The sequence below is a fragment of the Cynocephalus volans genome, chromosome 8 (genome assembly GCF_027409185.1).
Source record: "Cynocephalus volans isolate mCynVol1 chromosome 8, mCynVol1.pri, whole genome shotgun sequence".
NCBI classification, from domain to species: Eukaryota; Metazoa; Chordata; class Mammalia; order Dermoptera; family Cynocephalidae; genus Cynocephalus; species Cynocephalus volans.
The window spans coordinates 77662422-77950779 of record NC_084467.1 but is presented as its reverse complement, the minus strand read 5'-3'; the positions used below and the strand labels follow the sequence as shown (position 1 = coordinate 77950779).

The following is a 288358-nucleotide window of genomic DNA, read 5'->3' as shown; positions in this document are numbered from 1 at the left end:
AAGATGGTGGACAAAAAAGCAGGAACAAATGTTTATAGCCATTACCTACTGCTAACTGTGTTCTCTGGGTCCTAAGGCTGAAGAGATTCTGCAGACATATTTGAGGTCCAAGGAGTCTGTGACTGACGCAATTCTTCAGACAGACCAGACTCTCACAGAAAAGGAAAAGGAGATTGAAGGTGAGGAGTGAGTCAAGAGACTAGATGGCCTGAAAAGCTCTTGAAGATTTAAATCATTGGACTAAGTAAACCTGGGATCCTTAATCTAGAGCAAGACGAGCAAAATGCATCTTTCTTGCTGAAGTCATGTCTGAGTTGGGCTTATGCAGTGAGCAGCAACAGGTAAATGAACAAGGAAGAAGGGGGCAGCATGGTAACCCCACGTACATTTTTCTTCTTCCTTTTCCTCCCCAGTGGAACGTGTGAAAGCTGAATCTGCACAGGCTGCAGCAAAAATGTTGGAAGAAATGCAAAGAAAGAATGAGCAGATAATGGAACAGAAAGAGAAGAGTTACCAGGAACATGTGAAACAATTGACTGAGAAGATGGAGCAGGACAGGGCCCAGTTAATGGCAGAGCAAGAAAGGACCCTCGCTCTTAAACTTCAGGTATTCAACTGCATCACCTTGCAGTTTCTGGTTTTTTGTTTTCTCTCCATTCTTCCTGATCACAAACAATGTGGCAGGAGAACAAGAATCCCAGAAGGACCTTGCTCACTCACTGGTACCTTTCGATCCCTGTGCCTGCCTGTCCTAGCCACTGCCTATGTCTGGTTATTAAAAGTTTTTTATTAGCACACTAGGTTTTTTTTACCAGTATATGCTTCAAATAATGGTAGTTATTATCTACTAGGCATCATAAAAATGTCTTATTTGTATCTCTAGCTTAATACCATATGAAACAAGAACTATATTCCTATTACTTAGGAGAATAAAATAGAAGTTCAGAAAAGATTAAATAACTCTAATAGGGTCACACAGCTTGGTAGAATATCTGAGCTGTCTTCGTCACTTGGAAACCACATTGGTTTTTTTTCTGTATGACTTTAAGAGAATCTTTATGAGCAGGACTCCTTTCCTTACCCTTACACCTGTGTGACAGTCTGCCTCTGCTACCTGTTTTCTATGTCCTGCTCCCAGTCCGTGTTGAGTTGGGAGTTATACGCAGAAATTCAGTATGGTCAGTCTGAAACTCTGATTTCCTTACCTATCTCTGCTACCCCTGCCACCAAGGGAGGTGGCAGACTTAGATCAAATTTCCTGATCCAAGATTCAGACACCTCATCAGATTCTGAGAATTATTTATTTCTGTTATATGTATATATGTAACAATATGTGTGTAGGTAGGTACACAAAAGAGCCTCCAATGCATAGATAAGATTTAGAGACAAATATATGATTAAGATTGCCCACAAAAGGGCTGGCCCATTAGCTCAGTTAGAGTGCAGCCTTATAACCCCAAGGTTCCAGGTTCAGATCCCCTTACTGGTCAGCTGTAAAAAAAGAGAAAAAAAAGGGATTGCCCACAAACAAAAGTTGTATACAGTTAATAGGGGGGAAAATCAACACTAGTAATTTAGGTTCAACAATATAACGGTACTTCAAAAAGTTCATGGAAAAATAGAATTAGAAGATAATACAAATCTCTCCATGAACTTTTTCAGGAGGTATAAGCTGAAACTCTTAGCTAAAAAAGACCCAGCACAGAGCTCATATGCCCAAGAAAAAGTATAATGAAAATTAAGGGTAGCAAAAATTTCAAGACAACATTAAATACTAAAAAAATCAATGAATGTGGAAACTAGATAGAATATAGAGATTTACTTAATGCTACATTTTATTCAGTCTCTGTTTGCACCTTTTTAGGAACAGGCCCGACTACTAAAGGAGGGATTCCAAAATGAGAGCAAACAACTTAATACTGAGATACAGAAACTCCGGGAAAGGATGAAACTGCCAAAGAGATGTATTATAAGCTAAAGACCTAAATAATAAAGCTTTCCTGTCACCCTTATCCAAGGCATAACTGAAGCAATTTTAGAATTTGGAATAAGTGTCAGTCTATTTGGTAATAATTAGGTCTTCCATCATAACACCAAAAATTTGCAAAGACATCCAGGACAATAATTGAAATCATGTTCATCTTCCTAAAAAGATTGCACATTTTGTAGCAAAGATGCATTTTATCTCTGTACCAACATAGCCTGTATCATGAGCTACTACCACTCAAAAGAAATTTATTCATGAAGATGGCAAACAGTAGACAAGTATATATTGAGCAAAGTCTTAGGTACAAGTCTTGGGACATAGCTTGGCCAAGTGTACAGTGGGTCCCAATGTCAGGGACAACCATCCTAGCTTCTTAGTGAAGACCATGAACATTTCTCCATCATATCAGATGAGATTGGGCATGTTCAAGGTGGTGTGGCTGTAGACAATTCTCCATCATATCGAAACTGCACAGTTTATGAGCAATAATGTGATTTCTGGGCAATGGCAATGGATACTCCTCACTGATGGATTCCAAGCTAAGGCAAACCACCTTATCTAGAGATCTAGAATTTCTAATCCCTGTAGTAAGATGGAAGAAACCATCAGCATGAGTAGGAGCTGGACACTAAACAAATGCGCTAATGAAGGATATTTTCCCTTCTTGCTCAGTTCATCCAGATTATCACTTTAATAGGACACTTTAGACAGCTGACACTGGATTTAACATAGTAACATGATGACAAATATGCATTTCGCATTTACAGCAATACATAATTTGCAAAGACAGACTTTAAATGATGATCAATAATGTGTTAGAAAATTGAACTAACTTAATTATTTGATTGCTTATAATCCCAAATCTTAGACTACTCATTTTCCTCATTTTAAGTTATATTTGAAATTCTGCTGATTTTCCTCCAAAAGAATAATGTTTTTGACATTTTTTGACTAATAAAATAATGCTCTTGTTATTATTTAGCATATGTAGACTTTATCCCAATTGTCAAAAGTCCTAGGTAAATGACTGACATTTCTTAGAGCAATTAAGAATGATTTTCGAGCTGGAAATAAAATGTACATCACTAGGCTTTCTATTCCCGATCAAGGCTTTTTTGTCTTTCACCAAAAAATAAGGTTTTAATTTTCATAATGATGGTTGGCTCACTTTTCTGTAAAACATCATAAAGCAACTATTTATGGCTTTGCAGTCCATACGGTCTCTGTCTCTCCTACTCAATTCTGCATGTAGTACAAATATAGCCATAGACAACACATAGATGAATGGACATGGCTGTTTCCCAATAAAACTTTATTTTCAAAAAGAGGTAGCTATGACCTCTTCTTTATAGAAACATTGGTCAAAGTTCTATATACCTGCCTTATGTTACTTACATTTATAAGAATCATATGGATTAGATTATATAATCATATGGATTAGACTGTATATGTTAGAATCTTGAAAAAATTATACAGTGTTTCAAACTATTACATGATGAGAAAAAAGCAGGGAAGCAACTAATGCCATTAAATTCACATTAATAAACCTTCTTCTTCTGATTGCTTTGGGCCTTTTTGTTACCTTGCAACACCTCCTCTCCCATCAAATAGCAAATGCCTCCTTTCACAGTTGAGCATGGGGCTGCCAATCAGTATTTCTTCACTTGAACTGAAACTTCACAGGGGACCAGATAAGAACACATCATATGCTATGTAATGTTTATGTAGATATTTTTTATATTTTCTTTTCCAAGCTGCATCGGTACAAAGGATTAAATAAAATACATTTTTATTAGTTTAAGAAACTTGCCAATTGAAAAAAATAACTCTGCCTTCAAAACCAAAGAATAGTTTCTTTATTAACCAATTAAAAATAAGAAAATTAAGGGCTGGTTGGTTAGCTCAGTTGGTTAGAGTGAAGTGTTGATAACACCACGGTCAACGGTTTGGATCCCCTCACTGGCCAGCTGCTGAAAATAAGTTAATAAATAAATAAATAAGAATAAAAAAATATATAATGCTGTACCCCACAGACATATGCAATTATGTTTCAATTTAAATAAATAAATAAATAAATAAAAATAAGAAAATTAAAACTCGGTAAAATTAAGTTACTTCCTCCTTAGCTTGGTAGCATTAAAGTTCAGACCAGATTCTAAATCATCTGACTTCTGGTTTAGTGCTTTTTCTATAATATCTCCAGGAATAAAATAAAGCTCTCTCTGCAGGGAGGCATATTGCTTTCACCAATGCTTCTTTTTAATCCTCCGGTGCATTAAAATCACATAATTAAATATAAAGATATAAAGACTCCTTGGCCCCTACCCCTCCTCAACTTTCTGATATAGTAAATCTGAGGAGGCCACTGGATGCAACAAGGACAAAAAAAGGACAGTGCAAGGTTGTACATTTTCAGTCTGGTGGAGCCACCTTGGGTTAAGACCTGCATTTGCTAACCCGTATAGTGTTCCTGTGTCAAAAACCTTTTTAGTTTAGAGAAATATATCTTCTCTTATTGTTACAAGTTTCTAATTTTCCTTCTATGAATTTAGTAAGAGGAAATATAAGCTCCCCTGATCCAGAGGGAGGAAACAAATCAACACTCAGAGCCTGACAAACGAATAGAAATCCCTCAATGAAACCTGTCTTAAACAAAAGTCCAGACTCAAGAATCCACTAAAAAAGAAAGTGTATCTACCAAAAAAAAAAAAAAAAAAAAAAAAAAACCACACACACACACACACATAAAGGTTTAAGAAATCCTTTCAATCTTTTATACATCAAATAGGCAAACTAAGAAATCAACATTCTGACAACTCTATGTGCATAATTTCGAAAACTCAGATGAATGTCAAAAAGCACAAACTACTAAAACTCACCCAAAATAAAACAGATAACCTGAATTGCCTTATAACTTCTAAAGAAATTGAATTTGTAGTAAAAATAAAAAATCTGAAAAACAGTTCTCCAGATCTAGATGGCTTCTCCTGACTGGCAAAATTTGCTAAGCATTTAAAGAATATACCAATATACCTATTCTACACAATTTCTTTCAAAAAATACAAGAGGAGGGAACAGTTCATAATTCATTCTATGCGGACAACATGATCCTGATACCAAAATCAGACAGAGACAGTATAAAAAAAGGAAATTACAGATCATTATCCCTTATGAAAATATTAGCAAATCAAACCCAGCAATATACAAAAATGATGCACCTCAATCAAATGGTATCTATCCTGGAAATGCAAGGTTGGTTCAAAAATCAGTTAATGTAATTCACCACACTAAAAGTCTAAAGAAGAACTGCATGATTATATAAACAGATAAAGAAAAAGCATGATGAAATATGACTCCCATTCATAATAAAACTCTCAGCAAACTAGTAGTAGAAGTGAACTTCTTCAAGCTGATAAAGGGCATCTACAAAAAACACAGAGTTAACATCACATTTGATGAAAGCTTGAATGTTTTACCCCTCAGATCCAGGAACAACGCAAGGATTCCACTCTCAACACTCTTATTCAACATTACACTGAAAGGCTTAGAATAACATGGTAAGAAAAGTATGTAAAAGGCATATGGATCAGAAAGGGAAAAATACAACTGTCCTTGTTTGCAGACAACATAACTGTCTATATATAAAATCCCAGGGAATCTACAAAAAAACTCCTAGAACTAATATGTGAGTTTAATAAGGTCAAAAGATAACAAGGTCAACACAAAAATCAATCTTCAACTGTTTCTATACATAAGCAATGAACAACTGAAACCAAAATTTACAAAACAATACCATTTACAATAGCTAGGAAAAAGATGGAATGCTTAGTTATAAATCTAACAAAACATGCACAGGATCTCTAGGCTAAAAACCATTCTAAGACCAAGAGATTGTCAGGATAGATCACAATCCATGAATCTCCTTAGATTCTACCACCGTAATAGTTCATATGAAGTAATTTATACCCACTTCAGAGAAGTTCCAAGACCCTCTATCAACAGTTAGCTCTAACAAAGACATATGCCTCACATTAGTTAGGTTCCAGCAGGCACTAAAAATATATTGTGTTGTGTGTTAGGCTTCTATCCAAATAGAAAGAGGAAAAATATGGGCCAGAACTCAAAATGTCAACTACTATGCCGACCAGGCACACACACATCCCACCCTCCCCAGCCACTGGGAGATCCTTGACAGAGAGGAAGCCATAGAAGACAAGACAGGCACACTCTCCCATTTTTTATTACAGAGATTATTTTTCCAACCTAACTCCAAAACAGACCCCCTAGGAAGTTATGTGAGACTACACAGAAAATAGCAATTGCTTAGGCTAGACAGTTTCACTCATTCAAAAGATGTGTATCTACAAGGTACTCTGCCAAAGACTGGAAACATAGTTGCAAGCCCTCTCTTCAGGATCAACAGTCTAGTAATGAATACGGATATTAAATAAATACAGAAAGTTAAATATCCAGGAAACTGAAGAAAGAGGATATCTGATTTAGGAAAGAGTTGGTCTAATCCCCCTACACCAAGATAGCGCTCACATATCTCTGGTATGTCTTAACTCTATTTCCCTTCATCAGTCAATTAGTAGAAAAAAAAAGAAATCCAAATTAGGAAGAGAGGGACACAAAGAGAGAGAATCTATCACCTTAACCCAAGTACAACAATGCCTCATACATTCAGCATCCCTACCCAGTAGAGTGGACTGAGTACGTGAAAAAAATTATGAAAGCAGAGAGCTTCATCTACTGGCCAGCATTTTTATTTTTTTCACAATATTTTATCACTACTTTATATGACCTGAGTTTGTTCAAGTGTATTGTCTATCTCCCCTGCTAGAATATAAGCTCCAGCAGGCAGGGTCTGTCTTTTTTCTTTATCACAGCATCAGCAGAATTTAAAAAGGTGATAGCAAACTAACTAGGTCAGTAAACTATCAAGGGCGTATTATGACTGCATATCAGGAAACAGATATAAAAGAGTTAAACAAAATTGAAATTGATTTCTCTCTCAAGTAAGCATAGATAACGGGTCCAGGACTGGAGAGGTGGCTCTGTGATGTCAGGACTCAGGATACTCCTCTCAATCTATTGCTCATAACCATATCCAACCTGCAGATTCCACGTGGTGGTCCAAGGGGGCTGCAGCCATCAAGATTGCACTCAACTGGTAGGGGAACCGCAATCCAAAGGAGTGGGGAGGGGCTACTACCCCTTTAAGACATTTCGTGTAAGCTGCATGTACAGCTTCCACTTATATCACACTGGCCAGAATTTGGTCCTATATCCAGCCTAGCTATAACGGAGCCTGGAAATGCAGTCTTTTTACCATGCACCCATGTACTTTGCTGAAATTTGTAGATCAAACCTCCATTTCCTCAAACTTTTCCAAAAATTACCCAATACAAGCCCAAATTTTATAAGTTATTTCTAACACCCTGAACTGAAATCACCCACGGTTCCCTGTTGCTCTGCCTCCCACGGATTTGTCATCCCTTTTCCCCTGGGTGACGGAGCCGCCAAAGATTACTCAAAGCCCATCTCTTGTGAGCAGTGAGAAGCCTCAAAAAGGGGTTAATGTCCCAGAATCCTCAAGAGGGAGGCATCCTTCCACTTGGGAAATTAACCACGACTTGGGGTGCTCTCCCTGCATTTATTTTCCAGATCAAGAAGTTACAGGAAGAGACATAGGTGGGGTTTTGCTAAGTGCAGTTTAACAAGTTTTACAATAGAAGCTGGTAACATTCAGTAAAAACAAGTTAGATGACATTCTGTTAGGCAATTAAGTGATCAGCTAACAAAAGCTTGATCTAGCAAACATTCCTTCTCCCTCCAGCAGCTTCTTAGTAACTTTACATATCAATCAGTAACCTATCTGTCCTTGAACCAGCAGCCTTGTATTACAATTCTTATCTTGCAACACAGGCTAAATAGCCAGGGGAAAATCTCCTGTTTTTTGTAAGGTTAATATTTGAAATTGCAAGGCTTTGGAACACCAGGCCCTATGAGGTACATTTGCTTTATGAATCCTCTACACTTCCCCATAGTGTGTATACTCCCTCATCGCAGCAAATAATAAACCCAACTTTCCGACCACAGGTGTGTTCCCGGTGGTCTTTTGACTGGAGAGCATCCACAAATGAATGCGTCTCACGATAGCTCAACAGTCTAGGGGTAGTTTGTCTACCGTACACAATTTCTCCACGCACCTAACAGTCTTCCGAGTCCCCTTGTACCTAGCTGAAGAGTATACTCCTTCAACCAAAGATTATTTTTGTTCTTTCCTGCAGGCCTGAATAACAATGCGAACGCTACTCACGTTCCCTCTATCTTCTCATGTAAACATAAAACTCGATTCTTAACAGAAACTTTCCTTTCGCTAACACCGCCTCCCCGAAGGGGTCATCCACGGTGTTTCTCCTTTTTCTCCTAGCCGGTTTTTCTTCTTCACTCTTCAAAGTGTCATTTCTCTTCCTACTTCAGTCTCACATTCCCCCTTTCATTCTCAGTTCTCAGTTCTCTGATCAAGTTCATTTTACTGTTCAGGAAAGTAAGGTAAGGTTCCTCTCGACTTTTCTTCCCCTCACGCCCATCAGCGTGACAAATACATCTGCAAACCTTTTTTTCACATTCTCTTAACTTAGCCTTGCCGTTTCTCAGGCACCTTCCTAAGTTATTCTTTTTTTTTTTTTTTTTTAATGCTTTCTTATCATTTAGAATTGTTTTTATTCTTATGGAAAGAGATCTTTTAAACTTAGTCATAAATCTTCATCATATATCACACTACTCTTTTTCCATGCATTTCTGCGAATACAATAACTTTTTTTTTTTTTAAATTTTATTTTGTCGATATACATTGTGGCTGATTATTGCTCCCCATCACCAAAACCTCCCTCCCTTCTCCCTCCCCCCTCCCCCCCAACAATGTCCTTTCTGTTTGCTTGTCGTATCAACTTCAAATAATTGTGGTTGTTATATCTTCTTCCCCCCCCCCGTGTGTGTGTGTGTGTGTGTGTGTGTGTGTGTGTGTGTGTGTGTGTGTGTGTGTGTGTGTGTGTGTGTGTGTGTGTGTGTGTGTGTGTGTGTGTGTGTGTGTGTGTGTGTGTGTGATTTCTAAGTTATTCTGACCGGAACATGTCCAAGCCCAGCGATCCCATAGCTTGCTCATCCTTCCAAACCAGTCTTTGTCCTATAACCGTCACACAAGCCCAATCCGAGCCCTGGGCCTAAATTTCGTGTCCAATCCTCATCCATATCCAAGTGCCCGCCCCACCCCGCCCCTCTCCCACCGAACCCGCGTCTCCACCTGCCAGGTCCAGGCAGCGATCCCGGCAGACCCCGCAGCCGCGCGAGCTCCGAGTCCAGACCCCATAGCCAATCCCCGGCCACACCCCGCCCGGCTTCATCCCGCCGCCTTACTCGCTCCTGCCTGCGCCCTCCAGCCCCACACCCGCTCCTCCATTCTCTTCCAGTCCGCGATCCGGCAGACGCCCACAGCCAATCGCGCCCTGAGTCCAGACGCCAGTCAATCCCCGCCCAGGCTCCAGGCTCCGCCCACGCGCCCGAATCCCGCCCCACCAGGCCCCCAACCCCAGGCGGGACTCGAGCCGGTGGAAGCCAGGTTGAGGTGCGAAGGAGGTAAGAGGGGCGCGAGGCGCGGCCTTTCCGTGCGTGCGGACCGATGCTGAGGGTCGCGGCGTGCGGAGGCGTGTGGCGCGAGGCCGCGGAGGGAGGTCCGCCGGGCTGCGCATGCGGGAGCCGGCACGAGCCTGGCGGGGCTCGGGGGAAGACCCGGGCTGGATTTCCGACCTGGAGGTCCGCGGGGGTGGTCGCAGAGGTTCCGTCCTGGAATTAACACACTTTGCTCCGGAGACCGAGTGGTACCGAGGTGACTGGCCTCCTAGGGGGCAACCCCTGGCCCGGGTCATCATCTTACCCCTTTTGCTCTTGGTTTTGCGATTTGACCATTTAGAAAATAGTCTGGGCAAGATAAACACCTACTCCAGTTCATCCATAACCAAGTTCTAAATTTTTTAAAAGGAAACAACGGCTGTTAACATGATATATAAATGAATCTTAGTGGAAGCCAGAGTTTTTAGTTAAAAGAAATGCTGTCCAGTCTGTTGCTTTTGGAGTCCGAGCAGCCGCATGAGTCGGAGCCCCCAGCCACTGCAGAAATCCTTCACCCAATATGGCCTCCTCCTCCTCTGCTGCCTGAGGGAGAGTTGGGTCAGCTTGCTCACCTCCACACCAGGCACTCCGTGGCAGATCAACAGAAAGTTTTGCCTTGTGTGCTAAAACCTAATTCCTGCTAACTTCAACAGGTCAGCTATACTTCTTCCGTCTGGAGAAATTTATAATTACACGTAACCCATTTTCACAGGGCAGTTTTTCTACAATTTCAGGATCGTGTCACCTTGAATCTTGTGCTGACTAAACTTTGGCTAATTTTTTTCCACTCTTCCTCCGATGACATGGCTCTGAGGCTTATCTTTCCCAACCAGTACAGTACCTTTCACCTCCTAGATAGATGCCCTCTGTTGAGTCAGTGAACCTTATAAAACATTCTAGAAGCAGACTGACAAGTACAGCATGAAGTGAAAAGAATCCACCCCACCCCCCGTAAGATTCTAGTAACAGTGAGGACTGTGCATTACTAGCACTAGCACTTTTTGCAATTGCTTCTAATCTTCCTTGAGCTTGCACTTAACCCAAACGTCTGGACTTTGTCAGATTAACTAAATCTCTTCCTCCCTCTTCTCTCGGTATACAAAATGTTTATAGGCTGATAATTTGATTTAAGGGCAGAGCTTTCAACTTTTAACATTTTTTATTTTTATTTTTATTTTTTATTTATTTATTTATTTATTTATTTTTACTGTTTTGCCTACATTTTAGCTCTGGATTTTCACCAGCCTGCTTAGCTTCAGGTCACTCAAAAATCTGCCAAGTATACCTTCTGTATCTTCATTTTAAACAGCCTACTCCAATGAGAATAAATACTTTAATTTTCTATAGATCATGTGTATTCGAATATGGAGTGGACTCTGTGAATAATATGCTATAACTGGATCAGCTAGGATCACTCTAATTCACAATTTGCCCAGTTTTCTTCTCAGAACATGGTTTTTAGGAAGAAACTAGAAAAATACAGTGAAAATACCGTTTAGAGTTAAAAGCCATACATTTTTTGATATTCTCCAACTTTTCTATGACTTCCAGATCTACTAATTAATTTATTTGTCTTATTAGCAAATATGCATATGCAATGTTCATTGCATTAGCAAATGCTGCTCTAAATGTGTTCGTTTAAAGTGTAGAAGAAAAATGGCTTGCTTCAAAGTTTCTGAATCTGCATCTGTCAGCCCGCTTAGATTTCTTGGGAGCCATTTCTTCACTGATGCTCCCACAATTCCTCCTACAATGATATTACCTAGTGAGAAAGTAATGAGTAAGAAGAAAAAAGAGCCTAGTCTGGGTTTTAAGGAATTCCATCATTTAATGGCTGGTTGCGGGAGAGGTAAGAGGAAAATGAAAAATTGTAATATGTCAAAAGCCAAGGGAGCACAGTGTTTCTGGGAGGAGACAGGGCCTCACCAGCAGTATCTAAAGCTGCAGAAAGCTCAAGGAAAGTGAGAACTGCCAAATGTTCGATGGATTTAACAATCTGAAGGTCAAAACTGACTTTAGCAAGAGCTGCTTATATGAAGTAATGGGGGCAAAAGTCAGACTGTACCTGGTTGTGGAGTGTAGAGTGAAGAAAGAGATAGCTAGTAAAATGAGCAACAGGGAGGAGAAGGTAGAGTCAAGAGTTTTACTTTCTGCTGATTTGTGTGGTTTTTTGTTGTTTTTTAAGTGGAAGAGACTTGAGAAGGGCTAGAGCATTGGTCAAGAACATTATTGAAGTGCTGGAACTGTCATCAAATCTGGAAAATAACGGAAGGTGAGCGTGATTAGGAAAAGGAGAGGCAGCCTCCTGTAGATGATGATACTGAAGAATACTGATTGTTGGAATAATTAATCAAATTGAAAGGATAGGTAGTTTATGGCCAAAAGAGCAGAATGCTTTAATTATTTTGGAGTTAGATAGATTGGGGTAATGGCAAGGTACACGGTAGGAGAGAGTGACTATGGTGGGATGGAGGGCAAGGGGATTGGACATGGGGGCGTCAGTTGCTTGATGGATCATCTCTAAAGACATTGCTGTTAGCTAGGGTGATCACAGGACTTGGGATTGAGAAGAAAACTGTTTGACACGTAATGACAAATCCTTGATGAATGGCAGGGAATTATCAGGCAGAGAAGGGAAGTAATAGTCTGGCAGTGGTGAAATAGCAAGAAAAGGTAAATGTTACAACATGGTGACTGTATTAGTCCATTTATGTTGCTTATAACAAAGTACATAGAACTGGATATCTTATAAAGAAAATAAAATCTACTGCTTACAGTTTCCAAGACTGGGAAGTCCAGAGAACACATCTGGTGAAGGTCTTAGTGCTGGTGACAGTGACCCAGGGGGTGTCACATGACAGAAATGGGGGAGGAGAGAGCAAACTACTCATGTGATCTCCTTTTAAAGCCCTCAGAACCATGCCCCTGAACACCATTATTAATCTATTCACTACAACATGGTCCTACAATCTAATCACCTCTTCAAGGCCCCACCTTTCAATTACCATACTAGGATTTCCCACCCTCTACAGTTAAAGTGGGAATTAAGCTTCTAATATATGAACTCTGGCAAGACACAAATCAATCCACAGCATTCTACCCCTGGCCCCCAAAGTTCATGCCCTTCTCACAGGTAAATACTTTTATTCCATCCCCAAAGTCTTGTTTCAGCTCAAAAGTCCCATCTATGAAATTAAAACAAGTTATCTACTTGTTTTAGGTAGAGTGGGACAAGCATAGGATACATATGCTCATTCAGAAAGGAAGAAATAGACCAAAAGAAAGGGGTAACAGGTCCCGAACAAGTCCGAAACCCAGCAGGGCAGGCATTAAATCTAAAAGCTGGCGAATCATGTACCTCGACTCCATGTTTGATGTCCTCTGCATACTGGTACAGAGGTTGTGTTCCCAAGTCCTTGGGCAGCTTTGCTTCTATGGCTTTCCTGATCTCCGGCAATGCTTTAACTCTCCCGGTCTGGTGCTGCACACTGGTAGCGCCACAGTTCTGGGGGCTCCATGATGATTCTGCTTTCACAGCTCCACTAGGCATGGCGTTGGTGGGATTTCTCTGCTGTGAATTCTACCCCACGTTTCCTTTCAGCATTGCTCTAGGGAAGGCTGTTTATGGTGACTCCATCCATGCATAGATCTCTTCCTGTGTCTCCAGGCTTTTCCATACATAATTTGAAACTGGGGTCGAGGCTACTAAGCCTCCAGAGCTCTGGCATTCTGTGAGCTTACAGACCTAACTCCACGTGGATGCCACCAAGGCTTCTAGCTTGTGACTTTCAAAGCTGCAGGTCCAGCTATACCAGGGGCCAATTTAGCCACAGCTGGAGCAGCCAAAGCAGCTAGGATGCTGGTGTGGGGAGCAGCATCCCGAGGTGGCCCTGGACAGTGAGGCTTTTTCCCCGAGACCATTCTCTCTCCCTAGGCCTCTGGGTCTGTGATGGAAGATGCATCCTCCAAGGTCTATGAAATACCTTCAATGTCCTTTTCCCCTTCTCTTGATAATCCCTTTCTTCTGTACTCATCTCTTTAGCAAAGGGCTACACCCTTGCTTTTGTGGCCAGGTTGAAAGTTTTCCAATATTTTGCCCTCTGCTTTCTTTTGAATTATAAATTCTGGCTTTACCTCATGCCTCCTTCTCTGCCATAACTCAGAATAGGCTGTTTCAAGTAGCCATGCAGCTTCCTGAATGCTTTGCTGCTTAGAAATTTCTTCTGCCAAATACTCTGGGTCAGCACCTTGAAGTTCCACATTCCATAAAACTTTGGAGCATGAACAGAATGCAGCCAAGTTGTTTGCCAGTTCATAGCAAGGATGATCCTAACCCTAGTTTCCAATAAACTCCTTCTTATTTCTATCTGAGACCTCCTTAGAATGGTCTTTACAGTCCATGTTTCCATTAGCATTCTAGTTGCCACTATTTAACCAGTCTCTAAGAAGTTCCAAACTTCGCCTGGTTTTGTCTTCTAAACTCCCGCCCGCAGCTAGGCTTTTTCTAGCCTGCTCCTTCAAATTCTTCCAGTTTCTCCTCAACACTCGGTTCCAAAACCACTTCTACATTTTCAAGTATTTGTTATAAGCAACGCCCCACTTTTCTGGTACCAATTTTCTGTCTTAGTCTGTTTCTATTATTTATAATAAAATACCTGGAACTGGGTAACTTCTAAGAAAACAAAATTTATTGTTTACAGTTTCAGAGGCTGGGAAGTCCAAAGTTGTATTATTCTGTTTTTGTTCCTTATCACAAAGTACACTAAACTGGGTTATTTATAAAGAAAATGAAATTTATTGCTTAAAGTTTCTGAGACTGGGAAGACCAAAGTCCATCTGGTTGTGGCGATAGGAACCCAGGGGTCTCACATTACAAAATGGTGGAAACAGAGAGAGCAGAGAGAGCAAAAGACAGACTCTCTTCTTTTAAAGCCCTCAGAACCACACCCCTGACCACCATTTTAATCTATTCACTACTGCATGGTCCTACAATCCAATCACTTCTTTAAGACTTCACCTTTCAATTACCGTAATAGGATTGCCTACCCTCTTAACAGTCAAAGTGGGGGCTAAGTTTCTAATACATAAAACTTGGGGGACACAATTAAAGCTTCAGGGAGTTTGGGGGGGACATAATTCAATCCATAACATTAAAGTCTAGAGAACACATTTGGTGAGGATCTTGTCCTGGTGGTGACTACAGCAACTTGGTATCACATGGAGAATATGGTAGAGCAGAGACAGAGAGACTAACCTCTCATGTGCTCTCTTTTTAAAGCCACCAACCCACTCCCATCATTCTAAGAATGGATGAATCCATTCACCAGGATACAGTCCTACAGTCCAGTCACCTTTCAAGACCCCACCTTTCAATTACCATAATAGGATTTCCCACCCTCAACAGTTACACTGGGAATTAAGCTTCTAAGATATGAACTCTGGGGGACACAATTCAATCAATCCACAGCAGTGACTATAGGTAATAACAATGTACTGTATACTTGAAACTTGCTAACAGAGTAAATTTTAAGTGTTCTCACTACAAATAACTGATAAGTATGTGAGGTAATGCAAAAAAAAAAAAAAAAAAGGAAGGAAAGTAAAGAAAGCTAGGTGGAGCATATAAGGACAAAAGCTAGTACTGAGGAATATAGAATTACCATCTTCAGTGAATAGTAAGATTTGAGTTAAAGCAAGGAGGTAGAGGGAACACTGGGAACACTCTGAGAACATGAAGATATAATGGAATTTGCTGATTGTGGTGAAGCTGTTCCAAAAGACACAGTGGAAAGTTTGGGGAGTAGAAGAGAAATGAAGAGCTGGGTCAGTCTCCAGGAAGTTCATTGTATTGTGGAAGTAATGTGTTGTTGTAGAAGACAGTTAGGGGAAAGAGATGGGGGATTTAGGCTTTGGGATTTCTAGATGAAAACAGATTTAATGTCAACTCTCTAAGGAAGATGGGCACTGAAACCTGGTGAATAGTGATCATGGTTCACTTAGCCTGGGGTGAAATCTCCCAAGAGCTACAGTCTAAGTTCACAGGTGACCAACCAGTGACTTAACAGTGTCTTCTGCAATTACATTCAAACCAAGGATTCATTTATTCATCTATTTTGAAAAATGAGGAAACTGAAGCTCATCAAGAGTCAGTGACTTGTTCAAAAATAGAAACTTTTTTAAATATCAAATTTATCTCAAGTATTTTTAAAGCCCAGTTTATCTCAAGATGGAGAATAGGTTTCTCTTATTTGTCTACTTGCAAGAAAGCATTTTGCTTAGACTTTGTTCAAATATCTAAGAAATCATGCTGAACTTAAATAAATAGACACTTACTTGCTGAAAAAAATATTTTCCTAAATCAAAGTACTCTATGATACTGAAGATTATTCGATATAGTTCCTATTTGGTAATACCTTCCCTTAAAACTATCCCTACTGCCTAACCCAGTTAATATTTTATTCCTGAATAGAACATTTAGTGACGCAGGAATATGCATGTCTTGATGTAAGAAAACCTGCTTTTAAAAGTTGAAATGCATAAGACGTAAGGGATAATTCTTTACTTGCAAAAGAGTCAATATTTTATAAAAGGATACTTCTCATAAATATCCCACTTAAATCATTAATTTATAATATGACTTTATATATTCATTTAGCCATTCAAAACTTATTTATCGAGTGCCTACTATGTGTCAGAGAATATAGTGGTAAACTTCACACACCAGGACCCTGCTCATAGATCTTATGTTACAAATTACCGAATGAATGAATGAGTGACCAGCCAAATTAACAATCAAACCCACAAACAAAAATGCTTTGGGGACAATAAATAATAGGCTGATGTGATGTAGAATGGCTAAACGGGCTTTTATCAATTGTTTAGCCAGAGAAGGCCTTTTTGAGGAATAATCATTTAAGCTTTTACTGACAAGGTCAGGATTTTATGAGAAACATTTATTAGATTATTTTTCACAGCCAAAGCTTTCTGTAGCCTTAACATCTTAGTAACTTAAAGAAATTCATAGCTAGCTTCAGTGGTCCCTTTGAATCCATAGTGTATGTCTCTTTTTCTAAGATTAGATAATTGTTAGAGATGGAGGAAATGCCATCTCATAGACTTGAGAGAACAACATTCTTGTAGTAAAACCTTATGAGATGTTTCTGTTTGCCTGAATGTTTTCTGAAAGCTAGGTTTTCTTTCCACTTCTAAAAGTAAGTATACTAATGGAGTTCATTGTCTAGATCTCCCTCCATTTACCGATATTGGATAACTTCCTTGCAGCTGGAGAAGCAATTCAGAATGCATGCCTGTTGTGCAACTGAAATGGCTTGCTAGCTGTCCCTGCAATTGTTGAGGGAAGTACCATCTGAGAAAATAACCTGACATTCACTGATATTTTCTTTATATTTATCAAGGACCTACTGTCATCTATCTTTTCAAACAACTTTCTGAATAACCTGTTTCCAACAGCTTTAATTTACTGTTACAAGTTGTATTTTAAGTAGTGCTTGATATCCAGATGATTCTGAAATTTGAATAGTTCTTAGATCAGAATATTCTGGATTTTATAGCTACTAGAAATGGAATGTTTACTTACTGAAATTTAATGTGCCTGCCTAAATTAAAGCCTTATTTTTTGAATTCAGAATATCCTTACAGATATCTAGTTTAAGACAAAGTATAAATTTGTATAAGATAAGGAGGAATAAGTTTATTAGAATGATTCCAGTGATGAGAGAGTGTATCATAGACAGAAACTTGGAGGGAAGGAAGGAAGCAAACAAGCAAGCTGCGTTATCAAAAATTTTTATTTATATTTTATATAAGCTTATGGTCTATCAGCTAGCTAAGTGTTGGATAGTGATACAACTATCATATATTTACTCCCCTTTTCAATTTTTCTTTGTCCTGTAGCATGTTTTTGGCCCAGAGGAGACTCTGCTCCATTAGCAGTAGAGCAAGATTCCTGAAGACAATTTATTCTACAAAAATCCTCAAATTCTCTTCTTCTCCTGTAGGTATTGCTTATCACTTACAGATAAATTATCATACATATTCTGCGAAGTCTAAAAAATGCAATTTTCCGGGCATTTTTTATAAGTATTTTATTGGAATGAATATTTCTGTTATATAAGCTGAAGGCATCTCTTGTCACTGACTAGAACTGATATTTACTGAGCAACTGCTTGCCTGTCTATGGATCAGGCACTATGTTGGGAATTTTATTAGTCCATGTCTGTTGCTTATAACAGAATACCTGGAACTGGGTAATTTGTAAGAAAACAAAATTTATTGCTTAGAATTTCGGAGGCTGGAAAGTCCAAAGTACAGAGAACACATCTGGTAGTTGGTGGTTATAGTGATGCAGGGGTCTCCCATGGCAGAATGGCCGAATGGAGAGAGAAACTAACCACCTCATTCACTCTCCTTTTAAAGCCACCAGAACCACACCTATTTTTCTAAGAATGGATCCATCCATTCATGAGGATTCAGTCCTCACAATCTAAACACCTCTTCAATGCCCCACCTTTCAATTATCGTAATAGAATTTCCCACCCTCAGCAGTTACAGTGGGGATCAATTTTGGGGGGACATTCAATCCAAGGCAGGCATTATATATTCATTACTTCATTTTATCTTCACAAAAGCTTTCAAGTTATGAATTGTTATATTCCTATTTTACAAAAGCGGGGGCTTAGATAACTTGCCCAAGGTCATGCAGCTTATAAGTACGACACTCCTCTGTCTACCTCTGGCATGCAAAAGGGCATGTTCTTTCTACTCAAGAAAGGATATTATAGTGACTAAAAGTACAGGCTCTGGCTTCCAGTCTGCCATCTGCCAGATTGAGAAACAGGTGAAGTGTCATCATGGAAAAGCAAACAGACAAATCCAGAATGTTAGTCACACCACAAGACAGATAACAGACCCAGTTTCTTGTATGTCAGTGGCATGGGAACAAAGCGAGAGAGGGTGTTTCAGAGGGATTGCTCTGGGATGGAAAGTGGTTTAAGAACCATAGCCACCAAATACAATGCATGGACCTTGTTTAGGAACTTGATCCAGTCAACGGAAATATAAAAAGCCATTTTTAAAAATAAAGAAATATGAATGTGGACTGATAATTAAATGATACCAAGGAATTATTGTTGATTAGGTGTCGTAATGACATTGCAGTTATATAAGAAAATGTCGTTATTTTTTAGATGTGTATGCTAAGTACACAGGGGTATAATGACTTAAGGTCTAGGATTTGCTTTAAAGTTACTCAGCAATTAAATAAAAGAAAAAGGAAAAAGGAAGAAATAGGCAAGTGAGGCAAAATCTTGACAATTACTGAATCTGGGTAATGTGTAATAAAATAATTACATAATATGTCTAATATAAATTTATATTAGGTTTTATATTATATTAGGTTGATTTCATATTGTTCAACCTAATTCCAAGCTCTCAACTTTTATGCAGGCTTGAAATTTTCATTAAAACCATTATTAGCCTCTTCAACATGTAAATACTATGAATTCCACCTTATGAACATCTTGAATTCTCTCTCTCCTTTTTGTTGCCACCATGACTACCTTAGTGCAGTCCGTCTCCCATACACAGAAATTGGGTGAAGCCACAGAAGTAGGTGTGATCACGCAAGGTGATCAGAGGAAGCCATGATACCAAAAGAGCGTTTGTGTGTAGAGTTATCACTTGTGGAGTTCTTTAGACTATACATGCCCAGGACCCATTCTGACATATTCTGATTCTGTAAGTGTGGAGTGTATTTTGGAAAATCTTTCCAGGTGATTCTGATGCATATCCCAGGCAAAAACCACTGACAATGCGTTATTCAGACTTGCAGATTATTTTGGATAGAATTCAACTCTCCCCAAACCTAGCAGTGGAATGGTTGTCTTGTGTGGCAGCTTTCTATTTAATTTTTACACAAAGATAATAGAGATAAATAAATACTTTTCCTCTTGATAAGAAAATGAAAAAAGCAGACTGTCAGTGTTATCAAGAGCAGTAGTGATAAGATTAAATCAACAAAGACTAGAACCAACCAGACTGTTTACTGTAAACCTGTTTTCACTGGAAAATTCTTTTCATCCTCACCTCCTTAATATCATTGAAAACTTACTATGAGGATTATATCTGAGGAAGGAACTACCTCTGAGGATGGGCTACACTTTTCTGTATTATTTGCTTTTTTTACAAGAACATTTTATTACTTCTGTAACTTTAAATAAATAATATTTTGAATGTTAAAGAAAAAAATTACCGCCGTACAGCAAGAAGAGGAAAGAAACAAGAGGAACCCAGGATGAAAATCAACTATTGGTCCCCTACTTTAGCACCTTGATTTTAAAAGCTTAGAAATTGGAAGATAAAATTATTATCCTCTGCTGCCAGAAAGGCAGAGAATGTACGATTGATAGATGGATAGATAGGTAGATAGATAGATAAAGGAAGGGAAGAAGCAAGGATGATTTAACAAATGAGTTTTGACAAATATATGACATGTATCCATAATGTCATACAGAATGTTCCCCTAAGAAATCCTATTTTAGGAAGGCTATTGAGGATATGCAGTCAATAGATTATTAATGGAAGAAGAGTGGAAAACCAGCTAGACTACAAACTGCAATCTGAATGATTAAATCTTAAATGAAGATTAGTCTGACAAAAGTTGATGTGATGGTGGGGGACTTTGAGGGGTGTCTGTACTTTTGCTCAGTTTTGCTGTGAACCTAAAACTGCTCTAAAAGGTAAAGTCTATTAGTTTCTTTATTTTAAAGTATTCTAAAATTTAAATGTCCACCAGAAAAGCACCAAAGCAACATTTATTTTATTGCAACTGAGACAAAAACTTTTCCTTCTCCTTCAGTCTGTTCTTCCCTGAAGAAATCAGCCCTCTTTTTTGATGTGAAAACAGTATCTGTTCTACTTCTAGTCCATACCCAACATCTCCTTGCCCCCTTTGGTATAAAGTTACTCAACCTACTAGTATCTAAGAGAATCTCTTCTGCTTTCTCAGTGGGCACTAGTTTTTGAGTATGTATTATATGCCAGGAACTATGTTTTTCCACTTGTGAATCTGCCTCATTTAGTTACCACAGCAATTACATGGGGCAGGCATTTATTTTCCTTTTAACAAACGAGGAAATTGAATTTCAGAAATGTCATGTAACCTGCCTGCTTCACACGCTAGAAGTTTTGATGTTTGATTTCAAACTGAGATCTGTCTTGCTTGAAAGCCCTTTGTGCTAAATGACCTTGGAGATTTTAATTAGAGTGTAGGTGTATCTTATAGGGAAGAGAGTTTAGCATGTCTGTGAGGGACTGTGCACAGGCTAGCCCCAGATCCACATTTCCAGGAGTTGTCCTGATTGGTTTAGCCTGACTCTGCCCAACCCTAATCCAATTAGCTGCCTGGGGGTTCAGATCACACAGTGTGGACAGGCACAAGAGCTCAGTCCTGTCAGTGTGGGAGGGACAATACTCAAGCACTCACTCTCTCTTCTAAGATCTTTGCTTGGACTCTTTTTTATTATTTTTTTTAAAGAGGGTAAATCAGGCATTTGTTCTTAGCTTACCCTGACTCTCTATTTCCTGGTATTTCAGCTATATATTTCCCTATGCTATCAGCTCTCAGAATTAGAGAAATCCTTGTTTCCAATAAGCTTGTATCTCTGAAGGTATTATTAAAAGGTAATTTTCAGAAAAAGTTTAAATCATGACCCATACAAATATAAAAATGAACGTGTGTTAAAAATTTTTATTTTACTCGTAAGATGTGAGGGAACCAGACAGAGGTTATAACCAGTTTAATGGAAAAGTCAAAAAGCACAAATTTATATGTAATAAGGGAATTGAATTGTTAATGAAGGCAACGCTGGTGTTTTCTCAGAGTGGAGGGAAGTCAATCAGAATTCTAGAACCAGAGTTTGCAATGCCTATCAGATCAATTTACAAAGGTGCAAAGTAGTTCGAAGACAAATTCTCCCCTTGCTAGAATCTGCCCTGTTCAGGGTGTGCTACAGCCAAAGCACAGTTTTCCATTAAAGTACAAATTTTTTCCTACAGTATGTTACCTCTCAGAGGGGGTCCAGATTCCTTCTCTTTTGCTCATTTGTTCAGTCAGCAAATATTAAATAGCTACAACATATCAGGCACAAATAATTCTAAAATAAAGCAACTAAATATGTGTTCCTTAGAAGTTCCATTAAGTATGCATACCTTTGAGTTCATTATAATTGGATTTTTTCCTTGTGCGTCTTTAAGTCAACTTTTCTTTGCATTTTCACTTCTGAGTTTTACTTCAGGTTCTTCCACCATTACAGGAACATTCTGTTATTTTTCTATGCCATGTAGTGGCAACAGAAAGTAATATGTCTGGTTTTTTTAATGTATAGTCATATCTTGGAAAACATCTAGAATCCTTAAGATAATAATGTTAACGTCTACTTGCTTGAGGGACATTTTGTTCAGAAGGAGAAAAAGGGAATGATTTCAGAATACCTTGGTAACTGTTTAAAATAAGTTTTATCAAGGTACAATAAACTGTACCCATTTAGAATTAAAAATTTGTGATTATTTGACAGATGTATATACCATGAAATCATGGCCACAGTGAACATGCAGAACATTTCCATCGCCCCTAAAAGATCTCTCTTGTTCTTTGTAGTCCATCCCTAACTCTTCTGATTTGCTTTTTGTCACCATAGATTAGTTTGCCTTTGTCTTGTTTTGATTTGTTTTGGTGGATAGCCAGCCAGGAGGGATGGAACCCTTGACCTTGGTTGGTGTGGTGTTGTCAGCACTGGGATTGAACCATTGACCTTGGTGTTACCAGCACTGGCTCTAACCAACTTAGTGAATGGGCCCCTAGTTTGCCTTTTTAAAAAAATTTATTTATTTGTTTGTTTTGTTTTTTGGTGGCTGGCAACTACAGGAATCTGAACCCTTGACCCTGGTGTTACAAGGCTGTGCTCCAACCAACTGCTAACTGGCTGTCTACTAGTTTGCCTTCTTAAAAACTTTTATATAAATGGGATTGTATAGTATGTATTCTTTTGTTTCAGGTTTCTTTCATATACATAATGATTTTTAAATTCACCCATGTTGTGATATATCAGGTGTTCATTCCTTTTTATTGTTCGGTGGTATCCCATTATATGAGGGGTCTTCGAAAAGTTAATGGAAAGATTCTTAGTATCTTTTAATTCTATTTTTCCACAAACTTTTTGAAGTGCCCTGTATGAACATACCATCATTTGTTTTTCTATTCACCTGTTGATGAATCTTTGGATTATTTCCAGTTTGGAGCTGGAATAACAGCTGTGAATAAGGCTGTTATGACTGTGTATGTACCAGCTCTTATGTGGACATAGGTTTTCATTTCTCTTGAGTAAATACCTAACAGTGGAATGGTTGGGTTGTGTGGTAGATTTATATTTAATTTTAAGAACTGACAAACAGCTTTTGAAAATGGGTGTATCATTTTAAATTCCCACCAAGATTGTATAGAGTTCCAGCTGCCCTGCATCCCTGCCAACACTCACTATCTACAGTTTTAGCCATTCTGATGTGTATCTAGTGCTATCTCATTGTGGTTTTAATTTGCATTTCCCTGATGGCTTATGATATTGAGCAACTTTTAATGTGCTCTTTGCCCATTTGTATAGCTTCTTGAAGGGGTTGTCATATCTTTCACTCATTTAAATTGGGTTGTTTGTCTTACTGAGTTGTAAAAGTTGTTTATATATTCTGTATAGAAGTCCTTTGTAAGATATATGTAATGTAAGTATTTTCTCCCATTCCTTGGCTCACCTGGCATCTTTTTAAGAGATATTTAAGCCCACTCAATAATATCATAGTAGATTTTATAGATTTTCTTAAAGTCAAGGAAGAATAATACTTAACATTTTTTGAGTGTTCATCATGTACCACTCACTGCACTAAGTGCTTTACATGACATTATCTCATTTAATAATTATGACTGTCCTATGTTGTAAGTACTGTTTTTATCTCCCATTTACTGATAAGGAAATGTAGATTTGGAGGGGTTTAGTACCTTTCTTTAGTCTCACTGTTAATGTCTTTAATCACTATGCTGTATGTCCCTAGGCAAATCTATTGTTAATTCAATAAATGTATTTTACAGAGAATCTAATGTCACTATAATGATACAGATATTTACTGAGAATCTAATGTATTGACATAAAGATTTACAGAGAATTTAATATATTGATATAAAGATACAGAACATATATATGTATATATATGCATATACTTTTTTTTCTAGGCAATCTGAAAGATAAAAGAAATAAGACAAAGTTCAGATTCTGAAAGAAAAGCTGAAAATGGACATATACACTCATAGCCATATAAATTGTGATAAGTAAGAGAGAGTTCTAGGGGAGACTAGGAGAAGAAAAGATTGATCATAACTTGGAATCTGAAAACACTTCTAAGAGGTTCAGTCTAAGGTATATCTATCTTGTTAGGTGAATTGTATTTAAATAGGTGGATGTATTAGTTTCCTGTGGCTTCTGTAACAAATTGCCACAAACTTCATGGCTTAAAACAACAGAAATTTATTGTCTCACAATTCTGGAGGCCAGAGTCCAAAATGAGTATCACTGAGCCAAAATCAAGGTGTTGGCCAGGTCATGCTACTTCCAGAGGCTCTATGTGAGAATTTGTTCCTTGCCTCTTCCTGATCCTGGTGGCTGCCAGCATTCTGTGGCTTGTGGCCACATCACTCTAAATTTTAAGGCCGGCATCTTCAAATTTCTCTGTTTTATCTTCCCGTAGCCTTCTCCTCTGTGTGTATCAAATCTCCCTCTGTCTCCCTCTTATAAGGTCACATCTGATAACTTTTAGTGGCCACTCGGATAGTCCAAAATAATCTATTTTAGTCCATTTCTGTTACACATAACAGAAATACCGGAAACTAGATAATTTATAAAGAAACAATATTTATTTTTACAGGTTCAGAGGCTGATATGTCCAAAGTCCTGGGAACACATTTGGTGAGGGCCTTCCTTTGTGGTGTCTTCAACAATGCAGGGTATCACATTGTGAGAAAAGCAGAAGCAAGAGAGAGCTAACTTCCTCGCTGGCTCTATTTTGAAAGCCCTCAGAACCGTGCCCATGACCATCCTTAAACCATCAATGGATTAGTCCATTTTCTAGGGCGTGGTACTCACAATCCAATCACCTCTCCAAGGCCCACCTTTCAACTACCACAGTACGATTTCCCACCATCTTAACACTATCACAGTGGGTATCAAGCCTTCAAAACATTAAACTTTGGGGGCACACAATTCAATCCATAATATCTTCTCATCCCCAAATCCTTAATTTTATCATATCTGCAAAGACCCTTTTCTTTGCCACATAAGGTAATATTCTAGGTTCCAGGGATTAGGATGTAGATTTCATTTGGGAGGTCATTACTGATCCTACATAATGGGGATTATGGAGAAGATCATATCAAACAGGAAAGGATTTGAATAAAATCATGGGAAACAGAAACTTATTGAATGCAACTTAAAGAATGGCAAGTGGTTCTGTGCTATTGAATCACTGTATGTGAGGGGATGGCATTGCAGGAGAGAAGCCTGGAATAGAGTAAGGGCCTTGAGTGCCACGTTGGAATTTGAGTTACCTTCCATAGATTGAGGAGAATCACCAACGATTAGAGTAAGATAGCAGTATCCCCTTATCTGTGTTTTAAGTGCATAACTCCGGAGCACTGCAAATGATGGATTACAGGCAGTATGCCATTGAAGTAATTCAAAATAAAGATAATTAAAAGAGGTAGGTAGGATTACATTCATGTGTTTACAAAATTGTATTTGAATGCATTGCCTGTCATATGCCATTTTAGATACTGGAGATACAGCACTGAACAAGACAGGTGCCTATTTTCTGAGGTTTCATTTTAGTGAAAATAAATAGTTTCAGATATAATCATGTGGTGCTGAATGATGAGGATACTTTCTGAGAAATGGGTCATTACATGATTTCATCATTGTGCAAACATCATAGAGGGTACTTACAGAAACCTAGATGGTATAGCCTACTACACAGCTATTATGATCTTATGGGACCACCATTGGATGTGTGGTCCATCATTGACCAAAATGTCACTATAATGCACATGACTAATGGTGAATGTCATGAGAAAATTAAAAAGAGAAATTTGCTAAAATGGTATTGCTGGGAGAGGAGGTAGGTAATGTTAGGTCAGATAGTTTTGGACGCCCTCTCTGAAGAGGTAATATTTGAACAGAGAACAGGATGATGTAAGAAGCCAGCTACATTGAGATCTAGAGAAGGGCATTCCAGACTGAGGACTCAGCAATTGCAAAGACCCTCATATCAATCAGTTTTGCTGCAGTAACAACCACAAAATCTTACTGGCTTATATCAGTAGTATTTCGTTCTGACTCACATTGTATGTAGATTACCAGTTAGTTGTGTCTTTGCTCCAGATTGTACCTCCCCTCTACTTGTCTTTGTATTTCAGGATCCAGGCTAAAGGAGCATCCCCTGTGTGAGTTATGGTCATCTCACCATAGAGGGGAGAACAACAAGAGACTGAGCCAAACTGTGCAGAAGCATTGAAAGCTCACATTCCATTGACCATGGCAAATCTCATAAGCCAAGCTCAAAGCCACTCCTTCTGAGAGGGAAGGTTGAGTAATTATGTAGTGTAATATAATCTACAACAGATGGGGACAACCCTGGAGTATTTAAGTTATAGAAAGAAGAAAGGCACGATGAAAGTAGGGATCTTGGTTTGTTTCATTCACTGATGTATCCCAAGCAGAAGAGTGTCTTGCACATAATAGGTGCTCAATAAATATCTGTTGCATTAGTGAGTGAAAGAAAGCCAGTGTGGTTAGAATATAGTAAGGGAGAGGTGAGATTGGCAGTCACTACCAGTCAGTCAGTTGGCATATAAGAGGAAACAACTTTTTCCTCTGCCTCAGAATTTGGTTCTCCAGTCAGCTCTTCCACTGGGCTGTCTGTGCAGCAATAGAAGCCGGAGCTGCACGCCTTCAGATCTGCTGTAAAGTCATGGTCTGCACTCCCTGGCAACATTCCCATTTAGATGGGCTTGCCTGGAGAGCTGTGGCCTGTGACCTCTCCTTCCTCCTAAGAATAGCATTTTCTCCTTCTGTTCTTCTAAGAAATGCTCTTTTCCCCATTCCAGCCATGTGTTTCAATAGGAGCTAGTATATTTGTAGAAGTAATATCCAGGGGCTTTGACAGGATCTAGCTTAGGGAGCACACCTGGAAGGCCTAGGGATTGTGGAGTCAAGTCTGTACTATTTTTTTGATTGGGGAGGTAGCACATTAAAAAGGCGTCATCATTTGACAGCATCCCTACATGTCTCATGATCTTGCTGTCAGGCTTCTTTCTTTAATATCTTTTCATCATAGTCTTAACGACCATGTAAATATAGCACATTTTACATTGTTGGGAAATTTCCACAATTCATTAGCCAAGTCTAGGTCATTCAGAGCTCTTCCCTAGGATTTTTGAAGTTAGAATCAAAGAAAGCTACTCTCAGTCTCTCTCTGATAGTGAAGGTGGGAGATGTGACTGTGTTTAGTCTCATGTGTGTTTAGTCTCATGTGAAGAACAGCAGATTGAGAGAGAGATTAGGCAGAGCCCTGTGAGGTTCACGTTCCTGGTTTTAGTTACCTTTCAGCCTGGCTGCACATTCGCCCTCCTCATGGTAACATGACCTTTCTAAGAAAGTCCCACTTCTGCCAAAACTGTTTCAGACTGAGCTTTTGTCTTCTGCAACTAAGAGATGGGATTAACATAGCTTTGGAGCTTCAAAGACATCTACACACTGGTCTCTTCCCCACTGTCAGACATGGAGCACACACTCTGCCCTTCAGCAAAAGTCACAGCTCTGCCCTAAGAAATAATAAAATCTCCTGGAAGCGTGAGCAGCCCTAACAGTTATCTAGCACAAAAGAAAAACAAACCAGGGAAGCTAGGAAAGAGCATAACAAAGTTCTTTTTAAGATAGATCTCTATTTAAACAAAAAAGAGATTTAGGAGGTGCTGTATGTGCTAAGGAATGATGGAAAATGATACAAAGTGTCATGACTTTATAGATGTAAATATGAATATTTATATATATATATATATATATATATATATAATGTAAGGCTTCCATGAAAGTAAATCACAATGTGTTTAGTTAGTTTAGATAGAACTATAGACTACATGAACTATAGCAACTAGATGACTATAATATTGAAGATATTTCATATCTTTCTTGTGATAATAAATAGTTTTATTACAATAGGGCATTCCCCTTCCACATCAAACTTTAAAACTAAATGAAACAGAGCAGAGACCATATATTTAAATGCACAGTAGAAACGCATTACCTACTATCACAGAATACTAGAAATAACAATGCCCAACAATTGGGGAATGAATGGGTCAAGTATGATATAAAAACAACCTGAAATATACCTAGTAATTAGAAGTGAAAATTTTATGACTGAGAAAATTCTTTTTTTTTTTTTTTTTTTTTGTCTTTTTCGTGACCGGCACTCAGCCAGTGAGTGCACCGGCCATTCCTATATAGGATCTGAACCCGCGGTGGGAGTGTCGCCACGCTCCCAGTGCCGCACTCTCCGAGTGCGCCACGGGCTTGGCCCAGAAAATTCATAAAATGCTTAAGAAACTCTGTTAAAAGGCAAAATATAAAAAAACTTACACATGATTGCATCTATAAATGCCTAATTCCTAGATCCAAAAGATAATAGCTGTTTTGGCCACCCCCACAGCCAGGCACCACATGAAAGTTGTGGCCATTATGTGGGGTGCTCACTTTTGCTCCAGCCTAGTCCTGCAGTGCTGTGTCCATCTGCTTCTTCAAGCCTATTGTTTTCACCCCTCCAACCATTAGCTTTGCCATTCCTATCTCTGGCCTTTCCTTGCACTCTTTGTTTTTTTTCTTTGTTTGTTTTTGTTTTTCAACCGGTAAGGGGACCATAACCCTTGACTTGGTGTTGTTTGCACCACGCTCAGCCATTGAGCACACCGGCCATCCCCATATAGGATCCATACCCGTGGCCTTGGTGTTATCAGCACCACACTCTCCCGAGTGAGCCACAGGGCCAGCCCTTGCACTCTTTGTTATTAATGGTAAGTGAAGTAGTACTACTACTACTTTTTATTTATTTTTTCAACTGTGACTTTTGCTTCTTTGAATGAAGACTTAATTTATAGCCTGTACTACATACATATCAACAGTCTTGATTTCCTCAGCTTCAGCCCACAATTTGGGAAGACTTTCCATACCTGTCCCATTCACCTAACTGCATCAGGTCTTATGGGCAGAGACTTAAAAATATGTACAATTGAAACATTGGTGTACTATGGTCTTAGGATAATGCGTAATTTCCCCCCCCACCCCCCAAACTTTCCTTATTCCAGTACCTGTGCAGTTAGCATTTAAAGCTATAGCAAGCTTTGTCTTATATTTGCCAAGAGCAACATCTGGTGGTGAATCTCCAGAACTGCATGTTTAGCTTCATGTTAACGAAAGTAAGATTATAAGATGTTGCTTATGATTTTACTAGCAGTTTTGTGTTAATAACATATACAGTAAACTTAGGCTAGGCCTTTAATCTACCTGGTGGCAAAAATCACATCACAGGGTTAGCTGGTCTAGAAATTATAAAGCCTCAAGATGTCCCTTATATACCTGGGTCTCATGACTAATTCCCCATTGGATTCCAGGTTTATTTTAATTTCCTGATACTGGATATAATCAGGGCAGTAGTTCTTTTGCATTTTCATCTAATGCTTCATGTTGGTGTCTTTGGATATTGCGTAGTGTTCTATAAACTGTGACCAGTGTATTCATTTTCTCGGGTTGCCTTAACAAAGTGCCACATATTAGGTGGCTGAAACAACAGAATTATATTTCCTCACAGTTTTGGAGGCTAAAAGTCTGAGATTAAAGTGTGTAAGCAGGGTTAGTTCCTTCTGGGGGCCGTGAGGAAGAATCTATTCTGTGCCTCTCCCCTGTCTTCTCATGATTTCTTTGGCATTCCTTGACTGGTGGAAGTATCAACCCATCTCCACCTTCACCTTCCTACTGCACTCTCCCTGTGTGTGTGTCTGTGTCCAAATCTCCCTTTTTTGAGGGCCAGCCTGTGGCTCACTTGGGAGAGTGTGGTGCTGATAACACCAAGGCCACGGGTTCAGATCCCTGTACTGGGATGGCCGGTTAGCTCACTTGGGAGAGCATGGTGCTGACAACACAAAGTCAAGGGTTAAGATCCCCTTAGCAGTCATCTTTAAAAAAAATTAAAATAAAAATTCCCTTTTTCGTAAGGACATCAGTTATTTTGGGTTAGGGCCCACCCCAATGACCTGATCTTAACTAATTACATCTGCAATGACCCTATGTCCAAGCAAAGTCACATTCTGAGGTACTGGTGGTTAGGACTTCCACATATGTGGTTTATGAAATTGAAGGGGGCCACGTGCAACCCATAACAGCCACTCATCTCATTCTACCTCCAGACTTCATTTCTGCCATGTCATTTTTCACAATTATCTGCTGCTCCTCCCTGCTGGACAGTCATATTTCCCTGTCCCATTGATGTCAGGCTTAGCCATAAAATTGCAGTGACCAATAAAATATGAGTAGAAGTGATATGTCTACATCCGAAACTTTAAGAGCTTTTCCCCTTTGTTGTGAAACAGGAGCTATTCCAGAGAGGCTGTTTCATCAGCCTGTGTCTCAGAATGACAGTTACATGGAACAGAGCAGCAGCTGAACTTCAGTGGATATGTAGTATGAGCAAGAAGTAAATCTTTATGATATTAAGCCACCAAGGCTTTGGGTTCATTTGTTACTGAAGCATAAATTGACTTAAGCTGGCGGACATTCTAACTACCTAACTTAACTTGACTGACACCATAACTTCACTTCTAAGATGAGTGGGGTCTTTTAATGCATTCATCAGATATTTGTTGAAAACTTGCCATATGTTAGGCATAGAACCATGTGTTGGACACTGTGATGGTGTCAACTTGGTTAGGCCATGGTACCCAGAAATTTGCTCAAATACCAGCCCAGGTGTTGCTGTAATGCTACATTTTTGATAAGATTATCATTTAACTCCATAGACTTTGAATATGGCAGGTTACCCGATAATGTGTGTGGACCTCATTAAGTTGAAGGCCTTAAGAGAAAAAAGACTAAGGTTTTCCGAAGAAGAAGGAATTTTACCTTCAGACTAGAGCTGCAACATCCGTCCTTCCATGGATCCTCAGCCTGCAGCCAGCTCTGCAGATTTTAGACTTGCAGTTCCCACAATCACATGAGCCAATTCCTTAAAATAAATTTCTCACACATCCTACTGGTTCTGTTTCTCTAGAGAACCCTGACTAATACAGACATAGGTCATTTAACAAGCTGTCCTCACAGTCTAAGGAAAACTACAGACAAATAAACAGAAAATTATAGTATTACATAATAAATGCTGGGAAGTACTGCATTTAATGGGAGCACACAGGAGGAGTATGTGATCTTGACTTGAGGAATCAGGAAACGCTCTCTGGAGGAACTGAAGTCTAAGTTGAGAAGTGAAGGTGGCAGGTGGAATAGGAGTTAGCCAAGTGCAGGGCAAGGTGGTGGGAAGCAGAGATTGGCCTGAGCAGAGAATATGCAAGCTCAACAGGGGCATCATTGCCCCCAAGGGGAGAAAATGGGTGCTTGGCAGGCAAAATAAATCTTAGCTTTTACAAGGTTTTGTGACTATCCAAAGCTCAATTCTATCTGACAAAATCTAATTCCTTAAAATTTAATTGAGGGGAGGGGAAATGATTAGGAAAAAAAAAGTCTAAAAAGGCTTCTTACGGGTCAGTGATAAAAAAAGAGGTTGAGAAACATTGGTATGAAGGATGACTTAGGCAGAGGAAAGATCACATATGAAGATATAGAAGTGAGAGAGAACATAGACTATTTGACAAATTAGAATGGTTGGGACATAAATTTGGGAGAGAGGGAGGCAGGAAGAGCACTGAGAGAAGAGGCTGGTCTAGACACAAATTTTTTAAAAAATTATATCTGAAAATGAGTTTTCACCTCAATTATCTAAATAATTGTAAGTAAAGTTGCACTTTGTGTCTAAATTATCTACTGGACACTATGCTCACTTTTTACATATGAATCTGTACCTTGTGTTTGTGATCACATACTGAATGAATCATTAAGCTTTAAGTGTTGTTTTACAAATAGCAAATGGCATTTGTTAACATATCTTTTTCACACCAGGACTTTTTAGTGTTACAATTGCAATCTCTAGCATAGCATCATGTTCAGGTGGGTACCTAATCATAATGCTGTTCTAGGCGGCATTTCAACCTCTGGAGAATTTGCATATGACTTACTTCACCAGAGTTTTAAAGATTAAAAATATCAGACTAAAAAGGTATTTTTCTTGGTCCCATTATGGGGAATAGAATGAGAACAATGGTCTATTTAATAACCATTATCATTATCTTCCTCCCAGACTGAATTAAAATTACTTTAGTATTCTGTTAGGAAATTCTTTGCAAAAATGCTGTCAGTCATTTTTTGTATTTCCACCAGCTTGTTAACAATGAACTCAAAGCTAATTCAATACTTTTGAGAGTATGAACTTAATTTAATTTAATTTAATTTTTTTATATTTTAAAATACTTTTTAAAAATTTTAATTTATCAATATACAGTGTAGTTGATTTTCATATCCCTTTACCAATTACTCCTTTTCCTCCCTCCCTCTCCCCCTCCCCCACCATCAACATCATATCTGTTCACTTGTCTTAACAAGTTCAAGGTGAACTTAATTTTAGAATCTAAAGAACTAAAGATTTGTATGCTATTGAATAATTTTAACTTCTCATATTTTTCTACCACAGCCTTAGCTTACTTTGTGTAAGTAGACCTGATCTAAATTTCTAATATATTTTTATGAGGCAGCATTCCAGTGATATTTTTAGAAGGTCTTATTATATAAATGACAGTATAAGATGATACGTAGTTTTGAGCATAGGTTCTGGAGTCGAATTGTCTGAGTTCAGACCCTGGGTTGAACCTGTTTGGTTTTAAATGTTACTCTCCTTTATGAACTTGGGCAGATGTGAAAAGTTGTGTGATCTTATCCTCTCTGTACCTCGCTTTCCTCATGTGCAAATTGTGGCTCATAATAGAAACACTACATAGGTTGTTGTGGACATTAAAGGAGTTAATTATGTAAAACACTTAGAACAGAACCTGGTGCATACTCCACACACAATAATGTTAGCTATTATTATTTGGAGCCCCTCATTGAGTAGTTTTAAAACCATTTGTTGAGTGCTTCCTGTATGCCATGTAAGGAACTTACTCGTGAGACTCTTAGTATATCTTACATAAAATGATCTTCAGAAATTTTTTTAGTATATATCAGGCCTTTGTATTGATTAACTTTTTCGGCTAGGATATTTTTGTCCTTAGGTACGAAGATGAACATTGGACATTCATAAGAAAAAACATTCCTTAGGGCACTGGTTGGGAGATGGATTCTTCTTTAGAATTTTATACTGGTGTCTGGAATTTATCTTTATGGAACTACTTATTCACATAGTAACAACAGCGAAAAGGAAAAGATTTATGGGCATTTTTGAATTTTAACTAACACAATTTAAAAACCCTTTCAAATTTTATATCTTTCAGAAAATGTCTTCGAAATTCAAAAATGCAAAACGGATTGAAGGACTTGATAGTAATGTGTGGTGCGTATCTTAGAATAGATGATAATTTGGTGAGGATTTCCCTACATATTTTTATATCCTTAGTTGGGAATTTTTAGCCTCATCCATAGTCTATATATAAAGCCACTTATTTAATTCATCCATTGAATGGAGGCGGCAGGAACTTAGCACATCATATATTGATTTATTCAAATCAAATGCTCCAAGTCTTGTGCTAGGCACTGGACATACAGCAGAGAAAAAGACAAATTTGGTTGATGACCTCATTGGAATTTACCTCCTAATCCATGAACTTTTCTTATTAGTTTATTCTCTAGCAGTTGATTAGGGAGCCTAGCAGCAGGTGGACTGGTTGAGAAAAATATACAAGGGTACCTCAAAAAGTTCTTGGAAAAGTAGAATTAAAAGATAACACTAACTTTCCATGAACTTTTTGAAGTACCCTCGTTACATATGGTTAAAAAAATGTGTATCATGGAATTGAGGTTCATAAGGAACATTAAGTTCATTAACTTAGTCATCATTTTATTAGTTAAACTCATTTTTGGGGTGATAAAATTTGTGCTGGGGACTCTTTTTTTTTTTTTTATTCCTAAGACTAAACTAGGTTTTATTTTTCAGTTTTATAATAAGACCATGAGATGTAAAACACAAACATTGTAATAATAGTACTTACTAGTATTGATATATATATATATTTTTTTTAAGTTTAGGATTGAATTTACCAAGTTGGCTGCAGACCCCTCTGTTGTGAATCTTGGCCAAGGCCTTCCAGATGTATCCCCTCCTATATATGTAAAGGAAAAATTATCAAAGATCGCAGCAGTTGACGGCCTGAATCAGTATACCCGGGGCTTCGTAAGTATATGGACTATATGTGGCATGAGCATGTATTCATATTATATTGTGTGCGTATATACTTATGTCACTTATATGTAATTGACTTTCTAGGAACAGCTGTCTCAACCTTGTAACCACAAGAATTTCCTTCCTTGTTTTTATCTCCTAGGATGAGTCTTTCCCTACTTTCAGCCCCTCTGTAGTTGTTCTGGCCCTTACTTTACTGTTGTTACTGGATGGAACCCTATGGCAATAAGGGAAGGGAGAACATTCTCTTGAGACATGTCTTTTCCATCTCATTAACACTTATGCAGCCTCAACACTGACCTCTTAATTAATATATTTTATTTCCAACTAATTATATTCTTCCTCTTTACCCCAGCTCAACTCCCATCCTTCTGTAATAAAATGCCCAGGATATTTAGAGATTTTTCTACATTCAGATTTACTCTTGAACTATAGACTTAATATCTGTATGCTTAAAGCTATGTGATTATCATATGTCTGAGTATTAGCCTTTACCTTTTATGATAGTGTGGAAAATGGGTAGAGGGATGGGATAGAAGGAAGCCTATTTTTTTTTTTTTTTTTATTGTGGTCTAACTATAAAAATCCATAGAAGGGCTTTGCTTTGGGAATGGGAGCACAGGAAAAAGCAAGTGAGACTGACCCGTGTCCCAGGTTTTATATTGGTGGGAATCCCTGCTCTCTATAGACTTTTACTACCTGACCCACCCTACACACACCCATGTCAGACCTACTTCATATATCCCCTGCCCAGCCCTGTTCAAGTCCATGATGAAAGGCTAAAAATGAACAAATAATGGAGAAAATTAATGAAACCACAAGCTAGTTCTTTGAAAAGATCAATAAATAAAACTTTAGATTGATTAATGAAAAAGAGAAATCACAAAGTACTATATGAGGAATGCGAGAATTGATATCATTACAGATCATACAGACATTAAAGCTACAATAAGAGAGTGTTACAAATAATTTTGTGCCAATACATTTGACAACGTGGATAAAACAACTTGGATAAAATGAACAGAGAGTATTTAAAAGACACAAATTTCCAAAACTGACACAAGGAGAAGTAGAAAACCTGGCTAGCCCTATATCAATGAAAGAAAATGAATTTGTAATTAAAATCTTCTCACAAACAAACCTCAGTACCTAGATGGCTTATTGGTGAATTCCACCAAGCATATAAGGAAGAAATAATGCTTATTCTGCACAAATTCATTCAGAAAATAGAGCAGGATGAAAAACTTCCCTATTCATTTTATGAGGCTAGCATTACCCTGATACAATAATCCTGATACAAAAGCCAGACCAAAAAAAAGGAAGAAGTGAGAAAGAAAGGAAGAGAAAAAGAAAAAAAACTCCAGTGCAATTGGTAAAGGGCCACAAGAAATGAATACATTGTGTAATGATAAATATACTGATTATCCTGATTTGAGCATCACATGTTGCACACAGGTATTGATATTCAATGCTGAATCCAACAGATATGTATGTTCAATCAATAATGTTTCAATAAAAAGTAAAATAAAATACAAAAAATAAAAATTCTGAAGTTTTAGCAAATCAAATCCAAATATGTATATGTATAGAAAGATATAAAAAGTAGTACATCTTGGACTCAATTGGTTAGAGCACAGTGCTGATAACACCAAAGTCTAGGGTTCAATCCCTGTACTGGCCAGCTGCCAAAAAGAAAAAAGTAATAGATCCTGACCAAGTAAATTTATATTAGGGATGAAAGTTTTGTTTAATATTCAAAAATCAATCATTGATATTCAGGATATTAACAGATAAAAAAGAAAAACCATATGATCCTCTCAGTATATACAGAAAACACATTTGACAAAATTCAACCCTCATTTATAATAAAAACTTTTAGCCAGTTGGGAATAGAATGGAACTTTCTCTGATAAAGGTTATCTGTGAGAAACCTACAGATTATATCTGTAATCCACATAATGTAGAAAGATTGGGAACATGACAAGAGTCCGTTTTCACTGCTGTTATTCAACGATGTAGTGGAGGCCCTGTGAGACATGAAGATATGTAGATTAGAAAGAAAAGAAATTAAAACTCTCATTTGCAGAAAATATAATCATGTACAAAGTCTATCCTAAGGAATTTTACAAAAAAAACTACTATAACTAATAATTGAATGGAGCGAGGTCACAGAGACACAAGGCCAATATGCAAAAATCAATTGTATTTCTATATACTAAAAATGAACAGTTGGAAAGTAAAATTTGTTTAAATACCATTTACAATAGCATCCAAAAACATGAAACATTTAGAACTAAATTTTTTAAAATATGTATAAGACCTGTACATTGAAAACAACAAAACATTAATAACAGAATGTAAGAAGTACCTAAATAAATGGAATGATATATGATGTTTATGGATTGGGAGACTAAGTATTGTTAACATGGTAGTTCTCCCCAGATTCATTGAGCAGGGCTTGGCAAGCTATGGCCTATGGGCCAAATCTAACCCACCCTGATTTTGTAAGTAAAGTTTTATTAGAACACATCCATGCATACTTATTTATGTATTTTCCAGTTTTTGTAAATATGTATGTTTATATATATATATATATATATATATATATGTCTTTTTATATTAGTATAAGCACTGGGAATGGTGTTACACTATCACCAGGCTATGGACCTTGGTCACCCCAGGGGGATGGGAATGAAGTAATGTTGAGAAGAGATCATAATTTTTTCTTAACACATTTTTGCCTAGTTTTACTTATGATATAAAGCATGAATTATTTTTGTAATTGAAAATTTAATTAAAAAAACACAAACCCTTATCATTCTAAGGAAAGATGTACAGTGTTTATAGTTGCTTTTCTGATCACCTTTTGCTAGAATTTGTTAGGTCAGATATTAAAGTGAAATTCAAAGGGACCCAGTTTATTCTTCCAGAGCCCAGGGTACTTTCAAACAAGGGCACATGACCTGCACTTGGCCTCTCACTCACAAGTGACAGAAAATCAGGTGGTTCCTCAAAAGCAAAATGGGGAAGTAGATGCTAGACAAAAAAATGAGAAATATTGACTTCGATACCAAGTAAGATGAGGAGGGGAACAGGAAAAGAAAAGAAAGAGAAGGAGGGAAGGAAAGAGACCATGGAAGAGAAGACTTGAGGGAGACCTAATCCAGGAGTCTCAAGACTTTCTACATGTCCCAGACTTTGTACATTTATAATCCTTTCACTCCTCTTATCGGAGTAGTTATCACAGATAACCACTGCTTTCTTGGCTATCAATGTGAATAATGTTTCACTTCCTCCTACCATTTATTATCGCATCCACTAGTGTGTGTGTCTTTGATGGATTTTTTTTTTTTTTTCCCTCTCTCCATAGTCCATTGGTTGGCATAACCTTTTCTCCAGCAAGTGAGAAGAGCAGATTCAGGGGATATACAGTTAGTGCAGGTTTTCTTATTTTAGCTGGGAAAAAAAATCCAGCTGTATTCAATATGATGTAATTACGGTCAAAAATATACTAGGAGTTTCTTTTTATTCAAAGCTAATACTTTTAAATTATGGATTCCCAAACCCTTTGTTTAGTGGGAAGTTTTAATCATTAGCCAGTCTTCATGACCATTCACCTGGAGACCCTCTGAAGATAGGAAAATTTTTAAAAATTTATTGCCATTAAAAAATACAACATTTGGGACTGGCAGGTTAGCTTACTTGGTAGAGCATAGTTTTGGTAACACTGAGGTCAAGGGTTTGGACCCCTGTACTTGAAAGTCACCAAATAAATAAAAAAATAATTTTTTTAAATTACAAAATTTTTTTGGACTTTATAAACATCAAACCTAAATTTTAAATATTCTTATGGCTGGCCAGTTAGTTCGCTTGGGACAGCGTGGTACTGATAACACCAAAATCAAGTGTTTAGATGTCCATACCAGCCAGCTGCCAAAAAAAAAAAAATAATAAAATTTTTAAAATAAAATTCTTACTCTTTAGACCCATTACCTCAAAGAAGTACATCACATAATCAAATGCAAGGTTTGTTTTTTTCTTATTTTAATCCAACAGGGTCATCCATCACTTGTGAAAGCTCTGTCCTGCCTATACGAAAAGTTTTATCATCATCAAATCAATCCAAATAAAGAAATCCTTGTGACAGTAGGAGCATATGGATCTCTTTTTAATGCTATTCAAGGATTAATTGACGAGGGAGATGAAGTAAGTATATTAACATTATCATAATGACTATATTAATGATTATCATTTCCCTGCCTTTCAATCTTTCGCTTGTTTTACTTTCTTTTCCTTTTTCTTTCTTTTTTTGAAGTCTAATGTATACACGGTAAAGTTCACTAATCTTAAATGTATAGCTGGATAAATTTTCATGTAACTACTACCCAGATGAAGATATAGTACATTTCCAGCACCCCAGAAGGCTCCTCTGTGCCCTTTCCTAGTCTATATTCTCCCAGAGGTAACCACTCCTCTTTGTTTTGACTGCTCTTTCACTTGATATAAATAGAATCATGCAGTATATGTGCTCTTGGGTCTGGCATCTTTCATTTATCACATCTATAAGATTCATCCACTTTGTTGCATTTAGTTTATTTTTCTTATTTTTATAGGCCATTTAGATAAAGGCAGGCAGAGGCACTAGCAATGAGGAGGCAAAAGAACTTTCCATTTTCATTCCTAAAATAGCCTTTAATCTGATTTCAGTCAACAAGTATTTGATCAATGCGTTTTTATGCCCAGTGCTTTCTTTGAATTCTCATAGCCCTTTATCATACCACTTTTATAAAAGACAGTGCTATCTACTTTGTATTTTGTTATTTTTTTATATCTCTAATTCCCTCTGCTATGCCAGACAATAAGCTCTTTGAGGAAGCACATTAAGGAAGTACAGTCACACTTTTACATACATAATGTCCTTTAATCCTATAACAGAATTGAAAGTTTTGTCTCATACTTTGATGGTATTAGTCCTTTGTTGCTTCCCCCTTCTCTGCACTCTGTTAGAGTGTCCCAAAGCTCCGTCCTTGAACTTCTTTTTTCTGTTCTTTCTTCCTCGTTCACCTTATCTAATATTTTAACACCACATACATGTCACTTTCCAACATTCTGACCTATTTTATTTTCTTTAGTGCATTCATTGCTATTTGAAATTATCTAATTTACTTTTTTTCTTGCTTATTACAAGTCTCAGTAGGATCTAAGATCCAGGAGAGCTTGTTTATTGGTATAACTGCTAACACATAGAATAATGAGTGCTCAATAAATATTCTTCAAAAAATGAGAGAGGAATTATTATCATTATAAAAATAAAGAAATTAAGGTGAAGAGCATTATGCACACAAGGGGTCTTCAGAAAGTTCACGGGAGGATTTGTGTTATCTTTTAATTCAATTTTTCCACAAACTTTTTGAAGTACCCTTGTATTCTTTTCACTGTACTGCCCTGCCTTCCCAACTTATTTTCCTTTATTGAGCTCTCACTTTCTATTAAGCACTATGTTTCCCACCAGGGTTGCAAAGATACATCATCTTAATTCCTGAGAACTTCACAGATGAATGAAGAGGGAAGTGAACTTACAGTCCACTTGAGGGAAGCCTCCATTCCTGGTTCATTTTTTTGGCCTCCACAATTCCTAACAGCAAACATATCACATTGTACTTAGTAGGCACTCGGTATGAATTGAATGACAGTACAAACATAGTGGCCTTTAGAATGTGTGACTCTAGTGAGAAAGGCCTTAAACATGTATTTCTTACATCCTAAGAAATAGAAACACTAAAAAGTGCACATTTAAAATAATAATCGGATACCGTTAAATTTAACCAAGAAAAGGTTAAATGAGATAACATAGTATAGACTTATGAAATTACGAATTGGTACCAGATTTTCAAAAGCAATTGGCTATCTATATATAAAATGCCATAAAAGTGTTTATACCCTTTAATCTAGACATAGTAATCAAGTGAATGAATTCAATAAAATATTTAAAATAGAGAAACCACACACTCACAAATGAACATAGCACAGTTACTTATTAAGCAAAAGGCAATATTATCATAAAATTTAGTACAATCTCCTGTAGCCATTAAAATAATAAATCTGAAAATTATAACATGGAATTTTCTTGAAATATTGCTAGGTTTTAAAAAGGTAGAAAGAAAAATTGAATGTATATGATGGTTATAAATCATGTGTTCAAACTGTCCTTTTAGAAAAGCACCAAGCCAGGGATGCCAGATCAGACTGGGGATGGGATAGTGACTGCACTAGTTGGATTGGCTCATGAGATGAAAGCCCAGCCAGCAGCGACTGAGAGCAAGCTTGTTGGGGCAAAGAGACAAGGAATAATATACACAAGGGGCTAGGAAAATAGGCAGAATCCAGATACGAGGCCCCTAGAGGAAAACTGGGAATCAGTTAAGAACAATAGTAGCCCAACCTGTCTCCCTGCATCTACGTTTTGTTTTGGGATGGTTTTGAGAAGAGAGAATGTCTTTACTCTCAAGATAGTGCTTTTAAATTAACACTTTATACCAATGAGCATTACAATGTTCTCTTTCCTTCTAGTTAGCTCCTATCATTGTCTGATAAGTCACTTATACTCCAGATTTTATTTTCTGCTTTGAAATATAAAGAAATTCTTAATGGTTTTGGGTGGAACATGTCTTTGAGAGTGTGATGGCCCTTGTCCTCAGATAAATGTACATATGCACTTATAAAATTATACATACAGTTCAAGTGCCCCCACCGCAAGCATCCACAGATCTCCCTAAGAGACCAAGGACTCCAATTAAGACTCCCTAGGCAAGTTTATCTCCAAGGTCGCTTTCTCTTGAATGTTAGCTTCGTAAAGGCAAAGTCTGCCTTTTTGACTGCTGCGTCTCCACATGTAGTACATTGCCTCACACAAGTAGGTACACAATATTCGTGAAAGGAATTGGTGATTTATATGTTGTGTTTTCATTTGCTTTTATTTCAGGTCATAATAATAGTCCCTTTCTATGACTGCTATGAGCCCATGTTGAGAATGGTTAGAGCAACACCTGTTTACATTCCCCTAAGATCTGTAAGTTTGCCACTATGGTTCACATGCTTTAAGAAGTTTTGAAAATACCAATTTCTTTGTCACCGATAAAGTTTCTACTTTGATTGCATCTCGGGATTAACTTTATATCTATTTGTCTAGTCTTTTTAAAATCATTTCAAAATAACTAATGCACTAGGTGAGTCATAGAATCTTCTATTAGCCTTAAAGTATCAGACATGTTAACCATAATAACAGCTGGGTTTTGGGAAGGAATATAGGCACTTTAAGAGCTGCTAATGTTGACAGGGTTCATTTTTCCATTTAACAGGTATGAGCATAAGATTCAGGTCCTCTTGGGCTCTCAAGGTAGAACTAAAGCCTGATTGTTTCTGTTCTTGTTCTCTGTTAGTCATGTATTCAGTTACCTTTGCCATGCCTTTCCCTAATTTTTTTTTTTCCTTATTAGGTTATTTATTTGTAAGGTAGCAAGCATAAATTAATTAAATTAAATTGCATCTTCATTTTTCATGCTTAGAAACCTGTTGATGGAAGAAAATGGTCTAGTTCTGACTGGACATTAGATCCTCAAGAACTGGCAAGTAAATTTAATTCCAGAACTAAAGCTATTATACTAAATACTCCACATAACCCTATGGGGAAGGTAAGTGAGTCTTATTTCTTTATACAGTCTTCTGACCTATTGTTTGCTCAAATGTTGGATAAATGATTGGCTGTGCTTTTTCCTTTAATGTGTAGGTGTATACCAAAGAGGAACTCCAAGTAATTGCTGACCTTTGCATCAAATATGACACACTCTGCATCAGTGATGAGGTTTATGAATGGCTTGTATATCCCGGAAAAAAGCATTTAAAAATAGGTACTAATTATTACATAGACTCATAAACCTAAATGTGTGTGGCCAAGTGTGGAACAACTGATTGGAAAAGATCCCAGACCAGCTTTAAAATATTGTTTGTAATGGGTGTCCGTCTGAATGAGCACTTAAAAATAGTATTTGAATGAATAATGCTTAAGTAAATTCATAAACAGCTTTAAAAACAAACAGTACGAAATTAGGGGAAGAAATACGGGATCATACTATAAAGCTATGAAACCAGAGAAGTAGTTCTTTTGTTTGTATTTCTGGTTTCCTGCAGGAATCCGGCTATTGCTTTGTGCGTAAGTCATAGGGGCCTTGCTCATTCCTAAAGAGGTTCTGAGCTGTCTGCACGGAGCAAGTTGCCAAAATGCCAGGGCAACAATAAGTTGTTAAAAGAGCAGTATGCTGTTGCTACTCAGCCCTTGACTGAAATTTTGCCATTACTAATCTCCCAAATGCCACAGTGTCTTCTGGGGTAGTCCAAATTTATATAAACTATAGGATTATAAGCTGGGCTGCAACCTTTGTATCTTTGCACCTGCCCTTCCTTTGCCTAGAAACACTTTTTCCCCAAATATCCTTTGAGGATATTTGATCCTTCACCTCCTTCAGGCCTTTGTCCTGATGTCAGTTTGCATGACCACCACATTTAAGATAGTTCCACCTTTCCCTCTAGCATTTACTTTGTCCTTTTTCTGTTTTGTTTCTTACTCTATAGTAAATATCAGACTGTATATTTTACTTCTCCACCAGAAGAAGGTAGGGATTATTATTTGTTTTGGTCTCTTCTGCATCCCCATTTTTCAGAATAGGGTCTTGCACAGGGTAGCCAATCAGAAAATAAAGATTGAATAAATGACTAAAAGGTATGAAAAGGATAAGGGAAGGATGACAAAACAATACTGTGGAAGAAATAGATAAATTTAAAAATTGGTGTATTTATATATAAACAGTTGTTACCTGTATTACCATTGTTCCTATAGTGCATTACAAATTGCTAGAGACAGGAGGAGAAAGCAGCTGCCTGAAGGGATCAGAAAAGGAGTGGGCAAAAGATGGCATTAGCTAAGCAGAGAAATAGAAACTGAGTTCCTATCAGGTAAACTAGCATGTACTTAGGCAAGGAGGTGTGAAAGATCAGGACATATGTAAAAAAGTTTAAGTGGTTTGATTTATAAGTATGCATTGTAGTAACTGGCAGAGATGAGGGTGGAAAAGTAGGGTGATTCTAAAGAAATTTCTGTGTGAGAATAAAGAATATAAACTCTGTTGAAGACATCAGTGGTTCTGAAACTTACTTTAGTGGTAGAGCACCTGGAAGTCACAATGTTGCATATCATGAAATAGTGATATAATGAATTCCACCTTGAAACTAGAAGTAATTTTCCTAACAGAAGTTCAATAATTAGAAGTCAATATAAAAGAAAAAGAAAACAAAAAAAGCAACAAGAAAAAGAAGTCAATATAAAAATCACAATTCTATTTATAGTTGTCTGTAACAAAGAGCTATTGAAATAAATACATTTGAGTTTTTCTGATTTTGTCATTAGTATTCATTTGCTAAATGTTCATTTCTTTCACTATTGGTAGCATTCACAATCAGATAAGTGGTAGCAGTTGCCAAAGGCTTAAGAAAATTATGTGGAAGAAAACTTAAAATTGATTTTAAAAAGTTTTTATACATTAATTTGATTACCAGAGTGCCAGTGAGCATACTCAGAACTTCTGCAAAAGGTGTGACAAGGCAGGTGAGCTGGTTCCATGATTGAATATTCTTTGTTAAGGTAAGAGTCAGGTATAAACAGGGGTCTTAAGCAAATCCAGCACCCTGGCAGTGGAGATGATACATGGAAGCTGTGCTGAAGTAGAAACTATGGCTCATAGAGCATAGCATTTGAAGGTGAGAAGGGGACGAGCAAGTAGGATTCTGGGATTTATAACCTGAAATATTCAGCAGTGATGAGTCCCTTAACCAGAGTAAATATGGACAGGAGGAGCAGATTTGTGGGGAAGAGTTGAGCAAAAGGAATTCCTGTGTCTTGTGCTTTAAACATGCTAAGTTTGAGTGTCTGGAGCCAAGTTAAATTACAGGCCTAATAGTCAGGATCCAATTATGAAGAGATATATTTTGGGCCTTCATCAAAATTCTGGGTATAGGTGGACCCATGGAAGAGAATGAATTTTCTCAGGGAGAATACATAAACAGAGAAGGCAGCCAGGCATTTTCAGGGTGTGGTGCCTTAACACAGCAAAATGTTATGATGTGCCTAAACTGCATTAGAGTCTACCGTCACCCATCTTGTTGTTGACCTCCATCTCAGGTCATATGAACGATTTTGCAGTCGAAAATCAGACTCTCATTATTTTTTATTGTAATTATTTCAGTTTGGCGATATGCACTCCAAAATATCACTTTAACTGAACTCGAAATTTATTATTTAGGCCTACGAATTATAAGCTCTTCAGGGTAAAGTATAACTGATACCAATTACTTGCTGAAGATATGCAAGACATATATTTTTAGCTCAGATTTGTTTAGTCGTTATAACAGCCCATAAAAGCTAAAACAAGAAAAACAGAATGAATTCACTATTTCATTATTTAGAAAGCGCAATTCGTTTACTTTAAAACTTAGGTGTTCTATCAAATACAGTGTCCTTTGTTACAAGAAAGATGCAAAATGGCTATTAAATCTATTTCCAAATTATGACAGTTGTTCTTTAATATACAATAAGGCTTTCTAGCCATACATCATGAAATTAACATCATCTTCATATTGTCACAGAGGCAGGTTTCCCTGGTGCAGCACTGTTCATCGTGTCTCTAATCTTCATCTGACTTCTGTTGAAGCTTAAGCCACCTATGAATAACAGTTATAGCTGCTTTGGCTGAATTAAGGATTATGGATCATAAATGAGAAGTGCAAAGACCAGTTGCCTTTTGGATGTACAAGTTACTGCAATCTAAAATTACAAATAATGGATGATTTTCTAAAGTCATCAGAACTGGAAAGAATTTTTTTTCTTTTTTTTGCCTATAAATTATCACATTTACATACAAAGCTGTGGTCATCTCTTCTGCCTATATATTCACGTTAACTTATGTGGATCCACAAATCTCTGAGATAAGGAAGACATGAGTATCTAGATATTTTAATATTACTTGAAGCTTTTTATATGAAATAGTAGAATTTGCTCTTCCTGGATCAGATTTTTGATTAAATGATGTTTCCTGGTCAATGAAATGACATTTCAGTCAACAAAAGAAACCTCTCTTCTCCCACTATTTATATAATAATAATAATAATATGCTGATACTTGTAAAATTAGTATAAAATTCCTTCTGAGTTATTCATCTGATCAGCTTACTCTGAAAAAAAAAAGATATACACTTTTATATGACTAAAATAGTCATCAAAAAATTACTTAGTTCTTTTAAATACACAGTATAATTAGATGTGATATTTTGTGACTGAAACCTATATTTGATGTTCAAGTGAATAGTTTTGGTTTCCCTCATATATAACTTATAGTGAAAATATGTTAGGATTGTATTAGTTTCTCTGGGTAATTTTAATTTCCCTTGATTTTATTTTAAATATTGTTCTTACTAACAGGCCTTCCTGATTTTGGATATACATTATTACTTTAAAGGAATTGATACTCTGCATTTTAAACAATGTTTAGATTTTCCGTGATCAAATAGAAAAGTGTGGTGTGTGTCATGGTGTTCTTTTGGAATACTTGGGAAGACTAGAAATGTCTCAAAACTTGAAGGGATATAGTTACTCATATCAAATGTTAGAATATTCTTTCGTCAACTGGATCCTCTAAATATTTTCCTCATTTATCCTTTTGGTTTTTGTTATTTTCCACAGAGAATACAGTTATAATTTTTCTGATTTACAGTTTTCCTACTATTACAGATAGTGGCAGATATTTCACAATAAGCTGAAATTACTTATGCATCATTTTGGAAACTTCTTTAGCTACCTTACATTTTAGTAGGCACTTTACTTGCTTATGAGCAGATTGCTTTAAGAAAGCAGAAGCTTTGATCCACAGAAGTGAGCATTTATTTTTACTTTGTGTGTACCAGCACTCTTAATACAAAAGCCTCCACTGTACCTCTAAAAAAGCAAGTGGAAAAACTTGTGGGATTGCATGTGAAGAATTTCACAAGTAAATGACTTGAGGAACCCAAAAAGCAGTGTTGCAGGTAGTCATATCAGAAGATTCACAGAGGAGTAATTTACCAATGTCCAACAAAATTCACAAATTCTTGCATATTATACCTCCATGCCTTTGTTAGCCCAAAATACGTTTCCTCCCCTTATCTGCCTGGCTAAAGCCTATGTGGACTTCCAAGTCTCAGCTCAAGCATTACTGGCTGCAGAAAGATAGCCCCCGCACTCTCTTCTATCTTTGCATAACATTCCATGCCTACTGGTATAACAGAGCTTGTCACAGTGCATTACACTTGTTGTCTTACATGTCTCCTACCCCCACTATAGTCATGCTCTTTGAAGATGGGAACTACGTCTTACTCATATTTGTTTCCTCTAAACCTAGCTTACTTAGTCCCTCGAACCTGGTGGTTGCTAGTAAATATTTGATGGGTGAATGAATGAATAAATGAATGACTTTATTAAAGATATTAATCAACTTCTATATTTGCAAATTCACCTACTCCCTAAAATATATTTGTAACACCGAAATCAATGGTCATGGCTGTTCATTACAAGATGGGCAAAAGGTCTGAGTCACCTATACACGTATTCCCAGTTAAGGTCAAAGAAGGCAACACTCTGCTTCCTGTTTCAGCTCATACTATAAACAGGTGTCTTTTTCAGAATGATTTTGCTGTTTAAAATGGACCTGAAGCATAGTGCTAAAGTGCTGTCTAGTGTTGCTAAGCAAAAAAGGCTGTGGTGTGGCTTTCGGAGAAAATACATATGTTCAGTAAGCTTCATTCAGGCACAAATTCTAGTGCTGTTGGCAACAGGGATATTAGGCAGCAATAGCTAAAAGGTACAGGGCTTCTTTTAGGGTGGAATAATGTTCTAAAATTGATTATGGCGATAGTTGCACAGCTGTGGATATACTAAAAATCACTGAATGGTACACTTTAAATGGGTGAATTATATGATATGGGACTTATATCTCAATATAATTGTTAGCAAAACACACACACACACACACACACACACACACACACACACACACACACATTACTGAGCCCACAGCAAAACACACACACACACACACACAGACACACACACACACACACACACACATTACTGAGCCCAGAGTTTCTGATTCAGTAGGTCTGGGATGAGGCCCAATAATTTACAAGTGATGCTGATATTGCTTGTCTGGGACCACATTTTAGGAACTATTGTTCTAAGAAGACTAGAGAAGTAGGCTCAGAAAATGGGTTAAACAATAGTCAGAACCACGAACAAAACCATGCAAACTGATTATTATGTTAGACATACAACCCCTCCTGACACTGATTGCTGGATGCCACCGTGCATGTGATAGCTGCCACTTGAACTGGCCCAGAATGCTGCCTACTGGTGCCACTGCCACTCCTGCCCCTGGAAATAATCTTGCTAATTAAAATTATTAAATCTGTTTACGTATTATTTGGGGCCAACATGACAGTGTTTTAAGGCATTGCAACATTTTCAACTCCGTTTTGGGTAAAAGTTACGTTATAAAAATAAAAATCCTATTGAAATAACTATACTGACTACACTATAATACATTTATTTTCACTGAATTCATGTATCTTTGTTATGCTTTTAGATTATACTCAGTGCAGATTGATTGGAAAGCAATTGTTTAACCTTTGTCCCCCTGTTCAGCCACTTTTCCAGGTATGTGGGAGAGAACAGTAACAATAGGAAGTGGTGGGAAGACTTACAGTGTAACTGGCTGGAAGGTGAGATGAATAAGAATTTAATTGCTTAAAAGTACGCATGTATTTTATATTTTGTAGAGTGTTCTGTGTGTTAAATGCATACATATTCAGTCTACATAGGTTTTTATACTTAATGATCTTTTACTTATTTATTGACTTAGCTTTCATGTTGAGCTTTCTCCTTTTTGAGACCTAATCATTTTTTTTCAAGTAAGAAAAATTAGGTAATTTTTCATTTTCATTAGGGGTCAACTAATGACACGTTTTTCTTTGCAAAGATAAGTTCAAATTATTAATAAAAAAGAAGAAAAAATAATAATAGCTAATATTTTGGCTCTTACTATGTGCCAGATTCATGTTTTACATGTACTAATTCCTTTCATTCTCATAGTCACATTATAAGGTGGGCACAATTATTATCCCTGTTTTACAGATGGTAAAACTAAAGCACAAACAAGTGAAATAACTTGCCTGAGATTACACTGCTAATGAATTCAAGCCAGGAGAGGTAATCTGGTTTCAGAATCCACGCACTTAACCACTGTGCTATTTATTACAATAACAATTTATCTAGTTGTAACTCAGTTCTCTTTCTTTCAGCCTCACCTCTCCTGAACATGGCTAAAAGGCAGGGAGCATCCAAAATGAGGCCTGCAGAATTAAAAGTCTGTATGTTTTAATTATGGAAGAATCCCTCAGGCCCTCATTCACAGTTACTTTTATCTGTAATTCAAACAAGCTTTTCTATGGTTTTTAGTCCTCCAGAATATCAAAAGTAGCACATTCATTAGAAGAAGGGAAAAGGCTATTAATGATTGCAAGCTCTGCTTACCTTCTGAATGCAGAGCTTAATGATGTAGGCAGAGCTAGTGACTCCAATTGGAAACTTCTTCACAAAAAGTGCAGTGTTGAAATGATACTAAGTACAAATACTGCACTACTTTCATAGTGTGGACATTTTAGAATCTCGCATTTAACATTGCATTAAGTTTAACTACTCTGTCAGATTTGGTATACATAGTTAGATTTATTTTTTAAATCTTCCTTTATCTTTTTCTTTCCAGCTTGGCTGGTCTATTGGTCCTAATCATTTGATAAAACATTTACAGACAGTTCAACAAAATTCCGTTTATACCTGTGCAACTCCTTTACAAGTAAGTGTTATAATAACTTGGGGGTGAAGCATGGTCTTTTCATGAAGGTGTTACTTTCATATCATGTATTTGAATTAACCTCATTCTTTCCTTCATGTCTTTCTTGGACAGGGCCTTCTATATAATTTGAGAATTTAGGAACAGACACATATTCTCTGTCATAAGAATAGGTCTTTTGTTTTGTTTTGTTTTGTTTTAATACATCATGTTCTGGCTTTGAACACTCATAACGTTACTGGCAGGAGCACAAAGTGCTACAAACTGTCTAGAGAACAACAGCAGCACCAAGCAAAATTACAGATGTGCTTGCCCTATGAAACACCAGTCCATCTTCTGACAACTTACCCTAGAGCTGTTATCTGTATATGTAAGAAGTTATGTATGTAGGTGGTTATTCATTGCGGATTGGAGATAATCCTTTATCTGTCTACAGATAATTGGTTAAATAAACCATCATCTATCCAAACATTAAAATATTAAATGACTGTACTAGTTTCCTATTACTACTGTAGCAAAAAATTACCACAAACTTAGTGACTTAAAACAACACAAATTTATTATCTTAACTGCTCTGCACATCAGAAGTCTGAAATGGATCTTAAAGGGTTAAAACCAAGGCGTCGGCACTGATATGTTCCTTCAGAGGCACCAGGGGAGAATCTCTCCCTTGACTTTTACAGCTTATAGAGGCTTCCTGCATTCCTTGGCTAGTGGTCACATCACTCCAACCTCTGCTTGCATGGACACATCTTCTCCTGTGACTAACCCTTCTACCTCCTTTTCTCCCTCTTAAGGATACTTGTGATTACATTAAGCTCACTAGATAATCTCACCATCTCAAGATCCCTAATTTAAATCACATCTGCAAAGTTCCTTTAGTCATGCAAGGTAATATATTTAGAGGTTCTGGGGTTTAAGAAATGAACATCTCTGGGGCCATTATTCTGTCACAGAATAATGTCACAGAGTGAAAAACCACAATGGCTATTTAAAAGAAAAGAAAAGGTAAAGAAAGAGATTGAAGAAACTCTGTAATTACTGATAAGGAAAGATTTCCAGAATATATTACAGGGTAAAAAAAGGAAAGATACAGAGCAGTGTAGATTTGTGCTACATTTTACATAAGAAAGGAGTAAACTGCTTGTGTTTCCTTAAATGATCTCTGGAAGGATCCATAAGAAGCTAGTAAAAGTGGCTATTTGTAAGAGTGAAAGGAGTTAAAAGGGCAAAAGAGTAAAATATATTGGCAACAGTGTACTTGATATTTTGCTTCTTGTCAAAAATACCTTCTGAATGGGAAAAATTTCTGTTATAAAATTCTTTTTTCAGTGACTCTCTAAAGTAATACCATGATAGAGGCTACTTCTTGCATTTGGTTTTATTGTATACTAAACTCATTTTATCTTCTCAAAATAAACCCATTCACTTATTCAGCAAACATTTACTGAGCATTGGAGGTATAACAGACAAAAATTCCTACTCTTGTGGAGCTCACAACCTCATGGGGGGGACACATATAGTAGAGATAAATGTTTTAAATATATATCAGATGTTGATAGATAGCAAGAAGAAAAGTAAAGTAGGGAAGAGGAAGGATGTAAAGTGCCAAGGGGGAGAATATACAACGTTAAATAAGGTCATCTTTGAAAGCCTTGCTGAAAAGGTAACATTTGAGCAATGAACTGAAGGAGGTTAAGCAGTCGTGTGGTTACCTAGAGGAGAAGCCTAAGGACTGAGAGAACAGCAAGTGCAAAGGTCCAGTGGTAGGCAGCTGGCTGGCATGTTTATCTCAGTGAGCAGCACAGAGGCAGGAATGGGATGATCAAGGGAGAAGAGCAAGAGGAACTAGGATCAGAGTTATAGATGGGAGTCGGATCAAGCTGGGCCACATATGTCGCTGTAAGGACTGGAGAAAGTCAGTGGAGACTAGAAGTGACACGGTCTGGCTTGTATTATCAAAGGGACCGTGGCTGCTTTGTGGAGTGAGAAGGCTGTTGCAATGATCCAGGAGAGAAATGCCAGTGGATTGAATGAATATGGGGATGGTAGAAGTGGTGAAAAGTGATTGGACTCTGAAAATATTTTGAAAGTAGAGCCAACAGTACGAACTTCAAAAAGTTCATGGAAAAATAAAATTAAGAGATGATGCAAATCATTCCATGAACTTTTTGAAGTACCCTCAAATTTATCCGTGGATTACGTATCGGGGTATGACAGAAAGAGAACTCCAGGATAATGGTATGGTAAGGATGGCCTTTTATGTCTCCTGAACTTTGAATTTTCTTGGGCACTATCTCCTATTATAGTGGAAGAACAAGTTGCTGAGAAAAAGAAAGATACAGCTGAGAATCTGGAACATCTTCTGAGTCATCGTATTCTCCATTTCAGCTAGGTGCTCTCTCTCACTCTCAGACAGCCATACTTGGAAACTGACTCCTGCTTCCAGGGCAACTACAGATGTCCAGGCTGACGCATTCAATCCTTATTTATCCAAGATGTCTTTAGTACTGGGGAATTGTTACTAATTCTGTTTTACTGCTGAATTCCTCTGGCATGAAGGCTACTCTGTGATCTTGCCCCTGTCTGCCTCTCAGTCTCATCTCTTGAATGCTGTCTCTCTTGCTATCCTGCAGCCACACTGGACCTCTCTCAGTTCTTCCAAGCTAACAAATTATATCCTGCCTTCTTCACTTATTTGTTTTCTGTCTCATCCCTCCCCCTTCTTTCAATATACACTAATTGGAAGCTCCATGAAGGCAAGGACCATGTCTGTCTTGTTAATTGTTATATTCCCAGCACTTACCAGAATCAGACTGCCAGGCTTAACATAGGTACTCAATATATATTTACTGAGTGGGTGAATTTACCCCTTAGTTCTTTTATTTATTTATTTATTTATCTATCTATCTATCTATCTATCGAAACATAATTGATTTTACATATTTTGGGGGTACAGTGTTGACTGTCATTATTTGTGTATAATATGTGATGATCAAATCAATATTATTAGCATATTCATCTTTACAAATCATTGTTATTCTTCGTGTCCCTTAACCAGTCCTATAGTTCTTGATATCTTTTGCTTCCAATTAATTTCTTTCAAATGTGACCACTTTTCTCTGTCCCTCTATGTCTTAGCTGTTTCAAGTTTTTGATTATTTGCCTGGATCTCCTAGTTTGTTCCAAGTACCATCATTTCTAAGTTGTTTCTGTTCACATTTGCCTACCGAGCTTCTGTCCTTCTGCTGTTTAGATCCTTATTCTTTATGCATGCCCTGATTCTGACTTGTTTATTTCTCAAACACCTGCCTAGTCCTTAATGTCTTAGTCCAGGCTTCTATAACAAGGTATCATAGACTGGGTGCCTTATAAAACAACAGAAATTTATTTCTTACAGTTCTGGAGGCTGGGAAGTCCAAGATTAAGCTTCCAGCAGGTTGTTGGCACCTTTTCACTGTGTCCTCACAAGGTGGAAGGGGCGAGCTAGCTTTCTTTTATAAAGGCACTAATCTCATTCCTGAGGGCTTTTATTCTCCTGATCTTATCACCTCCCAAAGGCCCTACCTACCTCCTAATACCATCACTTTGGGGGTTAGGATTTCAGCATATGAATTTGGGGGAAACACACATTCAGTCCACTGCACTTAACATTGGCTTTTTCTTTGGCCCTGTTTCTCTCTTGGCTTTTCTGACTTGCCTAGAGAATGCTACAGGAGTTACTCCACATGCTCCCCAAACCAGTTACTAATCCCTGTTGCATTTTGACCACCTTCCTGGGATATGAGTGGTTACAGCAAGGATTTGCACAGCTATGGGAAATGAGGGAGGTACATTTTCTCTTCTGCACAGCTTTCATTTTCACTGTGTCCTCCAAGTAATGGGAAAACACTGACTACTTTATCATTTTGGGGGGCATTTTTCAGACTTAGATTTAACAGGTTATTCTACAGCTCACCTCAGTAGAAAATAATTTAATGTCTCTTTGTTTTCAAATAAGCCATCTTTATATAATACCTCTTTTTCAATTTGGATTTTTATGACTCATTCTCAGTTCTTTACAGAAAATTTAACTATTTAAATGTCAGTGAGTCTTCCATTAATCCATAGTATTTAATATAGGTTCTCAGGAATTCAACTGTAATTTCCTGAGTGACCTTTTTGCCAATAATCTTACTCAGATAATCTTTATTTATTATACTAATAAATTAGGCAATAAATAACATTACCATATTTCCTTTCCACATTTTTCAACCTTAACATACAGGAAGCCTTGGCTCAAGCTTTTTGGATTGACATCAAGCGTATGGATGACCCACAGTGTTACTTTAATTCTCTGCCAAGAGAGTTAGAAGTAAAAAGAGATCGGATGGTACACTTACTTGAAAGTGTTGGCCTAAAACCCATAGTTCCTGATGGGGGATACTTCATCATCGCTGATGTGTCTTCGCTAGGTTTGTAAAGGTTGTTATTATTTCAAATATATGAAAACTTATGTGTGAAATTGTACCAGAATTATGGAGAAAAGATTGCTGTCAAAGCCATAGCAGCAATTTATCTATGAAAAAAGGTGGATTTTCACAATGTCAATGTATTCTACAATTATCTTTACTTTTAGATGTTCTACTTTAAATGTAACTGTTGTTAAATTGTTATGGAGACAGTGTTGCTCTATGTATACTATAAAACAAAGAATTTGCTGTCATCCTGTTCTACTGTATAATTTAAAGCACAGGCACATGAAATAATATAGGTACCCTGTGTTCATTTGAGTAAAATTTTACTTTTCTTTTCACTTAACAAAAACACATACTGTTTTATTAGAAAAATAAAATGTGATGAAGGTCTAATATGTGCCAAGCTGTCAAATATCCTGCAGAAAGCATTGTTAGCTCCATTTTTGCAGACAAGAAGACACAGAAAGTTTTAAATAACTTGCTTGAAGTCACACAGCTAGATTCTAAATAGTTCTGTCTCCAAAAAACAATGGTCTTTATATTACCTAAAGCTCTTATCTATAATTCTGATATATTATAAAAATCTAAAGTTAGAAGCATGATAATATTTTATATATAACTTTTCTTTAAAAGAAACAAAACTATTAATAACAGCAATCTTCAAAGTCTTATTTATTCTGTCTGTCAGAAATTATAGCCATTCTGGGTTTTCTTTTTTTTTTTTCTTTCTGGCAGCTGGCCAGTACAGGGATCCAAACCTTGACCTTAGTGTTGTAACACCAAACTCTAACCAACTGAGCTAACTGGCTAGTCCTACAGCCATTCTAAATATAGTTTTAAATATTTTTAAAGTTTATTACAATAAAGTTATATATGCCACCGAACTTGAAAAACTAGTTTTTTGTTAATACCAAATTTCATAAAGCTGGACAGAATTAAAGAAATTTTCAATTTTATATCAAAACTGATTTTTCTAACTTTATATCCTTCACATAGGAATTATCTTCTCATACAAACATTTGGTGTTAGCAATTTCTGCTTCTTGTAATATTTCATTATCGTCTTCACAGATTTCAGGGAACTGGGATGTTATGATTTTCCTGTAATTTGGTCTCAAGGTCTTTCTTCAGTGAGTAACTATAAACTCTAGCCCTTCCCTGATGGGAATCCAGGGGTGGTTCCTGTGGATGTTTACAGTGTGCCTTTCCCTGGATACTTCCTTATCCTGATGGACAGCCTAATGCCTAAGTGTCCAACCTGTGACCAAGTGTCCTTCTTACAGGAAACCTGTTTATACTGGCATACACCCTTGTGGCTCTTGTTTGAGCTGTGCCCTCTAGGATGTTCACTCTCTAGGAGAGCCCTGACCAAGATGAGAGTTAAGTTTGGTTGTGTCAGCCAGGTGACAGACAGAGGAGGCAGCCCAGCAAAACACATGAAATAACAGCCATGCATTATTTACAGATCCCAGAAAGAAGAGGGAAGCACACCTGGCAGGGCCAACAGGACATCGGGAACCATCCTGGATACACACACTCAACCAGCAGAGGAGAACAAGAGAGAGAGAGAGTGTGTGAGGGACCTGAGGGCCAAAGCCTTTATCGGGGTCCAGGGCATTACCAAAGCAGGTTTTCCTTACGGAGTTCTGATTGGTGGGGTTAGAATAAGCATGTATGAGCTCCGTGGGGCACACTGTCACCGAGAGATGGTCATTGTGGCACATCTGTGCAGTCCGTGCAGGGTGTGAGAATCAGTGGACAAATCAAGTAGGTTGTGTCTAGCTCTCCCATAGGGAGTTGGTCACCAGGAGGCTGTTGGATAAGGTAGATATGTGGGTCGACCACACTGAGAAACTGAGAGGAGGTGGAGAACTGGAAACTGTGTCAAGGGGGACTGAGCCCTCCTTCTGGTATGAGAAAGTTCAACTTATATTCAAAATGGATGCTGAGGCAGCATAAACCTATAAGAATTCACTACATGAGGTTTTGCTTAAAATGAGGCAAGCTTCTCTTTCCTTTCAGATTAGCTTATTTCTTCATTTGTTGGGAGAGAAGAGGCTGTGGCAAGCATTGTATTTGACAGGCTCTCAAGCCCCATTCTTACATAAAACCCTTAAGATCTTCTATATTCCGAGGTTTGGAAGGCACTTTTCCTACCTGGGGTCTAAATGTGCAACTCATTTCATGAAATGATGAAAAGAAATAGCACTGTCGTCATCACTTATATTTTTGCTTTTGAACTGGAAATCTGCAAGATTTTCCACATGAATTATTTTGTTTATTAAATAAGAAAATGATTTCTACTTCATATGCTTCCAAAAGGAATTTTAGCTTACTCATATTAAAAGTCTTTTGTGCAATAATATATAAATAGAAATGATTGTATATGAATCAAAAATCAATGCCACATAGGAAGGGAAGGAAGCAAATATGTCAGTCACCTAGGTTCATGCAGTTTTATAATTATCATTAACTTGAGACTGAACTTGGTGCCAGCAAAGTCACATAGAAAAATGGAATTAGTTACATAATTATTGGAAGAAATGAAACTTAGCAGCTTTTTAGATAAAAACAACTTTTTCCTGGAACCAACCTTTTCCAGATAGTAAATGCTAAAAGGGATTGTCACATTGTGACATTTAAAATGAAAAAGACATTGATGCAAATTGGATGAATGCACTAAGCTCTTAATTAGTTTCCCATTTTCTCCTCGGTCAATTCATCCTGCATGCAATACTAGCTTAGGTCTTAGATCTTGAACTACGGTGGTTATAAAAGGGGCACAAAGGATTTTGGTTAGAAAAACTTTTCTGATGAAGGAGAAAAGGATGTCCCTTTTTTATTGTCCTCCTTTACCAATAGGAGAAAATGTTAATGATGTTTATAAAATCCTCCTACATATGAAGAAAATTTTCTCTTGTTTTACTCTTTCGTCTGCTTCAGTTCATCTGCAATGTGGGAATTCTTTCATGTGCTAGAGATTGATCCTATCATTTGCTAAAGATAAACACAGAAAACAAAAACTTTCATTTGATGGTAGTTTGAGAAGAAAAGTAAACCATGACATAAATTGCTTCCCTTTACAATTAATAACAATGGCTAACTGGTTAATATTTATTGAATATTTATGATATAGTAGGTATTATATAAAGAGCTTTACAAATATCACATGTTCACAAAAGCCATGAGATTTTTGTTGTTATAACAAACCCCAATTATATTATAACTTCTCTAAGGATAGAGAGAAATCACAAAATTTACTGAAGTTAATTAACCAATAAGTAGCAGAGCTGGGCTCTGAAACCAGAGATCTGTGTCCTAATCAGTGAAATTATTTGTTTTCTGCTATATAAGGGTATTTTTTAAAGTTCGTTGAAAGATTCATATTATCTTTCAATTCCATTTTTCCATGAACTTTTTGAAGTACCCTCATACTAAGCACCTTTTCAGACCAATGAGCTTCACCCTAGAACTAAAAAAGGGGAAGGAACATTTGATTAGAAGACAAGACGGCAAATAAGGATATGATTACAGTTTGTTCTAGTGAGATAATAGGATCCAAAATTTTGGACAAGATAGTGAGAATGCAAAAACCAATCCGCAGGGCCGGCCCTGTGGCTCACTCGGGAGAGTGCGGCGCTCACAGGTTCGCACCCTAAATAGGGATGGCCGGTGCGCTCACTGGCTGAGGTTGGTGCAGACCACACCATGCGAAGTGTTGCAATCCCCTTACTGAAGTGTTGCAATCCCCTTACCAGTCATAAAAAAAAAAAAAAATCTGCATTTTCATAGATTACTTAAATATGCTAATACACTTGGTTTAAACTCTTATCTTCAATAAAGAATAACTTTGTTTAGTCCCTTTGAGAATCTTTAGCTCAGGCATTTCAAAAGAAATAGATTTCAACTTCCTTCTAATTATAAAACCTTTATAATTGTATTTATTCCTTTCTTTCCTTTATCAGCACCGTGGAATAAATTCCTTTTTTGTAAGCTTCACAAGAATAAATGAGTAGTACAGTCTCAGTTACAGTTAGTTAATAACCTCCTGCTCTTCCTTCTACTCCCATAGGTAATCACTCCTTTCCCTGGGCTACCTTTGTACCTTGAATACACAACTGTTGTGTACTTGTCACATAGAGTTTTTACATAATTTACAATTAGGCTCTAACTTTTTTAAGCTGCCATTTTTGTTAGGGCCAAACCTGGATTAAACACACACGCACATATATCATGAAATAGTAATTTAACTTCCTCATCTCTAAAAGATTGTAACTACCTCTCAGAATTGTGGTGACAACTAAATGAGAGAATCATATAACATGCTCAATGAATACTTAGTGCTCAATAAGTGGTAGTATGTTATTAACATTATATGGAAATTTTACATTTCCTTAACGTGTAGGGGAGAATGGAGATAAACTCATCATGTTACAAGATATTAAGGGCTGGCCAGTTAGCTCAGTTGGTTAGAGCACAGTGTTCTCATACCGAGGTCAAGGGTTCTGATCCCCATATTGGCCAGCTGCCAAAAAAAAGATATTGAGGCCTTTTGTAAAAAATCCAGGTGAAACTTTCTTCATTATCAAGATTTTTACATGGTTAATTTGAAAAGACCCACAAGTATTTAGTGAATACAAGAAAGAAGTAAAATATCTGCCTCAATTCATTTTGAGCAATAAAATGTAAAATTTTATTGATTACACTAACCATCAACATTAGTTGCTTTGGGAATGCAAAAAAATTCTAAGAGTGCAAGTCAATAAAATGAAACAATGTGAAATGTAAATTATTGAAACTGGATGCCAGAGAAATATCTTACCTAGCCTTTCAGGTATGATCGAAGCAAGAGAAATACATATTCGAAGTCTCTTCCCCAAATTTAATATACAGAAGCAAGAGATAATATATTAATTAATGTAATATATTAATATATTCACTCAGCGAATAGGGTCCTCATTATTTATGTGCTAGACACTAGCCTAGGAGTTGGGGATGCTATAGGTTGCAAAACAGACACTTTACCCTTATAGAGCTTATAATCTATTTGGAGATATAATTATTATCTATAAATTTAATTGTTATTTTCTTTAAAATGGTGATAGAGCCTTATTTCTATATGGAAAAGCAACATTCCTCTTCCCTTCCCCTTTTCTATCCTCTTCCTGTGCTAAGAGCTGCATGTATAAGTGTGAGCAAACCAGGTGTATGTGTGAGTATTGCCTTAGAATATCAGTAAAGCTCATCTGTGAATTCCTCACTTCACACCCCACCATGCGTTATGAGACTCCAGCATATTCTGTGAATGTCTTTAAGAAAATTCTAAACTAAACTAGTTTAAATCAAGAGAAAATTTTGTATATTGATAGACTTAAGTGAAATGCATGTTATCTCAGATATAATTCATAGGACACCTAATTTTTATTGTGGTTTTAGATGCAGACCTCTCTGACATGGAAAGCAATGAGCCTTATGACTTTAAATTTGTGAGATGGATGACCAAAAATAAGGTAATGTTTATTGGCCTTTGCAACATTGTGTTATATTTTATAGTTAATTTATGAAGAATACCTGCTGACATGCTCTGAAAACAGTAATTGTAGTTTTGTTACATATTATTCCACTTATGGCTCTTTCGGAGATTTTAAACACATTTATCGTTTTGGAAATTGTTGTGAATACGTAAGAGTATCAATTTGTTTCTAATGTCTATGTTTCCAAAATGAATATTTGAAGTGTAAGTAGTTTCTTATTATATACATTTATTTTTTCAGAAACTATCAGCCATCCCTGTTTCAGCATTCTGTAATTCAGAGACTAAATTACAGTTTGAGAAGTTTGTGCGATTTTGCTTCATAAAAGTAAGTTCCCTGTTCTACTCAAAAACGCATTTATAGTATCCTGACTTCCAATGTATAAAGCACCATTGTTTTCTGTGCTAAAAATTATATGCTCATATGTAGTTTTTAAATTTTGGCATGCTGCAATGAAATTAACTGCCTATCAGAACAAAACTCAACCATCTTTGAAGGGAAACAGCATAATCCAGATGCCTCACCATGTGATATCACAATGTCCAACACACAATAAAAACTTATTAGACATGTGAAAACAGAAGAAAATGTGACCCATAATTAAGAAAAAAGTGGTCTATAGAAATGGACCTCCAGGTGACTCAGATGTAGGAGTTAGCAGACAAGGACTTCAAAGCAAATATTGTAAGTATCTTTAAGAAATTAAAGGGAAATGTGGTCATAAAGAGCAAACAGAGGGATTAAAACTATAGAAAAAAAGAACCAAATGAAAATTCATGAGCCTAAAAGTATAATATCTGATATGAAATATTTATGGAGCTAAATAGAGGATTTAAGATATCAGAAAAAAAGAGTCAACTGTAATACAGATCCATAGAAATTATCCTATCTGAAAAAAAGAGAGAAAAATTGTTTTGTAAAAATGAACAGAGCCTCATATCTATGAGAAAATGTCAAGTGATAAGATACATGTCATTGGAATACCAAAAGAGGAGGGAATATGACAGAAAAAATATTTTAAGAAATAATGCCCAAAATTTTCCCATATTTGGTGAAAAGCAATGTGTAGATCTAAAAAGCTGTGAACTACAACAGGATAAATATTTCAAAACCACATCTAGGCACATCATTATTAAACTGCTGAAAACCAAAAGTAAAAATAAGTTCTCGAAAGCAGCCAGAGAAAAACTGTACATTGCATACGCAGGAACAAAGATACAAATGTTAACTAACTTCTTATCAGAAACAGTGAAGACCAGAATACAGTGAAATAACATCTTTGAAGCACAGAAGTAAAAAATTTGTCTGCCCAGTATTCTATATCCAGGAAAATATCCTTTAAAAATGAAAATGAAATAGACCTTCCTGACAAATGAAAGCTGAGACAATTTGTCACCATAGACCTGTACTAGAAAAGATTCTGAATGTGCGATTGCTGTTTTTAAGATGTTATTGCTACTGAAAACAGTCTTACTGAGGTCAAGGCATTCTCTACACCAACTCACATGGTCTATAAACCTAGTCAGAATAATGTAAACACACTGTTTTCAGATTTTAGAAATAACATATAGACAAACAGTGGCAGACTGTTCAGAATAAAATGTAAATGTTAACAATCTAACAATGTAACCATTCAATCATCTGAAATGTAGAAGAAGAAAGGGTAAGGCTATTAATATTCTCTCTTATAGAGGATCTAGAAATAAAGGTGTAAGTATGATATTTGAAACTATAAACATAACTAGCAGAAGAAAATAACATAAGACTTCCAGTTTTAAAATGGTAAACACAGACCTTCCCTATTCTTTTCTTGGAAATTATTCAAAAACAAGTAGGAGAATGGTAAACTAATTGAAAACCCCCCCCAGTGTATGAGGGAGAATTGCCAAATATAGTGACGATGATAGAGGGAAGATACCTGGAAAGAATCCTGCTTCTATATCTTTACATTACAGACAGAGCCAGCAGGTAGTATACCCATTATTGAGAACAGCAGGAACAGTAGATGCACTGGATGCGGGAACTTCTTTGATGGATTTGGCATCATGGAAGAAACAGGGTGGAAACATACATATAGTCATGTCATCTAGAAACTATGTGAGGCAGGTTGGAAAGGAGATTCAGGTTGGGTTATAGATTTCCTCATTCACCACTGTCATTGTTGCTAAAAGTTGGGTTGATGCAATGTGGAGGCAACATATTAAATCAAGAATAGTCAATTTAATTAGTTGGGAAGAAATAAAGTCTAAAAGAACTCCCTCTCTCTGAATCCTACATCAATTGTATTAAACTTTACTGTGAAGCAGGAGAATTTCTGCTTTTTTCTAGTGCTGCCCCAGCTCCTCCCTTATATAAAGCTGCAAATACATCTACAAATAATAGACAAGGCCAGCAGGTAGCATTCTCATTACCCAGAATGATAGCAATAGTACAAGTGCTGGCAGTGGGAGCTTATGAAGAGAATTCAATCCAAAAATGATTAATAATCAAAAAGGAACCAGCTATGAATCTATAAAAGGACACTATAAATAAAAAAGGAAGATACAAGGAAAAACAAGTGTCAGACAGAGTACTCACCAGAAAAATGTTGGCATAGAGCCAATAAAAATTGTAATATTTCAAATTTAAAACTTTTAAAATGAGATTAAAGCAGAGATTTAAAAGTTCAGGTAAGATAGGGTAAGCTAATATAAGAAGATGAAATGAGAGCTGTCAAATCTCCAGTAAGAAATCGAAGGGAAAAAATAAAGCTATTGGAAATTATGGTGACATTGAATATACCACAAAGGACACTAAATACTTCTGTAAGCACATTAAGGATTGAGAAAAGTGAACAGAAGGAAATGGAATAGAACAAAGAATTTAAAAATATTAGAAAAATTATAGATACAGAAGAAAAATGAAATAGGTAGAGTCCCTGGAAAAAAAAAAAAGCAGAACAATTGGAACCTGGAAAGAATTTTATAGCTTTATTTTCAGAATGCTTCCACTAAAAAAAGAAAGAAAAAAGACACAAATATTATGTTTGAAAGGGAATGTCATGTCTCAGGAAAAATTGTCATAGAATTATTAACACTGTTAATATATTAGACTTCAAAGATAAAGAAATACTCCTTTGGGTATCTAGACAAAAAGATCAAGGCCTCCCTGGGGGCCAGGAAAGGAGGATCAGTGTGGATTCAGAGTCCTTTAAATCAGCATTCAATATTGGAAGGTAGCATAGCAACAGCTAGAAGTTATTAGGGAAAGTTGACACACCTAACTCAACCTCTTGGAAAGGCTAAAAATAAAAGGATGGCAAAAACATACCAAGAAAATGGAAATCAAAAGAAAACAGATTGAATTCAGGGCAAAATCAAAGTAGTAAAAAGGCAAAAAAAAAAAAAAAAAGCACTTTAAAATGTTATGGGTAAAATCTTCAGTAGCTATCAAACTTACTTACAAAAGGATGCTCAACCTCACTCATAATAAGAGAAATGAAAATTAGAACTGCAATGAAATTTTATTTTATCTATTAGATTGGAAACAACCAAAACAACTAAGATGTTCCCTAAAACACTCTCACATGTTGAGAGTAGAAGTATAATTTGTAAAATCGCTAAAATGGTTAGTCTGAAAATTTTCCTCCAAATGTAAATGCACCATACCCTTTGACCTCTCAATTGTTCTAGGATTCCCCCCCCCCCCGTGGATTTCCTTGCATGTTTTGAATGACTCGTATTCAAGGATTTTTACTAATGCATGGTTTGTAATAGGAAAAAATTACAAACAACCAAAATATTCACCAGCACAGGCTGCTTGAATAAATGATCCTATAATCACATCAATTAGAGAATGAAGCAGCTCTGCATGTAGTAATAGAGCACAAGCTAAAAGCAAGGAGCAGAACAGTTTCTATGAAATGCTGTTATTTGCTTGAAATGGAGATGCATGGATGGATGGATATTTTTAAGCACCTGTAATGTCTCTGGAAGGATATATAATAAAACAGCTGTGTTAATCTCTGGGGAGGAAATTGAGTGGCTGAGGGAGATAGGTGGGAGGCTGACTCAGTTCTTAAAAAAAATTTGAAATGCTCTCAACATAAAAGTTTCAGGAACTTTTTTTCTGAATCATTTCAGAGTTAGTTGACTTAATTATTGATGATTCCCCTACCACCCCAAATAGTACCTTATTGTGTCTTCCCCATAAAGTGTCATTAATTGTCCCAATAATGTCCTTTTTATAACAAACCGATAAATAAATCCAAGCCCGAATCATGTCAGTCGATCAATCCAGACCCGAATCATGCATTGCATTTAGTTGTCATGTCTCCTTCAAGCTAGAATAGTTCCTCAGTTTTCTTTGACTTTCATGATTTGATACTTTCCGAAACTATTTTGAAGTCCCTCAATTTAAGTTTGACGTCTCCTTGTGATTAGATTCAGGTATGCACCTTGTCAGGAAACCAAAGAAGTGATGCTCTATTCTGCTTGTTGCATCAGGTGGCACATGATTTCAGTTTTTCCTATTGCTGGTGATGTTAACTTTAATCACTTGATTAACGTGGTGTCTGCCAGGCTTCTCAACTGTAAAGTTACACTTTTTCCTTGATAAATATTTTGTCCATCAAGCAATGTATTCATTTTACCTATTCAGTAAAAACTCATAGAGTCCTATTTTATTCAGTGGGCTATAATTTATAATTATTACTACTTATTTTGATTCTCAAATTTTCCCAGATTTGGCCACTCAGAACTCCTTTATGCTGGCTTCTGTTTCCTTTGACATGGCTCCATCATTTTTGAGCATTTTCTTACATTCTGGCATAATGAGATGTACTAGGTTCATCTTGTCATTTATCTACCCCAATCTGGGATAAGCCATCTCCAATGAATGCTGGTTCCTTTTCGTGGAGAATGGTATTGGCAAACCACGATCTGGGCATTAGGAGTGCTCACTGCTATTGGGGTGTTGCTGTTCCAAGACCCTCCTAGGGAATAGATGGGGGGGTCTTCAAAAAGTTTGTGGAAAGATTCACATCATCTTTTAATTTCATTTTTTCCATGAATATTTTGAAGTACCCCTGTATGAATATATATACAGTTGTAACACACATTTAGGTATAAAGCATCTCTCCCACTGGTATGTGGCCAGTCTCCTATCTCTGCCACCGTTCTGCTCCCCAACCCCCACCTCAATCCTGAGTGGATGGAGGCTCTTTACCCCATGCAGGCTTTGACACTTTGTACTTGGCTGCTGCCACTGCCCCCTGTATGGTCACTGTCCTCACCCCACTTGGGTTTCAACACGCCATGCTGACCTCCTCTGTCACCCACTGCATAGACTTCCTCCTCGCCCCTCTTGGGCTCTGACACCGCTTGCCAGATGCCTTCTTCAGCCCTTCCAGGCTCCAGCACCCTGCATGGGGCCACCCCACCATGTGGATGCCTTGCTTACCCCACTCAGACTCTGACACCCTGTTCCAGGTTAGCACCACCACTGCCACCCCTCCACCTCATGCCACCCACATTGGCCACCCCACTTCCTCCACTCTGGCCGCAGCATCCTGCGCTAGGCTTCCAAGGCTTTCCCAGCCCCCTACTCATGGACATGTGCTTCACTCAGTCCCACCTATTGGCTTTCCGACTAAATCATTCTGGTAGAAATGGAAGAGAAAGAAAATGAAGTAGAGAGACAAAAGAAAGAATGGAAGGCTGGATTTTCACTGCTTACCCTTCAATTTAATTGAATACCCATATGCATGTATTACCTTTTCAAAAAATAAATGGATTGTTTTTCAGTAATTATAACTATGAAACTTTGATAGGAGGGGGCAGAGTAGTGTGAATGAACTAAATTTTCCTAGTTCAGAGCAATGTATAGTAGATAATGCGTGAAATTTACAAATATAGAAATAGGAGCATATGCATATTATTTCATGGTGGTAACCATTAGAACTCAAACCAGAAATTGCCATAAAAGGCTTTCTACGGGGGTGGAAGGATTAGTAGGAAGGCGTGTGGAGTAGACAGCTGTTATTTTTCGATATAACCGCTTCTGTACCCTTTGGCTTGCTTCTGTAATGATAATTAATGTGATTAACTATTTTCCTACTGGGGGTTCTGCCTTTGCATTTTCACTTTGAAAAATTTTCTTCACTTGAGAGTAGTCACTTAAATCTTCATTTTGTACTATTATGGCTTATTTTTTTTGTATTTAAATCTTTACTTCATCTTGAATTTATGTTGAAATGTAATGATGATGATTATTTTATTAATTTACAGAAAGACAGCACACTGGATGCTGCTGAAGAAATCATCAAGGCATGGAATAAGCAGAAGTCTTGATACGTACAGACTGTATAATGTTTCTGTTACATGACCTAGTATGGAATTGTTACCTAGTGCTGCCACCTGCTGGATGTTGAAAAACAAATATTTCCATAAAATTGGAATTTAAATATTTGCATTATTTTTCCAAAGAAGTTAACCCTACTTAACAATATTCAGGAGATCTGATTTTTTTTTCAGTTGAAATGTATTAAAACACCTTCCACTATCATTTTATGAGTCAGCATAGTATAGTGGATAAGTATTGTGAGATGCTTAATTTCTCTGTGCTTCGATTTCCTTATTATAAAAGGGGAATAAAAATAGCACCTATTTCATAGGATTAAATGGACTAATGTATGTAAAGCTTGGCAAAAAATAAGCACCCGCCTGATGTTAGCCAGTTTCACCTCTAGCCATGTGTAAAAGCTCCTAATCAGTTACACCCCTCTACCCCATATCTTTGCTTTGTCTACCTTCCCGTAGTTCTCTCCCCATCATTTACCAATGGCCTGGAACTTTGTTCATTTTTTGCCTCTATCCCAAGAACTGCCATCATTGGAGTGGCTTCAGGTCCACGTGGATAACCTAGGCTTTCTTGTACCTTGCCCCTTCATCTCTGGTCATGTTCTCCTCCACTCCACTCCAGCCACCACTCTCTTGAGCACACCCTGAGGAGGCTTTCATTTTTCAATTTTTTCACCTTTGAGATAATAAATTCATCGTCTCACACTATAACCACCTATCCTTCCAGCTCATGCTGTTTCTCTCTGCTTGTTTCTCTCTATCTCTCTCTCTCTCTCTGTCTACACCCTGCCTCCCTTCCTCCTTCCCTCTCAACTGCTTGCAAAATATCCCTTCTTTAAACTTGTTATAATTTCAAACCCACTATTTCTCAAAAAACTGTCCATGGCCTTCTTACATCAGAATTTGCTAGGATCCTTGTTGAAAGTAGAGATTCTGGTCTTTACCTCAAACCTACTGAATAATAATTTCAGGATCCAGCCCTTCCCAGGTGATTCTTACACACATTAAATGTTGATCATTTCTATAGTCCATAGAACTCTCAATTTTATTCCTGTCAGTCCCCTTATATCTTCACTCCCTTCCTCATGTAGCTTAGATTCTATTGTCTATCACTTCAGCCAAGATACTTTTGCTGCCTTGAATTACTTGTCCCATGGTTCTATCTCACCTACCTGGTCAAAAAAAGAACTCAATTCTGGGGTTGAAGCTCCATGCCTTGCACCTGGGCTGCTGAGCATTGCTGAAGCAGATTGCATGATTGGGCAGGTTCTAACAACTGAGAACTCACATCATTGACCTGAACTAGACATAATACTTCTATGCTCCTATAATGAGCTTTCTCTGCTTTTTACACAGCAGCAATGTCTAACATTCTCCTATTATCCATAATAGAAATATCCAACTTCCATTCTTCTCACACCTCAAAGCACAATTTAATCACAGCAAATGACTTCATCTCCCGCTTCTGTGAAAAACAAAACAAAATGAAAAAACAGAAGCTACCAGACTGGCACTTCCAACTGGGATCCTACCAATAAGCCTCTGACTTATCTACATCAGCCCCCACATCCTGTCTTCATTCTCTCCACTTGTAAAAGTCATTCCTTGACCTGTCCAGGATGGACAGGTTGGGTATGGCAGCCAAGTGGGGTGGGCTGTTGGTTAAAAATGACCAGACCCAGCCTTACAGAAGGAGGCTCAGGACACCAAGAGCCAATTATTACTTAGCAATACAAATCCCATGGAAAACTTTTAGCCTGTTGACCCTTGCTGGGAACTTAATAAAATTTAAACAAGCATTTAAACCTGCTCTTTGCAGCCCTGGACATGTCCAATACTAACCTCACCATCTGTGTTTTGGATCTCATTTATTCTCATACTCTCAGAGCATTGGTTCAATCCATTCTCTTACATCTACAGCCTCTACTCGCTCCCTTCCTCAGAAGTGAGACATGTTCAGTTCTCTCCCAGCTTAGAAAACCCTTTCCCTGATTCTACTATGCTGTTATCTCTTTCTTCCTCTTCAGGGAAAAATGTCTTCCTTTTTTCTATCTTTCCTTTCTCCTCCCCTCCTTTCTCCTTCCCTTCCTTTTGTCCCTTTCTTTCCTCCCTTCCTTCCTCCTTTCCTTCTTTCCTTCCTTCCTTCCATCCATCCATCAAGTATTCATTGAACTCTACTATGTGCCAGGCACTCTTCTAGGCATTTAGTATATAGCAGTGAAGAAATGAACAAAGATCCCTGCCTCCAGGGCTTTGCATCTAGCTAGGGGAGGGAAACTAAGTCATATACAATGAAATATATTGTATGTAAACTTTTACATGATAATTGTGTGAAGAAAAGTAGAGCAAGATAGAGAAGAATGAAACTGTCAGGGAAGCAAATGGAATTTTAGGTAGCATGCTCAGATAAGTCTCAAGGAGGAGACATGGAAGCTGATTTAAAGGAGGATAGGGAGAGAGCCTATGGACATACTGGGGACAACATTTCAGGCAGAAGAAATAGCCAGTGCAATGGCTCTAAGACAGGAGAGTGCCTGGCAAGTTGATGAGTTCTAAAAGTTGGGTACTACTGGATGGAATAACCAAGGGGAGAAGTAGGTACTAGATCAGGTATTAGATCAGAGAAGTAACAACTCAAGGATTGTTACAAGGATGATGGTTTAATCCAGAGAATCAGAGAGCCATTCCATTTTTTTTTTTTTTTAAAAGATGACCGGTAAGGGGATCTTAACCCTTGACTTGGTGTTGTGAGCACCACACTCAGCCAGTGAGCGAACCGGCCATCCGTATATGGGATCCGAACCTGGGGCCTTGGTGTTCTCAGCACCACACTCTCCCGAGTGAGCCACGGGCCGGCCCCCATTCCATTTTTTAATACGTAAAATGTTTATTGAACATTGTTTGTAATTATTCCAAACTGGAAACAACGAAAATGTCCATCAACAGTCTAATATTTGGAGGATATATTAGTACAGTGGGATACATACAGCAATGAAAATTAACAAACTACAGCTACACACAATAACATGAATGAATTTCACCAACTCTGTTTTCATAGGGCTTCCTCACAGTGTCTTCAAAGAATCAGCTGAAGTTCTCAGTTGACACAGTGTTCTATAGCACTAGAATCCTTGTGGTCACTGGCACTGTGATCATTGAAGCCTAATGTCAGCCCCCAAGTCCATGGTTCCAGAATTTCTGTGTACCTACTAGAGTGAGGGTTTCCATGGTTTGGTCCTACAAGCCTAAGACTGGCTCATAGAGAACTCTACATCTGGGTGATTGAAAGGACAGAGGTCATCATCCCTTCCATTGAGCTGAGCTGAGGTGAGGAAAACAGACTTGGGGAGGAAGAGGAAATGGATTTTTAAATATGGGGTCTGTAGGCAAATAGTACAGTATTGGATCAGGAAAATTTTTAAAGTTTGACCTAATATCTCTTGGACATTAGAGGCAAAGGCCGCATCTGAATCTTCCAGATGCCTAACTAGATATCAAGCCTAACTGGTAGAGAGTATAACTGCTAAAGTGGGAAACCCAAAGGGGCTGGACACAGGGGTCTGCAGAGACCTGAGGCTCACAGAACAACACGATCATCATAGGGTCTGGCTGATAAACCCAGCTCACACCTAGCACCTAGCCTGTTACTGGTTCCCCTGGTGATCACTTTTCTTGCTGCTACTGCCCAAAGTATTTGGCCCTGCAATTTTTAAATAACATCTGCATTTGCACTCATCCAGGTTGAAGTTTCCAGCCTCTTCCTCCCTCCTTGAACGCTGGGTACTTTTATCTTCTGAAATAGTGACCCAGACCTGAGTTTTCTACTAACCTGCTGTGGAGAGTACATTTTTTACATTCTCATTCTTGAGGGGACCCCAAGTTCTTGAGGCTTTTGCATCTTTTAAAAGTCTGTACTGAGTATAGATTGTAGGGGGAGCAAAGATTGAGGTATGGAGACCTATCACAATAATTCTGGTAAGCAATCACAATGGTAGCAGTGGAAGGGTAATGCTCAGATTCTGGATATTCATTGAAGGTAGAAACAGAGTTTCTAAGGGGCATGAGAGAAAGTGAGGAATGAAGAGTGAGTCCAATTTTTGGCCTGAAGCGACTGAAATGGATGCCACCACTGAGGTCAAGAAGGCTCCAGGAGGCGCAGGCTTGGGGGAAGAGCGGGAGCTCAGTTTGGCACACATAGGTGAGATGCCCATCCGACTTTCAGGTATACATGTTGCGTGGGCAGCTGGATAGTCAAGTGCAGTGTTTAGGAAAGAGATTCCAGCTGGACATAATGAATTTGAGAGTCTCTGGTATATTGATGTTATTTAAAGACATGAGACCAGACTAAATCACCAGATACATGAGTATAGACAGCGACAAGAGAACTGGTAACTTCGCTCTGGGCTTTTTGAGAAATTTTACCGCAAACTGGAGTAACTCTTGAAAGAATTTTTCTCATTTGATGATTCCACTTTCACACACACACACACCCTTCACTTACCCTCAACTATCTGAGGTCTGGCTTCCACACCCAATATTGTTCTAAATTCTCTAATGACCTCCATATTCCTAGATTTAAAGGAAACTTCTCAGTGTCATCTGACTTTACTTCTTTGGATTTACCACTGCGGACCTCTCTGGCCTTCTTAAACCCTACCTTTCTTGTTCCTGTGATGCTGCCCTCTCGTGAAATGCCTCCCACCTCTCTGGCTGCTCTTCTCAGTCTTCTTCTCTTGTTCCTTAATTATTGGTATTTTGGTACTAGACTACGTTCTCTTCTTTCTCACTAAATGGCTCCATTCTCTATGTGCTAATGGCTCCCAAATCTATCTCCAGCCTAGTCCTTTCAGTTGAATTTCAGACCCACAATCCCACACCTCATTTGTCATCTCCACACGGACGTTTCATAGTCAGACCCAACCCAGTCTTGTCTCTTTACCTCAGTAAATGATGACACCATCCAGTAGCTCAAGCCGTAAAACCTAGAAATCACTCTTATCTTTTTCCCCACATCCAAGGAAATCCTCTATGTATTATCCTAAATATTCCTTAAATCCATCTCTTCTCTCTTCTCCATTTGCTGCCACTCTGATGCAGGCCAATATTATCTTTGAACCAGATTATTATTCAACTTCCTGACGGTTCTCCTTGACTCGCTCCTTGTAATCCATTATCCCTGTAGACCCAATGAGTTTTCTAAAATGCAAATGTGATCATGTTACATATATTAGTTAAAAATATTCATGTTGTCTAACTCATAAGGGTTTAAACAAAATAAAAACAAGTTTTCTGTCTCAGCATTTCAGTTACAGCTTGATCCAGGACTCAAATTATACTGTCACCAAGCTCCACGGGCTTTTTTTCCCCAAAACCAAAAATAATTTATTAGTGTGACAACTGTTGAATAAATTATTATAGGACAAATTTAGCCATGTAGTTTACTGTCTTAGCAGAGGCTGCATCAGCAAACACAAGACTTGGGAGAATGAGTGGTAATTATGTCATAGGCTCACAGGGACCCTGCTGTGGGGTAGCAGAGAAGGAAATGACGGAGGAAAGGTGAGAATTAAGTACTGGAGAGACAGACAGGGGGAGAGCGAGAGAAATGAGTATCTGGTCAAGAAAAAGGCAACAGGACTTAGTGCAATCAGAATTGACCTTTTTTTTTTTTTTTTTTCCTTTTCCTCTCCCACTTATGAGGGATGAGGATATACTATATTTCTCTTTCTGTGCCTGGTTTATTTCACTTAACATAATTTTCTCCAAGTTCACCCATGTTGCTGCAAATGGCAGAATTTCATTCCTTTTTATGGCAGAGTAGTATTCCATTGTATATATACACCACATGTCCTTATCCAGTCGTCCATCAGTGGACATTTAGGGTGATTCAAACCTATTGTAAACAGGGTTGTGAGAAACATGGGAGTGCATTATCCCTTCAACAGAACAGTCCACCCTGCAGATTTGGATGTGCCAGCCTCCATAATCTCATGATCCAATTCCTTTAAATAAATCTCTCTATATATGTACATCCTATTCATTCAGTTTCTCTGGAGACCCCTAACTAATATAGGTGTATGTATTAGCAAGAAATGGAGATACATTGTCTATAAATCCTTGAAGTTAGATAAGAAATCATTCTATGACATCATATTACACAATAATAAGAACTATGGACTTCACATAGTAAGCAGTGATAAAGTTTTGAAGATTTTTATGGAAGAGAGGGAAAATGGCATAAACTATAGTTTGGTTACCCCAAAACCCATAATAGCCACCTTCTCCCTTGACTACTGTTAAGGCTAAAAAGTCAAAGTACCCAATTTCTCAGCTTCCTTTGCAACTACTCAAACGTGCCTGAGAAGAGATTCTTCTCATGAAAAGAAGATAAAAGTTAAAGTCTTCCTGAGACTTTTTTGTCTTTTTTGTCCTCTCCACCCTCAACCTTTTTCCTTCCTGGAATGTCGAAGTAGGACCTGGAGGTGCAGCAGCCATCTTGCATTTGTGCAGCAACTAGCATGAGGTTGAAGACCTACATACTAAGGATGCAGAGAAGAAAGATGGAAAGAAACAGGGATCCTAGAAGCAATTTGAAGCCACCGTACTTACCCCAGACTATATAATGCATGAGCCAAATAAAACCCTATTTCTTTAAGCCACTGTGGTAGAGTTTTCTGTTATTTACAGATGAACGTATTTCTATCTGATACAGATTATATGGTACAAAGATCAAATTTTTCTTCTAGAAGATAAGCAGACTTGAGGGAAAGGCTTGGAGGCAGAGAGAGAGACCAGTCAGAGGGCTCCTGCAGAAGCCCAGGATGGTGAGGCCCTGAAGGATTTAGTATGAGAGAAAGGCAAATTATCACAAACTATTGTCAAAATCATGAATTTTCCCCATCATTCTTATGATGAAAACAATTATAAACATACTAATTTAGCTGAAACCTCAGAGCTATGTCTTCTAAATAACATAACACCATTATCTGTATAAATTCCTGAGATTGCTTATTATAACACTACTTGTATAATTATTCTTGAAGCATTCTGCTAACCAATACATACATGCATGAAAGAGTACAGAACTCATGAAAACTTTTCAGTTTTCTAAAATTCTTCTCTCTAGTGTCCATACTACATGCTTGGAGGTGCTCATTTTAAAGGGCTTATGACACTTCTCTACTTAAAACCCTTCTATGACACTACCTCACTCAGAGTAAAAGTCAAATTTGTCACTATGACCTTTGAGTCCCTGTACAATCTGACCCCTATTCTTCTCTAACCACATCTACTGTTCTCTCCTTCCTTCAACTCACTCTGGCCACTCTGGCCTCCTTGCAGATCCCTGAACACCAGGCATGCTCCAGATTGGGTCCCTTGCACTTGTGGTTCCCTCTGCCTGGGATGCATTTCCACCCGCCTCTACCTGACTACTTCAGAACTTCACTCAATTATCATCTCAGGAAAACTTATCTGACCTCCCGTTTAAAGTTATAAATCTGCCTCTCCTCATTCCCTTTTCATGCCTCATTTTCCTCCTTAACAGTTACCACTATCTAACTTTAAAATGTTTTCCTCATTTAATTTATTGTCTATCTCCCCTCTTGATATAAATTCTGTGAGGCAAGAGATATTTTACTGTGTTCACTGCTGTTTCCCCAGCACCTAGAGGAGAGGCTAGCGTATAGTAGGCAGTCTAAACATTTCTTGAATGAGTGCATTTCTGCAATTGAATGTGGCCCTCAGGATACCACTGTTATTGTTGTTGTTGTTTTGCTTTTAACCTCACGTCTCTCTTTGGCTCTTGTCTTTTACTTATGATTTCCTGAACTGCCAACAATTGTTAATAAAACTGCAGACACAATTAGCATGTCTTTGAGTCACTTCAATCAGGCTTTTGAAACGCCTTTGCATAGTGCTTCAAGTAATCTATAATGTGGGACTCTGTCTGACCCCTGGAAGCCCAATCCCAGGATAAAGGACTCAAATTTGCACTCAGCTCTTGGGATGCCAAGACAATTAGACTCAATAGAGTAGTGGTCTGCAAGGCATATTAATTTATGTAGAGCATAGATAGGTAACCATATACACACCCATACTCATTGGAATTTGCTATTTTAAAAGTCAGGAATGATCAGAGACAATCTAAATCTTCTTCAATATGCAAAAGGATAAATAAACAAAGATACATCTAAAATATGTCAGACTAAGCAGAAGTTTAAAAAAATGAGGAGGAACTTTCTATTCTGCTGAGAAATTATCTCAAAGAAATATTAAGAGGAAGAAAGATGCATAGAATAACATCTTAAGCAAATGACCTTAATAATGTAAAAATAAATGCATAACTATTCTATATTTCTATTGTGTATATATAATTTTTCTACGATTATTCATATGTAAATCCACAGAAATAGGTCTAGAAGGATGCACACTCATTGATAACAGTGGTTAACTTTGGGAAAGGAAGTGGTATTTGTGGTCAGTGTGATTAAAGAGGTTGGTGAGGAAGACATTTTGCTCATTTTTGCTTATATATTGATATATTTTCATTTTGTTTTACTATTAACTGTTAGAAGTGTACTATCTACCACTCACTGTTCTGGGTGCTGAGGATACAGTAGTGAACAAAACAGACAAAAAGCCTTACCCTCAAGGGTCTTACATTTCAGTGGGGGAAACAAGGAAGTAAACAAATAAGTTAAAGATGGTCATACAGTAGTTGCTGTGAGCTAAGGAGAAAAATGAAATAGGGAAGGGGCATATGAAATGACAGAAAAGGTACTGAAAAGCATTTCAGCAATACATTTTATTATTGTCAAAGTAAAGAAATTATTCAAAATAGTAAAAATAAGGAAATAAAAAATAAGTCAGGAATGGTCTTCCTTTTGCCTGGTAAGTAGATATTTCTAATCAACGTCTGCTTCTAAGTCTAAAATAATATTAAGAGGATGTCTCCCTGCTGTCTAAACAAGGAAATGGGCACTTTCTAGGAACACTGTTGGGCAGAGCATAAACTGGTGCAACATTTCTGGAGGGCAATTTCACAGTATTGATCAAAATGTCGTATAAACACGCCCTTTGATGCCCTGATTCCATCAGGTATTTACCGTTGGAACGTACAAATGTTCACCCACAAATAAGAACAAGAATGTTCATGACAGCATTGCTTATAATACCAAAATACTGGAAACAACTAATTATTATTGGGAGTACAATCAAACAAATTACGGTATCTAGTCAAAGAACTCAGTTCATCTCGATGACTTGAAAAAAACTGAATAGACTGTTGAATGTGATCTGTTAGTGTAAATAAAGCAAAAATATAGAAATAGATTAAAATGTGTGGATACAATATGGATTCATTTTACATAAATTTGAATTGTGAAAATTAGATATTAGGCCACATAAAAACATTAGTAGTCTTTCTTGTGCTCAGAATTTCAAATAATTTAGTTTCCCCAAATAAAAAAAATTAAACACATAATTTCAAGAATGGAAGGCCCTGTAACTTGCTTATTCAATTTCAACATGGTAGTGTCACCTGAGCTGTAAACATAGCCATCTTCTGCCAAGGTGCTGAGGTGGGAAGGAGTTTGGGAAGTTGGAGGAAATGAATGACCGCCTGTGTAGATATAGGACTGACATCCCATTGCTGATTTCTGGCCCAGCCTTTTGCTCAGGAAATGGGAATAGCTGTCTATAATGCTCCATGAATTATCTTAAGAAGTCACATAGCCTTTCTCTTTCCTTATTTCATGGTCAGTTAAATGGAAAAGTATATTTTCATATTAATAAATCCAAATACTTTCGAATTCCAAATAAAGGTACTCAAATACCTATATATAGTATAATAGTATAGTTTAGTTGTTTGAAAGCAAGGCCAAATGAAATTCTCATTAACTTGAAGTGTAGCTCGTATCACATTACTCTGGAACAATTATTTGAAAATTTGAAAGAGCCAAACATTTCTAGTAATTTCAAGTGTAGATATTTGTGACCAGTTAGCTTAGTGGGAAATTCTCAGGATCTCTACTGTAAAATCAAAGTATTGTCAAAAAAAAAAAAAAAAAGTATTGTCCTTGGGTTTGTGGGAAGTAGTTTTTCAGCATTAATTTCCGCATTACAGAAAGGAAAGCAGAAAGATATAACCAATCTCTCATTTGCAAAATAGGCAATAATATAAGAAAGCCAGAGTTTAACATAACCGGAAGAGTAAACATGATAATACAGAGACATGTTTAGAGTGAGCATTTGATGAAAGGGCTATAAAATTAGCTTGCATGGTCAAAATACTGGATTAGAACAGATGAATGCAGAAAGTGGCACGGACTTTTATGCAGCTTTTATACTGCGTCTCGATGCAAATTCATAGAATAAAATCATTTAAATCAGTGGAAGAAGGCTAACCCATTGTGGGTGTGTGGTTTTAATAGAAAAGTTATATTCAACTTAACTTTGATTTTTTTTTTTTTAATTTTATTTTGTCGATATACATTGTAGCTGATTAATGCTCCCCATCACCAAAACCTCCCTCCCTTCTCCCTCCCCCCCTCCCCCCCAACAATGTCCTTTCTGTTTGCTTGTTGTATCAACTTCAAATAATTGTGGTTGTTATATCTTCTTCCCTCCCCCCCCCCGATTTGTGTGTAACTTTGATTTTTTTTAACTTGAAAAAACGCACCCCAATAAAAGTCCTCTGTCTAACTGTCAGCGAACCAAATACCACCTCTAGCAAGCTGTATTTGGGAATTGCTTCACTCACTTTCATTCAGTATTTTCTTTTTTTTTTTTTTTTTTTTTTAAAAAAGATGACCGGTAAGGGGATCTTAACCCTTGACTTGGTGTTGTTAGCACCATGCTCAGCCAGTGAGCTAACTGGCCATCCCTATATGGGATCCGAACCCGTGGCCTTGGCGTTATCAGCACCACACTCTCCCGAGTGAGCCACAGGCTGGCCCCCAGTATATTTTTTAAGAGACTCAGTTTAGTAGTGATTACACTGTTAATGCTCAGATAATAATAATGATAGCTTGGACTCTTGCGATGTCTGAACATGAAACACTGAGCAGAGACTACCCATTTTGGCTAAGATCAGTGGTAAGACAGTGAGTGGCAAGTGCTTTATTTAATGACAGTGTGGGGTAGGATCCTTTCATCTCATTATTGTGAAAGAGCAAAATCCTAGGCAGGAAAGGTCAGAAAATAATGAGAATGAGCAGGTATAATAGAAAATTTTGTAGAAGAAAGAAAGCACTAGGGAAAAAATTTAAAAGGCAAAGAATGGGTAAACTCTCATGGTAAACCTCACTAATTTTGCTTAATTATTGTGAAGAACAGTCCAAATAATGATATTTTGAAATACATTCTTTCATTCAATGCACCAATATATTACACAAACCAATACTTATTGGATGTCTACTGTGTACAAAAGGGTTAGTCACAAAGATCTGAAGAAAAAATTAGGATACTTCAGCCTCAGCGAGCTCATTGTAATTTACTTTCAAGTACCTAAACTAACAGACTCAGCTTTGATAAAACATTGCTTAGGAAAAGTCCTTGTACATGGATTGGTTTTAACACCTCTATTGCACTAAGACATTGAGGACCTTCTATATACCATTCCCCTATTTAAAACATAAAGGTTTCTTTCTGTTTTATAACATTATAATATTACAAGTTTCCTATTTTTAACATGTTTGCTTCCAATTTTATATCGTTATAAATAACATTGCAGTGGACATCTTCATAAACACAGTATCTCATATTTTAGATTATTTCCTTCCTCCGCTTCTCTGAAGTGAGATTACTGGCTCAAGAGGCTTTAACAGCTAAATCATTTTTGGAGTATTGCCAAATTGCTTTCTAAAAGTCTTTTATCAATTTATAGTACTGGAAGCAAGGCATGACAGTAATGAGAGAAGCAGTATAATATTCTCATCACAGGGTCACACTTTATGCTTAATACTTTCAGAGTTTTAATTTAAGATACAAACATTATGAATTTATTTGAAAATGGGTATTCATTTTATACAAGTCTGTTAGCATGTGATTTTCATACAAAAGAAAGTGCTAAGTAACAAGTCACATGAATATGAATATGTTCTACCTTCTCATATTCTCCCAGTAGCTCATCAGGGCACTTGATTAATAGAACTTTAAAGGCAAAAGTTATCTAGACTAAAAAAAAATGTACTTAAAAACATTTTTAGGAAATTACAGTCTCATATATCATTTAATTTCCCCATTTTTAAATTATAAAATGAGAAAGTTGTTATTTTGGGGGAAAGATTAACTTCAAGCTATATAATAAAACACTAAATGGTGTGGCAAAAGTTTTTAAGTCAATATTTAATGCAAAATTACATCTTTTTGGAAAAAAATTAATTTTAAAAGTCACAAGCTATTAATGTGAACCATTTATGGTTGTTTTGTTGTTTTGCTCTTATTGGAGTAATTTAAAATTTTAAAAGAAAACTACTGCTCACTGAACATTGAATTAAAAAGTAAATTAATTTCTAGTGATTTTTCTCCCTGATTCTGTAAGGAGATATCTGGCAGTTAATATTTTCTAATTATAGATGACTAATGTTTAAGCCTATATTCAATTTCCCACTATTTGGGAAAGCTGCTAGCTTTTCCTAGTGAAAAGCTGGATTTATTCTCAAATGCAGGACAAGCCGCCAATACTGGGGAACCAAAGTTTTAAATAAATCAATCAACAAACAAATAGAACAGTTAAATTCAGGATCACATATGCAACTACATTTAGCAATGGGATATGAGCTAGGCACATCTCAGTTTAAGTAGCACATGGTCTGACAAAAACAAGCGTCCTCGTGCAGACAACTGGCCAGAATATTCTAGATCACAGCTGCCCCATAAAATCAAGCCCACATAATTGCTGCAGGTACACTGCTTGTTGAATCCATTCTCTGAACTTAAAACCTGTAAATATAAACTTCTGTATATTAAGTTGCTATTAGGGGGCATACTGCGTAGATTCTGGAGCCAATTTGCCAGAGTTATAATCCCAGGTCTGCCATCTACTAGCTGTGTGATTTCAGGCTAGTTACTCAACCATTCTGTACCTCAATTTCTCCATCTATTAAATGGGGACACTAATAGTACCCAACTCATAGAGTGTGGGAAAAATTAAATAAGTTAATGTATTCAATGCCTTAAAATAGCACTTGGCACATACTAAGTACTATGTGAGTGATCACTACTATTATTAATATCATAATTATTCACTCTTATTACTATTTCTATCTAAATCTAAATAAAGCTTTATAGCCCTTTTTAAAAAGTCAGAAAGATGGGGAACATTTTTACAAATATAATACATATTTCCCAGGGAACAGTATTCGGGCCTAGAAATATGGTCTTGCAATAACAGTTACATAGTAGTCATGTATAGAAGGGGAGAAATTTTAGTCATTTCTGACTTTGAATTCTATCTACCACTAACTTATCGTGTGGCCCTGCGAAATTTACCTATTCAACCTCTCTAAGCCGTTGGAAGGAGAATAATAATATTTGCCTGACAGGATAACCAAGAATTAGATAAAATAATGAATGTGAGGTGCCTGGTAGAGTACCTGATGCTTAAGGACCTCAGGCCTACTTCAAAGAACTCAACTAGTTCTGGCAGCTCCTCAAAGGACCTTCTGTTTTCACTCTGGCTCCCTGCCACCAATCATCTACTAGTACAGCACTAGGAATATGAGGAGTAAGAGAATTATTTTTTAAAATAGGAGAGTATGGAAGCCCTGGAAACCTGCACTGCAAACCCTACACGTTAGAAATTTATTCCACTCAGAGAAAAAGAAAAAAATTAGATGTAGACATAATAAAACCAGCTTCCAATTGGTGAGCAATCTACATTGATGTCCAGTTTCTATGATGCTCTAGTGCCCTCCCAGTCCCTTTGCCTCTGGGCCCTACAAAGTAGGCACCCTCCTAATACTGGGGAGGGGCAAGTAGGGGTGAGGGGTATCGCTACATTGCAAATGTGAAATGCAGTTTCCAGAGCTTGTTGCTTCTACAGTTAGTGCACAACCTCAGCCAAAGCAGCTTTTTTTCTTTCTTTCTTTTTTTTTTTTTGTCCTTTCTGTGACCGGTAAGGGGATCGCAACCCTTGGCTTGTTGTCCGCACCGCGCCCAGCCAGTGAGCGTACCGGTCATCCCTATGTAGGATCCGAACCTGCACGGCGGGAGCGCCGCCGCGCCCCCAGCGCCGCGCTCTCCCAGTGCGCCACGCCGTCGGCCCCAAAGCAGCTTTACTATTCCACTTGGAGAAATCAAACCACCAAGAAGGTGGCCCAGGACAATCGCCAACTGAAAACTTGGTGTGTTAATATATATTATTGGCAATTAAGTATTATGTTGCTATGTAAAAATGGTTGAAAAGCCTATTTTAAAGTGCACACTAATATATGTATAGGCTGAGGTGATATGTGGGATTTATTTTAAAATACTTTAGCAAAGGGAGAAAATGAAGAGAAGGATACATGAAACAAATGTGGCAAAATCTTAATTGTTTAGTCAGGATGATGGGTATTATTAAGATTCATTATATTATTATCTCTGACTTTCAGTGATTAAACATTTTCATACATGATGTAAAATTTTTTAAAAACCCTGATTTCTAGAATTAATACATATGGCCCCATAGCCACCAGTCACATGAAGCTTGTCTAATATTTTAGGCATCTTATCCCATCTCCAAGAGTCTAGTCAGATCTGTTCATACCTGTCGCCCAATCCTGCATTCTTCCTAGTCCAACAAAATATGTTCTATAATTTCCAAACAAAAATTTGTCAAGCTTTGCTTAAGTTAGGAAATTGCCGTCTTCTTTAACATCACCATCCAGACACTTCCGTAACAGACACTTTTATATCAATGTTCCCAAAAGTGAGGCCACGAGATAAATCCAATGAATTTCCAAAACATTATGCTAGGTGAAAGGATCCAGAAGCAAAATACAACATATCGTATGATTTCATCAATATGAAAAGTCCAGAAAAGGCAAATCTATAGAGACAAAAAGTGGATTAGTGGTTCCTGGGGCTGGGAGTGGAATAGGCATTTATTATAAATGGGCAGGAGTGATTTCATTAGAATGATGGAGATATGCTAAAACTGGATTATTGGGATGGTTGCACAATTCAGTCAAATTACTAAAAACCATTGAATTTGAAACAGGTGAATTTTATGATATGTAGTTATATCTTAATAAAGTGTTCTTTTTTTACAAAAGATAAATCTAGGTAGGTGACAAACTTTTGATGAATTATTATGTATGTAAAGCATTTGAGGAACTATATTAGCACATCACATTGTGATTCCACAGTAGTCATAAACCTTTCAAATAGATTTTTAAGTTAAAAAATATGAGTTAATTTAAATAATTGATTAAATTAAATCATTTAAAATAATTAATTAATGTACATAAATAATTTAAATAGAAATGATGATACTCGCAAAACAGAAGTTTTGGTAAATGTTAATTATGTTAATCTAGGTCATTTATTCCTAGGTGATAAAATCCCAGTCGTGTGTGTGTGTGTGTGTGTGTGTGTGTGTGTGTGTGTGTGTGTGTGTGTGTGTTTTAACAGCAGGATCAGAAATAAAGAGTAAATGTGGAATAATGTTGATGAAAATGCTTTATAAATCACCAATGCTGTATTAACAAAAGAAAAGAAATGGCTTACAGAAGCTACCTTCTATTTTAATATAAAAGAAATCCTTGCAAGGTTATGACAGATAAGAGACTCCCCAGGTGTGGCTGGATTTAACCAGTTGCCTGCCTCCCTTCTCTGGGGTTTCTTCCTTAAACAAACATTATTGAATGCCTCCGTGAATACATTAGGTGCCAAGTCCTTGTTCTTAAACCTTAAGAGATGCCCAGTTGCCCTCTTCCTATTGTTCCTTCCCCAAGCCAAGATGATCTACCATGAAAACTTCGTGCTGAATTGGGGTAGAGCACACCAAGTCCTTTCTTGTTTGCATTTGGCACAGCTGAAATGGGTTGGCATTTTTGAAACTTTCCAAAATGCTAAGGGAGAAAAAAAACCCCACAAGAGTACAGCCAAGTATTTAAATTACAGGATTACAATATGGAAGACTAAAAAAAAAGAAAAGAAAACATGCTCCCTTATTCCCATCTAATTTTCAGTTCCTAAATTCCTGCCTTTCACACCCCTTGTTCTAAGGAAGCTTGTATCTCCTGCCTTCTCAAGAAAACAATGCGTATTCAGTGGAAGTTAAATCCCATCCACAAAAGAACAAAGCAGTCACTATATTCTAAATCCTCATCTCCATAGAAACCTGTTATTATTATTACTATTTTGACGTTAGTTTGGCTAATTAATAAATCTAGGGATCTTTTCAGTCATCTAGACGTTCTGCCAAATTGTCTGTACTTAGCTATCAGCCAAATGTGCAAAGGCCATGAAAAAAACGATCAGGGCAGGGCCCATACCTCCGTTCCTGTCGCACTCACAGTGCTCTCACGATTGTGTTTCATCTCCTGCCGATTTTAAAGGGGTATGCAAGGCTATTACCCTTTGCACTGAGGAGCTGAAGGACGTGCCTAAGACAGCATGCTAGCTGAACTGACACTCGTTCTGGATGACCTAAGTGAATTTCTCTTTTTTATTCCAAATTCCTTGGTAAGAAAGAATCAGCTCTTCAGACAAGTAAGAATTGAGCTCAGACGTGAGTAACTACCAGGGGCGTGGGGCGGGGATAGTTGCCCTCCGGGATGTGGCCTTTGCCCCGACCACGAAGCCAGGATTTTCTTCGTGTTTTAACTAGTCAGATTCAGAGTAGCTCTGGTGTAGCCCGTTTGCAGGGTTCCCTTGAGGCTTTTCCCGGGATAGTTACCTCGACTCGCACAGCAATTCAGCAAATTACAGAAAAGGAGTAAAAAAAATCAGAAAACGCAAAGCACGTGGCTTACGGGGATTTCGCTGTTCTTGGCCTTTCTCCCGACCCGTAGCCGCGCCCTATTACGATTGCGTGTGTAACTCGCCTATAAAAGCCCTTGTCGGAGCGTCTCCCCTCCACAGTCTCTTCCTGTTTTCAAGTTGGCCGTCCGTCGTGTCTGGTACCGTAGTGGCCGCGAAGATGGCGTCTACCAGCCGGTTAGTATGTCCGGCCGAGCCCGGCTTGCTGAGGGGCGGTCGGCGAGCGCTGGGGGTTTCTGGGCGGTCCGGGGCGGCTGTGTCGGGCCAAGTGTCCCGGAGGTACGGGGGAGAGGCGGCGGGACTGTGTGGCCAGCCCGGACAAAGGCACTTCCAGACGGCAGGACTGTCAGGGCTGTCGGAGGGGTACCGAGTTGTCAGCGTTACCGCCCCAGCGTCCTAGGTCGTCTTCTCACCCAGGAACCACCCTTTGTGGGGACCCTGTGTCCCCCGCTCCTGGCCTGGTGTGCTTTGCGAATGTTTCAGCCGTCATTTTTTCTCGTTAATTTTTCTACGCTCGTTTTTCCATCTAGGGCCCAACCGGCCCAAGAGTCCGTAATTCCCCCTTTTCAAAGGAGCGGGAAACGGATAGTTCCATTTCATTCCCTATCGATCTGACAGCTAGAAAGCTAGGAACGTCAGCATTGGTAAGCCATGGAAACCGGTTACCGTCCCAGCGGCCCTCCGAAGAGGAAGCTAGGGCACATCCGGAGAGTCGATTAGTTCTCTGCTAAAGGATTTCTTTACAAATGTCGCTGTGTACTCTTGAGGAAAATCTTGCGTGCCGAAAATTACTTATATATGCCGGGAAGTTACTCTTTTAATATATATTTTTTAAATGTAATGTACTCATATCTACAGGAAGTGCATGCAGTGCCATCAGACAACCTTTAATCGTGATCTGAAAAATGCTTGCAGATCCTAATTATATCTCATTACCTCTATGAGGTAGTTACTGGTATTTTTGCATAAGTGTAAACTGAGTCATGCCAGTGATGATTTTTGCAAGGTTAGTGTTAGAGCGCAGAGTCTAAGATACCTATTTCTTGTTATCACACAAGTGTCCTTTAGTTAACTCATAATGTGTTAAAAGTATCAAATGCAGTTCTACAGCTTCTGGAAGGCAACTCCGGCATAATTTTTCTGAACCAATTATCTGATGAATTTTACCAGTGAAAGCCACACGAAATACTAAGCTGGAGAAGTCTAGGCCCTTTCTGGTAACTGCCATGACTTACCAGTTTTTGGTTTTTAAAAAAAAGGGGGCAGGGGGAACAGCTTTAGCTAATGTCCTGTTTGGAAATAACTCATAGAGCCAGTGACATCCTTGTTTACTGATTCTAATTCTATGATTGAATGCTCAGTCATTCTATCTAGGTGTGGTTCTGTCAGGTAAGGCTTCCTTGTAGGTAAATGGAAAACTTTAGCTTCCCCAAATCACCCAAATTCGACTTAAATCTCTCATGACAGTAGTTGGGAGGTAAATGTGGTCATATGTCGGCACAGCTTTTGCATGTAATAGAACAGGAAACTTTATTTGTTAAAAAAACCAAAATGTTGCAGTAGCTAAATGGTACACATGGTAAATTCACTGAATTCTTTGCCCAAAGAATACACTGTCTTCCTTTGTGTGCCTTTATGTTCATTTGTTTACAAAAAAGAGACCAGAATAAATTTTTTCTAGACATGTCCAGCTCTTAAATTTATGTGTCATTGCAGTTGTCCATCTCAAATTTTTCTACCAGTGAGAACGAAGAAAGTAAATGTTGGTATTTGTACCTTTAACATTTTATTTTTCCTGAGGAGGACGTACAGTTAGTAGGCTGCAAAACTGCCTGGTGTTCTCACAGAGAAGAGCACAAATGTTCTGAGATCAAGTCTTAGCTCCACCACTTAATAGTTCCATTACTTCAGGCAAATCATTCTCTGAGCATAATCTTTAAAATGGAGATAATACCTATCATGCAGGATTGTTATTAAGATTGGTAATAATAAATGTACAGCACTAGACACACATTAGGCACCCAATAAAGTATAAGCTGTAAAATGAAATTTGGTGTTATCTGACACCTTAGGTAGTATAAATTTTACGTTATTGGTGGTTGTTTTCTCCATTCCTTTTCTATCGGTTCTCCCCTTCACTTCCTCCACTACTCCATTCATGTGTTTCCCCTTTTATGTTTGTGGGTAATTTGATTAAAAGTTTACCACTTTAGCATCTTCTCATTTCAGTTTGATGGGTAACATACAAATAGTGCAAAAGCAGAAGTACAGAAAACTACAGTGAAGAGTAGTCTCCCTTCTTCCCTAGCTCCCAGCCATCTAATTCTCCCCAAAACAGCCATTGCTACCAGTATCTTCATGTTTTCCTAGTGGTTATTTAATTTATTTTTTTTTAATACAAGAATGTTCAGAGCAGCTTTATTCACAATAGCCGAAAACTAAAAAGAACCTTGGAGTTAGTAGGGCTAATATATATGTATGTATTTCTCTTTGGTACTTTTAAAAACATCTACCTTTTTGAGATCTAATTAACCTGTAATAAGATGTACCTAGTGGTTATGTTTTAACAAACATATGTGTATAGTTCTAACTTCTCTTCCCCCCCAAAAGTGGCCTATTGTAAACCCTGTTTACTACCTTGCTTTTACCTTTTTTATGAAGTTAGCACACAGATTTTAAGTGCACAGCTCATTCACAAACTGAGCATATATATATAGTTACCACTCGGGTCAAGAAATCAGATACCACCAATACTAGCTAAGATGCTCGCAAAGTTTCCTTTGTGCCCTCAGTCATTACTCCTTCCCAAAGAAAACCTCATCCTGAGTTCTAACATAAACGGCATATGTATTTCTCTGTCTAGTTTCTTTGTCAGCATTTTGAGATTCATCCATATTATTGCATGTTCATACTTTTTCAGTGTTGTATAGAATTCCTACTTTACTCTTACTCTTCACTTAGCATATATTTTAGATGTTTCCATACCATTCTCTCTCACACACACACGTTTTTCTTTCGACTTTTTAATATTGCAAAAATATATCAATCCTTTGGGTCCTGTGTTCCATATGGCTTCGCGCTTTAGTCATTTGTAATTGCTTGTACTCCGCTAACATTTTCCCTTATTTCAACATAGTTTTTCATAATTTATACCAACTGCTTAATTTTATTTGTCATAATTTAAAAAATATTTTCATTACAGGAATTTGTGGAATAAGCTCAGATATATAGCAATTCCTACCTCCCATTTTCCCAATACGAATATCTAAGACACGTTCTGGTTAACTTGTCTGTAGAAATTTGGGGGACACAGATTATTTTTTCAGTTTTCCAGTAGATATCACTTTCTAGGTTGAGAGTTAACATTCTGAATTGTATTTGCTAGCACAAGAAACTTTTTCCAAAACCACAAATACCTATTTACATACTATGAGAGTTGATTTTGTTTTTATGATGTATGTTTGTGATGGCCATAACAACCATTTACTATATTATTCAAAGTGAATGTTTAAAAAGAGCTTATTTTCAGTGATTCCAAACATTTGTGATTGTGACGTCATTCCCCCAGAAATAATTATTAAATCTATGTTAAATATCTTTGTTGCTTTTAAAGCTGATTCTATCAGGTCATTTATGATTAACGTGTCTTCCCAAACTGTTTTATTGTTCAAAATGAGATAATTAAGCAAATTATTAATTTTAAAAGTAGATTAAAATCTAGCTTTTGGAACTCTTCTTGAATGCTAAAAAACTCAGTTCTGGACTAAATGAAATCATCAGGTCTTAAGTTCAGGAGAGCCACATCTACTATCCTTCATTTGTATACCTATTGGGTTCAGCATACTATTCTAAATCTTTGCCAAGGTAACTAACAAGTAGAAAAATAGACTTGAAATTTATTCTCTACCCAGGGAAACAAGTGTCAAAAGGCACAAACCAGATGGTTATGTGTAAATACCACAGGTAATTATTGGTAGCTAGTCATTTCTACGCTAATCAAGATTTTATTTTATTTTATTTTTTTAAAAGATGACCAGTAAGGGGATCTTAATCCTTGACTTGGTGTTGTCAACACTACGCTCTCCCAAGTGAGCTAACTGGCCATCCCTTTATAGGGATCCGAACCCGTGGCCTTGGTGTTATCAGCACCACGCTCTCCCAAGTGAGCCATGGGCTGGCCCCGATAATCAAGATTTTAAACAATCTTAGTAGCCTACATGTTAGGAGAAGGAGCACTTGTTTTCTGTTTAAGTTTTGAAAGCCCTCCATATCTGCAAACTATTAACTACTCTAATAAAAATAATTCCTGTGGAATCTACCTGCTAATTAGCTAGGATATAAAGTAACCTAAATGGGATATTTACTTTGAAAATTTAGCTTAATGTATTATAAATGTACAGTATTGGAAAAGTGTTCAAAATTCTCCCCCCAGAAGACTACTTTGTTACATGTTGGTTGGGAGGATATACAAATATAGTTTGTTTGTTTATTTGTTTGTTTGTTTTCACTTAGTTTGGATGCTCTTCCAAGAGTCACTTGTCCAAACCATCCAGATGCAATTTTAGTGGAGGACTACAGAGCTGGGGATATGATCTGTCCTGAATGTGGCCTGGTTGTAGGTGAGTAGTTATTATGGTTTTAATTTAAATCACTATTTAGGGCACTTTGATTTTGTATATTTTTAAACTGTCTTGAATACATTTTGCCTTTTTCCCCCCATAAGTAATTTGTAAAACAAACAAAAAAAATAGGAAACAGAAACAAGAGTAAAATCATCAAGAGATACCATATTTTCTTGTATATCCAAATGCATATTTCATAACTTGGGGTGGAAGCTGATCCAAAGGAAATGAAAAGGTGCACAGTAATTTCCTGAGTCCTTAGTTTTAAGTATTTGATAGGGTATTGAGATTGGAGAGAGGGGGGTGACACTCATTCATTTTAACTAACGAATAAATGTAAACCAACTTTTGTGGCTGTTGGACTTTGAAAAGTAGATAAACATGATTTATTTCATCAAATGAAGGTATATCTGTACTGAGTCTCATCCAAGTTCTTTTAGTCAACAAAAAGAGATTTGTTATAACTCCTTTTTTGGGGGTTGGGGTGGGGTGTTGGCTGACTGGTATAGGGATCCAAACCCTTGACCTTTGGTGTTTCGTATGGAATTATCTATCTATGGATATCCAGTATAAAAATGTTATTGCCAAAAATACCACTTCTTAAAATTTCTCTTTTATTTCTACTTGCTCACTAATCTAGTTATGCAGCAGAACTTTAGAGGTGTTCTGTTCAGAAATTATTCTTATGGTGGGGTTGCAGCCAGCACCTAAGAATAGTCATTCTAACAGAATTACTTAGGAGTGAAAATGCTAGGATTGTGGGAATTATAACAGAAACATTGGTAGTGACGTGCTGTGGAATGGTCTTTTTTTAAATTTTAACGTTTACTTGTACATGTTTGTGGGGTACTGTGCATTGTTTCAATACATGCATATCCTGCACAATGATTCACTTAGGGTAGATAGCATAGTTTTATACCCATTAGTTTACCACTTTCCCTCCCCTCCCCTGTCCTCTCCCCTCCTGGCCTCAGGTAACCATTATTCTACTCTCTACTTCTGTGAGAACCACTTTTTTTTCTGTATATGAGTGATATCCTGTGGTATTTGCCTTTCTGTGCCTGACTTATTTCACTTAACATGATGGTTTCCAGTTCCATCCATATTGCTGTAAATGACAGGATTTCTTTTCTTTCTTTTTTTTTTTTTTAAGCTGAATAGTATTCCATTGTGTATATACCACAGTTTTTTAAATCCATTCATCCATTGATGGGCATTTAGGTTGATTCCATTTCTTGCCTATTGTGAATAGTGTTGCAATGAATATGGGAGCACAGGTGTCTTTTTTATGTATTGATTTCATTTCCTTTGGGTATATACCCAGTAGTGGGATACCTGGGTAGTAAGGTAGATCTGTCTTTAGTTCTCAAAGGAACCTCCATACTGCTTTCTACAATGATTGTACCAATTTATGTTCCCACCAACAGTGTAGGACAGTTTTTTCTCTTCATCCTCGTCAGCATTTGTTATTTTCTGTGTTGCTGATAATAGCCATTCTAACTGGAGAGAGATAATATCTCATTGTGGTTTTAAATTGCATTTCCTTGATGATTAATGAACACTTTTTCATGTGTCTACTGACTATCTCTGTGTCTTCTTTTGAGAAATATCTGTTTGAGACTTTTGCCCATTTTTTAATTGGGTTATTTGTTTTTCTGCTGTTGAGTTGTTTGAGTTCCTTATATATTCTAGATTTCAGCCCCTTGTCTGTTGTGTAGTTTGCAAACTTCTCCCATTCTGTGTTGTCTCTTCACTTTGTTGATAGCATCCCTTGCTGTGCAGAAGCTTTTTAGTTTTAGGGCTGGCTGGTTAGAGTGTGGTACTGATAACACCAAGGTCCAGTTCAATCCCTATACTGGTCGGCTGGAAAAAAAAACAAAAACTTTTTAGTTTGATATAATCTCATTTGTGTATTTTTGCTTTAATTGCCTGTGTCTTTGTAGTCTTGCTCAAAAAGGCACTGCCCACTACCGTTTTGTATAGTGTTTCTCCTATGTTTTCTTTTAGTAGTTTCATAGTTTTGGGTCTTAAACTTAGGTCTTTAATCCATTTGAGTTGGTTTTTGCATATGGTGATAGGTAGGGGTCTAGTTTCAATCTTTTGTGTATGGATATCCAATTTTTTGTGGAATTGTCTTACTTGAAGGGTATCTATGATATTCATCCAAGAAGGCTGCTTGCCTCAGACCTTTTAAAGCATACAGAGGGGGAGGGGGAGGGAGGCTGGGGATAATTGGGTGGGGGACACAGGGTACAAAGGCAATTTCTGGTAATGGGTTTGCTGCCAGTGTGAATATGGCCCTCACATGGGCACGAGGGGTGACAATTAGCTTTGTGTCTCATGAATATTCATCATTTTAAAAAATAATAAAATTTTTTAAGAAGTGTACAGAGATGCTAATGTGAATTGATTCATTTGCAGTTGGATTCTTTTCAATAAACAATATTAACAGCTACTATGCTTAAGTATATACTAGGCATTGTTCTAAATGATTTACATATTCACTCAGTTTATCCTCAAGACAAACCTGTGAGGTGATACTAAGACGATCTTCATTTTACAGATGAGGAAACTGAGGTTTAGTTAGTCTGGCTTCATTGTCTACATGGGAGCCAGATTTCTATCCTGCATTGCCTGTCATAAAATGATTTCCATCTGGGGTCAGCAAACTATGACCCAACATCTTTTTTTATATGATTCATATGCTAGAATGGCTTTTATAGTTTTAAGTCGTTGAAAAAGATCAGATGAATAATGACATTTCATTACTCATGAAAATAATATCAAATTGAAGTTTCATTGTCCATAAATAGTTTATTGAGAGCCACACTTACTTGTTTACATAATTTCTGTGGTTGCTTTCACATTACAATAGCAGAGTTTAGTAGTTGCAACAGAAACCACATGTGGTGCTCTCATCACTTCCTTCTGCTGCTCAGTGCACAACAAATCACCCACTACAAATCACCATAGTGCAGTTATAACTTAACAGCATTTTGAGTGCCATGCATGTTGCCATACTGCAACATTTTATTTATTTTTATTACCACTGCATACCCATCATGTCAAAACAAGGAAGTGAACTTTGAATGTCATGCTTTTAAGGCACAGGTGGAGCATGGATTCTTTTGTAATTGAATTAGATATATCCTTTTTTATTGAATTTTTTGTTATTGCATTGTGTTTATTATGCAATGGTACTATACTGTACTAAAAGAATATAATAAACATAGACATTACCATACTAAGTACTCATCCCAAAATCGCAAACTCAGGAAAACAGTGGTCAGGGAAAAAAATGTAAAATGGAATATCTAATCATGGCAAAATTTATTCATAACAATGGTTGCAACTAAAGTAAGTTTGTGCGTGGCTTACTTGTAGGCCAAGCAAGGTAAGCCATTTACCAGTAATTAGTTAATTAATTGATGTTTGATTGCAGCAGCTAAAGAAATGTATCCTGAGAAAATAAACTTAAAGACTATTAGCATCTCAGCCAAAACAGTTGCTTGATGTATAGTCTGTTCCTGTTGCTTATAACAAAATACCTGGAACTAGGTAATTTGTAAAGAAACAATATTTATTGCTTACAGTTTTCAGAGGCTTGGGAGTCCAAAGTCCAGAAAACATATCTGCTGAAGTGACTCGACAGCAATGTAGGGTGACAAATGGCAAGAATGGCAGAGCAAAGAGAGAGTGATATCCTCATGTACTCTCCTTTTATAGCCCTCAGAACCACACCCGTGACTACCTTTTAAACGTTTACATCAACTTATTTATCCATTTACCAGGGTATCGTCCTCACAATCTAATCACCTCTTCAAGGCCCTACCTTTCAATTAGCATAATTGGATTTCCCACCCTCCTAACACTTTCACAGTGGGTTTTAAGTTCCTAATACATGGACTTCAAAGGACATAATTCAATTCACTGCACTTGGAGAATTGAGGGTATTGGAAGCAACGTCGATAGTCAATTAAAAATCAAGGCAAATTATTTCAAGTATTTTTCCTTGGCTTCAGATGACTGGACAGATGTTACTAATATGGCTCAGTTGTTGATTGAAAAAGTCAATGCTGAGTGTGAAGTGACAGAAGAATTAGTTGCTATGAGTTGTCTGCATGGGACAACTATAGGAGAAAATATTTTCAAAGAAGTTGTGGAGTTACTAATTCAGTACAACCTGAGTGGAATCTGCAAAGATGTGTTAAACTGATGATGGTGATCATAATATGTGTGAAACAGAAGACTCACTTGAACAAATTTACAAAGATTGTGAAAATGTAAAGTGCTTATTAGTAGATACTTTGTAGAAAAGATTTTAATCTGTCATGTGTTATTGAACCAGTAGTGTCAACAGTGAACTTCATTCACTCTTGTGGATGTAACCATCATCAATTCTATGAATTTTTTTGTTAAAAATAGAAACTGAATATCCTGATTCGCCCTGCCACACAGTAATTTTGGTGGCTTAGCAGTAGCAAAGTTCTGTTATGATCTTTTGAGCTCAGGGGCAAGGTTAAAATTTTTCTGAATCAATACTGCCTTCAGCTAATACTGTTGCACTGAATAGTTTTGGAAATTGGCTTTTTGCTGCAGACTTGCTTAATGTTTCTTAATGAATTCAACTTAGAATTGCAAGGCAAAACAGTGCTTATTTGTGAAACATACGCTGCAGTAAAGTCAGTTTGACAATTAACATTATTTGAGTCACAGTTAATATCAAATTGCTTTTATATACTTTATGTACTTCCAGTTTAGTCAGAAATTAAAACAAGAAGGTCTTTATTACCACACAGATTTGCAGTGAGTATATTTTCCAAGCTTAAGCTATATTTTCAGCAGTGTTTTCAGAGCTGGATGCAAATGCAAATGAAATTTTTATATTTCAAAATCTGTTTAATTGTGTAGTCAAGGAGCTTCTATCCAACCTTCAAATGGAAGTGATTATCTACAATGTGACAACATGTTAAAAGGCAAATACCAGAGAATAATGTAATAAAAATCCTATAAATGCCTTCCAAACAGTAGGTATGCTCAATTAAATTTATGGATTAATATCAGTATTAGGCAGCACATATCTGTGTGAAAAGACTCACGAAAATGATATACATAAAGTCTTGTAACATTGTCATTGACAAATGAACATTGATAATTGATTTTTTTGATAGGAAACACTAACTCTGAACTCCATTTACATGAAATGTTATCCCAAAAAGAATTCTGTTCTTCATATTAGTAGACATATATTACAATAAATTATATTTAATTATTATATTTTTAATTTCATCAATAAAATTAGTGGATTTTTGTTCTCCATTTATATAAGTACCTATATAAATATCTTCAATTGCCTCTTGACTCACAAAGCCTAAAATATTTATTATATGGCCCTTTACTGAAAGTGTTTGTTAACCCTTGAGTTAAATAAGAGCATTCTAATTCATCCAATATATAAAGATCAAATTGATAATGGGTAGGAGTGAGACAGAGACATAAGATGAACATAATTTCAGCTTCTTGTCTCTCTTAACCTTTGTAGCCATTTAAAAGGAAGTAGTGTCAAAATATTTCATTATATTTCCAGCTCTCTCATTAGCTTCACTTCTCCTTTAACCAGCAAGACAGTTGGGTAAGAATAATCAAGTAGAGAAGGAAGATATAATTCATAAGGCTTATATGCTTTCTTGTGCTTGGAATCCCTATTTTTTACTTTCATTTTTCTGCTGTATCAAACCAAAAGAAGTTAATTTTCTTTTAGTTTTGCTTTCGACCTACTAGTCTTGAACACTAGAATTGAAACTACTAGGCTGTATTTTATTCCAGCTAAAGCTACTAGGTTAAGTTTTAAAGTCTGAAAGTTTTAAAATATAATTCCATAAAACTTACTTTCTATAATTTATAGCAATATTTCTTTTCTATATTGGTTCTTCTGCCATAAACAAAATGTAACTACATTTATTTTAAAATATACAGTAGGCTCATTCATAGATATTTGTGGTTAAATGTGTGATATGATGTCTTGCAAGTGAAGAATCCATTTCATGACCAAACAAGATCCAGCAAGAAGCATTTACTAGCAGAGTTCTATTTTGCTGAGAATATCAAGCAAATTAAGTTCAATAAAGCTTAATTGAACTTGACATTCCATGAGTCTAAATTAATATGTACATACACACACATTCACATGTACATATTATTGTCATATCTATAATAAATTTAGATATTACTGTATATGTAATTGAATTTGCATCATTTTTCTGGTTTAAAGGCATATGCTCTTTGTTGTTAGCTCAGTTCAGCCTTTACCTTTTATGTCAAGGAAACAGGGAAGAAATCAAGCTGTGCAAATGTTCTGCAACATTTGGGCATAACATTTTTGGCCTTTTTCATATTTGAAATATTGATGTTTATGGGAATTGGAATTCAGACATCATGTGTTTCCTAATAAATAATGTTGATGTACATGGTGTGATTGTGCTTGCCATAAAATTTTAGATTGTCTAAAATTGTTTAGATTATACCATATTTATTGAATAAGCATTTTGAATAGCCTTTAGTTTGAAGTTGTCACCAGACAACTTTAGAAACAGATTCTTTCAGAATATTTCTTGGACAGCCTTGTACTTTATTAATGCTTAATTTTCGCTTAAACATTAGGACATCCCATTGTGAGTAATTCTCCTTAACATCAAATTCAAGACTAGATACTGCCCAACTTTCATTTCAGAGCCATGAATTACCCCTTTCAACTGAGTCAGCAACTGGAAGAGTTCATTACTGTCACCTTTTTATGGTACCAGAGGTGGGAAAAGGGTGAGGGGAGGAGAGATAAGGGAGGAATTGGTAAAAGGCCACGAAAAACAATTACATTATATAGTGTTGAATATACTAATTATCCTGATTTGAGCATCACATATTACACACAGGTATTGATACTCAACTCTGTACCTCATGGATATGTACAATCAACTATGTTACAATTAAAAAATAAAATAATTCATAATACAAAGAATAAATGATATAGACTAACTTTTCTCCAGCCTCTAATAACACTATTCTCACTGGCCTTTAAACCTTCAGTCCCCTTGAGGCCCACCACCCAGCCTCAAAACCAGTACCACATTTTTAATTTTTTTAAAGCAACACCATACTTCAGGAACAAATTTCTTTTTCACTTACAGTTACATAACAAACTACCCCAAAACTTAATGGCTTATAACAACCATTTTATTTTGCTTATGATTTTATGGGGAGTAATTTAGGCAGAATTCATCTGGGCAGCTGGCATTGGCTGGACCTGGAGGATCCACTTATAGTAGCTTCTTCACTGCGTTTCTGGTGCCTTTGTGCTTCTTGGCTTCCTGAGACATGGGTCTGTCATTTTCCGGGACTTCTCCATACTTGCCTGAAAGAAGTCATGTTTTATACATATTAGTTGGTTTCCAAGAGAAAAATATCCCAAGAGCAATTATTTTGAGAGAGAAAGTAGAAGTTCGACCAGGGTAGTTAAGGGCTATGCCTAGAATTGGCACAGGTTCACTTCTGTATTCGATTGGTCAAAGAAGGCGTAGGAGCCACCTAGATTGGAGGGGATGGAGAAATAGGCTACACTTCAACATGAGAGTGACAAGGTCATATTGCAGAGTGACAAGAACATGTAGATGGGAGATATTATTGCTGCCATCTTTGGAAAATACAATTTGCCACACAGTGTTTTTTGTTTAATTTTTTTTTTCTCCCCAATACTGAAATAGCTGTGTAATGTTTAGTCTCTCCTATAAATTGTTTTCATTTTGGGGGGCTATTATTCAACATGTAATAGTTGTCTAGTTGACTTTCCTCTTTTATTTAAATTACAGGATTTATATTTTAAACATACGACATGTTATGATTTGGTATTAGCTGTGTCATTTTATTGGTGACCCATAGGATATTGGTAATAACTCTAAAACGGGGCCTATTTTTAAAGCAAAGCTTTGTTGTTCCTACCATGAAACTGTTGGTTCTAACAACACTGTTTTGTGGCAGTGTCTTTTTTCCTCAAATCCTAATACAAATTGTATCCCTGATTTAAAAATCCAAAATGCTCCAAAATTGAAAATTTTTTGAGTGCCACCATGATGTTTAAAGGAAATGCTAATTGGAGCATTTCAAATTTTGGATTTTCACATTAGGGGATGCTCAACTGATACGTATTCTGCAAATATTCCAAAACCCCCCAAAATTGAAATTTGAAATCCCAAGCATTTCAGATAAGGGATACTCAACCTGTAGTATGTTTGTGTCACATTTAAATTGAACACTAGGTGGCAGTATAATCGTATTTAGATTACCAGTTTGTAAATTAGACCTTGTGCATTGCTTATACATTGATTTATAATTATGTTAGTAAGCTACTTTAGTAGCTATTAAAACATGAAATTGATTTATCATGATGTTTATAAATTAGTATTTCATAATGAGCAGTTGCTTAAATCTAGTAGTATCACTTCTAGCTAAAGCTACTTTTTGTGTACAATTTAAATCTAAATTCTAGGCTGGCCAGGTAGCTAAGTTGGTTAGAGTCTAGTGTTGATAAACACCAAGGTCAAAGGTTCAGATCCCCGTACCGTCCAGCCACCAAAAAATTTTTTTAAAAATCTAAATTGTTTCATTGTTCTTTAAAGCAATATAAGGAAAATACTGGAAAACAGTTTAGATAGATTTGAAAGACAGAAATAAGTAAATTTGACCTTTCCCTCCTAAACTCACTCTGGATATTGTTTATACCAGAGTATCTGAAACATGAATGTGCATTAAGAGTAAGTTGGGGAATGTTTAAAGAGACTTGGCTCCATTCACAGAAATTCTAATGCAGGTCATACATTGGTAACATTTGGGGGGGGAGGGGGGCGGCGCAGCTGGGTGCATCAGTAACATATTGAAGAAAACAAATCTGTGTCAGTAACATATTGAAGAAAACAAATCTGTACTATTAACCTTACAATTTACCACATTCTTTGAGATGTTCTGTACCTTTGGATTTTTTATCTTCATATTTTCCATGTCCCGAGACCTAAACTACGAACACCTGTAGGACCTATATCTTACAATTATGTCTTCATCACTCCTAGTATAAACTAGGAATCAATAGCTATAGAGTCTAACCTTGGCTTTACTAGTTAATAAATTGTGTAACTATTGTCAAGTTACATAATTTTTCTAAATAATTTTCTTCGTCTGTCAAATAAGTCGCCCTTTCTCCCCAAAAAAGGCAGGTATCATACATCTCAGAATGGTTAAGAATCAAATGAAATAATATATATGTAGTATAATTTTAGTATGAGATTTCACTAAAATGTATTTTGGGGGTACAAGTGCCTCTTTTTTCCTACCCTTATAGAAAAAGAGGGTGTTTCCAAGTCTGAGATGCCATTCTTCATTGTGTCAGTTGTAACGTGTTTGATTGCTATGGTTCCAGCACGTTTAATGCTCTAGTTGTAGTATTTTAAAAATATTGGGTTACCATTTTTGAATTAGCATTAACAGTATTTCCTAAAGAGAAAACTCCAGGTTTAGTTTACTATGGACAGATTATGTTTTTAAAGTAAGGTATATTTGTATTCATTTTCAAATCTTGCTTTGGCATCACCTCTTGTAAGCCTTCATATACAGTAGCCTTTTTGCTTTATTTAGAATTTTAAATTTGAGTGGAACCTTCTCTTAAGCATCAGAAAATTACTAATTTTACTTGATTAACACACTGCTCTTTAAGGTAGTTTTTTTCCATTTTACAGAAGGGGAAACTGAGGATCAGAGTAATTAAGATTCCACATCCAGTGAGAGACAGAGCCACTTAAACCCAAGTCTGTAGGACTTAAAAAAAACCTGTGGTTTTTCTGCCACATGTCTCCATTAAGCACTGTGCTGGTCATTGAGAGTGTTAAAAACATAAGACATTATAAGCAAGCCTTGCAGCAACTCTTTGGATAGTGTGTAGAAGGGAGAAGGGTAAATTAATACAACACAGTGTGGTAAAAGCTGTATTACAGATTTCCAAGTATGGTGAGAACACGAAGGAAGTGGTGACTTCCTGGGAAATTGCTATTATATTTACAGTGAAGCACAGTCTTTAAGAATGAGTAAGGGTTTAAGGAAGGAAAGTCATTTCAAGCAGAGGGGAAAAGAAACCAGTACCATAGGATAGAGGACTGAAAAGTATTTGTGTGTGAATAATTAAGTTTACTGTGGCCAGGGTAAGGATGTATCTTCAACCAGAGCCTCAGCTCCTCAACTTAGATGCTGCTGCTACTGTTATGGAACTGCCTGTATTTGAGGGAAAGCAAGATGTAACAAGATATTCAGGGATGGAACTCATAATGTATTTTCCTTTAGAAACTTATTTTCCAAATAGTAATTACACTGTCAGCTTGTACAAGGTTTGGGTTCTAAATATCAGAGGTAAAGTATGGGCTTTTATGGGCCGGTCTGGGGAATAAACCATGCTATAGCTTGTTTCTAGGAGATAATTCATTTTGAGTTTTTACCCAATTTACTTATGGGAACATAAAGTATGATTCAGAGACTGGCTGTATTATTAATGGTATTTCTTTGTAAGTGTCTCAATCTAAATTCTCTTCAAAATTGTCTTTAATGCCAGTTTTCTGAGAATGTATAGTGACCCTAGAAATCATTATTCTCTGAAATACCATGAGAAGGAATAAATGATAGAAAGGATTAAATGACCAAGGAAGATATGAAAACTAATGATGCATTTCATTTTCAACATTAGACTTACAATACAGGATGTTGGCTTAAACAGTTTTCTGAAGCACCTTGAGTTTTTTTTTGTTTGTTTGTTTTTTAGTAAAAAAAAATTCAATGCTTTGAGCTCGTCCGTCTTGAATAATTATACATTGTGACTTTTAGACTTAGCACATTTTGAAAAAAACAGTAGTTTTAAACTAAATGAATTTTAAACAAATGTAGACTGTGGAAACAAGTAATTTGGGGATATTGGATATTGTTCTAAGACTTCTACCTCTGAATTCTCTACTACCAGTTGTATAACAAAATGTTTAAATAAGATCAGTTTCCAGGAAGATGGCAGAAAGAATTGAAATTATGGGCAATTCCTCTTTATATTTCCTTTTTAAAAATTTCTTCTTAATAAAAGAATACACACAAAAAAAGAAAAAATATTCTTCATTAAATTACAATAAGAAACAGGAAACAAAAACATTCTAAGACTAGAAAATCAGACGCTCTCCAATACTGGCTTCCTGACTGCTTTTGGTATGTTGCATTTTTCCCATGCACTATTAACGTTGCTACCTTAAGCCATTCTGGTTTTAATATTGTACTGCAAGATACCTTTGGTTAGATATACAGTTTATAGCTTTTATGGTAAGGAGGTTAAATGTCTAATTTGTCTTTGTGTACTGTTTCCTTCAGAAAATGGGGGAAGAGTACCTTGATTTTACTGGACATTATTTTTCATCTCCCCTTTCCACTTATCCTGTTATTCCTTGTAGCAGAGACTGCTGGTTGTTCCCCAATATCCATTCCCTCATTCTACCTTTAGTAATAAAGTCCTTGAGTTTTAACTGGGCATGTGGCTGCCTGGCTACACTAAAGTTTCCATCCTCCCTTGTAGCTAGGTATGGCCGTGTTATTAAGTTCTAACCAGTGGTTTATAAGTAGAAGAGACATATGCAACTCTAGATCCTGCCCTAAGAAGAGATATGCCCTTACTTTTTCTTTCCGATGACTAGAATGTAGACATGATGGAGGGAACTAGTAATAGCCATCTTACACGATAGAATGCAAGTAATGATGAGGATGGCTTATCAAAAAGATAGAAGGAGCCTGGGTCACATTAGCCTAGGACTATTAAATGTGGACTGTGAACATGAGAAACTTCTATCTTGTTTAAGTCACTATTGTTTTTCCTTTGGTTACAGCAAAACTCCCTATATCCTTCTTAATAAACTTCTGTAATCCTACTGGGAATTTATCTCATTTTGCTCATCTATTATCTGCCAGCAAATGTGCTATTACCCAGAGAGACTTAGAGTACCGGTAGGAGTTGATTGGAAGATTTTCCAACATCACCACCACCACTGGACTTGGACTGACAATTTTTTATTACAGGATGAATAAGTATAAAAATCAAAATGAAGTTTATGAATACAAACTACAGTGAAAAGGGACAGTGATCCTATGGACTTAGCAGAAAATTTTGTCCCTAACATAGTTTAATTACTAGAAGAAAGTTATAGAAAATAGTTGATTTATGTGCTTAATGAGCTAAAGCATCCATACTGTTTCTATTAAATGTGATCAGAGAGAAGTAAGACAGCACAAGGAGACAAACACAGTAAAACTGTTTTAGGCAGCAATTAGCAGTCTTAACATTCTAGAAAATTGAATCAGTAAAGCAGAGCACAAACTTGAGACACATCCACTGTATAGGAGAAGACAAGATATCCATTATGGTAGAATATGAAGATCCAGGTGAATAAGAAAAAATGTTAAAGGTATAATAGAAGAAAACTTTGCATTTCTGGCAGAAGACCTCAGGATTGCAAATCTAGAATCCCACACACTATTGGGAAATGTATCCTTTTAATATTTTTTAAAAAATTATTGATAAAGACTTGCAACCAACCAGTAAAAAGGTTACTTTCAAAGGACCTAAAATCAGGACTGGCTGGTTAACTCACTTGGGAGAGCATGATGCTGAGAACACTAAGGATGTTAAAGGGTTCGGATCCCCTTACTGGCCAGCCACCAACAAAAAAACAAAGGACCTAAAATCATATTGACAGGTTACTTCTCTGACAAATGCCACAATACAATGAAGTTAATTCTGATTCCCCAGTTTGTTGTTTGATACAAAAAGGAGGCCATAGAACAGTTGTTTTTGTTAATTTATACGTAAATTCCAGTGAATACAGTGCTGAGTTTTGTTTGCTAATTGTCACATGGAGACTATTCACTGATATTTTTGGTTCTCATCTTTTGAAGTACATGGTAGAATTGTACTTCCACACCCTCTCTGTAGTTAAGCATGATCCGTTGACTTGTTTTGGCCAGTGGCATGTGAGTGGAAATGCTAAGGTCATTTTTAGTTAAACTGTTGTCAGTGCATAATTCACTACATTCCCTTCCCCCTACCATGGTGAATGGCAGTATCTCAGGCGGTAGAGATTCCATCACCTTGAGTAAGTATGGCATAGAAAACCCCCAACTATCCCTCTGTAGGCATGTAGCATGAATAAGAAGCCTTCATTTTAAGACACTGAGCTTTTGAAATTATATGTTATTCCAGCATAATTTAATTTATCCTAACACGTAAGTATTAGAAGAATAACCCATAAACAACTATGGTTAGCTTTTATACTATAAGATGACAGTATGTAAGAAATGCTGTGGTTTGGTAAGATGACAGACATTTTAAAAACTCAACACTTATTTTTAATATAAGATACTCAGAATTAGAGTAGAATGATGTTTTAATAGAAGACTATTTTATTCACTTGTTACTGGTACCAGAGTACTATAAAAGTTCATGGAAAAATAGAATTAAGATAATACGAATCTTTCCATGAACTTTCTGGAGACCCTCATGAGCATAATGTTAAAATGTTTCTTTTTAAAACCAAGAGCATTGTTTTGAAAGTTCTGACTAGTGCTTTAGATATAAAATAGAAATGGAAGTTAAACATTGTAAGGGGAATAAATTCTTGCCAGTGATGGAGTTCTTTATCTAGCAGTTAAATTGAATTTTAAAAATTAATAGTCTTAAAAATGGCTCAATGTAAGCATATAAATATAGCAAATTACTAGTTAGAAAATGAGATTTTTAACAGAAGGAAAAATCTAGGTCTAATCTTAAATGTTTATATATATACACACTTTGAAATCTAAAAGAAGACATTGAGGAAAGAGTATTCGCTTCTCCAAGAAGATTGATAAAAATCATTCCATCATTCCCAAAATAATGTATAAGTTTAATGTAGTTTAATTCAACATCAACAGTATATTGGTGGGAGTGAATTTTAATTTTTAATTTATTGAGGTATAGTCACATACAATAAAATGCACAGATCCCAAATGAATAGTTTGAATTTTGACAGTGCTGGTGTAACTAACATCCTAATCAACATATATAGACCATTTCTCTCAGCTCTGAAATTCCTGTACACCTTTTTTCAGTTACCACCCCCACCCAGCAACAACCACTGTTCTGATTTCTTATAGAATGGAGTCATACAGCATGGACTTTTTTGTGACTGACATTTTTGGCTCAAAATACTATTTTTAGTTATGCTATTGCATGTATCAGTAGTTTTTTTTTGCTGAAGGATATCTCATTGTATACATTTTGCTGTTGGTGGACATTGGGGTTATTTCCCATGTTAAGCTGAAATTAACAATATGGCTGTGAACATTCTTGAATGAGACTTTTGTAGGTAATATTTGAGAGTGGAATTGCCAAATCATAAGATAGGTGTGAAAGTGATTGAACCACTTTAAACTGGTGTGAGTGATTTTGACAGTTATTCTCAGTTTTTTCTTGAAAAGTAAGAGATGAAACTCATTCTCTTTAGAATGTGGTAAAATGTCTTACTGAATACTCTTTAAACATCACTGTAATACATGGATTGAGAGCTATACATGTGTAATATATGTATAAATATACATATTGGGTGTTTTTACTTTTTTGGATTAGGAACTTGATTAAAAGTGTTAGAGATTATACCCTATAGATGGAGAGTAGTAGCACTACTTTATATATATATATATATATATATATATATATATATATATATATATATATATATATATATATATATATATATATATATATATATATGTCTTCCAAAAGTTCATGGGAAGATTTGTATTATTTTTCTATTCCATTTTTTTCCATGGACTTTTTGAAGTAGTTATAGTAGTGCTATCATTTCGGCTATTAGAAATCTTCATATATATACTTACTCTTCATTGCCTTTTTGTGTGTGTGTGTGTGACTGTCCGGTATGGGGATCTGAACCCATGACCTTGGTGTCACGAGACTGTGCTGTAACCATTCACATATGTACTTTCTGTCTGGTGTTACTTATACAAAAATCTGTGTGTGGTTGAGAAGGGAATTAGTAAAAGTTGGCATGTTTCTCTGTTTCTAGAACATTTAAGGATACGTGAGGTTTTGTGTGTGTTTGCTAGTCGGCAGGCTTCTTTCTTTTGAAAGGTTGATTGTAAGCAGGTTTCTTCCTTGTCAAAGGTTGACTATGCGCAAACATTATACCCTGCCTTGTACCACTTATCCCTTGAGAAGATTCTTTATTGCATTTTTCTTCCAGAGCAACTTTTAAAATCTTACCTCATTTAGATTTTTTTCAGATAAAAATTCTTTACGTAACAGACCTGCCCAATTTCTCGTTCTTCATGCACTTAATCTGCTGGTCTAGTTGTAGTTTCATAGTGTGCTATTTGAGTTATTTTGGAAATTCTATTCCTTACACATGCTGTTTTGAGCAGTTAAATATAAAAAGCGGGAATGGTTCTTAGCACAAACCACAGATTCTTGAATGAGTCATTTAGATCATTCCCACGTATGTGGAAAAATTACATCACTACCCAGTGCTGGGTTTTCTATTTATACTATACTTGGCCATGTTTTTTTTTGTTTTGTTTTGTTTTGTTTAAATCCGTCTTGTCTTTTTAAGGCAGTATAAAGAAAACAGTAAAAGAAATTCATGGTAAGGTATTTTGGGCCAAAAGGAAAATGCTATTAAATGAAGCATGCTATGAAATGGCTAACTAATGCTGTATTGTTACATTTCTAGAGAGACTCAAAAGATGTGGGCATACCTACCCACCTTTTCATTTGCACTGTTCTCTTAGTACATTTCATTTGTTGTGTTCATTGAAAATATTACAAGTTAATGATGATTCTTTTTAAATTTATAATTTAGTAACTATCTCCAGGTTTGAAGGCCACAGTAATTTTTGTTTTGTGCATGTTTCTGTTTTTATTTTGCTAAATAGGAAAGTTAGATTTACTTTTCCCCCTTTGAAAACATAAGTGCATGAGAGCGCTGTTGTACGCTTTAATTGGTGGACACTATTAAAGGAGCTAAATTTTGTCTAAAAATACTGTTCTTATGTTAATATAAATTTAGTGAAAAGAGCTTGTCATGAAACAGGCACAATATGATTTCATTTTGATTTTAAAAAATATATAAAAATATTTATGAACATGCATGAAAAATGCAGAAAGAGTATATACTGTAATATTTATAGTAGCTGTCTTTGGATGTTGTAAGTACAGGTAATTTTTTTTTCTTTTTGCTTCTGTATTAATATTTTTAATAAGCAAGTATTCTTTTTTTAAAAGGAAGGAAAAAGAATCTCTTTGGCATTATCTCTTTGAGACATGAGCTTGTTGATTAATATTGTAGTAAGGGCTTCAGTGTACAATGACAGATTTTATGAAACTTTTAGGTAAATTTTAAAAATGTAATTTATATCATTAGAATTGCTTCCCGAATTTAGTGATTTTTATTATTATGAGGAAGAAGCAGAGAAATCCATCACAGTTCCATTCATTTAACCCTTTTCTCCTTGTTTTGGGTGCTTGCTCAATCTGATATACTGAAATTGCCTTATAAGTGATCTCCCTGCTGCTTCTTTCCCTGGCTGTTCTCCTTGCATACATGGATGGTAGATGGGGACCCCTACCTCTCATTTCAGTCCCATTGTGACATGAACACATGATAGTCCAGGTGATAATCTGGTTATTCCCTTGTGATTTGATGGTTCAAAGAAAAACCAATTTTTCTAAAGCCTTTAGGAATGAATCATTCTGTTGTGCATTTACCTGATTTCTTAAATATATTACTAAGATTAGATTATGGTCACTATACTGGCTGTTTATAAGCATTTTAATTAATGTACTGTATATAAAATAGTTTAAAAGATTTAGCATGGTCTACATTGAGTTCCTTTCCTTCTGTTCCCTTTGTCTTCCTTTACTGTCTTATTGATCAGATACTTGCAGCAGAGCACTTGAATACTTTTAAAGTCTGATATGGAGATTCATGTTTTAAAATTGATGCCTCTCCTTATCACTCCCACCAAAAATGGAGAAACTTTCAGAATATCTGCCATCTTTTTCATTTTCATAGCAATAAATAGCTGATATTGAGCACTTACTGAGAACTACTTTTTAATTTTTATTTTTTACTGAAACCTAATTGATTGTACATAACAATGGGGTACAACATTGAGTATCAGTACCCGTGTGCAATAAGTGATGCTCAAGTCAACATAGTTCCTATATTCAGCCTTACACATTGTATCATTTTTTGTGGCCCTTTTCCAATTTTTCTTTTCTTTTTTGTCTTTTTGTGACAAAAAGGTAAGGGGATCGCAACCCTTGGCTTGGTGTCGCCCGCACCGTGCTCAGCCAGTGAGCGCACCGGCTATTCCTATATAGGATCTGAACCCGCGGCGGGAGCGCCTCTGCACTCCCGAGTGCGCCACGGGGCCGGCGCCCTTTTCCAATTTTTCACTAATACCCCCTCCTCTGCCCCTACCCGTTTCCTGCCTCTGTGTGCCTCAGTTCTGTTCTGTATTAGAAAGTTTAGTGAATTATTGTGATTGTTGTGTCTGCCTTTCTTTTATTTACTTGCTTTTTTTTTTTTTTTTTGAGCTCCCACTTATGAGTGAAGACGTGGTATTTTTCTTTTTGTACCAGACTAATTTCACTTAATGTAATTTTCTTTAAGTTCATCCATCTTACTGTGAATGGCAGAATTTCATTCTTTTTTATGGGAGAATAGTATTCCATTGTGTATGTATACCACATTTTCTTTATCCAGTCATCCATCAATGGACACTTAGGTTGGTTCCAACTCTTAAATAGAGCTGTGATAAACATGGGAGTGCAGGTATCTCTTTGATAGGATGAGTTTCATTACTTTGGGATAGAAATATACCCAGCAGTGTGATTGCTGGATCATATGGCAGTTCTATCTGTAGTTGTTTGAGGAACCTCCATACTGTTTTCTATAATGGCTACAATAATTTACAGGCCCACCAACAGTGTAGGACAGTTCCCCTTTCTCTGCATCTTCACCAGCATTTGTTTTTCTCTGTTAGCACTTTACATGCACAGTATATGTGTTTTAGCTCATTTAATTTTTAGAATATTTTAAATATGAGGTTATTGGAGAAGTTTAAAGCTGAGGAAGTGAAGGCATAGAAATGAAGTAATTTCCCCAAGGCTAAGCAGCAAATCATAGAGTTCACCCTCTTAACCATTTTATTATTGACTGTCAGTACAATAACTAATTTTAATTGCTGCAGAAACTGATTACTATCATTTCTTTCTCCCTTCTACTTGTTACATATATACAAAGATGAAAATGGTCTGGTTCTTATTTTCAACTTTATCACACTTCATTGAAAAAGCAGTATAGAGTGCACATCTGAAATTTGATGTGCATTTTAGTTCTAGCTGTGTTATCTTAAGCCAGTTAATCTTATTTATAAAGTGGAAATAAAAGTGGTACCTACCTCTATAAAGATTTGAATGTTAAATAAGAGCATTTGCAAAGGGCACAGTGACTAGACTGTATAAATGTTTAGTGTTAACTCTTGTCTACTCTGAAGATATTGCCAGACATTGAGCTTTTTCCCCAAAGTAGTAATCAATCAGATTTACTTACGTCTAGTTTTTTGATATGACATATTTTGCTACTGCCTCTTCATTTAAAAAGTAATGTTTGAGTACCTGGCTTTCTTGCCACTGATTCTAGGCTGAAGGTTTATTCTGTATAAATTGTTTGGCCAAAAGTACTTTTCTTCAAATTAATTCGAAACACAAATTTAGGCTTTTTTTTTGTGAAGCATTTCCCATGAAAACTTAGTGTTTTATAATATTATATTATGTGCATTAATACTATTCTGATCAGTGTTTTCTGGCTTTATTCTCCACGAAATTTTTTTTAATATTAAGTTAATGTGCATTAATACTATTGTGAACTGTGTTTTCTGGCTTTATTCTCCACGAAATGTTGCAATTTTTAGGTGAAATCTGGTTCCGAATTATTATATTGCTTTATCTTTGCGTCACATGTGAATAATTTTCTTTTGCTATTTTTGACTAATTCTTTTTTCTTCCATGAGTTGGAATATGACTAATCATAGCATAATATTTAAAGAGTGTTATTATTGGACTGGTGCAATAGTTAAAGGAATACTTCAGAGCAGATATCTGAGACATGATAGTTAAGCTGGGGCCATGATGTCCATGTTGAGATTTCCTGGGAATAAGTGAGCTGAGTTGGGCATTAGACAGTGTTAAATAAACCGTATCTTGACAAGACAATGATGTGTGCTTATATTCTTAGGTGACCGGGTTATTGATGTGGGGTCTGAATGGAGAACTTTCAGCAATGACAAAGCAACAAAAGATCCATCTCGAGTTGGAGATTCTCAGAATCCTCTGCTGAGTGATGGAGATTTATCTACCATGATTGGCAAGGTAATAAGTTCATTCAGCAGGAAATACCAAGTTTACAATGACCCAAAAACCTGGGAATTTGGGAACTTTGCAAAAGTATCAGTCATTGCCCCAGTGGGAAATTTTGGCCTGTCAGTAAGATTTGCCAGTAATACCACTGTGAATGATGGCTCACTTACGCATTTCTTCCTTCTTAAAGGGGAGACCATCAAATCAAAATTTGAATCTTTATATCTCAGGCCCTTTTTTCCGTAAAGCACATTTTGCTAAGATAAATGGAAGCTCGGTGAAGCCTGTTTCCTAATATTGGTAAATTTATGACTTACTTAAGCTTCACATTCCTCATCTGTAAAATGAGAATAATAGTACCTCATAGAGATGTTGAGGGTTTCATGGGAATATATATAAAGTATGTGCAATACTATATGTGGCATGTAGTATGTGCTCAGTAAACGATAGCTACTATTACCTAAGGCAGTAGAATAATTTTCCTGGCAACCTGGCTCTTTTTGCTCTGTTATCTGAATTGGACTAGTTTTGACAATATTCCAAAGGACAAATCAAGGACTTGTATGCTGTTTTAGGACTTAATTTATACTACTGCATAGTCTATTTTTAAGAAAGTATCATGAAAAAACAGGTTATTGGGGGGGGGGCTGTAATAAATTACATGTCAGATTTTAAAAACTTGGTGTAGGCTAGGTTAAAAAGTTTATAGGATTATATTTAGATATTTCCGTAAGTAGGTTCTTTCAGCATTTGCTTTAGCCTGACAGGCTAGAGAAAAAAGTATACTACAGACATTTTAAAATGTAAGAGTCCAACTAATTGACACTGTGACTTTTTTTTTAATGTTTAATTTTTTCAGTAGGAAATACATGACTCAAAAACAAAAGCATAAATACAATTCAGTAAATTTTCCTCACCTTATACTCCCAAACTCTCAGTTCCCACTGCAACACCCCTTCTCTGCCAGAAACAGGTAACCACTATTATTAATTTCTCCTGTATCCTTTGAAAGTTGTTTATGCTTATGTGGCAAAAAGAAAAAATTTTTAAGATGCTGCATTTATCATCTTCTAAATTTCTGTATGTGTTTGGGAATATTTCTGGACTTTCTGTCTTTTCCTATCCTGGTCTAGTTAAATTCCAGTATCACCCTGTTTTAGCATGCAGCAGAACTAGTCCTTCCTCACTGGTCTTTCTTTTCACCATCTTCTTCACTATTCTTTTCTGTTTAAAGGTTAGGATCACTTTGTTTACTTTTTGTTTTTTGTGGGTGTTTTTTTGTTTTTGTTTTTCTTTAAATAACAAACTAGTTATTATTTCCACTGAAATTTTGGTTATATTTATTGGCAAATTGATATAGGGGAAACTGAATTCTTCATAATAAATCTTATCCAAAAGCATGGTATGCCTTTTCATTTTCTTAGGTATTATGTGTCCTTTGAGAGATGTTGTAAAGTTTTCTTCATGAACATCTTGCATGTTTCTTAAGTTTACTCCTGGATGTTTTTTTGTTGTTGCTTTTGTAATTGGAATATTTTCTGTAGTCATCTTCTAATTTATTGTATGTATGAAGATTATCCATTTCTGTTTATAACGGTAGCAGTTTTTTAGTGATTCTCGTGAGTATTCTAGGTATACAAAGATACTATCTGCAAGTAGTTTATCATCTCCTTTCCAATTCTGTACTTCTGATTTTTCTCTTAATAATATTGGCTAGTTTTTCTAGTACAGTGTTACAAAATTATAATTGTAGAAGATGCCTTCATCTTGCTTCTGACTTTAGTGGTAATGTTGCTAATATTGCTTCATTGATCAGTGCTGGCTTTGGGCCTGCGGGAGATTTATTTTCTAAGGTGAAGATGTACCCATCTGTAGTGTTCTATGAGTTTTTATCAAAAATGAACTTTCAGGGCTGAGCCCGTGGCGCACTCAGTAGCGTGCTGCGCTAGCAGCGCGGCGACGCTCCCGCCGCGGGTTCGGATCCTATATAGGAATGACCGGTGCACTCCCTGGCTGAGCGCCGGTCACGAAAAAAAAAAAAAAAAAATGAACTTTCAGTTTTGGTCATTTGCCTTTTTAGCACCTTTGGAGATGATTATATGATTTTTCTCTTTAGATCTGTTAATATGTTTTATATTAGTTTCTCTAATAATATCTTGCACTTATGGAACAGTCTCCACTCGGTCATGATATACTATCTTTTAATATGTTCTTAGATTCTGTTTTCTAATATTTGATATTTTGTATAATATTTATAAATGAAATTAGAGTTTCTTTTTCTATTCAGTTTTGTCAGATTTTGTTTTTATATTTACTTTATATATTTTTAAGGTTTTCCATTTTCTGTTCTCAAACAGTTGTATAGAATTATATAAGGGTACTTCTACAGGTTCATGGAAAGATTCATATTACCTTTCCATTCTATTTTCCATGAACTTTTGGAAGTACCCTTTTATACCTTAAGTGTTGGATAAAAAGCCTTTTTAAAACATCTTAATGTGGTGCTTTTTCTGTTTGAGGAATAGATAGGATGCACAGTGCAAATTTCTCAGGCACGTGGAGTCAGATCTTATAATAAATTATATTTTCATAGAAATTGTTTATTTATTAAAGTTTTCCAAAATTTTTTTGCTGTTGTAAAACTTTGTTTTATAGGGTACAGGGGCCGCAAGTTTTGATGAATTTGGCAATTCTAAGTACCAAAATCGAAGAACAATGAGTAGTTCTGATCGGGCAATGATGAATGCATTCAAGGAAATCACTACCATGGCAGACAGAATCAACCTCCCTCGAAATATAGTTGTAAGTTTTTTTCTACCTCCTTTAAGCCATTGTGGCATGTCTTAGCATAATTTAATGAACACATAAAACTTTGATACTGCAGCTAATTAAATGGCCTAGAGTTAATTAAACTTAGTTTCTCTGCTTTGAAGGATCGAACAAATAATTTATTCAAACAAGTATATGAACAGAAGAGCCTGAAGGGAAGAGCTAATGATGCCATAGCTTCTGCTTGTCTCTATATTGCCTGTAGACAAGAAGGGGTTCCTAGGACATTTAAAGGTAAGTTTTCAGTTGCATAGATAAAAATATTATTATCTACATCATATGAAAGTAACAGACCAAAGTCAAGCAGCTTTGACATTTAGAAGCTAATTTATATCTTTGTTGTTACATAGAGTAATTTGCTTGAGCATCATTTGCCAGTGTCTACTTGATTTTGTTCCTTGACAACAAATTCGTACTGTGAGCTCATTGATCATGTTCTTTTCAAGCTGTTTTTTTTATGCAGAGTCATTTTAGTCCATGTAAGCCCATGCAGTTTTTGGCTGGTAAGATCTTTTGATTGACTGTATTTTGTGGGCCTTGAGGCCTGGCATCATAAGCCAAAGTAGGCCTTTTATAGTAAGTCTGTACACTTGATACATGAGAACTTCCTAGCATAAGTCTCTACAAGTTTCTACTCCTAGCACAGGTCTCTACAGGTTAGGGAGTCAAGCCTTAGAAAGTATCAGTGAAAGTTTTTTCTCTTGAGGTGTAGTGTTTGCACTTTCACGCTTAAGTTAGAGGCCTTGAGAGAACTGGTATTTTTCATCCAGTTTGCAGTTACCCATAAATATGTGACAACCTGTTCACACTGTTGCCACTTTCACTGCCAAAGCTCAGAGTAGCTGAAGTCTATAGTTACCCTTTATTTATCCAATGAATATATATTTTTTTATATTTTTTTTATATTGAAGAGGCAACAGACTTTATCATCATTATCTTTTTTATTATTATTACAACTAAAACAGGCACTTTTTCTGAAAGTGTTTGGTGGTTGAATATTTAGAAAACAGGGTCAAATATTTTATCTCATTTAGATGTAGCCTGTACTTGCAGGTATTGCATGGACATGTGACATTGTGCAGCTTAAGAGGCATTCTTTAGCTTGAGTATTTTCTTTCATCTCCCTGATATACATTTCTTACAACAGATTAATATATAAATATCAAAGAAGTTTTTTGATTCGTTGAAGAAACTTATTTACGTGAAATTGAAACTTCAGAGAAGTTAATATTTTGAAAAATTAAGACCTAAATTTAACTTTAAAGCATGATGAACATTAAAGTTAACTGAGAAATTTAAAATTAGCTCCACATGAGGTATCACTGAAAGGGTTAGGGTTTCATCCTTATAGCATGATTGAATTTTTTGCAATGATAATTTATTATTTTTATGATACAAATGATAGATTTTTAAATGAATTATATGACTTATATTGATTATTTAATTTCTTTTCTTTTAGAAATATGTGCTGTATCACGAATTTCTAAGAAAGAAATCGGTCGATGTTTCAAACTTATCTTGAAAGCTTTAGAAACCAGTGTGGATTTGATTACAACTGGGGACTTCATGTCCAGGTTCTGTTCCAACCTTTGTCTTCCTAAACAAGTGCAGATGGCAGCTACACACATAGCCCGTAAAGCTGTGGAATTGGACTTGGTCCCTGGGAGGAGCCCCATCTCTGTGGCAGCAGCAGCTATTTACATGGCCTCACAGGCATCAGCTGAGAAGAGGACCCAAAAAGGTAGGGAAGAGTGGGAAAGCAATCGTGAAGGCTGTAGTGTGTGATTGTTTTTCCATTTTAAGTGTGAAGCAGGTAAATATCCAGAACTCATACTTCAGAGGTAGCTCCTCAGCACCAAAACATAAGAAAATGTACTATTTTGCTTTTAAAGTGATCATAAATAAAAACATTTGGAGGCATAACCCTGTGTTATAAGCTTACTTTTTTTCTATTTGAATTATTTAATTTTAGTTTGTACATTTTTCATTTTCAGATGTTATTTTTTTCCCCTAAGTATTTCCTGATCATTTTGAATAGTCTTTTGTCCCCCAAACATACCTTTTTTAAATCTTGAGGGGTAGGGGACCTGATTTGTTTTGCACTACTTAGTTAGCATGGTACCCTATAGATAGACACACTGTACGTAGATGTTGACCATCAAACCTTTAGCATTCTGTGAAGCCTGTTTTTTTGGTTTTTGTTTTTTCTCTTTTTGTACAGAATTCAGTTTCTCAATGAAAATTCTGAAATAAGTAGACATAAGTAGTTCAACGTTTTAAAGCCATTTTTAAATTTAGTGTTGTATTAAAACTTTGAAACAGGAGTACGAAGTAAATTTCTTTATGAGCATATATTCAAGAATTACTTCTGTGATCCTCCAAAAGATTTATAAAGAGAAGGGAGGAGTCAATTCTAAATTTAAAATTGAATGTATTTACTGGCTTCAGTAACTTTGTAATACCCTATCCAGAACAGCTTTTCACCTCAGTTTAGGCTATATGTTGATAAAAGTAATAAATGATACAGAGGAATGATTGGAGAGAGGAAACCAACCATTAGTTATGTAAATACGCTATTACCCATTTCCTTTGGCCTCCACTCATATTTTTTATGGAAATTTTTAGTCTTTTGGTACAACTGGGAAGTTACAGCTAAGCAAATTGTCCTTACTTTCATTCCTAGTTGTAAAGCTTATTCTAATCAACAACACAAAAGTATTTATTTTGGTGCTTTCTGCTGCTTATGCTTTATATGGAGGGTTTTCTTGAAATACAAGGTCATTTTCTTCCCTACCTAGCAGACAGTTGACATTCAAATAGTTGGCATTTATCAGTATTTATCTCTAGAATAATGTAGTACAACATGAGATAAGGAAATTTAAAATTAGCTAATTACACAATGACAGCATGCATCCATACTGAAAATCAGTAAAATCTCACTGATTTGAACTGACTGAAAAGGTGGAAAAATGAGTTTGTATTAAAGGATGTTAAAAATTCAGCCTAATAAAATATTTATAATAATTAAGTAAATATTGTAGTGTCAGTCCTTTGGTATTACTTTTAATGACTTTAAAAGGAAAAAAAGTGATATTCAATGACTTTTTTTTTTTAAAGATAACCAGTAAGGGGATCTTAACCCTTGACTTGGTGTTGTCAGCACCACGCTCTCCAAGTGAGCTAACCGGCCATCCCTATATAGGGATCCGAACCCGTGGCCTTGGTGCCGTCACACACTCTCTCAAGTGAGCCACGAGCTGGCCCCTGACATTCAATGACTTTAAAGGATAAAAGCAGGTCTATGCTGAGGATCCTATAATAGACTAGAAATACTCATGTGAGATCAGTATACATGCTAAAATATGGTTTGTAGTAGTGAAAAACATTTGCATATGCTATAATGTATCGCTGTTTGATCTCTAATATAAGTTGAAAAAAGGTTGTAGAGCAATATTTATAGTATTCCATTATGTTTTTCACAAGGACCTCATAACAAGTTAGCTAGGGGAGATGTTGCAAGGATCTTTCAAAGTCAGAAATATGAAGTAAATTTCCTTGCAAGAATGTATTCATGGATGACATCTTTGATCCTCAAAAAGATTTATAAAGAAAAAGGAGCAGTGAGTTCTAAATATGATGCCCAGTATAATAATTATCATTCATAATGTTATACTCTGAACACTGTTTAAATGTTTTACATATATTAAACTTTTTAATACCTTTATTGTAATATGTACTACTACCATTATTATTATTGTTGTTATTGACGTTAGCTTTTGGTTTCTACCTTTTGGTGTGTATTTCCATTATCAGTGTTTAATAACCAATATTTTTGGTCTTGTTTTTCACTTTGGCACTTTCACTATCACATATCACAAATTCGAATGCAGGTAGTAGAAAGGAGGTAGGATGGAAGTTATGCTTTAATATTTTGATATTTGTGTTTTAGAAATTGGAGATATTGCTGGTGTTGCTGATGTTACGATCAGACAGTCCTACAGACTAATCTATCCTCGAGCTCCAGATTTGTTTCCTGCAGACTTCAAATTTGACACCCCGGTGGACAAACTGCCACAGCTATAAATTGAGGCGGCTAATGTTAAACACTTATGAACACGGAACTTTGCCTATTGTATATAGCCCATACAAAGTGCTGAGTTGAGCCTTTAATGAGGAAAAACAAAAGACATGGTACGCATTCCAAGGCTAAATATTAATTGCTTGGCATTCTGTATGTATATACTAGTGAAACATATTTAATGATTTAAATTTCTTAATTTACTTTCTTTTGTAGCAATCTAGGAAACTATTTTGGAAGATATTTGAAATTATGTAATTCTTGAATAAAACATTTTTCAAAACTAAAGTTTTTGTTATAATTACGTGTTACTTGTAATTTATAATAAGTAATTACAAATAATGCATCTGATTGTAGCTAATAAAGCTGGTAAAGGTTCTTGTTTTCCATCATTTTTTTTTATATATATTTAGGTTTTTTATTTAAATAAACTCATAGAAATAGCAAAACCTTTTGAGAAACCATTTTTAACATCAACAACCTATTTATATCTAGTCTTCAGTTTGAAAGAATGTGTGTGTGAGATTTATTAATATATTAAAAAGCAAGAAGTGAGGAGCTGGACCTTGAAAGGCACCAGCTTAAGAGAGATTAAAGTGTTTAAGCATGTGTTTTTTTCACTGAGCTTATTGAGCAGAAATGATGATGCTGATAAATGAACAGGAGCAGATCAACAACAGATTTGAATTTTGAGGAGGTGTTAACTTTTCATTTTGTAGAATCTGCATATCTATCGTTCTTTTTTATTCTTTGTTATATTTACTAGGATACTCACAGGATAAAGAGTACTGAAAGTGGATATTACTGGGCCCTGGAGGCATCCAGGGTTTTTTTAACCAGCACCTCTAGGTTATTGTGATGTGTTAGGTATTTTGTATATCACTCTTTGAGGAACATTGATTTAGGGTCTCTTAATTGCTAGGCATTGTAAGAGAAGACAAAATTTTGCCATTTTACCAGCTAGGTGGTTTTTACAGGAGACGTGAACCCATGGTAGACATCGCCACTGTAAACTGCACTGCTCTAAAAACAGGTGTCATGATTCTTCCACATCTGTAAGGAGGTTACCACTAGATTAGGAGGGTAATCTCCTGTTGTGGCCTGGTGAGCAGGTTCAGACTCTTGGTCCACAGAGGGACTTTCCCCTTCAGAAGTTCAGACCTTCGCTATCATACTTCTGACCCTGGAAGGGGGATGGGTATTGGGACAATGAAGACAAATGTTATTTCTCCCTTGAATGAAATGTAGGACACTCACACAGTACTGCTTAGTGTTGGGGAGAACACCAGAGAAATCAACACAAGAATATTATAATCTAAATACAGGATTGCAAGTCTAGTGATGAAATTTACACTCCAGTCAGGTAGAATCCATCCCACCCAGAGTGAGACCTAGGAAGAAGGAATCTTGGTTCAGTCCATCTCTCCCTTCATCTTTGGTCCACAGCACCTCACATCCCCACATCACATATGGACCAAGAGCAGCAGTGGAGCCCCTCTGGTAGGGCTTCCCAGGTTGTAGTGACTGAGCACAAAACTCACTTGGTGAAGACTCTGCAAGCTGCAGCCCTGCAACTAGATCTTAAAGTAGTTATTTATGCAATTATCAAAAGTCAATACATACATATCATAGAAACTTGGAAAATGTATAATGAAAACTCCATAAGTCACCCAGAAATATTATTTTTGTATTTTTTTTTCTTTTTAGCTGTTTTGGTGTGCATTATTTTTTTTAAATATAGTTGATTCAGGTATAGTAATATGACTTGTTTAATCTCATTTTTCTGGTTTAAAAATGTGTTTATGCTGGCCAGTCAGCTCAGTTGGTTAGAGTGTGATGCTGATGACACCAAGGGTCAAGGGTTTGATCCCTGTACCAACCAACATCCAAAAAATTAAAATAGGTAACTAGTAAAATGCAGATAAACATAAAGGGAAAATAAAACTGTAACCCCTGCCACTCATATGTGCACATTTGGTCTGTTTTTTGTTTTAAATACATTTATAAAGCTTGGAGCAAGAGAACTGATTTTAAATGTTCATCTGGAGGCAGAGTGTTTGCTTTTTATGAGAATGTAGCTAGTATTCTTGTAGGTATTTCTTGATACTAAAGGAGTGAAAATGCTAGTTTTTCTAAACTCTCCATAAGATGCCCATATGGTTAAATCAACATAATTCCAGATACAGAAATAAGGAGAAATGTCTACTCAGATTAAGTAGTGGCAGTGTGGCCTATTGTTTTCATCTCACCCGTAGCCTCAGAGTCTGGGTGTTCTTGAAAAGGATAGATGTGATTCGAGTTGGAAGTATTATTAACGACCCTTTGGGAAAGTCATTTAACCTGACTACTGGGACATTTCTGTTTTTAGCAGAGAAGTGGAAATCCACAACAATTCTGTTTGGGGCTCGGTCCCCATCAAGCGTTCTCCACCTCAGCAGCACCTGGTCCTTATTTGTCCATTTATTTTTCTCCCAAGACTGTTATATCTTTTAAATATAAATGGAAGTCTATGATTGTATGATTTTCTACTAAAATCCACTTGATATGTGAAGTGTTCATTCACAACAACTTAATCTTTAGTATAGCAAAATTATTACTAATACTTCAAAAAATTATCATGGTCAGCCATTACTAACAAGTGAAAGGAAGCTGACACATTGAAAACAATGCATTCTAAACTAGGGATTCAATCATCAAGTCGAAGGTATACCTGTTCCCCAGTGTTCATCGCAGCACTCTTTACAATAGCCAAGAGTTGGAACCAGCCCAAATGCCCATCATCAGATGAGTGGATACGGAAAATGTGGTACATCTACACAATGGAATACTACTCAGCTATAAAAACGAATGAAATACTGCCATTTGCAACAACATGGATGGACCTTGAGAGAATTATATTAAGTGAAATAAGTCAGGCACAGAAAGAGAAATACCACATGTTCTCACTTATTGGTGGGAGCTAAAAATTAATATATAAATTCACACACACACACACACACACACAAAACCGGGGGAGGGGGGAGAAGATATAGCAACCACAATTACTTGAAGTTGATACAACAAGCAAACAGAAAGGACATTGCTAGGGGGGAGGGAGGAGAGGGAGGAGGGAGGGAGGTTTTGGTAAGGGGCAACAACAATCAACCACAATGTATATCGACAAAATAAAAGTTAAAATAATTAATTAATTAATTAAATAAAAATAAATAAATAAACTAGTGATTCAACGAGTCTTACTTACCCCTTGACCTGTGAAAAATCCTATGCGTAGATGGACACTCACCTGACTGAGAGATGATCATACGTAGAACTTGAAGCCAGCTGCTTTTTTGGCCTACAAGCAAGTTAGCAATATTAGTGAGCTATGCAAGACAATTTCTATGAAGATAAAGTGGATCCGTCCCGTGCATGCTAGCATTTTTAAACAGTTGAACTCTTCATTAATATGGCCCCTTTCATCTAGGTGTTTAAAACAGACTCACTGGATGCCACTTTTGCTAACAATCACTGCTATTCTATGAATTCAAGGATCTGATTCATGGATCTAAGTTTCATGGAATCAGTTTCAGTGCTGTTGTCCAATCGCCATTTTGTACATCAGAGAAGCCTCCAGAAACTAAAATATCTGCCCAAATTCACTTTATAGCAAAGATGGATTGAGGTCTCTTGATCACTCAATCCAGTGCTCTTTCCACTAAGCCATATATCATTGAATCATATTTCACAGGAGGTTGCTTCAGGACTGACTTTTGTTGTACCCTTCAAATAGAATTCCATTCAATTACTAAAGAGAAATACTTAAATGCAAAACTTGTATCTGGCTTCTTGGGGATAGCTTTTGAGAGTGAGTTTTTAAATTATTTTTAAATCAGCCCAGATGGCAAGGAGTTAATAGAAATTTTTCTTTAGCCTGTTCCACCAAACTAAATGCTTCTTAAACAAGATGCCTCCTGATAGTAAGCCTTTGTGTTCAAAACAACAAGTGTACTTTACCCATGGTTGTCTTTCTTTCCTGAGCTAATTTTGTATCACAGGTGCAAGATTTACTTTAATTATCAAGATGAACAGCTGAGGGGGTCAACCTATTACCCATCCGGTCTTAATCCAGCCAAGAGGCCTCTGTGCCACATGTCAATATTTTCAATTGTCAGTGGCCCTGACTTTTCCTGTTGCTGGAGTTTTAATCTCATCTGCCAATTGTGGAACTATTGAAAGATTCCCTGACCCCCTAATCACCTCCTCATTCTCCCCCTCCCAGATATTTACACACACACTTACACTCAAGATCTCAAGATTGCAAGGAGTCACTGCAAGAGCACCATTCAACTGATCTCTAGGTTGTAGAGGCCCCCAGCATCTTTCACTAACATGAACTTCCATTCATAACCCTTACTGGAAAACCTCTGGCTGAGGGGTGGGGGCTAAGGGGTTAAACTGCCATTTGGGGAGGTTCAAGCTTGCACTTGGTGAAAGAGGAGGGAAAAGGTGACTCTGAGAGAAAAAAAAAAGTTTTCTCTGTACTCCCACACCACTGAACAACATTTCTGACACCATATGTGTGGGGGTATTTCCCCATACACCAAGCAGTTCTCCGGCAGACACCAGTTGGGTGTCCTCTAATTCAATTCAGTTCTGGCACTATCTACTTGAGATAGCGTCAGATCCCACAGGTTAAGAGCTCACTCCTGCAAGACTACTCTGCCCTCTACCACCGTTTCAGAAGCCAATCACAGGTAGCACGTTGTCCCCTGTACCTTCAACCAGCTGTACATGGGGTTCCTACTGCTCCCTCTTTGGGTTCCATTAATTTGCTGGAGGAGTTCACAGAACTCAGGGAAACACATTTATTGGTTTATTTTAAAGGATATTACAAAGGATACAGATGAACATCCATATGAAGACATGCATAGGGCAATTTACATGGGAAGAAGTACAGAGCTGCTGTTTCCTCTCTGGCCACACCACCTTCCCGAAGCCTCTCCGTGTTCAGCTATCTGGAAGCTCTCTGAACCTCATCCTTTTAACTTTATGGAGGCTTCATTATGTATCCATGATTGGTTACATCATTGGCTACTGGTATCAACTCAACCTTCAGTCTCTCTCCCCTCCCTGGAGGTCAGGGGTGGGGGGGGGGGACTGAAAGTTCCAACCCTCTAATCACATGATTGGTTCCCATGGCAACCAGCCCCCAATCTGAGACTATCGAAGAGCCTGCTTAGAGTCACCTCATTAGAACAAAAGATGCTCCTAGCACCCAGGAAATAGCAAAGGTCTTAGGAGCTCTGTGTCAGTGTGGGGTCAAAGACCAAACATAAGGATAAAATAATGCTTCTATTGCTCAGGAAATTACAAGGTTTTAGAAGCTCTATGTTAGGAACTGTAATCAGAGACCAAATATATATTTCTTACTAAACCACAGTATCACAGTGACCATATAAAGCTTTTCTTTTCCTTTGCAGAGTATCATAACAATTCCCACACCCTTTCTCTGATCTGCAACTGCCTATGAGTGGCACTGCCATTATTTGATGTAATAAATGTGGTGTTTTGAAACATTAGAGAAAGGAGGAAGATCGCTGTTATGCAAAATACTTAACGAGATTAGACAGAAGTAAAAGTAATGTTATGTTGAATTTAAGATTCTACTAAAGTATACTTTGTTTCAAATCATATAGGTGACAAAGAGTTAAAACCACCAAATAATTGAGTTATTGTTCTTAGAGATGTCAGAAAGGCTAGTTTGTTCTTACTGTTCCAAAGGAAAGTCTAGGATGAAAAAGTTACATGGAGTTCCCGGATGAACATGTCAATCATGTTGAATACTTCACTGAACATATTCAAGCAGAGATTTTGTTGATCTGATATGTCAGAGATTTCTCTGGAATGACCTCCTTCTAGCTCTATGAGACACCAGAAAATTAAATGATGGACACAGAACTTTCAACTCCCTCCTAATATTTGACCCTACAAATATTATATCTGCTATGCAATCAACTTCTTTCACTGTTTTACTAATGTGGGAGGGTGGTCCGCTTTCCAGTACACAATGTGGGCTCAGGTTTTGGCCCCGAGGCCACATTTTTAGCTCTGTGACTTTGACTCTATCATCATTTTCTGCATATTTCATTTTCTGCAGATACCATATCTGCATACTGGAAATGGTGGATATTCAATTAACTCTCTAAAGATATTTTAAGAGTCATCGAGTACATCACACTGTAGGCCTGGAGTTTCTACGGAAGACCTCAGGAGTAGCTCCAGTGAGTGACAAACTGGGCCACCAGTCTACTTCTACTCTGATTATCTGTTATGTGCTGGAGTAACACTGAAGATCTTCTTTGAAAAGGAAGGTTGAAAATAATCTAGTATAACCCCTTGATTTTACAGATGAGAACATTAGAAATGTTCACATTCCACTAGTGAGCTGAAACTTGTCCAAGGTCATATTACTAGTTAGCAAAATAAGGACAAGTCCCAGGCCTCTTGCTAACTCCATGTACTGATTCTCAAAATGCTTGTAAGTTTCAAATGTCCACATGTATGTGGAAGTTCTCCATTGATTAGGAAGGACAAAACTGAAATAAGGAAGGATTATTGTGGTGGTTGTCAGAGAGACACCTTTCTTATGTTGGAGCCCAACTGCAATTCATAACAAAACTGATCTTAGGCTGGATCTCAACCACTAATCTAAACATCTTAATATTTTATGTAATTCTAAATATCTTTGTATAGAGCAAAGAAGTCCATTCATTCATTCTCCCCTGTGTAGACTCTGGAGATACAAGATACTAAGACATGGCCTGCACTGATACATTGTGAAAAGTGTAAGATGTGGGTGTGTACATGGCCACACATGAGGAAACATTCTGCTTGTGTGGAAAGAACAAGCCACATAATGGAAAAAAGACTTCTTAAGTGAAAAAAAATTAGGAGGATTAGTGGAAATCACATTGTGGGGAGACATTCCTGTGGTGTGGTCAGATTATGGCCCCTCATGGGCCACATGTAGTCAGTCTCTGTCCTTTGTTTCTACCACCTAAATAGTGCTTATGAATCTCCCTTTCTGTCTCCTAACTGCCATATTCTGGTTTAGGCGTCTACCATCTCACAATTGCTGAGGCAGCTCCTATTCGTGCTCCTGCCTTCAGTCTGGCACCCTCCCATCCAATTTCCATGTGGTAAATCTAATCACATCTCCCAGCTGAAGATGCTTTAGTGGCTCTAAGGCAGAGGCAATTGATCAGGAAGCTAGTGAAACTTAAGGTATACTTGCACAAGCCCCTTGTGATGCCTTGAACCTAATTTTGTAGCCATAAGTACAAAGTCAAAGTATGAAAGTCATAGTTCAAAAGAAGGCCCCACCCCACAAATTATATACCCTGTATGCCCCGTAAAACCTAGATCTATCTTTGTAATAAATAACCCCTCCTGAACAGTGCCTGCAAGGCCTGCGGGACATGACCTGTTCTTTCTTAACCTCTACCCAACTATTCCATTACTGTTTACATGTATACTCCAGCTACAGTGAAGTTTTACTTCCTCAAAACTGCAATGTTCTTTCATGTGTGGGCAAACCCAAACATTGCTCACTCATTCACAGCCTCCCTTGCTCCTGTTCGCATGGCTCACTCCCATCCCAGCGTCGATCTAAAAACCAAGACCTCCAGGAACTCTTCACTGACACCCAGCCCGGGTTTCTGACGTACTTGTTTGAAGGCCAAAGCAACTTGCCCTTTTCCTAAAGGAGCCTTGATCACACTGTAATGTCACTACCAAGTGATTTACATGTACCTCCAAAGAACTGTAGGCTCTTTGGAGGCAGTGACCTTGTCTTTCCTATCTTGTCTGCACCACATGCAATGCTCAATGACCAGTAATTGGGGATCAGTAAATATTTCTTGAATAAATAAACATCAGACCTTGATTTCAAATGCTGGTAAAACAGTAAAAATTCTTCCTTTGGGCAAACTAGCAATTATTTTTTATTCTACTTTTGATATTATAAAACTTAACTATAAAGAAAGTTCTATGAATCTGAAGTTTCTCTTTGAAATTTGGCTGAGTATAATAAAGAGGGTTCATTTGTTTTTTGAGGTAGGAAACCCCACTGGAGTATAAACTTACGACTAAAATTTTATTAATTTATAGATCAAATGGAAAGCACTAAAATTTCTAGATTTCTTTTCCTATTCTATGCAAGTTTCTAGAACAGAGGAAATAGATCTCAGTTTAAAAGAGAAATTACCCCCCAAAATAAAATAAAAATAAATAAAAATAAAAAATAAATAAAAGAAATTCCATCTCTTATTCTGAAGATGGCTCTGGAACTATTTCAGAAGAAAAAAAATGATCTAGTTTGGTACAAGTCCACCTTGTATTGTCTGAAATAGTGATCTGAAATAAACGTAACTTCTTTAAATTCTTTTCTTTTGTGTGTGTGTGGCTTAAAACTGGAGAGACGGTTAGAATTCTGGAAAAAAAAAAAGTTGGGGCAGAGGGACAAGGAACTAAGGTGCTGTGGTTTGGATGTAGTTTTAACCCTCATGTTGCAATCTGATCCCCAGTGTGGCACTGTTGGGAGATGGGGCCTAGGTGGAGGTGTTTGGGTCATGGGGGCAGATGCCTCATGAATAGATTAATGTCCCCTGCACAGGGGCGTGAGTTCTTGCTCTCCCAGGAATGAGTTAATTCCCGCCAGACTGGGTTGTTAAAAAGAGTCTGGCTTCTTTGGTTCATCTCTCTTGCTTCCTCTCTTGCCATGATCTCTTTGCACGCGTCTTCTCCCCTTCTGTTTTGTGCCATGAGTGAAGCAACCTGAGGCCCACGCCAGATGTAGTTGCCCAGTCTTGGACTTTCCGGCCACCAGAATCATAAGCAAATATACCTCTTTTCTTCATAAAATACCCAGTCTCAGGTATTCTGCTAGACAAAAGGCAACTTTCAGAATGATTTACAGACTCTAAATTCAATCTGTAGAATTCAGTGTAATTATTACAACATGTAAATTTAAACCCTGAGTAACTATTTCAGATAACATTGCAAAGAGAAACAGAATGAAAATTTATAGCCCAAATGAGAAGTTTGTAGGTCGGTGGAGAACCGGCATGTTAGAGAAATAAACATTGAAGTGAGGAAAGAAATCCTAACACTATGCCTTAGAAAAGTCGCTAAATCTTTTCAAGCCTAATTCTCTCATTTGTAAGATGGAGGAGTTAAACTAGATGACAGTAATCACTAATACTTTATGGCAGATAGTGTGGATGGGACGGCTCAACATCTACTGCAGTCTCCTTCTAGTATGCTTTCCTGAACAGCAGAGGATAGAAAGCAAAAATAAAATAAAAATTGAAAGTACCAGACTTCTCTGAAGCTGAATTTTTGGGTATAAATTAAGTGCTTTACCAATCAGATGTATGTCAGGAGCCATATTTAACAATAGACGCCATTTTTAACAAATAACAGCCATTTTATGTAAGCCTTTCTCTTCCTCCTCAGAAAAGCCGCGCTCGCCAAGCCAACACCCCTCCCACCTCCTCTTCTCATACCACGCCACTATCACCCCCCTGCCTTTCCGCCTATCATAAGCTGCCACACTCTGTGACAGCCCGCCCCTTCTTCACTATGTATATAAGCAATCACCTAACAATAAAATTTTGAGGCTTGATCAGAATCTTGTCTTGCCTCCATTCTGCGTGTCTCCTGTCCCTCCCCCTTTTCACCAGCTACAGGTAGTCCTCCTCGAGCCCACGTTCTTACCTGTCCCGCAGGACGGGACAGATGTACCCACATGACACCTGAATTTAAAAAGAAGTGGGGGGGGGGGAGCACAAAGCATCCATTTGTTGCATATATTGTGTAGCAAAAGCAGTGGCAGCTCCCAGATTCCCCAGGCAACCGCCAGCTTGTGGCACGAACAGCACCTTCTTCTTGGCCCAGTCCTGCTCCGCGGCTTGGGATGTCAGTCCTAGAAGATCAGTCTGGAGCCTCTTCTTTCCTCCCAATGGTTCTGCTAGTCATTCAATACCCAGAACTGAATCCTTTCTAGAGGGAATTCTGTCATCTGCCACTCCTAAGGAGCAGGGGGGTTAGGCGGGTCAAGAGCGTTACTGTGACGAAAGTTCCAGAGAAGCCTACTGAACAGGAATATCACTACCTCCGTTCTGCAGATGAGAAAACTGAGGCACAGAGAGTTACCTGCCCAGGATGCAGGATTTTTTCCATACTCTGTACTGCTCCCCAACTAGATGACTCCAATGAGTGATCTCAAACTGAAGTTCTGACCCTTAAGTTCCCTGGGTCCTAGGATTGAGTGGTGATGTGAAATTATGGATCAATGCCTGGAGGAAATGTGAGGTCCTCACAGTCCCAGAATCAGCTTCATGTTATATCAGACATGGAAACAGCTTGAATGTGATGCCAGCAGGACCAACGGCCCTAGGCTGGTGGTCTTGGCACCGTGAATTTTTCTTCTCAGAGGCTGTATGGCAGTCAGACTCAGCACATGCTCCAAGTCTGGACTTTGCACACTGCTTTTGGTGGCTCTAAGATAGTTGAAGGTGAAGTCAACATCATGTCTGGAGAAGGGGCGGGCAAATGCTTTTGCGTGGTCACTGCAGGTAATAGTCTTAAGAAATAAAAGGTACTTTGCTTTCCCCTGAAGCATCAATCTTTTTAGTATCATTAAGCTCCTGGAACAAAGTGTACACTGATGAACAAAGAAACAATGGATAAGGATCCTTTTTGTTTTCTAGAAGGGAAGGATAAGAGAGGGGCTGCAGGGGTTGACAGTCTGGAAGTTTACACCTAGTTCCAGTTTTGCAACTGCTCCATTTTTTTTTTCAAACTAAATATTTATTAAGTGAGCAAGTACTCTGTGTGTTATGTTTAAGAAGGGGTGTGGTATTTCAGTTGTTTTCTTTCTTCTGAAAATAAAGGTGATTTTAAAAATAAAGGTTATTACCTAATGAAGGCTATTACTATTGAACATCCGCTACATGTCGGACACAGTGCTGTGCACTTGGCACATAGATGAATAAAACACAGTGAAGAACAGAGACGTACAAACAAGTACGTGGAGCAAAATATGAAGAGTCTGTTGGAGGTCACGGTGGGGGCACAAATGAGGATCTGATTAATTCTGCGTTGGAGAAGGCTGGTCAGAAAGTGAATCAGGTTTTCCTTGAGTGGAATCTGAAAAGATGATTAGCACATAAGGTCTTGGGTTTAGCCCACCTCTGGGAAGAGGGAAGATGACCGTCATGAACTGAACCTGAGGCCCCAAACCGCGCGGCTCCTGTGGGAACTGCAAGCAGGTTGGCGACCCTCTTCTCTGCTTCTTTTCATGCTCATGCAAACACATTCCAATCTATCTCTTCCATGTCCTAAACTCCCAGTCCCTGCTGCTTTATTGCCTTTCACAGCCAAACTTCTTGAAAGATTCCCTCTCATTTCCCCATAAAGAATTACAGGCTAGTTTCAACCTTCAGCACATGAGTAGAACCTCTGCTCCCAGTCTCGATGTCCACATTGCTAAATGGGGTGGAAACGTCTCAGACCTCAGCTTAACCATAGATACTGTTGTCTGTTTTGATCTGCTTTGAAATACTCTCTGTTTATAGACTAGAAAGGAAGTTATTTTAGCAGGAAGGTAGTGGCAGGGCCAGAGTTAAATGAAAGGAGATTGAGAAATACGTTGGACCATACCATGCCTTTGTGAGCCAGGGTTCACATTTATAGTGAAAGACATGAGGAAACCAGTGGAAAGTTTGCATTCTTAAAAGATCTCTTCTGCTGCTGTATGGAGAACAGACTGCAGGTGGGGAAGAGTGAAAACTGGGAGACCAACTAGAAGGCTGTTAAGAAGCTTTGGTGTAAGATGGCAATAACTTGAACTAGAGTAATGATAGAGAAAGGGTGGAAGAGGCGTCAACGCTCTGCTGTGACTGTGTGAAATGTGATCTAGGCCCTCCATGTGTACATGTGGAAACACAGGCAGTTGGACATACATGCCTAAATTTCCTTGGAGAGTTGGGACTGGAAATACAATTTCAGAATTAGCAACACATGAACGGTATTTCTAATCTTGAGGCTAGAGAAGAGTGTGTTGACAGTAAAAGAAAGGGGGATTAGAACACAGACCCGGGGTACGACAGCGTCTAGAAACCAGCAGAAGGATGTACAGTGCTTGTGGCAGAGAATGCACAGACATCCACTGTCTGTCCTCCCCTCCTTTGACAGTGATAGGAAACACATATATGTGCACCAGATGAAGATTACCTGTGTCTCCTGCAGCTAATTTTGGCCAAAGGCATGAGAGTGTAAGTGGTGGGAGCAACTTCGGAGCTATTCCAGGAAGGGAAAAGGGTGTTCCCCCGCCTTCCCTCTTTCTGACTGGAATGAGAATGTGGTGTGAGCCATCTCGGACTATGCAGACCAGGGTCCCTAGACATGGCAGAGCAATAAGCTAAAAGGAATCTGAGTTCCTGGACAATCGGTGTGAAGAGCGGCCACACCAACCTCCCCTTTCTCCACAGCACCAAATGGCCTTATTTTCTACTCAGCCTAATTAGGCTACGACACAAACAACTTGAAGGAGTGTTAGGCAGTAGAATTGGCGTGTGAAGGAAAAGCAGCTGCCCAGGAGGCATCGAAGGTCCTGTAGAAATTGGACTGCAGTTTGTTTACTTTAGCCAAATCCAAAAGAGCCCTGGATGTGATGAGTCCAGGATGGTGGATGAGAAGTAAAGCCACACACACTTCTCTCTTACACTGTTTAGATTGTTGGGAATTCCTGGAACTCAACTAAGTTGACTTCCAAACAAGCGGTTTGACAGAGGAAAAATGACTGAGATGAATTCTTTCACATAATTTCAAATTTGTAAAAAGGCAAGAGTAGTTATTATTTCCACAGAAGCCCTACTCTCTTGTTAATAATTACATTCTTAAATATTTCCTGCATACTTCACAAATGGTTAGTCAGATAAGGTGATAAGATATTTTCATGTGATTTGCATGTTGTTTAGTGTTGTGGCTTTTTTGGGGGCGGGGATGGGACGGCTGGCCAGTAAGAGAATCTGAACCCTTGACCTTGGTGTTATCAGCACCATGCTCTAACCAAGCACGTTGTTTAGTTTTGGTTAGCCTGTACTTTTCATTATTTTTATTGTGTTCCATTATATCCAAATTTCACAAGAAATAAATCAATGACTCAAAAGTGGCTCAATGAAACGTGAGACCATGAAGAGGCAAATGCTACCATTTAGCATAATGTTGTAAATATCAAAAACAGTGAACTGAATTGCTCTGGGAATCCAAAATGTGGTTCTGTATGCTAAAACAAATAAATTTGTATGTGACAGTTTTACATAAACAGCTAAAAAGAAAAGAGCAACTGGTAACTATGACAACAGTCACCTGAAAACTGGACTTTTTAGGACAACTGATCCATCCACTTGGTTCTCATTGAGGCATGAAGGTACTGGCATAAAGGTTTTAAACTTCCATTAGTTTTCAAACAATGCATGGTCATCTGATCTAGTATATGGTAAACTGATCTAGTTTTTCTAAAACAAGCCAAAAATATTACTTTCTAGTATAAAACTGAATCACCAAATCAGATCCTTAAAAAGGAGGGTTTCTAGTGGTCGAAGAAACATGCAAATATGAAATGAGGATAAGTTGAGGAAGAATCCTGTGGAGTTAAATTTAAGTTGGAGGTATCAGTATGAAAGCGTGACTTTGAAAAAGGTTTATTTCTTATCTCTGTCAACTGGAAGGGTCTAGAAGCCACGATTTCACAACAGCAATCAGATTTTAATTTCTAAATTTCCTTTCTCCACTAAAAAAGAAAAACTGGCTTATTCCAGGTTTGCAGGGAACAGAACGTAGAGCGCCCAGAACATCTTGTAGTGCAAGGAAGCAAGGAGGTACCCAAAGACCAAGGGGTCAAATTTTGGGACAATCTAAGCATCCAATAAAATTTTAAAATAGTAATGGATTATAATGCACTGAATTAAGAAATCTGTACATTCACAGTACTTTTTTTTTTAAAAAGCAAAGAAAAACTGAGGGAAGGGAGAAAAAGAAAAAGCTTTTAAAAATTGGTTGTTAATCAATGTAGAAGAAACACTAAAGTTAGAAAATTATTTTTCAACTCCCAACGTAACAATTTATTCAGATGAGAGGGAGGATAAAACCACTGGAAGGAAGATTGTTGGGAAATAGAATATTTAAATGATCTCAAGTATTTTCTCACAGATCGCTTATTGGTTACAAAGGGAAAAATATATCTTTACAAAGAGAGAACTGGTGATCACCATCTTAACCAAGAGAACAAAGTTAGATTAACAGGAGTGGAAAAATAGGACATTACATATCTCCTGAAGTGAAGCAATAAGAACGCAATTCCACAGATGCAGGATTCCCGAAAAAAATAAAAGGTTTAACTTTCATCTATCTTCATCTTACTTTTTGGGGGATAGGACTATTGACTGGTCTAATTTAAAATCAATTTAAACAGAAAATTTGTGGTGTAGCAGGAAAAGCTCCAGCAAGGGGTCAGTCTTAGCTCTGCCACTCAGCACCCATGGGAGCCAGGGCAACTTACTTCATTGTACTAACTTCACAGGGGCACCTTTGAGGGTTAAATGGATCATGCATGTGAGACTACTTAAATTACAAAATATTACTATTGTACTTCTAAAAGGGGAGAAATTTGGTAATACTAATGTCACAAGCAGGCAATGACTTCAGTTCAGAGAAAGGAATAACACGGGATAAGAAGTGAGTAAAGCAGAAAGGGAAGTTGAGTAGAAAGGGAAAAACAGGCTAAAAAGTCTGCAAAGGTAGGAACACCTAGACTGCACTAGAAAGCCAAGTGCCAAGGTGGTGATCTTGACATGCTGCATTTCTGTCTCTCTGCTTATACTCCTCATGCCTGGGAGAGACACAGTGCTGATTATTTGGTGGGAGGAGGGGTGTTTTACAGATTACTCCACAAAATTATATTATCTTGACAACAACAATCAGATATTTAATTTCCACAAATGCAACTATACCTTCTTGGCATGCATATGCACATGAGAGAAAGAAATCATTTAAATGGTGTGATCTGGCTTGCCTCTTATTCTAGACTCTTAAAAAATCTTATCTTTCAGAATGAGCATGACAAGGGACCTTACTGTTCCTCGTCTGGTCTTAATTTCTGCATGTCTTTCAAAGTGTGTACATCTCACTGTGCTAAGTGATTTTAGTACTTAAAACTATTTATAGAGTGAGACAAAGAATACATTACATTTGTGGTTGGAAGATACAAACAGCAACTGAGTGCCTATAGTTGGTAACACAGTGAGAAAATGAGCTTTCCAAATTTCAAACATTCTGATAAGAAGACAAAGTTGACTGTATTTTTATGGGTAAAGAATTTCAAGAACTACAATTATAGGTAATTTTTGCTTTACATTTTTTTTTTTTTTTTAGTTAAACATCTCAATTGGCTTTATTGTGATTCTAGAATTGGGCAACATGTTATTCCATAAAATAGAATAAATGCTCCAATGAGCCAAGCAGAAGAAGTTGGTTTTACAGACAGAAAAAGGCTAAAGAAAGCAGAAACAAAGAATGAAAAGAGGACTGGTCATTTCAAAGTAACTTTCCTTGTAACGTGGTGACAGGAAGACAGAACAGTAGAAAAAACTTCAGGTTACTTCAGGCTCTCTCTTTTGTGTAAGGATTAAAGCAGAGGGAACTTCATTATCATACCTATTGGAGATTTAAACTGGCCTGTTTGGGAAATTGGCTGTTACATTTCTCCTGACCTCTCCAAAGGTCAGACCACAGCCTAAGTGACAAGGAATTAAGCAGGAGTGAACTCCATTTTGATTTTTAGTCTGGTCTTTTGGGACCTAGTGCAGGAACTTAGTACAAAACAATGGCTTCCTATAATTTTTATTCAACAATTCCCCTCTTTTGGTCAGGGTCTCACCTAGATGAGGATGTGACCTAAACTAAGGGCATTAGAGCCACTCTCAGTTGCCATCATTCTGGGTTCCTGGTCTCAGCTCCCCATTCTAGGTTAAGTTGTCCTCATTATCATGCATTTCTTTGCTTTTCAGCCCGTTTGACCACTTGACATTTGATGAATGGCTGCACAAAAACATTTAAAACTTTTGAGAGAATACAGCACACCAGGAAGATTACTATTACTACTATCCATAGGATAATACCAAGATTTTGGAGTATGCTCCTTAGCCAGGGTCCCCAGGAACCAAATCAAATGGCATCAGATGTTTCTGGTGAACTCTTTGTGTGGCTCACACATCAAACATAAAACTTGTCCCTTGAAATTTACATTGAGTTGTCCAGCTTCAGTTTATAGGTCTTCAGGAACAGAGAAGTTCCTGTTCTTAAAGAGCTGTCAATTCCCAAAGCCAGAGTTCACAACCCCTGCACTAATTGCCACTTAATGAAACTGCTGGTAATCCTTTAAAACTGCAGCACTTCTTGCCAGTGACTAGTCAGCCACTGCAAACCAAAGGTCATGTACCTTGCCACAGCACAAACTAAACCTTGGTACTCCACAGTCAAATGCTCACAGTGCAAACTAACACATGGTACCTGCCAAAGCCAAAGAGATCAAGCAGCTCCAATGCAGACAGCAGAGCTCAGACCCGAGAGGGACTTAGAACTCTCAGGGCTCCATGAGGAAGATAGCGGTCCCACAAAAGAGGAGCTTAGCAGCACTTTCTACATTCCTCAAAGGGTCTCGGGAGCCATTGGTGGTCTCCTTCAGGTCCCTTCACAGTCGCCAAAACTGTCAAAGAACGAAATTACAACAAACCCAGTTGAAGATCTCAATTGGCTTTATTGTGATTCTAGAATCAGGCAACACGTTATTCCATAAAATAGAAAAATTTCCCTTTACTTAATTTTTAAATGAGTTCTATTGCACAAGATTAAACTGAACTTTAGTTATATGCAAATTCACACATGGTGAACTACTCCAAATGATGCTGAATTAAAGGAAGTGTTACTGTACATTTCTTCTGATCTCTTTTGGCACTGATTGCTTCACACACACACACACACACACAGACACACACACACACACACACACACACAAAGTTATTTTAGAGTTTACAATTATATAAAAACATTAGTACATTAGTCTGATTACTCCTTTTATGATTTTAACTCTCTTGCTGACTTTAGCAAGAATAAAATATGACTACTTATATTTATCAAGCAGATCATATATACGGATAGGTAATAAGGATTGTCTTATTCCCTGGAAAGAAAATAGACTTTCCCCTAGCATATGGGGAATGGCCTTGCTTCCTTATAATAATTAGTATGCTGAAATCTACATTTTTGTAATTTTTATTACTTTAGCAGTAAAGTCAGCTGTTATAAGTACACAATTTCCACATAAACATATTATAAATGTGAAACTGTTTAAATTTTGGATATTGATATCAAAGTTGTAGAGTAGACTAACATTTATAAAGCAAATGTATTTCACAGGGACCCGCCTCCAAAGCCCTGTAGTTTCAGGTTTAGCCTAACTTTTAAAATTACACATGGAAATGTTAACCTTGCAAAAGCAGGAAACTTTCCCTAGGCTAGTCTCTGTTGTAGATATAGAATTGTGACACAGCAAAATTGCTGGCTCAAGGACAGATGCCCTTGGAGCAGGTTAACCTATTGATCAATTTGTTAAGAAAGTTGCTTTATTGTTATGTAAAAATATGGAGGAAACTGCTGTAGAAAAACACAGTATTTGCTCAGAACAAGCTTTTGTTGGTGGATCAACTCAACCTTTTGCAAATTGCATTATGGTATGTCACTTTGTTATTTCACTGATGTTACCAGTTTCTATTGTTAAACTATACTTAGCCATAACTCCACTTATGTTTCTTTTCTGTAACTTCCTGGTCTGGAGAATAAATACGGGGAGAGAACCCCAGTTCATGGTTAATTTCCCAAGGAGGAATGCCTCTCTCTTGAGGGTTCTGGGAAGTTAACCCCTTTGGGGTGTTTCACTGCTCAGAAGAAATGGGCTTTGAGTAATCCTTTTGCATCTCCATGGCCCCATGTGAGGCAAAGCAACAAAAGTGAATTTTTAAAACTTTAATCCATTTTAATTTATTGACATTTGTTTTCTGGCCAGTCCAGAAGTATCAACACACCTGGAAACTTACCAGAAATGTAAATTCTTTTTTTTTTTTTTTTTTTGTCTTTATCGTGACTGGCACTCAGCCAGTGAGTGCACCGGCCATTCGTATATAGGATCCGAACCCATGCCGGGAGCGTCGCTGTGCTCCCAGCGCCGCACTCTCCCAAGTGCGCCATGGGCTCGGCCTAGAAATGTAAATTCTTAGGCCCTATTTACCAAGTCAGAAACTGGGAATGAGGCCCATGTATTTTAACACGTTCTTTAAGTGATTCTGATACACGCTGAAGTTTGATAATGACTAAATTAGGGAAATTTAGTAAGGAATTTAACAGAGGTTGGGGTTGAGGTTTTAATAGGCTTGTACAAAGAAATAAGAGAGGAGCAGGGAGCTAAGGGTATAAGCAAGAGAGTGAATATAATGATGGTTACAGGAATTTAAGCTGGAAAAGGAGAAAAGTGAGGGCTCAGGTTGAGTATATTTATTTGTTAGTAATATATTGAAGACTGGTGAAATCACTAAATTGAAGGCTTAAAATGCTATTAATAACTATATCCAACAAAGTACTCCACCATATCAGATTCTTCTGCCTCCCTGTCAAATAAACACTATCTTAATTTTTGTTTAACATTGCTTTGCTGAAAAAAGGAGAAAAGTTTTAGTTTCTAACTTTTAAAAAGGATATCATGATGTATGTAGTTTTCTGTGATTAGCTTCTTTTACTTTTGTTCTTTTGTATTGCTCCCTATAACTGCAGTTGATTAATTTTCATTGCTCTTGTGGACCTGAACCCCTTCCCCCACCCTTGAATATTAACTGACTAGGTTTTCTGCTTCTGTAATTAGCTTGTGCAAGGTTTTTACAAGCCCCTGTGGGTGGGACTTCCCAAACCACCCAAAGTTCATCCAGTTCCGGGAAGGGCCTAACCACACAAGGGGTGGGCTGTTGTGCAATTCCCCAGTTCGTCTGTATACCACCCCACTGAAAGCCACCAATGAATTTAAAAGTCACCTCAGGTGACCAATAAGCTGTATACAACTCATCCTGTTGCCAAAGTCTGCCTACCAAACTGTATAAAAAATGCTCATGTTAAGAGCTCGGGGTCACTTTTGTCTTGAATGCTGAGTGACCCCAGCATGCTGGAATAAACTCCTCTTGCTTGATTGCATCGGTCTCTGTCTCATGGTCTTTGTGAGGTGAGCCATCCCGACGTGTGGGGTTTGTGCACGGTGCACAGATCTTACACTCTGTAATATTTCATGGTGTAAATATACCATAATTTACCGAACTATTCTCTTCCAATGATGAACATTTGGATTGTTCCTAATTTTTGCTATTACAAATAGGGAGATGAACATTCTTGTTCATGATGCTTGGTGGACTGGTACAAGAGTTTCTTTAGGATACAGTACTCAAATGAAATTGCTGGGTACCAAAGTATATGTCTGTTTAAACTTTTATAATACCAATTTTTTTCCAAAGTGTTTGTTATTTTTTCACACTCCCCAAAGAAATTTTAAGGGAACTCATTGTTCCATTCCATCTCTGCCACTTCACGTGGTCAGATTTTAAAATTTTGCCAATTAAATGGGTGCAAAATTATATTTCAGTGTGGTCTTATTTGTAGTTTTCTGGTTACTATTGAGATTGGGTATGCTTACTGTCCACGCAAAATGTCCTTTTATATCTTTTGACCTTTCCCATTGTTTTTCTTTTCCTTACTGAGTTTTAAATATATGTTAGGTATTAATTCTTTCTCTATTAAATATGATGACAATTATCTTCTTCCAGTTTGTGCCATGTCTTTTAAAACTTGCTTTATGGTGTCTTTTGATAAATGGGTTTCATTTTTGAAATTTTTATGTATGATGTAACACAGGAATTCAATCTTTTTCCATTTCCATATGAATAAATAACTTCCTTAGCTCTATTTATGGACCATTTTCTTCTTTCTTCCCTGAATCACCGTCTCACTTCTTTTATATACCAAAGTTCCAGATACGTTAAGAGTCTGTTCCTTGACTCTCTACTCCCCTATTTGTAACACACCCCAATTCTAAAAGAATTCTACATCTTTATAAATCTTGCTTATCTGGTAGAGCAAATTTCTTTTCCTCCTCTTTCTTCTTCAGGAATTTCTTAATTACCTCTTGACTATTCTTGACCCTTAGCTTTTCTAAATAAATTTAAGAGGGAGCTTGTAAAGTTCCACAAAAAAATTAATAGGATTCTTATTGGAGGTGCATAGATCCTACAGAGCAATGTGAGGAAAACTGACAAAACATCATAAAATGGATAGTTCTATGTTTATTTAGGTCTTTAATGTCTCCTCATAAAGATTTTTTTCTTACAGGCCTTGCACATCTTTTGTTAGATTTATTTCTAGGTAATTTAGCTTTGTTGCTATTATAAAAGTTGTATTTTAAGAATATTACACATACTAGTTGTTTGATGATGGTGCATAGTCAATCCACCAACTTTTGTGTCTTCATCTTATATCCGAGCATCTTGGGTAAATTATTATTGCTAGTTCATTGCAATCTTTTGAGTGTCCTCAGTGAACAATCAAATCAGCTGCAAATAGCCATTTTATTTCCTCCTTTGAATCTTTATGCCACTGAGCACAGCAGAGTACAATGTTGAAAAAAAGTAGTAATGACAGGCATCCTAGTCCTATTCCCAGTATTAAAGGAAATGCTTCCAATGTTTCCTCATATGAGATGATGTCACTGGTCTTAGTTTTTGTTTGTGTTTTACTTTAATATAGACACCATTTATCAGGTTAAGAAGACTCCTTTCTGTTGTTTTTAATTAGGAATGAGATCAGCTTTTTCTTATTCTACTTTTTTCCCTTTAATCTGTTAATATGGAAAATGAATAACTTTCTTTTCTTTTCTTTTTTTTTTTTTTGGCAGCTGGCCAGTAAGGAGATTGAACCCTTGACCTTGGTGTTTTGGTGTTATCAATGCCATGCTCTAACCAACTGAGCTAAACAGCCAGCCCTAGACTTTCTAATTAAGTCACCCTTCCATTCCAAGGATCAGCCCAATTTGCTATAGCATTTTTCTTACATCACTGAATTGGATTTAATAATATTTAGTATTTTTATCAATGTGAGTGAAATTTGCTAGCAATATACTGTCTTTTTTATTTGGATTATACTGATTTCATAGAATGAGTTGAAAAATATTAACATTTTCACATTATCTCAACTTTCTATGAAGTTGAAATAAACTCTTCCCTGCAAATTTACAAGAATCACTTGTAGAACAATCTGAACCCAGTGTTTTCTTTATGAAAAGACTTTTAAACTTCATTTCTTTAACAGTTATGTGATTTAGTCTTAACTTTTTTCTAGGTTAGTAATCTTTTTCTTTTTTAAGGAATATCTTCACTATTTTAAGTTCTCAAACTTATTTGCATAATGTTGATAGTGTTTTTTCATTTTTAAAAATCTTTGCTGTATCTGTATTTTCATTTACAACAGAATTGATGCCTTCTCTCATTTTACTTTATTTTTTTAGAGCTTTGTCTATTTTGTTAGCATTTTCAAGGAGGCTTTGTCTTTTCTTCCCATTATATTGCTTATTTTTATTGTTAGAGTTTACTCCATAGTTCTAACTTCCTAAGCTGAAAGTTTCCTGGATTTATTACTTTTGCTGTATTCTGCATGTTTTGGTATGTAATATTATTATTATTCAATTCTTAATATTTAATTACTACTATGATTTCTTTGACCCATTATCTAGAGTATTTAAAAATTTTTTTCATATATAACAAAGATATATATGTATGTCTTTTTGCTCTAAAATGTAATTTGCATAACTATTTTGTAATTTCCTACAATTTGTTTTATGGCTCAATTTTTATAAATGCTCCATGTGTACTTGAAAAAAAGTGGAGTCTCTCAATAGCTGGATCCAGAATTCTATATATGTCCACTGGGCCAAATTTAATGTTTTGTTCAAATTTTCTGTTGACTTATCCATAATAGAAGTGAGTTAAAATCTTCCACAATATACATCTACACAATGGAATACTACTCAGCTATAAAAACGAATGAAATACTGCTATTTGCAACAACATGGATGGACCTTGAGAGAATTACATTAAGTGAAACAAGTCAGGCACAGAAAGAGAAATACCACATGTTCTCACTTATTGGTGGGAGCTAAAAATTAATATATAATTCACACACACACACACACACACACACACACACACACACACACACACACACACAAAACTGGGGGGGGGGAGAAGATATAACAACCACAATTACTTGAAGTTGATACGACAAGCAAACAGAAAGGACATTGGTGGGGGGGGGGGGAGGGAAGAGGGAGGGAGGTTTTGGTGATGGGCAACAATAATCAGCCACAATGTATATCGACAAAATAAAATTAAAAAAAAAAAAAAAAAACTTCCACAATAATAGGTATTTCTTAGTTTTTTTCAGTATTCCCACAAGTTTTGCTTCATGTGTTTAGAGACTAATTTTATTAGGTATATACTTACTTAGAATTATATCTCCTTGGTGAATCAAACCTTTTATCATTATATAGACACTCTCTAATCTTAGTGATGTTTATCTTTTTGTGGTGTGTCTAATGTCTATTTTCTTTGATACTAGGTAGAGCTACCATAGCTCTGGCTGGAGTGGTTTGTGTCATATAATTTGCCTCATACTTTTACTTTCAACTTGTCCATCTACTTATATTTTAGATGTATCTTTTTGCAAATATTATAAAGCCAGATTTTTAAAAAATCTTATCTGATATTCCTGCTTTTAACTAGTGAGTTTGCTCCATTTACATTTATTTTGATTTATTTTGATTTATTTCTACCATCTTGTCTTTTGGTTTGGAACTTACATATATATATACTTTTAATAAATATCCTTTTAGTAAATATCCTTGACAAGGATATACACACTTTTTAGTAAATATCCATGACAGTTTACTATGCACATTTAACTTAAGTCCAGTAAAAGGACGATAAAAGGACTATAGAACACTTTATCTCTGATCTTCACTGTCAACATTCCTACTACTGCTGTCCAGAATTTGTGTTGACAAAAAAAAAAAACAAAAAAACCCCCCAGCAATCCTCTTTTATCCATTTGGTTTATTTGATTTACCTAAGTGTTTACCATTTTATTTCTTCACATACCTTTTCTGCATCTTATATTATTGTTTTAGTCCGTTTTGTGTTGCTATAACAGAATACCTGAGACTGGGTAATTTATAGCGAAGAGAGGTTTATTTGGCTTACGATTCTGGGACAGATGTATCTGGCATGGGCCTCAGGCTGCTTCTACTCAGGGCAGAAAGTGGCAGGCAGCTGGCGGGTACAAGAAGATCACATGGCGAGAGGAAGCAAGAGAGAGAGAAGATGCCAGGGTCTTTTTAAGCAAACGAGCTCCTGTGGGAACTGACAGAGCGAGAACTCACTCATTACCACCCCCCCAGGGAAAGCATTATCCATTCATGAGGGATCCACCCCCATGACTCAATCAGTTTCTGACACTGTCACATTGGAGATCAAAATTCCACATGAGTTTTGGAGGGGACAACACATCCAAACTCCATCAATTATCCTCTGGGATCATTTTCCTTTATCTTAAATCATTCTTTGGAACATCCATTAGAGCAGCACTCTCGATAGTAATACCCCCTTTTAAAAAATATTTTCCCACCTCATTCTTAAAAAAATAATTTTTCTTTCTACAGAATTCTAGGTTGACATTTGTTTTCCAATACTCTGAAGATACTATTCCACTATTTCCATTGTTGTTATTGAAAAGGCAGCTGTTAGTATTCTCTTTACAGACAATTAGTCTTTTCTATCTCGGTGGTTTCAAGATATTCTTTGTCTTTGGTGGTCTGTAGTTTCACTACAATGGCCCTGTGCATAAATTTATTTATATTTATCCTGTTCGGAGAACATTGTATTTATTGGATATTTTTCATCTCTGGAAATTTGTAGTCATTGTCTTTTCCTTCATGTCTCTTCCGTTCTTTCCTCTGAGGTGTCTTATTTTCCATCTCTTAACCTACCTCCCTTTTTCCTTTTCCATCCCCTTATCTCTTTGTTTTATTCAGGATTGATTGTTCAGATATATTTTCCAGTTCTCTCTTCAGCTGTCTAATCTGCTTTAGTTTAACCCTACCACTGAGTTTCAAATTTGAACAATTATATTTTTCATTTTTGGATTTTACAAATGTCAATTTCTTTAAAATTTCATTTTACATGTTTATCCTGGTAATTTTAGGTATCTAAACATATTACACATAGCTATTTTATGATTTATATCTGAGAATTCTAATATATGCAGTCTTTAGGAGGGGATGTTTAATTTTATTATTTCTATTGGCTTTAAAAAATTTTATTTTTTATTTTATTTTGTCAATATACAGTGTGGTTGATTATTGTGGCCCATTACTGAAACCTCCCTCGCTCCTCCCTCTCCCCCCTCCCTCCCAACAATGTCCTTTCTGTTCACTTGTCATATCAACTTCAAGGAATTGTAGTTGTTATGTCTTCTTCCCACCCCCCAGTTTTTTTTTTTGTGTGTGTGTGTGTGTGTGAATTTATTTATTTATTTTTCAGCTCCTACCAATAAGTGAGAACATGTGGTATTTCTCTTTCTGTGCCTGACTTGTTTCACTTAATATAATTCTCTCTAGGTCCATGCATGTTGTTGCAAATTTCTGGTGGCTGGCCAGTACCAGGATCCTCTGTTGGCTCTTAATCAAGGTAGCTTGCTGTCTGTCATGTGTTTGGGGATCTTTGACAATGTTACTTGATCTTAATTTGTTGAAGACCAATGATTGCATCCTGGAGCTTTCCTCCTGAGAGCATTCGCTTCTACTGGCAGGTACAGAGTGAAACACAAACTAGAATTTGAGCTCTTCTAGAAGATTTTAGCACAGAACACAAGTTCTGCTGCTACTGCATACTTTGTTATCCCGACAACGGTGCTGCTATAGGAATCAATCCTTGGTAACCCCATTTCTTCTGGGGGGCCTATAAAAAAACAGTTCCCTGCTATTCTGGCTCCTGACCTCTCCAACTTCCTGCTGCTCTGATCTACTCTGTGGACTCAGCTTCCAACCCCAATCTCTCTATATTCCTACTTTTGTGCTTGAGCACTCCCACCATAACCCTTTGGTGCTTAAGCCCTAACTTGTCCAGACTCCTGCTAGAGTTTGTTTGCTTGTTTTGAGGTAAAGGTTACCAGAGACCACTCTTAATTTTAATGAGACCAGCCTCGGATAATGTGTCTTATCAGAGGTCTTAGAGCTTCTACTCATTTATACTAAAAATAGAAGTGAAAATTAAATGAGAGTTTTGACACTTAGATTTGAAAGTTACTTACATCTAATATATATGAATATATTACTTATGCATTTACTTTTTAGTGGTCACTTTAAAGTCTCTGTTCATCAAACCACTTTAGACCTCAAAAGATGGCTGAAAGGTAAATAAGAATTCTAAATTTAAATTAAGATTATAACCCTTGGTTTGGCATTTGCTCTTCTGGGTTTCTCATATGTATGCCCTTAGTTGCTTTGGGCAGATCAGCAGTACCTAAAAAAATTTTTCGCCAGATTTGTATTTATGAGGATACTTTTAAAAGTTCTTGGAAAAACAGAATTAAAAGATAATACAAATCTTTCCATAACTTTTTGCAGACCCCTTGTATAAGGCAGCTTTTACTGAGTCAATATATAACAGAAATTTCCATTATGTCCTCAATTTGTGTTATAGGGAGAACATGAATCATTCTACATTTCTTAAATATTACATTTGTAACTTATTAATAAGATGACTATACCATGGCTAATATTCTCTTTTAATCTTTTGCCTATTTTCTGAAAAGTCAGGTCCTAAATTAAAATAACAACTTCGAATAAGAGAAAAGTACATATAATACTGGTGCTTGCATTTAATATTAATACATGCTGCTCTTCATTTAAGAATACTTCGTTGCTTTTTTCCCACCTTCCTCAGCATCTATCCAAAGTGTGCATTCCATAAATATACATCAAATAAAAGATGTTACTGACCTTAAAGGAGTAGAATACAAATTTTCCCCATTATTCCCAGTGAAGTGGACAATTTGCTCTGAACTTTCATGGTTTTAGTATTCTCCAGAACAAAAAGCACTTGCAAGAAGGCTAACTAAAGTTAACTGAGATCTTGAACATAGTAAATAAAATCAAAGCATATTGTATTTATTTTATTTGTTTTGGGGGTGTTTTTTTGTTTGTTTTTGATGCCCAACTGGTATTGCAATCCAAACCTGTGACTTTGGTGTTATCAGCACCACACTCTAACTAACTAAGCTAACCGACCAGCCCCACGCCAAAGCATATTTTTTTAAAAATTCTATTTATTTATTTTATTTATTTATTATTTTTATTATTTTTTTGTCTTTTTTGTGAACGGCCGAACCTCTCAGTGCACCGGCCGTCCCTATATAGGATCCGAACCCGCGGCGGGAAGCGCTGCTGCGTTCCCAGTGCCACTCTCTCCCGACTGCGCCACGGGGCCGGCCCGCCAAAGCATATTTTAATCAATAGAAAGTTTCTAAAAGGAAATGATACTTAAAACCAAAGTTACAAATTTCAATCTATTTAAACTTTAATTTGTGCATTTGTGGTAATTTATGACTGCAAAACACTTTTTTCTTAGAATGACATAGTTAAAGGCACATTTCATTTGAATGCATAGTGTACCATTCTAAAATATTCTAATTTCCTTACAAAGTGCTCGAGCAGTCACATACACATACAGTAATAGCAAAATATATTTACACTCTATAGAGCTTAAAATTTTAAATTTGACTAAAAATATATATATATTTAAAACTACAGAAAAAAATTAGTGCTTTCTTCAGCTTGTGTGAATATACCCTGCCCTCTAATTTTTTAGTGATTGACTTCGATTAAAAAAACTGTACACTGTGTAGCTACAAAATGCTACGTCGGTTTTTAATGCTAGAAGGCTATTTTAGACATTGCTTTCTTTGCATACTTAAGAACCAGAAAGGTGAGCAGACTGTACCTCAAAAGTATTTAGTGTTTTATTTTAATGCTGTGTTAACACTGTTTAAATTAAAGCCAGACAATTAAGCTAAGTTCCTCTATTGTCCTTTGCCAAGGAAATTAACTGGTATTTTAAAATAATTTTAACAACATATTGCTCCCACTTTCTATAAGATTTTCTCCCAAAGGATCTTGAATAATAATCAATTTGTAAGGTAATATTAATTATCTCTGGACAATTTTAATTGTCCTCAGTATAATAAAAACATGCCAACACGTCGTAGAAAAGCTAAAATATTTACAAATGTTTTTAGCTCAACTCTCCACAAAATCTGTGTACTTTTTCATGTTTCTTGTAAGATTTAAACTTGAACAATTTTTAAGAGATGAGCTCACTGTGATTAAATGGTTAATTCCATATGGTTGTTAATGATTTGTTATTCCTGAGGTATAATGACCCTTACATGCTAAGCACAGGATCAAAGATGGTATTAAACTAAGGAAAACAATAAGTCATGGACTAGGAGGGAAAAATATATAAACAAAAAACAAACAAACAAACAAAAAAACAACTCCAGGCAAGTAGAAAGTCATGGTTTGCAAAAAGACATCCCCTACCATATAAGAATATAAAAAGCCACAAACGGATCCTCTGAAGAGTTGTAAAAAATATTTGAACAAATTACTTTTGAGACTTTTGAGGTACAGCTTTAGTGTTATAATATTTTTTTTTTATAAAATATAGACTGTTTTATCAAAAATATTTATACATTCTGTTACAATATATTGCTTTTGCCCTCTGTAACTGCCAATATAAAATCTGGATCCAGTGGCCTAAAATGTACAAATGCACTTAATGTAAATGCTGGAGTTTGAGGTGTCTGCTTGGCCACTGTACAAAAGTGATGAAGTGGTGAAATTAAATAATAAGCCTACAACACAGAATACATTACAACTTGCACATATACATGTTCACAGCATGTATACAATGATAATCCCTACAGCTTAACAAAGATAAAGTTCCCTTCTACAGCAGACACAAGAACAAGATGAATTAGGTTGATAAAAATGTAGAAAGAATATCAAAACAGGGGTAATCAGTTCACTGATTTTGGAAGAAGATATGACAAAACATACTGAATGACTTTGGGAATGCATACAGGTAACACAGTATCATGGTTCAGGCTGATCAGAAGTCCTCATTCTTAACATTTTAAGTAAAAGCTGATGTTCCTGTTTGTTTCAGCATTGTTTAATAAACAAAAAAATTGTTTGGCAAGTAGCTTTTTTGGAAAGCTATGAGGCTCTGTCACATGGTCGGTCAAGAAAAGGTAATAAAAGGTTTTCTCCTGATAAATATAGAGAATTTATAAAACATCAATTCATTCTGCTTTTAAAAAAAATCAAGCCCCAAAATATGCACAAACTACCACTGCATTTTTTGATATTACAGTAATTTCTTTAAAAACAATAAGAACATTTGCCTTATTCAAACAGAATCATATTTTGTATGAATAGTAATAGCATTCCAAGCACTTTTTCCTCTTTTTTGTAAAACACAGTTAACTAATTAATCTTCCTTCCACTTAAGGCAGGGATATGGCAGAGCTAAGGAGTATAAAAGTGCGTTTTTTTTTTCTTTCTTTTTTTTTTAAAAATAGACTATTAATCCGAAAGTATTCATTTGTGATTTTCACGGCTGATGTTCATTCAGCTTTAACTCCATGAAACTGTTTCCAGTGTTCAGATTTATGCTGAAAATACATTGAGAAGCCACTTTTCAAGAAGGTATTAGAATAGTACTTTTATACATATCTTCATGTGTTTTAAGAAAACTCAGAAGCTATTGCTGGCACAGAGAGCAAATGAAGGGTTGCTATTTTTAAGAGGTCTTCTTGTGAGTCAGTCTGCTTGGTTTCACAGTGTCTAGTAACTTAACACCAATCAGCGATGTAGTCAAAATCTCTGAACATTTCTTGCTCCTCTTCTGAAAGTATCCTTGGTTCTCGAGGTGGAGTCAGAATAGGTGCTTCTGAGGTAAATTCATCATCAAAATTACTAACATCCTCTCGACCTCTGATGGTAGGTACAAATGGTGGCTTTACTTTTTTGTCCATCAGAGCACTCCAATCAATTAGCTGGATCACAAAACATAAAATGACCAGTTTAGTTTCCTATTCCTAATTACTGTAGATTCATAAAAAAATTTAAACTTTCATACTTACCCGGAAAAATGGGTGCTTTTTTACATCCTCTGCATCTTTCTCACCAGCTCCAAGGCGTCGCTCAGGATTTCTTCTTAACAGCTAACACAAAGTAAAGTAAAAAAGTTAAAATAAAACCAATAAAATAAACTTCATTGATAAGGATTCTCACAACTTTCAAAGATTTAGATATTTTTTGTTTGTGTTTGTTTAGACCATGGAACATCTATGAACTGAAAGATAACTTCCCACATTCTACTGGAAAATGTCCTTCAATATAAAAAAAATTAAGTAGTTTAAAAAAAAATTCTTACCCTTAATTTAATTCTTACCCTTCTCATTATGGAAATGGCTTCTGTAGATAAGAACCTTGGATACCTTACTTCATCATTTACAATACTGTCAAAAACCTCCTCTTCATCATCACCAGGAAAGGGAGACTAGAAAAGATATCTCTGAGTGAGTTAAAACAAGTTTCAGTACTGTAAAATCTTACCACCCATTCAAAGTACGACCAAGATCCAGGCAGTGAAAAAGAAAAAAACAAAACCAAAAAACAAACCTGCCAAAATAACAAACAAATAAAAAATATATTATAACAAATATAAGTCACAACACATGTGTCATCTATTACCTAGATGATATACCATATACTCTTACTGAATCTTTAAAAAATTTATTATATAGATCCTTATAAAAAACTCGTTCATATCATATAATATCATTTTTCACTTAATTTCATTCCATTCAATTCCACTTTATTTCATTTACTTATTCATCTATCTAGTCGGTCAATAGTTTAGAGAGTCTACTGGATAGTAGTGAATATTTAGATAATAGACACAATCCTCAAGAAGCTCAACCTTGTCGAAAGACAGAAGAAAATGGGTAAGGTGGATATAGCAATGTTACAATAGAGGGAAGCACAGAATCTATGGAAATACATCAGATATGGCTGTGCTTTGGATTTCAAAGTCAATAGCAAATTAATGGTGGCAAAACATACTTAGAGATGAACAGGCATAATGACTGCACTAAGAAGCAGCTGCCCACAAAATAAGACTGAAAGGAACTCAAAAAGCACCCATTGCCAGGCATATTTAATGTCTAAACACAATAGGTCTTAGGGCTGATTTTAGTGGGCACAGTATTAAAATCATTTCTCCTAATGACCATAATGACCCCAAGTAATAAAAAAGTAGTTACATTACACTTATTATGACAATTTGATGCACAAAGGGATAAACTCTCAACTATGCTGAAAACTTGGCTATCAAATATAACTTATTGCCTCGGAATTTCAGATGGCTTAGAGTTCACTCAGATATTCTCAAAATCAGGGAACTAATGTCTAAGAATCATTAAATACCTTAAAAATCACTGAAATGAGCCAGTATCTCTAACCTCATCTTCTCATTGGCTATTGAGAAAATATACGCTTACTTAGCCTCATTAGGTTTGATTTGGCTGCTTGCTTCCTACAAGGTATTAAAGAATAAGAGCCAAGCAGAATGCAGTATTAATGGAATGGAAGGAATTTTTAACCTGAAGAATCTGTGAAAATGAATTCAGAATACAACTTCCTAAGGATGAGGGGCTAATGTTATTGCTCATAATTAAGAAAATTCCAGGCTTTCAGTTATCAAAACCTTAGCTTATTCATTCATTCATCCAAAATACATGAATCAAACACCTACTATGTGGGACAATCTGATTTCTTTGGGGATTGAAACAGCAAGTCAGGGGAAAATTCTATTTCACAAGGATTCTCAATAAGAATTTCAAGTGCTAATACAGAAATAGCATTTTTGTCTTCTGCTGGAACAATCTGTACTTGAAAACTATCACTCCACAAGTCTGTGAAGAGCAAAAAAATCTACATATTTGTTAAAATGTTAAAGCACCCTGTTTCTGCAAACAGAGTGTAAATGAACAGGGCTAACAAAAGAAGGCTAACAAATGTGTTTTAAGTACATACAAGGGTACTTCAGAAAAGTTCATGGAAAAATAGAAAAAAAAGATAATACAAATCTTTCCATGAAATTTTTGAAGTAACCTCGTATAAAAATAATCCAATACTGTGTTCAGTTGTCAACATTCATATGACAACACTCGTAACTCCTGTGTTCAGCATTACTTTATTTATTTGCAGCTGGCTGGTATGGGGATCTGAACCCTTGACCTTGAACATTACTTTAAATCTCTCTGGAATCTTCACTCTCATTTGGCATAGAGAAAAGGGTACCTGGTATGTTAGTTTATTCCTAGAGTCTTTCCAGTCCTCATTATTAACACAAGTACACAAATACAAATTTGAAAATGCATGATATATCCAGTGAATTTTCAATTGTTTGTGATAATACAGAAAACAGACATACACGTTAGCCGAACCGCACTTTCATCACATTAAAAAAAAAAAGTTTCACTTATGCTATTGCTATAAAATTATAAAGTAGGTTCATGAATTTTAAGTTTAGTTCTTTTCCCAATTACCCTCTTGTGGAGGTACTAAAGGGAAATGAAACTCCAAGAAGCAGCTGTGAAGAAAGAGCCAAATCCATTGTCTTCTATCTTTTAAGTAATCAGGAGCTCAATCAATTAGAAGATCTTTTAAAAAATATGAAACAGGAGCTTCCTCATTTGTTCTCTGCCAAATCCTCCAGTGGCTTTAGAATAGGAAGAAGTAGAATCAACTGGACATTTAATTCTATAGTATTCTGTAATAAAGTCACACCTTTTGCATGTTATCTCTAATATGGAGAGTAAATTTTAAGCACCAAATTTTAATTTGGTAACAATTAAATCTCATGCTTATTTGAATACTACATCTAAAAACCAAAGCAACAAAGACGTTACTTTTGAAAAAAGGAAGGGGAAAAAAGAGTTCAGGCATGCCAGAGCTTACAGAAACAACTATTATGAGTACTTCAGGCACTCTCAGAAAGTAAAGACCACTGTGGATTAGGGCTAAAATAAATCTTTCCATCCTGAACACCTACAGCAACTTTTCTAAATAAAGGTGAAAAATTTAGATCTGGACCACTGGTCTTAAGAATGGAAACAGGGCTGGATGAATTCAATACCCTATCCTGGAGCAGCAAAATAGAATGGTTTCGAGATAGATTCTGAAGTCAGAGTGACAGGGTTAGAATCTCAGCTCTACCTCATGGGCACTGTGTGACTTTAAACAAGTTATTAATCTCTATGTGTCTCCATTTATTCATCTGAAAATGAGCATAAATAAGACCAGTATTGAGATTATAAAAGGGTGCTAAAAAATAACATGAGCTAATATTTATAAAGCACACAGCATAGTGCCTAGTGCATCGTAAACATCATTCTAAACTACCATTTCTTCTCCTTTTCCAGAGTATCCACTCCAATTTGACACACCAAAGGGGCTATCAGTTTGGATAAACTAAAATTATTTGTTTGTCTGAGACAAGCACAGAGCAAAACTTTAGAAATTTCTAACGTTCAAGAATTTGATCATTTATTCATTTTGCTGCTTATTCATGCCTAGCATGTACAAGACAGGTTGTTGGCAATGGGGAATAATGAACCAATCCCACAAAATAATTTTTCTTGTATCTCCAGATCAAGGATCTTTAAGTAGTTTTCAATCACCGGTTAAAGGACTTACTCTTTTTCCCAGTCCCACTCCAATTTATCCATTCCTAACAATCTATAACACAATACATTAGCCTCTTATAACTGTTTTATTTATTTAACTGTTTTCCTAAATGGTAACAATTTCTGTGTACAACTCAGTATCCCTAGAAATTTATTTAAGTTAATCTGCAGAAAACAGTAGGAAAAAAAATGTTAATCTTTTCAATTTTGCTCTACTGTTTTTGAAGGTAACATTTATTTTTGACCAATGTATAGGTAACTTTTCTTTAGATGTAGAGAGTACATTCTTTGTATTAGTCTTCCTGCTATTCCATTCCCTATGAAATGATCAGTTATACATGATTATGTCTTAAAATACAATGCTAGATAGCACAATTACCAAAACACAAAGAACTATTTTCAAAGCATTGGTAATGCATTCCACAGATCATATAAAAATCTAAAAAAACTAGAAGATATTACAGAAGCATATCCTATTATTAGTATACTATAAATACTAATAGAACTTAAGCTCCACTTATGCAGGAGACATATTAAACGGTTTTATAAATGACATGTTTTGTTGTTTCAATCATCTTTCCTTTCTTTTTCCTCATCTATTTCATACTGCTTACTTACCTCACCAACGAGCATTTCATATATAAGTACACCAAGTCCCCACCAATCTACGGCCCTTGTATAGGATGTTTCTGTTAGTACTTCTGGGGCCAGAAATTCAGGAGTGCCACAAAATGTGCTTGTTCTATCTCCATATCCCATTCCTGAAAAAGATAAAATTTAAATATTTGTTAGGAAAGAAAAAAATCTAGCATAAAAATTAGAAGTTATCCTTAGGAAGCAAAATTATAATTACACATTTGTGCATGGTTACTAAACTCAGACACACCAAAGACTTTTAAAGAAAATGAACTGGTATAGAGAAAAGTGTGCAATAGCAACTCTACTATCTAATTAATTGGTAAAAATAAATAAAATTTCCATGCTTCTTTGTAGTAACTTATTTTGTTTCTTGTCATTACTGTACAAGGGATATTAAAAAGTTACAACAATATGAATGATTCTGAGCTTCAATTTCTACTTATTCAATCTTTTAAATAATTTTAATTTACTTCATTATAAAAATAACTTTAAGTACAGTTTGAAAAATACCAAAAAGCAAATCCTTGGATAATCAAAAGTTAACCAAATGTGTCATATAATACAGGGATATGATATTAATATTTTAGCTAACCAGTTTTCAAATGTTCCTCACAATTTACTAATACATTAATCAAATGTACACTCTACATATTGAAGATACTGCCTTTATGTATTCCAATGCATTAAAACCTTTGTAAGTGTCACCTTATGAAAGAATTTGAAAGAAAAGCTCAATTCTAAATTTAAAAAGGTATGCGTGTACTATGACTACAAAACATAAGAGCATAATTAGATATACTGGCACATTAGGATAAATGAATTTTTTTTTTGTACACTTTCTTTAACATTGTCATATTGTTTTTTATCTTCTTCAATAAAATATATTTTTCTAAAACAGCGCTATACTCTCTATATAAGTTCAACACCAGGCTTTTAAGTGACTTGGCTAAAATTAGGAAAAAGATAGTTAACAAAGACAGAAATAAAACTTATGTTTCTTGACTTTTATCTTGTGCTTGGTTTACAATTAGAGCATTAATATGGCATATTTTTAGGATATAAGTACTCTAAATCTTTGCCTTATCTTGTTTATAATAATTTTATAAAATCTGCGACATTTTAATTTAATATGTGTGTGTGTGTGTGTGTGTGTATATATATATCATGTCAATTATAGTAATATATTTCATTCATTCTGATAAATTTTCTTGTCCTGATAGTTATAAAGGAAGTTGGAAGTGGACCCAATTAGCTACAAATTGGTAAAACTCCATGGAAGTGGTTAACATCAGGCTCCAAAGTAATGAAGACCAGGGTTTAAATTGCAGCTCTATGCTGTGCTACTACAGTAGATAAGAGTCACATATGGTGACTGAACACTTGAAACATGGCTGGTCCAAATTGAGATGTGCTATAAGGGTCAAACACACTCTTCATTTCAAAGACTTAGCATGAAAAAAATGTGAAATATCTCATTAAATAATGTTTAACATTGATTATATGTGGAAATGATAATAATTTGTATGTATTGGGTTGAATAAAATATATTATGAAAATTTAAAAAATGAATAAATAAATTCCAGCTCTGCCACTTGTTAGCTATGGCAGTTTGTGAAAATTGTCTAATATTAAAGCCTAAGTTTCTTCACCTGATCTTAGGGTTAACAATACTACCTATCTTCATAAGATTGTTATGAATTAGGAGATCACATATATGAAGCATTTGGCAAAGTGCCTGACACACAGTAAGAGCTTAAAATTTGTTAGGTATTTTTATTATATCTACAGAGTATATTTTTATGATAATGAAGAAAAACACATTTAATAAGTCTGTTGATTCAATACATATTTTCTGAGCACCTATTATGTTCTCGGCACCTGTACCAAGTATAAGCACACAAAGATGAGAGTAAGACATGGTTCTTTTCTTTAATGAGCTTATGGGAAATAGGAGGAAAACTGATATATACTGCTAATTTTATAATAGCCTGGTAAGAGCAAGGTAATGTGGAAACACTAAACAAGGGCACCTAAAGCAGATTTGGGAGTTAGGGTAGGAGGAGAGGAATCTCTTGTTTGGGGAGGTGACACCTGAGTTGAATCTGAAGGATGAGAAGATGACAGTCAGCAAATAGAGTTGGGAAGGGTGACAGTGCTGGACAGACAGAGACCACAAGCAATTCATTGTTGCCGGAGCAGAAAGTACTAGACAGAGAGCAGCAAGAGATGTGGCTGGAGAAATAGGCAGGCAGATCAGGAAGGGCACTGTATGTCACATTACCCTAGCCGCTTAAGAGTTTTCAGTAGAAGCATGCCATGGTCAGATTTGTATCTACATGGGGCCTTTAGCATTTTAGCAATTACATGGCAGATTGATTTGGGAGAGAAAAAGACTAGGGATAAGAAAGGTTAAGAAGTTATACAGCAGTCTTGTCAAAACAAGATGGCAGGCAGCAGCACTAGATAGGAAATGACAGATTTAAGAAATACTCAGAAGGTAAACGTCAGCAGAATTTTGCGAATAACTGCATGTGGAAAGTAGGGAACAGGACAGAATCCAGAATAATTCTACATTTTCAGATTGAAAGACTGAGAGGATTGTGGTACCCTACCTGAGGAACAGAAACTATTTTTGTTTACATAGCACTTGAGTTGTCTATTGATTATTCGGATAGAGATGTCTAGTAGACAGTTGAACATATATATATATATTTGAAACTCATAGGAAAGGAAATAATAAACTTAGGAGTCACTAGTATATAATTGCTCATCAAAAACTAGAAGTAAAGAGCAGTGGGCTAAGGACAGACTGAAAAACAAAAGCATTTAAATCAATAATATTCAACACAGAGAAGCTCAATTAGAGAAAAAACCACCAGATTCTGCAATTAGGAAGTCACCAGGTATGTGATGGACAGATATTTATAAAGTTCATTCATCCAACTACTTATTAATTGAACATTCACTGAATACTTAAGATGTGCCAAGCACTGTGTTACATGCTATAGAAACAAAGCTGGGTATGAAATAAGAGCTACCAGCGTGAAGGGAGAGACAGACAATGTAAGTTACGATATAATGTATTAAATATAAAGATAAGAATATCTATTTACAATATGTTTGGTACTGTGCCACATATTTATCTTTAATTCTAACAGTACTTCTAAACAGGAAGAAATACGTCCATTTCATAGTTAAGAAAACAGACTGAAAGAGGTTAAAAGTAAGTTTTCCAAAGACACACAGCAAAGAAGTGGCAAAGCCAAGATTCCAACCTAGGACATGCCTAAGCCCATGATCTTTATGCTTTCTTATGATACCTCTGATCCAAATTTCCCCAGTTTATTTATTTACTTTTGAATATATAGAAAATATTCTTGAGATATCTATATCTATTTTTTCCTATTTAAAAATGTTAATTGTTTTAAGCAGCTGGAGAGAAGTTATTAGGCCTGTGTAATTCACTGTACACTCACAGCAGAATGAAGTTTGTTGCTTAATCAATAGTTTCTTAAAGTAGTAACAGAATTATTAATAATACAAAGAGAATCTTAGTCTTATACTATGATTTCTAGAAACCTAACCTTATCTGTACCCACAGATTAAATTCTTAATATGATAATTAGGTTATATGAGCAATCTGCAAAGTTTTAATGAAGAATAAATTCAAGTTAAAAATATATTTTGTTTCCACAGACAAACTTGAAGACTACCAAAGTACAAAGGAATAGCAATCTATTAGAAAGAGAACTTTAAAATACCCAATTACCTTCTTTGCAAAGACCAAAATCAGCAATTTTCACAAAGCCTTCTGTATCTAGCAATAAGTTATCCAATTTCAAATCTCTGTTCAGGATGAAAAAATACAAAATGAAAAAAGAAAAATCAATAAATCAGTAGATAACATCGTAAAAAAATAATTTCAATAGGAGTCCTACTTTCTCTTTACTAAAATGAGTTTTTCAAGTTATGATTTGAGATTTAAATACTATATCACAAGCATTCATTTTTCTTCCTTTTGGCAAATCTATTGCTCTGTATAATATAGCTTCTGAATAATTTTTCCCGTTATAAAGAAAAAAAAGAGTATTAAAAAAGGAATATTTTATTTCTTCAAATATATATTTTAAAGCATGTAAGGAGTTCAAATATTTTGAACTCAGGTTTTATTAATTTGTTATTTGTGATAATCTTAGTCCAAGTTTGAAGTTTGCCTATAAACCATCCATAAGAAAAAACTGACAAGCTAAAATATAAATAAGGTATCAAAGAGAAGGTTTAACTTTCTAAGAGAATAATTCAAAATAAAGAGAAAGCTATCCATCCATACTGATTGATTACAAATTAAGCAAGTTGAAAATTGACATTTAAGTAAAATAGGACCATGAGGAAACTCTTACCTTTAAAACATTTTTAGAAGTTTGAATAAACTAATAGTCTCTTAATTCTGACTGGCCTTTCTATAATTTACTTGGTTTTGAGCAGTGTTATTCAACCCAATAATTTCTGGTCTAGAGCAGTGCTATTCAAAGTGTAGCCCATTTAGGTGCTGTTACGGGTCTGCAATTTGATAAGGAGTTTGTGCCAGTACATAAATCAATTATGTCACCAATATAATATTTAGTTCAGTTGACAGCAAGACTTCTTAATGAGAGAAGCAATGTGATGTTTTACACTCTGGCACAAGCTACTTATCTCATCATGAACACATTTTAAATAGTACTGATCAACAGAGGTTTTCTGCAGTGGATAAGTTGAACACAAAATACAATACTGATGAATACTGTTGGTGAACTGTGTTATCACAGGCCAAGTTATAATTTGACTATTTTAATTAGGGAATAGACAAAGGATCAGGAACAAGGAAGTTCATCCTATAATTGCTGTGTTGACCACATATCTTTCAAATTTGGGGTTTGACTTTTTCAGAGGTCGCTTACCCCATGAAGGAGAAAATTAAGAAGTTGGTTAAACAAAAAATATCCTAATTATTTTTAACTCTAATTCACACCAAAGTAAGTCATTAGAAAGTATCAAAAATTTACTTACCTATAAACAATTTTGTGCTCATGTAAATATTGCAACCCAAGAACTACACATGCAGCATAAAATCTGTTTGAAGAAGTAAATCAAAAGAAGTTTAATAAATTTCATTGCTCTGGAATCTCAGATTATATCTTTGTACTTCTAAGAACTCTGTAGTTAATTAATTTAACAAATATTTATTTAGTCCTTACTACATACAACACATTGTCCTATATATCAGGGGTAAAATTAAAAAATGAGAAAAGTAGTCTCAACAATGGAAGCCATTAACTTTGCCTAATGGAATCACTAAGGACCAAAGAAGGAACATATGATCTTGTTCTGTAGGAGGAATTACATTGTGCTACAAGGACAGAAGGGTAGTGTGACAGAGAGAAGTGTTGTTTAGGAAAAACAGGGTGTTCCCCTAACAGAGAAAAGGAATAGAGGTGTAAAAGACATAACATGTTTGACAACTAGTAACAAGTTTGGTGTAGCTGATGTAAAGGATGAGTGTATATAGGGAAGTAGTAGCAGGAAAAGACAGCCTGGGTGAAGAATCTTGAATGTCATATTATGAATACTGAAATTTCTTCTCTTACTGATAGAGAATCAAATAATTGATTCTAAGATTCAATGAGAACGATTGCATTTATGTTAAAGATTTTTCTGATAATGGTGTGAAGGTTGGAGTAGAAGTAGGTAGAGATTCAGAGGAAAAAGAATAGATAAGGCTTTTATGATAGTACAGATAAAAGATCATGAGAACATCCAATGTAGTGGCAACAAAGAGAGTAAGAGATGGATTCAAGACAAACTTAAAATTAGCATGACAGGACACAGTATCTCAGCTGTACAGAATGAGGAAGTGGCAAAAGCCAAAGACGACTCTCAAAGTTTCCATCTTAGTAGAATGAATAGGTAAAGAAATATAGAAGCAACCAAAGTTTTGTGGGGAAAAAGTTTTAGACATGTTGACTTTGAATTACCTATGGGACAGGTGATTGAATCTAGAAGACTGAATAGGGGTTTGGATCTCAGGAAAACTTGGGCCTAGCTACAGTATCAACCGTTGAGGAACATGGTCATGTTTGTCTTTCTCGGTTTTTATTCTAAATTTGTAGCATAATGCCTGACACTTGGTAGGCTTATTGAATAAGGAGGGAGGGAATAAATGAATGAATTTTAAAAAAAGTAAATGTGTCTTCAGTGTAGAATAGTCTACTTAGAAGAATTAGTTCTTAGTTACGTAAGGAGTATCATGAATATTTTCTCTATAAAATACACATAATGTCCATGCACCCATCCCCAAAGTATAATATTTCATTCATCCATCTATGCAACGCACCCCAACTCGACTGTCATCCACAGAAATAACTAATCTTGTCAGTTTGCTGAAAGTTCTTCTAAACTTTTAGAATGCATTTAGATTCATGTGTAGTTAATAGAGCTGTTTTGTTTAGTTATTTTTATAAAAATGGACCCATCATTTGGAAGAATTTTAAAATGCAACTATTTAGTAATATTTATTTAATTATACATTAGGGGGCTGGCCCGTGGCTCACTCGGGAGAGTGCGGTGCTGATAACACCAAGGCCACGGGTTCAGAGCCCATATAGGGATGGCTGGTTGCTCACTGGGTGAGCGTGGTGCTGACAACACCAAGTCAAGGGTTAAGATCCCCTTACCGGTCATCTTTAAAAAAAAAAAAAAAAAAAATTATACATTAGATCTTAAATAATAACTAAGAAGTTTGAAGAACTTAACCAAAGTTCATTAAAATAAATGTGATTTTAAAACTGCTTTAGATAGCTATTTTTTTTTTTTTTTAATTTTTATTTATTTATTTATTTATTTATTTTTGTCTTTTTCGTGACCGGCACTCAGCCAGTGAGTGCACCGGCCATTCCTATATAGGATCCGAACCCGCGGCGGGAGCGTCGCTGCACTCCGAGCGTCACACTCTCCCGAGTGCGCCACGGGCTCGGCCCTAGATAGCTATTTTTAAACTAACTTTTTAAGCACACTAATTCTGGTGGCAAAACAATATTGTAACAGTTATAAAAATACCTTAATTTCTCTTCCTTCTTTGTAAACATGTTATCCTGATTATACTCAAGTTAAGAGATAATTGGGTATACTAGCAAAAATATATATTTCACTGTTTACTGTGTCAGGTATTGTGTTAGCTATTTTCATTTATCAACTTATTTAAAATTTCCAGATAAAGCCCTAAGGTAAATACTTTACAGAAGCAGAAATAAAGCTCAGAGGAACTAATTTGTCTGAAGTCACATAGTTAGAATACAGCAAAGCTAGGAATCAAACTATTTTGATTCTACAGTCTCGGTCAATAAAAATTCACTGATTGCCTAGCATATGCCAGACACTCTTGTAGGTATTTCACTAGTATACTGGACAGACATGGTCCTTGCTCCTCCCTTTTAGTGAGGGAAAACAGACAATAAATATCAAAACATTAATAAGTAAGATGATTTCGGGTAGAAAAAAAGTGATATAAAGAAGATAAAACAGAAAATAGAATAGAGTGACCTCATTTGGAGGTTAGTGATGTAGTGGTATTTTAGATAGGGTACTCAGGAAAGGATCTTCAAAGAAATGACCTTTGACCTGAGACCTGAATGGTTAGAGAGGTACTTCAGATTTGGAGTACTGCAATGTAGCATTTTATTCTTGCATTTCACTTGCACTTCACTTTGTCTTTTCAGCAAAAATAGAAGTTCCTTAAGGCAGAACTGCATTTTATAATTTTAGATTTCTTCAAAAAACAAAAACAAGCATAGCAAAACAAAAACAAACTAATTCCTATGGCAGGTGGCACAAGGTTAGGCATAGTCTAAATGCCCTGCTTTTAATTCTTAAATATTTAGCAAATGAATTATTAGTAGCCTTCTACTACTTTCTGGCTTTTTCCTTCTTTTTGAATGCTTCACTATTCATTAGAATTAACCCATATTTCCTCATCTGAAACTTGAAGATTATGACAGTACTACTACTACCTGTTCTACATACCTCTAATGGTCATAATGAGAATCAGATAAAGGATTGAAAGTGCTACACAAATGTCAGTTGCCATTTCATCAGAACATAGATGTGAAATGAAAATTCAAGAGTAAACTCAATAAAGACTGACTACTGGGTTTATGTTTTTTATGATTTGGGATACATTTTGGAGATACAATTGACTAGACTTGTTAATGGTTTAGATGTCGTAGGTGAGGGAAAAAGAGGATCAAGCATGACTCCTTAAATAACTGGTAGATGGTACTACTGCTGTTTAATAAGATGGGGAAGACTAGAAAAATAGCAGGCTTGAGGAGTGGTGACTAGGAGGTGAAATAGGAAGAATCAGGAGTTCAGTTTGAGATGCTAAATGAGATAACTACTAGCTATACAAATGGGAAAGGTGGCTGCTGAATATTATTAGAGTTGGAAGGTGAGGGAAGAGGTCAAGGTTGGAAATACAAATTTGGTAAACAACAACATGCAGGTTATAGCTATTAAGAGCACTTTCCTAGGTTCAGATCCCAGCTCCACCATTTAAGAATTATAAAATTGGGATAATAATAGGGAAAAAATACATATGCATATATAACCTCAAGTGTTTACTATTATTTATTTTTATGTATTTGAATAAGCAAAACCTTCATATACTATTGAATTTAAAAACTACATAAAGGGCTTATAGTGAAAAGTCTGCTTTCTACCTCTTTCCTTGGATACAACATGCATACCAGTTTCTTTTATATTCTTTCAGAGATAATGTAAGCACAAGCAAGTAAATACTTGATATATATTCTTTTAAATTACCCTTTAAAAAAGCAAATACAAATATTTTATACACATATTACAAAAGAGTGATAAAGACTCTTTTGCACCGTTTTTCTCTCAACAATACATTTTGAGTACAATTTGTCTTTAAAGCCATGGTCCTGGATGGCATTCCCTAGGTAGAAAATCTAACAGCAAAAAAGAATTTTTACTAAAATGAAACTAAATTGTGTATCTGAATCATCAAGTATGATGTAGGGTAACCCATGAACTTTTGAATATGGACAACAGAGTTAAATAAATCAAAAAATATTTGGCAAAAATGTAAGTAGGAGTTCTAGTATTTCTTGCAGAGATCTATTATCCGTTAGGGGAAAAGAATCCCAAAATTCACAGACAGCTCTTTCTCTTCCCAGTAAGAAATCAGTCATGGAAAAACTCACACAAATGTCTAAAGCATACTCACACAGCTCTTGGTTCAGAAAAGACATCAGTATGAATGTGCATCATTAGGTCCCCACCGGCAGCATATTCCATTACAAAGCAAACATGCTCTTTGGTTTGGAAACATGCAAAAAGGTTCACCAAAAAGGGATGCCTTACACTATTCACAGTTTCAAAAATTCTTTTTTCACACATCAGGCTGTAAGATAAAACATTTAAAAATGAACAAATTTTAAAAAATATTCTAGCTGGAAATAACATTCTTTACAAACAACTAAACCAAAAATAAGCAAATTTTTAAACGATTATAATTTTAAAATCATAAAATGCATCATATTTTTACTATATATGCTATGAAAACTGACGATATATATAACTTTAATTGAAATATATTAATGAAAACTAAAATATGATTAGCATGACACATAGATTACAGAGTTCACATTGAAACTATCAGTGTAGCATACGTATGTCTAGTGGTTATAGTTAATTTTACAAAAGGATTAGAGATGAATTATAAAAATTCATCAGGAACTGATCAGAGAATTTAACAACCTAAAGTATATTTTTAAAAATTTAAAGTTTGTGACCAAGTTAAGAGGTATAGATATGCTGCATAAAATTTTAATTTAGAAGACTGACTGGAAATTAAAGAGGCTACATGAAGAATTCTACAACATGCTCCAAGGAAGTTCCTTGAGAATAATATAATTTTTCTTTAATATTACAGAAAAATCTATAGTAATCATAAATTTTCCCTATAAAAACTATGACAAATTGATACAAAGAACAATGGTCAGACTTAATGACTCTGGAATATTAGTTTTGCTTAAATAGCAAAAATGAAACAAAACAAAAAACCACTCTTCCTTCCCCTGAAAATATTAGTAATCAACTTAAAACTCAAAGTAGAAGAAAACTAGGTTACATATTATTCAAGGAAAACTTGACTTATTTATTTTTAGAACCTGACTAAAATAAAGATCAAGATATACATCATTAACAATTAGATTATATGTGCATATGTTTCTAATATAAAATAGGTATTTTTTTGTTTCTATTTGTGAGACTGGAACCAAAAATGGGTATTAATGCTTGTTTAAACACATTTACAATGCTTTTGTTTTTAAATTAAAAAATGCTTCAATTCTGTTTATTTGGGCTATTTTGTTGTTCCAAACAACATTTTTGTTTGTTTTTGTTTTAGAAGCTGGCTGGTATGGAGATCTAAACCCTTAACCTTCGTGTTACAACACCATGTTCTAACCAACTGAGCTAACTGGCCAGCCCACAAACAACATTTTGACATTCTAAATGCCAAACTAAAATCCTGAGGTTAGACAGAAGTAGTACCATTCTCCTTCCTTTTGGGTCTTTTAAAAAAGAGTTAATTAAAAAAAAATTAAAATTAAATATTTATTTGGGTATTCAGTTTATACGCTTATGACTTAGAAAAGTTAAACAGAATTTGGGAAACATTTAAGAATTATACCTATTATATAGAAAAAGCATGGAATTTTTAATGCTATGTTAATACAGTTGTCTACTGAATTATGAACTAAAACACCTGTTCAGTTTTAAATACTGATAGTAAATGCAGCTACAACAATAAAGTGTTTAAACTCTGTTTAATAGTGTTACATTCTAGATAAATGCCTACCTCCTGATTTTACACAATGTTTTTAATTTTACACATACTCAGAATCAAAGCCACACTGTAACCATTTGTAAGCTTTAAGTTTATGTCTACACAATTTTTTAAAAAATTTGGCGAAGTTTCTAAATGTTACTATAAATTAAAGCATTATTACACTAAAACTTGTAGAAGATTAAAAAGAGAGTTAATAGCTTTCATTTTTGTCACCATGTAAATTTACTGGAGAATGTCCTAAAACTTGCTTTGGGCAAGATCTATATGATGAGTGAGTTCTAAAATGTCTGCTTATTTTTAAATTTTTATTTTTATTTATTTAATTAATTAATTTATTTTGGGGGGCAACTAGCTGGTATGGGGATCTGAACTCTTGACCTTGGTGTTGTAATGCTGTGCTCTATCTAACTAAGCTAACCAGTCAGCCCTAAAATGTTTGCTTTATTAAGTCAATCTAAATTTGGGGTAAATATAGATAAAATATTCAGATGAGTAAGACCAAACTGATAAGATATTTTGGGATACAGTAGATGACAAACACCGTCTCTTTATTGTGTATGAATTTATACGTATGGGTGAAACCCTTATTCTCAGCTGGATGGGTGTTGAACACATAAGTGGTATAAAAGATTGAGAACCACTGATCGGACTTCTCCTTAAAATGGTTGCAATGCCATTCATAGAAATTATTTGGCAATAACTGACAATAATCACAAGGACTAGATAGATGTCTTAGGACAATTAGATAAAGGAGGAAGGCTCTCTATAAACCCAAATTATCACAATAATTTTAATTTTAAGCATTTTATAGCACACAAAATAAGCTATTGCACAAGAATCTTTAACTTGTCTCAACATTATCTAAATAGTGTATTTACTTCTTAAAAGTCTATTCAACAACCAACCTATTCCAAACTTGAACCCTTTTCATTCTGTCTAGAACATTTCCCTCTATACTGTCATTTCTCTTCTCTCCTTATTGACGAATATCTTACCTGCCAAAGAACATCATGAATCCAATATCTTTTACAACTTAACCTAAATCCATCAGTACACCATAATTTTCTTCTTTCTGTGAACTATTGTCTGTACCGCTTCTTTTCAAATCAAACATATCTAGCTTTTTTTTACATAATTAATGCATTTAAGTCTTGTTTCTCTAAGTGTCTAGTTCCATCCTAACATTTTTGTGTACATTTTTGTTCCTTTAATGTTTGGTACATTATTAGATATGCTAGAAACTTAAAAACTTATATAAATATTTTAGTCAGTGAAAACCACATCATTAATAAGGCTAAGATCTTAGGATTGAATCTTATATAAGATGGTTAGCTGGGCTTTGCTCTATGAGTACAAAAATATACTTCCAATCATATTCTGTTGTGTTGAAATATGAACTGGTAAGAAAAGAAAGCTGAGTGAAGAAGCTTTACAATAACATAAATTTAACATCCTTACTTGGGAGTAGGGGGCAGATGGGAGTCAGAGAGAGCATTCTATTAGTAGTACATACACTGAATGTGATATTTATACATGAATTACTCCACTTTGGAGTTAATCCACAATTTGTGTGTGTTTGTTTGTTTATTTATTTATTCATTGTGGTATGGGGATCCTTTCGGGTTAATCCACAATATGTACGTAGTACATATTCATTCACTCATTCATTTATTTATTGTGGTATGGGAATCTGAACCTGTGGCCTTGGTGTTTTAAGGCTGTGTTCTAATCAACCGAGCTAACCGGCCAGTCCTGTTACTCATTTAAAAACAGGCTGATTTGAAATTTCCTATGACCTATAAAAAGGGGCAATTTTCTAAGTAAAATAATATAATCCACACTATAGAAAAAAAATTTAGACTATTTAGACTATCTTAAAAAAGAGAACTATGTAAGAGAGCAGCAAGTATTTTAGAAATATCTGTTAAAAAAAAACTACTAATATGCAAAAACACCAAATTCTATGAATCTATTAAAAGATGTACTAGGAAGTGAATATAAAAGATTCTGTTTATTTATAATTAGTTTAATTTGAGTTATTTACTATTCATACTTGCAAGCAATAAGCATATATTATCTTTAAAAATATGCTGGTTTAATTTTTTAATATTTTAAATTGATTTGCTTTTTACCTTCCCTTGGATATGCTAGAAACTTAAAAATACTCCTTTCCCCTACCTTCCTCAATGTAAGAGTGAGTTTTATTTCTCACTCTTGAATTTTCCATTTCTCTGTTTTTGTACCAGTTCTACTTGAGATTATGTTATTTCTATGTTACTGAAAATGAATCTAGCCTTGGAGGAGAAAAGTTTTCAGTAGGGGTAATGAATGGCCTGGGTTCTGGTGAATGCTCCATCCTCTGATCTGGACTTTCTTATTTAATAGTAATATTAGTATTACTCTGTTTAGATTTAATTAGAAAGTGCTTTCCTACAAAAGACTTGGCTCCGTAGAAAGAACATAGCAGACAACTATACAAACCACCAAGAATAATGGGAAGTAGTGATCAGTTTCCTATTATTTTAGGAAACAAATGAATTTACCAATTATGAATCTGGAATAAAGCAAATATTCTTCTAGGAAAGAAAAAGATTTGGCCCTTCTATTATTCCAAGTATAAACAGACTGAAGGTAGGATCAAGGATGCGCTTTAATCATGCTTACATAGCATAAAAACATAGTTCTCAACATGTAATGTGGTGCTCAAAATATTTTATAAATATCCAGCAAAATCCTCTCTGAGTAGTTTTAGGTATCAAGAAAGTATTTATTTTGATGTGACTGAGGAGTACGAGAAAAAATAAAAAAGAAACAGAGGTAAAAAATAAATAGGCAAATCCAAAAGGAAAAGACTTTTTTACATAAAGAAAAAACTCAATCTTTTAAGAACTATCCTAATTCTAAGAACTACCCATGTGGTGGAAAAACATTAAAAGTAGCAATTTGGTATATCTATCTAGCACTTAATACAACTTAGTAAGGCAAGTATTACCAAAAAATGTAAGTTTTTATATATATGGGTTAACTGAGGCTCAAAGATGTTCAGCTTTGGGGTCAAATCATTACTAAGAAAGAACAACCAGGGCCAGAAACGTCTGTTTTCTCACACATAGTCCAGGGCTCTTTTTATTATACAGGGCTGTCTCCCATTAATATCAAGATTCTTCCTAGTGGTATAAGAAAAATACTACTAAATATTAAGTGGAAGCCTTTGTGAGAAATATGCCACTTTTAAACAACAGTTTTCATATTTAATCATTCAGTATTAAGATAGTCATTTTAAAATATATTCTCTAACCTAATTACAATCTTTATTCCTAGTCTTTGCATTTTAATGATTTTATAAAAAGATGTATCCCCAGCAGTTGATATTTATTAAACTCAGAAAAGTGAGATGGTATGGTTAAAAAATATGGTTTTAAGAAAAACAGATAAAAAATACAGAAAGGTATATTTTCAAAAGCAGAATATATTAACCATCCAGTTAATTGCAGATTATCTGTAAATGACATTACCATTTCCATAAAATGAAATGGGATAGTCTCACTCAACCATGGATAAATAACAGTTCCCATCCCACATAAACACTTTAAAATCTCCATGAATAAAAAACTTAACAGAATTATTTTAAGCATTTCACCACCTTTCCTTGATATCCACTAACCAGTTAATGTCATAAGGGGAAAAAGAAGTGATTAGAAATAAAACATAATTATACTTATGTCAAGTACAGATACATTAATTTACTGTTTTTTCACATATTACTATGAAATTAGAAAGTTTTGCTATTGCAATTTATACATTTATTCTCTCAACTTAGAACTTCAGAAAAACAGTTTCATTTTTAAAAAACTAACCTGTCTACTTCATCTCGAGCCACAATGTCTCCTTTCTTTAAGGCTTTTATAGCAAACATCTCATTTGTGTGTTTATATTCAGCCAAAAGCACCTGAAATGAGATTAAAATACTTATTTCCCATGTGAGTTATTAGTTCTGTAGATATTCCAAAAAATTTCAAAAGATTACCTTTCCAAAATGTCCTCTTCCCAAGACAGCACAACATCTGAAGTCTTGTAGATTAAACTGAAACCTTTGCTGAGATCTGCAAACAGTAATTTTAATTAAAAATAAGGCAATAAAGTATGGCACTAAACATGTAGTAGCAAAATTCATATATATTCTTTACCTTCTATCCTCAAGTTCTCCAATACCACTATATTCTATGCCTGACTGAGGAGTATCAGGCTCATATTCAGACTGGGATTTTGGAAGTATACTATTTCTATCATGGTCAATATCAAAAACAGCTTCTGAATCCTGTAAAATATTACTCATTAAACCATAGAAATATTCAGAAAACAATTCATTTGGCAATAACACATTTGAAGAAAAAAATTTCAAAAGTCAACATAAGTATTAATAGAGAAAAGTCAAAATCAGATATTGGTTATTCACTCTATGGCCATTAATTTTACATTACAATTACTAAAAAATGTGAAAAACTAACACATTATTATCATCTTCGATGCATACTGTTAACCAAGTTAGAAGATGAAGAGTGTTTCAGGCAACGTGACATCTAACATCTACCATGGTCCTAGCATAAGCAGCCTATTCCATCTGTGCCCATGAACATCCAGAGGCTAATGACAATGGCATGCCAACATTTAGAACTTGGTTATCTCCTGTCAACTCGATTTAATTTAATCGTGAATCTTCCATTCACAAGAAAAATAAACACAGTTCTCAGAGAAAAATTTTAATTGAAATGTACACTTTTTTTACTATAATGCTTTTACTGCTAATTCATCTGGTGAAAAGGAATTATACAAGATTTAAAATGCGTTACCTGTCCTGGTGTATCCAAAACTCTTAACTCAGAAGATTCATCTATTTCTCCAAGGGAAGAAGCACGTGGTGGGGCTGGAGGAGGTTCAGGCTCGAGATCAAAGTCCAATTTGGTTACTGTAGAATCACTTATAGAAGATAAAGTAATTCACCAAAACAGTAATTAAAAGTATGTATTTTAAATAGCCTTAAAATTAAAGCAAACAATTTAATTTTTTAAGTAAACAGAGCACTTATTTCAAAATACCACTTAGAAAAGATTGAGACGGTCAGTCAACATGTAAGAATGTCACAATAACTATTTTGTATAAGAGATGCTTAAAAATCTAGACACATACCTAGCTGGAGGTGCTAGTTCAGGGATGCGTACATCAACCACTGGCACTGTAGCAGGCACAGTAGTTTGCGGGCTGAAGGTGCCAGAATGATTTACTGTAGGGATAGCTCTTCTCACTAGCCTTCCCCAAGTGGCAATATTAATATTCATTTGAGGAGCTCTGAGAAATGTTTTGCCTATGGATAATGTGAATTAAAAAAAAAAAAAAAAAAAAGAAAAAATAATTTCTTCCTATATTACCAAAAACCATAATTTAAAAATCCATATTCATTAGCTTATAATTTATGAAGAACAAACAAAATATGTCACTTAAAAAAACTAATTCTTAACTATATGCTATTAAAGGCTAGTGCAAAATAGCATAAATATTAAAAAAAATAAATACATGAGGAATTGTTAGGTTTTTTTTCCTTAAGTCTAGTAATGATACATGATTATGGTTTTACAAAGAATCCTTATCTTTTAGAGATACAATCTATAATATTTATGGATGAACCAATATGATATCTAGATGTGCTTCAAATAATGAGAAAGTAGTGAGTGGATGAAAAAAACAAAATTGGCCATGAGTTGATTGTTATTGAAGCTGGGTGACAGTACATTGCACTAGTCTCTCCACTTATGGATATGTCTAAGATGTTCCTTAATAAAAAAAAATTAGAAATAAGTGAAGAACTAAAAAGAAAAAGAGAGATGGATATTACTATTTAAGAATTAGATTTTCTATATTTAAGAAAACACAGAAATACTCTATTTGATTCTTTGTAATTACCTTGTTGTTTAGAAAAAATTTTCTTTTGTCTTTGGAGTTTTGGTCTTCTTTCAATAACTGGATTAAAAAAGGTAACCTGCAGTGAAGAAAATTCAAGTTGACATAAAAATAGCATTGGATTTATAGTTCATGAAATTCACTAAACTCATAAGATTTGAAAGCTTAAGGGAATCTTAGATATAATTTAGTCCAACCCCCTCATTTTCTAGATGAGAAAATAGACCTAGAGAGGATAAATGATTTGTCTCAAGGTCACATACTTATTCAGTAGCAGAGTTAAGCCAAGAATTCAAGTACTCTATCTTTCAGCAGAACACTCTATCCATTTCTACATCATGCTGCCTCCATACATAATTTAAACTGTAGTTATACACATTTAATAAAACACATTTATTACCTCTGCAAATAAAGTACCCTGTGGTTCCAAATAGAGACACATGCCATGCCGTTGGTTGTCTAAAAAATCTTCTAACCTCAGAAATTTTACAGCACACAGAGATCGCCAATCACGCCAAAAAACTGAAATTTCCAGTTCACGAGACTAGGATAATTAAAAAAATAAAAATAAAAAAATAGAGAAAACAGAAAAGACATCATTGGACACACACAGTTGAATAAAATATCACAAACAATGTTAAATACAAATACAATAAACAAATATAACACATGAAAGGCCACACTATTTTAAAGAGTGTTTCTCAATTATACATTACTTAAACTTATACATTTTCACTCAAAGGAACAAAACATATTCAGACGTTCTCCAGCTAAGGTATTCCTAAAGTATACTTAAAGAATACATAACTGGGAGGCTGGCCAGTTAGGTTGGTTAGAGTGCAACTTTGCAATGCCAAGGTCATGGGTTTGGATCCCCAAACCAAAAAACACTGCCAAAAAAAAAAAAACAAAAAAAAAAACATAAACTGGGAACACCAACAATACAGATGAATGACCACAGAAGCTCCTTTCCCTCTCACAGCTTCAATCTTTTGGATTTTCCTCCACCACTTACCATCACTTGCTGTTCTATTGCTAAAAGAACTCAGTGCTTGCCTCAAAGAACCCACTTCAAACCTTCTTATTTCCTTATCTCACTGTCAAGCCAGAAAAAGGTCTGAAAGTAGCATTTATTCTGCAAATACAATGTGCCATGTATTGTGCTAAGCACTTGAGAATATTAGGTCATTTGGGTAGGGTTCCCTGTATCAGCCATCTATCCAGAAAAAAAAAAAAAAAAAAAAAGAGAGAGACAGAAAAAAGGAATGAAAGAGTATTTGGTCATTTGATCAACAAAGGAATACCACCAGATAGCAAGACTGGTAAGTGGAGTGGTGTGCATAGGTAGGGAGGAAAAGGGAAATTCGGACTAAGCTTTGTAAAAAGGTATGTCCATTTTATTATAACACCAAAAATAGTTTTCTTTTTTTAGAAGTAGCAAATTAGCAAGAACTTCAACGTTTTCAAAGGCCAGGGACAAATTAAGTAGGTTATACCATATCCATATGAGAGAATACACTGTACTCATTAAAAATAACGTTTACGTGGAGAAACATATCTAAGGGTTTAACAACCAATTACTAAATGCACCTGTAGAAAGTTTATAAGTTGGGGTCAAGCCATAAACTGAACTCTACATATATATTATAATCTATATACATTTTTTCATAAAGCACCAGATTTTCCCATTATTTTGTTTTTCAGGATTATGCAGATGATCCACAAAAAAAGATAGATGGTTTTTCTCTTTAGGCTCTTCAAAGTAATAAATAACTTCTTTTATATAATAACTCCCAATTTATGAACTTAGGCATCTTATTATGTAAGCCCCTAGTATACATAAAATCTTTTGACTTTAAATTGTAAAATTAGTTGATGCAAATGAACACAGAAAATGCTTACAAAATGCAACATATAAAAAATAAGTCAAAACAAAATGTCCCAGAAGGTCTCATAGTAAGTCAAGAAAAGAATCAGTGAGTATGTGATCCAGGGTGTCCTAACTCATTTCTTCTCTCTGACTCATAATTAAAATGGGAAAGAATACTTGTCATGAGAGGAGAAGAATGAGGAGAATATGGTTATTCTAAAATCAGCAAATGGCATACAGAAGGAATGAGGTACTAATGCTATTATATTCTATTCAAGTTAAAAGTATATTTCCCATCTATTTTGGGAGATAAATTTGAATAATAATTGTACTGAGGACTGGTAATTTAGACTACATTTTTTTTTTTTGACTAGAGGACGAGAGGTCTACTTTCTCCTATCTTCCTCCACTGTGTCAGGGAAGAACACGTGTTATGGACCTGGCAGATGCAAGGGGCACAGATGAGGGGAATCAAACTTGTTAAAATTTCTCACACCTTCACTGTTAAAATTAACATATTGACTCATTTATCTTTCCTCTGTGTCTTTATTCCATGCTTCAAACTGAAGGATGTTAAAGACCTGAGATTTGAAATGGAAGGTAACATCACAGATCTTAAACTAGCTTTCCTGGAGTTCTACAATGAGGTTTTAGATAGAAAGCTTTTCACTTTTTGTTATTATTTTGCATTACTCCCTGTGAGCATCACTCTTTTTACAACATATGGGAAAGGGTGGCTATGATATATAAATATATTATGTCAGTACTCCATAACTTATGTAATGAAACCTCAATCCCACTTTAACCCTTAATATCCAGTGTGGTTTGGGTAAGTAAACCAGGAGTACAGTATCTGAAAAGCAAAGTACCATATAGATAGAGGCTTCTATATAAGGAGATGCCACTAATGTTTAGAATTTAAACTGAAAATGTGACTGCTGATTTGCTGGCAATTTTCCAGAGGAGACAGATTGGTCCTACAAGGTAAGGTATGCTTGTAGGTAATTTTGAACTTTAGGAGCAACAAAATTCTAGATGGAATAAAACTACTACCAAAAAATGCTCAGCAGTACTTTTGAGCTAGGTACTGATTAGCAGTAACGGCCGACTGTCCCAACTTGTGCTTCATTTTGTCTATTATAAATTTAAATCTAGAATCAAAAAGGAAACTGTGTTAATGAATCTGTGTGGCTTGTCTTAAGTTGAAGACCTAAAAAAGTAAGCAGAAAAAGGTAAGAAACATTGAATCATTCTTACATTTAAGTGAAGGAAGAAGAGCAACAAATTTAAAAATGTGTTGCAATTTAAAAAGAACAGAATATGTCTACCATAAAAGGAATTAGCATAAAGAAGGCTGAGATTCCTGCTCACTGAGGACCCTGGGACACCAGAATATACACATACTTTAACTTTTCAAAGGAAACACAGCGACATCTATTGGACACCATGAGAACTACTAACTCAAGGTAGTTCAGTTTTATTTATTTATTTTTTATTTTATTTTATTTTATTTTTTTAAAAGATGACCAGTAAGGGGATCTTAACCCTTGACTTGGTGTTTGTCAGTACCACGCTCTCCCAATGAGCGAACTGGCCATCCCTATATAGGCCATTCCATTTTACTTGGCTCTTTTTAAACTCTGCCTAGTCTTTTTGGCTCATCATTCATTCTTTGTTCATGTTTTCAAATTCTTTTAATATTTCTTTAAATATTTTAAACATTTATTTTATGTTCTATATATAATAATCCCATTATCTGTTTATGCTTGCTAATGGTAGTTGTATCCTCATGTATTTTTAAATTTTGGATGCAAGCTCATGTTGGGTTGAATTCTTCCCTAGGTTTCTCAAATACAATTTAGTAGTTTTGGTGGGTTTTTTTGCCTCAATTAATTTTTTTAACCTATCATACCTTAGGGTCTTTTATGTATGGAACACTATTAGCTCTTTTGTATTTCTCACAGTGCCAAATACAGGCCTTGAGTATTAATTTAAAGACCAGAGAGGAAAAAGCTAAAATGCCTGTACTGTGCCTTAGAGCAGTGCTTTGTAATAATGGGCATAGAGAATTAATTCAGATTCAGTTTTGCCCCGAAGGTGGGACTGTGTAAGGAAGAAGACATTTTCAAATTACACATGCTCTCTCTTCTCAAATTCTAATGTGTGTCTATTCGGGAATCTATTCCAGAGTCACTATATTGATCTTAGTATATCATGTCCCTTGGGTATGTTGAAGTAGAAAAAAAAAAAAAAAAAAAAGGTTCAGAAAAACTGCTTTTTACTTTTAAAATCATTTTTGCAGAAATTACTCTCATTCATTCAATTAATACTTAGTGAATATCTATACTAAGTTATCTTCTGTGATGGAGATACAAAGATAAGCAACATATGGTCCTGTTCTCAAATAATTAATCGTCTTGTTTGGGAAACAGAAATGTAAATAAATGTTGGCAATAAAGTGGCAAATACAATATGTACAATGACATGAAAGGGGGAGTTGACCAATTTTTTTGTAAGGGAAAGGTCTTAGGAAGAACAGAATTGTTCAAATTGGAATTTGAGAGATGACTCACAAGATTAAAGAAGGAGAGGACAAATTAGTTAGAAGGAAAAGAATGTACAAAGGTAAGGAAGTATATATACTGTACAAAGGTAAGAAAGTATATTCTAGGAATAAAAATGCTTTGGGAAATAAGAGTGAAAAGATGGGCAGTGATAGGTTATGAAGGGCTCTGTATGACTTGCAAAGGAATTTGGTCTTTAACTTGTAAGTTATAGGCTTTCACTAAAGGGTTTAATATAAGGAGGGGCAGAGGTCTGATCACATCATGCAGTATCATATCAGATCATATCTTGCCCAGCAGTTAAAAACAAGGGTAGTAGGATCAGATTGCCTTGTGCCTATACACTAAATAATTTTTTGTAGAACAAACAGTTTCAAATCTTAGCTCCACACCACTTAACAGTTTTGTGACCTTGGCCAAGTTACTTAACCTTTCTGGGCCTCAGTTTGCTTACCTGTAAAATATATATAATAATGGTATCAACCTTCCAAGGTTGTGTGAGAATTAAAGGAATTAATACAAGCCCAGCACAAAAATCTCAATACATGTTAAGCCTTTGTTACTATTATGACTGGTTACTATTAAGAAAATACTGTGATATGATTAAGAAAATCTACACTAGCAGAAGGATGAACTAGAAACAGGGTTGAGTTAGTCAAACAACTGTAATGAAGAACATAGGCTTTGGCTTCAGACAGACTTGGCTCTGGTGTCAGATGCTTATGTTCATTCCCAGCTCTACAAGCTTTTAGCTATGTGGCCTGAGAAAAGTTACTTAAACTCTTGGAACCTCAGTAATCTCTAAAAAAGTGATAATTATTGTACATTTTTCATAAGATTTTTGTGGGGATTAGATGAAACATTGCATAAAATTTGTCTTGTTCAAAACCTACTACAGCAGTAGAAACTTTGGTGTAATATACGGTAGAGTGAGGAAGAATAAATTGTGAGCACAGACTACTTTTTCAAGAATCTTATCGTGAAAAAGAGGCCTACCAGTAGAGCTAGCAGAAAGCAAAAAAAGAAAAAGGAAAAATTTTTTTAAATAGGAGAGATATGAACATATCAATAAGAATCAGAGGTGAGAGGAGAGAAGAGGTTTAAAGATACAGGTGAAAAAGTCAGCAGGGATAATTGATGGAACAAGGTTTTAGGAGACTAGAAAGAATGTAAACTAGACGATAACTTAGATAATCATAGACTCTAACAGGAAAAAGAGAGACTTCTTTCTCTGAAACCAAGGAGGAAGACATAGAAAAATTAGCAGGTGGTAGGAAGAATCTGAGGTCTAATGGTCTTAATCTAATCTATAAAACAGAAGCAAAGGAGTCTGAGATGGGGGAGGAGACTTGAAGAGACAGGTCAAAAAAAACTTGCTAGTAATGGGATAAAGATCTGAAATGTGGGATCACTTTAGCAAGCCCAGCTGAGGTTGGAAACTAAAATTCATAGTAATGGGTATGATTACTTTCAGTAGCATTCAGCATGTCAGAGCAGAGCAAACAGATGGTAGGACTGATTTGCTGCTGGTGGTTTCCACAGCAGGTGTGGTATAAAGACAAGGTTGAAGGATACTGTAAGGGCATCAATAAGGAAATGGTTGAAGGTAACACTGGTGTTTTAGTCCATTTTGTGTTGCTATAACAGAATTATCTGAGACTGGGTAATTTATATAGAAGAGAGGTTTATTTGGCTTACAATTCTGGGACAGCTGCATCTGGCATGGGCCTGAAATGACTACTACTCATGGTGGAAAGTGGCAGGGAGCCAGCAGGTACAAGCAGATCACATGGCGAGAGGAAGCAAGAGAGAGAGAGAAGGTGCCAGGGTCTTTTTATGCAACGAGCTCTCGAGGGAACTAACAGAGTGAGAACTCACTCATTAATCCTCCCTCCCCCAGAGAAAGCAATAATCCATTCATGAGGGATCAACCCCCATGACTCAATCAGTTTCCAACACTGCCACATTGGAGATCAAATTTCCACATGAGTTTTGGAGGGGACAACATATCCAAACTCCATCATTCTGACCCTGGCCCCCCAAAGCTCATGTCACTCTCACATACAAAATACAATCATTCTATACCAACAGTCCCAAAAGTCTTAGCTTGTTCCAGCACCAATTTAAAAGTTCAAAGTCCAAAGTCTCATAAGCAAAAGTCCTTCCAAGTGTGAACCTGCAAAAACCAAAACTAAATTTATCTACTGCCAAGATACAACAGTGGAACAGACATTGAGTACATGTTCCCATTCCAAAAGGGAGGAATAGGCCAGAAGAAAGGAAAAACAGGCCCCAAACAAGTCCAAAACCCAGCAGGGCAGACATTATGTCTTAAAGCTCCAAAATAATGTTCATTGACTTCAAGTCCTGCATCCTGGCACAATTAGGCATCTGGGCCCCCCAAAATCAGGCAGCCTTGTTCTCACAGCTCTGCCAGACACAGCCCAGTGGGCCACACTGGTGCCTGTGTCTTTTCCAGGCCTACGTTGCATGTTACCAGTGGCCCGGGAGTTTTGGGGTCCTGGCAGCAGCCCTGCTGCCTGGGCTCTACTAGACATTTTGCCGGTGGGGGCTCAAACCCCATTTTTCTGCTTAGCGTTGCTCTAGTAGATGACCTCTGTGGTGGCTCTGCCCCTGCGGCAAGTCTCTGCCTGGGCTTCCAGGCCTTCCCATACATCCTCTGGAATCTGGGTGGAGGCTGCCATGACTCCACTGCTCTCATGTCCTGCCGGCCTGCAGACTTAACACAACGTGGATGTCACCGAGGTTTTGGGCCTCTACTCTCCAGGGCTGCTACATGAACCACACTTGGGGCCGCTCTAGCCAGAGCAGCTGGGATGCAGGGAGCAGGTTCCCGAGGGCAGCTGTGCCCCAGGTCTGTCCTCTGGGACAACTTAATCCTTCTAGGCCTCAGGACCTGTGATGGGTGGGGAATCCTTCCAGACTTCTCAAGTGCCTTTAGGACATTTTTTCCACTGTCCTGGTTCTTAGCATCTGGTTGCCTCACTGTCAAGATAATGTCTTTGGCAACCAGTTGTTCTGCTTCATTCTTGCATTGTTCGCCGGCTTTCCGCTTCCTTACCGCATGGCCAGGCTGCAAATTTTCCAAATCTTTATGCTCTGATTCCCTTTTAATTTCTGGCTTTACATCATGATTTTGCTGCCATAACTCAGAGTAGGCTCTTAAAAGTGACCATGCAGCTTCCTTAATGCTTTGCTGCTTAGAAATTTCTTTGGCCAAATGCTCTGGTTTACAACTCTTAAGTTCCACCTTCCACAAAGTCCAAGGGCATGGACACAATACAGCCAAATTCCTTGATATGGTGTAGCAAGGGTGATCTTTTGTCCAATTCCTGATAAGTTCCACATTTCTATCTGAGACCTAATCATCTGCATACATAGGCTTTGCTGTCCACATTTCTATCAGCATTCTGCTTGCCACCACATAAGTCTCTAAGACATTCCAAACTTTCCCTCATCTTTTTCTCTTCTTCTAAGTCCTCCAAACTCCTCCAACTTTTGCCCATGACCCAGTACCAAAGCTGCATCCACATTTTCAGGTAGCTGGTTAGCAACACCCCACTCCTGGTACCAATTTTCTGTTTTAGTCCATTTTGTGTTGCTATAACAGAAATACCCGAGACTGGGTAATTTATGAAGGAAAGAGGTTTATTTGGCTTATGATTCTGGGACAGCTGCATCTGGCACGGGCCTCAGGCTGCTTCTACTCATGGTGGAAAGTGGCAGGGAGCCAGCGGGTACAAGCAGATCACATGGTGAGAGGAAGCAAGAGAGAGGAAGCAAGAGAGAGAGAGAGAGAAGGTGCCAGGGTCTTTTTAAACAATGAGCTCTCGTGGGAACTAACAGAGTGAGAACTCACTCATTAATCCCCCCTCCCCCAGGGAAAGCATTAATTCATTCATGAGGGATCCACCCCCATGACTCAATCAGTTTCCAAGACTGCCACATTGGAGATCAAATTTCCACGAGTTTTGGAGGGGACAGCACATCCAAACTCCATCATTCCACCCCTGGACCCCCAAAACTCATGTCACTCTCACATACAAAATATAATCATTCTATACCAACAGTCCCAAAAGTCTTAGCTTGCTCCAGCACCAACTTAAAAGTCCAAAGTCCAAAGTCTCATCTGAGACCAAAGGCAAAAGTCCTTCCAGCTGTGAACCTGAAAAACAAAACCAAATTTATCTACTGCCAAGATACAATGGTGGAACAGACATTGGGTATACATTCCCATTCCAAAAGAGAGGAATAGGCCAAAAGAAAGGAAAAACAGGTCCCAAACAAGTCTGAAACCCAGCAGGGCAGGCATGAAATCTCAAGGCTGGCAAATCAAGTACCTTGATTCCATGTTCGACTGCCTCTGAACACTGGTGTGGGGGTTGGGTCCCCAAGTCCTTTGGCAGCTCCGCTCCTATGGCTTTCCTGGTCTCAGGCCACACTTCACCTCTCCCAGGCTGGTGTTCCATTCTGGTAGCTCCATAGGTCTGGGGTCTCCATGGCAGTCTCCCTCTCATGGCTTCACTAGGCATGGCACTGTTGGGGTTTCTCTGCTGCAACTCTGACCCCACATTTCTGCTAGGCATTGCTCTAGTGAAGGCTGTCTGCGGTGACTCAACCCCTGCAACAGATCTCTTCCTGGACCCCCAGACTTTTCCATACATACTTTGAAATCTGGGTGGAGGCTCCCAAGCCTTCCCAGCTCTGGCATTCTGTGAGCCTGCAGACCTAACACCACATTGATGCCACCAAGACTTCTGGCTTGTATTTTCCAAAGCTGTGGGTCCAGCCACACCTGGGGCTAATTTAGCCACAGCTGGAGCAGCCAAAGCAGCTGGGATGCTGGTGCTGGAAGCAGCTTCTCCAGGTGGCCCTGGGCAGCGAGCCCATGGAGGCTTCCACCGGCCTGTTTGCCAAGAACATTCTCTCTCCCTAGGCCTTTGGGCCTGAAATGGAAGGGTTGGCCCCAGAGGCCTCTGCAATGCCTTCAGGGTCTTTTTCTCCTTCTCTTGACAATCCCTTTCCTTTGTACTGATCTTCTTAGCTAATGGTCGCTGGGCTGCACCATTGCATGCTCTCTGCTTTTCTACCACATGGCCGTGCTGCAAATTTTCCAAATCTTTACGCTCTGCTCCCATTTTAAATTCTGGCTTTACATCATGCCTTTTCTGCCATAACTCAGTATAGGCTGTTAGAAATAACCATGCAGCATCCTTAATGCTTTGCTGCTTGGAAATTTCTTCCACCAGATACTCTGGTTCATAACTCTTAAGTCCCACCTTCCACAAAGTCCAAGGGCATGGACACAATGCAGCCAAATTCCTTGCTATGGTGTAGCAAGGGTGATCTTTGCCCCAATTCATGATAAGTTCCTCATTTCTATTTGAGACCTCATCATCCACATGGGGGGGTCCATGTTTCTATCAACATTCTGGTCACAGCCGTTTAACCAATCTCTAAAATCTTCCAAACTCTCTCCCATCTTTTTTTCTTCTTCTAAGTCCTTCAAACTCCTCCAGCCTTTGCCCATTACCCAGTTCCAAAGCTGCATCCACATTTTCAAGTATCTGTACAGCAACACCCCACTCCTCGGTACCAATTTTCTTTTAGTCTGTTTTGTGTTGCTATAACAGAATTACCTGAGACTGGGTAATTTATAAAGAAAAGAGGTTTATTTGGCTTACAATTCTGGGACAGCTGCATCTGGCCTCAGGCAACGGGCCTCAGGCTGCTTCTAATTCATGGCGGAAAAGTGGCAAGCAGCCAGCAGGTACAAGCAGATCACATGGCGAGAGGAAGCGAGAGAGAAAGCAAGAGAGAGAGAGAGAGAGGAGGTGCCAGGGTCTTTTAAACAATCAGGTATCGTGGGAATTAACAGTACGAGAACTCACTCACTACCCCTCCTTCCCCAGGGAGAGCATTAATCCATTCATGAGGGATCCGCCCCCATGACTCAATCAGTTTCCAACACTGCCACATTGGAGATCAAATTTACATGAGTTTTGGAGGGGACAACACATCCAAACTCCATCAACTGGTTTTAGAGTAAATGGAGAAGGAAAGTTTGAAAGGGGCTGATGGCATGAAAAAAATCTGAAGAATCAAGGAAATGGAAATGATCCATATCTTGTGGTAATAAAGAAGTAAAAGAGCCAGAGAAGTAACAATAATAACAAGAGCTATCATTTATTGCATAACTGTTATGTATGAAGTATTATTATAGGTGCTTTTTATGTAGCTATCTCATTTAGAGAACCAAGAAATTTGGTGAAAATTTGGTATGTTGAATTTTAGATCTCAAGAGTACAGCAGAATTCATTGCTAACATGACACAGGAGTAAAGGTTCAAAGAAGTTTCAAATAATGGTTTATTAAATGGGCTTTTAAATTATATATATATATATAAAATATATACATAATGTATGCATAATATATATAAATAATATATATATATTAAATACCTGATAATGATGGCAAATATTGGAGTGAAGAAAGAACCAAAGTCATCCTTAATGAATACTGAAGAGTGCAAGGTGATCAAGAAATGATAGAGATGGGGAAAAAAGTAGATGATTATATACAGTTCATAGTCTCAGAGGAGTCATATAGCCTCAGCGGAGGATATGACATGTTATTTTATAGTAATTGAATTTGGAAGCAACAAAGGAGAGGTAAGGGTAAGTATTATAGCTTCATTACAAGTTTATAAAACCCAGCATCTCATTAAACAATATGCTCAATGTTGGACAATTCACACGTATGGGAAATTAAAAATGTCTCTGTATTTCTATTCTTGGTCTGCTATATTACGATGCCTTACTCCCAATTAAAAAGATAGTGCATGCATTTTTACCCTTTTGTAAGGCGGGGAAGCATCTTCCTCACTGCTGTGGTTTCTATAAGGAATAATTTCACCATTTTTCCTAAATATCTGGGTCTCTACCTCAAGACCCTGACTAATTCCCCAGAGTCAGTTATTTGATAGTAGACTTTGGGAGGGAAACTGGGCATGAATAACATAGTCCATTCCTTCCTTACTTTCTTGAAAGCCAGGCTGTTCAATGGAAGCATACAGTTTGCTCTTCTCCCCCATGCCTTAAGTTTTACGTGGGGTGGGACCCACAGTGATACAACGGACTGGGTATAACTCCATTGTTGCTGCAGCACTCTCAAATATCAGCTTATTTTTCAGTAATATAGACAACATTTTATTGTTCATTAGTCATGCCTTTTTTTTGGTCTCAACTAGTTCAGAATTTGGGCAGCCCCACATACAGAACTTTCAATCAGTTACTATAGCGCTTCATGCTTAGGACAGGCAAGGATGGCCAGACATTTGACAAAATCTGCCATACTGTAAAGAGAGACCATAAAAAGTATCTGAAAAAGAAGAAATAGAGACAGTTCAGGGAGAAGAAAACTTAAAACTGATATCCTAAACAATGTAAGAGATGATATTGTCTCTATGAGTGAAAAATAGGATGTTATTGTTTTAAAAAAATGAATAAGAATGATCACTTAGAAATCAAAAATATAATATCAGATATAAATTGTTCAGATAGAAATGTCAAAATTTGTCTTCTGAAAAGACAATCTAATAGAAACAATTGACAAAAGACAACAAAATCAGAGGTTCAATCTGAGAAGTTCAATTAGCAAGGGAAAACACTGAAAATGGAGATGAGGTCAAATAGGTCAAGAAAATTTATCAAATCTGAAGCACATGAGCTTTCAAACTGGTGCCACACAGTACCCACCACAAAGAATGAAGTACACACACTAAGGTACACACACTATAAAATTTCAGAATCCTAGGAAAAAGATACGATCTTAAAACCATTTAGCGATCTAGAAGATCTAACAGATCATGATCAAAGGTTAAAAATTAGAGACAAAAGAATTCTCAATTATAATACTGAAGCTAGAAAATAATTATACAACTCCTCACAATTATTAATGAAAATAATCTCCAACTTAGAAAACTAAACTCCAGCTGTGACAGTAGAATAAAAAATATTTTCTGACATGCAAGATCTCTAAAACTTTATCTTTCACTCACCCTTTTCTCAACATGAAAATGGAGGATATGATCCACCCATATGTGGAAATAAAGTAAGAAATATGAAGGAGTGAACCACGACTCTAGTGATCCAATACAGAAGGATGGAATTCTCAAGATGATGGTAAAGGAAAGTCTCAAGATGATAGCTGTGTAGCAGTCATTTATAGTTTCAACGTCTTTTAAACTGAAGTCATCAGAATAAAGGTATGTTTGGGAAATGTACAGCCATCTCAACTGTCTGCATCCTTCTCTCTGACCATCACCTCCTAACATTCTTGCTCACTCTCTCTAGTACCTCAAAATCCACTGATCCTTCAATCCTACTATTACTCCCAATCCATTATTCCCACCACAGTTTTACTTGTCCTCACTTCCTTGATGGCCTATCTTCTCTCTTTTTCCAGTGATCAGCCAACATTCTTTATCAATACATATACTCTTAGCAGCACTGAATCCTGCTAAAATTGTTCTGTTTTTTAATTCTAAGGACAGGGCCCTTCTGTTTCTAATACCAATAAAGACTTTTCTTAATTTCTTTTTTCTTGTTTGGTTTTTTTTTTTTTTTTTTTTGTCTTTTTGTGACCGGTAAGGGGATCGCAACCCTTGGTGTGGTGTTGCCTGCACCGCGCTCAGCCAGTGAGTGCACCGGCCATTCCTATATAGGATCCGAACCCGCAGCGGGAGTACCGCTGCGCTTCCAAGCGTTGCACTTTCGCCATGGGGCCGGCCCTAGACTTTTCTTTATTATATAAGTAAGGTTAATCAAAAGGAAATGTGCAAAAAACAACAACAAAAAAGTTAGATATAAGGGCTTGGTATGTCATCTTGTCTTTTATTTTAATCTCTCATGTGAGCTTGATTAAGCTTTTTATAACAGGAAGGCTGCAGAAATTCAGAGAAATTGCACAGCTATTATGTGTACAATAAACATCAATAAACATCAAAATTTATAAGAAAATACAAAAACCTGACAGAATAGAAAGAACATAGAACAAGTAGTCAGTAGACTTGAAATCCTGGGTTATATCCTAATCTAGTTATTTAACCCCTAGGACATAATTTCCTTAATTTGTAAAATGAGGGGGCTGAATTACATCAGCAATTTTCAAACCTTTTTTGTGGAGAAATACAAATGACATGTTACATAGAATCCCAAAGCAAAAAAAAGACTTCATGTTGCCTTCTAAGATAATTCTGCAGAACACTGAAGCTCCCAGAACATAATTTAAACTTTTCTAGTTCATTCTAGATCTAGATCATTCCTAGAATTATTTTACAATTCTAAAAAGACCTATGAATTTTTGTATCTTGAAAAGGATTGAAACAGTACAGACAACTTAGTTCTGAATGCCACAGAAGAGAAACTTGACATATGAGGCAAAATGCTGGAAACAAACATGTCAATCCAAAATAACATTTTCTATAAATGTTTCTATAACGCTTTCTACAAATATTCTTTAATATAACGGATAAAATAAAAGAGTAAAAAGCACATGAAAAAGTAAAATGTACTATGCAAACAGAAGAAGCTATTATAAAAGGGAATGTGGTCTCCACCAAGGAGAGGTTTATAATTAAATTAGGGACAAGAGATATGCATATCAGGAACCTAAAAGGTCCAGTTGGCCTGGGAATAGCTTTACTTAATCATGCAGTGTCTTTAAAGTGTCAAGGGGAGGATTACTCCAAAGTGGGAACAATGTCTGATGCCATAGAGAAGAAAAACAATTTTAGGTGATGACTACAATTCCAACTAAATAATCAATTGTCAGTTATCACAGTCTTTCTAGTGTTCTAAGCTTATAGTTTAGGTAACTTTAAACTATATACTTTCTTTCTTCCAGGCATTCGTCATCACTTACTGTTTCCTCCTCTGTGCTACTGCTATTTTTCTATCTTATTCAAATCACAGAAAAAAGAGCATCCATTCAAAAGTTAGGACATTGAAGGTCTACTACCAGTTCTGAAACTTATTAATATGAAACTATCTTGGTTCTCAGTTTCCTGTAAAATGATGGTAAGAACTTAATTATTTGCAAATTCTCTTTCAAATATAAAACTCTTTAACAACAACCTCACTACAAGAGAAATCTAGCCAGCCATTTTCCCTCTAATAATTTCTTTTTCATTTTAATCACATCACTCATCAAAAATCCTATAATTACTTTAAACAGTCTCTGAAATGAAAGAAAATGACATTCAATGAGTTAGTTACTCATTATCTAAAATGTCCTTTCATTATATCCAAATTCATAGCCATACTTAAAATCCCAGGGCTAAAGAAAGAACTAATGTCACTGAATGGCTAAAATGTGCCTGGCAATGCAAGGTATTTTATATACAGTCATGTGTCACATGATGGGGATACATTCTAAGAAATGCGTTAGGTGATTTCATCATTGTTCAAACATCACAGAGTGTACTGACACAAATCCTGATGGTATGGCCTAATACACACCTAGGCTATGTGGTATAGCCATTATAATCTTATGGTACTACAGCCGTATGTGTGGTCTGTCCTTCACCAAAATGTCATCACACAGCTCATGACTGTACACTACCTCAATTTTTCTTCCTAACAGTCCTGTATTACATTCTTACCCCCATTTTAGAGATGGTGAAACAAATGCCCAGCGAATGTAACTTATCCACTATCAAACACTTAAAAAGTAGCAAATGGACTACGAACACAGTCTGCCTGGCTTCAAAGACAATGTTACAGCAAACTTACTACCCACATTAAAAATGAGTGGAAACTGAAACAATTCCTGGTAATATTCACATGTATTCACAGAGTTCTCAAAGAAGATGCAAATACGACAAAGGTGATGACTATATTTATATACACAACAACCTCAACTGTATTTCTCTCCAGTGGGCTTGCCTGTAGTATACTGGTTTCACTATTTAAACAGCTTATTTTCAGTATGTGAGAATGATAGTTCTCCTCCTACCCTGAAAAAGAAAACCCCAGAATTGAAAAAAATCTTAGACGTGAAACATTTTTCTGATATAAAAATTTCCTTAAAGTCTCTATTATAAGCTGCTCATTGAACGTGACTGAAAGAGAACTTACTATTTCCTATAGCAGCTCATTTCATTTATTAATGGTATTATTCTTCCTTGTATTGAAATGAAATCTGCCATCTGTTGATTTTTGCTTTGTCCTCCAAAGCCATGAAGTATATAGTCAATCTAAAGATGGAACATGTCCCTTCTCTAAGCATTTGGCAAAGACTGTGACTTGGTAAGAGTAATCTCTAAAAACCAAGACTCACCCATGAAATGCCCTTAAGAATGAGCTCCAGAGAGTCACTACCAATCAATGAGAGTTGACACACAAATTGAAAACTCATTGCTATCCCTTGTTTAATTTTTTCTCCACATGTTCCTTCTTCTAACTTTAAAAACAGTTATCAAATCTTTGTTAAACCTCTTCTTTAATAGGCTTAAAAATCACATTTTCCATATGTAACAGGATTTTCATCATCTCACCATTCTGGCAATTCTTCATTGGATAAGCTTACGTAATGCTCTAGAAATAATCTGACCCAATTCAAAGTTTTCTACTTCTCCTTGGCAAACCTTTCTTTCTCTTCCTACCTCTGGGATACTGCTTAAGATTTGACTGTTAGACTTTTGTTTCCTTTCTTTATCAATTCTTTCCCATTCTGGGTTAGTAACTCTTCTATTAGCTTCTATAGTACATTATTTCTATCAGATCTTTTACTATAGATAAATCAGAGGATGTTAACTCCCCTATTAAAAACCCTTCAATTTACAGCCTATAAAGTCTCTAGCAATATGGCACCTACCTGCCTCTGCTGTTTTACTTCACCTCACACTTCTGTGTCATGATTTTTCTTCTTGCAACACAGCAAGGTCTCTCCTACCTCAGGGAGTTTTGTTTGTCTCTTCTGCTGGAAACACTCTTTCCCTGGATCTTTGCAAGTCTGGCAACATTTTACCCATCAGGTCCCAGGTCAAAAGTAGCCTCTTTGAGAGACTCTCCCTAAATACCCTATTTAAAGTAGTTGCCCATTCTCGCCCCACAATACACTGCTCTATTCATTTCCTTCACTGCACGTGTAGGTTTTTTGAACCTTGTTTATTATTTATCTTCCTTTTTTAGAATATAAGGTCCATAAGTATAGGGACTTTGACTATTTTGATCAATCATCACCAGCATCTAGAATGGTGTTTGGCAAAGAACATAAAATCAGTGATTATTAAGCCTAAGAGTTCCATTACAGCAATGAGTATGTACTTGTGTTATATTTGTACACTAGAACCCAGCGAAATGCCTGGCACATATAAGATGATCAAATAAATATCTGTTGAATGAATGGATTACTCTTATCCACTTAGATGGCATTCACTATGACCTCTAATCAGATGACTTCCAAATCCACTTATGTAGCTTTGACCTCCAGTTCCATATCTTTATGGAAAAAAGCTAGTTAAATAGAACCTACTCCCCCTCCAATACAGATCTTTCCTAACTTCTGGGGCATCACTTTTTTTGGCATTTATAGATAAATTCCTTCCTCTGGACTCAGATCCAATTATTAAGTCACACTGATTTTTCCTTTATTTTCCATATACATCATTTTCTTTCTATGCCTATGCCACATTTTACTTCAAGCTCTCATCATCTTGTAGTTGTACCACTGGAGTAGCTTCTTGCCAATTTATATGCCTTTAGTCTCTCCTGTCTCCAATTTATTCTTCATACAAATTCCAAGACCAGTTTTTTTGGTAGATTTCTCCCACTTCCACTATCAACAAGTGTAAATACCTTATCCTAGCCAAGTCCTCAATATCTTTTAAGGTTATTTAAAAGTTATCAAAATAAGAGTATGTTTGAGAAAGGAGCTGGTAGACTCTTATAGACAGTTTTGATGTAATGGTAAAAAGCCTACAACTAATCAGATCTATACTGAAAAGCCAATGAAATGTACGTTCCTTGATGGAACCTGAGAGACTTTGTTTATGTTGTCTGTTGTGAATCTACTACCTGGAAGTACCTGGAATAACAGTAGTTATCAATGAATATTTGTTGATTAAACGAATGTTTAATGAATGATCCTAACGCTGAGAATGAATGCCAAGATAAAAGCAGTATTCTCTGAAGATCAGTCTGTACTTAAGACACATGGATATTAGCTAGTAGATTATTTTTGCAAAAATAGCCAACAATCAAGTTCTTACTACCATTTTAAGATTTTTACATGGATTTAATCCTCACATATCTCAGTGAGATAAACAGTATTATAAAGATAGGAAAACTGAAATACATAAAAGGCTGAGCATTTTGTTCAAGGACATACAACGTTTAAGTGGTAGACTCAGAACTTGAACCAAGAAAAGCAATGAGGGTCTGAACGAGGATGCTAGCTGTGAAGATAACAAAAAAAATTTTTGAAAAAATATTTTAAAAGTAGAGACTACAGCAGTAACTGACAAAACATTTTCACAGCTCACATCATCATTAAGCATATAAATCTGCTTTCGCTAATATATGTAATTTTTAAAATGACATATGTACCATCAATCTAAACTAAATAATAAAGAGGCTTAATGTCTTTTTTATATTTCAGATAAAATAGAATTATGATTGTTTTAATATTTTCTTCCTACACCCAATGGATGAATTTGACTCTAAAATAAAGTTATCATCATCGATTTGAATCTACTCTGAACCAAGTTAACTTCTGCTGAGTTCTACAGCCACAGACTGAATTCTAGGCATTCATATCATTTATGAAAGACACATGAAGGGCTGAGTGACTGAATGCAACAGCTCATTTCAAATCTAGCTTTAATAAGATAACGTACAAATGGTGAGTCAGAAGAGTCACCTTAGTGGTTAGATAGTGTGTTATTAAAAGAACAAATATATTCCAATATTAGATCTTACCTGGTTACTGATCTTTCAGGTTAATATACACTACACATTTTCAAATCACTGCACAAATGAAAGCTACTGCAGCAATATGATATTCATCTGTATCTTAAGGTAAACTTACATATAACACATCAGATGAGAAATACCTAAGTTCTTCTTTGAATTTTGTTAAGAATAAAACTTCTTAAAATCTACTACAACATAAAACTTACACTCAAAATGAATTATAAATATAATGAAAATTTAAGTAAAAGTATCTCATCTTACCCTGTCTAGTTCCAGTGTAAACTTCTGGTCCCATGATTGGTTGGAAATGGGTTTCCAGCTAGTTTGACCAACCACAGTATTATCTAGCTTCAAAACAGCACATACATCATCTGTAATTAAAATTTATAAACTTGCTTAAAAACTTTAACTTTTAAAACGGAAGTACCAATTTTTTAAATAGTTTTAAGACCCTTTGAAAATAAGGTTTTCATAATCAATATTGAAATTTTTGAATGTTAAATGGCTAGTTTTATATATACATATACTTCCACTAGATCCTCCCAAATTATTCTCTGTGTTTGATAAAAACACAAATAGGAACTACTACCTATTTTGTTTATATTAGAATGTGACTGAAAGGACTAATAGGTGACCAGTAGTAGTTTACCATGTTTGTTTATAAGTTTGTGTATCAATATCAATCATCCAGTATTTCCCCCTCTACATTTGCTATTTATAGAGCTTTTTGCCTTAAATAATTCTTTTGTGTTGTGTTTTTTTTTTTTTTTTTGGCCACTGGCTGGTATGTGGATCTGAACCCACGACCTTGGTGTTATAAGGCTGTGTATTAACAAACTGAGCTAATCTAATTCTTTATTTTCATATTTTTCCCAAAGCCTCTCTCTATACACAAGAAAGCATGGACAAGCTTGCCTTTGTACTCTATACTAGGTTGAACTGTCATATGCCTCCCCCCCCAGTTATACATTTATATATAGTTTATAATTATATTTCAAAATGTCTCTGAAGTGCTTCCTAAACCTCTTGTATTTTATTCTTCCCAAGCTCCTCCTTGTCCCTCATCTCAGGTGGCTACTAGGCTACTATTCCAGTAAACATGTCCGGTCCAGTGGTTGGTCATCAAAGTTTCAATGTTTATTTGGAAGTGACACTAAACCATTAAAAGAATTAAGATGTGACCCATAAGGAAGACAAGCCTCTGTAGATCTAAAGTTTGGCATAAAGAGTGATCCTTGGTAGTTCGTTCTTCCAAAAGAATTAATGTTATTTGTCATTCCATTTTCTAATATATTTTCAATAAAGTAAAACCTGTTTCCTGTAATTACAGGTTGTAATATTTTAAAATTAAATTATGGAAATCACAATTTTAAAGTTTTTTTGTCCGACTTGGATATTTCCCATTCTCTGTCCCCATTGATAAGTCCCTTGTACAGGCCATTTAATTAGTTATATGATTTTTAAAAATTTGGTTACTGAACTGGACAAGTCATCGGTTTTTAGGAGATTTCGACTACTTCCGCTTTTACTTTTACTTGTTCTGCTCATGAAAGATGATCTGGTTTCACTTGGACTCCAACCAGGCAGTGCAATTGATGTTGCTTTTGACCGTCCAGGGACATTCTCTAGGATATCTTGGCAGCCCATAAGACGAACTTCCAAAGTACCTGTTAGCATAAACAAATATCAAATAAGAGTACCAATTCTTAATATATACAACTATGTCTATTACCTATGAGAATACTCCAAAAGTCATGAAAAACCAGAATTAAAATATAATACAAATCTTTCCATAAACTTTTTGAAGACACCTCATATTCAGAAACAGAAAAAAAAAGATCTGCTAAAATAACAAACTGTTCTCCCAGAGGACAGGTTAGGTAACTATCATCTTTCCTGTTTTAATTAGAGAAACCATTGAAAACTCTTAAGACAACTGTACGAAATTTTATAGAAAAGGACAGCACCTTCCAAAAGCTGTCCATAGGGCATAAAATAAAAAAAGTTACATAAACTTCTTGTGTATCTGAATACTCATTTCTCAGCACTGCTAAAGTAGTGGTACCATGCAAGATTCTCATTCTTGTGATCCTGGTTTGATTCCTAGGTGGCACATACAAAGGAACAAAAAGTGGTGTTTGAATACTCATATCTATAATTAAATGGAAGAATTACAGAATTATGTAGATAGAGAATGTGGGAAGGGAAATATAAAGCTAAATAATCTGCCTATTAAAATAGCATACAATTAGAAACAAGGAAATCTATGTGAGTACCAGCTGCATTTAAGTTATATAGTTAACACAGAAAGGGACTTCATAGGTTTTCTTGTATAAATTAACAAATTCCTGTTCTATTCAAGATGTAAAATGACATTATATTTCCATTTTGAGAGTTTAGTTATCCAAATAATTATGCATGGTAATTATCTAAGCATAAAATAACTGCAATTTCCTTAGGCAAATAAATACTAAAGGTGTTCAAAATGAAAATGAGGAACTGTGAGTTAAGTAAGCCATCTGTAAATACGGCTTTGCCATCATTTGGGATAGACTTGGTATACTAGAATAAAAATGGTGCTTCAGTATTAAAATCTTAGATATTGTACATGGCATAACATTTTAGGAGGAGCATTTCCTGGTAAAAGCTGTCCTGTTAAAGTTTTTAATTATTTAAAAGTAACTGAAGGACTTATGTTTTCTAACCAACAAGTAGTGGCAAAGCCTCCCAAATAAAACAACTAAAAAATTCAGACAAAATATATAGAAAAAAGTGTTAAAAGACATTGGCATCAGGCAATGAAGAACAGTGATACAGTGATCCCTGAGAGATGGGAAACAAATGAGATGAGCACTAAGATTGCTCTAGTTTACTGTCTTTGGAGTTTCCCAGACACAATAAAGGGAGGTGGAACGTAGGTAGTCATGTCGAGACAGAAATGAGAGTCTGAGGAAACCAAGGCAGGTAGAATTCACAGGGCAGAGTAAAGGAAAGGAGAGAGCTGTCCAGAGAGAGAACTTTGGAGATCTTCAAAGGGTTTTCCCCACCAAGTATTCATCAAAGTACTAATCAGCACCTGCCTATGAAGAAAATACCTGAGGCAGGGGAAAGAATCGCCCGAAAAGCTTAGAAGGAACAATATTCAGTGCACACTGAATAGAAACAGCATCTGTTCCCATCAACTAGGCTTGAAAATCTCAATTCATGGGGCACTGGAGTGAGTCCTCAGAAGAGTCTTGCTCCGGCAGGAGAGAATACCCCTAAATGATGCTCTTGTCTCACATACAAATCTTAAAAGCAATAACCAAAAGATTAAATTGTTCCCAAGTATTAACTGTGTCCTAGAAGGGCACAGTGGCAAAAAAAAAAGGAAAATTCTCCAAACTTGATAAAAACTATAAATTCAAGAATTATTCAAGACGTTCCATGAACACTGAACAAAAGAAACAGAAGTAAACCTCACCAAAATCCAATTTACCAAAACCAGTGATATAAACAGAAAATACTTACAGCAGCAAGAGAAAAACCACATTACAGAGTTACAGAGGAACAAAGACTAGGATGGCAGATTTCTCACTGGAAATAACAAAAGCAAGACTATACACTTTAAATATGTATAGTTTATTGTATGTCAATTACACCTCAATAAAACTGCTCTAAAAACTGAACACTGATGACGGTGGCACAACCACATGCATTTACTAAAAAATCATAAAACTGTATACTTAAGATGAGTCGTTCCCATGGTACGTAAATTATGCCTCATAAAGCTGATAAAGTGGTAGTGGGGGGGACAGTTGGAGCCTCAATCTTGTGTTAGGCTGTAAAATTCTTATCTTACTGTAAAGTAATAAGACAGATTAAGTGTAATAAATATCATTTTTATTTTAGTTCAAAAGTAACAACATGTTGTGTTTGTGTTATATCTGCTTTATTGTTGTTAATCCAACAAACTTAACTCATTTCCACTGAAAATGCTCAGCTGTAAAAGTCATCCTGGGGAAACTGAAAACATCTGGCTAGTACTTCAAACCCTGGTAACTTATTAAATATTTTAGTAATTTCAATATATCAGGGCATGACAATGCTCAACACCTGCTTTCATTTAGGGAAAAAAAAAAATCAGAAAAGAGTTAAGACCTTTATTAAAGATCTAGAAGTTTCTTTCTCAATGAAACGACACAATAACAACTGTACATAACCACATTAAAAATAGCTTAAAACTACATTCTTTACCTTCATAACCCACAATATGAAATTTTTAAAATAAGCAAAAGCTATGAATTACCTTAAAACAAGTAAATGCTTTATTTCTTTCAATTATCTGGAAAAACTATTTTATATCTATTTTAATAATTCGGTATTTTATCTTGATACAACTGAGTTAACACTTTTTCTAATTCTGAGGAAATCTCATAAAAACTAGTAAATTTCTCAAAATGTGGAGCAAAAAAAATCAATTATACCTTATATCAAAGCAACAAATATGCAAATATCAGTATCATAATCACACAACCACAAAATAAACCAGAGCATAAATGAGACAAACCACACAAACAGCACGCAGTGAAAAATTCTGACCAGTATTTGCTCTTACTTTTTATCCATGTTTGTCTTTCATCATGTCTATTCCTTTATTAATATCAGTATTATTTCTCTTCCTAGTTACTCCATATTTAGCTTAAGGTCCACTAGAAGCTTAAAATATTTTGTTTTAAAAAACTAAAATGTCTTAAGAATTTAGACTGGTGATTTTCATTAGTTTTAAAGTTCAGCAAGGGAATGAAGAACAGGAAAAGAAAGAAATGAAAAGAGGTTAAAGTTCAAGAGTTGTGGGGAAGGAACAGACTAGAAAAGGAAAAAAACTTCCAGCCATATCAGCTGAGTTTCTAAAATGTGGCTTTATTACTTTTCTAGAAATATTGTTAATTTTCAAATATCTGAGAACCATAATCAATGAATCATTTGGAAATTCTTGAATGTCAACAATGTGTTCAGCACTGAGTCAGAAGATGGTAAAACTTTGACAATAAGTAGTCCCTGCCTAATTACCAAATATTATTTACTAATTAAAAATGTATAAAATTTCCTGTGCTAGGGGCTAGAATGACATATAGGTAGATGATAAGGTCTTTGCTCTTCACAGGTCTATATGAGTATTCCAGTTTGGAATTTAAAAAATATATACAACAAGAAAATGAATAATAAGGCAAAGACATTTAATTAGGATTGAGGGGCACTGTGCACAAACCAGTTTGAAGATGCAGGGCAGGAGTTATATAAGATATGGCTGAAAAGATAAACAGATATCATAGTATTAAATGTTTAGACCAGAAGTTAAGTTTTCACAGTACCCTAATGTTTTCAATAAGTTTTTCACTGTGCCCCTAGGCCAAAAGATATATCTCCACAGTTCTGTTTATTGAATAGTTAGATCCAAACATAGGATATCATTGATATTCTAGCAAATTAATAGCTATTTGGATAAATGATACATATAGTTTAAAAGAAAAAGTAGTATTTTTAGTTCAATCTTAAATAAGCAAGATTACTTCCTAATGAGATGTGTCTGCCTACTGAGCACTGTATAATTTCTCAAATTTTGGAATCGGTTTGGAAACTGCCACCCTGATTTCCTATTCCACAGTGATTTTTCATAGGGCTTTTTTTCCTAATCACAGCAATCAAGGAAAATCTAGCTTTACAAATAAATGACATAATTGAAAGGATTGCAGCTCCACCTACTGTTGAAACTGTAAATACCTTGAGCTAGTAGTTTGAATGATGACTATATGAAGTGCGGTAATGCTGTTTCCCTCAAAAACTTCAAATGCTCTGTTGTGCCCCTATTAATTCATTTTGGCATCCAAAGGTGCCTCAGATTTAAGAACCCAATTTTGGAATTGCAAGTTTACGCTGATCCTAATTAGTGGTACAGCAAAGTTTAGCTGTAAATTTATCCTTCAAATTTTAATGTAAAAGTTTGCATAGTATAAAACCGAGTAATGATACCGAAAGCAACTGGAGTGTGATAGTATCCTATGTAATACTAAACAACACTTTCATAATTACAAAATATTAAGTTACATTACAGGTTGAATATGCCTTATCTGAAATGCTTGGGACCGGAAGTGTTTTGGATTTTGGATTTTTTTCAGATTTTATAATATTTGTAAAATATATACTGGTTGAGCATCTCTAATCTGAAAATCCAAATGCTTCAATGAGCATTTCCTTTGAGCTTCATTCTGAAGTAATGTCCTTTTTCTGAGAGCAGGACCGATGCCATTTAAAATAACCCCTCTGTTTTGTATAAACTCAGGTGGGAAAATGTGGGAAGGGCTGGGAGGAGCCATGCTAACTGCAAAATTAGCTTATGTACTGTTGGCTTGCTTGCATTGGCTAATAACTCCTAGTGCGGTGATCCGGCAACTGAGTTGCCACGCCTGCCGCTTAAGAACCGAAAGTAAAAATGGTTCACCGCAGCACTCTGAATTGGCTGGTGCAGTCGCGGCAGCCGGCAATAAAGTTTTTTTTTTTTTCCTTTTCCATATCGGTCTCCGAGGGTGATTTCTCCCGACGCCTATAACTCAAAAAGTTTCAAATTTTGGAGCATTCTGAATTTCAGATTTTCAGATTAGGAACACAACCTATATTTTTTAGGTAACGCCTTTGTTGATATTAATGTTGATAAGAAAATTTAAAGACTCTGGAAAGTCTGTGTAACAAAAATATGTCATATTCACATGGGTCTTTGTAGGTGATGTCAGAGAAAACTGTGGACTAGAAAAGCCCAAAGATGGTCTCTCCACAGAAATAAAAAAACAAAAAAAAATTGGCAAAACCATTAAATCAAATTTATCAGAACTCTGGAAAACAGTCAAAGGTTTACTGCAACCAAACATATGCTTAATCAAAATTTTAAAAGGCAGTGAAAAATTAGTGTGAAAGCTTTGTTGAGTTTTTACTTACTTTATACTTATCCCATTCCCCTCACCCCGCAACAGCTAAATGGCAGTCTTGAAGATGGCAGCCTTCATTTCTGGTATAAGTTCCTGGTGCTGGAGGGAGCAGAGAAGACCTCCTTCCCAAAGAATTGTGGTTGCCTGCTTTGACCTGTCTGAGGGCTCCCTAAAAGACTAACACAAAGGGTTTGCCTTTACTTCACCTAACTAGGAAATCATTGAGGGCAGAGAAGCAGTTAAGTGGAGGGCATGTGGCAAAAATATTTAAAGGCAGAAGAACTGGCCACTGCAGCCTAGGGCAAAGGATATCAGCTGGGGCAAACACAGAAAAGCCTGGGGGGAAAAGCTAGCAAGTGAATGCTTTGGGGAATGAGGGTTTTGCAATGCTTCCATTTACGGTAGTCCCCCCTTATCCACAAGGGCATATGTTCCAAGACCATCAGTGGATGCCTGAAACTGCAAACAGTGCGGAGTCCTACATATACTATAGATGAATTTCTTTTTCCTTCTTCACAGTTTCACAGATAGAAGACTCATTCTTACTATAGATCTTAGCAACTTCACCATATGATTTTTCCCCCCTTATTAAGTCAAGAACTTTTTCCTTTCCACTTCAAGGAAGCACTTTACAGCTTCTCTTTGGCATATCTGAACAGCCAGCATCACTATTCTTGCATTTTTGATCCATTATTAAGTAATATAAGGGTTACTTGAACACAAGGACTACAATATTGTCACAGTCATACTGATAACTGAGATAGCTACTAAGTGACTAATATTAGGTCGTATGAGAAACCTTTCAGCCGTGCCCCATCATGGCGCTGGCTACCCTTCTCTTCCACCTTCTCCTTCCCGCCGGCGACACAATACCTTCCCGCCAGAGCAAATCGCAGGCCAATCAGCACAGGCTCCCTGCTCCTGGCCCCTTAGCAACGCAATCCATCCAATCCCCAAACGCCCCGTGTCTTCAGCAAACCTATCAGCTATCTTCTAACCCTATAAAAGCAGATGTGCCCGCTGAATAAAAAACCTTCTCTGGCGAGCTGCCTTGTGTTTGTGTCTCATCCTTTAACTGGTGCTGAATGTTATTCCTTTCATTGGTGCCGAAACCCGGGACGGGATTGTCCACTGTGGACTCCGTCTCCATCTCAACCAAGGTGGCTCGCCCTCGTCCACCTTTTCGGGTGCTGGCTCTTCACACTCACCACCGCTTCCACCCTTGGGTAAGTCTCCCTTATAAGGCTGCCACCCTACACTGGAATACAGTGGAGCAGTTATCAACCAACTAGACTCTGACGCCCTTAAGAGGTGTAAAGTTACACCTCATTAAGACCTTTACGGTCATGACAGACCTTTCGGCTATCCACTCCCTTCTCTCCAGGAGCCTTTGAGCGTGAGGGTTCAGGGTGGAGGCTCCTTTCTGCTTCTCTCTCCTTCTCTCTCTGGACGCTAAAATGGGTTCCAAAAATCCTGGTACTAGGTTCCTCGTGGCCTGCGGCACTGTGCCTCCTGGGAGCTTGAAGTGTGGGTGATAACCCTCACTCTCCTCCTAATCCGGTTCCTATAGAACCTCTGTGGCTCACAAACTCCTTGGGGGATGTCTCTTGGATTTTGCTGACCCATTTCCGGCCTGGGGATTCATTTCCTCGTTTTCTCTTTTTCTCTTCCTCTTGATTTCCTTATCTCTGTCCACTTCACAATGGGAGCCTCCTCATCCCTTCAGGAAACCTCGCCCCTCAAATGCTTACTCAGAAACCTTACTGTACTCTCCTTTACACCAGATATTAAGCCAAAGCTCTTGATCAGATTTTGCACTCAAGATTGGCCCCAGTACCCCCTGGACAACCAAAACTATTGGCCTTTTGAGGGATCCCTAGACCCAGACCTCCTTCGTGACCTTTTTAACTACTGCCAGTGTCTCAAAAAGTGGAAGGAGATCCCCTATGTGGAGGCCTTTCGTCTCCTCAGACAAAATCCCCATCTTTGTTCTTCATGCTCTCCCTCCCAAGGCTTCCTGGCCTGTAAGTCTCCACCCCTTCTTGACCGCCCGCCTACCTCCTCTCCAACTTCCCCCTCTGCTCTCTGCCATCTTCCATTTCAGCTTCCCCTTCCCTCCAATTCCACAGCTGCCCCCCGTTTCCCCTCCTCCTGCAAAATCTTTTAGTCCTCCACGGACTAGATCACAGGGGTTCCCTCCGGTCCCTCCCACTATTGCACCGCTTCGAGAGGTGGCTGGCCCAGAAGGGGTAATCAGAGTTCATGTACCTTTTTTCATCTCTGATCTCACACAATTAGAGAAGAAACTGGGCTCCTTTACCACTGACCCCAACACCTATGTTAGGGAGTTTCAGTGGATCCTGCAGGCTTACAGTCTCACAAACCATGACATATACATGTTGACAGCTAACACTCTCCTTCCTGAGGAGTGAAGGCGTGTATGGGAATTGGCCCAAGTCCATGCAGACGAAACACACAGGACTAATCCTAACCACCCTACAGGTCCCAATGCAGTTCCAGAACAGGATCCCCAATGGGATTATAACACCCCTATTGGCATAAATTCCCATGATGTTTTTGTTTCCTGCCTTGTAGCCGGCCTCAAACGGGCTGCTCGAAAAGTTGTAAATTTCCAAAAGATGCAGGAAGTAATACAGATGCCTTTGTGGCCCCACTATTTTCAAATCTTTCAATGACCCCTTTTGCCAATAGTCTTAACCTCACAAAATGCCACGCATGCATCGCCTGGAACCTTTTTTTGGTGCAATGGAACCCTTATCACCACTTTCCTCCCCAACATAACTTCTCCTTGCCTTCTTGTAACTGTTGTTCCCCAGCTCACCATATACACCAGCTCAGAAATGTTTCAACTTCTTAATCCCCCAGACCGACAGAAAAGAGCGGCTTTCCCCCCTATCTTGGTTGGTATGTCTTCAACCATTTCCGTTGCCAGTGCCGGCCTCTCGGGAGGAGCCCTGGGCCACTTTCTGTGGGCTGTCAAAGATATTAAATCCAGGTTAGAAAGGGCCCTCACATCCACGGCAGAATCTCTAACCTCCCTACAAAAACAAATAACTTCTTTGGCCCAAGTGACCCTCCAGAACAGGAGAGCCCTTGATCTGCTCACAGCAGAAAAAGGTGGCACCTGCCTCTTCCTAAGAGAAGAATGTTGTTATTATATTAACGAATCGGGTGTGGTAGAAAATAACATCATTAAACTCACTGAATTAGCTACCAGCCTGCGTGCTCCACCTGACTCCAGCCCATTCTCCTCTCTAATGTCCAACCCTCTCCTAACCTGGGTTTGGCCCATCCTTGGCCCCCTCTCTGTAATCCTTCTGGTATGCCTTTTTTTACCTTGTATACTCAAGTTTTTACAAACGCAAGTGGGCAAAATTTCTAACCAGACTTTTAACCAGCTTTTACTTAGAAACTACCAACTCCTAGCAACTGATGAACCCTCTGCCTCTTCTCGGAAACTCCTCACCACATGCTGATGAAACATACAGGACGCAATGGATTGCCTTCCTAGATGCCCTTTCTTCCGATGCCTAGCTACTACACCCGGTTTTTACACATCAGGAGTGGACTCAACAGATTATCGACTTATGGCTGCAGGGAACTTTCATCCATTTCACCCCCCAGGAGGTTCTTTTATATTCTTCCATATTATGGGGTCTCCTGACCATATTCCTCCCTGACACTCCAACCCCTTCCCAAACGACGCCCCCTACCAGCAGGAAGTAGCCAGAAAGAGAAACGTCGCCCTTTTCCTAACAAAACAAAAAGGGAGGAATATTAGGTCGCATGGGAAACCTTTCGGCCGCGCCCCATCATGGCGCTGGCTACCCTTCTCTTCCGCCTTCTCCTTCCCGCCAGTGCAAATCGCACGCAAATCAGCACAGGCTCCCTGCTCCTGGCCCCTTAGCAACGCAATCCATCCAATCCCCGAATGCCCCGTGTCCTCAGCAAACCTATCAGCTCTCTTCTAACCCTATAAAAGCAGGATGTGCCCACTGAATAAAAAAACCTTCTCTGGCGAGCTGCCTTGTGTTTGTGTCTCATCCTTTAACTGGTGCTGAATTTTATTCCTTTCAACTAATGGGAAAGTTACATACACAGACATCTTGGACAAAGGGATAATTCACATTCCAAGTAAGACAGAGTGGAACTGTGGGAGATTTCCTCATGCTACTCAGAACGGCATGCAATTTAAAACTGAAAAATTGTTTATTTCTAGAGTTTTCTGTTTAATATCTTTGGATCACAGTTGACCAAGGGTAACTGAAACTGAGGAAGGAGAAACCACAAATAAGCATGAACTACCATTATTGCTGAGAAACTAGAAGGCTAGGTGCAAGTGGGAGTCATCATCAGAAGAGACTCAAGAAAGCACTAAGCTCTCACCTCTGGTTGTCTCTCAAGCTCTGCATAAGTAAAGGCTGAGTTGTAAACTGTCTGGTGAGTGTTGAAGGTATGACCAACATACACAGAGCCCAGCTGCAAAGACTGGGAAATTTTTTTTTCCTTCAGGCATTAAAGAAAGTATCTGTCAAAACATTACCTCACCTCTATGTTAATGAAACAGACACTTCAGGGACCACACATGACAAAGAATACAGTCTTTAGAAAAAAGATTCTGTAATCTATTTTCTAAGTAATCAACTTAGAAATTCTATGTATAACAAACTATCATTCAAAAATGAAGGAAAAAATAAAGAGATTCCCAGATAAACAAAAGCTAAGGGAGCTCATCACTAGGAGACCTGTCCAGAAGAAATACTAAAAGAAATTATCCAGATTGAAATGAAAGGACAATAGACAGTAACTTGAAAACAAAGTAAAAATAAAGAACACAGGTAAACTAACTACACAGGTAAATATAAAAGCCAATATTACTATATTTTTGGTTTATAACTTTTTTTCCCCCTTTTATGATTGAAAAGGCAAATGCACAAAATAATACTTGTAATTTATAGTAATGTGTAGTGTACAAAGACATAATTTGTGACAACAGTAAAGAGAGAGGCACAGCTGTACAGGAGCGAAGTTTTTGTAGCCTACTGAAGATAAGTTTCTATATGTTCAGACAAGATTGTTAAAAATTCAGGATGTTAGTTATAACCAGCAGGGTAACCACTAAGAAAACAACTCAAACCTGCACATGAGTGTTTATAGTAGTTTTATTCATAACTGCCAAAACATAGAAGCAACCAAGATGTCCCTCAGTAGGTAAATGGGTAAACTGTGGTATATTCAGACAATGGAATATTATATAGCACTAAAAAAAAAAAAAAAAAAAAAAGAGCTATCAAGACATGAAAAGAAAAGGAAGAAACTTAAATAACACGTATCACTAAGTGAAAGAAACCAATCTGAAAGGCTACATACTGTATGATTCCAACTATATGACATTCTGGAAAAAGAAAAACTTTGGAGATGTTGAAAAGATTAGTAGTTGCCAGGGGCTGGCAGGGGAGACTAGGAGGGATAAATAGGTGAAGCACAGAAGATTTTTAGGGCAGTGAAACCATTCTATAAATTACAATAATGGATACACGTCATCACACATTTGTCAAAACCTTTAGAATGTATAACATCAAGAATGAACCTTAATGTTAATTATGAACTTTGGGTGATAATGATGTATATTCAATGTAGGTTCATTGATGAAGGATGAACTGCTCTGATGAAGAATGGTGACAGTGGAGGGGATGTGCATTGAAGAAACAGAGCATTTATAAGGACTTTGTACTTTTTGCTCAGTTTTGCTCTGAACCTAAAACTGTTCTAAAAAATAAAGTTTATTAATTAAATAAGTATATTTGTATCTGCAGGTTCCACATCCCTAGATTTAACTGATTACAAGCAGAAAATATTCAAAAACAAAACAAAAAAATAAGAAAAATAAATAAATTAAAAAAACAATACAGCATAACAACTATTTATACAGCATTTATATTGTATTAGGTATTATAAGCAATCCAGATATATGCAAATACTATGCCATTTTATGTAAGGGACTTATCATCCACAGATTTTGATATCCTGGAACCAATCACCATGGATACCAAGGGAGGACTGTATATACAGGAAAAAAAAGGAGAATATAAAAGAAGATAATCTAGAAAAATTCAGTCAGGGCTGGCGGGCTAGTTCATGTGGTTAGAGTGCAATATTGTAACTCTAAGGTCAATGGTTCAGATCTCCACCCCCCTGCCAGCTGCCAAAGAAAAAAAGAAAAGGAAAAAGAAAAATTTAATCAAACACAAAAGAAGGTAGTATCAGAAGAATTCCGGGGAAAAAAAAGGATTAACACTTGTACAGAACAAATAGCAAAATGGCAGAAGTAAGCCCTTTCACTGTATAATAAGGAATTTGGGGGGCCGGCCAGTTAACTCAGTTGGTTAGAGTGGTGCTGATAACACCAAGGGCCAGGGTTCAATCCCTGTGCCAGCCAGCCACCAAAATAAAAAGAAAAAAGAAAACAAAAAGAATTTGGCTGGGTTTTGTCTCTGGTCTCTGGGAGGGAACAGCTTAATCCTTGGAATCTCCCCCAGTGATAAGAGTATCTTTGTTATTCATGGTGATCTCCCCAGCCCACATTTGAGTTTTTGCTAATAAGGTGGGCCCCAGGACAGTTTGAGGATGGGGGCTGGCTATGCTAGAAAGACCAATCATAGCAGTAGGGGGTTGGAACTTTGAGCCAAACACTATCAGCCTGACCTTCTAACTTCCTGAGAAGGGCCTGAGCTTAGAGACTGAATTCAATCATGTTAAGCTTTGGACACCCAAAGTTCAAGTGAACTTCCTGGGTGGTGACAGACATTGATGTGTTGGGAGGGTAATGTATCCTAAGGACACAAAAGCTTCGTGTTTGAGACCCTACCAGTTCTTGCCCTATGTGGTTTTTTTTAGGCTGGTCCTAAAATGAGCCCTTTATAACAAAACTGTAATCATAAGTACAGTGCTTTCCTGAGTTCTGTGAGTTGTTTCAGTGAATTGCTGAGTCTGAGGTAGTAGTGGGAAATCTGGAATTTGTAGCCAATTGGTCAGAAGTGCAGGCACCTGGGAAACCCCAAGCTTGTAAGCTTGTCCTAAAGTGAAGGCAGTCTTGTGGAAGATTGTGCCATAAACCTGTAAAAACCCAAATGCCCCAAGGGATCACACCCTGATCACATAAGTCTTTCTCGGCCACACCCCATCATGGCGCTGGTTGCCCTTCTCTTCCGTACTCTCCTTCCTGCCGGCGCGAATCACACACCAATCAGCTCACCCCAAGCCCCATGCGGTATGCTAAGTAGGGACTGTATTTTAAGCCAATCAGCCTTCCCTAAAAGCCCTATATATATGTGTGTGTGCCGCCTAATAAACGAGCTCTCTCCGGTGGATCGTCAACTGGTGTCGACTTGTCCTTTCAAAACCTATGAAATTTAACCTAATCTCTCAGTATTTAGCATCAGAATTGTACCGCATCTTATCAGTAATTACCTTAAATGTAAAAGAATGAAACTATTCAATTAAAATTCAGATTGGCAGAATGGATTAAAAAAAATGATCCAATAACATTATCTAAAAGAGACTCATATTAGATCCAAAGACACATATAGATTAAAAGTGAAAGGATAAAAAAAGATACTCAATCAAAATAGTAACCAAAAGGGAATGGGGGTGGCTATCCTAATATCAGACAAAATAAAAAATTTTATAGGAGACAAAGGATATAAAGGATATCCATATACGGATAAAAGAGTCAATCCATCAAGAAAATATAATCATTATAAACATATACTCACCTAACAACAGAGACCAAAATGCATGAAATAAAAGCCTACAAAACTGAAGGAAGAAATACAGACATTTCCACAAATACAGTTGGAGACATCATTTCCCCGCTTTCAATAATGGACCTACTAGAGTAGTTATAATCCAAAAAATGTAAAATAACAAGTATTGATGAGGATGTGAAGCAACTAGAACCCTCATTTCTGTTAGGACTATAAAATGAGACAGCTGCTATAGAAAAGTTTGATGGTTCCTCAAAAATTTAGATAGTTACCATATGACCTAGCAATATAATTACAGGTATATACAGCCCCAAATTGAAAATATGTGTTCAAACAAACCTGCACGCAAAAATTCATAGCACTATTCACAACAAACAAAAGGTAGAAAAACTCTAATGTCCTGATGAATAAACAAAATGTGGTATTTACCCATACAATGGAATATTATTCAGCTATAAAAGGGAATGAAGTACTAATACAAGTTACAACATCAATAAACCTTGAAAACAATATGTTAAGTGAAGGAAGCCGGACACAAAAGGCCACAAATTACATAACTCCATTTATATGAAATATCTAGAATAGACAAATCTATAGAGACAGAAAGCCAATTAGTAGTTGCCAGGAGCAGGGAGGAAGGAGGAGTGACTGCTTATTGAGTATTGGTTTCCTTGCAGGGTGATGAAAATGCCCTAGATCTAGACAATGGTGATGCTTGCACAACACTGAGAATATACTAAATGCCTCTGAAATGCAAACTTTAAAATGGTTAAGACAATAAATTTTACGTTATGTGTATCTTACCAGTTTTTTTTTTTTAATCTGTGCACTTTTTTTTCTATCATTAAAACAAGATTAAAACAAAAATGCACAAAAATTCAGTAAATACATGCTACATACCTGTTAATGCTGCTGGTTTGGATAGTGTACTATATTGATTTTGTGTAGATATCATACTTTGACGTGGACTTAGTGTTGGTGATGCAACAAGTGAAAGCTCCTCAATAATAATACTGCTTTTGGGATGATTCTTGGGAAGTTCATTTAATCTTTGTTCTAATGAATACTTTAAAAGGTCCAACTTCTGGCTTGATTCATTAAATCTTGCTTGAGCCTTGGACAGAGAAAAGACAATTGTTGTCATTTAAATAATCACATTGCTTGAGTAATGTATTTATTAAACAAATTAAGATTTTTATTTAAAATTACTTCTGAAAGTGCTTTTCTGTCTGTTACTTTTCCTGAGCCAAGCAATTTCATTACATTCTTTGCACCTTCTGCTACCGCAAACTCTATCCTAAAATGATGTCTTAATTCTTCCATCCGCAGCTCAAGAGGACTTATCACTGGTTTTGCTAGAAGAAAAAGAAAAAAACCCTTGATTTAACCATTTATTTGACTTTTTAATATGCAGTGATTAAAAATCATGAAAAATAAACGAATCTATATGACATTAAAAGAAAAGTGAGTCTTTATATCAGTAAAAACTAATATAATGTTGAAATTCAGAGCCTTCCATTTTAACCATTATACAGCTAAATAACAAATCTGAAGAAAAGATTTTAGAACTGAAGATATCCATATATTGCAACATCATGAAACAAATAGTTTCTAGTCTACTTTTAGCAACTAGCTGTAAAGATTCTCTCTGGAATTAAAAAAAGAAAGAAAGAAACAAAGTCATACTCTTAGACATGCAACAGATTTTTAAAAATAAATCATTAATTTAAAGTATTTGATAGTCTATTAAAATGAAGAGATACAATTCTAGATCAGTATCTTCTTGAAATATGAGGGCCAAACTTCTTAAAGCATCCATCTCATGTAAAGAGTATAAAACCCAAGATTAAAAACAAACAAACAAAAATAACACTTCCTCCCCCTTAACTTTTAATCGCTGCCTCTTTCTTCCATAAGATTTATTTAGTACCATATGCCCATAATAATAAGAATGACAATTTATCTCTATTCCATCACCATTATCAAAAGCCAATTCATTGGTCTGGACTGCCTGAAGAATCTGCATTCGTATGACTTCTATTTTTGTCTTGCTGTCCTGGAGCAGTTGCTGAGCTGTACCATGGAGCTTCCGATCCTATTAAAAATAAGTTTGAAAAGGTAAGCAAACAAAGGGACAAATGAAATATTTTCGTATCTTCTAAACAGATCAACTGATATATCAACAAGTGAAAACAAAGTTAAAAGAACACTGTGAGCACTATAATATATAATCTGGTAGGTACACTTACAAAAAGTCATCAAACTTACAGGGTGATAACTGAGAACTCCGTTAGTTAAGACAATTTGAGAGAAAACAAATGAATCTTATCACTGTTGTGCTTTTTTAAAAATACATTTTTTATTGTATATATTTGAGGTATACAACATGATGTTTTGATACACGTAGTAAAATTACAGTCAAACAAACTGCAGTCAAACAAATTTATATATTCATCACCTTTTATAGTTACCCTTTTTGTGTACATGTGTATTAAGAGCACCTGAAATCTACTCTGAGCAAATTTTCAGTATACAGTATTATTTACTATAGTCCTCATGCTGTACATTAGATCTGTAGACCTATTCATCCTACCTAACTGCAAATTTGTATCCTTTAACCTACTTCTCCCCATTTCTTCTCCCTCCCTGCCCCTGGTAACCACCATTCTACTGTCTGTTTCTATTTATTCAAAAAAATTTTTCCCCAGATTTCATATATAAGTATGTTTCTTTCTTTGTCTGGCTTATTTCACTGAGCATAATGTCCTCCAGGTTCATTCATATTGTCGCAAATAGCAGTATCTCCTTTTTTAATACTAAATATTATATTGTACACACATACATATGTACACACATACACGCACATCAATCACACAATTTTTTTATCCATTCATCTGTTGATGGATACTGTAAGTTGTTTGAATCTTATTACTGTTTTCAAAAAATCCAAATCCAAATCACATTTGTAATTTTTCCCTGTTGTTCCTTTATACAAAATATAAAGAATTTTTCTTTACCATAATCAATAACTCTTAGACTCAGAAGCATATTATGTGATAGATGTTTCAGTGACTAAGCCCAAAGAAATTAGGTAATCTCCTCCTATTCCATTACTTTATAGTTAAGCTTTCAAGGAGCTTCACACACGTAGGAAAAATTTTAAAATAGCTAATTACAAATAGTATTCGTATCTCAAATTCTGCTAAAGAAAAGTAGAAAACAGCATTTGTCAACGCTGGTGATAATGAGGAAGGTCTCTTGAATCTCAAAAAATGAGACCTTCTCAATAAAGCTAGGTAGGGAGAAAGTTATACTAAATAAACTTGTCATCTCTTAAGACTTCAGGAAAAGTTCTGAATTAAATCAAATAATGTTATTGATGTACTTCAGTTAAGTACCAGTAACACTGAATGTGAATGACAGAGGAAACTATAGGAGGATAAATAATGGCCCACCCAAAGATGTCCACGTCCTAATGTCTGACACCTCGTTAATATGTTACCTTATATGGCAAGAGGATTTAAGGTAGCAGATAGAATTAAAGTTATTAATTAATTGACCTTAAAATATAGAGATGATCCTGGATTATCCAAGTAGGCCCAATGTAATGATCAGGGTCCTTAAATGTGGAAGGCGGCAGAAGAAGTCAGAGTGATGTGATGTGTGAAAAACTGGACCCACTGTTAGCTTGGAAGACAGAGGGAAGATAGCCATGAGCCAAGGAAGGTAGGTAGCTTCTAGCAGCTCCAAAGAGCAAGGAAACAGATTCTCCCCTACATCCTCCAGAAAGGAACGCAGCCTTGCCAACACTTTGATTTTAGATCAGTGAGATCCATTTCAGACAAAATAACTATAGGGGCTGGGCAATTAGCTCAGTTGGTTAGAGCACAGTGTTGATAACATCAAGTTCAAGGGTTTGGATCCCCCTACCGGCCAGCCTAAAATGAAAAAGAAAAACCCTACAAAATTGTAAGTAATAAATTTGTGTTGTTTTAAGCCACTAAATCTGTGATAATTTGTTACAGCAGCCATAGAAAACTAATATGAAAATTTTAAAAAGTATCAGAAGTTAACACCATGTCCTGCTTTGAGAGTTGGATTAGTTGTCAAAGAAAGATATCTACAAAAAAGAAATAATAGATAAAACTAAGTATCAAGTTAGGAAGCACTTATTCATAAAAATTGTCAATTTTTGCATGTTATTTAAGAATCTCTACTTTTATCACTAAGGCAATCAGCACTAATTTGGAAATAAAATAGTATACAGTCAATCTACATTCTCCAGGAAACTCAAGACTAGAATCTAAGAGACAAGCATCAGTTGGGCAGAATCATCTCAATAAATCAAACACACATATATACTTTATGACACTGAATAAAGGGGAGGATGGAGATATGCATGGTGGGACAGCAATTTTGCTATTATATAAGAAAAAAAGTGAACTGAATATACTCTGTTAAATACCAAACTCAGGTTAATAGGCCATGGAGGAAAAAACATTTAGCAAATTTATAAAATTTATACATTTTTCTTATATTCCTTTCCTGTTCTCAAAGTCAATCTTTTAAGAAAGAGCTTCTAGTCAGATTTTGTTCTTTAATAAAGTGTTTAGACTTCTCACCAAAGAGACAGGTTCAAATAGTTTACTAAGTCTCTTAGATATCAGTTTATAACATTAAATAGACACACACTTGTTAATTGCGCTTTACCAATAACAATACTTAACTCTGTGTTTGATTATGACAATATTATATATGATTTTATGAATACGTCTATTCACCTTCCAAATTTAAAATGAAAATACTTTTTTCTTACTGTAATTTCTCTGCCTATCTCATATTAGGAACATCAGACAAACCAAAGATTTGAAATAACTATTCTTTGAGGTCAGACCAGAGTAAGAGAAAAACTTAGTATTTTAAAGCTCATAATCTAATGGGACAAATATATTTTGCAATCAGATAGACTTGATCCCAAATCATTACATACACTTGGACAAGTTACCTATCTTCTGAACGCCTTAGGTTTCTTGCAGAAAGTCCATAAATGGGGATACCCTCCTGATGGTGTTTGGATGTATTGTCCTCCCAGAACTCATGTGGAATTTGATCCCCGATGTGGCAGTGTTGGAAACTGATTGAGTCATGGGGGCAGACCCCTCATGAATGGATTAGTGCTCTCCCTAGGTGAGGGTATGAGTGAGTTCTCGCTCTATTAGTTCCTGCAAGAGCTGGTTGTTTAAAAGACCCTGGCACCTCCTCTCTCTTTCTTGCTTCCTCTTGCCATGTGATTTGCTTGTACCCGCCAATTGCTTGCTGCTTTCCACCATGAGTAGAAGCAGCCCAAGGCCCGCACCAGATGCAGCTGTCCTGAATCGTAAGCCAAATAAACCTCTTTTCTTTATAAATTACCCAGTTTCAGGTATTCTGTTATAGCAACACAAACAGACTAAAACACATCCTAAAATATAGAGTTTTACAAACATTGGATACAACTAAAATTATATTGCCTAGCACATGATTGGCATTAAAATATTGCCTCTACTAAAGCAATAAAAATAATGATTAAAAATCTTATTTCAATGAAGTTCTAATATAACAGTATAAATATTAAGTAAAATATTTACATAATATGCTTTTTGATTAAGCTACTCTTGTTGTTATTTTATCACCATGTGAAATAACAGTAGTTCTACCATGTACTTCTTTGGAAATACTCCTTTCTTAACTATTTCATTTCAACATGCAAGGAACAGCAATTTTATTTAATTTTAAAACTGAATTTTCCCACACAGATTTCTGAAGGATCTGTACAGATGTCAAAGTAAAATGGAGGCTTCTAAAACTTAAAGTAAGCTTTAGGATATTACCTATCACAGGCAATATATAATCACTACATGTCAGTTTTATGCTACCTGCAGATATGTTAGCTAACAAATGTGCTGAGAACTTCTGCTATAGCAATACCAAATCATTTCCATTTCTCAGAACAAGAAGCCAGGTTATTCCACAGTGTTTTTGACAGTTTTGGGGATTTTATTTATTTTAATTAAAAAAATTTTTTTTATTGGTTATGAATATTCATGGAGTACAAAGTTAATTGTCACCATTTGTGCCCAAGATGTGATAGCCAGATCCATACCTGCAGCATGCCCACTACCACAAATTGTGATTATGCCCTGTGTTCCCCACCCAATTATCCCCAACTTCCCTCCCCACCCCCCTTTCCCCACTCCACTTTGTATCCTTAGGTATGCTCTCTCCCTCTGCAAGTCAAACACACCACTGTGATTTTTCTTTCCTTCCTTCTTTCTCTCTTAACTCCCACTTATGAGTGAGTATATGTGGTATTATCCCTCTGTGCTTTGTTTATTTCACTCAACATAAGTTTCTCCAAGCTTATCCATGTTGTCACAAATGGGAGAATTTCACTCTTTTTTATGGTAGAGTAGTATTTCATCATGTATATACACCACATTTTCCTTATCCAATCATCCATTGATGGACATTTAGGTTGGTTCCATATTTTGGCTATTGCGAACAAAGCTACAATGAATATGGGAGTGCAGGTATCCCTTCGACATGATGATTTCCATTCTTCTGGGTATATACCCAGAAGTGGGATTGCTGGATTGTATGGAAGATCTATCTGTAGGTATTTGAGAAACCTCAATACTGTTTTCCATAGTGGTTTTACTAATTTACAGTCCCACCAACAGTGTAGGAGTGTTCCCTTCTCTTCACACCTTTGCCAGCATTTGTTTTTCTCCATCTTTTTGATTATAGCCAGTCTAACTGGGGTGAGGTGGTATCTCAATGTGGCTTTAATTTGCATTTCCCTGATGACTAGTGATGTTGAGGATTTTTTCATGTGCCTGTTCGCCATTTGTATGTCTTCCTTTGAAAAATGTCTATTCAGTTCCTTTGCCCATTTTTAAATTGGATTATTTGTTTTTTTACTGTGTAACTGCTTGAGTTACTTGTATATTATGGATATTAATCCCTTCTAAGATGCATAGCTAGCAAAAACTTTCTCCCACACTGTAGGCTGTCATTTCACTCTGTTGACTGTTTCCTTTGCTGTGCAAAAGGTTTTTAATTTGATATAGTCCCATTTGTTTATTTTTTCTTTTGTTGCTTGTGCTTTCAGGCTCATGTTCATAATGTCTCTGCCCAGACCTATTTCCTGATGTGTTTTCACGTATATTTTCCCTTAGAAATTTTACAGTTTTTCAGGTCTTATACTTAAGTCTTTAATCCATTTTGAATTGATTTCAGTATATGGTGAGAGGTGCATGTCTAGTTTCATTCTTCTGCATATGGATATCCAGTTTTCCCAGCACCATTTATTGATGAAGCAGTCTTTTTATAAAAAAATGTTATGTTTTTGTTGCCTTTGTCAAATATCACATGGCTGTAAGCCTGAGGGGTGATTTCTGGGTTTTCTATTCTGCTCCACTGGTCCGAGTGTCTATTTTTATGCCAGTACCATGCTATTTTGGTTGCTATAGCTTTGCAGTATAATTTGAAGTCAGGTAGTGCTATGCTTCCAGCTTTATATTTTTTGGTCAGGATTGCTTTTGCTCTTCAGGGTCTTTTGCTCTTCCATATGAACGTTGAGATTTTTTCCATTTTTGTGAAGAATGTCATTGGTATTTTGATGGGGATTGCACTGAATCTGTAGATTGCTTTGGGTGGTATGGACATTTTCACAATGTTAATTCTTCCAATCCAAAAGCATGGAATGTCTTTCCATCTTTTTGTGCCTTCTTTAATTTCTTTCAGTAGTGGTTTGTAGTTCTCATTGTAGAGATCTTTCACCTCCTTGGTTAAACTGATTCCTAGGTATTCTAATTTTTTCGTGACTGTTGTAAATGGGCTTACTTTCTTGATTTCTCTTTTTGATAGCTCATTATTGGAGAATATAAATGCAACTGATGTGGGGGCATTTATTTTGCATACTGCAATGTTACTGAAATTATTAACCAGTTCTAGGAATTTTTTATTAGAGTCTTTAGGTTTGTCTATATTTGATATCATGTCATCTGTAAATAGGGACAGTTTGACTTCTTCTTTACTAATCTGGATGCCTTTTATGTCTTTCTCTTGCCTTACTGCTATGGCTAGTACATCCAGTATTAGGTTGAATAGAAATAGTGAGAGTGGGCATCCTTGCCTTGTTCCTGTTCTTAAGAGAAAAGTCTTTAGTTTTTCTCCACTCAGAGTGATATTGGTGGTAAGCTTCTCACCAATGGCATTTACTGTGTTGAGATGCTTTCCTTCTATACCTAATTTGTTGAGAGTCTTTATCATGAAGGGATGTGGATTTTGTAAATGCTTTTTAAGTGTCTATTGAGATAATCACACGGTTTTTGTCCTTGATTTTATTGATGTGGTGTATCACATTTATTGACTTTCATATGTTGAACCATCCTTGCATCGCAGTTATGAATCCCACTTGATCATGGTATATAAATTTTTTGATGTGCTGCTGTATTCTGATTGCTAATATTTTGTTGAGGATTTTTGCATCTATGTTCATCAAGGATATTGGCCTGTAATTTTCTTTTTTTGTGTGTGTCTTTATCTGGTTTTGGTATCAGAATTATGTTGGGCTCATACCATGAGAGACTGAGAGAATGGCTTCTGTTTCAATTTTTTGGAGTAGGTTGAGGAGAACTAGTATTAATTCCTCTTTAAAAGTTTGGTAGAATTCAGCTGTAAAGCCATCTGGACCTGGGCTTTTCTTTGTTGGAAGACTGCTGATTACTGCTTCAATCTCATTGCTTGTTATTGGTCTCTTCAGGTTTTCTATCTCTTCTTGGTTTAGTCTGGGCAGTTTCTATGTGTCCAGAAACTTAGACACATCTTCCAGGTTTTCATATTTGTTGTCATACAGTTGTTTATAATAGTCTCATGATTCTTTGTATTTCTGTGGTATTGGTTGTAATGTCTCCCTTTTCATTTCTGATTTTTGTTATTTAGGTCCTCTCTTTTTTTTGTTAACCTAGCTGATGGTTTGTCTGTTTTATTTTTCTTCTCAAAGACCCAACTTTTTGTTTCATTGACCTTTTCTATCATTTTTTGGGGTCTCTATTTCATTTAGTTCTGCTCTGGGCTTAATTACTTCTTTCTGTCTACTACATTTAGAATTGGAATGTTGTTTTTCAAGTTCTTTGAGGTGTAGTGTTAGGTTGCTTATTTGAAGTCTTTCCATTCTTTTGTTGTGAGCATTTATTGCAGTAAATTTGCCTCTCAGTACTGCTTTTGCAGTATCCCTCAGGTTTTGGTATGATGTACCTTTACTTTCATTAGTTTTAAGAAATTTTTTGATTTCCTATTTAATTTCTTCTTGGGCCCATAGGTCATTCAGGAGCCTATTGTTTAGTTTCCACGTATTTGTATAGTTTCCAGGGTTTTCCTTGTTACTAATTTCCAGTTTTAGTCCATTGTGGTCTGAAAAGATACTTGGAATGATTTCAATATTTTAAAATTTGCTAAGACTGGATTTGTGACCTAATATGTGGTCTATCCTGGAGAATGTTCCACGTGCTGATGAGAAGAAAGTATATTCTTTAGTTGTTGGGTGAAATGTTCTGTATGCTTCTGCCAGGTCCAGTTGGTCTAAGGTGTAGTTTAAATCCTGTGTCTCTTTGTTGATTTGTTGCCTGGAAGATCTGTCTCATACTGAGAGAGGTGTGTTCAGGTCACCCACTATTAACATATTTGGTCCTATTTCTTTCTTTAGGTGTAAGAATGTTTGCTTTATATATCTGGGTACTCTAGTATTGGGTGTCTATGTATTTATGATTGTTCTGTCTTCTAGCTGGATAGATCCTTTTATCATTACATATTGGCCTTGTCTCTTTTTATGTTTTTTGGTTTAAAGTCTATTTTATCTGATATAGAAACAGCTATTCCTGCTCGTTTTTGGTTTCCAATTGCATGGTGTATCTTTTTTCCATCCCTTCACTTTTAGTCTGTGTGTCTGTATAGGTGAGATGAATCTCTTGAAGACAGCATATACTTGGGTCTAGCTTTTTAATCCAATCAGTCAATCTGTGTCTTTCGAATGAGGATTTTAAAAACATTCACATTTAGGGTAGTCATTGACAGGACTGTTTAATTCCTGTCATTTAATTGCTTTTTGTTTAGATGTTTTAAATATCTCTTTATCACTACTTACCCTTTTATGTCTCCCATGTTAGCTGAAAATTTGAGGAAGCATGATTTAGCTTCTTTCTCTTTCTCACAGGCATTTTGGTTTTAATAGCGGGTTTTGCTCTTTCTTGTGTATCTGTGATAGTGATCATCATTATTCAGATTCCAGATGAAGGACTCCCTTGAGAATTTCTTGTAGGGCTGGTTGTGTGGTGGTAAACTCGCAAAACTTTTGTTTGTCTGGGAGATACACTATTTCTCCCTTGTTTCTGAAGGAGAGCCTTGCTTGGTAAAGAATTCTTGGCAGGCAATTTTGTTCTTTTAGTATTTTGAATATATCCTCCCACTTTATTCTGGCCTGTAGGGTTTCAGTTGAGAAGTCTGCTGTTAGTCTGATAGGGGTTCGCTTATTGGTGACTTTATGCTTTTCTCTTGCTGCTTTTAGATTTCTGTCTTTGAGCTTTACAAATTTGACCATAATGTTTCTTGGAGAGGATCCTTTTGGACTGAATGTTTGAGGACCTTTGAGCTTCTTGAATCTGAAGGTCTGCATCTCTCCCTACACCTTGGATGTTTTCTGTTATTATTTCCTTGAATAGGTTTTCAATACCTTTTCCTTTCTCCTCCCCTCCTGCTCTTCTGGAATACCCACAATTTGGATGTCAGAGTACCTGAGGTTGTCTTCCGTCTCTCTTAAATTTTCCTCATTATTTTAAATTCTTTTTTCCTTTTTTTTCTCTGCCTGGGTTATTTCGAAAAGACCATCTTTGTGATCTGAAAGAACTAGACTGCTGCTCAAGCTCTCTGTTATGTTTTTTTATTCATTGAGTGAATCTTTCATTTCTAGGAATTCTGCTACACTCTTTTTAAAGGTATTACTCTCAGTAAATTTCCTTCTTCATATTCTGGATATTTTTTCTTGTTTCCTTGTGTTCTTTTATTGAGTCTTCTATTATCTCTTCGAGTTTTCTTAATTAAGATCACTGCTCAGAATTCCTTTTCAGACATTTCAAGGATTCCCTGCTCTATGGGGTCTGGAATTTGAGCATTACTATATCCCTTTGGTGGTATCTATCTTCTTTTTTGTTTGCAGTTCTAGTATTATTTCGTTGATGTTTGGTTATCTGGTAGAAGACTTGCTTCTTCTATTACTCTGGGGTTGGCTATGAGGATAAAGATTTCCTCCTCTATCTGCAGGCTCTACAAGTGACTCTTCTTATATCAATGTAGTCAAGTGAGTGGCAGGTTTACTGTAGAGTGGCCCTGGCTGCTACTGTGGTGGTGAACTGTCCTTGTGGTGATAAAAGGTGTGGCGGTGTCTATATTACACCACTTTGGCTCCTGTTCCAGCTTTCTGTAGCCTCAGACTGAGCTCTGGCCGTGCAGGTCTCGGCTCACCTTGGCAGATGCTGGGCTGTGGGCGCTTCCCTTTTATTCCACAGTTTCTTATCCTGTATATGGCTGGGCTTACCCACACCACAACACCTAGAAAGTGATTCTTTCTTAAGCGCCAGATAATCTTTCAAATCTCATGCTAAAACTTAAATGATTTCTTCTGGCAGTTAAGTGATTCTTCTCCAGTGTGCCTTCAAAGTAATGCAAACAACCCCCTATTATATATTGTAATTATTTACATGTGATAATCTCCTTTTTAATAATGGGTGTCTTAAAAGCAGGATATTATCAGATGAATACCTACTATGTATAAGGCACCATCTTTACATTTATACCACAGAGCCTAGCATAATGGCTATCAAATGTAATTAAATCATTAATAAATAAATTAAATTAATATTCCACATGATTTCAATTTACAATTTTCCCAAATCTCATAAAGATGTACTTTGACCCTCTGAGAAGTTTAAAGATGAGGAATGAAAACAGTTAAGATCAAATCTAGATGGCAATAACTGGCAGGCCTACCACAGAGACTATAGCAGCTACAAACAGACTTTGTAATTCCACTTGAGTCCTTCTCAAATTAATGAATCTTCTAGTTAAAAAAAAAAAAAGCTATTGGAAAATTATATATTTGTTTTGGTAGGATATTCACAGCCCTGTTCATTTTGGACCTGTAGTTATTATGTTATCTATTTGTTTACTTTTAGTATGTCATAACCCTGTTCAATTGAGAGCAGTGGTTCTTAATCTTTTGGGCCCTCTCATTTACCAACTATCAATATATACACTTGCTTTTCCTATAACTTGAAAGGGTTCATAAACTCCTCAAATAATCCATCAACTCCTGACTAAAAAACCTTACTCCAGAGAACAGTTGTCTGGTTAATTTAGTTTAAAAATGCTCAGCAAAATGTGGAACATTTACAGTTCCTAGAACACAGTATTTGCTTTAAAAAAAAAAAAAAAAAAAAGTCCAAAACAACATCTGATAGAAATGAAAAATCCAGGGCTGCTGGTTAGCTCAGTTGGTTAGAGTATAGTGCTGATAAACACCAAGGTCCAGGATTTGATCCCTGCAGCAACTAGCTGCACACACACATACATAAAAAGTCCCCAAAACTAAAGGTCAATATAAAAAATAACAGCACAGAACTCTATCATCCGATAATAAATGTTCAAGGTTAGTAAAATAATATCCTCTCAAGTATCATAAGTAATATCAAATAGAAAAAATTTTCTCTAAAAATAACAAAAAAATTCTCTTGAAATATGGCATATGATCTGATTTTCATAAATAACCTTAAAAAGCCTTATTCATAACACATACACATTTTGGTCTTTTCAGCATATTCCCAAACTTAATCTGGGGTTGAGTAAGTGGGATATGCATGACTAAAAAACTTTTTCCCCCAATTTCAAATTCTTTCTAGCTAAAACAAACAAACAAAAAATACTTAAGAACTTTTATTTTAAAATTATTTAAGAAATATCTATTAAAATATGAAAGAAACATTGATTTGTAAAGGTAAGCATTAAGATAAATTTAGAGTAGAAAGGTGAACTTTATAATAAATACACTTTCTCAAAATTTTTGGAAATTATAACTACAGAACCTTAGGTTGGAAAGAGTCTTCAGGATAATCTGGTTCAGTGGTTCCCAACATTTTTTCTGCCACATTATACCTAAGAACTAGAACATGTTCCCATTTACTAACAGTTGCTTGCTGTAACAGTGATTTTTCAACTGGGAGTTATAGGTCCATACTAGATCCCAAAGAACACACAGGTCTAGGCCAAGTGATCACTGATGCTAAAATGACCTGTCTTTTCATTTGCCATTTCCTAAAAAGCCATGTGGTGATGAAAAACTCATTACAGCCTAAATTAAAACAAACAAAAAAAAAACCTTTCTGTTTTAAAATAACTTTAGATTTACAGAAAAATAAGATACAGAGAGCTTCTGTGTACCCTTTACCCATATGGCCAAATTTTTTATTAGCTGGGTTTTGGTAAGATAAAAGAATTTTCAAAATATTACTTTAAAAAATCATGTTTCCAATCTTTTTTGTCCATACTTTCAAATTTAGGCTCAAATGGTCTCAGAAATCATAAAATAGTGTTTAAACAGTGAAATTACCAACTAAAAGCACAAAAATGCAAAAAACGTGGCACTCAATAGACCTCAAAAATGATACTCGTTTGCAGTATGAGAGCTTAAGAAGGCAGAGCATCTCCTTGTTGGACCCTAGCAGGGAATATGCATAGAAGATGACTCAAATTTTTTGCCCTTTCAGTGCATGTCCACAATTGCATGTCCAAAGTGCCATGATGTTAGGGTTACAATTTTAGTGAGTAGGTGAATTCACAAATATGGAAGAATCTGCAAATAATGAGGATTGACTATATACTTATATTTACTGTGCTTACCTTTGAAGAACCATTTGAATACATCTGTATCATGTTCTCTGCACCTTGTTTTACTTTAAGTTCTATATCCAATTGTTTTTGTAAGGCCATCAATCTATTATTGCTAGTAGAATTACGAGGGTCACTATTTGGAGTATCTGGAGTCCTTGGGCAATCTGTAAAGAAAATATTGTGTTAATATTACTTACTAGGATCAATTGCTGTTTAAAACTGGAAGAATATTTTCAAAGAATAAAGGACAGGGTCAGAGATAAGCCTGAAGTCACCTAAATGGAATCTCCCTATGCTTATAGATAATACAAGAATTCAACCAATTTGAGCAAAGAAAATATTTGAGTTGCAGGACTACCTGCCAGGGTAGATTCTACTTCCTGTAGAAGCGATTGCAATGAGTCTGAAACTGAATTAGATGATTGCACAAGGTTTTTTTCAACACTATTACTTTTTAAATCAAATCAAACCAATTTGACTCGTGCATTCAACAAACTAAATTCTAATTACTAATAACTTAAGCATAAACATATAAACCTTCACATTTTCTTTTCTTCTATGAGAATACTCAATTACAATAAAAAATATTTCAAGGATATTTACTGATATCAGATTGATGGTGGTGGTGTGTAGGGAGACCAAAAATTTAATTCTATGGTTTCTCATAAAGAATAGCGTATTGTTTCTATTTAAAAAACAAAAACAGGGCTGGCCCCTTGGCTCACTTGGGAGAGTGCGGTGCTGGCAGCGCTGAGGCCGCAGGTTCGGATCCTATTAGGGGTGGCCGGTGAGCTTGCTCGCTGAGTGTGGTGTGAACCACACTGTGCCAAGAGTTGTGATCCCCTTACCAGTCAAAAAAAACCAACCAACCAACCAACAAACAAAAAACCCCCAAAACTTCAGAAAGGACCCTCTAATTATTCTGGGTAATCCATTATTGCTGAAAGACTTGCAATGATTCTACCATGTAACTAAAAATTCTTCAAATTGAAGTTTATTATTTTGTTGTTTATTCATACTAGGTCCCCCTTACTTATAATAAAGCTAGAAGACAAGAGTACTAGACCTGGTCCAGGTGATAACTAACTTGGTAATCTCTGGAAAACTGCCTAAACTGCAAGTTACTTAATCTTAGTGCTTCAGGGTTCCCTTCTCTTCCTCTGCAATATAAGACAGTGTGACTAATTGATTTTAACAAATATATTTCATATTTGGTTGTATACGCCTCTAAAAAAATTTACTAGTTCAAAAACATGCAAACATAATCTATTAATTAAAATAAAAATACAGACACTAGGCTAGATGTTGATGTAAAATAAGTGTTTTATTTAACATTTATATATAACTTAATAGGCACAAGTCCTGATCTAGTGCTTTATAAACTTATTAATTCTCATAAACAGCCCTATGAGTATTACACTCATATTACAGATAAGAAAACTAGGGCACAGAGAGGTTAAGAAACTTTCCCAGGGCCGAGCCCGTGGCACACTTGGTAGAGTGCTGCGCTGGCAGCGCGGCGACGCTCCCGCCGCGGGTTCGGATCCCATATAGGACTGACCAGTGCACTCACTGGCTGAGTGCCGGTCACGAAAAAACGACAAAAAAAAAAATAAATAAAAAAAAGAAACTTTCCCAAAGTCATACAGCTAGTAAGTGGCAGAACCTGGTTTCGAACCTAGTCAGTTGCATTCTGAAAAGTCTATACTATTAATCGCTGTGCTATGCTATCTCTTTGCCATTTAAAGACCTGGTAAGGAATTATACTAGGCTGTGTGTGTGTGTGTGGGTATACTTACATATATAACAACATAATTATATATGCATATACAAATACATGTGTATTTGTCCATATTAATCTTTAAAATAACTTTTCTAGAAATATATTATCCACATTTTAGGTATCAGGAAACAGGCAAAGCCACACAGTTATTAGCTGGGATTCAATTCAAGAAAGGTTTCTATTTTTTTTTGCTGTTGTTCAAGATTTTATTTATTCATTTTTTTTCTATATTTATTATTACACAATGTAATAATTTTTTGTGGCCCTTTACCAATTTCTTGCTAACCCCCCTGGAAAGTTTTCTATTTTAACTAAATTCCTCAAATTACAAATGAGCTGCTCCAAAAGCTCATTTTATAAGTGACACATTCTTATAGAAACCTGAGGTTTTCGGATCAGCTCATAGAAAAACTACTTAATACATCTAGGATAGTGGTTAAGAGTCCCTAGGTTCGAATCTAAGTTTTGGCATTGAGATCAGTACAAAGCATGTAATATAGGGTAATACACGTAGGGTAAACTAAGTAATACAGCTCTGTGCCTCATTTTCCTCATCTGTTAAATAGTGAAAATAGTATGTACCTCACAGGGCTACTGGGAGGATTAAATAAATTATGTGTAAGGAGCTCAGAAAAGGGTATGGTGCATAAAAAATAGTCTATAAATATTAACTAGTAGTAGTCATTGTTTTAAGTTTATCTCTAAGTCCATAAATGAACTACACATTATAACAATAACTGAAAATTTCAGATTTGGAAACATTTCGGTTTTCTTTCTTTCTTCTTTTTGTATAAATGATCCAAGAGCCTTGTAAGAAATCTAAATTACACAGAATTTGGTATATAGAGATAGTTTATAGTAAGTACATTTTTAAAAAGAACTGGAATGCATTCAGAGTACAAAGCCTTCAGTTGAGAAGAGTAGGAAAATGTGTTGCTTGTAAAACAGTTGATGGTGTTTAGCCTAGGATAAGAAGAAGAAATGATTCCTGTCTAAACATTTAAACATTTGTCTATAAAAGCTGTCCACTTACTATTTCTCCACAGGGTAGAAAATTAGAATCAATGGGTAAAAGGTTGTGAGGGTAAAAATTTTATCACAAGATAAAGAGAATTTCCTTACACTTTTGGATTATCTAACAATGAAATGGTTTGCCTTAAAATATAATAAAGTCCCTTGTCTCCGGAAGCATTATACAAAAGCTAGATTACAATTTGGTAGAGATACTATAGAATAAACTCTTCACATTACAGTAGGTTGTACTAAGACACTGAAATAGCCATTGACCTAATAGTCTGTGAATTTGTAAAAGTATTATAATACCTAACATGGTTCTTATGGAAAAGTATGTCCTCAGTTTTAATAAGGATTACAGGAACATAAGAAATAACACAATGTTTAAGAGTTTGGATTCTGAGATCAGAATGCCTGATTTAAAATCCTTTGGGTGCTACTTATTAGTGTGCTCATGGTTACAGACTTACTTAACATCTCTGTGCTAGTTTCCTCAGCTACATATTGAGGGTTATTGTGAAGATAAAGCTCTTATGGTGTTTATGTCAATGCTTAAAACATAATAAGGGCTCAAAAAAATTACAATCACGCCTCAGCTGATATCTCTACTCATTTAATCTTCACATGAAGTCAAAAAGGTTTGTAATATAACATCATTTCACAAATTAAAAAACTGAAACTCAGAGAAGTTAAGTAATTTGCAAAGGTTACAAAACTATATGCCAAGGCTGAAATTTAACCTTAGATATGTCTTGTTTTACAAAGTCCACTTTTTTTTTTTTCATATTTAGAAATTAGAGAACAAAACCACTACTCTTGTCTTCCTTGGATTTCACCTATTTTCTCTTTTAACCTGTTTTTCTACTTGCTACTTTTCTTCTCTCCAGTTTTCTTTCCTATGGGTTATGGAAACTTGCCATATTGTTGCCAGTATATGTGTTAAACTTTTTTCTTCATACTGAAACATATTTCAAAGTGAGGGTAACCAAAACTCTCATTAATGCTCTTTCTATTCAAAAAAATTTTTTTGAAAACTCTGTAAGATAAAAGTTATTTTTCTACTCTAAGAAGTACCTTTAAATGATAAGAAAAAATGTTGGATCTACTCTTAAGTATACACTTTGACACTTAAAAGAACTACAATCCATGTTGTGACTAATGACAAATCTCCATTTGCTGCATCTATTGCTAAAATGACCAAAAAACAGTTTTTGGAGTGGTAATACAAGACACTGTGCATGCTTCTAATTGTCTGAACATAATTACACAATTTTAAACGTATGTTATACAAATTCAATAAACTCGCTTTAACGTTTACATATTAGATCAAAGAGGTTTTATATATGCCTAAGTTACAGTAGACAAAGCACTAGAGATAAGCTTAAAAAATCATGTCTTTATACACATTTAACCAATATAAATTGTGCTATGAGATGAAAAGTGGACAAGACTAATTCCTCCAAAATATTTTTAATGGCTTGTGTCTACCAAATAAAGTCCCAACTTCATATCTAGGCATTAAAGGTGTAGCTCCAAGCTAACTTCTCACTATTATTTTTCTGTCAAATTCTATGTTCAGTTAAAAAAATCTTTTTACTTCTGAGAAATCTGCACTTGGTTTTCCTCCATCCTACTGTTAGCTGAAACATTACTTTCCCCAAGAAACCTTCCCTAACCATGCTGCAGTCTAATCAGGAGCTCCTTCTAATATGTCATCAAAGTGTACTTTCTTCCCTCCAATGAAATATGTACTACAAAGTATTATACCGATCTGCTTTTATCTCTTTTTCCCCTCTGAGACTAAAAGTAAGTATCCTGAGGGCTGGGATGTGTACTTAACTATTTTAATGGATGACTTTAATTTCAGATCAGACCCAGAAAAATAGCAATTAGTACTGAAAAATAGGTAAGATGTTTTGAAAAGAAAGAGAAAATGAGAGGTTAAGAGACACAGAGGAAAAAAATAAACTCAACTAAGTCTTACTGTGTTTCAGAAGGAAAAGAGAAAAACAGTGATTCAAAGACAATATGTAAAGAGATGTTGACTACAATTTTTTCACAACTAATGAAAGATACCAACCTATAGATTAAAGATATCCAATCAACTCCAAACAGAAATACATAGAGGGGAAAAAACCAAAAAACAAAAACTCACATTTGGACACATCATGGTAAAACTTCAGAAAATCAAAGACAATGAGAAAATCTTAAGAGGCTGCCTCCTCAACAACAGTGGAATCCAGAAGACCATAGTTTCCAAGTGCTGAGAGAAAACAAATGTCAATCTAGAATTTCATATGAGGGGAAATAGCTTTCTAAAGTATCTACTTCAAAAAAAAAAAAAAAAAAAGAATTCTAGAAGGAAGGTCTAAGATGCGTGAAGAAATGGTGAACAAAGGAAATGCCTGCCATGTAGGTTATTATAAACCATTAATGACTGTATAGAAAAATGATAATTAGATAAAATTTGTGGAATTGAAGATAAAATGATAGAACTAGTATACAGACAACAATGGCATGTAAGTAGAGTTAAAATAAATGAAGTTAAAGTATTTTAAGTTTATTGCATGGTATAGGAAGAGGTATACCATTCAAGCATCTAGTTGAGGAACAGAAACCACACAAGATACTTTGAACAGAAGGAATTTAATACAAGGTATTGGTTACATCATATATATCCAGGTATTGTACAAAGGAATGGGAAATGAATGGTGACAAAATTCCTTTTCTCAAAGAGCTAAGAATAAGTACACATATGAGGGTATTTCAAAAATTTCATGGAAAGACTTGTATTATCTTTAATTCTATTTTCCGTGAACTTTTTGAAGTGCCCTCATATATATACATATTTATACCCTGTATGTATGTGTGTGTCTATACATACATGACTGTATCTGTATATATATATGTGTGTGTATATATATATATATATATATATGCAGATATATATATATGAATGAACATTTTCAAACATTCTGGAAAGCTGAAATAATTTTATAGTGAGCACTCATATACCAACCACCTAAATTCTGCCAATCAACACACATATATACATGCCCAAGGGTGTGTGCAAGTGTAGAGAGGTAAAAAAGAGCAAACATAATTGGTAGGAGGAAAAATTAGAGTTGGGATTATCAGTAGCAGAAGTTGAAGTAACAGGCAGATGCCAGACCATATGAAAGGCATCTCTGCCATGCAACAAATGTGTACTGTATTCTGTAGAGAATGGAGATCCACCGAAAAGTTTAAAGCAAGAAAACAAGATCAAATCTGTATACTAGGTAAAAAATGCTGACAGCAGTGTTTAGGTTGGATTAATGAAATAAGTGATGGCTGGTTAGCTCAGTTGCTTAGAGTGTGGTATTGTAACACCAAGATCAAGGTTTCAGCTCTCAGAACCAGCCAGCTGCCAAAAAAAAAAGAAAAAAGAAAAAAGAAACATTGGACTTACAGGCTTTGTCAGTAAAAATGGGGAAGAGATACTAATTTAGATTTGACACTTATTATTAGAGGTAGAATCTATAGGGCTTGGTGATGTACAGACTTTCATTAGAGGGTGAAGATCGTAAAAGAAAGGAAGACACCTATATTAAAAGTCAAGTATTGGTTATGAATTACTGGGGTCCTACAATTAACAGGACAGAAAACATAAAGAAAGATTTAAAGGTAGTGTTCCAGGAAAGAAGAGTTCAATTTGAGATATGATGAGATGCAAAGCCAATAGGATATCTAGGTAATACCCATAAGGGTGACTATAAACTATCAGATGAAGTCCAGAAAACACATCCTGGCTGGAGATACAGCTTTTGAAGTCACCAGAAGATATGACATGGCTAAAATATCCCCTAGAGATGAGGTTTCCCAAGGCCAGAGTGAAGAATAAAAATGAATTTGTTGCTTGTTTCCACCAAAATGGGTACAGCAAGCAATATGCTATTTCTGGTGCTTTTAGTATTTTCTCTAAAACCACAACTGAGTAGTTGGCTTCTAAAATTAATTCGAGGTTTAGAACACAGGATCAATCCAGATCCTTAGACAGCTCCTTACTACTTAAGGTCCAGCCTTAACCTGCTTCCTCGATTATCTCGGAGATTAGGAATGTTGTTGAACTTGAGTTTACTTCCCAGCCCCAGGAAAGCTTCCTCAGACTTTACTTACATCCAAACAACAGTTTCATGTTCAGAATTAGATGAGTTTGGATACCTCATGCTTCGCCCTTTCCACAAGCTATTAAAACATCTTCTTCACAAAACACCTTAGAGAGGGTACTTATAATCCATCATCCTTGTTTTACAAATGAGAAAAACAAGGTCTGGAGGAGTTCCACTTGGTATAAAACCACACAACTATGTAATGGTCCGGCTGGACGATACCTCAGATCACATAACCTTTGATCTTTATTTCACAGCTAGCTGACTGCCTATGCTCAATATTCATAAAGTGGTACTTGCACCACAAGGATGTTTGCATATGTAAACATGGGCTATTTACTGCATTTTTGTAAAAATTAGGAGGAAATATAGTTGAAGTAAACCTAGTCAAATCTAAATTAATAAAAATAATATTATACTGTAGCATTAGCCAGCTTCCTTAACAAACTTCAAACTATAAGTCTCTAAAGTCCCTACTCAGTGATCTACATTTTGGTTTTCAAATTGGTACTTACAAATTGGTATTTTAAAAATAAACTGCTCCAGAATCTTGCCATGTGTTACAGTTATGTTAACTATTTATACTTCCCCCAAAGTCCACCTTTCTTGTTTAAATAGATGTGCTTACCTTTTACAGCCATCTGGAACCTGCTCAGATTGTAATGAATGCTCACTTATTAATGGATGCTTAATCAGTTATTTCGTGTACTCAGGATGACCTTTGTCAGATGTCACCAACTGAAGTAATTCTGCTTAAATATTTTACAACTAGTACAGCCACTTGTTTAGCTTTCTTAATAAGTTACAAAAATAGGCATGGATGAGAGTGTGGGTTCTAACATTTTTTCTTTTAAGGAAACAAGCAACTTAAGTATTAAAAATTTCAGAAATGCCTATATCTGTTATATTACATCTTAATGTTTAAAAACTGCACATTGCACCTCTTAGTAGAGACTTCTTTACTGCACGTAACTCTGTACCTACCACATGCACAGTTTTTCATGAATTCTCCTTAAGACAGTATTGCTTTACTTTTATTCCCTTCCTCTACTGACAATAATGTATATCATCAACCAACCACTACACACCTGTTAGACTGGTTAAAAAATATATTAACAATACCAAGTGCTGGAAAGAAGGTGGAAAAACTGGAACTATCTCATGTATTGCTGGTGGGAATGAAAAATAATACAGCCACTCTGGAAAACATTTTGGCATTTTTTCATAAGGTTAAACATACTCTACCACATGACTTAGGAATTCCACTCCTAAGTATTTAACAAAGTAAACTGAAAACTTTTCTTCATACCAAAACCTGTACATGAATATTTATAGCAGCTTTAATAATAATTGCCAAAAACTAGAAAACACCCCTAGTATTCTTGGTGAATGAAAAAACAATGACATAATTACACAATGTACTACTACTCAGGAATAAAAAAGAATGAAATATTGATAGAAGAAAAACTTAGATGAATCTCAAAGGCAATATTCTCAGCAAAATAAGTCAGTCTCAAAAGGTTACATACTTTATGATTCCATTTATAGGACATTCTTGAAAAGAAAACCGTAGTGACAGAGAGGAGATCAGTGGTTGCCAGGGAATATGAAGTTGGGGGAGATGTAACTACAAAGGGATAGCATGAAGAAGATTTTGGGGGCAATGGAACTATTCCTTTTCCTGATTCTGAGGGTGGTTAGACAAAAAAATTCAACTATAATTTCTACGCCACATTTAGGTGGGCAGGGCACCAATAAAAAAGAAAATTAAATCTTTATTTTTATTCATTCGAGAAAGACTTCATGAACTGTACTTTGGTCATTAAGAAAGAAAATACTTACAATAAGCTACTTTCTAGGGATTTAGAAGAATTTAATAAGATTAACTACAAAAAACCAAAAACAAAACCCAGTACTATTAGCTCTATACTAAATTAAATTTGGCTTCTAGATATTCCATATACTCAGGGAAAAAATGGACTAAATTAATAGGTTAAAAACCTGCCTCTGCCCAGAAGCAGGCAACAGAGCAAAACCTGGGGTCCTAGGCAAGAGCCAAGGGTAGCCCACCCCCTACACAGAAGTAGGCGAGAGAGCATGCCGAAAACACCACTTCTGTGTGGGTGACCCACCACAGCCACTGCCACAACTGCCACAAAAGCAATCTGACACCACAGCAGTAGCCACAACCACTGTGCAGGCAGCCCACCAGACACTTGACTGCACTGACACAATGAGAGCCACCAGCGGAGAGCAGAAAAAGAAGAGGATATCTCTCTCCTCAAAGACCAACCCAGAATAACAGAAGAAGCAACTGCTCTACCAGATGAACAGACATCAATGTAGAGAACTAGAAAAAAGAAAACCCAAGTAAATATGAAACCACCAAAAAAAATACAGTAATTCTCAAAAACCAGACCCTATAGAGCAGGGAACCCTTGAAATGACTGAAAAGGAATTCTGACCATCTATCTTAAGGAAACTCATTGAGACAGAAGAAGACTATAAGACAACACAATGTAACAAGAAGAAAAATCCAGAATATGAAGGAAGAAGTTTACACAGATTAATACCTTAAAAAAAAAAAGGATGTAGCAGAACTCACGAAACTGAAATATTCACTCAATGAAATAAAAAACACAACTGAGAGCGTAAGCAACAGGCTAGGACAAGCGTAAGAAAGAATTTCTGAACTTGAAGATAGTCTTTTAGAAATAACTCAGGTGGACAAAAAAAAAAAAAAGGAAAAAAGAATTTTAAAAAATGAAGAAAACCTAAGAGAGCTACCAGACAACTTTAAGCACACAAACATTCCAATCATGGACATCCCAGAAGGGGAGGAGAAAGGAAAAGGCATGGGAAATCTATTGGACAAAGTCATAACAGGAAACTTCCCAGATACAGAGAGAGACATGGACCTTCAGATCCAAGAGGCTCAAAGATCACCCAATAGATTCACACCAAAAAGATCCTTTTCTAAGACACATTATAGTCCAACAGGCAAAGCTCAAAGACAAACAGGGAATCTTAAAAAAAGCAAGAGAAAAGCATCAAGTCACATATAAGGGAGTCCCTGTCAGACTAACAGCAGACTTCTTAATTGAAACTCTACAGGCCAGAAGAAAATGGGATGATATATTCAAAACACCAAAAGAAAAAAAACCCTGCCAGCCAAGAATACTATACCCAGCAAGACTATCCTGCAGAAATGAGGGAAAAACAGTGCATTTTCCAGACAAACAAAAACTGCAGGAATTCACCACCACACACCAGCTCTGCAAGAAATCTTCAAGGAAGTCCTATATCTGGAATCTTAAAAACAGTAATCACTATCATGAATAAACAAGAAAGAACAAAAACCACTGGTAGAACAAAAATGCAAATGAGAAAGAAACTAAATCTCACCATCACTAATAACCACAATGACAATGTAATAATGCCTCTGCTTTATTTCTGATTTTAGTAATTTGTCTACTTTCTTTTTTTCTTGGTCAATCTATATAAAGGTTTGCAAATTTTGTTGATCTTTTTAAAGAATCACTTTTGGTTTTTGTTGATTTTCTCTATTGTTTAATTCTCAATTTCATATATTTCTGCTGTAATCTTTGTTATTTCCTAATTATATTTGGTTTTTGTTTAGTTTGCTCTTCTTTTTCTATTTTCTTAAGGTAGAAGTTTACATCACTGATTTGAGATTTTTCTTATTTTTAAGAAAAAATAATGATTTGAGATTTTCCCTCTTTTTTAGGGATGATACACTTAAGAGACTAAGATTTAGGAAACTAGTTGTTTCCCAAGTATTTCCTTTCAGAGTCTCAGGTGCCAGCTAAGGCTTAGGTAGATTACCATGTCATTTTACAGAAATCAATACTCTTTTACACAGGTGCACTCAGCCTCAGCTAATTTCCATGTAGGATAGTGATAATATCATCCCATGAGAGTATCTTTTTTCTGTTTTATTTTTAATTGACAAATAATAATTGTATATATTTATGAAGTATAGTGTGGTATTTCATTACATGTATACATTGTGTAATGATCAAATCTGGCTAATTAACATATCCATTACCTCAAATATTTATCATTTCCTTGTGGTGACAATATTAAAAATCCTCTCTTTTAGCTATTTTGAAATATACATCATTAAATACAGTCACCATGCAGTGTAAAAGATCACCAGAACCTATTCCTCCTAACAAAAACTTTGCACCCTTTGACTAACATCTCCCTGTCTACCCCTCCTCCCCCAGGCCCTGGTAACCACCATTCTACTATCTACTTTCATGATCTCAACTTTTTAAAATACCACATAAAACCGACAATGTACAAGGGGGTTCCTTTTTCTCCACATTCTTGCCAACACTTATCTTTCATCTTTTGGTAATAACCAATCTAACCAGTGTGAGATGATATCTCATTGTGGTTTTAATTTTCACTTCTCTGATGATTAGAGATGTTGAGCATTTTTTCATATATATGTTGGCCATTTGTATGTCTTCTTTTGAGAAATGTGTATTCAGGTCTTTTGCTCATTTTTTAATAGAATAGTTACTTGCTCTCTTGTTATTAAGCAGTTTGAGTTCCTTGCATATTTTGGATATTAGTCCCTTATCTGACATATGATTTGCCAATATTTTCTTCCAATCTGTGGATTGCCTCTTTACTCTGTTTCCTTTGCTGTGCAGGGGCATTTTAGTTTGATGCAATCCCATCTATTTTTGCTTTCATTGCCTGTGTTTTTAAGGTCTTATTCAACAAATCACTGCCCAGACAAATGTCATGGAGCTTTTCCTCTATGTTTTCTTCTATAGTTTTATAGTTCCAGGTCTTTAGTCTTTAATCCAGTTTTAGTTGATTCTTGTATAAAATGGAGCAGTAATCTACCTAAGCCTTAGTTGGCACCTGAGACTCCAAAAGGGAATACCTGTTTCTTGTATCTCTTCCCATTTTCATCTGCTCAAAGACCACTAAACTTAGGTTGGGTTTTTTTGTTTTTTCTGCTTTTGTTTTTTGGCCACAAAACAAGTCTTAATACATTTAAAAAGATTAAGATCATAGAAAATATGTTCTCTGACCACAATACCAGAAGGATACTTAGAAAATTCACAAATGTGTGGTCTCTTAAGTGTATCATCCCTCAAAAAGAGGATGAAAACATTTCTTGTCTTTTATTAAGTAGAGCTAATAATTTGTGTAGCACACAACTCCTGTAAGTAGAGAAAGTCAGGGAAGATTTCATGGTGATATCCAAATTGGCTTTTGAGGGACAGGAGAAATTTGACACTAGGACTTACAGGAGGTCATTTCTCCATATGAAACTCTGGGAAAGAAAAATCTAATCTAAAGTGACAGAAGATAGATCAGTGGTTTCCTATGGCCAGGGATTGGGCATTGGGGATTGACTGGGAAGGTATACAAGAGAATAACTGAAGTGATGAAGATGTTCCGGATTGGTAATAGGGATGGTTACCTGAGTATAAACGTATATTCGTTAAAATCATCAAATCATACACTTAAATATGTGTATTTTATCATATATAATTTATGCTTCAATAAAGTTATTTTATAAAAAGGAAATGGGAAAACCAAATGGGTTACTCTTAGTGTTGCTTAAACTCTTCCATATTCCAATGACTCACAAAGTATTTATCAGTATTCTGTGAGGAGGAAAATGTTTTCTCTAAATAAACAGAGTTTAAAACTCCAGTGCTGTTTCTTATTTTAGACTTCTCCTAAGGATGTAATGGGCAAAAAATGTAGAGCTCGGCAGAGTTCCAACTTAACAGACTATTTCTAAGTTTATATGACATTGCTAAAAACAGTATTTTCATAACACAAATTTCCATTTATAATCTAATTATTGAATGTGTGGGTAGGAGAAAACTAGATGAGGAGTTGAAGAGTTCTTTTTAACTAGCTTGTTGAATCTGAGCAAATTAATTCATATCTTTGGAATTCTTTCACTTCTAAAATAAGAAGGTTGGTTTTCTATATTTCATTTAAAAAATTCAATTGTTCTTACATGGTTGAAATTTCTATATAGAGAGCCTCCAAATGAAACCCCTAAGTGCCAGATTTTGAAAGTGATGCATGAAAACAAGCCTTATCAAGTACGATAAATATCAAATGTTTTCTGCAACGTTAAAGATTGTTAATTTAAGGTTCTTAGGCAAATATATGTATTTTCTTAACCAAAATTAACTTTACTTACATCTATTATTTCTTGTTAGCCAACCACACAGGTTGTTCTAAAATTTCTATGGTGCTAGGTATATTACTCTATATACCATTCTTTTTCTTAGCAAATGAACAAATTGAGGGTAAAAGAGATTAAATATTTTGTTCAAGATATCATCTTTGCAAAGACAAAACTATTAGACTAAATATGTCTTATATCATGTTTTTTTGTATAAAAAGTTATAGAGAGAATACACATATTGATGGATAGATATTGTTACAAACATAGAAACTTTTTCTGGAAGCCTATATAACCAAAAGTTAGTAATGTTACTCTTAGGGAGAGGGTCTAAAGGAAAGAGAGGTAGTTTTTCTATTTCTACTTTCTATACCATTAAAAAATTTCCAATATGAACATTTGTTAATTCTTTGTTTAAAAATTATGCTCTTGAATTGGAATTATGGGTTTATTTTCCTTTTATTTTCTATTCTTAAAAAAAAGTAATGTTTTGCTTTTTCAATATTTTTTCCTTCTTTTTAAAACAATATGCCTGGTAGTTTAGTTCTTAATTCAGTTGCTTAGAGCACAAAAAACAAAAGTCATAGGTTTGATTAATTACATTTGCAAAGAATAAAAATATCCCTTGTTCACAGAATGCATTTTTAACTTTAAAAAGTCATCTGGCAAACTCATGCTGGTGATCACAAGGATGAATCAGGTAACAGCACATGGTTGACTCAATACAAAACATTAATACTGGAAAATAACTCTGTCTTACTGATGGAGGGTAAGAGAGTATACATCATTAGTTACTCAACTCTAAGTAAATATTTCAATTTTCATACCCATCAACTCACTGCCTTCTGAGTGGAATATAAACAAGACCTTAACCATAAAAGAAAAACAGTCTCAGTACTTTTAGAAAAGCTAAAAACTATACATGTCACAAAATGATACTTTTGGTTTTTTTACATTTCTTATTAATATACCATATAAACACCAAATAAAGTACTATACCTGTAACATCTTCTGGATCTGATACAACAATATGTGCATTTAATTCCTGTAGCTTGTGATGTAGTTCTTCTAATTTTTTATTTGATTTTTTCAAAAGGTTGTCTACGTAAGCCAAACTTTTTTTATCTGTTGTGACTTTCCTCAGATTTTCAGCTCCTTCTTTGATTTTCAGTTCTTTCCTTATTTCTCTCTTGATTCGATCCTTGATATCATCCAATTTCTGTTGCACCACTGTATCCGAAAAGTCTAATTTTTGAACAGCATTCACATTCTCAGAAAACGAAAGACTTCGGGAATCCCCCTACAGAAAAAAATAAACATACAAATGTGGGAATTTAGGAAAGTTAGCTGCTTAGTAAAATATGCAGCATTAAGGATAAGTGTTTTCAGCAAAGAGATTATTAATTACGTCACACTTAATTACATTCACTTCTCTCCTTAATAAGCAACAGCCTACTTATTTACCTTTATTATAACAATACAAAATCATAAGTTCAGAAACTCTACCCACTCATTAAGAAGCATTACTTGACAAATATTAAAATAAAGTGAACATAAAATTTACTCTATGCTTGTACATGTATTACACAAAAAATGAAGTCATTGATTTCTATAAATCTGTATCTTACCACTTTAGAGCTTAAAAACCCTTTGAAACTCTGACAAAAGGCAGCAAGCAGATCAAAGAAAATTTCATGTTTGTATGTATAATTTCCAGGTTCCATCAATTCTAGGTTAAGAATTCCTGGAATTTTGATCCTTACAAATTTATCAGAAACTATCACAAATTGTTTTCAAAAGTTTGTGCTTTAATATTATGTACTAAGCCAGAGGCTACCAAAATTTCTTGGTTCATGGTACCCTTAGAATCCCGGTAATTTTTCCCTTACTCCCCATAGACCAAAAGAAATACCTAACAGTTCCATTTATTAAGGAGTAAGGTCCAAATGATAAATATTTATGTTTTAACAACTTAGCCATTGTTTGAAATAATACTACACACAAATTGAAAGGAAAAAGAACATTTTAACTTCATCCTTTAATAACCACATTACTAATGGGATAGGTTTACCTGTAGGGTATGTCACGATTTCTCAAATGCTGAAATCAGATTAGACATTCCCATCCCCATATCCTGTTCTACCTTGCATAGACAATTAGAATAATCTAATATCGAAAATTAACTGACTCTAATCAGTTCACATGGGTTCCAACAAATGAAGGGTGCCACTGTATTTCCCTCAAAAATTTAAGAGATACTGCAGCACCCCGACAGTTTGCTGACGTACTACAGACAGTTTTGTTGCTCAGTTTGGGTACTAAGCTTTAAAGGCTGTTAAACTGTCATATGAAAAGGGCTTCTATATGTGATGTGAATCCTTTGAAGTCCCTTGTGTACTTCAATTCCTATTTCTTTCAGATTTGCCTCCTAAATTCCAATCATATCAAGTTACAGAAATTTAATAGTCTTGTTAGAGACTATCTCTCTTGGCTCAGCCACTATGCATTGCTGCACCTTTGGGATTCATTACCTTTCTTCTTTAATGATCTCTTCCAAGTTCCCTCTTGTTAGCCCAGTTAACTTTACTTTGTTGCAAAGTTCATCACAACTCTTCCTGGGAAAAAATTTCCTGTCTAATGCACCCTTAGAATTGAGTTAAATCTCTCTCCTGTGTGCCTGATACTGTGGATTTTATTTAAACAATTATCCCTTTTCTTATCTAACCACTCCAAAGACTACAAGCAATTTGATGGCAGGGTTTATGCTTGGCAGAGTAGCTTTGTGTTGTTTTGTTCTGTTTTGCTTTTTAATGATTTTTCCATTATGTTTTTTAATATTCCTCTTTTAGAATTCAGAAAAAACTGCCACTGCTGAGGAACTCATGCTTCCCTCTTTCTGGTAAAGAGAACTCATACGCCTGGAAGTGCAAAAGCAAAAATGATATTCAATCATAGCAACCATCTTGGCTAGAATTAGTTATGAACTATATATGGTTACCATGTTTGCTTCCTCTTCCTTTCCACAGGCCTGAGTTTTTAGTAGCCATATTTTACTTTCATTCTTTGTTGTGACATGGCTCAAATACCTTTTGGAAAGGAGCAAGGGATACATATAATATAATCAATAATTTAAAATAAAATGCTCTCTGACAGTAGATAAGAAAGTTTACAGTACTTCCTATTACTCCTTTTCTAAACTTTTAGTTGTGGTAAACTGTAAAAGTTATTGGGAAATATTTTCTTGCATTTGGAACAACTGAAATGAGTTATTTCATCTATTAAATTATGCCTCTTTCCCCTTTCCCCCCAAATAATAAAAACAATTATATTATAATGCCAGGAATCATTACTAGGCAATGAATTATGACCTTGGTAAATTAAATTAACATCAGGAAAATAAATAGCTATTTAGCCAGTGAAAACCTTCATTGATAACTTTGTCTCAATAGATTTTGTTACAGGCAGTAGTTATCTAAACCATCTACATTATATTGATTTGTTTACAAGCTTAACACTTTCATCCAACATTCCCAACTATTTTCAATTCTATAAAATTTCATGCTTCCCCCCAAAGTAAACAGTAGACAACTTTTCTCATCTTTTCAAAACAAAGCAAAAAACCAAACAACCCAAAAAACCACAACTAAAAAAAATAAATAAAAGAAATAAATAAAATTGAAAACAATAACAAAACAAAGTTGGATCCAACCGTTAATTATAAACTCCCTTTGAAATTCATTAGTATGCTCATTAATAAGAAAATTCATTAATAAGAGAGAGAGAATTCTATGAACTAATACTTAATGTGAAACTAAACTCCCAACATTGTTCAGGATCCTCCACAAATCATCTTTACATAAAAGAAACCCCATAATTATCATATCTCTTATCACTGAAATAAGTATAGACACTCTGTTCTAGTAAAATCAAGCCAGTTAGTACACTTGGTTAGAGCATGGTACTGATAAACCAAGATCACTGTGCCTGTGCCAGCTGCCAAAAAAAAAGGAAGCAATCTAAGTCAAATGAATCTAACACTTTGCTGCTTCCATTCTTTTACCTTGTCCTTCTTATGCCAATTTCTTTCACTATCAACCTAAGTCTACTATTACCAAATTGTTTAAAAACATTTAAAAAAGTCTTTCATGATCAATCCCACCTTACTATTTTTAATATACTTTAAATTTTGTATTATCTACATCCCTAATGGAGTCATTCAATCAGAGGCTCAAAACCAAACATAAGGAAACCATTCATGAAATTAATAAATACCCTCAGGAGCTATAATAAAGCAATTAAAATTATTTTTAAGTAAGCAGGTTTCATGTGGCTAAATAAAGAATACAGACATCAATGAGTAAAAATCGAAGCATAAAATTTTAAACCGTTTTCAAAAAAAAAACCAAAATAAATTAAAAACTCAGTGGATAGGTTAAAAAGCTGATTAGACAACGATAATTAATTAGTATACTGGCAGAGAGATAACTCTGAGGAAATTACTCTGCATTCATCACACAGAAATAAAAAACAAAAATTATGAGAGATTAAGAAGCATGGAAGATAAACTGAGAATACCCAAGATCCATATAATATGAGCTCCAGAATTAGAGACTAAAAAAGATGTGGAGAAGCACTACATGAAGAGATAAATGTGTAAAATTTTTCCAGAATTGAAGAAATGATCTAAATCCATAGACTAAAAGGTCACACACCAAGTTGCAAAGAAGACAAATGAAAATAGTAATAACAACAAAAATAAACAGAAAGGCATTTTATCTATAAATTTTTATGTACAAATGAATGACAAGTGGATTGACAGAAAACTCTTACTAACAACAGAGGCCCCAAACTGTCAAACTTCTGTGGGATTTTCAGCCATTGTGGTAAGGCCTTCAAATTACAAACATTCTGGGAAAAATTACAGATGAACTGACCCAGCTTCTATGTTATATTTAAATTATTCTCCTGCTCATTATCATGTATAAGTTATTTAAATAAATAAAAATGGTGCTGTGGCAGAAAAGACTATAACAATTTTGCTCATTAAACTGACAAAGATTTCTTCCAAATGAAATGTTGGCAATAAGCCAACTTATGACAGAGAAACAAACAGCCTTCATAAAAAGTTGGAAATATGTAACAAGGAACTTAAAAATAGTAATTCCTCTTGACCTAGTAAATTCTAATTCTAGAAATCTAACCTAAAAAAGTTTAGAAATTATTGTTATATAGAATGATCTCTTCAATAATTTTTAAATTAATCAATAATATACGCAAGACACTGTGCTAGGCACAGACAGACTCCCTTATAAAGCTTACAAATTGCAAGGTTTTAAACCAACATTAGGAAAGAGAAAGTTCAGGATGCTAAGTGTCATAACACTTAAAAGAATTTCAAATAGTCTAGGTAATAAAGAAATATTTCTCTTATTTAGGCCCATAATTGCCCCACAGTGGTCAAGCCTGATATAGTGTTTTGTGCACACAGTTTTATTTCAGATTATGTTTAAAATAAGAATGGGAAAAAAGTGAAAGAAACATTAAAATATTAACAGTAATCATCTGAGTAAAAAAAAAGTTAGAGATTTTCATTTTGTTCTTCAAAGTTTTCCATATGTTCTCCATCTTTACAGCAACGACATTTCCTCCATTTTTTTTTTAGCCCATCTAATAAGGAAGAAAAAGACACTATTTTTAAAAAACCAAAAATAACTTCCACTTTATTTCAATTCTGGCAAATGTAAAAGCTTATACTGACATCTTATACTACAGTATATTTACTATTTAAGCTATTTTTATTCAACATAATTCAACTGCAAGGGATAAGACTACACATTCCACTCTAATTAGACCATATCATGTGCCAGCTATGCAGTCCAAATACACACATGTATTAATATGCATTTGATAAATACAACTATTTTTATGAAATAATGAAATTCTGATCTTTAGACTAAAACATAACTTGACATTTTCAATTTACTACATTTTGACAAACTCACAGTAAAGTTATGAAAAACACTAAAATAAGAACGAGACCAGATTCAAAGAACAAAATGAAGAAAAAAGACTGTCACTTGTAACCAAGTACTTAATTTAGGGAGACACAGGAAAGGATGTTTACTCCTCACTGGTGCCGTTCCCAGAGAAGAAGTGAAAAGGCTGTTACTTTCTCTACATTTCAGAAATATAAAACAGTCTGACCTGATAGATGCCAAGAAATGTTAGACTACCCATAAAACTCACTGGGTACAATGATTCATACACTGTTTTAGCTAGAAGGAATCTCAAAGATCACTTAGTCTAATTCCCTTGATTTTAGTTTTGAGGAAAGCAGATTCAAAGCACCTAAGCAACTACTAGCCTAAGGCCACAAAGCAAAGTCAGTGACCTGGCTGGGTTCAGCATACTATTCTTCTGACTTCTGGTTTGACCCCATACTACGTTCTTAGAAGAATCCTTTGGAATACCCATTTACCTATATTTGAACTACATTGTGACCTAATTGATTTACATTAATTAATGGATCCTACCTTCCTAAGTCAGGGATATTGGCAGAAAACATTTTCTCTTCCTCTTTAGTTTCACCCTAATCCAACCTTCTGTAACACCTCAGGAGATAGTGCTTTCAACTAGAAAGCAAGAAACCAGTTCTAATACCAACACTCTGTCTCTAGCTATGCAATCCAGGCATGTTCTCCCATCTCTCTGTGCCTGTTTGTTCATCTGCAAAATGGTGTTAGCCTTTCCTATCTTTTAGAGCTTTTTAAAAAAATATTTTTTTATTTATTCAAAACATTCACTGACTGCCTAGGCAATGGAAATATAAAGATAAAAATGATACAATCCCTCTTTCAGGTATTCAATTTATTAAGAAAGACAGACATGAAAATGAAACATAATTTGAAAAAGTAGCAAAGCCTTTTACACAAATGTTGGCCATGCTGTGTTCCTTTGTCTGATGGTTTTGAATAGAAGGCTCAATTAGCATGTAGTGTGATGGAAAAAACAAGCATTTGGAGTCAGACTGGTCATATATAAATTCTGATACTGCGACAATTCTAAAGCATCAATTTCTCCAATCTGCAAATGGAATCATTACAACTACCCTGTGTGTATTATTTCTCAATCTCATAATGGCTATGCCAAAGACTAAGAAATCGTATGCTTTCATAGCAACAGTACAGTTCCTGGCATACAATCAGCACTAGAGCAGATTGCAATGAGTGCCTATATAATAGCCATCTTCCCATTATTCTAAGAAAACTCCCATTTTGTTAGATGTAACAAAGTGTACAGATAAAATTCTCACTTCACTAGGCTCTCATGCAGCTAGAAGTAGCCATATAACAATTCTTGTCAAGAGAACTAACTAAGCCCAGGATTTAGGGAAGCAGTTTCACTTCTCCCTTTCTTTTTGCTTGGAATGCAGACCCAAGGCCTAAAGGTGCAGAAGCCATATTGTGACGACGACGAACAAATAGGACAAAAACCAAGATACTATGTAAGGATTGCAGAGCAAAAAGAGAGAAAAGGCTTGGGTTCCTGATGGCCCTACTGAACTGCTACAGAAGTCCTAGAAATGTCTGTCCTTGGACTTCTTGTTTTAGATTAAAAATAAATCCCTATTTGATTAAGGCAATATCATACAAGGCCTTGTAGGACGATATAAAGACTTTGGCTTTTATTCTGAGTAAAATGGAAACTTAGGGCAGGACTTAGGCAAATAAATGACATGGTCTGAGTTGTGTTTAGAGTAGATGCAAGGGAAACAGGGACTCACAATGTAGCTATGGCAGACTGTTACAAAATAGCCTCAAATGAATCCTGCCTTCCTGCATTCACATCCTTCCACACTGACTCTGGGGTAGCCTTCTGACTTAACCTGACTGATTTTGCATGGTGAAAGTGACATTCTAGTGATGTTCAGGGAGTTCTTACTGTAGGCCTCAAGAAGCTTTTTTTTGTTATTGAAAACCCAACTGCTATGTAAAGAAGTCCAGACTATTCTGCTAGAGAGAGTCCTTGAAGGATGACAAAAACCATGTGGTGAGGGGCCATGTGGAAGAGAACAAAAGCACTTCAGCTGTTCCAGCCATTTTAGCTGAGGCACTAGACATGTGAGTGAGGCCACAGTGGACATTCCAGTCCAGCTTAGCCACCAGCTGAATGCAGCTGCACAAGTGAGCCCAGCTTAGACCAGCCGTAGAAACATCTAGAATACCTGCGGAATCTTGAGATAAGGACATACTGCTATGCTGCAATATGTATCCATGATATAGAAGTTACTGCTGTAATCCAGGCAAGAGATGATGATAGTGCTAAGCAGTCTCTTCAATTACAATTATTATTAACTACTTTTTGTGGACTCCCAAAGGATAACAAGTGTAACAATTTGAGGGATGGAAATGTTCATGATATTACCACATAGGAAAAACAATACAATTTTCCTTTTTTTTCCTGCTTAATGCCTCCCCACACACAAACTTTGAGAAGAAGGATGTAGACAGAGACTACAATCCACCCCTAAGATAAATAAATAAAGACTCATAGTCATTACTTGTTAGAACAGACACAAATATTTATTGACTACCTACTATATGCGCTATATGCTGTGCTGGACACTGAATATAGAGTGGCGGGGGAACAAAAAAAGAACAAAATGGTACCTGAAAACCATCAGTATGTGACAGTACACGTGAGATATTTGCACTAAGAATTCAAAATGTAGGAATACCTGGAAGTTTAATATAAGGGCAATTAACCTGATATACCATGTTCAAGGCCTGGGAGACAAATTCTACAGTGGAACTAATGAATATAAACTATCAAGAAACTGTTTAATTGTAAGGAACAATGTTCAAAACACCTGGGGTTCTAGGCCCTGTTCCAACACTTAAATAAGTTACCTAATGTAAGGCAAGTGACTTGAGCTTTTCAAGTGTCTCCCTATCTCTAAAACAGGAAAAATAATGCCTATTTTTCAACATTATTATGAGATTCAAAAGAAAAAAATGAATGAGAACGATATTATATAAGATAGAGGATATGATATATTCAGTATGAATGAAGCAACAGTACATTGAAATGAGAAAATAAAATACAAGATACCTGGATTTAGATATTTGAAGGACCACCCTTGAATGGAACAGTTTTCCTTTGGCTAACTGATATTTATCCTTTAGGTCTTAGGTGGAAAGCTATCCTTGACCTCACCTGTATTGGTTAGGAGCTCCTGTAAGGTGATCCATAGTACCAGTGCATGTTCCCAATCATATCCATCATTATACTTTACTTGTCTTCCTGCTTCACGATCAGACAAGCTCTTTAAGGGCAGAGGCAGAATCTGTCTTGCTCAGTACTATATCCCCAGCACAGTGTCTGGCACATCACAGTCAATAAATATTTTTAAGGAAATTGAAAATAAATACACAAAATACATATATATTCATATGATTAAAGTTTCAGTAGATGCAACGGCCATCCCCCATATCCAAATCCAGTCGCCAACTCCCCCCGCTCCACCAGAAAAAAACTCTAGTTCCAGAAAAAGTTTTAGGCAAAAAGAAAAAAAAACATATTGGGAAACAAATAGCTAGGGTCAGAAATCAAGACAGCCCTCACATTTACAATATATGAAAAGGGCTTCCAGTCATAAGTCACTTTTCTTTACAATTAAGTCACATGCATATTGAAGCACAAAAGAAAATTACGCAGTGAGTAAAATCTGAATTTTCTTAGTAATTGTCCTTTTAATGACTGCTTAGACTAATTTCCTTTGTTATTTTATCTGCATATTTCAAAGTCTTATAAACTTTATATCCTTAAAATAGAAATAATTTTATCTTGTCAGTAGGCTAAATAAACAAGAGGGCTCATTACCAAGTGGCCACCCAATAACTCTAGGAGCATCTGATGATCACCATTCCATTGATTAATTCTATCAATTTCCCCCTGGCAAATGGTTCTTAAACTTTTGTGTGTGTGGCATAGGGGTGAGGGGTGGGGACATGGATTACATATCTACTCTGGAATCCTGATGAAAGCAATGGGCCCTCAGAGAATTCCATGTGTACAACACACATGCACCCATACACACACAGTGGCAGGTTTCAGGGGGTTCACAGATCCCTGAGATCCAACCCAATACCCTAAATTCAGAACCCATTTAAACCTAGCCTTTTGTGAACCAGTTACCATCTAGTTATCAGCTATTTCTTGAGAGCCTAATTTGCAAAAAAGACTTTTTAGGAAAATATATCATGTTCACAAAAGGGCATAATATAAAAGACCTTGATTAACTAACTTCCTAAAATACTTTCTTTATACAAAAATCAAATGTGAAAAATTAAAGTAACTTCAAAAATCATATTAAGCAGAAATCCTAATGACCAGAAAAACAACCCCTCCTTAGTGCCTAGATTCTATTTATTCTCACACCTTTGCAGTGAAGAAGGGATCCTTTTTTATTTTGAAACTTCCCCATCCCTGAACTTCCCAGGAAATAAAACATGTGAGCCCTCTTCTGTGTCCACAATCCTAACAATATAAGAAATAATGATAATTGGTTCCATATACCTATTACTGACAATATATTTTAACTGAGACTCTTAAGGACAAAGGGTAAAAAAAAAAAAAACATTTTTTAAAAAGGGCTATTATACATTACATTTTTCTTTCATCTCTAAATGTGAGCTAAAAGTCACTTTCCCTAGCCAGAACTTCTCCTACGGGCATTTGGGAAATATGTAGAAATTCTGGTTGTGAAGATAACAATAAGATAGAGACAGACAAACACAGAGATAAACAGGTAGGAAAATAACTTAGGCAGCAACAGAGACTCTGGAAAACAGACAGCTAAAGGACTCTAATAATATAATAAAGACTACAAGTATATCAGAACAATTAAGAACAAAAGCTTTGGCTCTCAGTTCAAAAATTGGCTCTATCACTCACTAGTTGTACGAATTTGGGCACATTACATAAAAATTTGTCAAAAGCCTCTCATTCTTCATTATTTAAATAAAATTGATGCCACTTACCTGAAAGGATTATTAAAATGGCTATATTAATAAAAAAAAATCTTTGTCACAGTATCTGGTACTTATCACTTACTCAACTATCAAGAAAGCTAACATTACCACCATTATTACCAAATACAGCCAAAAAATGGGCGATAAGATGTGACTGAAATTAATATTTTACGTGTCACGCTTAATTTAGAGATCTCATATATCACAAAAACCTCCAATGTGCAAGTGTTTATTTCTTTTAAATAACTAAGCGTAGACAGAATAAAAAACATAGTAACATCTATTTCAAGCAAAAGGATAAGAACTGTTTGGCTTTAAACAGATAGAGAAAAGATGACGAAGGAAAGATGCCTTTGCTGTTGCTCGGAAAGCACAGGATAAAAAGCAACCAAATAAAGCATAAATAAATGGACGAGTGGATGGGCAAACAAGAAGGGACAGAAGGAGAGAGGAGATCAGATTTGGGATTCTCATTAGATGTTGTTTTTACTGATTAGGTTGGAGAAATAGAAAACAAGTTGCCAGTTACTCTGAGTGGGGAGGGAGAGAAAGGAACAATGAAATTATATGAACAATACAAAACAACATCCCTGAGGAAGTAAAACTAATTAGTCAAGTACAAGATAACTAACAGCTATTTACAAATAGAAACAATAAAATATCCAAGTGACTTGGTTGAAACAAGTTAGAAACCAGTGAGCAACAAATGTTATACTAGCAATCTGATACAAATGTGATACAGGAAAACAAGTGCAACCTTCCCATTGTCCTTCATACTGGTCTTTATGTCTGCTGAAGACACAAGGAAAAATACATAAAAATTACCATGGGAGTTTCAGAGCTAGAGATTTCATCAAGAAATAATTACTGGTGTGAAGATGATACATAGCAGATTTAGTATAATAGTTGGGGTAGAGGAATGGGGAGGGGAAGAAATGCCAGAGAGGCATTCATCCAGAAGGAGTAATTCAATTGTATTAGTAATGTTTATTTCTTTGCTGGGTGGTGAACACAACAGTGTTTTATTACTCTTTATGCAACTTTTTGTATGTCTATAATATTTCATAATATAATAGGAAAGCAATAATACAAAAAATGAAAAGAAGGAAGGAAGGAAGGGAGAAAGCTATCTAATAGTAAAGATATTAGATTTCATTATAGGGGAAGTAGTTGTAGAAGGCTGCAGAATTCCCTGAAGGTCATTAAATAGATAGGATAGTCCTCTGTCTAGAATTTAGATGCTACAGGTGAAAGTAATGGCCTCCCAACCTCTTAAAATTGTTCTATACTGAGAGTACATTTTCTTGAAAACTTGTTAAGAATTTTTCAATTCAAATGTCATGTTACTGAGTATATTCCAACATAAGAGAGATAATAAGTATATATTTAAATTTACATCCAACCTAATACATAAGGTTCTTTTATAATTCCCCCAAAATGCAAAGTTTCCTAGTTATTACTTACATTTTTAGTAATATCTCATTCATTTTTCTCACATTGTAAATGTAGGGACCCAAATGCCCCAAGGGATCACACCCCGATCACATAAGCCCTTCTCGGCCACACCCCATCATGGCACTGGTTGCCCTTCTCTTCTGTATTCTCCTTCCCGCCAGTGCGAATTACACACCAATCAGCTCCCCCCCACACCCCATGTGGTATGCTAAGTAGGGATTGTATTTTAAGTCAATCAGCTTTCCCCTTAAAGCCCTATATATGTGTGTGTGCTGCCTAATAAACGGGCTCTCTCCGGTGGATCGTCAACTGGTGTCGACTCGTCCTTTCACTTGGTGCCGAAACCCAGGACTGAGCTTCTCTCGAGCGGCAATACTTTTCGGATCGCAGCGGCAACATCTTCCGAGTCGCCCCTCAGGGCTCCCTTGAGCTGTAACACTTTTCGGATCGCAGCAGCAGCACTTTTCGAGTCGCCCCTCGGGAACTCCGTCCCACCAGGCCTCCCTTCCACCGCTCACCATTGACGGTCCACCCTCGTCCATTGTTTTCGGCGCTGGCTTCTTCCACTCACCACCGGCTCATCATTAGGTAAGCCCCCTTTTCTAAAGGCCACCGGCCCTTTTCAGGCTACCACAGGGAGTCTAGATCGTCCGGTAGCCCCTAACACCCATACCAACCCCACCACGGTCTTCACGACCACCATAAATTCCCAAACTATAACAGGTTCCAAAGCCCCGGTAAACTTTTACTTTCATTTTTGGAGGTTAAAAGCCCCATTCTGTTCTCTCCTTCTCTCTTTCACCCTCTTGTCCACCACTCTCTTCTCTCCACTTCCCGGGTCCGGGACCCGACCAGAAAATCTTGGCGCTAGGTTCCTTCAGGCACCGGGCTTTTGCCCTAGAGAAGTGGAGGTCTGAGTGACGACCCACACCTCCCTTCTCTCCTCCTGGTTTGTACCTGAACCTGCCGGGACTGATGTGACCTACTGGGGACGCCCTCTAGGATCCCGCCTTTCCCAACCGGCCGAAGGATCTGTCTTATCACTAATCTCTGTCCGATTTCTGTCTAAATTCCCATTAAGAGACCAGAATGGGTGCTTCCTCCTCCTCCCTAGGGGACTCTCCACTTCAATGCCTTCTGAAAAACCTCACGAACCTTTCCCTCAGGCCGGATATTGAGCCCAAACTCCTCACCAAATTCTGTACACAAGATTGGCCTTATTATCCTTTAGATAATCAAAACACATGGCCCCCTGAGAGCACACTAGATCCTAACATTCTACGAGACCTCACCAATATTTGCCAGCGCCTAAAAAAATGGAAGGAGATCCCCTACATCGAGGCTTTTTGCCTCTTGGCTCAGAACCCCACCCTCTGCTCCTCCTGTGCTCCCTCTCAAGTCCTTTTAGCCTGTAAACCCTCTTCACAGTCACCCCTCGATCCTTGCACCTTCGACCCTGCTGATGAACCCCCAACCTACCGATCTCCTCCTCCCCCAGTGCCTCCAGCATCCGCTCCTCTTCCCCCGTCATCCGTGTCACCTTCTGCACCTCCAGCGCCATCCACTCCCCCGTCTTTACCCTCACCTACCCCTGACCCACTAAGCCCCCCTTTCACCCGTTCCCGAGGACCTCCCCCCAACCCCTTTAACAATCGTCCCACTACGTGAGGTAGCTGGGGCTGAAGGAGTAGTTAGGGTCCATGTTCCCTTTTTCCTAGCTGACCTTACAGAATTAGAAAAAAGACTAGGCTCTTTCTCTACCGACCCTACCACCTACATTAAAGAATTCCAATGGATCCTGCAGGCCTACAGCCTCACACATCATGACATCTTCATGCTCCTAGCCAATACCCTCCTCCCCGAGGAACACCACAGGGTCTGGGATACAGCCCAAACCCATGCCACTGACACCCATCGTACCAATCTGAATCATCCGCCAGGCCCCCAAGCAGTCCCAGAACAGGAACCTAATTGGGATTATAACACAGCCCAGGGAATCCAGGCTCGAGACCGTTTTGCCTCTTGCTTAATAATTGGCCTCAAAAAATCAGCTCGCAAGGTTGTCAATTTCCAAAAAATTCAAGAAATTGTCCAAAAAAAGGAGGAAACTCCCTCCAAGTTCCTCAATAGATTAACTCAGGCCTTTCAACAATACACTAACTTAGACCCCAACTCAGAAGATGGCCGGCATGTCCTTATGACTTATTTTCTGGCCCAATCCTACCCCGACATTAAAACTAAACTTAAAAAATTAGAGCAGGGTCCTGCAACCCCTCAGACCGAAATCCTGTCAGTGGCCTTCAAGGTTTTTCATAATCGGGAGGAGGAAAAGGAACGTCGAAAACAAAAGGCCGACCACGCCAACTTCCAGATGTTGGCCCAGCTTATCAAACCCCCTGGGCGCCCTCCCACAGCCTCCACCTCCAAGCCTCCACCTGGAGCCTGCTTTAAATGTGGAAAGGAAGGGCATTGGGCAAAGGCTTGCCCCACCCCCAGGCCACCCACCACTCCTTGTCCAAAATGCAAAAAGAAGGGACATTAGGGATCTGATTGCCCCCTCGCCCGAAGGGGTGAGGGACCAATTGCCCCACAGTCCCCCGAACCATGGACACCACCTATGGTGGGCCTCGCTGAGGAGGACCAACGGAGCCTTGGGCCCTTCCCGACCATCTCTATAACAAAGCAGGAGCCCAGGGTATCCATGGTTGTGGACAGCCACCCAATATCTTTCCTCCTGGACACTGGAGCCACCTTTTCGGTCTTAAGGGAATATAAAGGCCCCACCACCTCCAGCAGCTCTCCTATAGTCGGGGTAGGAGGTAAACAAATCTTTCCCCAAAAAACCCCTCTTTTAACCTGCTGCCTTCAAGGCACTCAATCCGTTTTCTCCCATTCCTTTCTAGTCATGCCACAATGCCCCGTCCCCTTGTTGGGACGGGACATTCTATCACGGCTTCAAGTCTCCATTACTTTGCCCCTGTCCTCTTCCTCTTCCCCCGTTTCCTTCCTCCTAGCGCTAGTTCAAGCCCAAGATCCTACTAATTCCACCCCTCCAAAGAAGTTCTTACCCATGCTAACGCACCCTGTTAACCCCACAGTTTGGGACACTGCCAGCCCCACTCTGGCCCAGTATTCCCCCATCTCTATACTATGAGTGAGGGTCCTCCTGAAGAACCTTTACTCTCCTCATCTCAGTGCCCTTTTCTCAAGCTTTGGCAGGCCCTTCTAACGGCCCCTGCACTTCATCTCCCTGATCTAACTAAACCCTTTTTCCTCTATATTCATGAAAATGTGGGACAAGCTCTAGGCGTCCTAGGACAGAATTATGGCCCCTCCTTTGCCCCTGTAATATACCTATCAAAACAGTTAGACCCCACTGTACAAGGCTGGGCACCCTGTCTAAGAGCCCTAGCAGCGGGGCAGTTGCTGCATAAGGAGGCATCCAAATTAACATTTGGGGCACCTCTTACCATTCTCTCACCACATCACCTTAAAGACCTCCTTACCTATAAGGCTCTCCACTCACTCATCTTTCTCAACCACACCTCGCCGGCTCTAAATTGTTTTCTTTGCACCTTTCTCATGCGACCGCTCCTGGCGGCCGTACCCTTAAATGCTTCCCTTCCTCTCAATGCTACCTCCTCCCCACCACCAGAACACCTTAACCTTCCGGGCGTCCCTCTCTGGGAGCCTGACGACAAAGACAACAATACTCTGTTGCCCCGTCACTGTCTCATCGGAAGCTCTTCCTCCCTAACTTCTCCCCCGTCTTATTGTAATCTTAACACAACCATTCATAACCACACCTACGCCCCACCAGGCACTTTCTTCTGGTGCAATGGAACCCTCTCTACCTCCATCCTGCCTAATCTTACTGTCCCATGCCTTCTTGTCACCATCGTCCCTCAACTCACTCTGTACACCAGTTCAGAACTGTTCCATCTTCTTCATCCCCCCCTCAAGGCAAAAAAAGGGCCGCCTTCCTCCCAATCATGGTCGGTATTTCCTTAACAACATCAGCGGTCGGTAGGAGCCGGCCTGTCGGGAGGAGCCTAAGGGCACAGTTTATGAGCGGTCAAAGACATCAATGCTAAACTTGAAGGGGCTCTGACTTCCACTGCCGAATCTCTTTCCTCTCTACAGAGACAGATCACCTCTTTAGCTCAGGTCACCCTCCAAAACCGCAGAGCACTAGACCTCCTCACTGAAGAAAAAGGAGGTACTTACATCTTCCTTGGGGAAGAATGCTGTTATTATATCAATGAATCTGGTCTAGTAGAAACAAACATCATCAAACTCACCGACTTGGCTTCCAGCCTACGAACCACATCCAGTTCTAACCCCTTTTCCTCCTTTATCTTAAGCCCTGTCTTAACTTGGATTTGGCCCATTTTGGGACCTCTAATCATTATCCTCATAACCTGCCTTTTCTTGCCCTGTATCATTAGGTTTCTTCAAGCCCAAGTGGGAAAAATTTCTAATCAGGGTTTTAACCAGCTTTTGCTTAGAAACCACCAGCTCCTAGATACCGATGAACCCCCCGCCTCATCTCGTGAGCACCTCAGCCGATGCTGAAGAGGTACCACCTTACAGAGGGAACGCATTACTACACGCCCTCGCCACCAACGCCTGGCTGCTCCCTCCAGTCTCCAACTACGAAGAATGGAACCAGTGCATATTCGACTTGTGGCTTCAAGGAACGTTTATGGACTTTTCCCCTTTTGAAATTACTTGTTTCTCCACCCTCCTTTGGGGTTTCATAATGGGTATTTATGTACCTTCCTCCTTTTGCCCCCCCCCACAACGCCCCAGTTCAGCAGGAAGTAGCTCGATGACTTCAACGTCCCCTTTCCTAAAACAAGAAAAAGGGAGGAATGTAAGAACCCAAATGCCCCAAGGGATCACACCCCGATCACATAAGCCCTTCTCGGCCACACCCCATCATGGCACTGGTTGCCCTTCTCTTCTGTATTCTCCTTCCCGCCAGCGCGAATTACACACCAATCAGCTCCCCCCCAAACCCCATGAGGTATGCTAAGTAGGGATTGTATTTTAAGCCAATCAGCTTTCCCCTTAAAGCCCTATATATGTGTGTGTGTGCTGCCTAATAAACGGGCTCTCTCCGGTGGATCAACTGGTGTGTCAACTCGTCCTTTCAGTAAAGGTGGTGTCCACTAATCTCAGTACATCAGAACAAAACAATTAAAATGCTACATATGTATTTTTTAGCAGTAAATTGAAATCTTCACAAATTGGTATCATAAATGGATTCTTATAATCGTAATTTAATATATTTTACATTTTATGGTATATTGTCAGTATGTTTTTAATAATTTATAACACACTCCAATTACTCTCTAGTTGAGAGTCATGCACATTATCACATTCTTAATTCAGGATATGGTGTGCTTCACTGTTTTGACAAAATTTTTGGTAGTATACAATAATCATAATTGAAAGCACAATCCTACTATAGATGTTATATTCCATGAGGTACTAAAAATGTATAAAAGGAAAGGGATGGCAGTAGTCTAAAATAGTCTGATCACATATAAATTATAATTCAGGTTTTGGCATATAGGTACTCTTATATATCATCTGTCCTATACTCAGAATACAAGCTTGCTTTTTAAAAACTGTCTCATTCAGCAACAATTTATTAAGTATCTGCTGTGTGTGAAGTCTGAAACTGATGATACAAAGATCAGCAAGCCACTCTTCCTAAGTTGGTGGCTTAGATCTAAGTTTACAGAAGCATATTTGCTACAACTTGTTTAAAAAATAAAATTATATTATTTTGAAAAACAGATGTAACTTTTAAGCCCACAAAATATCCCTAAAATATCATATGTGAAACAGAGATAATTTATAAACCAATAATGTATTACTAAAGTTTATTCGCCTTAGCACTAGAATTATGAAGGCTTAGGGGAAAAACTAGGTTAAAAATATTTTCTCCACATTATCTCTACTACTCTTACCATGTCTACACATATATAAATATACCAAGTATAATAGTTTTATGAACCAACCAGTCATACGTAATATGTTTATATTAGAACTGTAGAGGACAATGAAAGAAAATTACATAAAATATAGTTCCTTCCTTTTAACTTTACCATTCTCCAAAACCTCATTTTACCCCCATAGCTTTGAAACTTATGGAGATTTCATCTACTTATTAAGCAATATAAATATCATATTTCTATCTACAATTATAAAGTATCTTCATAAGTGTTCTAAAAGTATTTCAAATATGTATACATTTTATTAAAATGGACTATACATCCAAAATAAGTTAAATACCTACTATTTAATGTGTGATTTAAACACTTCATTAATATAAAGTCCATTTTTTCCACCCAATCTTATCTTACATTTAATACTAAGATTACTATTGGTACAAATGACATCTCAATAAAAAACATAATTTAAAAATCACCTCTATTTCAATAGACAGTGTGTACTAAATCTCAGGCTCTCACACACTTCCAACACAGAAACATGTTTCACAACCAAATATGTCTAGACCAATGAAGCAAAGGTGGGATATTAAAGGCAATACATATAGAGAGAAATTATAACTCAGAAAACCTATGTTCTAGTCATGATTTGGTCACTGATTTGTTACAAGATCCACAGCAAATTCTTAAATTGTGTGTTTCAATTGTTTTTTTTCTAAGATACCGATAAATTCAGCTACACTAATTTCAAATAATTATTAAGATTTTGAATAGGATAAATTTTTAAAGTATAAATGTCATAGAATTTAAAGAAATAATAAGATTTGTATGCAAAATTATGGAAACCTCTCCTCAATATACTAAGTATAAAATAAGAGGAGAGGCATGGATTCTTTTTCTCCTTAATAAAAATTCATGATTGTTAGAAGACCTTTAATAAGACCTTAATCAGAACCGACTTCTAGGAAGCTTCCCCTTCTAGGAAGCCTCCACCAATTAATTTCATCTTCAAACTAATCATTCCTATATTTTATGCTAATGTGACACTTACCCATTCAGTCTAATTTATTTAACATCAACATTCAACTACTACTCAATGACTTCCCAAGGTGCATCTGTGCTATGGATTCCCAAAACCAGTTCCACATTTCTAACTGCCTGCTAAACATCACCAAGATGTTCTATCAATTTCAAAAAAGCACGCCTCAAAAGACCTCATCTGCCTTCCCAAATCTTCTCCCTATTTCTGCAAATGATGCCAAAATCCTCAGTCATGTAGCCTCAACCTTAAGAAATCAATTTTTACCTTGCCTCTTTCCCTTGCTCTCCACATCCAATCAGATGCCAAATACTAAACATCCACTTTCCATTTCCTCTACAAGGCCTCTGATACATTCTCAAAGTCAAAGCTATGAGTGTGAAGAGAGTGCATACCTGAGCCCTGGCACTGTTCAATTGAAGACCCAAGTTTTAAGAAAATAAAAAATAAATTCATGTAATTAAGAGACAATAATACACAATATTAATAAATAATTTTAGGTTGTTCTTTTGCTTCAGTAATATATGCTTACATTTAGTCAAGTGCATTTAATTTTCCTAAATCTGTATCATTTTTACTCTCAGTGTCATTATTTAAAAATGGTATATATGTTCCTAATATTGGTTCTAATGTCAATTCAAAGTTTACATTATGTCCATTTTGAATCCTATAAATAACTTTTGCTTTAATGGTGATTTAGGATTGTATGCTTCCTTCTTTCCCTTCATTATACTAGTTCAAGGGTTCTCAAGTGTGATCCACGGGCTCCTGGGAGTTCCAATAACCTTGCCTAATTACTTAATGTCCATGGTTCCCCTTAAAATATTACTATATTTTAAGCTCCATGAGAGAGGGAAGTATATTTGATTATTATTAAGTATTTTTAATGCAAATTCAATGTAAACTAGTAAATATTTTGATCATTATTATATGACCAGGCCTCAGAACAATGCTTTGAATATAGCAGGTACACAGTAAATATTTATTGGATAAATGAAGAAATGACTGCTCGAAGTTGACATACTGAGAAGCAATAACTGAGAGAAACAGAAGAAAAGAAAAAGAATCACACCAACCACTAAGGCCATTTAGTATAGAAACAGGGAGTACCACATGCCTAAAGGAAAAGTTAAAATTTCTACATATGTTCTGTTAATCAAGCAGCAAAATGGGATACACACTGCATAAACGTAATTTCCAAAAACAATGTTAAAAATCAATGTTTTATATGTTTAAAATGCTTAGAGTAATTTATTTGGAAAATACACTCCACTACTCATCAATGGGGCATTATAATATGATTGAACATAATAAGACAAAACTACATTTTAATCACAATTTAGAACTGGTAATTCTGAAGTATGACTTATTACTGCATCACAATATATCAAGTCACATACTCCAAAATGAAGAATCAAATTTTCCACTGACATGAGCAGCACCCAAAGGAAGACAAAAAGTAATATAAGACTTTGAGCTATCTTATACTTTACTATTAAATGGAATAAAGTTTATAATATGACATATTCCATTATGGGTGGGGTTGGACAAAAAAACATACAGAGAACCAGTTAATACCCACAACTAGTTTCCGTATTTCTATGCACATAATACAAGAACTACAGGTTTAACAGGTTCAACCACAAAAACCATATTCAAGGATAATAGGTAGGCCATAATTGTAGATCTACAGAATATCACTAGGCATTATGTACTAAGGAAAGACTTAATAATAAAAAATTTGAAGGTTTTTTCCCCAAGGTTGGCAATCAGCATTACTGTTAATCATGCTACTGAATGTAACCACACGGCAATCAGTCATGTTCCCATATAATACTGAATACTGTCTAATAAGCTGAGTTTCCCTGAAATATACAAAACAAATAAAAATGCATCAGAAGAAAAATATAAGAACAATTACAGACCCAAGAACCCTAGTAATATGAATATAAATTATACATAGATTACTTTTGCCATTGTCTGGAGTGCTCTGGGATAAAAAAAAATGTGAAATGACATTAGAGATGTTTTCCCTCAATATTTATCACAGAAAAAAAATCCAGAATGAACAATAAGCAAATGAAAAAATACCAACCTTCTGATATAATCAGGGAGATGCAATTAAAATAATGATATATCTTTTCATAGCAAAATGATTGGAAAAAATTAAAATGTAATCTGTGAGAAAAAGGAGACACTTATAATATGGAGAAACTTGGCAATCAATCTATAGTTAACTTGAAGATATTCATGTACTTAGAACCAGCAATTCCATTTTGAGATATGTAAAACAATAAAAATGTACATAAATGCAAAAGAATGTTGGTCACACCATTATTTGTGACAGGAAAAAAAAATCATAGTCAATTTAAATAACCCTATATACAAAAATGAATGTACTTATAGTATATGCATGCAATGAGATACTGTGCTGTCACTAAAATGAATATAAGCTAAACATGTATCTTCTTAGATAAATATGAGAGGAAAAGAATGTTAAAGTAACTTGTAAAAGAATATATTTGATGTGAGACTATTCATGTAACATTTTCTCTGGAGAATGAGGAAAGGTAGTAGAATAGAGACAGTGGGAAAAGTAGGGCTTATATGTTTAAAACATTTATTAAAAAAAAATACTATGTGAATTTGGTAAAACATTTATGCAATCAGAGAAAATAAACACTAATTATTCTCAGCCTTTTTGTGTGTATTTGAAATATTTCCTAATCAAAAACAAACAAGTGTATTAGAGGAATCTTCTACTTCTGACCAAGATGGAGTAGCAGGGGGCAGATTTACCCTCTCAGCTGAATGAAAAACAAAAACAAAATCAGACAAGACACACGACGGATCTTCAAAAAGTTCATGAAAAGATTCATATTATGTTTCAATTATATTTTTCCACAAACTTCTTGAAGTACCTGCCTATAAAACAATGATGGTTCTCAAGACACTGGACAACAAGCAACAGCATCCAAAAGACGGAAAAGAAATTAGGTGTTCTTTGACCAAAATGGAACTAAATTAGAAATCAATAAAACAAAGATATCTGAGAAAATGCCCAGAAATTGGAAACTAACATACTGCTGCTAACTAACTTATGGATCAAAGAGAAATTGGCAGGTATTCTGGACTGAATGAAAATGAAAACACAGCATACCAAAATTTGTGCAATGATGCAAAAAGAACAAAAGAAAACCACATTATTATCTCAGCAGAAAAAAAAAAAAGTACACAAAATCCAATATTCTCTCCTCATAAAAACACAAACCAGGAAAAGAAGAAAACTTCCCCAGCCATAATGAAAAAGTAAATACAAAAATCATACAGCTAATCTCATATTAACAGTGAAAGACTACATGCTTTTCTCCTAATATCAGGAATGAGATAAGGATAGCCACTCTCACCACTTCTACTCAACCTTATATTGGAGGTTCTAGCCAATGCAATCAAGCAAGAAATAGAAACAAAAAGGCACGCAAGGTTAGAAAGCAAGAAGTAAAACTCTTTACTTGCAGGACATTATCATTACATAAAAATACTATGGAATCTACAAAAAAGCTACCGGAATGAATGAGTTCAGCGAGTTGCAGGACACAAGATCTATACACAAAAATCAACTGTACTTTTATATACCAGGATTGAACAATGAGAAATTGTAATTTTTAAAAAGATCAAAAATATGTAGTACTTGGATCCCCTTACCATCCAGCTGCAAAAACAAACAAAAAAATAGTACTTACAGACATATCTGACAAAAGATGGATGTAAAAGGCCCATATATACTGAATATTATAAAATATTGTTGAAATAAATTAAAGAAGATCAAAATAAATGGAAGGCATACCTTGATTCTCATGGGACAGAAAACTCAATATTGTTAAGAAGTCAGTTCCCCTCAAGATGATCAATGATTCAATGCAACCCCATTCAAAAATCTCTGTCAACTTTTTCTAGAAATTGACAAGGTGATTCTAAAATGCACACGGAAATGCAAAGAACCTAGATAGCCAAAACAAATTTTAAAAGGGAGAACAAAGTAGGGAGGGTATCACTCTTAGATTTCAAGACATATTAAAAAGTGTCATTAATCAAACAGTGTGAGACTGGCAAAGAGACAGATAAATACAGCAATGGAACAGAACAGAGCAGAAATAGTCCCAAACATATACGGACAACTGATTTCTGACAAAGAAGCAAAGGCAACTCAGAAGGGAAAGAAAGCATTTTCAAATAAATGGTGCTGGAACAAAACACATGCCCATATGGAAAAATATGAACTTCATATCTAGCATCAGACACAAATATTAACTCAGAATGGGTCATAAAACTAAATGTAAAACCTAAAACTATAAAATTTCTAGGAGAAAACATAAGAGAATACTTTGTCACCTTGGTTTCTAGATGCCACAACAAAGGCACAGTCCATAAAAGAAAAAATTGAAAAACTGGACTTCATCAGAATGAAAAACTTCTTCTGCTGTTAAAACTACTGGGGGAAATAAAAAAAAAACAAGCTGTAGAATGGAAGAAAATACTTCCAATTCAGAATATATAAAGAATTCTCAACAATCAATAAGAAAACAGCTCAATTTGAAAAAAAATGGATCAAAGATTTAATCAGCTACTTCACCAAATAAGATAAGGAGAGCAAATAAGCACATGATAAGATGCTCAACATCACTAGGGAAATGCAAATATGCAAATTAAAACCACAGAGAGATGCCACTATACACCTATTAGAATGCTGAAATTAAAAATATTGACTGCACCAAGTATTGGTGAAAATGTAGAGCAACTGGAACTCTTAAACAGGGCTGATGGAAAAATAAAATGGTAGAGCGACTTTGGAAAATAGTTTGGTGGTACATGCACCTGCCATATGATCTAGCCAGTTTTCTCCTAGGCATTTACCCAAGAATAATGAAAGTATAAGTCCACTACAAAAATTGCATACAAACATTCATAGCAGCTTTATTTGTAACTGCCCAAACCAGCGATAACCCAAACATCCATCAACAGGCAGAGAAATAAACAAATTGTGGTATATCCATACAATGGAATGCTACTGTTAACAAAAAAGACTGAACTGTTATTGTTATATGCAACTGCATGGTGGAATCTCAAAATCACTATAAAAGTGAAAGAAGCCATGTCAAAAAACTCTAGAAAAGGCAAATGAATCTATAGTGACAGAAAGCAGAAGTGGTTGCCTGGAATTGGGAGAAAGAGAGTAACAGTAGGATTATATCACAAACTTTTGGTATCTGTCAATATGTTCATTATGTTGATTGCTATGACCATTTCATGAGTGCATATGTATGTCAAAACTCATCAAATTGCATACTATAAATACGTGCAGTTTATTGTATGTCAATTATATCTCAATAAAGGTGTTGGGAAAAGAAAATAAAGCTTTTTAAATTCTCCTATTCCCTTACTGTAGACATAATTATATTTTCCTTTTATTAAAATCAAGGTTGTTCCTTAAAAATTATCCTCTACTAAAGTCAGGATATCTTGGTTCTAGTCCCAGTTCCCCTATTTAAAGTCCCAGTAATGGTAGACAAATTACTTAACCTCTCTGGGTCTCATTTTTCTCACCTGTAAAATGACATTAAGCTAAATTGATACATGCCTGTTTCAATTAATATTTAATGAGACTACAGACTAGTAGCCTCTGCTTTTTACCACACTATGTTGTTCACAGAACTCAACAGTAAATCTCATTCTATAAATCAAATTACATTCTGTGATGGAGGAAAATGTTTATTACAAAATAAGTCAATAAATCCCCACAATTATTTAAAATATTAAAATATAAAATACACAGAGAAAAGAACGTTAGCTCGGATTTAGACAAACCTAGTTTCAAATTCCAGTTGGGCTAACTTGCTATATGTAACATGGGCTAGTAACTTTACCTCTCTATGCCTCACTTTTTTTTTTTTTTTAACATGTAAATAAAAATAAAACAATACCTCTTAGGTTGCTGCAAAACAAAACCAGCATGTAACAGTTGTTCAATAAATGGTAATTAAAATAACTATTAATAAAATAGCGCTTTAAATCATAAAACTATTTGCATGCTTTAGACTTTATTGTAGTACATGAAAATAATTACCAGATTATTAACATAAATTAAAACAAAACCACCACCACCACTTTAAAAAGTATGTCTTGCTATAAATTTACAAAGACAATAATATGGTTGCTCAGCATGAATGAGGAAGGTTTGACAAGAATATTTAGTGAGTGTCATTAACTATCATCACATAAAGTAATAACTGCTACATTTCATTTAATCTACATAATAAACCAAAGAGGCAGACAGGGGATAGGGAGTGCTGGAAGGTAGGGTGGGAAGTGCTGCTATTTTTATGTAAGATAGTCAGGAAAATGCTCCCTCATAAGGAAATACTGTAACAGGGACTTCAGTATATTTTCACTTATTAAAAAAAAAAAAATTATACAAAATATCGGTATATCATTAGCCAAAGACTTCCCTGTCCACAACAATAAAGAGAAATCAACCCCTTTAAATTGGTTTAGCAATGAACAGAATACAAAATATTGCAGTGTTGCAAAAATATACAATGTTGCAAATGAAATATAATTCTCCCCAAGAAAAGATCCAACAACTATTAAACAGAAAAAGCTTTTCAAATGAAACCATGTTGAGTTGAGTTTTCAAACTATGAAATGGAGAGTTTTCATTTGCTTTTCCCCACAGCTCTTTGACTTAAATTACCTTTCATCATACTAGAAATAAAACTCAAAACTTACTAAAAAACTTTAATATTGTGAAGTCTGCATTATTCGCAGTGAAGAGTAAATTGGCATAAAGTAAAGCTACTCTTTAAAAGTTTACATTCTTTACGTCTTTTTTGCTATTGACCTCAAAGAATAAAAACAACACAATGCTTTCCTTCTCAAGCTGTTGACCAAAGCTTAGAACCAACAAATACATCAAGGCCAACTTCAGTTATTAAACAATGTGCATGCCAAAGTAGGAAAAAAATAACAAAGACATAATTTTGGTCAGCCTTCTGAATGAAAAATAGAAAATTTTCTTTAACTTTCTTGCTAGCATTCATTTGGTTCCAATATCCCACCCTTCTCGAACATCTTTTCTTCTCAATAAAATTGCATCTATCCCTCTTTTAAGCTTATCTTAAAGTGACCACTCTCTCCTCTGAAGTCCTATAGCAACTGCCTGTACAATTCACTTAGAAATAAATGGAATGGTGTGTGACCTCAAGCCATCTCTTCCATGTCTATTCTCAAATGTAATTTAACTCTTCAATTGGCAACTTTTCATGATTTTCTCAACAACTGAATTTAGTTTCTAGAGTGCCACTGTGCAATTCAGTCGTCATTAGCCACATGTGGCTATGTAAATTTAAATTTAAATTAAATTAAACTAAAATGTCAGTTCCTTAGTCACACTAAGCCACAAATTAGGTGTGGCTAGTTGCTACCATAGTAGCCACTAGTGGACAGTTAACAAATGGATACATAACATTTCTATCACCACAGGAAGTGTTATTGAACAGTGCTGTTCTAAAGAGTCCAGGTCCAATGTTTCTCTGTATATACTATAGTTCTTAACATAGTGCCTCAATACGGTAGGCACTTAAATATTTGATTTAATAAAGACAAAATACTATAGTGTTAAAGATGGCCCTACAGGCATGTCTTGTTTGGTCAACATTCTTAAAATTTTGGGCCAATATTTAAAAATTGGAAGTTATGTCCCAATGAAAGGCAATAACATGGAAACAAAAGACCACAGCTCAGAAGAGGATGCCACTCACTGCTTTTATATGTGCTTACCAGTTCCCAGAGTCACTGCCATTCCCACAATGTATGTATATCAATTGCACTCATCTGCTTCATTAATTTATGTTACTTGTCTAGGCCCTGAAGGCAGGTTAGTTGTGACATCAGCTCTATACTGTGCAGACATTTAAAAATTTTTATTGAATAATATAAGGACTAATTTAAGTCAGTTTTCTGAAGCCATAAGTACATACTTACAAGAGTATGGCTCCTTTTTGATACATAATGCCTTTTTAACAATGCAAGCCATTGAGTAATCTGTTCTTTTTATATAAATGAAAGGTTCTGAATAAGAAATTTTCATCTGGTGTTTAGTTGGAAATGCCTGGATGACAAGAACTGATGGCCTTTCAAGGCGACTCTCTAATACACGTCTTAAAAATGCAACTTTTGAAATTAATAATAAAAATTTCTCTGGGGACTACTGAAACAAAGAGAATGAATGTATCTGCTTCAATTTCATGACATAATATGCAATTCATTTGCTAGGTATTCATAATGACTGAATTAATGAATTACATTCTTGCCTAGATATGGAAAAAATACTTGATGCAAGTATCATCAGGTAAAAACAAAGTGTTGATATCCAAATAGTGAAGTGTGAAATTCTGGTTTGGTAACATTTTCCTGAACTCAATGTTTGTTAAAAGATTCAGCTATTTGTATAACAGAAATTCTATAGTGAGAGCACAATTTTCCTTTCATTCAAATCTATGAGTATTTTACGCTCTTGCTTACTGGTTTGTTTTTGTTTGCGTGTGTGTGTGTCTATATATACTAGATTTTTTTAAAAAAACCTTTCTTCTGCTTCAGCCATTTCTCGTTAATACATCAGCTCATTAATTGTAGCTGCAGTAAGCCAAGGCACTAACAAAAAAAAAAGTTTTTGGTTTACAAAGAACTGGAGTATGAACTGGTATCCTTTCTTACCTCAACTCCTATACTGAAGCTTACTGATAATGATGATACCTATTATAGAAGTGCTTACTATCAATATCACACCTTTCTCTTTCCACAGGGTCAGAATACAGGACAAACAGCAGCCTACTTTTTTATTTCTTAATATTTTTTCTAACCAAAAATTATTCTTAAATTACTGCAATAACAGTTAAAAGTTTGATATAGGAAAATTCATGAGATAGATAAAAAATGATATTAGGTCAATTTCCTCCTATTTGCTCTTGAAAAGAAATACATTATTCTTAGAACTAAGAGATTTTATTCCCTTATTATTTATTTTGGCTTAAGTCTTTCAAATAACATACTTAAGGAATAAATGTGTTTTTAAAATTACTTAAAAATGCTTGATTTAAATGAGTTCTCAAGAATGAGTAATTACTTATCAAATTAAAAATATTTATAAATATAGCCAGGAAGTTCAAAAACTTTTAAACACTTAAAAATATTTTGCAGTATCTTTTAAAAAGTAATTTTATAAGGCAGGTATTAATAAAAACACACAACCCTAATGACAAAGAGAACAACACACAGACACACACACAACCTGTCACTCCAGTTCCCTCAAAATGGCATTTGAGGCTGTGAGCCGAAAAACGCTTCATCTAATCTCAGTGACAATAAAAATGCTCAACAATACATAATTTCTAGGATAAACTATTTTAAGATCTCAACATGAGAAAAACTGGATAAATTACTACTAATCATCATTTGCTATTTTCTACGCCTGAGATGAATTACACTGCAACTCCTAAAAAAGAATATAATTTAATAGTTCACCCTTAACTACAAAAATGAAGAATGCAAAGTACGACTTCAAACTCAAACTATTTTTTTGTGAATCTTTGAAGAATACAAATACATATGACAACTTATATCTTTTGAATATGTTAAACTTCCAAGACAAAGATTATCATTTACAATAGGCACCCCCCCTTCCCCTTTATCCTCAGGGGATATGTTCCAAGACCCCTAGTCGATGCCTGACACCTGAGTGCTGGCAAATGGAACATGTTTCTATTCACGTCTTCTACCCAAAACTTTAATGCCTTTTCCATCTTAACTAAGCACTTATCATGCGCTGTGAAGGTGCATCAGCAAAACTAGTGCAAATTTCTTTTTCCTTCTTCACAATTTCACAGATAGTAGATTCATTATTACTGTAGATTCTTATTGTAGATCAGCATATGATTTGCCTTTTCCTTCCTTAAGTGAAGAACTTTCACCATTTCACTTAAAGGAAGCACTTTATGGCTTTTCTTTGGCATAGCCAAATTGCCAACATCACTATTCTTATGCTTCGAGTCCATTATTGAGTAAAATAAGGGTTACTTGAACACAAGCACTGTGATACCGCAACAGTTTATCTGATGACCAAAACAGCTACTAAATGACTACGGGGTGGGTAGTATATACAGTATATATATACTGGACAAAGGGAAGATCCACACCCCAGGCAGGATGGTGAGATTTCATGATGCTACTTAGAATGGTGCATAATTTGAAACTTATGAATTGTTTATGGAATTTTCCATTTAATATTTATGGAACACAGTTGACTGTGGGTAACAAACCACAGAAAGCAAAACCAAGAATATTGGGGGGACTACCGTACTTCAGTTGAAAATCAGTTTATTTAAAACTCATCCAGTAGAAAGCATTTGAACACTTTCCAGTCAGCATGTGAACAAAAACCTCTGGACTCACAGCAAAAATGCATTCTTTAAACATAATAATTCATTTCTAAACAAAACTAATAAATCACTTTATTTAAATATAAATAAAAACATTTCCATAATCTACCACAAGGAGCTTTTCTGTCTCTCTAAATTCAAGGTATTAAAACAGACCTATGCCTTCCTTATCTGGAGTTATTGAATAGAACTTTCTATGATGATCAAAATGTTCTATATCAGTTCTGTCCAATGTGGCAGCCACTAGCCAAATGTGGCTAATGAGCACTTAAAATGTGGCTACTGTGACTGAAGAATTAAATTTTAAATTAAATTAAATTAAATTTTAATAGCTACATGTGGCTAGTGTCTATCAAATGATCATGGCTAGGTATAATAATCTCCAACAGTGCTATACTTATTAAAAGAAAAGCATCACAGGAAGAAACCCTAGTGTCCACTGACAGACATTAAATGGAATGTTACTCAGCGTTAAAAAGGAAGGAAATTCTGACACATGGCTAAGCCTTGAGGACATTATGCTATGTGAATAAAGCCAGTCACAAAAGGACAAATACTGTATGATTCCACTCATATGAAGTACCTAGTCAAATTCACAGAGAAATAAATTAGAATGATAACTGTCAGGAGCTGAAAGAAGGGGAGTGCAGTTTCAGTTTTGCAAGATGCAAAGAATTCTGGAGATGAACAGTGATGACAGTTTCACAATAATGTGAATGTATGTAACGCCATTAAACTGCACACTTAAAAATGGTTAACATGGTAAATTTTACATTGTTTATTTTACAATTTTTTAAAAAGTGCAGATATGTACATATATATTTAAAAACATCACGATTCGATCAAATAAGTACTTCTGATAGAATAGCTAACTAGAAATCTAAAGTCACCAATAAAGGAAATAAGGCGCTTCTCAGAGACGGAAACATCAGATTTATTGAAAAAAAGTTACAGTAATCCCATAATGAATCAGGTTGTACTACATTAGTACCACACCATGGCCAAGAGCTGAGCATTTTACTTTATAGGATCCAGCTGGACAGAGTATATTGGAGCTCTTTTAAGTCATTACAAGGCTAGACTAAATAAAGCCAAAGCTCAACAGTAGAGTACCTAGTGTTATGTTTTTTTTGTTTTGTTTTTTTAAGCACTGGCAATAGATCTAGACTTGAGCAAGTCACAAACTAAGCAACAAGAAAAAAAAAATCAAAAAAATGTAATTGTATACAGTTATTTTAATTTCCTTAAAAGATAACTATTTAAGTGGAAGGGCATAATAAAAGCATAGTTCTCAAGCTGTAAAGAGCATAGCAAGGAAAAACTGAAGGTAAGGCATGAGAATACCACTATTAATAAAAAATAACACATGTACAAAAAAGGATAAAATTCTTCTAGATAAAAATAAAAGAGATCATCCTTTTCTCCATAAATGTGAATATATTTAGTTCCCAAATGCTTTCATCACTAAGAGTGTTAACATATTACAACAAAATATTTTAGGACGTTATTAGATACTCAAGTTTTTGAAAAGGGGTTATAAAATGAATTTACTCTTAGGCTTTTAAAAATCTTTTTTACTTAAAGCACATTTTCACTATAAGATCTTTACCCCCACAAACAGCCATAAATTAGAAATAAGTACATACTAAAGTTTAACATCAGAGTTCTATTACTAAAAGGCATATTATTCCTTTAAAAGATATAAAATATGAGTATTTTTTCAGTGCACTAAAACATCATGCATCTGCAACACTTTGCAAGTCAGTATTGTGTGTAACACTTTTGGCCTCTTTTAACTCAAATATAATTTAATTTATAAATACAGAAAACATCACTCAACTTCATTAGAAATAGCTTTTTAAAATAATTTTTAAATTTTATATAAACTGTAAATCATGATAAATGTTCTAAAAGTTACACAATACTACTGCTGAAATCACCACACATCCACTATATTTTTATGTTAGCATTAACTATGTCAAAGAACTTTGATACAACAATGGAAACTCACAACTAGGTGGCAAATTACATATTTCCTTTTATAGTTATTCTCAGTTCTCTTGAAAAAAAATATGGTATTTTTCACAATCACTTTTAACATAGCTTGAATCGTGTAGAGAACTTATATGAGAGATAGGAGTCAGAACATAAGGGTTCAGGTTTTAAAGCAGACACTGGCTGAATAACAACCCCTCCTCCTATCCCTAACTCAAAGAGTTGTTTTAAGAATCAAGTGAAAAAATTACATGTGAAAATGCTTTATAACTCAAAAATACTCTATAAATGTAGAGTTGTATTACTATTAGTAAGAGTATTCATATTTTTTCAACATGGTTTATTTATTCTATATGAGGTACCTTTATAACCAAACACCATTTCCTTCTCTATAATTATCATTGTTCTTTGATAAAATAATTATCCACCATCTTACCAATCTCAAAGAAAATGAAAAGTCCACCTATTTTTTAGAAATTTGATACATCAAAAATTTTGCTTTAGATCTGATATTTAAGTTTCTCCATTGCTTATAAGATAATCTTCAAAAGGACAAACCAAACCAAAGTGTAGAATCTTGTGTAGAGTTTCTACAAGGCTTTAACACAATTAAAACAAAAAAAAGAACAAAAGTTTATAGTAAAATGAACATTCTCTTTATGCTGGAGTGCAAAGATAAGGTTTCCATAACAACAAAATGGAAATTCAGTTAGGCTAAGCAATACACAACAATCAAACACCTATTAAAATTTGCACAACAAAGCTCAAGTATATTCAATTTCAGAGTTAATACTATTTATTAATATTCAGAAGTATATTACCACAAACCTGTTTCTCTAGCACTGAAAAGTTCAGGCCTATTTTGGACTTTGCGAATATATAATCTTAATTTAAATTTATAAAATATCCAAAAACCTCTGGGAAAGGACAAGTAAGGATCTGAATTTACTTAAGCTACTCCATGAAGTCACTGGATTGTGGTAGAGATCAATATTTATAATGCACAATGCACAAATAACATACCATAGATTTTTAAATGAAAGCTCAATCCTAGAAGTTCATCATATAGCAACGCATGGTTTCTTTAACTGTTCCTACACACAAGCTCAGCATAATCCTATTTTAAATTAAAATAATCATGTAAATATCCACATCTTAAGATAGCTTTCCTCACTGTCCCCTCTACGAAGCAAAAGAGGAAAGAAAAGAGGGGGAAAAAATTAACCCATTAAGTATGATCAGTTCTCCAGGTCTTTTCGGCCCAACTTAGGCCAACCTGTCAACCACACAACTTAAATATTGAAAGAAAAATGAAGTAATCTTAATAGTTAAATCTGACAGGGGGAAGAATTACTGTCTATACCAGGCACTTTATGTACTTCATTATTTGAAATACTTATAATGGCCCTCTGAGCCAGAAATTATCCCCATTTTTATAAAGAAAATGTTCTCATGGAGCTAAATAATCCACACAAAATCAGAGAGCCAATATGTGCCAAATGTGGGATTTAAACCTAGGCCCATATAATTCCAAAATTTGAATTGATCTACTAGACCAGTGACTTCAACTAGGACTTGAAAGTATTGATCAGTAAATTTCCAAAAAGAAATCTGGGACATATATATAAGGTTACTGGTTTCTTATTTTGTCAAGTAGGATATTATTATCAATTATCCTTATTACAAATTTTAACATCAATGAAGAAAGGAAGAGAGGTAGAAATGGCAAAATCTCAGAATGGAGGGAGATGCTTAATACCTAAGTATCATAACCACTGAGTCATGGACCAGTGCTATTCATGATATTTTCACACTTAAGGATAACGTTGTATGAGTTTGTACTCTACATATAAAGTTGCCAACTTACGTGGCAACTTTATGTCAACAAATAAAACTTCCTTTTGTTTGCTGAACAAGTGATGAATTAGACTGTGCAGTTTGAAAGAAGGATTTTGAGGGGAGTGAACTGTTCTTTCTTAGAGGGAGAGAAGAATCTGGAGTTTCTAGGGCAAATAAGAAAGGAAGGGTTGAAGCACAGACATGAAGAGGAGAGAGGAGTAGGCCACAGGATATAAAAATTAGTGTACTATGAAGGGAAGAACTAAATAAAATGTGGGTATCTTTGTTGAACCAGTTGTATGTCTGTAAACATGCAAAAAAAGAAACCCAGGAAACAGAGGGTGCCATGAGAACTTAAGTGCCCCCTATACCGGAAACAAAATTCTTGGGGAGACAAGGGTCCCACGGGGTATAAAACTGTAGGCTCAAGCCTATCTTACCTAGAACTTGAAGGTAAGATCTCAGCATGAATTTGCCCTTCAGGTCAACTAGCCAGTCATCAAGAATGGTCCCAGAGGGTGTCGTGCTGACAATATCAAGGTCCAGGGTTCAGTCCCTGTACTGGCCAGCCACCAAAAAAAAAAAAGGCAAAATATAAAATAATGAATGTTGCACAAAGTGAAAGGCTAGGGTAATAACCTGGGCAGACAGCAAATAGGCTGTAGTTACTGGAATGAGGATGAGGGATGGGGAAAGGAGAGGAAGAGAAAAAATGCCAAAAGAAAGAGGCACTAGTGCATAAAGGTTAAGAGGAATCTGTGCTCTCAAGACAGAAAGGACTTGGATTTGCATCTTGGTTCAGGACAATTATGTCACCACAGAGAAGTTATCTAACTTAATAATAAAGGAGAGTTTAACATCTCTAAACTTTAGCTCTCATGTCTGTAAAGTGGAGATAGCCTTCCTTTAACAGAGCTGCTTTAAGAATTAAATAACATCAATCTGTATTAGTTGTCATTTTTTAAGTAATAATGTCATTTTTATTATTACTGGCTTCAATTTTTTCTAGAGATAGCTCCTTCTGCCAGTAGAAAATTCTCAGTTTGAGGGGCTGAGCCAGTTAGCTCAATTGTTTAGAGCCTGGTATTATAACACCAAGGTCAAAGGTTCACATCTCCATACTGGCCAGCAGCAAAAAAAAAAAAATCTCAGTGCGCAATGGGGAATTTTAAGTTTTGAGGAGAAATTGGACATGACTTGGTAAAATTAAGGAAAAAAGAAAAAAGCAGAATTTGAGTTTGGCCTTAAAATTCCAGTTGATAGAATATAGCAAGAATATAGGTGAGGAAAAATGACTAATCATGGTGTGTCTGAAAAATAGGCTGCTTATATAAGAGTTAAGAATGAAAAGTATTTCAGGGCTACAACAGCTTGGTGTTCTGAGCTAAAAAAATTATGACTATTTCCCACAGGCAGTAAGAAGTCACTGAATGCAAGCAACAACCTCTTAATCTAGCTATTGTACATAGCCTAAACAAAAACAGAAGAAGACTAAAGAGATAGAGATGGAATATCAAAATATTGTAATGATCCAAATGATATGGGCCCACACTTGGACAGTGGCAAAGTAATGAATGAATCCAAGATACATAAGCAGAATACTCAAATGAAGAGGCTGAGGCAATAGTCAAATAAAAATGAGCAGCAGATTTCTAGCATGAGCAACCAGGGGAAGAACGACAGCCTTTAGAAATTTAGAAGTCAGGTCTGGTAGATTGTTCATAGAATAAAAAGAATCTGTTCATTTATTTATTTAAGCATTTATAAACCATTAGCCATATGCTAGGTGTTAAGGACAAAAAGATGAGTAAGACCTAGTTCCTGCCTTGAAAGTCATAGAGATATATGAAATTTAACAATTAATTACCACACTGCATGATATATTCAAAAACAGGAGCTACAAAATGGGAAAGAGGCTAATTTGCAAATGGATCAAAATGCTGCATGACCAATTCGCTAAATTTATTTATTTATCAAAAATGTATCTTAAGTAAAATTTTTCTTGATTATATGAATATATCCAATGAATATATTTTTCTTAGCAGTATTTTAAGGACTGTCCAATTTGTAAAATGCTGTTCAGGCAGACAAGCAATATTAGCATTCTTAAAATTAGAAACAGCATACACAATGATACAGAAGTATAAAAAAGCAGCACGGTTCAAAGAACTGCAAATAGTTTAATATGCCAAAGTGTAAGACATACAGGGAGAAAAATATGAAAGGATCGATAGGGGCTGGATGATGGAAGGTCTGATATACTTTATTCTATAATCACTAAAAGAGTTTAAGCAGAAGTGCTCTCCCAACCTATACTCCCTTCTCAGAGAATAGTATCTTATCGCTTTCTCACAGAAGGGTCTTTGAAGCCATAGTGGAGCTAGAAAGGAGAACCCCATCCCTCCATTGCCATAGTTGACTGGTTCAGGAGTGCATGTTCCACTGACTGAGTAGGGCCAATCAGATCTTCTCATCCAAGAATTTGGAATTGTGACACAGAGTAAGTAAATCAGTTAGCTGTGGGCACTGGACTCGTAGAGTTAGCATAAATTCAGAGTCAAGAGAGCCATTTGAGGGCCACATGCAAGGATGGCAAGGAGAACCAGTATAGAGAGGAAATATAAAACAGTATACTGTACATACTTGAAGAGAAAAGAGAACACGTAGCTCTAGGAGAAAAGAAAGCATCCAGTGTCCTTTTTAATACTCATGGGACTTGGCTATACATCCTAACCTTCCGTTAAGTGAGATGTCCCTGTAGTTTCCAAAAAATCCAATTTTTCATTAAGCTTATTTAGATTGGTCTCTATTCCTTGCAACTCTGATAAAACAAGGTTTTGGTGATTAGGCAGATTTGTGTGGTTAATTTGAAGGATAAATTAGACGGGAAATACAAGGGTGGAACATTTAAAGTAGGAAAGGGATTATTAAAAGAAAGCAGCAGTAGCAAATAAAGGCAGGTAGGAGGCAAGAAAGTAATATTGTGCAGGGTCCTCAAAGCTTAATTTTAAACAATACAGTTTCAGGAAGCTAAAGCAGTATCAATTGCCTCTAAGGAGGTCATCAATGTCTTTAAGAGAATAATTTCAACATAATAATTGAGACGGAAGTCATATTTGAGTAAGTTAAGTAAATAGTAGAAAATAAAAGTAACTAAGAAGTTTCTTTAAAAGAGTGATGATGAAAAGAAAGAAGTTTGAAGGAACAACAGTATTAAAGAGTATAAGAAAAACATGAAGGATGTGAACTTATTTTTAAGTAAACAGCCAGGGGAGAATGAAAACCCCATCCTGCAAAAGTGTAAAACGTATTTCAGAGGAAGCAGAGGTCCAGGAAGGTATAGCCTTAGCAAGGTGAAACAATTCGTTCTTAAAATTCGGTAAGAAGAAGAAAGAAAAAAAAAAAAAAAGAATGGCTGAACTTCCAAGAAATTTTAAAGTAAAGACAAGGAAAGTTCAGGAAACTCATATTGTTGAATACCATGTATCATTCCCTAGAGTCAGTGACTAGGTGAGTGATTTGCTGAGAACAAAAGGAGGTCAGATGACCTTGAGCTACAACTGCTAGACTACTGTGATGAGAATCAAGAGGTAAATCAATGATCACCTTTACTGACCCAAGGCTTCAAGGGATTAAAAAACAAAACAAAACAAAAGAACCACAAACTGATATTATATGGGAAAAGTAAGCTACTAATGAGCTAAGTAAAGATAACTTCAGGTATGGTTCATTACATAACCTACTATGATGTAACCTTAACTTTAACTTGCAACAATTAATCAAATAAAGCAATTCGGAGATGTTTCTGTCCTAAAAGCTAAAAAGTACTCTATTTTAAATTTACATTATAAAGGAGTTTGATATACCTTTCAAAATAATATTTTAAACAATAAAAAATAACTCAGACCTTACTCCATATTCAAAAATTAACTCTATTAAAACAAGATGCCACTACTCACCTATTAGAACAGCCAAAGTCCAGAACAAGACTATGAGCACCAAATGCTGGAGAGGATGAGGAGCAACAGAAACTCCTCTTCACTGCTGGTGGGAATACAAAATGGTACAGCCACTTTGGAGAACAGTTTGACAGTTTCTTACAAAACCAAATGTATTCTTAACATACAATCCAACAGTTGCACTCCTTAGTCTTTACCCAAATGAGTTGAAAACTTGTGTCCACACAAAAACCTGCTCACAAATGTTTACAGCAGCTTTATTCATAACTGTCCAAACTTGGAAGCAACCAAGATTCCTTCAGTAGGTGAACAATAAACTGCGGTACAACCAAATTATTCAGTACTAAAAATAAATGAGTTATCAAGCCATCAAAAGACATGGAGGAAACTTCAATGCAAACTAATATGTGAAAGAAGCTGATCTGAAAATGCTACAGACTGCATGATTCCAACTATATGACATTGTGGGAAAGGCAAAACTACAGAAACTGAAAAGATCAGTGGTTGCCAGAGGATGAAAGGGAGGGAGGAATGAATAGGTCGACCTATTCATGCTCCATACAGAGGATTCTTAGTGCGGTGATACTACTTTGTATGTACTATAATGGTAAATATATGTCATTATACATTTGTACAAACCTGCAGAATGTACAACACCAAGAGTGACCCTAATGTAAACTATGGATTTTGGGTGATTACGATGCATCAATGTGGGTTTATCAATTATAACAAATATACTACTCTTGTAGAGATGTTGACAACGAGGGAGGCTGTGCATGTGTGGGAACAGGGGGGATATGGCAAATCTCTGGCCCTTCCTCTCAATTTTGTTGTGAACCTAAAACTGCTCTAAAAATAAAGTCTATTAAAAAATAAAAATGCCAGATGGGCTGACATATATAAAAAATAAAACTCCAAAACTCTGAATAGAAAATATAAATGACTATGTTTAAACCTGGGTAAGGAATAATTTTGTAAAGAAAGCATAAAAAGCAATTTCAAAAAAAAAAAAAGATGGACAAACTGACTTCAATTCCAATTAAGAATTTTTCTTTCATCCAAGGATGACATAGCAATGACAAAAACTGCATTTAGGATTCTAGGTTTGTAAATACTAGTGAGTAGTGCAAGAGAAAAATAGTATTTTCTGTTTCATATATAATATTAAATCTGATCAACTCCAGCACTTTATTGGCAAGCTATGCATATACCTGATTAACTGACTTACATAATCCTATACTTCGAATATACTGTCCTTCAAACAAAGGAATAAAATATTAATAATGACTAATAATAATAATATTAGTAGTTTGCACCAAAGAGATATGGAATGGGAAAATGAGCAGTTGATGGACTATTTACATATATAATTTTCACTATTTCTTTGCTTCCACATTTACTGTTTAATTGAGTGAACTAGCATCTGTGTGTCTAGCATATCTACAGCAATCCAATATTTTACACAACTTTCTGTGGTTGTTCATTTGGATAGCTTACAAATCTATGGGATATAAACTGTATAATTTTACCCTTTTTATGCCAAATCTACAACAACACAAGTTTGTCAATCACAATGATGTAAATTATTCAGAATATTTGATAAAAAAGGTAAAATGCTTAAAACTGTCCCTCCCACAAACCCCCTAAAAGAAAATAAAAAAGACACAAGTTAGAAACTGAGAGAAGACATTCACAATACACACAGAGGATTAACATAAAGAATATAAAGAACTCTTATAAATCAATAAGGAAAACAGAAAAATAGGCAATAGACAAGAACAGGAATTTCACTGAAGAGAAAACATAAAAGGCCAGAAAACATAAAAACAAATGTTCTATATCAATGACAACCAGGAAAATGCACATCAAGGTCACAATAACACAATGTTTTACACCTTTTTGATTTGTAAAAATTAAAAAAGACATATCAAATATTGGAGAGGATGGAAAACCAAGGGATCTTTTATCTCTTATATATTGCTGATATAAATATAAATTGGTGCAATCACACTAAAAGTTCCATATCATCTCTTAAAGTTGAGCATTCAACTACCCTGTGAGGCAGCAATTCTACCTCTAGGTATATAATTAATAGAAACTCTTACATATATACAATAGGAAATTGTTTACAATTACAAAAACCAGAAAATAACTAAATGTCCAACAAGGGAGAGTGGATAAATATGCAAATACTTTACTCAATGAATTATTATACAGCAATTAAAATGAATGACTATTCATAGCAACATGCAATAATGAGTGAATCTTAGCTATAATAGGTGTGACACCAAGTTCAAAAAGATTATATTCAACACTGTAAAAACTACAAAAATAAAAGAATTACATATCCAACAAAACTATATAAGGAAGAGAGTGAACACAGGACTACAGGTAATTACCTGGGTTGACAAGAAGGTAGACATGGGAGGACGGGATGGAGAAAAACTAAACATAAATTAAATTCCTAGCTTTTTTGGGGGGAGGAGGTGGGGAAGTAGTGGTCCATGAGTAGTTATTATAATGATAGACAGACAGATAATGATTAATCCAATGCAGAGTATCTGAGGTTTAATAAAAGAAAAAACTTCTAAAAATTGCATGAAATTTGTTCAATGAAAATTCTGAAAGAGGCAGAATAATCACCTCCTCAGAGAATACCTAACATGGGAATTATAGGAAAAGAAAACAGTATGATCAATGTGTAAAATACATGATATCCGGCACATGTATTGGATGGTAAACATGTCTTCTATAATCAAAAATAAACTCCAAATCCTGTCATAACTATTTTCCAATAAATTAAGGTGCTTGTGAGCCAGGGCAGTAAAGTTTTAATCAATTAAACAAAGTAATCTGCCACACTTCTAAAATGGATAAATCCTAATAACAGTATCTACTACATAATTCTTGTCTATCAGCTCATTTTTATAATGTAGCACTTTGACATTTACCTTTAAATTTAAGGTGTTTATTATCAAGTACACTCTTCCCAGATTTCCTGTTCTTCATTATTTACAGACAATATTTATCTATATAATGTTACACAAATTTAATTTTTAAAAAGCAAATGTGATAATACTCATAAAACTAGTTTCAAATAAGACTTAATTAAGAAATAAGAAAAAATTAAGAGAACTAGACGGGTATCAAGATAAATGTTCTCTATTTCTGTTTTTCTAGGAAATTAGAAATTACCTTTTCATTAGTATGTTTTTCCCATTTGAAATTTTAAATACCTTTTTAAAGCTGTTACTTTCCAACTTCCTAACTTTGCTGTCAAGTTTGAACTCCACTGTATATCAAAAGTTAATCTTATTAAATGTCATATTTTGTTACAGTAAAATTGATTTTTGAAATAACACACATTTGACAATTGTTCAACACAGCACATTTTACTAAGCATTGATGCAGAATTAACTGTTTTATTCAAATATCATTTACGCTTATGTAAGTAACATTACTTAAAGTGATATTCAACTCTACAAACTATTGCACTGTTCACATTTGTTTAAAAGTAGACATAGAAATAACGTGATGAATGACATAAAAATTTACCACTGCCGAATTTGAAAAGCAGAAAAAGAAAAGCCCAACGAATCAGACGCTAAGCACTGGGGTAAACAGATAATGCCTAGAAGGTGCCCCTACCTCTCTCTATTTCAGCACTGACGATATGGGAATGGTAGGAGTTGAAGGAGATCAGAACTAACCTCTACTACACTAATGAGAGATGATTGGAAAATATGATCCATTTTAGAGTCATCATTTAATAACAATAGTTTCAGCACAGAGACTTTTACCTAGGTAGTCGATAAATGTTTGGCAAGTTATTTAATGATGTGTGTTGAATTCAGTAACGTATGCACTACAAATTATAAACATTGCAGATTCTATAAGAGTACCAATAATCAAATCTAAGCTGAAAAACCACAACGTATTGATTTATCGTTCAAAGAGCGGTTGCTATGTATCATTGTCCATTACTAAATCCATAGTAAATTCACTTTTCTTAACTATATTTCAAAAAACAGATTCAAAATCAAAATACGTTGAGGTTCTCTTTAAAAAGTCAATAAAGGTAGTTAGGTCCACTTATCTAGAACCAGAGCAAGAAAAAAATTTTTAACTTATAATTGATTTCTATCTTAAAAGTCTATGAACCTCATTTTTCTTCAAAATTCTAATAAGTAAAATGAGATGAAGAAGGAAGAGAAAAGAGGAAACAGACTCAAATGCCATAGTGCTTTTAAGTTGAAAGTCTTTCAGTTATCTCTAAGTGACAGAACTACAGCAACTTTTATTTTCTTTTGTGCTTTTCTGCACTTTCCTGATTTTCTACAATAAATGTACACATTTATAATTTGAAAAAACTATAAAATCTGTCTTATCAATTTGCCTACCTTCTCATGCTACATTCCCCCAAACCACTCTAAAATCTTAATCCTCCCAACTCAGATCTTCCACTTTCCAGTACCACTGCAAAATTAGATGCCACCTCCTAATTTCCCATCAAATGGGTAAAAAAATACCAGGGTGCTGTATGTAAATGTAACATATCTACTGCAGAAATTCTTTTTGTACTTTTCAGGGAATATTTTTGGAAGAAGAGATTAGAAGTGTAAATTAAAGAAAACTAGGTAATTTTTTCATCAATGATAATAACGAATGCTTTTGAAACAGTCAAGACATTCCTCATTCCAGATGACAAATGGAGCCTTCTCATCAATTTATTCGGAACCTTCTAAGTGCCAAACACAGAGCTAGGTAATACAGGAGCTTAAAATTTTAAAGCAAAATTTATCTTATGAACAGTTTACAGAGAAATGCTAAATCTTTGGGGAGGTTTTTAGGAAACACTTGACACCTTTCATCAGGAACAGTAATTTTTAAGTAAAGAAAGCCTGCCAAAGGATTATTTGAACTGTTATTCTCTGTGGAATATTACACCTTATTCACAATAAAAAGGACAGCTAAATAATAGATTAACAAACAGATTTTGGAAATCATTTTTCCTCATTATACCAGGATCTAAGAAGAAGTATAAAATTTATATTAAAGTTAACTCTTGTTAATTACATTTTTTGGCCAATTTTTAGAAAGGTCACAAAACTATAACTCTGAAATGTAAAACATTTACGGGTCCACAGAACTGTGCCAGCTTAAAGAATGGTGTAGCATGAAATATATAGACCTGAGTTCAAACTCAGACTTACACTGTGACCACAGGCAATTTACTTAACATTCTTGAACCTAGTTTCCTGATTAAAATGAAAATAGCAACATCCACCTTACTGGCTTGTTGTGAGGATCAAATAAGGTATATAGGGTACTAAGTACCATGTCTGATATGCAGCAAATAATCAATAAATGTTATTTGTATTCTCTTCTAATCCTCTTCTAGTACAAATGTTATTTGTACTCTCTTCTAAAAAAATTAAAAAACTATCCTGTCATCTTTATATCCTCCAATATAGCTTTGGTAGATACTTAATAACTGCTGAAATTAACACCTGTAATTTAAGGCTAACTACCTCAACCTTCCACTTGAGCAAGTTACCTCTACCTAAATAAGTTATGCTGAAAATGTAATTTAAGATTCCCAGCCCAACACTTTATTGGGCATTTTGATGGAGATGAATCTCCATAATCAATAAAGTAACTTTATTAGTATACCACTCATTATTTGGTTCTGTATTCTATAAAATTACTATGGTAGCCAACATTTTCATTTTGAGATTCTTTATAGTTTTCATTAATCCAGTTTCCTTGGAAATAAACTTCAGTTTCTTTGGCCTCACAAAAGTATCTAAGCGAATAAAAAATAAAGAGAATACAACACTACAAATTACTTATGGGATAAAAATTAAAAATTGCCAATTAAGTTTACATTTTTAAATAGCCTATTTTTATTTTTACCACAGCAAATACTCTTCCTTATACCTTGAAGCCTGTAGCCACCAAAGTCTGTATGTACTTTTACTAATGCTTCCTTGTTGAATAAGTCTCCTAAACTACCAGCAAGAGTTAGAAACATTACTCCATATTCATACAAACATTACAGTAATTAACAAGACAAAGTACTATAGTTTCAGATTTTCTTAGTTTTGTCTTTCCACAACCAGAGGTTATTAGTAAGCCAATTCCAGCTCAAGTAATAAAGTATTTCAAATTCTGTAATATAATTTGAAAAAATAATTAAAAAGTTGGTTATGTTTCTAAATCAGTATCAATCTCATCAAAATCAGGTTGTAATATGTAACTTTCAGTGTGAAACAAGTATTACTAAGACAAGATATAGCAAAGTAACAGCTTTTAACTATTAAACACATTTTAAAACTGGCTACATAACCTACTATTTAACTGCTTAAAATCTGTATGACACAGAAGCATTAAGAATTTCATATTAAATAATTTTTTAATTGAAATAAATTTGAACAATTTAGAAGCTTTTAAAAAACTGATTCTGAAGATAAAAGTTTGATAAATATTTGGTTACTAAATACTAGTTTCATGACCCAATGAAATAATAAAATGAATAGATGTATATACTCGATGAAGCAAATTGTATGCCTATTTATCTTACATGCTGATATAAACAATATTCTCAAATACTTTAATAAATATGAGAAAGTTGAAATGCAAGAACAACTGAAAGTCAAATAAATCAAGAAAAATGCCCTGGATATACAGACAACTTATTAGGTAACAATAAGAACTATTCTTTTTCTGGAGGAAGTTATATTTTAGTTGATTTAAAACTCAACTTTAGATTAGGTGTTCTCCTACTTTGGTCCCATTTTTTAAATTGTCATGTTTAAAATTTCTTATTTCTTTGACTTGCTTCCTTGCTATTGCCAAAAGTGATCTTATTAAATAAAAGATCCTAAATGTTGTATTTTAATACACATGAAAATGTTTTTAGTTCCAGTGCCAAACTAAGTGTTTTTTATGCCAACTTTCTATAAAATACAAAAAAGAATGCCAAATACTTTATAACTCTAATGCCGTTCAATTCAAAAGAAAAATTCTGCTGTCATTTTAATGGCTTTTTCTCAGTCAAAACCAAGGCATGTTTTTCAAGACTAGACAATGTAAAGTATTTCCAATGTGCCTCAATCCATCTTCATTTTAAAAGCTCATGTAAATTAATAAAATAACAAATTCCATTCATTTAACAAATGTGGTATGCTATAAGACCTGCTTATAAAAAGCTAACTATAATTAAAATAATATATAGCAACATTTTCAATGGTTTGAAATTCAGCTTTGCATTTCCAAAGGATCCCAAATTTACAACAGCGCACTTGTGTACCTTGTTGAAATTTCTATTTTTGTGGAGGAAATATCAAGTATTACAGCAATGCTTTCAGATTTACATCTGACTGCACAACAAACCAAATTTATATAGGGATCTTTCGAAAAAAGCATTTAAACAAGAAATTTTGATGCAGCTGCAATACTTAACTTAGACATCATAAAAAATCAACCAGTTTCTAGATTTAGCCTTTTTAAAAAAAACTGACTACCTAACCCACAAAAAGGAAAGCAAACGCTATTTTTTTCCTTCTTTTAATTGCCATCTCCAATCTTCAGGTAGCTAAAAGATGACTATATTAAAAACAAATCAAAATAAGTTTATGTCAAAAACAAGCATAAAATTTTAACCCAGATGTAAAGCTCTCTGGAACACTCCAAAGCAATGAAAAATAAACCCAACAGAGTAGCTTAAGTCCCTAGTACACCGCAGAGATCTAAAAACAAAAATCGTGCCTACATCATCAAATATTTAGCTGGAAATGGAAGAGAATGATATTGCTACTCGATATGGACTTAACTAATTAAGGGATCTATATTTTATCTTCATCTTCTGCAGACATGTGGTGCCCAACGTCTTCCCTTAGTCGACTGCTTTCCCATTTGTAAACAACTTCTGTAGTTCTTTCTTTCAAATGGGAGGGAAAATGAAAGTCTGAAAAGCATCAGCATCTGAGCTTCCGGATCTGAGCAGGGGTCTCCGAGAAAGGGACCATATATCTATCACTTGGTAAAAAAGAAAAAAAAAGTAGCCCTCAAATCAGAAGAAAGAAATTCAGTCACCTGAAGAGGGCTGGTGAAGTGAAGCAAGCACTTTGGAGAGACTCGTTTTTATTAAAAACAAAACAAAACAAAACAAAAAACCCCACTTGTCTGGGGGCTGGAAGTTATGGGGGCGCTCTTTGTGCAGAGCCTGAGGGGGAAGGGGAGGGACGAGAAAACAACTTGGGAGTCATTCAAGAGTTTAAGGAGCGGTGCAGGAGGAAAGGCCGGGCGGGGCCCGGCCGGGCGGAGGGAGGGGGAGGCAGGGGCGTTCGCGGGCCGCTCTGACACCAAAGGAGGGGGCGGTGAGCTGGTCACTCCGGGCACCGGGTGAGCGCAGGCTTCGGCTGCAGCAGGACTGCTGGCAGCCGGCAGTGATAAGGTCCCCTGTGGTAGATAGAATCAAATGAAAGCGGCGGCAGGCCTGACTTCGATGAGGGAGAGGGTCCGGCTACGGAGGAAAGCGGTTCCCGAGTGACATCCCCGAGTTCCCGCACTTAGCGGCCGAGGGGCGCGGCGGCCGCAGGGCTTCCCTCGGTCGCCGACCCCGCGCCAGACTTTCTCCCTGTCTCCTCCGCCGGCGCCTCCCGCCGGGCCGCGGCCCTTACCTGCAGCTCCGTGAGCAGAATCTCCCCCCGTTCGGGGTTGGACGCCATTGCGCTCCTCTCTGGACTCCGCACCTGGACGCGGCCGCCGCTGGCGAAGGGAGAAAGCAGGACAGGACTCGGGGAGTGGGGGCAAGGAGCGGGGAGAGAAAGAAAAAAAAAACTAGAGATTCATGGAGGCGCAGCCCCTCCTGGAGGCGCGGTTTATTCCGCCCGGCTCATCGAGAGCAGCGGGGAGCGAGGGCATTCGTAGCGGTCTCCCCCTCGCCGCCGGCTCGCCCGCCGTCGCTGCCCGCGCCGGACTCTGTTCGCTCAGTCGCTCCCTCTGGGCGACGCCAGGAGCCGCCTCAAGACTCTCCGTACGGGGCGCTGCGGCCGCGGCTGCGCTCCTCCTGTCGCACCATTTGGCTGTCACCGCGTCGCAAAAGCGGCCTCACTTGGCGGCTGTCCGCACACGTGACGGCCGCAGCTACCACCTCTCGCCCGGTGGGGGAGGTGAGGCGGAGGGGACCTCGAGGACTGGAGCGGCGCGGGGGGGGCGGGAACAGCCATTGGACTGGGCCGGGGTGAAAATGAGGGGAAAGGACTGGGCTCGCGTCTCTAGGGAGCCGGGAAGGGGAAGAAAACACACGCCCACTTTCCGGCTGCGTTTAACGGCCCCACCGTGAACGCTAGAACTCGGGATCCTGCTAGCTGTTTTGTTTGTTTGTTTTGTTTGTTTCCAGTTCCACCTTCTCTCTTCTTGCCGAAATTTGGGCCTAACTTAAATAGGCCCCTTTCTAACCTCCACAAACCAAAGGGCTTCGAGACTCACGTCTTATAGGTTATTCTCCTGTCCCCCTTCCCCCGTCGACCCGAGCGAATAATTTTGCCACTTGCTCGCCTCCACCCCAGCGCGCCTTCTTGACCACCAAGGTACATGGCTGGCGAAACTGGTGTGTGGTCTGTACTTTTCAAGAAATGTGAGCGGCTGTATCCCTGGCAACTTTTAATACACAGCTTTTAAATTGCTTTTTCCTCGAGCACCGTAATACTATGGCTTGGGCTAGAGAAATCTACTGAACTCAGAATTTAATTAGCTGCCTTCTTGAATTGTTTTAACTGAATTTAACTGAGGTGGGGTGGGGCAGGATTAGCCTTAGGAATGGAAAAAAGCCAACTTTCCTTGGCTTGGTAAACAGCTAAGCCGTCTACTTAGTAACATATAGCTAAGTAGTGTAAATTTAGGTTTTTAAAAAATGACACTGTTGTATTCAGAAATGTGAACCAAGTCTCCAACGGGTAAACTTTTGTTTTGTCTGAGCATTGAGTGGATATTCCAGGCAAATGCCTAACTTTTGATTATTTGAGGCTGAAGTACAACGTCTTTGTTAAAAGCTACCTGGAAAAATGGTAGGGTTTTTTTTTTAAAGGTAGATTTCTGTGTAGGTAGGACATTAGTTGACATACTTCTTTAAGATCTGTAGGGCTGATGTGCATCTTTTTGTCTTTTCAAGTCTCATACATTAATACAACAAATGTTTATTTAAGATCTAGTGTTCTGTGACCACATATTATGAACCCCCACTCACGATATACGTGAAGACTTTTTCTGGCAGAACTTCAAAAGTCTTACTACTATTTATGTGTTTAGTGAATCGCCTTGGTTGAAAATGATAATTAAAATATATGAAATAGCAAACTTGGAAAAGCCAGGATATAATTACTCTCCCCGGTAACTAAGAGCCAGACAGTGTAGTAGGCCCTGGAATTACAGCTAGGATTAAGGTGTCCTTATTCCTGGACTGACTAGGGAGTCCTCTGGGAAACAGACTTGTGTCCAAACAGCTATATTGTGATTTTAAATGGTAGGTACAAAATGTTAGGGAAGGATTGCATGTATGTGTGTGTGTGTGGTAAAATATACATAACATAAAATTTACCATTTTAAATGTGCATTTCAGGGACATTGAATGCATGTAGATATATTTTACATATGTACAGAGCAGATGATTAATAATGGTGGAATTAATTATCACCTATGCAAGGGCTTACACATACAGTGAATGAGCAGTCTTTTTAAAAATTGATTTAGATAAGAGAGAAAATGTTCACATTTTAGCACTATGCAATTTTAGAACTAAAGGAGATTTGAAATGTCTACCATAACTCTCATTATAGGTAGAAAAAAAAAAGCCGTAGTTAACTTAGCTAATTTGGAGCAATAACATTATTACTTAGTAGTAGAGATGGCGACTCGAACCTACGTCTCCTAATTGCCACCCCTACTTGTTTTAACCTGCACCTTGCTGCTTATAAGAACTTTAAAGTAGAATACTCATTTAAATTGAACTAAAAGCATTATACTCCCTCAAATTTTTGCCATAGAAAAAGACTTCAAATTTTACATATTTCTAGTGCTAAAACAAGGGTTGAAAATAATTTTAATTTTACATATCACATGTAAATGTAAGCAACAAATATATGAAGTTTTAAAAGTTATAGGAATTATTTCTGAGATTAGTTGTGCCGGGAAAGGTGGCACAACACAAAAGAGAGGCCAACACAATGTAAAAACCATTTGATAGTCTGGACAATATGATAGTTTAAACAAAAAATTAGTTTAAACTAAAAGCTGTTATCCAGATTATAGTCTCTGTTCACAGGGGAAAAAAAAGTAATAGGACTTGGATCATACTTATCAAACTGAAGCACACTTGAAAAACTTTTAATGGAAGCATATATGTTGCATCAGATGAGTTGTATTCAGTCCCTATTTACAAATGTTTTTAGGAAATCCTAAGTACAGTTCACCTCAAGTTTCATTATAATTTATATTAATAGGGCTGTCTGGTTAGCTCAGTGATTAGGGTGTGGTGTCGATAATGCCAATGTCCAGGGTTTCACCCCTGTACCGGCCAGCCACCAAAAAATAAATAAATAAATAAAATAATTCATAGTAACAATAATAAAGAGGAAAGTTTTTTTTTTTTTTTTTTTTTTTAAAGAAGTTAAAGACCTTTTAAAAAAAGTCTGGATTATATTACTAGTTATGTGATACCGTTTAAAATTTTTCATAGATATTTCAAGGGTCTTTAGGAAGTAGAAATGACCAAACATATAGAAATAGTTTCAGTTAACAATAATTAGATACAAAATTCCTCTATTTTCCGTTTTAAGATGGAACAAATGTTAGGAAAAAATCGTAGCAGAGCTAACTTAACTGTGTTCTTTTCATTTTCTGTGCTGTTGAAACACATTCAGATATTCAGATATGATTCCTCTTTTACCTTAGATCTTAAGTGAAATGAGACAAGAACTAAATATCCAGAGAAAAGGTCAGAAACCTTTACTTTGTGAGCCACAATGTTTTATTGCCTTGCGTTGTTTATTTTCCCTTTGTTCTTGCTTAACATTTAGTAAAGTGTTTGAAAATTCCAGCTTGTCTCTGTGGTATTATGGAAAATTGAGGCAAGGGTTTTTTTTCTTTTGTTTTGCTCCTGCAGTTGTTGTTTTCAATGTTAGTGTTAAAAAAAAAAAAAAAAAAAAAAAAAAAAGAGGAGTGAACCCTCTTCTTACATGCAAGAGATCAGAGTGAAGTGGCAGTGGTAATCAAAGGAAGAGAATCCCAAAGGAGGGGCAAAACTCAGGAAGACAGTGTTGGTCCCCACCCTTTTCTTCCTTAAGAAACCCCTTGTAGAAATTGTTCCCTTGTATGCTGTATGTGGATAATTTTGAGAAAAGGTTATTAAAGTCAAGAACATAAAAGGGTAGAGTCAGCTATAGTGTCTGTAGCAGATGGTTTTGGGGATATCAGCTCAGTCCATGTCCCCTTCACTGTGAATTCCTCTTATTCCCAGAGAAGTATCTGTAGCTGTGTTGTCTCTGCTTAACCAAGATGATCTAGTAGACTATGACTGGACCACTGACAGACCATATCCAAGTGTAGCCAATCAGTTTTGTCTCCAAGAATTTGGTAATAGAACATTGGAATGCTGATCAATTGGTGGCCCTAGAAGGAGGTATTGTAGTTCTAGGACTAGGATGGCCTTTTTCTGCCATGTGCACAAAGATGCAGAAACAACTGCTCTTTAGAAAGAGAAAGAACTCCTTCCTTTCTGTCACTGGGAATATAATAGCTAACAAAGCATACCTGGTCTCTTGTCTTCATGGAACTTGTAGGTTAGTGAAATAGGTACAATGAAAAAGGAGGCAAATCCAGGGTACTTTGAACCCAAGTCAAGGAATCCTTTCCTGAGTAATTCATACTCAAGCTGCGATCTCACTGATGGGTAAATTTTAACTGGGAAAAAAAAAAAAAATAAAGAACTTTCCAAAAACAGAATAATGTAGATAAATGTTCTAAAGTAGAAGGGAGCTACTTTAGTAATTACTAAAAGGCCAGTGAAGCTATAGCGAAGAGATGGGGTAATAATCAAGAGCTCATAGACTGTGTGTATCAGTCAGGATAGGCTAAGTTGTGCTGAGTAACAAAACCTTTCAAAAGATTCTCAGTAGTCTACAGTAAGGTATAGTTATCGCTCATGCTCCATGCCCACTGTGGTACTGCTTCAAGTCATCTTCACTCTGCACTCAGGATGACACAACAGTCTCTATCTGGAACATTGCCATTGTCATGGCAGAAGGAAAAGAAAAGTAGTAAATCATATACTGGTTCTTAAACTGTGTGCTCACATTTCTCTCACTTTCCAACAGCCAAACCTTTGCCATGCCTGAGAGCAACAAGGGGCAGGGCTGTGTAATCCTCCAGCAGAGAGGGGCAACACAACAAAAGGTACAGAATGTAGGTGAATAGTAATCCAATTCTGCACATGTTTAAGACTTTGATGTTTATCATAGCTGCAATGGAAAACCAATGAATAAATTTTCCATTTAAAAAAAATCACTCTGGATGTAGTATAGAGAACAATAGTTTGAAAATGGGCAAGAGTAGCTTTGGGGAGAAACATTAGGTGGCCATTTAAGCTTTGCAGGCAAAAAAAGGGTGTGGTACTGTAGACTAGGGTCATGGCAGTGGAAATGGAGAGAAGCCAATAGATTTAATAGATAGGAGGACCCAGTGGTGTGCAAAGAGAATCAGAGATGAGAGAATATGTGGCCCTAGAAAGGTGAAAGCAATGTAGTAGACTTGGTTACTAATGTCTTCTTACTAGTTGTTGGCTCTAGCCTTCCAGCAAGTCCAGATACTCTATTCTGTGTTCTTGGGTTCCATGTGTTCTTCTAATGAATCTCCCTTCTTGCTTTAGCTGTGTGTGTGTGTGCACATGTGTGCATGTGTATGTTTTCTGAAGCAAACAGCCTTAACTAGGCCATTAAGCCAGGGAGATAATCTTCAGAGAAAGAGTGACACCACAGTTCTGCCTGTAGGGTACAAGTAGGTAGGATCAGCAACACAGTTTAACTGATGCTGTCTCCTCTTTCAATGACTCCTTCTCTACCTAGTCTGCTTATTGTTCACTAATGATCCCAGCAAATGTACAAATTATAAGCATTAAGTATATATTTAACCTGGTACGAATCTTTCCATAGCACTTTGTTTACACACCTATTTGGGCACTTAAATTTCTTCTCTGTGGAGTCATTGTATATAATCTTGCTCTCCTACCAGACTTTAAGCCAGTAGAAAGGGGCCATGTGTCTTATATGGCCTAGTATGGTATCTCTTATGTAGTAGATGTGTGTGTGTGTGTGTGTGTGTGTGTGTGTGTGTGTGTGTATTACAGAAATTTAGGCTGTAAGCTAGGGACTCCCTGTCCCTCTTACTTGGGCCGGCCCGTGGCTCACTCAGGAGAGTGTGGTGGTGATAACACCAAGTCCATGGGTTTGGATCCAATATAGGGATGGCCAGTTCGCTCACTTCGGAGAGTGTGGTGCTGACAACACCAAGTCAAAGGTTACGATCCCCTTACCAGTCGTCTTCAAAAAAAAAAAAATAGGTAAGCTTGCCTTGAATACCCAATTTCATGGCCTCTAAAGTCAAGAGCCTCTGTTTTCCCAAATCCAATTTATGGAACTCTGTGGCAGGTTATTTACAAATGCTTACCTGCTTCTCTCTCCTGTCACGTATATTCCCACATGCTCCCCTACCACCTGTGTTCCTTGATTATGCCTACATTGACATGGTCCAGGAGCTCAACCCATGAGCAGTTACCCCCAAAACCCACTGTCCTCAAGCATTTCATGAACTTAGTAACTTTGTACCAAAGATTTAAGAGGAGTTACGCTATAGGATATGATGCCTTTCACCCAGATGCTGGGTCTAGCTCTCTTTTCCATCCTCAACAGATAAGCAAATCCTTTTCCTTTCCCTGTTACAGTTTGACCATACCAGGTTCTTCTGATTCTGAGCTGTTATCTCAAATAAGATTATTTGAAAATTTTTTTTTTTTTTTTTTTTTTTTTTTGTGACCGGTAAGGGCATCGCAACCCTTGGTGTGGTGTCGCCCTCACTGCGCTCAGCCAGTGAGCTAACCGGCCATTCCTATATAGGATCCGAACCCGCAGCGGGAGCGCTGCTGCGCTCCCAAGCGCTGCACTCTACCGAGTGCGCCACGGGGCCGGCCCGAAAATTTTTTACAAGTATATAAAATGTTCTCCTGAAAAGGATCCAAGTGTGGTACATAATCATTAAATGAATGCTAACTTTTTGAATTGTTTGTATTTGAAGTAATGAAAAAGAAAGTAAGCTTTAAACCACCATTAAGAAGTTAAGCTTTTTATTTTAACCCTCAGTGTTAAGGACAATATTGAAATCTTAACTCCCAATGTAGTGGTATGAGTAGGTGAGGGCTTTAGGAGGTAATTAGGTCATGAGGGTGGAGCCCTCATGGATGGGATTAGTGCCCTTACAAAAGAAACTTCAGGGAGCTCTCTTCCCCTTTTCCACTGTGTGAGGATACAACAAACACTGAAATTTATTTCTCTCACACACACAAAAACTGAACAAGGTAAGTAACCTGACATCAGACTGGTTGTGTTCTGTGAGGCCATCTGGGGACCCAGGTTCCTTCTGTCTTTTTGCTCTACTATCAACTATGGCATTAATTTCAACTGCATGTTTGAAGCTGGGTCAGGGTACTCCATGATCTACCTTATGGGATGGAAAAGAGACCATGGAGAATCATATGTCCAATGTCTTAAGGCCCAGGTTCAAAATTAGACATTTCTGCTCACATTCTATATGTGAGAATGTAGTTACTTGACCACACCTAGCTTCAAATAAGGCTGAGAATTATAGTCTGTAATTGTGTGGTCATAGGTCCAGCCACAACTATTTTCCTAAAAAAGAGGGGCAGGATGCATTTTGATGGACGATTCATAGTATCCACTACCATCCATTATAGACTTTTACTCAATGATTTCTGCAATAAGTAAAATACTCTACTTCTCAGGCTTTAAAATGTAAGCTCCAAATCTATAGCTATCAGATTCTCTAGGGCCTAGAGCGAATATATTCATTGCAGCAGTTAAAAAAAATATGACTAAAAGACCATAAATTCTTAGAATACTCTTAGCCTGAACCTTCATAGAAGCCAGCTGCCATTCTTTGAGAAGTCAAAGCCTTATGAAGAGGCCATATGTAGGTGTTGTGTTCAACAAGCTCAGCTGAGCCCAGCCTTAAAATCATTTCAACCCAGTCATTAGACAGGGAGAGGAAAGATCTATTACTAAGGTAATAGATTTTCCATTCTATTCCAGCCCCCATCAGTTCAAGTCACCTCCAGCTGTTGTAATCATTCTATTTGAGGCCCCAGACATCATGGAAAGAAACAAACAATCCCTGCTGTGCCGTGTCAAAATTTCTGAACCACAGAATGTGTGAGCATAATAAAATGTTTATTTTTTTGAGGGGGAGCAATACATGACAATAGATTTATTGGTAATAAATAATTGGAACATATATTCCAAGTTGGATATTGAAATAGACCCTCTTCTCAAACTTTCATTTGTAGAATTGTTCCAAAATACTCTATTTATTAGTGTAGCATCCAACTCAAAAAAAGAAAAAAAAAACAAAACAACCAAAGATTAGTTTTTACAATTCATTCACTCATTTGACAATATTTATGGAGTATCTGCAATTTACTTGGGTTATATCTGCAAACTACACACATTAGGACCCAATTATATTCACTCTTGTGTTTCCCAGTAGATTTTAAGCTCCTTGAGTGAAAAAATAACATATTACTTCTGTAATCTCCATGGCATTCAATAATATATAAAGCTTATTATGAGTATAAAGTTCTTGATGAGAACTTGATTGATGATTTTTTTATTTGTAATAGAAGTGTATATATGTACCCATTCTTTATGTTTGTATCTACTGCTTATTCAGGTGTGGCTGAAAAGACATGTATTTTCTAATTAAAAATAATAACTGCTAGTTATAAGTGCTTATGAAATATAAAAACGAATTTAAAATGTCACTTTATAAAGATTCTTATGAAGGGTTCTCTATTAAAGATGCTATTTTGGAAAAGAGTATTACAGTCATTTGCATATTTATTTTTATATGCTGGTAATTCACATGATCTGTGTATTGCTTTTACAGTTTAACTGTAAGCCTCCGCCAAATGAAATTTTATTTTTAAAGTATCTTATCACCACATACACATATGCAAGCAGTTTGAATGGTGTAAAATATAAGATCCACATTTCAATTGCTTTACTGTGTTGCCTATCACAACTAGGGCATCCTAAAATTTTCCTTTATTAGAGCAAAATGTGGATGATTCAAATTCCATGCTTCAGCTGCTTTCATCATTTGAATGAGATAAGCTCTCAGCAAGATGTATTCAAGGAACCATGGTTCAAACTGTGTTATCCTACTATAAAGCAATCTGCTAAACATTTCTGAAGCAATTTAGACAGCTGTGACTTAGTTGCAAACAATGTGGACACTTAATCTATTGGCTTGAAATTGGGGCTACAGAGAAGATATTCAAGAGTTTTCTCCTGAATTCACTTGCTACAGAGAAAGACGCTTACTATTTTTTATAATGGAATGGAAAGCTAAGAACCATCCATGAGTATATTAAAACAAAGAATGAAAACAATCAACCTTATATATTGAGTTTTTATTAAATCTGTAGTATTGTAGATATACTGTTATTATACCACCTATTATAGGTATAAACATATTTTAAGGGCCTTTTTACCCAAAAGAATATGACATGCTTTTAGTTATATTCAGGTTATATTTGTCTGACTATAAATTCTTCATGAATATAGCTTACCTATATTATCAATATCCTTTCTTTTCACTATTTCCTCATGCTGATAAAATCTGTATTTGGAGTATTCACTTAAAAAATGCATGCCATTCTGACTTGGTCTACATACCAAACAATTCTTTGTATCGAGTCAGTTAATAGAATATATTAATTAACTGTACTATAACTTTTTTATATTGATCAAACCATGTTCAAATTTGAAATTCACTATAATATATTTATCAATATGTGGATAGAGACAAAGGAAAATAGACACATAAAGGTTTATCAAAATAAGGAAAAATAAATGCTCATTCTTATTTCTGTGTAAGTCAGTTACTTTTAAAGATGTCATTTAGGCTGTGACTAATATGTCAAAACTCATTATGTACACATCATTCAGGTATAACTGTATAATGTTAAAATGCAGTTATATTTGTTTAAAATAACCAGTTGATTAGCTGGATTTTCTCATTTTCAACCTCTTGGTTTGGTATTATGTGAGGATAGTAGTAGAATAATAAAGCAAATAATTTTTTACAGCCTTTTGATTAACATATTTTGCGTTACCTCACTTTTTCACTTTTGAACTGTTTTTCTAAAACCATTAACCTACAAATGCATTTTCTCGTCCCACTGATTCGTAATGTAGACTAACAATTTTAGTTATGGCAGCTCTAAATGAATCATTTTTTACTGTTTTACTTACCCTAAGTACCATGCTGAAAGTTCATGTCAATTTGGGCCTTCTCCTATCACTTAAATGCTGAAAGAATTTAAATGCATTAGCTGTAATGATATACTCAATTCATTTGTTTTTATTTGAAAGGTAAATGAGGCCGGAAGGTATAAAGACATTTATGAAAAACTTACTCAAAGTGTTAAAGATTTTATTTGTTATCTGGATGTAGTTCATATATGACGTCCGTTGCCTAAGGCAGTTATTAATGGATGAGAGTCAGGGCATTCCTGGGAATGATTAGAAGTGTGATAGGATTTTCTACATTTTCATTCCCTTTACATTTGCTGTGATATTGATGTAGTCTTTTTGATGGAGATGGCTTGTAGACAAATGGTAGTTATATCTATAAGTGGCAAAATGTGTTTTTCAATACACTATCTTTTTTTTCTCTTGCCCTCCCCTACTCATCTTCTCCCCACATGGTTAGAAATTACTTGAAATGGATTGTTGAAGACATGTAGAATAAGGGTAATATCCCAGAGCTACAGCATCCATTCATTTCAGAGTTTGGATTTTCTCTCCCCATCTGTATATACCTTTTTTTAAAATTCATAATTCTAGTGTGGTTTGTACCTAACCCATCCCAAGAGAATAATCCTAACCTTAAAATCCCCTCCCACCCCCATTATCCATATCTTGCCAATGAATTAGTCTTAAAATTCTTCCTGTGGTCAAGTCTGTATACTTTTCAGTCAATCAAATTTAAGTCAGCTGTCAATTCTCAACTTTGAAAATAGGATAGCTATCTGATTTTTACATTTTGCAATGGAAAATAAGAGAAATAGTTTTCATATATATGTATGCATTAGAATTAAATTAATTGGATGATTTATTCAAATCTCTCTGTCCAGTGATTGTCAGTTGTTTACATGTAATCCAAATCCAATTAAATATGTAAGGAGTATGTTAGAGTCCCATTTGCTGTTTGTTTGTTTCTTTGTTTGTCTTGGCAGCAGGCCAGTACAGTGATCTGAACCCTTGACCTTGGTGTTAGGCCTTTTAATTTGAACTGTCTTGTGGATTAGGCAAGGTACAGAAAAGAAAATTCTTCATTTTCATTTCAGGCAGGCAGAGTTTAAGATTTGAGCTGTAGCTTTAGTTCAAATTTCCCCTACGATTCTACTATTACTGTTTTGCCTGAGTGTTACACTATTTTGCAGCTCTCTGTCTCACTGTATTGGCATCTGTTTAACTGAGTCACAAACAGGAAGAGTAAAGTACAAAGAAGCAAGGAGGATGAAACAACAGTAGAACTTAGAAATTATTTAAGAACACACTCAATTTTATCTCTTTCCAGAGGAGCCTATACTAACTTCTGAGTTATAAATAAGAGACTGAAGTGATGATTCTTTCTGTCTACCTGTTTGCTTTAGCCAGTACACTTATTGGACTCAACCATCACATATGACGAAAGATAACTTGTATATGTTATGTGTGTGTGTTTGTATGGATCAAATGCATTTCTTATGTCAATAATAATGATATTATAATAAACATTAATGCTAATTCTAAATGCTTTATATTTTATCCTCCCAACAACCCTATGAAGTAAGTACTACTAGTACTTAAATTTTATAAGGGAAGAAATGGAGGCTAAGAAGGGTTAAGTGAACTTGCCAAGGCTTCAAAGCTGTAAGAGGCAGAGGATTGTCTGGCTCCAGAGCCTGTGCTCTCTTAATGCTCCTATTCACTCATACAACTATGAACTTTGAAGTCCATTGATTAATGGGTTGAGGCAGAACAAAATAAAATAAAATTATATTTTATTTGATCTCTAGTCTGTTCAAATCTATCATAGATAGAATGCAGTGCTTTATATTAAAATAATTCAAAGGAGTTAGGAGACCATTATGACCATTTTGTCCCTTCCTTTTTCACTTTAAATCATTTTCATAGGCAGGAACACCACATGTACATTCTATTGGCATGTAAGAAACATATAAAAGGTTTATTTTCATATCCCCAGTATACTAGTTTTGAAATATACTCTTCTGTGGTGTTTTCCTAATTACTCACTTCCGATTACATTCATGTCATTAATAATAACATCTTTATTCTTTATTCAATTAAACATTTGCATAATGTTCTTTACAATTAAACATTTGCATAGGTATTTTGGATTGCACAATGTACTAAAAGTCTTTAACACTATATGTGAAAAGGCATATTTCATTTGTCTAACTTAAAACTATAAAATTAAGAAAATTCAGAAGTGATCTTGAAATTCTTTTAAAAAACACTGAATAGATTTAAGGAAAAATGTTATATAAAGGCCACCTATTCTTTCAGCTTTGGCTGGCAATCTTAGATTTTAATGTACCTGACACTAGATTTAGTTTATAACACTATGGCAAAGTTAGGAGCAGGTTTCTGGTATTCAAATATTCTTTACTTTTTAATTTAAATTTATTAATTGAAGTAATATAATTTTGAGACTCAGATTCAAACCAAGTATCCCTGGGTGTGTTGTATATCAGATTATAGGTAATAACTGATCACCAGTTCAAGGCAATAATTGAATATCTTCAGTCTACAAATTTAAAATTAATATGTAGGAACAAAGGAAAAGACCTTCACACATCAGTCTGAATCTCAGTACCTCCCTTAGTGATATCATCTACTCTTCCAGCTATTCCTACCTCAAATCTGAAATTCTAGTCCTGACCTCTCTTGTTCAGCCTCACATCTTGTACTACCTACTGAAAGTTCTTAATATTTCTACTTGAATAATTCATTTCACCTCACACTCAAATTATTTAGAACTGAACACATCACCTTTCCCATTAAACCAATCTCCCTTTCGGGTTTCTTTATTTCTATAAAAAGTATCTTTATTCTTCCAGTTATCCAGGCCCCAAATAATTAAGGGATTTTTGGCTCCTATCTCAACTCCCTTCCCACCTTGCCCATTGTCAATTACCAAGCCTTGTCCGTTTATTATGTTATAACGTTTCTTACATCCATCCCTTATTTTTTCTACTGCCACTTTCCTAGTTAAGGCTTGCAGTATGTCTCTTAGGCTTATAATATCTCATACTAAGTATTCTCCCATTTGGGTGAGCTATTCCTACAAAATTGGTTGCCTCATTTTCTGCTGCTGGGATCTGCTTACTGTCAACTGTACTAACATCAAATACTTCTCTGGGTCCTCTCCAGCATTTTTTTCTTAGCTGGTTTTCTTTTTTCCAATCTTTTGAGGCTAGCAGCTACAATGGAGTGTCTAGATTCCTTCTGTTTTTCTATTCTCTGCAAATCTTGTAGCGGAGCTCATCTCTCTGGCAGTACAATCTCTGATCCAGAATTCTCTCTTTGCCTTAGATCCCCTTTGTTTAAAGATTGCTCCTTCTGAATTACCAGAGGAGTGAGCAATGGTCTCAGAGATAGATCTTTCTCTCTCCCACCCACAATTCCCCATCCCCTACACCTAATCATAAAGTTGGACATACTTTCCCAAGAGACTACTGACATGCACTAAAGTTCACACAGGGCCCCCAGTTGACCAACAAATTAATCTCATTTGGCACGTTACGTGAATAGTGAGATCACTTGCATGTTCAGTGATAACAATTGGTCTCCATTCCCTATCCTATTTAAAGCTTCACCATAATGTCTATCCACTTCAGGGTTACACTTTAAACATCTGCTGTTGCTACACATAAAGGGTGAAGTTCATATAGATAGACACTTCAGGGATATACTTAAACAGGCTTCGAATTAGTGAATTAATGAATTAATCTTTAATTATGACCCTTTTCTTCCCATTCTAAAAAGCAAACAAGAATGCAAGAGATAGAAGGAAAAAAAAATAGAAAGCAAGAGAGAAAGAGAATGATATTATCGTTGGATGACCTTAAATCCTCTCTAAAAAAAGGAAACTTTAGAAGCATATCTATTTCTAGTAAGAAATTACTTGGGACATGCCTCATATCCTTCACAAAGGTAGATACCATTGTCCCATGACCCTGAAATCGAGAACATTGCCATTGGTGAGTCTATCTTTTTTTTTTTTTAAATAAAAGCTTTACAAGAAAGGAGAGGTTAAACTTCTTACTTGAGCTCAGGCAGGTACATTTAAATAGGAATCCCCCCTTTCTTTTGATCAGAGACCATACTCTCAAAGCCTCCAGGGGATATGTGAGTGCCTTGGGTTGAATGTCTCCCCAAAACTTAATACCCACTGTTACTGTTGAGAGGACCCAGAGAAGTATTTGATGTTAGTACTGTTGACAGCAAGCAGATCGCAGCAGTAGAAAATGATGCAACCAGTTTTGTAGGAATAGCTAATCCAAATGTTCTAAGTGATTTGGGAGAATACTTAGTATGAGATATTTATTATGGTAATTGAAAGGTGGGGCCTTGAAGAGGTCATTAAGTTGATGGTTTAGTGGCGGTCATGGGCATGGTTCTGAGGGCTTTAAAAGGAGAGAAAATATAATGGTGTTAAGAAGATTAGTACAAAAGAAAGGGATTATCAAGAGAAGGGGAAAAAGATCTTGAAGGCATTTCAGAGATCATGGAGACTGTGTCTTCCATTACTGGCCCAGAGGCCTAGGGAGACAAAATGGTCTTGGGGAACAGGCCCGAGGTGCCCTCCGTGGGCTTGCTGCCTAGGGCCACCTTGGGATGCTGCTCCCTACACCAGCACCCCAGCTGCTTTGGCTGCTCAAGCCATGGCTAAATTGGTCCCAGGTGTGGCTGGACCTGCAGCTTTGGAAAATAAAAGCCAGAAGCCTTGACGGTGTCCATATGATGTTAGGTCTGCAGGCTCACAGAATGCCAGAGCCATGAAAGCTTGGGAGACTTCACCCCAATTTCAAAGGATGTATGGAAAAGCTTGGAGGCTCAAGAATTGATCAGTCACAGGGGCGGAGTTACTGCATAGAGTCTTTGCTAGAGTGATGCCAAGAGGGAATGCGGGGTTGGAGTTACAGCAGAAAAAACCCACCAAGGCTGTGCCTAGTGGAACGGTGGGAGCAGGACTGCCATGGAGACCCCAGACTTATGAAGCTACTAGTGGACGATTCCAGCCTGAGGGAGCTAAAGCATCACCTGAGACCAGGAAAGCCACAGAAGTGAAGCTGCCAGAGGACTTGGGGACCCAAGCCCTGTGCCAGCATGCAAAGGACATTAAACATGGAGTCACGGTATATGATTCACCAGCTGTAAGATTTAATGCCTGCTCTGCTGGGTTTCAGACTTGTTTAGGACTTGTTACCCCTTTCTTTTGGCCTATTTCTCCCTCTTTGAAAGGGAATATGTACACTATGTTTGTCCCACCATTATATTTTGGAAGTAGATAACTTGTTTTGATTTCATAGACGGGACTTTGGACTTTGGACTTTTTGAGTTGAAACAAGTCAAAACTTTGGGGATGAAATGAATGTATTTGTATGTGCAAAGAACATGAGTTTTGGTGGGCCAGGGGTGGAATGCCTTGGGTTGGATATCACCCTAAAAGTTAATCCCCACTGTAACTGTTAAGGGTGGGAAATCCTATTATGGTAATTGAAAGGTGGGGCCTTGAAGAGGTGATTAAGCTGATTGCTTAATGGTGGTCATAAGCTACCTCTCTGCTTCGCCATTTTCTGCCATGTGAGACCCCTGCATTGCTGTAAAGCCACTACCAAAGAAGACCCTCACCAGATGTTTTCCCTGGACTTTGGACTTCCCAGCCTCCAAAACTATAAGCAATAAATTTTGTTTTCTTATAAATTACTCAGTTCCAGTTAGTTTGTTATAAGCAACAGAAACAGACTAATACAGTGGGTTATATATGTGAGTGAAGTAGAGGGCATAAGAAGAACAACATTGTGAGCTTAAGGCTAAATGACAACTGGCACTGAACTCAGGGTCTGGGAGATATCAAGGAATGATGGAGACTGCAGGAAATGTTAGAGCCTACTGTGGTATGAATGTTTGTGTCCCCCCACCCCAAATTCATATGTTGAAATCCTAACATCCAAGGAGGTAGTATTAGGAGGTGGGGCCTTTGGGGTGATTGGGTGAGGTTGGAGCCCTCATGAATGGCATTAGGACACTTACAAGAAGCCTGAGAGACCCCTCACATCTTCCATCATGTGAGGACACAGCGAGATGGGGCCCTCCATGAACCAGAAAGTTGGTCCTTATCAGACACCAAGTATGCTGGCACCTTGATCTTAGGATTCCCAGCTTCTAGAACTGTGAGAAATAACTTTCTTTTGTTTACAGCCACCCAGTTAATGGCATTTTGTTATAGCAGCCTGAACAAGCTGAACAGAGCAGTTGCTACACAAGGATGGAAGTCATATGCTAAGGATGGCAGAGAAGAAAGACAGAAGGAACCTGGATCCTTGATTGTGGAGCCACCATGCCAATCCAGGACTGCCTCCTTCCACACAAAGCTGCTAAGTCTGAGAAGTGGTAGCTTTAGGTATACCAGTCCGAGGGATCAGCAAAGCTTTCTCCATCTCTCAGGTCTTGTTTGCCTCTGCTTCTCCTAGCATGTTAGCTTCCATCTCTCCTGGGTAGGCTCTCTCCACATGATGGGAAAAGTGCCACCAGCAGCTCTCATTTGGCACTTAACATGAATAGTGAAATAGCCTGCATGCTTCAGGCTCTATGCTTGGAGCTTGTGATCTAAAAGCAACATATAATTCCTTTCTTATAACTCAGCGGGAAAGTTTTGAGGAGTCCTTTGATTTGTCTGGGACCGTTACATGTCCATCCCTGAACCAATATGATTGGCCCTTTCAGATCAGTGGAGTGGAGGAAGAATTGCTTGAAAAATCTAGGAGGAGGCAGACTAAAATGATACTTCCCATAACTCATTATATCGCCTGTATTGTAATTGTCTTTTTATTTCTCTGTCTCCTTTACTGCTTTGTAAGGGCCTTGAGAGCAAAAACTATGCCTTATTAATTTTGTACACACCCAGCCAAGAACAGCACCTGCCATATAGTAGAACTTAGGTAAATATTTGCTGAAGAAGGAAATAAATAAACAAATCTAAGCAAAAAATTTCAACAAGAGTGGGTTAGGAACCCATGACAAAACTCTAAGCAATAGGTATAAAGTACCAGCAATAAGCAGTGGCATTATGACCACTAAATCAGCCTTAGATTTGGGAATTTTATAAAGTTCTGGTGGAAGCAGGAACTTATTGTAATGTGATAGGTTTAGGATGAATAAATATGTAATTGGCATATAAACTTGTGTGCGTAGGCAAGCAAATATTTTTAGGCAGGAATTTCCTGAAAAGTCTCTTTTATTTTATTGTTTAATTTTGTTAAAATTTTTAAAAAGTTATATTTGAGAATGTGGTTCAAGATGATAGAAATGTAAACCATTATTGGAGAAATCAGTTTGACACACATGATAATGGGTAACTTTAGATTCAGAATGGTTGAAGAAATAGCAGATCATTGTACAG

General features: G+C 36.1%; 4 protein-coding genes across 9 annotated transcripts in view; 3 read left to right on the top strand and 1 right to left on the bottom strand.

Annotated features, from left to right (window-relative positions):
- The window catches only part of LOC134385108 (guanylate-binding protein 1-like), a 13300-nt gene extending 10508 nt beyond the window's left edge, over window positions 1-2792 (top strand). Inside the window, exons 9-11 of the mRNA XM_063107008.1 lie at window positions 77-179; window positions 414-607; window positions 1865-2792. Coding sequence (XP_062963078.1) covers window positions 77-179; window positions 414-607; window positions 1865-1978 — 411 coding nt within the window. The 3' untranslated portion in view covers window positions 1979-2792. The remainder of the gene's footprint in view (window positions 1-76; window positions 180-413; window positions 608-1864) is intronic.
- Window positions 2793-9304: 6512 nt separating this feature from the next.
- KYAT3 (kynurenine aminotransferase 3) lies at window positions 9305-72290 on the top strand. Of its 5 annotated transcripts, XM_063104105.1 has the most exons (16): window positions 9305-9628; window positions 11847-11933; window positions 17576-17675; window positions 33417-33475; window positions 34168-34312; window positions 38378-38527; window positions 41304-41390; window positions 41887-42012; window positions 42108-42228; window positions 48101-48177; window positions 49221-49310; window positions 53575-53761; window positions 55229-55333; window positions 59200-59273; window positions 59538-59624; window positions 65564-72290. In XM_063104105.1, exons 3-16 carry the CDS (start codon window positions 17577-17579, stop codon window positions 65624-65626), a joined length of 1470 nt encoding a protein of 489 aa, XP_062960175.1. In that variant the 5' UTR covers window positions 9305-9628; window positions 11847-11933; window position 17576; the 3' UTR covers window positions 65627-72290. The 5 variants fall into 5 exon arrangements, with proteins under 5 accessions (XP_062960175.1, XP_062960172.1, XP_062960171.1 ...); XM_063104102.1 differs by lacking the exon at window positions 17576-17675 and having other exon boundaries at window positions 9549-9628; XM_063104101.1 differs by lacking the exon at window positions 11847-11933 and having other exon boundaries at window positions 9550-9628.
- Window positions 72291-82700: 10410 nt separating this feature from the next.
- GTF2B (general transcription factor IIB) lies at window positions 82701-113896 on the top strand. The gene is made up of 7 exons (XM_063106483.1): window positions 82701-82783; window positions 87119-87225; window positions 106638-106771; window positions 109415-109561; window positions 109693-109822; window positions 111048-111329; window positions 113538-113896. Exons 1-7 carry the CDS (start codon window positions 82767-82769, stop codon window positions 113669-113671), a joined length of 951 nt encoding a protein of 316 aa, XP_062962553.1. The 5' UTR covers window positions 82701-82766; the 3' UTR covers window positions 113672-113896.
- A 26601-nt stretch (window positions 113897-140497) lies between these two features.
- On the bottom strand, window positions 140498-271379 carry PKN2 (protein kinase N2). 2 transcript variants are annotated; one of them, XM_063104989.1, is made up of 22 exons: window positions 270997-271379; window positions 225536-225836; window positions 211402-211556; window positions 199390-199507; window positions 198622-198767; window positions 198313-198526; window positions 184145-184330; window positions 182925-183034; window positions 164633-164776; window positions 164236-164311; window positions 163465-163639; window positions 163128-163254; window positions 162465-162595; window positions 162305-162380; window positions 162135-162226; window positions 156649-156825; window positions 152415-152477; window positions 151135-151211; window positions 147345-147487; window positions 143426-143533; window positions 143115-143195; window positions 140498-143027 (listed from the first exon to the last, which is right to left on the bottom strand). In XM_063104989.1, the coding sequence occupies exons 1-22, from the start codon at window positions 271042-271044 to the stop codon at window positions 142824-142826; spliced, it is 2952 nt and encodes a 983-aa protein (XP_062961059.1). In that variant the 5' UTR covers window positions 271045-271379; the 3' UTR covers window positions 140498-142823. The 2 variants fall into 2 exon arrangements, with proteins under 2 accessions (XP_062961059.1, XP_062961060.1); XM_063104990.1 differs by having other exon boundaries at window positions 184193-184330.
- Between the last annotated feature and the right edge of the window lie 16979 nt (window positions 271380-288358).

Coding starts and splice junctions, on each gene's coding strand:
- GTF2B (XM_063106483.1), top strand. Junction 106,772..109,414: donor TATCTACCATGATTGGCAAG/GTAATAAGTTCA, acceptor TTTGTTTTATAG/GGTACAGGGGCCGCAAGTTT. Junction 109,562..109,692: donor ACCTCCCTCGAAATATAGTT/GTAAGTTTTTTT, acceptor TCTGCTTTGAAG/GATCGAACAAATAATTTATT.
- PKN2 (XM_063104989.1), bottom strand. CDS start 271,044: ATGGCGTCCAACCCCGAACGGGGGGAGATTCTGCTCACGGAGCTGCAG. Junction 162,227..162,304: donor GAAGAGGACATTTTGGAAAG/GTAATCTTTTGA, acceptor ATCTCATTTCAG/GTGCTTTTGGCTGAATATAA. Junction 152,478..156,648: donor TTTTCTGAACCAAGAGCTGT/GTGAGTATGCTT, acceptor TTCTTCAAACAG/ATTTTATGCTGCATGTGTAG.
- KYAT3 (XM_063104105.1), top strand. CDS start 17,577: ATGTTTTTGGCCCAGAGGAGACTCTGCTCCATTAGCAGTAGAGCAAGA. Junction 42,013..42,107: donor CACATAACCCTATGGGGAAG/GTAAGTGAGTCT, acceptor TTTAATGTGTAG/GTGTATACCAAAGAGGAACT. Junction 59,274..59,537: donor GATGGATGACCAAAAATAAG/GTAATGTTTATT, acceptor TTATTTTTTCAG/AAACTATCAGCCATCCCTGT.